Source organism: Rutilus rutilus (assembly GCF_951802725.1).
Source record: "Rutilus rutilus genome assembly, chromosome: 6".
NCBI lineage: Eukaryota > Metazoa > Chordata > Actinopteri > Cypriniformes > Leuciscidae > Rutilus > Rutilus rutilus.
Window position 1 is genome coordinate 20,621,404 of NC_140214.1, and position 280,164 is coordinate 20,901,567.

Consider the following 280,164-nt stretch of genomic DNA (forward strand, 5'->3'; position numbering starts at 1 on the left):
ATCTATCATCACAAGCATCACACATAACAAAAATGTCAATAACCTCGTGTGTATAGGGTATAGGACCTAATAAGTGATCAAAATAAAGCAATTACACTAAAAATACTTTGTTCGCTCTCTAAAAAAAACAGCTGTCCATTAGCCAGCGTTTTACCAATATATGAAATCTTCATATACAGATTAATGTGCAAAGGGACTATTTAATTCAATGAAGTTACCATGGCTGCATCTGTTCCAGGCAAGGTAATGTTCAAGGACTAAACATAGATTTAGCCGACGAGACTGATGGAAGCAACATGGTGAGCTTAATTAAAAGCCATGAAAATAAAAACAAGCCTTCATATATCACTTGCTATTGCCTCTATTCAAGACCGAGCTCTGCTGGCCTGCTCTTGCTGAAAGGCTAACTTCCTGTCTTTTTAGACATTAAAAGAAAATAATAAAAAAATTGCAGACATACTGTATAGACAAAATTTAATAAGAGATATGAGTCAAAGACAAAACAAATCTGAAGAGCTTTTACATGTTCCCTCAATACTGTGATACGTTTTTAAAGGTATACACTTCAGTTCAATTCATTTAATGGTGCTTTATAAATAAATTTAGTTGAATTTAAGTGTAAGGGGTTTTACAGTCAAAGAACCAGAACCAGATATGATGAATGAAGACCCGGAGTCAGAATTATAATAAATTAAATAAAAGATTTACTGAAGATAGTTTGCAGTTTCATCAGCAGAAGTCAGCTTCAAGACTCACACAGGAGTTTGTAGGCCGCCCCGCTTACAGTTACAAAGATCACAGCAATTATACCCTTCAGCAAAGTAACTTCAGGAGAGCTCCGCAGCAATTCAGCACTTAAATCGTGCGATCATACGTGAATTCGCGATGTCGATCTCGTGCAGGGTCCTCGTGACGTCAGCTGTTCCGCAGTTGGTGGAAATCCGGGGTAAGGCTTTAACAAAGAAATGGTCCCTTAACTATTGGCTTCAATGACCCCTAAATGTTTTAAAGCTACACTGTGTAGGATTTTCTCCCATCTAGCGGTGAAATTGTTTATGACTACCAACTGAATATTACTTTCTAGCCCCTCCCATTCCGAGGGTGTTTTAACTCCTACAGTGGCCGTATTAATTCAAATCTGCCGGCAGCCGCGAGTAATCTCCCCCTCGCATTCGTCATGGTGCCACTGAGTGTAAAAACACGAAAGGCAAAGCTTGAATTTCCAGGTATGTCCCTCTTTGGCTAATGTATTTTCAAGATGGAGGCGCAAGATGGAGGCGCAACATGGCTGCGTTAGAGCCCGCCAGAATGGGCATAGCGCTTCAGAGCCCGCCAGAATGGGAATGGCTTATGGCTATATAAGCACTCAGGAACTCAGATTTTATCTCCTTCAGCGAACCCTCCTTCAGGACTCCACTTCGCTGATCTCTGGATAGAAGCCTTCGCCGCCGCCGACAAGCTTTCAGCGGAACAAGCCTTCTGCTTCGCAGTCCTGAGGACGCTGGCTTCCTGGGTTCACCGGACGCCGCCCTCAGGCCGCTGTTCTGCTGTGCCATCCGGCGCGCCATATCCTTTAATGCCAGTGTGCTCGTCGTTGCATCACACTTTTTCTAAGAGAGCAAAATTTCCGAGGCGTTGCTTCAAATGCCTCGCACCACCTGCGCCTCATGCCGAGGCCCTCTCTTCGGCGGGGACCATCACATTCTCTGCGCTTCCTGTCTGGGCCGCAACCATGCGGAAGCTGCACTCACCAAGGGTGGCTGCCCTGAGTGCGACTCAATGGATCTCCCCACCCTGCGGGCTCGACTGGCTGTTTTCTTCGATGACGACCCCGCGCTTCCCGCCTCTCTCCCTTTGCTCGAGCCGTGCATAAAGAAGCACCGTTCACAAAGGATGCCAGAGCGGATGGATGCAAGCTAACACACGCCGGCCCAGTCCACTCGTGCCTCGCTCTCTCCCAGAGAAACTCCCTCGCCGGTCCTTTTTACACAGGCGGACCAGTGCCCCTCTCTGCAAGCGGGGGCATCATCAGTACTCCAGCTTGGACTACTGCACATGCGTCCACTCCAGCGCTGGCTAAAACCCTGAGTACCGGCTCACGCGTGGCAATTTGGCCACTTACAAATCAGAGCAAACCACGGCTGTATCAAAGCCCTGGCTCCCTGGAAAGCAGCCGACTTGTATCAGTCAGGCGTGAGTATGGGTGTGGTTTCAAGGAGAAAAGTAATCTCGACAGACGTCTCCAAACTAGGTTGGGGGGCCCTTTACGAGGGCAGGCCCATCTCTGGCCTATGGTCAAGCCCGGAGAAGCGCCTACATATAAACTGTCTAGAGATGAGAGAGGTTGCTCTATCACTGAAAGCTTTTCTCCCATATCTAAAAGGCCACCACGTCCTGGTCCGGACGGACAACATGGCAGTGGTGTCCTACATAAATTGCCAGGGTGGTCTCAGGTCAAACAACCTGCACGCCATGACCAGAAGTCTCATTCCATGGGCTCAGCACAACCTGTGCTCGCTGAGGGCAGCGCATGTGCTCAGGTTGTGGATATGCTATCCAGAGACAATGTTCCCCCAGGGGAATAGTCTCTTCACCCGCAGATGGTTCAGCTGATATGGAGCATCTTCGGCGAGGCAGAGGTCGACCTCTTCGCCTCAGAAGACAACGCTCGTTGCTGAAAATTTTTCTCAATAAGCAAGGACGTGCTAGCCCACGACTAGCCGAGCCGTCCGCTATATGCATTTCCTCTGGTCACGATGCAACCACAGGTCATCGAACGGATCAGGGAATGCAAGTGTGCAGTGCTACTAATAGCCCCTCTCTAGAAGACCCAGTTATGGTTCTCCGAGTTGGCACAACTGCTGGAAACACCCAGGTTCCCGTTGAGGGGCCATACAGGAAGGGCCCACAAGTCGGGATGGGGATGCTAGATTTTCCCGTTCGCCTGCGTGAGGAGATCTCTCCACAGCGGTATTGGCCACGGGCAATAACTTCTACAAACAGGCCACTAAAAATACCTGAGACCAAAAGCGACCTGAGGACCTTTAGCACTCTCTCCCAGTTGGCTAGTTATATTTTCAGTCAGAGAAACAGAGAAAGCTGCCGAAAAAAAAGTTGCTTTATTTTATGTTAGTCCGGTATAAAGAGTATAGGCTACTGACAGATAAAATAAAAACATGATTGTGACAGGCATTATGATTTGTCTGATTTCTTCAAGCGTTCATATTTAGTGTTTACTATGGTAGCCTAATGTAGCGTGCATAGTCTTTTGCATCGCGTATAAATATTTCTACAGTGACCAGAATCCACATCGGATCACAAACAGAAGGCATTCAAACATGAAAGTGAGTTTTGAGGTAAATTATTTTAAAAGTCTTTAATGCTGACAGAATCAGGTAAACTCCGCCTCTGTTCGTAACCACTCCTCAAGCCCGAGCTATCCCGATTTGGATCAAGGTATTCGACGGGCCAGAAAATCCTGACCGTTGGCCCCGAGGAAGCCCCGGCGGCGGCGAGGCTTGATCAAGCCCCGGAAGTGACAGTGGAAACGCGACTGGCCCTGGCACGCACTAGCACGCTCGCTTTTGACAGGGGAAAGCCGTCAGCTATGACCTCACCACTGATCTATGACATAGATCAGTGGACCACGCCTATTTTTACTAAAGGTAACAGGTAGGCTAGTTGATTTTCAACCCTGGGGTGGAGGCTGGAGCTTTTTTTTACTTTCAACCATTTGGCACAGACTCTCTAGACAGTCAACAACAGTGGATGCCTCAATGAGAAGGTAAACTACATTGACTTATTGTTCATTATTATATTTTACAAACTTAACTTACAATGCCATTCAGTGCTTTCAATTTAATCATATTCTATGAATCTGCAGCATTTTGTCTTAACATATAATCAGTGATTGGTGTTCAAATAAGTGGTTGTTTACTGTGATGTTATCATACCAATTCGGTTTTGATTTTTCATTGAAGTGGTATCATGAAATTTCTGAAGTTTTGTGTGTCAGTGTAGTGACTGCCGTCAAAAAAAAAAAACGACAACTATTAAAAAAAATTATTTGCATTTATTGAAATAAAGCTGAGGTAAAATGTAAGATGAAACCTGACACTTAAAAAAAAAGGAATGTTGTCAGTTTACTGAAATAAAATAAGTTGAATTTGATTACCTGAAGTGACTAAAATTGAAATTACAATAAAATAAAGCTATATAAAATTAGAAATACCAATAATAATATGAAAAATTGACAAAGAACAATATTACTCAAACTTAAACTGAAATATACATCTAAAAACTAATTCAACATGAATAACTAATACAAAATAATAATGTGGGTGTTTGAGATGGTGTGCTGATGTGTGTGCAGGTCTCTAGGAAACATTATGGAGTTCACACAAGCTGATAGACGGCATTTAGACAACAGCAAACAGGATACAGGTTCTTTAGAGAAAGCTGATGACGCCCTGAAATATGATAGTTGGCACGCATCCCATGACTTCAGCTGCATCCACAGCAAAGGTACAGCAAACACTCAGATGAAAGGGTGGTGACATGTCTGAGCTTCCCCTTGCATTACAACAATGGTAGGCTACTAGAAACGATTTTTGAAAAGTAATGCAGCCCAGCATTGTGGGATATTTTGTTCTTTTCAGTTTAATACAAAATGTAAAGAATGTGAACTGAAACGAGTTCAAACTTGTTCAAAGCAGGCGCAGTTTGTTCTGTGTGATTTGACATTCAATTATCTATTCAAATATTGTTCCAATGGAGCAAAATTATATAACGTATAACTTTCACTCTAAGCCCTTTTGGATAAAAGCATTTGCCACATGAAAAAAAAAGTAAATGTAAATATTAATTTAATGTGCTTTCAAAAGATTTGTTTTTAATTCTGCTGCGATTACTTCAACAAAGTAAATATTTTTATCCAGTAGAGTGCATTCAAATTATTTCCAATCAGAGCGCTTTTAAATGTGTTTACATTTTCAAATGTAAAATGCAAATTAAACCACAGAACTGTGTTGCAACTGCTCTGGATACAAGCTTCTGTAGAATGTAAATTGCTGGTAGAATGTAAATTATAACCTCCATATCAGGCCCCCCGTCGGGGGCATTGGGGGGCAGTGGACACTGCTTGCCTGCTACATTGCTAAATTTTTATTGCAGTATGGTATGCATTGCTTTTATTATTGTTGTGTTGTTGGTGGAAACCAGGAGCTTTTGTGACTCATGTTTATGAAGTGTAGAGTCATAAATCAAATTGGTTTTGGTGTAGTTTTAGGTTGGACTTGTATTGATATACGTTACGTTGATTGTGCCTGTTACTCAAGAAAGCCACTAGATGGCACTGTGTTGTGTTGTGTATGTGACGAACAATGCAGATTAACAAAAAATATAGGCTACTAGCTAAATGTGGGTTAAGAGAAAATAAACAGAGACGTTGATATCATACGGTGAAGTATTTTACTTGAATAATTGAATAAAACAAGACTATTGTGGTCTATTTTAGTTATAGCCTAATATGGGTTGTTGTTTTGGTCTGTCTCAGATCATTAAAAAAAGTGAAAATTAAATGCCCCCCCATTTGGTTTGTTCTGGCGACGGCCCTGCTCCATACATTGATTGACCAACCTGTTAATGTTCTGCATCTGTTTTCAACTCCATTGTACCTGAAGCACAAATCATCATAATTTGTGAGAATGACGTGTATTTTGTGTTTGCTCAGATCTGCTCCCTGCTGAAGAGGGAGAGGAAGCAACCAAGCACTTCCTGCAGGAGCTGGTAAACATCTTGCTGGCCTACATCAGTAAATCCCTGAAGCGCAGCTCCAAAGTTGTAGATTTTCACTATCCTCACCAGCTTAAGGAAGGTCTGGAGGGATTCAGCCTGGAGCTCCCTGACCAGCCGGATAACCTGGAGCAGCTATTGGTGGACTGCAGAGACACACTGAAATATGGAGTTAAAACAGGTAAGAACAAGCAAAATAACACAGTTGTGTTTAGTGGAAGCTTTTGTTAATGTTGTTCTTTAATGTTGTTAGGCCATCCGAGATTTTTCAACCAGCTGTCAACCGGACTTGACATTATTGGTCTAGCAGGAGAATGGTTGACGTCCACAGCAAATACAAACATGTGAGACTCATTCATTAAGTTTCATTTCTTGAACATTCATATTTTAATTATGAAAAGAGAAAATAAATGTTGGAACACTTTGAAATTTAGAAATTAGGTATAGGTATGCAATGTTTGTATTTGACATTCATTTACACAGTTTAGAGATACACTACTGTTCAAAAGTTTGGGGTCAGTAAGATTTTTTTGTTTTTTTTTAAAGAATTTAATATTTATTCAGCAAGAACACATTCAATTGATCAAAAGTGACTGTTAAGTGTGATCTTGCAGTATATTGTAAGAAAGGAGTGAGTTTTAAGTGGACTAAATGCTGGCAAATCATGCATTTATGACATTTTGATTTAAAAAAAAAAAACCGTATTTAAAAAGTGAATTTCCATTTCCATGCTGACTTTAAAGCAAAAATGTTACAGTTCCCACTCTCCTCTATTTCTTCTGCAGTTCATCAGGACATGTATGAGTCTGAGTTCTTCTCTGCTTACAGGTTCACTTATGAAATATCCCCAGTTTTTATACTCATGGAGGAGGTAGTTCTGAGAAAAATGCATACAATTATTGGATGGCAAAAGGAAGATGGAGATGGCATCTTTTGTCCTGGTAACTAGCTGAAAGCACAAAAATACATGAAGCATTAATATTGTGTTTTGAAAAATGAAAATTGGAACTATTCAATCATTAGTATTTCATTAAACAGCTAATGGCTTTCTCCGCAGGAGGCACCATGTCCAATCTGTACAGTGTGTTGTTGGCTAGGTTTCATCTCTTTCCGGCAGTGAAGACCCATGGGATGTCTGCGATACCTCGCCTGGCGCTGTTCACCTCCGCGCACGTACATGATCTCATTATTGTTACCTCCACTCTCAGCAGGCGTGCTGTGACAGTTCCACTTACTCAATGAAACACATAGCACAACACATTTCAGCTATTACCTCCTGACCCACTGATTGGGAGGTCAGACGTTACGTGTCACTTCAGTGTTTTAAAAGTCCTGATAGACTGCCGTTAATTCAAATATTTAATGTCTTGTTATGGTAAACCAAAAGGTCAGATCATGTTAGCTGTTTGCCTATGCATGTTTAACATTCGCTTTCCTTATTAGAGTCATTATTCAATCAAGAAGTCTGCAGCAGTTCTCGGCATCGGCTCTGAAAATGTTATAGTCGTCAGATGTGATGAAAGGTAAGATTGGTGGACGGAATCATAAGTTCATAATTTGCAGTGTGTCCTGTTAAACAAGATGAATAAAACGTGCTGGTGTCTCTCTGTGAGGGGGAAGATGATCTCTTCAGAACTGAACTCCAGCATTGATGCAGCAAAGTCTAAGGTTGGTCAAATGAGCTGATATTGAGCTACATATTTAATAATATACAAGTTTGTTTTCGGTCCCCGCCATTTACACGTAACGTATCCATATAACATATAACTGGCCATATTGTCTAAAATGCAGATTACTCAAAATCAAAGTCTTATAGGATGCAATATTTCACAGTCTAGCTGTAGTAGCCTACTAGATATCAGCTTGTGAAATGGTCCATTTTAGAAATGTGAGATGTGGTTATCCCAGTTAAATGATATGTTTGTAGCATGTTAAATTTGCCCAAAATAGGCTAGAATCTAAAATCAAACATTAACATTAAAAAGTTAAGCTTAAACAATTCTGACCTTCTTCTCTGCTAAACTTATAAAATCACTATGTATCATATTTAATAGACTGGCGGTCATAGAGATTTTATTAATATCAAACAATATGAATGTATCTCTCCATGTTGCAACTAGGTTACTATGAGAGAGTTGCATCACCAACAGATTCATTTGAAAATAAATTCCTGTTCTACCACTTTAAAATACAAGCTTTACATGCAAAACAAGAAATCGTGTGAGTTGGTTATAGACAAAATTTAAATAGCTAAATTTAAATTACTGCAGTGCACACATCAACAACAAAAAAGAAAAAAAGATAAAAAAAAAAAAAGATTCAAGGCTATACCCCAATAGCTGTGCATCTGACCTGTGAACTACATGCGAATGTGCTGATATTCAGATGAACAACACATGTACTCGTTTGGCTTCTTATGGATAATATTGAATGATTGTGTATATGTCTTTAAAAATCCTTGTATGCTGTCTGCAGGGTCTGGTCCCATTCTATGTCAATGCAACTGCAGGAACCACAGTCTACGGAGCATTTGACCCTCTGAATGAAATAGCAGACATTTGTGAGCGCCATGGCCTATGGATGCATGTGGATGTAAAATGTTTAATCATTATTATTATTAAGTACATTTTATTAAAAATGATGCAGTGCTTTAATGTTCTCCCTTCATTTAGGCTGCCTGGGGTGGAGGCTTGCTTCTGTCAAACAAACATCGTGTGAAAATGCAAGGAATTGAAAGGTAACCTAAATCAATCATTTTAATTGTATAATGTGTTCCTGTTGCTCAGTGGCACTAGAAACTCCAAGGTCATGGGTTTGATTCACCAGAAAAATTGGTGGCAAAATGTATACCTTGAGTGCAACACAAATTGCTTTTTATTAAAGCCTCTGGTAATGTGCTGAATGTTGATGGATGTAAGGTTCCTGTAGACGCGTTACCTGTTTATCAAGAAGTTGAAATCTCTAGTTGCTTTTAAATCTTATTGGCTAATGCAAGCATGGTCTCCACCATCTACCTTAAATGTCAGCAGTCGATTCTCTGGACACTTCTTCAACATCCCTCTGTTTCATTTTATTTTAACCAACACAAAGTGCTGCCTTCATTGCCATTCCGTTTGGTGCTCTGCAGGGTGATTCAAGTAATTTCTCTCCAATTTTAGCTGCAAAAGGAGTGTGGTGAAAGCACATTGACATTTACTCTGAGACTGTATTAAAGCATATAACCCTGTGTGCTTAAAAACATTTTACTTTCCTTTCTTTTGTACTGATGGTTGGTCAGAACCCGCAATTACAGGATTGCTTCTAGCGTACATCAAACTGATAAAAGTTTCAGTCTAATTGATTCCACCTCCAGTTTCACCTCTGTTTCAAAAATAATTTTATATTTTAAATATGTACTTTAAATTGATGGAATTGTTTTTTTTTTTTACATCTAACATCATCATGCTATTCATATGCTTTCAACCAGAGCCCATTCTGTGACCTGGAACCCACACAAGATGATGGGCGTCCCACTGCAATGCTCAGCCATTCTAGTGAAGAGAAAGGTGAGCTGAGATGGGCAGTTTAATCTATGATGTTAAGCTTAAATAAAAAAATTAAAAAAGGCCTCTAAGATAAAGAGATATTATATTTATTACTGCTCTGAAGAAGCTGCATAACATAAATGTATATAACAGCTAGTGTAAGGTCATTTTCACCAGTGTTGTTTTTGTATCATTGAGATACTATTATAGTTTTTATTAGTATTTTGAATCAGTTTTTATATTTTTTCTGTATTCATTTTAATTTTGTTTTTTTTTTCATTTTCTTTTTTTAAATAGTTTTTTTTAAATGTCTTTATAATTTGTATTAATTCTTTAAATACATTTTAGCTTTAGTCATGTTAGTACATCAAGTTCAACTAAATTATAAAAGTTTTTTATATATATTTTATTTCAGTTAAAGTTTATTTAATTTGAAGTGATGAAAATGTTTTTTTGTTTGTTTTTTTATGGTTCTGTTTCAGTTTTAGGTGACTAAATGTTGACTGACAAGCTTTACACAACATGCACATAGAATTTCCTTAATGTAGCAAGTTGTGGAGGAATTCCAGTGAGGAAAAGAAAGTAATTTCTTTTCTCATAACCAACATAAAACAAACACAACAGTACTATATAAAGGCTTTTCACACGAGTAGGCTATGTTTAAACTAAAGGATTTATACTTTCATTAATTTGATACCCTAGTCCACATATGAAGAACAGACATGCCAATTTACTGACCTGATGCAGACTAATATACACATTGCTGAAGTGGATTTATATTGTCTTGGTCTGTAGCGGGGTTTATGCAAGCTAGCGTGAAAATAAGCATTCTGATATCTGCCGCGCTGCAGTTCCATTTTTCACCGCAGATTTACATAGGGTAAACTGTGAGGCACGGTGGAACTGGGGAGGGCTCTGGCACCCGTTGCCCCGCTTATTATCATTGTATGCCTGCCGAAGCCATACGCTAAATTTTTATATATCCTGCTCACTTTATGACTTAAAATATTCCAGAAAATCTCATAAATATTTGTTGCAGAATGCTGAACACATTTACAATTTATTATTGATTCAGCTTATATAGAGGTCTGTGCTTTGGATGAATATTCTCATACAAACGAGCCGCGGCTGACTGACGTCTTAAAGTTAGGATAACCTCCAAACTGTCTTAAATCCCCTAAGTTTAGATGTTTAATGCATTTATTGGGTTGTTTCAAAGATTAAGCAGTGCTACATAACACAAGCTACATACATATCACGGTAACGCTTTAGAATACTGTTCCTTCATTAATGAATAACTACACAGAAACAAATGAGTAACGCATTATTAACATTCTTGTAAATACTATTAACTAACAAGTTAGTATATTATTAGCTAATCAGTAACTAAAAAATGTTTCATACATCCCAGAGAACTACTATATACAGGTTCATAATTAACATGAATAATGCATAATTTATAATAAAAGGTAACGGTAACCCACTAATAACACAAGTGTTACTACATGATAACTACCTAATATTGACTGAAGTCATTGTAAGCTTTTGAGATTTTTGTCAGATTTTGAATAGTAATTCCTTTTGATGGATTTGGTAACACTTTAGTCATTACTAGTGTTTTCCCATGATCGTCACTTTAGAATACTGATTCAAATAATTAGTAGTTCCTTTAAAAAAGATGTAATAACACTTGAGTTATTACTATCCAACACCTTACAAAAATATCAAAATCTTATGACTAAAGTCAACATCCTTTAGTTATCAAGCTTTTCACTTTAGAATACCGATCCAAATGATTAGTAGTTCCTTTAGAAGGATGTAGTAACACTTGATTAATTACATTATGAATTATTAATATGAATTATGAAACTGTATATAGTAGTTCTTAGTCTTCAGTGAGGTATGATAAATAGTATTTACTGATTAGCTAATAGTGAACTACCATAATCGACTGAGCACTATTACTTACTAATTTGTTAATCAGAGTTTCTTGATAGTTTATAGTAGTAACTAGAATGTTAATAGTGGGTTACTCATTTGTTAATGTGTAGTAATTCATTACTGAAGGAACAGTATTCTAAAGTGTTACCCATAGTACTAGTACAAGGTATGTGGACAAGTGCAAAAAGGCAAGGTGTTTTTCAGTCAGAGAGCCTTCAGCAATACCCGCCTTTCAATCAAATAACATCGAAGCCTGTCATTTTTTAAAGAAAATATTTGAGAAATTCGTAAGACTTTTTCAAGAGTTGCCTTAGGAACATTCTTATGAATTTATATTTTATCTTAAGAATTTTCGTAACTTTTTAGCTTCACTGCTCAGGACAAACCAGGGACTCATCTATTATCACCACAGGCAGCAAACAGTCCTTGATGCTTGGGGAGGTATTGAAAACCAAGGGTATGTAAAGGTCACGTGTTGTTCTCAGGGCCTTCTGCAGGAGTGTAATCAACTCGGTGCTGAGTATCTCTTCCAACCTGACAAGGCCTATGACGTGACCTATGACACCGGGGACAAAAGCATTCAGTGTGGACGGCATGTGGACATCTTTAAACTGTGGCTCATGTGGAAGGCGAAGGTAAAGTTTATGGCAGCTATTATGGCACTATTAAAGACACTGAAAAACTATCACTATCACTATCACTATTAAAGACACTGAACATTTTGGGTCATCCATATTTTTATCTCAGAAATGCAGTGTAAGAGAAAAGAAACATCCACATTTTTACCAGGCTTAAAATGGAAATAAATTTGAGAATTGTTTGTCTAAAAGTGATACTTATGCCTGAGTGATCTTAAGAGCAATCCAAGAGGAAATGTACAAATGCTAAAAAGTAAGAGGCCTAAAATTAAACCCTGGGGGACACTAGTATGAACTGAGCCAATCTCAGACCTGAAATCACACCACTCATAAAAACAAACTGGCGGTCATAGAGATAAGATCTAAACCAGGTTAAAACAGTCTCAGAAAAACTATAGACGTTTGAGTAAAAGGTTGTGATTGACAGTATCAAAAGTGGTACTAAGATCAAGAAGGATAAGGATGGAGAGAGAACCAGACTCTGAAGCTATTGGCAGATTATTGGTGACCTTGACAAAAGCTGTTTCTGTACTAAAGTTTTCGAAAATCAAACTCAAGGGCCTCAAAGAGATTATTAGCAGTGAGATGTTTGTGCAGCTGCAAAGCCGCAAAACGTTCACATTTTTTTGCCAGAAAAGGAAGATTTGATATATTGATAATTGTTTAAACTGTCCACATCAACATTATGCTTTTTTGGAACTGGGGTTACAGCAGCAGTTTTCAGTGCTGCCTGCACAATAACAGTGTGCAAAGAGTCATTTATAATGTTGAGAACAGCCAGGCACAAATAGTTAAAACAAGATTTAAATAAGCTTGCAGGGAGGGGATCAATTGTGCAATTGTTGGTTTTCATACGTGATACCTTCCTACTCAGCAACTCGGAGTCAGTTTGAGGAAAATTAGAGAAAGATGTGCCAGAGTAACTAGGGAAATTAGAGGCAAGAATATTTTTGCAACTGTAAAGTCTTGTCTTCAAGAGGAGCTGACGAAATCTGTCTGATTAATTGATTTCCATTTACGGAAATTAACAATGTGTGAAGATGATGTACTAGGAAGATGCAATTCCACATTAAAAAGTATCGCCAGATGGTCAGAGAGACCAATATCAACAGAGGACAGCTGAGACACAAATGAATCATTTACGATCACAAGGTCTAAAGCAGTGTTCCTTAAATCCTGTCCTGGAGGGCCACTGTCCTGCAGAGTTTAGTTATAACCCTAATCAAACACACCTGAACAAGCTAGTCAAGGTCTTCAGAGTTACTAGAAAATTGCAGGTAGGTGAATTTGATCATGCTTTGAGCTGAACTCTGCTGGACAGTGGTCCTCCAGGGCTGGATTTGAGGAACCCCATGGTCTAAAAAGTATGACCAGAGAATGTCTAAAAAGGCGAGAAGTTTCACTCTCAGTACACTTCCGGCTTCTGAACTGGTTGCAGTTCCACTCTGATTCCATATGAGGGCGCTCACAGGACGAGTGCAGAATGAATGGAGGTTTATGGCGCTATACCAACCAAAATCCACTTTTCTCAGGATATAATTTTTTGTCTAGTAATTTGAATGTTGTATTCGAAAGGAGATGCAAAGAAATTACACATTGCTGGGTGTTAGATTTTTTAGAGTCACTTATTTGCTTAAGAAAATGTTTTAAAGTGTCAATGACGTCATACACATCGTACGACCAGAGATACTGCTTTACGGCAATCCTTCAGTCACTCTGGTGCTTTCGCGCTCTGCACTTTGTTTTCTCTGGAGGCATCGACAACACAGCTGACACAGGTAAATACACGTGCTAGAAGAGTTTTTGTTTTGTTTGTTTCTGGTCCCGCTTCGGATGCCACGATGCCATCAAGCGGTATCTCTGGTCGTAATCAGTCCTTCACTGACCAATCAGCGTTCATTAGCAGAATGCTAGTGTGTTATGGGCAACAACAACTCAACCTGTAAGAAATCGAAAGGACATAAGTACTCGTTCATTCAACTTTCGACCTATAACCCATGTTGAACTTGCAAAACCTACACTCAAATCTGAGATTTCTCAATGGCAATCGGGTGAAAGAGACACATTTAGCCGTCTAGCCCCATAGACTCCCATTCATTTTGCACTCATGGCGATCGCCCCCAGTGGAACTCTGGTGGAACTACAACCAAAATTCGGTACAATAGGACTTAATAGGGAGTGGGCAGGCTCTCCGTAGACGGGCTCTGGTATGACCTTTGTTGTGAGTTGAACCACTAATAAACTGTAAGATTAAAACAATCAAGTAAAAACAAAAGGATTCTCTTGAATTTAAGACACAGCATTGACAGCTGGTTAGCAAACTCAGACATAAAAGCTTAATTTGCCTTTTTGTTGGTCTATGTAGCGATAGTTGCTTAAGGGCAGAAAGACTCAACACAAGGCATGATGTAAATGATGTAATGTGGTACACACGGAGTGCTGAACAATATTTTTAAGAACAATTTAAAAGAAAACTTTAAAACATAAAACAATAAGACACAAACACAAAATTGATGTTTAAATAAAGGCCATTTGAATTATAAGTCTTCTTAGAGAGACAGGTTTTTTATTTTGGTTTAAAAAGTAGGCTGTTCCACAGTTTAGGGCCGGCTATGGCAAAAGCTACAATCTAGGGACCGTTGAGAATGTCTGATTCGATGACCTTAAACATCTAGCTGGAGTGTTTATACTCAAAAGGTCAGAAAGATAAGAGAGTGTCAGGCCATTTAAAACCTTTAAAAAAAGATTAAAAAATGTAACTCCATTCTAAAACAGACTGGCAGCCAATGCAAATAGAGTAAGACAGGGGCGATATGTTTGTATTTACAAGTGTCAGACAGAAGTCTAGCTGCTGCATTTTGGACTGTTTGTAAGCGATTCATATAAGATTGTCTAATACCTATATACATTGAGTTGCAGTAGTCTAGTCAAGATGAGATGAAAGCATGTATAACTCTCTCAAACTCAGCAAACTTGAAAAAAACTCTTAACCTTAGCAAAGAGTCTTAGCTGGAAAAAAAAAAACTTCATTTAACTACTGCATTTAACTGCTTATCAAAAGTCAAAGCAGAATTGAAAAACAACATCCACATTTTTGCTAGGGCACAATTGCCTTAAGACATTTAGGGACATCCAAGCTTTAATATCTGACTGACAAGCTGTTAAAGCACTCAAACTCTGGTCGTGATTTTGCTTAAAAGGCACATAAATTTGAGTGTCGTCAGCATAACGATGAAATTACACTCTGTGTTTATTAAAAATGGACCCCACTGGGAGCATATATAAAGAAAAGAAAATGGGAGCAAGGATAGATCCTTGGGGAACACCACAAGTCACAACTGATTTGGAGGATGAGCACCCATCCACAAAGACTGAGAAAGTTCTATTATTCAAGGATGAAAAATGATTCCCCCAGTGGAGATCAAGTCAGTGGAGATCAAACAGCCTATTAGCCTTCTGGATAAAAAGAAGTCTATCGTTTTGTTTGTGCCGTGTTTTGGTTAAAAACGGTAAGTCCAGTTCTCTATCTGTGATAATATCCGATAAAAGCAAAGCCTTATTGTTTACTGAACATGCATTAAATAACGCAACATATTAACCGGGCTCTGGGACACAGCAGAAGGCAGCTCCGATCAGGCAAGCGAAGATGAAGCACTGAGGTCCGCACCAGTATGAGAGACTCCTTAAGTCTGTCGCAGACTCATAGGGACATAGATGTTAAAAGTAGAAGAAAGGCTGGAACTGTGTCCTAAATTTCAATGAATATACCGCCTTTGTCTCAACTGGCCAGCATTTCGAGTTCATATGTTCATAAAAATAATTGAAAAGTAGAAATTGTACCCCAGTTACAACCAAAAAATATTCAAAACATATTTGTTATTTAGTATTTTATATAATCATATTCTATTATTCTTCTCTGTGATTTAAATATGACAAAATGGCAAAAACAGCTCTAAACCTTGACACACAACAATCCAAACATATTTTTTCTTTTCTTATACAGGGCTCCGAGGGTTTTGAAGCACAGGTCAACCACTGCCTAGAAAATGCAGAGTATCTTTACTACAAGCTGAAGAGAAGGACAGATTTTCAGCTTGTCTTCAAAAGTAAAGTAAGTGCCATGTTTTTGTTTTGTTTTGTTTACTTTGTTTACTTTACTTTTTAAAATTTTAAAGATGGAAATTACTGAGTGATTTCAACAGTAGAATTTCTGCCTAGCCGTTACATACACATTCTCGACGACGGTTTATGATTTTATATTTTCTGTATTTTTATTTCAGCCTGAACACAGTAATGTCTGCTTTTGGTATCTCCCAAAACAAGTGCAAAGCATTCCTCCAGGTCCTGAGCGAGACAGAGAACTTCACTTGGTAGGTCAAAAATTTTATTTATTTTTTTACCAGTAAATTAAGGAAGACACATTAGTCTTCATTTAGTCATCCCATTATCTGCTTTACAAGCTGACATTATGAATTCCCACAGGTGGCTCCAAAAATCAAGACAAAGATGATGGAGGAAGGATTCACAATGATTGGCTATCAACCTCTGGAAGACAAAGTGAATTTCTTCCGTTGTGTTTTCTCCAACCCAGCCACCCAGAGGGAGGATGTGGACTTCCTATTAGACGAAATTGCTCGTCTGGGCTGTGAACTCTAGTTTGCAAAATCACTATTTATAGCCTTCTTTCTTCATACCTCTGATGCCAGTTGTCATTACATACAGTCCCGAGTAGAAGCATTTACAGCTTTCTTTTTTAATTTATCTTTGAACATTATTAGCAATTATTAATAATTTATCCTTTGTCTAGGTGCTATACTTGATCTCTTTTGCCAAATCTTGTAGCTTTTGACTGATGTAGCATCTGAACTAAATTAAAAATGAGATTTGAAAGACATAATAGTGGAGCCACATTGACCAAAGGGAATAGATGATCACTCACTGATTTTCATTAAACCAACATGCCAACAAAAAGCGTCCCTTACACAGTATACCGTGACTAAAATGCACCTGCTCTTAATCAAGTTGTACAAATAGAGTGAATTCTGAAGGGAAATTGGAATGACTTGCTGCTGTCAGATAGCTCAATTGTTTTGCAGTCTACTAGTGCCTCCTGCTGGTGGGATCTTCTAATACAAGACTGTACAAGTGTTACGTATTCATATTCATCATGACATTACTTCAAAATATAATTCTTATATTTAATATACACATTATAAAATATATATTGAAATGAATTTTGGTCTCTGAATTTATTTGCAGCTTGTTGGTTTTTATGCTTTGCTCTGTCCTACACGAAAGGAAATTTATGTGAAAGTGATTTTACACATTATTTATTTGTACACCACCTGCTATTCTTGCTTCATTAGTAATACATTTATGTAACATGCAGGTTCCATCGAATTTAGTTTTATTACTACAGCACAACCTGTTAGCTGGGATTAATTTGTCTTCTAGCCCACAAGTGAAGTTCACAACGTAATTTGGGGAGGAGTGGACCCATCTAATATTTAAATTAACTGCCGTAGCATATCAGCAGCCGCTCACCTTGCTCTGGCATCAGTTGTTTTGGCATCCCTCCACCTCCCCAACTCCACCAATATAATTTAGGCATTTTGCTATACTCATCATCCAAGCATCAGTAGTCCCACTGGGGGGTATATCTAAGCTCAAACTGAAGCTGCTTCCTCGAGCCACTCCACTGCGGACAGCAAGCCAAATACACTTAACCTTATTAGCTTAAAGATTATATGGGCAAAGGAACTCGTGAAATGACACTCAAGACTGGTCAGAACTGATGTGTTTTTTTTTTTTACCCTTTTATCCCAAGCTCTTTGTCCTGACAATATTTGTATCCCTATATTTTCATAATATAAATTTCAAAAGCAGATGACAACATGCTTGTGCAGAGCATAATGGGATTTTTGGGCACGTGTGACTGCCAAAATGGATTGTGTCAGTGTTGTGTGTTAATGGCCTGTTAAAGGCCCCTTTGGATAGGTGATTTACTAAAGTTAGAGGAGAAACCGACATGTGGACAACACCATCAATCATGTACAGTGCAGCCTAGTACTCTTGCATGATTTCAGCAAATGCGTGCAGTTCTGTAGCATGTTGACAGATGCAGGCCAAGGTAAATGAGGTGTGCTCCTTTGGCATTGTTAGGCAGAGCTCTAATTGGCTGCCAAACATATGCCAAAAGTATGTGGAGGCTGCTGGAACACCACCACACCCATATTTTCTTGGTGAACATTTACTTTCAAAGCACTGGGGATTAATAAAGTGTTGTTCCTGATTTTACTGCAATAACACTAACATTTTCCACTCTTCTACATTTACACATTTATTCATTGAGCAGATGCTTATTCAAAACAAAGCCCTTCCACAGGATGTACAGGCAAAGTCTTTGTTAAAGTTATATGTAGCCTTTTCACATTTTTGGGTTTGAAATGTGGAAGTGAACTATAGCAGAAATCTTCTATAGACATACGCTTGAAAGCCCATTTACACGACATTAATAAATCATAATCAGTTTTGAGGGTAACGCATTACAAGTAACTTGAGTTATAATCAAATTACGTTTTTCAAGTAACTAGTAAAGTAACGCATTACTTTTTATATACAACAAAATATCTGAGTTACTTTTTTAATTAACGCTTGTTTTCCATTTATTGACTGACACCTCTCCTGTCCTCATGTTGAGAGAAATCGTGACGCGAGTAAGTGCAGTGGCATTGTGTGCACTGTGAACATAAAAAAAAAAAAAAAAAAAAAAAAAACCCTCCTTCAGTGTTATTCAAAATCATTTTAAAAAAGGCAAATCAGAATATTAGGCAAATCTGCAATAATTAAATATATTACATTACAAAATATACTTCATGTATTTAATTTCACTTTATTAACCAATGTCTTTGCTGCTGACCTTCGATGATCCACTTCAACCGTCCATACTAATAGGCAAAAATGACTATAAATAAACTAGATAAAATAAATACATAAATAAATAAGCTTCTTCATTTCACTTTTAGTGTGAAAGGGCACTTCGCTTTGCTTCGTAGACAGAGTCTGGCATGGCATAATTGAAAAGCGTTTTCTTTCTCACGGGGAGGCGCTTGTCTGAAGTTTAAAATCATTGGTTCCCGTAAGCCAATTACATAACGTTTGGTTATAGCGTGTTATGCGCATGCTCAGCTGCATCTAACTTCCACTGTAAACACATGTAGTATGATGCGAAAACAAAACCATCGCGAAATACCGGAGTGAACATGGCTGTGTGAATGACTTTTGCAGATTATGTGAAGTAAATCTACGCATCCACGGTACAATCAGTGTCTACGTCACGGCTCTCAGCCCGCCCTCTGTTCGTTGATTGGCCGGCTGTTTTCAGGCCGGAGGAAAACGGAAAGCTATTACGCTGTCTCAGACTGAGTACAGAAGCAAAATGAAATTGAGCGGAAGTAAGAAGTCTGACGTAGTCAGGTTAATTTACATCGGCAAAAAATATAACTTTTTATGCTGTTTTTAAAAAACAAAGCAAGCAAGCGCAGCCCAGGGCTAACGCATTACTTTCCATAAAGTTACCTTTTTAGGGAGTAATGAGATATTGTAATGCATTACTTTTAAAACTGGGAGTAATGAGATATTGTAATGCATTACTTTTAAAACTTATCCAGCACTGACCATAATTATGACATAAAAGTAGAAATGATGAGATAAAAAGTCATTGTTATGGCAAAAATACTTTTTGTCATAATTTTGACTTTTTATGTCAGAATTGCGATTTACCAAAGCATTTATTTTTATGTGACAGAAATAGGCTTCCATAGAAATAGGGTTCTATGTATATGTATGTAAGAGATCATAGCAAATTTTTTTGCGCTCTAATTTGCTCCAACAATGATCAAGAAAAATCAACTCCTGCATTTGCATGATTTTCTCAAAGAAAGAAATAAAAAAAAGGAAAGAAAAATATAGAGAAAGAGAAGGCCAGAAGAGAGAAAGATGTCAAATTTACCTTCACTCCCTCAGCTGAATTTGAAGCCCTGTTGTAGCAGGGTCATAACACTCAAAGTACAGTGTTTTGTGTACATAAAAAAAAAAACAAACAAACACAAAATTTACTATTTAAAATTTAAAACAAAACACTTTATTTAACAAACACAAAACAAAGTAACATAAGTTGCCCGACACACAACAAAGATAAACACAAAAGTGTACATAAAATAACAACAAGGCATTGTACTATGAACAAAAAAGTGCTGCAGGACAAGCAGAGAACAAGGAAAAAACAAAAGACAAATAGAACCTCTGGAGGCACTATATCATACCAAAACTCAGAATACCACAAATGAGCATTTATACTGTCCAAATATGGTGTCCAAGTGCGAATAAAAGTATCAGTTGTAGAGTGAATAAAACATGTTAGAAGTTCCAGAGGAATAGTCTCTCTAATGACTGAATGCCATCCCTTTATAGTGGGAGGTTTATCGTTGATCCACGACAATAGTAAATTCTTCCTGGCAGCAAAAGTTAACAGGCTAAAAAGACGTCTTTAATGCTTATTGGAAATAAGCTTACATGGGAAACCCAGGAGAAGAGACAAAGGGTCAGGATCCAGGGCCAAACCCAAGATGTTATTTAATCGAGCTACGATTCTGGACCAGTAGGTCTGGATCACATGACAATCCCATACACAGTGAATATAATCTCCTATGTCAGATTTACATTTGGGGCAGAGTGGTGAGTGAGCTGGATTGTATTTGTGTCTTAGAAGAGGCGTAATATGTATCTGTGGAGGATCCTAAGTTGAATGGCTCTTGCTTTATTGCAAACTGAAAGCCTATTGGCTAGAGACCAAACCATCTCCCATTCATTCTCCGAGATATCCACCCCAAACTCTCTTTCCCAAGTTAATCTGAGGTGCGAGGTATTTACTGTACCATAAGAGCACAGGGCTTTATAGAAGAAGGAGATCAACTTTTGTGAAGGAGGGTTTAAAAGTATCCTCTCAATTACTGAAAATGAATATTTGGAAGTAAGTGTAGTATTTCTGAATATATAATCTCTAATTTGCAAGAATCTAAAAAAATGTTGCCTAGGTTAATTATATTTTGAGGCTATAATATCAAAGGGCAATAGTGATCCCTCCTCAGATATAACCTATCCTACATATACCATTAGCCAGCCAAAGGTTGAAACCAGGGTCCATAGTACTTGGCAAAAACTCTGGATTGTTCAGGATTGGCAAAAGAGGAGAGGTTGTGTCGATCCTATCTTCTAATCTTTGAATTACACGCAATGCCTTGAGAGTATTACGTACTAAAGGATTATCACACATAGCTCTCCTCAGCTAGAATTACAGACAAATAGTACGTTTTGTAAAGGGCATTTGGACTGTGAAGATTCAAGATCAAGCCAAACTGATTTAGGGTCTTCGTTAAGCCACTCAACAATGAATCGAAGCCTGCAAGCCAACTGATACAGTTTAAAATTTGGGAGATCCAAACCGCCCTTTGCACCAGGGAGCTGAAGCTTTGATAATTTCAACCTGGGTTTTCTTTTGCTCCAGATAAATTAACTTAGCCACCCATTCAACTCTTTTATAACCTTATTAGACAGTAAATAGGAATCATCTGCATTGGGTACAGTAAGCGAGGTAGGACATTCATCTTTATCATGGCAACCCGTCCCAGACAGGACAGAGGGAGAGTCATCCACCTGGTCAAATCATCTCGGATTTTTTCTAGCACTGGTGTATAGTTTCCTAAAAGTAGGGGTTATATTAATATCTAAATAAGTAAAACCTTCCTCGGAATATTTAAAAGGAAAGGAGGAAGGTTGATTTATGGACCTCTTATTCCCTATAAATAGGGTGACTGATTCACACAAACAATGTTAATTGCTGTGGAATGCTCATACATAAAATGTTGTTCTATTGTAAATGTTTGTGTAAGGAGATTGCATGGCTATGTGCTTGATTTTATGGACCTGTGAGTAAAGGGTGTAGCTGAATCAGCCAAACCTGTTAATTACAATGTTGAGTACTGACGTATGCTTGTCATTCTTAAGATTTTTGGGATCACTCAAAAGTGCTTATTATTATTATTTATTTATTTATTTCCATATACCATGCCTATTTTTAATCACACTTAAACTATAAGATTACAATTTAAAAGCATTCAAGTGATGGTTTAAAAAGGAATGCAAAATGTATACTATGACCTTGATGAACAACTGATCACTAATAATAATTTGTCTTGTATTATAATCATTTGATTTGTGTGAATTGTCACATAAACTGCAAAGGCATTCATCCACACATTACATCACAATGTGGAATGTTAAAGTGCATGAAACTGAAATGCATGCTATTCCAGGAACAAGAGATGATCTTTCCCCCAAAACAGCAAAGACTATGTCATCAATCAAGTGTGATGGGTAGTTGACAGCTTCTGATGCAAATGGTGAGCCGCACCGGGCCAGAGCTCGTCACACATTTGAATATCACTGTACAAATGTTATATTCAGTAACTGTGTGAGAAAATTAAGAATTTGTTTGACATATATTATACATATTAATTCAAACATTAAATGTTTTGAATTAGCTTTTTAGTGCCTACAGTACAACTTAAATCACTAAAATGTGCAGGAGTTGGTCTACAGCAGTAACATAAACCATTTCTCATGAGAGAAATATAATTTTGATCTAACATCCAACAAGTTGCTGATAATATCATTAATAATATCTGTGATGACATCTCATTAATGGGATAGGTCAGGCTAAAATGAAAATTGTGTCATTATTTGACCCATGTTGTTCCAAATCTCTGCAGAACACAAAAAGGAAGATTTTTAGAAGAATGATGGTTAACCAAACTATTGACTTCTATTAAGACATTTCTCAAAATATATTTTACATTTTCGGAAGAAAAAAAGTCATACAGGTTTGGAACTTCATGAGTACTTGACAGCAGCCCTTACTCCAGTCTTCAGTGTCATATGATCCTTCAGAAGATTTTCAGGATTCTTTGATGTACAGGGGGAAACAAAAAGTTTTTCTGTAACACTGTAAAAGTCTTTACTGTCGATTTTAAATTATATAAAAATAAAAAAAAACCCTACTGACTCCAAACTTGACCATTATTGTATTTGTGCAGCTTTTTAAGCAGCATGTAGTGTCAAATGGTTATCATATTAATAGCTTTTATATGACATAAATAGCACACAAGTCAAGATCTGTTATGATTAATAACCAAATCGATCAGAGACTGATTTTTTCACTTATTTAATCAAAAGCAAATTCAAAACCCGCAAGTAAAAAAAAGTAATACAGTTTGTTACCATTGAAAACACTTGATGTGATATTTTAAAGAAACTGCTTCAAATGAAACTCACCTTAAAACAAGGACTCAATTTGATACATATACAGCAATGCACATTATTTAAAGGCAATGCAGCTACATTATTAACATAGTATGCACGTTATTTCATTTCTACAATTTAGTGTTGCACAACCTCTACAAAATGCACAACCCCTACTGACTGTCAGTAACGCACAACTCTGGTTTAGTATTAGAGACCAAGTTAAATTCCCTCAGTTACATACAAGACATGCAAATACATGGAGTCAACACTGCTAGATTCTTTAATGACATTTCTGCACATTAATTGAACAAATTCCACAAGAATGAATGAATCAGAGCTTTCATAAACATTTGAAATACCATAGATTACATAGACATTGCCCTTGACCATGTACCATATATAGTTACAATCACATAAGAGATTTCAAGCCACATTGGTAGGCCCAATTTAATTCTTCTGCTCCATCCGTCTCATCCACAGGAAATAATAGTGAAGCGTTTGGACACGCAGGACATGTTATGCAACACGATACCCAGCAGAAAAATCAAAATAAACGCCACAAGTAGCACAGCGCAAACCCCAGTCCATGCTGTGGTTTTTACCTCCTCCTCCATCCCCTCCTCACCCATGTCATCTCCCAACATGAGGCTCCGCCCATCAGAGACGCTTACTCCCTCAACGCTTTTAGGGCCAAACCGGCATGCCGGTTGTCCAGGTAGCAGTGCCCCGTCTGCGTCCATAGGGACGGGCAGTAGGTAGCAACCGTTGTTGGGTAAGTGTATAAAGATAGGGCTGTGTCCAGAGGAGTGAGAAAGACTGATAATGGAGAGTACTTCCGGGTCATCGGGAAGATGCGAGACCGAAAGGCCGCTGGGGATGTGTGTCACGCAACGACACCAAGGACAGCGGATCTCCCTTTGGCTGAGCCTCATATGGCTCAGACATACGGAGCAGCAGGTATGTTGGCAGTGCAGGAGTTTGGGAAGGCGCCGTTGGCTGAAGTAGTTGAAACAGATTTGGCACTCAAGCCTGGAGCTCTGGGACAAGGTCTCCATTGACCCTAAAACGTGGATGTTAAACATAAAACAAATCTCCTTGGTTGCTTCAATGACAGTATCCTTGGCGATTTGTAATGCCAGTGCACTTCTCCGTCGACCAATCGGTGTTGATCAGGCCGTCAGCGCTTTAATCCATGTCTGACTCTGCCTGTGGAAGCGAGACAAGGACGTTGCGTCAAAACAGACTGTCAAGAATTTAATCCAAAGGAACACTTTTGGCACATACACAAGCAGGCAGAGGGGTTAATTTATTATGCGCTAGCTGTGAGCTGGATCTAAACTCTTGTCAGGCTTGACTTAGATATAGATGTCCTGGATAAGTAAACAAATCAGCAGGGATTAGGACTGTCAACAGTCACCCTGCGCTTAGACACGAATCGTGACGAATGCTGAGGCTATTGTGTATGTGAACTAAAAACAAAACAACTTAATTGGTTAATATCTGTGATTACTTCTCTGATTATGTGAAATGACTTGATTGCTTCACGGAGTGATTCTTACCATGGGTTTAGTGCAGATCCAACCAGGGATTTAAATCAGTCAATGAGCACAGCTGGAAATGAAGGCAGTCCAAAGGAATATCCTTCCCCATCTAATGATGAAATAACTCTGTAAAATAAAGGAAAATACATGATAATGAAAAACAAAAAGAATAGTTAGTGTTGCAGGGATGACGTATTTTTGTAGGATGACTCGGTTAGCATCAGCCTGGTTCCCTCAACAAATGCTTATGATTCTTAAGAGCATGACTAGTGAGTAGATGAGTTTATCTGTTCGGCTGATGTTTAATGTCCCTGACAACCTCTGTAGTCCCATTTAGCCACTTGTTGTCAACCACCTTTTACAAAACAAGTTAAAACTTTACTACACTCCAGAATCCGACAGACTGTGATTAGCAGTAGGCTGAAACCATAGACTGAATAAAACAGTCTGCATTTCATAATTAGCCTAACATTTACTGACACAGACTATATTAGAAGTATTCGCTTTAATTGTCCTCAAAAATATGTGTAGGTAATGGGCCTGTATAAAACCAGGCACCTCAGCTCCACCCACATCCCGCCTCTTTGCCCATTTCCGGTTATCTGGGAGTGACGCGCTGCCAAAATGGCGGCGACCAGCTCCGCCCACTTTGGCCTTCAAAAATGCTCTTCAGAAACCTACGGGTGACGTCACAGACACTACGTCCATTGTTTTATACAGTCTATGGTTTTGGCCTAAAAAAAAATCCATCATCCTTGTCCTTGCAGCACTCTTTTTAGGGGTCGTACAATTCATCCATTCTTGAAGTAGGGAAAGTGAGGTAATATGTGCCACTTTTGAAGATGTCGTCTAGACCAGGAGAAATTAAGAGGTACATTTTAAATGGGAAGAAAGCATCTATAACATATGACCACAGAATGTCTTCACAACATATATTTGTTTGGTTTTAGTTACTTATGTTTCCTGTTTAGTATTTTTGGCTATACATTTTCCATCTAAATACATTTATATTTAATATTATATATATATATATTTTTTTTTATTGTATTTGAATTTACCATTTTGTAATATATTTTGGCATTGGAAGGTTTAAATTAAATATATTTATTTATAAATTTTACTTTTATTTATTTTACTTTGAAAAATATATTTTCTGTAATATGCACTGTTTACAACATATTTAGTAAATTTATTATTTGAAATACATACTGCCAGAAATGGGTATACTGAATGGATATATTATTGCTGTATGATTTTTTTTATACGTTTGGCATACATTTAATTTTATCTGTCACTTTTCACTTTTCACTTGTCGCATCTCTCAACCACAGGCAGCTGTGTAATATGAGTAATTTCTAAATGCATAATCATGTCACGTACAGTAAGGGGGTTTCAGACCTAGATCTAGTACTCCTCCTCCCTTGACTGCTAATCTGTGTCTTTTGTGTTCTTTTGTTCTGCTTTTGTTTTCTATGCCTTATATCCCTCTTACACTGGTATATTCTTTTATTTAATGTTTTATATTTATGACAATTTCATGGAATTGAAAGTGTCTTTATGTTTGGAAGGACACTGTATAAATAAAATGCAATATTATGTGTTCTGTTATCAATATAACCCTGTAATCAGGGTTGTTTCATTGCAATAAAATGTTGTTCAACCCAATGGGCAGCATAATCCACTTAGAGCAAGTGTTTATGTGCACACATAATGAGAGTACACATTTTCAATGGATGAAAAAATTCCCCTTACAAGCAACAGCAAAATGTGACCTAGTTTTGTTGAGCCCGCAGGCAAAATTTCTGAAACCTGCATGACACATGACTATTAGCATGCATGAAGCTGACCAGTGAATGAGAGTTCAAAACCCCTCCGGCACTCATGCTTCCTTCTGACCTTAACAAATTCAGAGCTTAAAAATGTTTCCTAACCTCATCTAAAATTGATTTGAGGGCATTCGTTTCCTTCAGGTACTGTACAGCTAATATGCATTTTAATTGCTTGGCTCAATGCTTGTCACTAAGGGAGGATTATTCCAGGGAATATTCAAGACTGCAGGTGCTACACATGTCAATCACATGAGAAATGAATGAACACTTATCAAGTGACTAAGTTAAAGTTAAATGAATTGTGTCCATATTCTCAGCATTTCACTCCAGACTTCCTTTTGTTACACTTACAGCAATAACATAATGATGTGACCATGGCATACAAAACAAATCAGTTATCGCAGTGTGCTCTTCACTTTCAAGTTCAAAGGTTTACATCATGCAAGTAATTGCTAATATAAGTATAATTTCACTCCATCCCTTAAGGGGAAAAATAATTAATAATGCAATTAAGCCTGCTATTGTGGTATGAATGGACGGACGCCCCAGAGGGCTTATCCATTATTAGGTGCACATTATCTTGTGATGGGAAATATTTCCTTTCTCTTTGGGATTTCCAGTCAAAACACATTACAGCAATCTCATAGATGGCTTTATGGACTTAAACATAAAATATACTTTTAATTTACTAATAAATAAGGGGCTTAAACCCGTTTAACGTTTGAAGTCATGATTATTTCATGCTCATCAAACTAGTATCATTACAAAATCAGAAAAAAAAAAAATTGCATTACAAACGAAACAAATGTGGACACTACAAATCCATCTTGCTGTGATGGAGAATTCAAGTGATCCATAGTAATTCAGTTCCCATGAAAACAACTCCAGCTCAATTTCACATTGCATAATTTCCTTCAGCAATGCACGCAGGGGAGAAAATGTGCCAATCTATTAAATGGCCTGTGGGCAAAATTTACCAAATCAAATGAAATACTTGTGAGGGTGTAACCTTGAGAACATTTCCTAAGAGTTCTCACTTTTGTACTCGCATTAATCTCTGATTGTATGTCGAGCAAGCTTGCTTTCTCACCTGCCATATTTTCCTACCTAGACTGGAAATATTAGTGGGGTTTTTTTTTTTACTTCTACTTTAAAACAATAGGAGGATCAAGTGCATTACGAAATACAATGGAATTTATACAATAGATGCACCTCAAGTGATATTATCAAATGTGAAACTGCATTTCAGCTTTAAGAAACGTGAACCCCATAGTGGAAGCTTCGCTGAGTGTCTCTCGAAAACTAAGACAATGAAACAAGCAAATAACAAACTGTCAGCTGCACGCTACAGCGAAGCATCAACCTGATGGATGCAGCTGAATCAGGGGATTTGTCAGAAAGGGGACAAAGCAAAAAATGAAAAACGACACTTAAAACTGAGACCGTGTGGCATTCTCAAGGACAATGCGCTGATTTTTTGAGCGGGCAGGGAGGGGAGCCATTCATGCATGCTCTTGGCCTTTACTTTTTGATGCCTTTTATTTTCAGGCAACATAGGACATCTGTGGGATATTGGTGTTAAAACTTTGCACCTCCAACATTAACCTGTGTAAACAATGCAGAAATGTGAAACATCCCAAGGCGATACGTAATTTACGCAGCAAAGTCATACAGATTTTCCTTTGTGTTTATTTTTGTACTGAAACCCACTGGACTTCAACTCATCTGGGTGTGTTTGCGACAAGAATCAGATAAGCATTTAACTTTGCACTGAAATGCTGTCTGAATGGGTGTCAAATTAATAGAACCCTTACAGTGACTTAAGTACAACACCGATCACCTACACAAACACGCGTTAATAAGAAACCAAACGTATAGAGAAAAGGCCATTTGAATACTGAGTGGATCAAGCAGTGTCTGATAGCAATGCACTAAGATGAGATAATGTAAGATAATATCAGTGGAATTTACTAATCCAGACCCAAGGACACAGTAAAGTCAACCAGCATCTGATATCAACATTTCTGTTAAAGTTAAATGACATAAAAACAGATTATATGAGCCAAAGGTTGGGTTTTTATAGGGATAGCCAAAATATTTTAACATGTTCAGGCATTATCAGGGCATGTCTGTTTTCAAAGACAGATATATTTAGACTAGTTGTCATTGGCTGTCTCTCAAAAAGGTGCCTACATAACATTTCTGGGCAGCATATATGTGCTTTTAATGTCCAACGCGCCTATGCTACCCAGAAAGGGTGCCATGGTAGGAAGCTCACTTTGTTTTGACACGCAGCCATTGTTGCGTGCCTCTAAACAATCAAAACAAGACTTAAACCGGAACAGAGACAGAAAGCTGCCCGAGATCATTCTGCTACTATGTAAAAGAGAAAGTAAGTTACCTAACGTAGGCTACTACACTGATGCATAATACTACAAAATACAAATCGTGCACCTTGTACATAGGATGAACTTGCTTTTAACAGACTTACGTGTGCTCTAATGAAGTAGGCTAACCTTGAGCGAAGTTTATAATACCGCAGATAAAAAAAAACGTAATGCAGCAAATATGCATCAATGCAAGTGAACAAAGACTGATCGAACATGTCTTGTAAACTCTGTTTAAGAGTTTAAAAAAAATCTCAGCACTAAATTTGATGCGAATGCACACATCGAAAGCCAAGTCGTTTTATGTCTGTATCTTTGAAAGGAGGGATGAAAAACTCACCTTCTATTTGGAGATCTTCTTTGATCTATTCTATGCAAACGGTGAACATGGCACGCAGAGCAGACCGTCTCATCTGTCATACTTCCCTCTGCCTTCTTCAAAGGCTGTACTGTAAACGCTCACTGCTACTCCCACAACGCAGCCAATAACGAGCGACTTCTGCGAAGAGAACAGCCAATAAGGAAGCCCGCTAATAAGATTGCCAGCGTTTGTCGGGTCTGAACAGGTCTGAGCATTTTAGTCGTTTAAGGCGGATTATATTTGTCATAAGACAAATACGTACTTGCCTTGCACAATAAGTAAAACAAATCTTCTAAATCATATAATCCTCAATTTAAGTAAACATTAAACAGAAATATTAACGACATAAAACAGTTTCCGTGTTTTATGTCTTTATAAAGTGGGATTTATAGCACTGATATAAATCTTTAAAGGACTTATACTGTGAACCAGTGAAGATACTAACACTGCTGTTAGTGAAGTAAAAACTTTGTGCATTCTTTGGTAGGCTTATTGCATGACAAGTTGTTTATCCATTTCTATACCACTCCTCTGGGCAAAATAAGATTAAATTTAGAGGAAGCCATCAAAACAGACTATTCAAATGTCAAAGCTGTCATTCAAAGTGACATAACGTGTCGCTTGCAACACTGAAATAATAAAATCAAATGGAGAATGAGGAGTCTGTGTGACATTGGGTTAATACGGTAGGCCTACTTCTGTTTTTTGTGAATATAATTGCTGATGTCACTTTTGTAAATAGACTTATGGTCAGTTAAATTTAAGACAGCCATCATATAGGCAAACCTTTTTTGGGGGATATGATTTGACTAATTTCATCAGCCTTTTTAAGGTCCACTTTACTAATCCGTGTTCAACAGATATTCTGGATTTCACAAGCCCATGTGTGCAAGCACAGACCAAAAAAAAAAACAAAAAAAAAAACACATATATAGGGGAGAGGCAGACCATGGCTAAAACTAGTACTAGACTAGAGAGTTCTCATGTCAAAGTTCACCTGTAACAGATGCTGGAATCATGACAAGTCCACACTTGATCGGTCCCCCACATAAATTAAAAAACATGGACAACAGCAGCAAACAAATTTAGTGAAGGTTTTTTTATAAGGGGAGAGATAGAGATGAGAACCACTTACGAGACATAGGTCAAGTGCAATGCCAAGACTTTAATGACACAATAACACTGTACAGACAATTGGAGTTTTCTGCATGTCAACATTACACGATGTATAAAAAAAATGCCACAGTAATAAAAACAAAGACACATCTGGACTAAGAGTGGCCAAACTGCCAAATTGTCCACTTTATTTCATCCTTTTTTCCCCCCTTGCTTCACCCCTTAAACCAGCTGCATCTCCAGTGTCAACATTTTTTGAGAAGGTCTCAGTGGGACAGTCCTTGACCATGCAAAAATTCAGAGCCCTTACACACCAGACACGATCTACACCTCCCAGACTGAGGCACATGTGAAAGAGGCCTTGTAGGCATGGGTCAAGGCCTGATCCAGTGAGAGCAGTCTCAACATAATATTAAGATGAATGCATTGCACCCAAAATAGAAAGTTAACTTGAGCAATGGAAATGCAGCAAGGTGTACATCACTGTCATACTTTTTAGTTACATACAGTCAAGAACAGTGTCCATGTGTACATTCATAGTGAAGTGCAGTTTACACAAGTTTAGGGTAATACATTAAGTATTACAGCAGTGCAAAATGGTTTAGTATCGTGTGCCTCTTTTCTTCATAGCACCTGATGGGACAAAGATGTTGCACAAATAAAATAAAGATTCAGAAGCAATTTTTTTTTAACTTGATTAAAACCCTAAACTCACCTCTGCCTCTCTGGCAGTAGGTAAATTCTGTCTCATCATAGTCATCATATTCACTTCTTGGCCTTTGCTGATGGATTGTTTTACAAGTCGGCCTTCTCAATGGAGTTCTCCCTTTAGAAGTCAAAGAGAACAGTTTAAAAGAAAGCATGACACTTGCAGTGAATAACTTCAGAAGACTTTAGACATCTAGGTATGCATTGTCTCAACATTTAAAACATAATATAAAACATCCTACCTTGATCTTGAGGTCCACTAACTTGCCTCCGAGACCTTGGTTTGGCACCACAACTTGCCCAATTCTCTTGGTCAGACACAACACCCTCTCTCCACTGTCGTTCTAAAAATATTTTTTTTGCATGAGTTGACCACCTTGTGATGGCATTAAAAAAAAAAAAAAAAAAAAAAAAAAAAAAAAAAAAAACAACCTTACCAATACAAGGCCTGCACAAGGAACCCTTTTGAATTCTCTTATCAGCTTTAGCCAGAGCCCCATACTCCTCACAGCATTCTCCTTTGGGATGCACCCGAGCCTGCTCAAATAGATCACAGCTCTCTTGGCCTTCGCACAGCAGCTTCCTGTGTCTGGGTTTGGCACTGTGATGTCCACAAGAAGGTAGTGCGTGCCTACTGCAACACTTCCTCTTGGAAACTCTCGGAGACTCGCAGTTACTCCGCACCTCTCCTTCGAGGTCATACTCGCACTCTTGATCAGACACCTCATTCCTCTCAGGATGGCTGTGTTCAGCCATCTTACACATTCCTACCTCATCCTGCAAGCTTGACCCACAGCACGCACAGGTTTTCTGGCAGACCAAGCAAGTTTTTTCCATACTCAAGAGCTCTTTTCGGGAACGAACGGGCACATCACTTTCAGCCAGCCTGCCACCACCCACATACACGTGCCCTGGAACAAGATCCAGATCCTCCACGTCAGTGGAGAACATTTCATCTCTGGAGGAGAGCTCATCTATGGATGGACTCAAGACACTCTGGCGCTCTTGGGTCACCTGAGGGTAGTAGCTGTAGGAATATGCGCTGCCAACTGAGGAGAGATAGTTTTGTGGAGGCAACAGAGCAGATGGAGAATCAAAGTAAACAAGTGGGTCAATCTCTCGTTCAAGACTGAGGCCAGTTGTAGTCTTATTGCAGGGCAGGCGAAGGATTTGATATGGCAGGTCAAAGTCTTCTGAGAACTTTATAAGAGGTTCCATTGCTGCAGCAGCATCAGTTGACAATATATTCTGCAACTGCTCATCACCTGGTTCCTCTAAATCATGGCTTTCTGTTGGATCTGCAGTGCTTTTGACTCCACTACAAAACATATTGCCAGTTGCACTGGTCACAGACTTCCCATTTTGGCAACATTTTTCATCAGCAACACTCTGCTGGTCATCTTCCTCATTGGCATCCTCTTCCTCATGGACAGAGGAACTGTCAAGGGGCAGCACATCTGATAACACACATTCATCCAGTACACCCTGGCTAGACTCTGCATCATACGCAGAGTCGCTGTAGGTTGTGGGCCTTGTGACCTCACTGACCTGCTCTTCCTTGCCTTCCTGAGAGGTAAGCTCTAATTTAGAGTCCTCGTTTAAACAGGCCAGCTTCTCTCCCTGCAATACATCAGGGGTAGAGGAAACTACCGTGTTAAGCCCCTTGTCACCTTGTTCACAGGCCTTAAGACTCTCAATTTTGTCTATCAGTTTGTTGACTGAATCACTAGGATCTGTTTGGACCTCAGAACAGGCAGTCTCCCTATGCATCCCTGCATGTTGAACGTGGTGGCGGACGCGCAAGTCATAGGATGCAACAGAGGGATAATGGGGGTTGACTCTTCTGTAATCGATTGGCTGCATGGGTGCATGTGGAACCACGTACCCAGGATACTGCATAAACTGATAAGGGGCCATGTAGGGACGGCCATAGTGCAAAGCTTGAACAAAAGAGAGCGAGAGAGAAAAAACTAGAGGAAATCTACAACAATAAGTAAAGTCTCAAACAGACTGAAAAAAACAACACCACTAACCTGGCCCTGGAAAGCCATAGTGGCCATATGGATTCATGGGCCATTGATACATGAAATATGGCTGAGATGGTGGCTGAACATAGAAAAAAGGTCTGGTGTGGTTTACTGGATGGTGAGGTTGCCCAACTCCCATGGATTGTGAAGTGTTGTTTATGCCTAAAAAAGAAAGAAAAGAAAAACTATATAGTATATAGATAATTACAGTGTTCCTGTAGCTCATACAGTAGAGAAGAGCATGGGGTTAGCAATGCTCCAAGATTTACTCATGGGTTTGAATTCTAGGAACTGCATGAACCAACTCGACATACAATAATTTTGATAATGTTATCATCTGGTTTAAGGTGGGCTGAGCTCCCATCCTGACCAGCTTAAAAGTACACACAAAAGAAGTCCCCAAAGGGTTTACCAGGACACCACACACACAGCTAAAAAGCAATAAAACAACTTAAAGCTTTTTCATTGGTAAGAGAGAAGTTTGAGAATGTTACCTTCCATTTCTTGTGAGGAGACGAAGAAAGACAGCACAGGATACAAAACACCGCAATACTGTAAAAGACATGCCTGAATCAGAACATTCATTAAACTAACAACATCAGAAAAGGGCACAATTAGGCCTAGCCTATCTTAAAATAGACAGGCATGTAATACTGTTCAAACATAGAATGCTTTATTAAGACAAAAAAAAAAACCCACTAACCTTAGATGTGACTGTGACAAAGTGGACTTAAATGTGTATACAGCGAGAGCAACTAACTCTGTCGTAATAACTTTGCACTTCAGATTTATAGATTTCATGCCTGTTTCCAGAGATCCACATTAACGCAATCAAATGGCAGCCAGCAGGTGTACCCAATTTCTCATATTCAGCAAAGCACTCACGTCAGTTTTCATTATCATAAGCAGATTAAGCTATGCCTCTACATATAACATATAAAGTAGGCCTAACTATCATATTATTATTACAATGTTGCTCAATTTATCACACGTGTCATTTGTTTGGTATTACAATTAAATTTCACACGACTTTGTTTTCTGTTGACACTTCTTTTTACATTTCGGTAACTCTTCCTGTCAGTCATTCATCCCTCTTTTGTTATCTACTCATTTATCCATTTATAAGAATTGGTTTGTTGATGAAATGCAGTTTGTACGTCCTAACCATATAGGTCCTAGTCACAGCGCCTCTATGCGGGTAAAGTTATGTGTGTTATGGTTCAATTTTACAGATGAGTGAATGAGAGCGCTGCTGCTCTGTCAATACGCGGTGAGTATGTTAATATTTATCAACAGTTCATAAAATACTTAAGATAGTTGACTTGACTGCACAGTATTAACAGAGACACATCTAGACGTTTCTCTGTAATGTCGCTGACGAGTTTTTGGCGATATTTCCTAAGCGTTAGCCTGCTAGCTTACGACTATTCAGTGGTAGCAGACGCGTTACACCAAATGTATTTGTTTTATTTGAGTATATAAATAGGTCTGTCATTAAAGGTTATACAAATAACAACTAAGACCGTAAAACATCAGTTTATCTAGAAATTTATATTGGATTTTGAAGAATGGTGTAGCAAACTTGCTTCGGGTGAGTTGTTATGGTTTCACTTTCCATTCACTACACAGCTAACGTTAGCATATTAGCTAACATGAATGAGGTGTAAAAACACCCATACAGGTTATTTGAACGATGTGACAGTCATCCATATCTTTAAATTATTAACATTAACTGTAAATAAACGAGAAAATGACTCCGTATGTTTGACAAGTGAATCGCCAAACGTGTTATTGACTATTGTTTATGCTTCAGACATAATAAATCAGTAAGCCACCTTGTCTAATGCCACTAAACTTGACCTGTAAACCCAACTATAATGTAACGTTAGCCTAATTACTTTGTTTGCTAATGCTTTGGCATGAGAAACGATTGTCACAAGTTATTCAGGCGTTTGTGTGTTTTAAAGCTTTGTTGACTTTCACTTTTAGCTATGGCGTCTCTCAGTGATCAGCTGGAGGAGGTGAGGGTGAATGCGGAAGGCAGCTTATCTTCTCCAGGCTCTGCCCAGGAGATGAGGGCAGGGGTGGCAGCCATGGCCAACATCCCTCTCCCACCCTCCAGCAAATATCGCTACATAGCTGCTGAAAGCATGTTGACGGAGAACAGTAGTGGAAATAACAGGAATGAGGTGAGAACTGGTGTAATGATTCATTTTCCTCTGCAATCCAAATAGTGTATGATTATACAGCAGGAAGCAAACGTTTGACTTTATGAACCGACCTCTTGCATGTAGTGATCATAAACATGGGGGGTGGGGGACTCCGTTTATGCTTCATGTCTTGTCACATTAATTTACATCTTACCTCATACTCTTTCACTGGTAAAGCTGAAGATTTTTTCCCCTTTTTTTTATTGTACATAAACAAAATATGTTTTATAATTACATACGTAAGTGTAAAAATACGAACAAAAAAAACCCAGTAGGCTAACTCAGGGCACACAAATAAATGGTGGGGTGTTTCCATTCATCTTCCTGTAAACCAACTTTTATCATCCCAACAAATTTGCAGGCCTGTTTAATCTCCATAAAATTTAATGATGGAAAATATCCACAAAGAAAATCACTTTTAAATACTTAGGCTACTTAAAAAAAAAAACTTAAAAAAGGTAAGATTTTATCTTCATTATGGATGTGCAAGACTAGTCGATTAAACGATAGCCTTCTGCTGCTAGTCGACTTGAAAATACTATTTTTATTTATACATTTTTTTGCGCATTTAATGTTTTGCTTTATATTTTTTCTAAGGCAGTGTTTAAATTATCGCCATGTTAATGTTACATTTTAAAATTAATATATTATTTTGAAAAGTGTTTATCTGGAGCAGAAAACTAAATTTCATTTTACCTCAGATTTTGCATGCGTTCGTTTTCTCTGTGGCATTCACGGCGTGTTCGGAGAAATGTCCACTCATTAGCCTAGATGAGCAATGTGAGGGAGTTTTTTGACAGCCTATACAAAACTTCTATGTCATGTCAAACTAGTAATAACTATTAAGCTTGCTTTTAGGCTTTTTATACTACCGGTTAGCACGGTATGAAATGTGTTTGACTAGTCGGTTGCAAAATTTTTGTTTAAATGTTAATAAAATTAGTTGTTGCACATGCAACAGGTCATAAGCTTCATACGCTTACATTTAAGGATAAATAATTTACCCAGAATCAACATTACATTAATGAAAAATTCCGCTTTTTTGTCTTCCAACAACATTCTTATAGTTTGTAGAAATAGTAGGCAGTGACTGAACCTTTGTTTTCAACCACTGTTAAAACACAAGTGTCATGTTTTGGTTCTGTGAACAGTGAAGCCTGCCTTCTTTTATTTGATTGGTCATCTCAGTTATTTTGACATTGACGAGCGATGTTAGACTGCTTAGGCATACCTGCCTAAACATAGATCTTTTTTAACTTTTTGTCAGTGCAGCAGAATATATATATTTTTTTTTGTAGGGACAATTTGTCCGTATCTGATTATTGGGGGTAAATGTCTATGGTGGTTACGGCCCTGACCGTATATAGTAGGAATGTTTGGGGCTATTTTGGCAGTGTGAATGACTGACATAAAGCGCATAATAATGCATAGCGCTGGGTAATCTGTCACTGTTTCCTCAGGTGTTTCTAAAGAATTGGTCCTGTTTCCACTCATTTGTATGCACATAACATTTCTTCCTAGTTCATTTTTACCCACTGTTGTTGTTTCTAGGTTGTAATGTATTCTTGTTCATACTTTTCTGTTGTACATTAATATCTCCTGATCCTTTTAGTCCCTCAGCCTCCTGCAGAAACTTTCCACCGCTCTTAACATCTTGGAGAAGTATGGCTCCAATCTTACCAACCCCAACAGGCCAAAGTACTGGCGTACAGTCAAGTACAACAACCCTGTCTTCAGGACGACCGTAGACTCTATTCAGGTGTGTGGTGGATGAGATTATTAGGCTTTTTGTGTGTGAACCATACAAAATATTTGCAGTAACTATTCTTTATCTTCTTCTTTTAGGGTGGCAGAGCAGTACTTAACCTGTACGGCTACACCAATCAGCAGCATGATGGCTTGAGCTTTCCTGATGATGTTGTCCAGCCAGATGTTGAGAAGGTGGCGTCAGTGACTCTTGAGATCATGTGTCTTCGTATGGAACTGGACATGCTAATCAAGGTCTGAGGCTGTGAAGTAAAAGCATATTATGAATTCATCACAAATGAACGTTAAGCTCACATATAGAGTTTGTTCCTTTTCTGTAGGGCACCCATTCTCATCCAGAGTTTTTTGAAAGACTTATTCCCTCGCTCACTGTGCAGGTAAATTTATTTTATTTATTTTTTCTGTAATAAAGGACAATGACAGTAGAGACATTTGTAATGTTACAAAAAATATATATAATTCAAATAAATGTTGTCCTTTTGAACTTTCTATTCATAAAAGAATCGTGAAAAAAAGCATCACTGTATCCACAGAAATATTAAGCAGCACAACTGGTTTAAACATTGATTATAATAATAAGAAATGTTTCTTGAGCACCAAATCAGCATATTAGAATGATTTCTTAAGGATCATGTGACACTGAAGCCTGGAGTAATGATGCTGAAATTCAGTTTTGCCATCGCAGGAATAAATTACATTTTAAAATACATTAAAATAGAAAACAGTTATTTTTATAAACACTTTTTCAATATTAATGTTTTACTGTATTTTTTACAATATTAAAGGGGAATTCCACCCATTTGAACATTGTTTTTTATTTAAAGTGGGTCATATATGTAGTCGAAATGTAAAATTAATTTTGAATTTGGTGCCTTCGTGACCGAGGAAAGACAAAAAATAACTTCAGGGCGCATTTGTATGAAAGACAACAACTCCCACAATGCACCACATTGCACAGCTCCGCAAGCCACTCCCACTAATCCAGAAAGCGCATATCTGCCTATAAGAGAAATCACTCTTCCGTCTACAAGGCTAGCTACCACCAGAGCTTGAAATTCTTTTCACATTCACACAAAATGTCTAGTTAGTTGGCGAACTCATTACTCCTCGTTTGTATTTCTTTCGAAAAGGTGAATTATTGCATGGTACCTGGATGTTCAGTCAGAACATATGCGGTGCGAAACTAGGATAGTTCTCAACACAAACGTCCGTGTCCTCGTCTGATTCAGAGATTTCGTCCAGGAGAAATTGTCATCGTTGAAATTCTTTGCCGCAGACAGACTCTATCTCTGTGTTCGTAGTTGCATCTTACAGTCTATGAGTTGCATAGTGAGATCACCGGCGCCACCAGTCCGCCCTAACTCGAGCCAGTCCGGGCTCCTCGTCCGCGGCAGGCAGGTCTTCTGCCTCGGCTGCTCTTCGCTATAATGCGGCTTGTAAAGGTAGCCACAAACACCTGATTCAAGCATCAGACTTCCGAAATCCTCTTCTTCTATATCATATTGAGCACTCTCCTCCGCTATTGTCATAACTTTACATCTGTCTCCACAGCGCCTGTTAGCTTAGCTTCAAACAAGATGGAGGATATTGCTTTCAGTTTCAGAGAGTAAAGTCCCACCCACTGATCTGTAATAGGTCTGTAGCGTGAGCGGGTCCCGCCCCCTGGGAAAGATGAGGAACTAGTGCTTGTAGTCTCAACAGAAATCCCCCCCTCTTACACTTCCTCCTACAATGACGCAAAATGACGATTTTTGCGTCATTGTAGGAGGAAGTGTAAAAGGTAAATAACGGATTTCTCCCGTCTCAGGGGAAAATGAGAGAGTGTTGCACGACCATTCAATAGTATGACTGGGTTTCTAACAATGCAAAGCTTAATGCAAATGGGTGGAGTGTCCCTTTAATGTTTTACTGTATTTTTATCCGATAAATGCAGCCTTGGTGAGCTTAAGAGACTTCTTTCAAAAACATCTTGCCACACTTTTAGAGAAAAGTGCTTCTTTTAGATTTCTTAGCTTTTTTTGCAGGTCACTTAAATACAGTGTCCATATAATGTCTGTACAGGATGATGATGGAATCAGCACAGATGCAGTTGCAATCTCTCCTAGTGAGAGACCATGGGAAAAACAAACTCCCTCATCTGTGTCTCCTTCTCAGCCCAAATCTCTATTCAGTCCAGCTCTTGCTCTCTCTTCTCTAGTGCCATCTACACAAACAGGTAAAGACATCATGTTTACCAACCCTGGCTTTCCTTTTAATGAATATCTTTTATTGTGAGTGTCCACTTCTATCGTTTCCATTCTATTTAATTTATTTTCAATTGCTTTGCAGAAAACTGCACCATATGTGGCATCTTTCCAGTGTCTGCTCACTGCCCCACCTGCACTCAGCGGCTATGCACAGAATGTGACCGGCTGTATCACTCCCATTCAGGACGGTCCACACACATCAGGATCCCTGTAACTTCCTCAAAAGCCACAAAACGGCACAGGTTAGCACTGAGCATTTTAAGATGTTGAGAGAACATGTTTGTGTAGAGGATTTTGTCAAGCGAATCTGTATGTCTTTATTTCTTTCCTTAGCTCATCACTGTCAACATGGCAGTGTAAATACTGCACTACAGTAAATACGTTGCAGCAGGTTTTGTGTGAAACCTGTGATCGTCCCCGTCTGTCCTCTTCTGCTCCATCTCTACAGGAGGAGCCATCACAGCCTTCTACAATATCTGGTTAGTTTTTTTTTCTGTCACTTTTTCAAATCTAAATGGACCATCAGTCCTGCTTGACCTTTTGAAACATCAAGGTGGTCATTCAAACTAACAAATAAACTCCTAAATTTGAATATCATTGTGTTAATTCTGGTGTTTTGTGTATTACTTTTGTCAATTAGAGTGGCAGTGTAAAAGCTGCACAGTGGTTAATGATGGCAGCAGCATTCTTTGCGAGGTGTGTGATCGCCCCCGTCTGGCCACCCGACCTCCTGTCGCGCCCTCACGTCCGACCCCCTCTGCCACAGGACTAATGGATAGCCAGGTGCCAATATTCAGTACATTCCAAATTCCAAAATTTTCTGGTTTCATTTCGGTACAATAGGGGCTTTCTCGCCTGAGGAACCTTTTCATAGGTCCTAGAACTAATGGCACAAGTACCCACTTTTTGGCGTGTTTGCACCGCACAAACTGGGAACGCTTTCAGTTAGGAATCATGTTGGGGGAACTAAATTAGCTCCTACTTAAAGGAGAACTCCGGTCAATTTTAACATTGAGCTAATTTTTTTGTACATTTGGAGTGCTGTCAGTACAGAGAACAAAGACAAAAATCGGTGTTGCCTACACCGTGTTATCCTCTTTTTAAAATTTGCACCCTGTTGACTTCAATGGGGCAAGTTTTAAACCTGCTTTTAGCCTCTTAACATCCTTGATGTGTCATTACAAGTGCACAGGTCATGTGAGTGATTCCTTCTGAGTGAACGCGGGTTAATCTGACTGCAGTAGATGTGAAAGAAATATATAAAAAATGATGTTTATTCAGCCAGCGCTCATACCTGTGTTTACATCCTGTTTTCGGTCGAAGTCCACAGTAGTCGATTGTCGAGTTCACGCGCGTGATCATAGGTTCTAAACCTATGCGCGTGAACTCGACAATCGACTACTTTGGACTTCGACCGAAAACAGGATGTAAACACAGGTATGAGCGCTGGCTGAATAAACATCATTTTTTATATATTTCTTTCACATCTACTGCAGTCAGATTAACCCGCGTTCACCCCGAAGGAATCACTCACATGAGTGGTGTAGAACTTAAAACACGTCACCTTTAAAGGGCTAGGTCACCCAAAAATGAAAATTTGGTCATCATTTGTTCACCCTCAAGTTGTTCCAAATCTGTTTGAATTTCTTTCTTCTGCTGAACTCAAAAGAAGATGTTTTGAAGAATGTCGGTAACCAAACAGTTGATGGGCCTCATTGACTTCTATAGTATTTTTGTTCCATACTATGCTTCCAACTGTTTGGTTACCCATATTCTTCCCTTTAAAGGGATACTCCACTTTTTTTGGAAATAGGCTCATTTTACAACTTCCCCAGAGTTAAACAGTTGAGTTTTACCGGTTTCGAATCCATTCAGCCGATCTCCGGGTCTGGCGGTACCACTTTTAGCATAGCTTAGCATAGATCATTGAATCGGACAGGGCCATTAGCATCTCTCTCAAAAAAATGACCAAAGAGTTTCGATATTTTTCCTATTTAAAACTTGACTCTTCTGTAGTTACATCGTGTACTAAGACCGACGGAAAATGTAAAGTTGCAATTTTCTAGGCTGATATGGCTAGGAACTATACTCTCATTCCTGCATAATTTGACTATTAGTACACGATGTAACTACAAAAGAGTCAAGTTTTAAATAGGAAAAATATCTAAACTCTTTGGTCATTTTTTTGAGAGAGATGCTAATGGCCCTGTCCGATTCAATGATCTATGCTAAAAGTGGTATCGCCAGACCCGGAGATCGGCTGAATGGATTCGAAAACGGTTAAACTCAACTGTTTAACTCTGGGGGAGTTGTAAAATGAGCCTATTTCCAAAAAAAGTGGAGTATCCCTTTAACCTATGCATATTCTGATTTGTCATTGCTAAAGAAATGAGCATAATGCTGAGTTTTATCCTGAATACAGGTTCCTGTTTTGACTCCTTTTTTTCTATCTCATTTAGTGGATTTGCCAGTTTTGTACGTACGTCAACCACACACCATCAACTGTATGCGAAATGTGTTGCCTTTCAAAATCAGAACCTGCCCTATCACCCTCTAAGCCCCTCCCACTCTCTAAGCCCCTCCCACTCTCACCAGTCAAGGATGTAACACCGCTTTCAGTCGCACCTAAAGTCATGCCCACTGAGGACCCTGATTTGAAAAGGCAAAGACTGATGAAGGAGGAAGGGCTTAAACTTATTCAGCTTATTCGTGTAAGTCTGATATTTTTTTATGTCGTTGTAGCCTGGGCATCATCCTCAGAATCTTACAAGCATTCTTATTGTCTCTGTCTTTTCTCAGGAGGGAGAGAAGAAAGGAGTGAGTCCAGAGGAGGTTTATACCAGCATGTATGTGTCGGGAAACAGTAACGTAATGCCATATGACTGGCTGAAGGCAGAGCTACCGCATGTGCTTGATGAGATCTGTGTGATGGCTGCGTCCTGTCAGCAAGAACCCAATGCACAATCAAACTCTTCAGGGGGGAACGATGGCCAGGATGGAGAAAAGAGCAATGCTGTCCCCTTGTCCAGGGCAGAAGCCAAACGGGCCTGGCTGGCAGCAGGGGGCGATAATGAGAAAGCTGTCAGACAGGCTCTTAGAGACCGCAGAGTTAAAGTGAGTTCTTAACAATCCATCCTTTATATAATAACTTTTATTAACATTTACAACAGTATTAGAATATATAATGCTTAACATTTCATTAGTGAATGTACATTGAAATTGTTAGATTTATATATTTGTACTCAGGGCTTGACATTAACTTTTTTGCTCACTAGCCAATGTGGCTAGTGGTTTTCCAAAGTTACTAGCCACACAGCATTTTTACTAGCCACATTTTTGTTGTTGTGAAATTACCTGATAAAAGTTGACTATGGCGTGCTAAAATTTACTTGAACTAGATTTACAACCCTTTTAAATGTAAAACCACTGTACACACCCAAATCAAGACTCCATAAATATATAACAATACAGGTCATTATCATTAGCTCTGATAAGGTTGTGTGTAAAGCTCCTTTTTTAAAAATAAAACCATGTATTATGTATTATATGTCGCCACATAGCTCCACCGGCATACGATGTAACTCCAGCAGGGCAGCTAGCTGTCTCTTCGTTTCTGTGTTGTCGGTCACTAGCACGCGCAAGGCAACACTGTGTGCATGTAATACTCATTAGGGCTGTCAAAATTGCTTAAAAATGACATTAGAATATTCCCTCAAAAAAACACATAGCCTATATTCGAACTATTCGAACATCTGGTTGCGCATTTTGTCAATACCAGGACAAATTAATACAAAGAGACATAACTACTTGTATAGGTTTATTTAAGTTTAAACATATTTGACAACGTATTACCTACACAAAAACAAGTAAATCACCTAATGGCCAAGACCGCAGACCTCTCTCTCTCTCTCGCCCTCACGCTCATGCTGCGTTCACACCAAACGCGAATAGAGCGTCTGGCGCGAGTGATTGAAATTTTCAATGATTTCTAACTGCGCATAGTTATGCGCATAACGGTTTAAATGAACAACAACAAAGCAAATGTTGAGGGCTGATCAAGAGTTTTGTGCAAGCAATTTAAGGTCGCGACTCTTATATAGCAGGCTTCATTCAGTGATTGAAACAAATATTATTAACATTAATTGAAGGTTTACAGTATATTGAACCGACATTGAACGCTCCGAGCGAGCTGTGCTGTGGTAAACATGGAACTTTTCCTTGACATGAAACGGTAAATAATCAAACCAGTGGAAGCCTGCAGTGCATGAAACTGCTGTATCTAACCTACCTTATTCATGCAATATCTATTCAGTCAGTACAGTAGCCTACACTTTAGTAATGTTTCTGTTTAACGTTAACGCTTCTTCCTGTTAGCTGTCCCTGACCCTTCAGGCAGCGCGCCCACTTGCAAAGCAGACAGCCGCGCCTCTGCTACCGCGGGCGTTTTTCCACATTCGAATATTCATTTTCACCTTCGAAATTCTTTTTTTAAAAACTATTAGAATATATATTCGAATTTAGAATATTCGTTGACAGCCCTAATACTCATGGGAGTTGTAGTATCGTAGTGTCACACTTATTTCAGATGCCTTTTGAAAAGACTAATATTATTCAACCCGCCAAAGTGGCTAGTTGGAGTGACTATGTTACCCGCCATGAGCAAAATCCACCCGCATTTGGCGGGTTGGCGGGTGTTAATGTCAAGCCCTGTTTGTACTTATCTGACTGACATCAGCTACAGGCCTGTTAAGCATTATATATTTAATTATGTGATATATTTATGTATGTGTATGTATGTATGTATATATATGTGTGTGTTTGTGTGTGTGTGTGTGTGTGTATATGTATATATATATATATATATATACATACATACAGTTGTAATCGAAATTATTCAACCCCCATTGCAAATCAGGTTTATTGGCAAAATTGACAGACTTTCAGCTGTTTGCAATGAACAATTCAAACAAAAGTAATCGAAATGGCTCAACACAACAAACGTTTCAAGTGGTTTCCCCAAATTCAACTGAAAATGCAACTTTTAATGACTTCTGCAGTCTCAAAATTATTGAACCCCTTCATGGCAAGCATCTTTACACCCTTTTGCTGTTATGACCTGCTGCAAACAAGCGAGATGTATAACCAGACACCAGCTTCTGGCAGCTTTTCTGAGGAATCTTAGGCCATTCCTCATGAACAATGGCTGGGTTTTGCTGCAACTGCCTTCTTCAAATCCCACCAGAGATTTTCTATGGGATTCAAGTCAGATGACTGTGATGGCCACTGTAGAATCTTCCAGGACTTCTTCTGCAGCCAAGCCTTGATGGAATTTGACGTATGCTTGGGATCATTGTCCTGTTGGAAGGTCCAATGACACCCAAGCTTCAGCTTCATTACTGACGGCATGATGTTTTTTGCCGATTTCCTGATACTTCATTGAATCAATGAATCAGCCTTCTACACGCTGCAGGTTTCCAGTGCCAGAGGATGCAAAGCAACCCCAGAGCATCACTGAACCCCCAACATGCTTAACTGTAGGCAGTGTTCTTTTCAGCGTATGCTTCATTATTCTTCCTCCAGACAAACCCCTGATCCATAGGGCTGAAAATTTCCAGTTTTGTTTAACAGAATCCCAAAACTTCTGTGGCTTATTTATATAATTTTGAGCACTTTTCTTGTGCTTTTTGGTCAGTAGTGGTGTACGTCTTGGAGTTCTGGCATGCGTTTAGTACTCGCCATACAGTGCAAGCTGAAACCTCAGTGCCTGTTGCCACCAGGTCTTGCTGCAGGTCTTTTGCAGTCACTCAAGGGTTTTTCTGAACCTGCCTTATCAGAAAACTGGTTGCAGCCATTGATGGCTTCCTTTTTCTGCCCATCCAGGTAGTGTAACCACTGTTCCTTTAACTTTGAATTTGCATGCTATGCTTCCAACAGTGTCTCTAGGAACATTTACTGCATTCACTAACTTTTTGTATCCTGATCCTTGTTTGTGAAGGGCGACGATATCTTCTCTTAACTTTTTGGACCATTCTTTTGACTTATTTCTAAGTCAAATCTTATTGACTTATTTCTGAGCCATATTTCTAACATGCAGTCAAACGTGACACTCAACAAACCTAGCCAGTTCAGATTTTTCATGTGTTCTAGCTCAAACACACCTGGTGCAACTAATGAAGCCCTTGATTAGTTGCATCAGGTGTGCTTGAGATAACACCTGTTTTGCAGATTTGTGCTGTAGTAAGGGATTCTATTCAGGGTGTTGAATAATTTTAAGACTGCAGAAGTCATTAAAAGTTGCTTTTTTATTTTTTTTATTTGGGGAAACCACTTATACTCACTTGAAGGACATTTTTTTTAAATCACTAATAATTGAATTACACTGTTAGATGTAAATGATCTTTTATTAGATCTCAATTAATATTCATTTTCCATATTGTACATTGTAATGTTGTGATGCCTAGTTTATAGTGTTTTATTTTTTATTTATTAAGACAAAGTAATGTAGAAATTTAATATAATGTAAACTTCCACATAATTAAATTATGTAATTATTTCTGAAATATTTGAATGTTATGGCCAATAACCTGGAAACATTATCAGCTTATCCGTATCACCAGAATCACATAATAGTGTATTTCTAGTAAATATATCTAGTAAAAATGTTGTATGCTAAATATGACATTTTGTCTGTTTTTGTTTGTTAGGTAAAAGAGCTTGGCTCTCTGGGCTTTAATGATGTAACCCGCTGTGAAGAAGCCCTGAGGCAGAGCGGAGGGGATGTGAGGGGGGCTCTCGTCCTGCTGCAGCGCCCTTTACTGGAGCCATTCCATCAGCGCATGTGGAGTGACGAACCAGAGCCCCCCATTGACATCAACCATCCAGATAAACAGGTGACTGGCCTTTTACAATAATGTAAATAATGAATGCTTCATGAGAGACTGCATTGCTTTCTCACCACTAGATGTGCCAAACAGTTTTTGCAGCTTAATCTGCATAATCTTTTGTGTGATAAATAAATAAATATATATTTATCTTTAATTAATTGCATAATGCTGGCTGCCGAATATGTTCAAGGTGGTCATTAGCAAATTGAATGTTATGTTATCAAACATTACTAAAGTTATTTATCCTCTGTCTGTGTAAGCATGTTTGCCGTAGGCTGCTAGCGGTGTTTGAGCTGCCCAGCTGGGGGCGCTGTGAGCTGGTTTTGTCTTTGCTGCGAGACCCTACAGCTACATACACACTGGAGGACGTGGTTCAGGCCGTGCGTGAATCACCTGACCGGGACTTCATTCGCCGCGTGCTGAACAAGGAATGCCCTATCTGCCTGTCGGTTTTTCCCCACAGCAAGGTACTTTGCATCACCTCAGAATCTTGTATTTTTTACACCAGAGTGTCCTTATCTTATATGTACTCATACTTTTAAAGGGACAGTCCACCCAAAAATTTAAATTTTAAGATCATAAAAGAAGATCTTTTTGAAGAATGTTGGTAAATAGTTTTGGTTCCTATTGACTTCCATTGTAATTTTTGTCCATACTACTAAAGTCAGTGGGATCCACAACAGTTTGGTTACCAACATTCTTCAAAATATATTTTATGTTCCACAGAAAAAAGAAAGTCACACAGGTTTGGAACGACATGAGGGTTAGTAAATGATGATAGAATTTTCATTTTTGGGTGGGCTGTTCCTTTAAAGGGATAGATCACCCAGAAAGCATCATCAAGTGATCATTTACTCTCCATTGTGTTTTTCCAAACCTGTATAACTTTTATTTCTTTAGTAGAATGCAAAAGAAAACATTTAGAAAAATGACTACCTTTGGACAGTTTATATTGCATGCAGCCCAGTCTTACTGGGTCCTTTTCATAAATGAGCTCTAAATTGAAATGCTGTTGCATTTTTGGCAAATATATGTATATGAAAGCACCTTACATTGAGTCAGGAGTCTATTTTTTGGTGTATTTTTCAGATGCAGTCGCTGACATCCTGCCAGTGCTCTGTGTGCTGTGGATGTTTCAAGCAGCATTTCACCATAGCGGTAAGGGACAAGCACATCAGAGACATGGTGTGTCCTGTCTGCACAGAGCCTGACATCAATGACCCTGAGCACCTTAACAGCTACTTCTCCACTCTGGACATACAGGTACTGCAAAAAATAAAGATGGTCAGTTCAGTACTGGGACTTGAGTTGGAACACAGCAGCATATAACTGGGCTTCAAGCTACTCACTGTGATATGTGAAATGATCTTGTGTGTGTGTGCGTGACTGCCCAGCTCAGGGATTGCCTTGAACCAGACGTGTACGATCTCTTCCACAAGAAGCTGACTGAGCAGGCTCTCATCAAGGACCCGAAGTTCCTGTGGTGCAGCCATGTGAGTGACACTGCACTTCCTAACTCTCTCTGAGCGAGCACTCTCATACCCAAATAGCTGTAGTCTCATTCAAGAGCATTTACAGTGATCTGAAAAGAGGTGCATGATGTTAGGGGCCTTTATTTGCATCTAGTGCATCTCTTTTACTCTTATCTCGTTCCCACAGTGCTCATATGGCTTCATCTATGATGGCGATCAACTCAAGGTCACCTGTATGCAGTGCAGGAAAAGCTTCTGCGCTCAATGCAAAAAACCGGTAAGTGTTTTCAGAAAGCAAGAAACAGATCTGCAGTGACCTTGCATGCATGAATATAGGAGATGAGCGTCAGTGTTGGGGAGTAATTCAAAGTAGCGACACTATCAACTCAACTATGATTTTCAGCAGCATGACAGTAGTGAGCAGCTTTAAAATAGTGTCACATTTGCAATAACAGATTATATATTCCAGCAAATCTGAAACATTTTCTCTCATATTTGTGTAATGAAAGTAAAAACTGATTCGGTGTTGTAAATCATTTATCCAAAACTAATATTTATATATATATATATATATATACACACACATATACACATATATACATATACACCATATTCATATATACGTGTAATGACGCAAAGTCTGATGCAGTCTAGTGAATCGAGAGAGTTTGTTTCAGATGAATATGAATATGTATGTGTAACAAAAGAAAGTTTCAAAGATTCATTCTGGTGGATTGTTTTGTTGAACAGAATTTTTTTTTATATTTTTTTTGTGGTGGAATATTTAGTGTAATGCTGCTGTTTATTACAGTGTTTTTTAAAAATATACATTAAGGTGTATTTTGTGTCACCTTGATTGATATTACTCATTAATTAAAAATGTTGATGGTAGTGAGTGTCTTATTCTCGATCGCTCTCTGCAGTGGGAGCCGCAGCACGTGGGCCTCTCGTGTGAGCAGTTCCAGCTGTGGAAGCGAGAGAATGACCCTGAGTACCAGAGGCAGGGTTTGGCCGGATACCTGCGTGACAATGGGATCAGTGAGTCACCTTTAGATCTTCTCTAGAAGCCTAATCCACACCTACCCACAGCTAATAATTCTGCCCCACTCTGACTACCAGAATTAACCTTAGAAAACATGTTGTCTGCTCATACAGTCTGTGTTTTGTTGTGTTTGGTCAATTGGTGAAGAGAAACCAAATCAAATTTTAATGTGGAGTATTTCTCACAGACATTTTTATTCACACTTCGTGAGAGAGTTACTGATCGCACAATAGTTGTTTGTAGTGTTGCATCTCACTTAAGACTGTCTTTCTCTGTTCTATTGAATCGATCCATTGGTCTGGTGTTCTTTTTTTTCTGTAAATGTATCATCTCTTGGATATAACAATTTACTGATTAAGTATGATGAAATATAAAAATATAAAGTTCCTATAGGTATAGATTTTCCATCCATCCATCCATATGGGTTTAGAAATAAATAGATTAATATTCACAAATAAATGTAAAGAGATTAATTTAGTTTTTTTATCAAATTCACAAATAAAAAGATTAAGATCCACAAATAAATGTAAAGAGTTTCACCAAAAAATATAAAATTCACAAATAAATCAAATGAGATTTGCAAATAAATTTTTTTTTTTTTTTTTTACAAATGTTTTATTATTTTACAAACACAACTCTGCCTGGCATTTATTTGTGAACCGCTTTCTGTGCATTTGTAAATCGCTGCACACATTTGTGAATAGCTTCTTGGGCATTTGTAAATCCCCTCACGCATCTGTGGGTTTTGAAACGCTTCTAGCGTTGACGTGCAGACAAAAAAATAAATAAAAATAATAATATATATATATACATAAACTGTTTATGATCCCTTGGCTTGGATTTACCTGGATTTCTTATAAATTGTTCATATTTTACAGTAGTCAATTTGATGATAATCACGTCAATAGACAAACATAGACTGCTTGACTATGTAAATTATGTTTTTATCGAATGCAAAATGTAAACATCCACAGTATGGGGTGGAAAAACTGTCACACAGCCCATTCTTTCTTTTATACAATGATTTTATCTATTGTTCTTATGTCTGTCTTGTAGCTTGTCCTAACTGTAGGTTCCAGTATGCTCTGGCCAGGGGCGGCTGTATGCACTTCAGTTGTTCCCAGTGCAGGTATCAGTTCTGCAGTGGATGTAACAACCCTTTCCACACAGTGAGTTCCTGTCTGGTCTTGTTGTCCTAGAATTATTTGTGCCTATTTGTTTCTCTATCTGCATGTTATACGGCGCTGTACGTGACTGATATTCAGTTTGAAGCCAGCTACGGTTGGGCTAAAAGTAGCAGCCTTCTCCGGAGCACGATTTCTTCTCTCCTTTTTATTCATCCTCTTTTTCTCTCACACTCTTGCTCACTCCTTCTCTGGCAGAAGTGTGCAGTGAACCAGTGTACTGTGACAGGTCTGCATGCCCATCACCCCAGAGACTGCCTCTTCTACCTTCGAGACTGGGAGCCTGCCAGGCTTCAGGCCTTACTGCAGGTACACACACACTCGCGCTTTAACACAGGCACACAAATTTCCTCCTACACATCCACACGCACAGCACTTGTGTGCCAGGGTTGGTTGAGAAATATCACTTCACATCTCTATCGTTTTGTTTCGAATACTTGTTTGAACGTCATTTTGTTTCCTCAGAAAAAGGCGGTGAACTACAATACTGAAACTGCAACAGGAGCACAGACTGGTATGTCTTTTAGTATCAATGCTTTTTTTGTTTGGTTTATTCGGACCATGTGGCCATATTTTAGTCTGACTTATCTCCCCTAGTACTTCTGTGATCTGTTTATCTGTGTCTGTGTCTGTCTCTTCATCTTATTTGTCCGTCTCAGTCTTAAAGTCTAGTTTGCTTCCAATTTCACTCTTTATCTCAACTGCCCAGTGGAACAAAATCGCTTTTACCGAAATGAAAGCATAAAAGCTGAACATCCTAAAGCAATGCACTGTTTTCCTACTAAAACAGCCGTCCAATTACCGCTTCTCAGACCAAGGCTATATTTGTACCATGAAATCGTTGTCAAACACACACATACACCTACTCCTTACAGCTTTGTTTCACACTCAGTTCCACTTCTCTTTACTGAAAATATCTCCCTCGAAAACTGCCTTTCTCCCCCAAATGCATCCCTGCTTTTTTTTTCTTTTTTTTTTTTGCGTCAGGTGTGTGTGGAGTGATCGAGCAGAAAGATGAAGGGCCTCGTCCGACTGATTCGCCGTGCGGGGCTCAGACTCAGCCGGGACAGGCAGGACTCTGCGAGTGAGTAACATCGTTGTTACCATGTTGACTGCTCCCTGCACTCTCAAATCTCTCAAACTCATCTCTTTTTCTCTTTTTTTTTTTTTTTTTTTTTTTTTTTATTTATTTTTATTTGTGTTGTAGGGATTGTAGAGATTGGAAAAAGTACCTGAGTACTCAAATTACAGCCCATTGATTTAACTCAACTTGATTGCTTGATTTAACTCTACTCAATTTAATCTATGTATAGATAAAATATAAAATATGTATATATATATCTACACTCACAAAAGGATGTAGATTATTGCAGAAATAATCTCTGTGAGCAATTTTTTTTATGATTTTTACATGTTTTATTCATCAAGACCTTCACAAATAAAAACAACTTTTTGAAACATAAATACAATCGCCAGAAGTAAAAAGCTAAAGGTAGGCTATAAATGAACTGCACTACAGTTTCATGACTATGATGTCACCAACACTAAGCATCTGACAACTCTTTTGATCTTTATTTAATGGGGTTATCGGATGCCCATTTTCCACAAGTTGATATGATTCTTTCGGGTGTTCATGTAAAGTTTGTAATTATTATATATAATAAAATAATGATATATATATATATATATATATATATATATATATATATATAAAAATTATGAGTGGGGTATTGCTGATGTATTTTATATTGTAGAATACAATTTGAAAATGTATTTAGCTTGAAACCTGAAACCTGTTTAAAATACCCATTGTCTTTGTGACAATAGAACCAGAAGGGCAAAAATGCAAACTCATTTCTTGGCTTTGGACTTATTCCTGCAGCACACTTTAAGAAACAAGTACCATCACATTTTTAAATACTTGGAAAGTGCAAATGCAAATATGCAATATAGCAAAGATCAAAAGTACAAAATTAGGAAGATCAAATGTGAGCTGAATTTGTAATCATGTTTGAATTTTGACCACAATATGCTAATATTGGGATTGGTGAGACACGGGGAGAAAAAAAAACAGCAAGATGCGATGCAATGGCCAAAGACATCAAATGCTGTAAATAGAAATAAAAAAAATGGTGAATACAGAAGATGGTGTACTTGACAAGACATTGACACACATGCCTCTCCCTACTTTTTAGGGGTAAATAAAATTGTGTTGTGTTTCAGTAAGCATTATCGAGAGTACCTGGTCAGCCTCATTAATGGCCATTCTATTGACCCCGCCCTCCTTTACGCGCTTGATGAGCTGATCGTGGCCTGCAGGAGATACCATGTGGACGTCACACAGGGGGAAGGAGAAGATGAGAGAGCATACTTTGCCAGACTTAAGGTGGGCTGATGCTGTCCTTTCTTCAGTCTATAAACATGACCTCTTTTTGCTTGTTATCAAACTTTCTTTACCTCACATCTGCAGAAACTCATGGATGACGTGCCTCTGGGTGACAAGGTCCTTCGCAAGAAGTGAAGACGTTTTTACTTTGTTCATTTAACCTGTGCTGACTATTTTACCCACGTGCGCCTGTAGCTCCGCTTTATGATCTGAGCTGAGAGGCTGGCAGAATTTCAAACACAGTGCTTCCCTGTTCTCAATGTGATGTAGTTGCACACATTTGCACAATGCACACACTGTTTTTTTGTTTGTTTTTCTTAAGGTTTTGTGATGGGAAATTCTTCATTTTAATCATCGTTTTATTTTAATCACCCTCTAATAGCGTTATAGCTGTAGCTTGATTAAATTATATATAATTTAAATTGGTTAATAATTATTGGTTAACCAATTAAATTTTATATATATATATATATTATATTGTAGAATACAATTTTAAAATGTATTTAGCTTGAAACCTGAAACCTGTTCAAAATACCCATTGTAATGCACACACTTTTTTTTCTTTTTTTTTTCTTACGGTTTTGTGATGGGAAATTCTTCATTTTAATAATTTTTTTTTATTTTAATCACTCTCTTACAGAGTTATAGCTGTAGCTTGATAATAAAAAAAAAAAAACAGACTAAGAAAAAACACTTTGACAGCTATAGTGAAGCCATTTATTGTTTCTGTGAATGCCTATTAACAGGTTTTATATTTCATTAAGTACATTTTAAAATGAATCAGACAAAAAAATCGTAAAACAACAGCATTTTAAATGATTTTATGAGTGAACTTTCTGTTGATTGTACCTCAGGCTCTTCGTTATCAGTTTATTCAACCAAAAACATAATCTGCACATTGATGGGTGTCAAAAGACGTACAATCATGGGTTTATATGTACATATATATATGATTAAACATAATTTATAAAATGTTGAATCTAGTGAGTCTTTGTGTTTCAAAGAGAGCAAAATGATCATTAATAAGCAAAGCAGTAAAACCACCAGTCATGTTGATGTCACTCGATCAACATCTAAAAGACATGTTCTTCATTCCTATTCCATGCAATTGTGTCACGGTTGTCTCTGAGATCAGAGCCCTTAAAACACATATTTGCTCATCAAGTCTTAAAGCCATTTACAGTGGGGCTGTAGTCAGGGAAACCACTGATCAATTTCTATTTTTATTCTGAGGACATTTGTGCAGCCAGACATTTAATATAATTTTTGATATGCATGATCATGGAAAAGCACTGGCCATTTTAAGCAGAAATTAAAGGCACACACAATGAGAAAGTCTGATATTTTTAAGAGGTCATTATTCTTGGCAATGAGAATTACATGCACTGTAAAGTTTTATGATGCTGATTGGTCACACCTGCAGTGATTGAATTTTCCCCCTAACTTTACAGTATTTGTTGCCTTAAATCTGCCATCACTTTAAAAATCATGTTACATATGTAATATATAATAGTCTGTTTTACTGAGGTTCACCAATGGCAGGTTCTTCACAAGCACACTTAACCTCTCAGCTGTAAAATATTGTATTTCCTATCAGGATATACAATATCCTACCAGCCACTTATCTCGTCCTAATGAGGGTGAATCACAAACCGCTTGCAGTTTGCTGCATGACAAGGTAAGATATAATTGATGGACACTCACCTTTGTCTGACAACTATTCTTTTGAGTGTTTTTCTATAACCAAAATCTTGATAACCATAATCTAAAATGAATCGTAGTCGGTGTGTTTTAGGCTTGTTTTGCCCTATTGCTTTGATTGGCTATGCAGAAAGCATTGACATAGGAAATGCATGATGGGATATGGTGACAGATGAAACCCCATGAAGTGCTGAGGAAAGACTCACACAGACAATTACCTCAAACCATGTGTCAGAGCACAGCAGTGAAAGAGGTGAATATTGATAGCAAAGCTTTTAGTATTATCATTCAGAGACATTTTGGTAACACTTTAGAATAAGTTACATTAGTTCATGTTTTTTAATGCATTTACTATGGTTAGCTCAGGTATTTAAAATATTAAAAGATAAAACATTGTTAGTTCATATTAACCAATGGAACTTTATTTTAAAGTGTTTTTATTTTTTTTGCAACATTTCTCTTGTTTTGATCATTTTAGCTTCGGAATCAGCCAAAGCAAATAAATGCAGTTATTGTGAGTTAAATGCATGTTAAAATGCAAAGATAAATGCAATCGGTTACAATGCATCACCATTACATCACACTGTCTGCAGCTGAGGCCTTTATCCTCCTGAATCAGAACACTCGTAGTGGCTTTTTCCTCCACTATTACGACAGTTGTGGCAAGCTGTGATGTGACGTCTAACTTGTTTTGACAGATGGCCTCTCTGGTGTGGGGACCTGTGTCTCAGGGGCTTCTGGGATAGATGAGGTTCTGGTCTTTAGCAGAGGAGGGAAAAGAAAGAAAGACAGAAATCTACCCCAGCTCAGCATGGGTCTGTAATTTTGCCGAAGTGTTTCCACATCTCTGACACCCAGAGCTGCCACTCCTTTAGTGAAATGGAGCTAGTGTAGTGTGCAGTCACAAGATATCTTTATAATGAGCTCTATTGCTTATTTTCATGTTGCCATTTCATATTCTCATTGATTTGCATATTTCAATATTTACTTCCTTATTGCTTGATTCATTGGTGCGTGTTGTTTCAAATATACTTTTGAGTCTGCTTTTCATGGTCCAGTGGATAAAATCAAGCCCTGCCGGGCCTGCCCTATGCTGAATATCCTGTTTCACTTGGAAATATGTCCAATAATGGAAGTAAACTGGGTTGTGATTGCCTTCATGTTGACTAAGGATTCCTGCAAGCTAGCAGTGTAGCAGTGTAGATACTGTATGTGTACTGTATGCCCTCAGTAGACAGATGGGACCAGGAAAGGGGCCCTAGGAAATGGGTTATATACATCACTAGGATCATTCTGATGTGTCTTAAGGCCGCCTTTCTTTTTTAGTTTTCAAATCTGGATTGAACCATGAAGAGACTTGTACACGATGTACACCAGTGGTGATGTTTTATCATTTGTAAGTCCTCACATTTTTTTATATATATATATATATATATATATATTTTATAGCCTATATATGTGTGTAAATGTATGTACGAAACGTGTACGTACGAAAACACGGACGAGGAAAGATCGTGGAAATTTAGAATTGGATATACTACGAGAGATTCCTCAGGTTCACACGGGGTGTGTGTGTGTGTGTGTGTGTGTGTGTGTGTGTGTGTGTGTGTGTGTGTGTGTGTGTGTGTGTGTGTGTGTGTGTGTGTGTGTGTGTGTGTGTGTGTGTGTGTGTGTGTGTGTGTGTGTGTGTGTGTGTGTGTGTGTGTGTGTGTGTGTGTGTGTGTGTGTGTGTGTGTGTGTGTGTGTGTGTGTGTGTGTGTGTGTGTGTGTGTGTGTGTGTGTGTGTGTGTGTGTGTGTGTGTGTGTGTGTGTGTGTGTGTGTGTGTGTGTGTGTGTGTGTGTGTATATATATCTATCCACCTGGTGAAGCATCATGAAGCAAGGTTATTTCAACTGCGTTGCGAAACGGAGAGCGCGCGCAAACGATAATTGTTGTGTTTGACGTTTTGGACAGATTGTGCATTTTCGCTTGGTTCGGAACTATGTTAGCCTTGCCCTAGGTCACTAAAATAGGCTGCGGTGTTAATCGTAGTGTCTGTGCAGACTTCTGTCAACAAACAGAGTTTGTGAGTGGGGTCAGAACAGCAGGAGCTCTTTAACATGCACCGCACCTCTCACTTGACCTTCATTATCTTGCAAAACCAGATAGCAGCGAAAAGCAAATGTAGTGGTGGAATGCTGATCAACCAACTGTATCAAAATAAATTGGCACCAGCAGTTAAATTAAAATGACAACATTCAATGCTTCAAAAAAACTTAAGCACCATTTAATATGTGAACTACAAACCTTTGTGATGAACAGATACATCCTGACTTGATTACATTTTATTACTTGAAAAAATCCCTTCCATTTCAAGCATATCCTAAAGGGGGGTATAATATATTTTGGCTGAATTCATTATATTGAAATGAGCAACTGGGGCTTCATGCTTGCTGACTTTCTGACTGGCATTATCTATACCGCTTTGACTTTCTAGGCTGCAACTATTATTAAGACACTCACGTCTGTTTTTGAGCTGTGCAGTATTCAAAAGTTGCTGATATCCCACAGGACAATCAAATGCTAGAGAGAGGCAGGGCAAGGAGAGGGAAAGACAAGGGGTGAAAGGATACTGGGCATTTGGAAAGCTTTCTGTGATGGAAAAACACAGCTTCTGGGAACTGTCCCACTCAACTTGATTGTGGAAGCAAATCTATCACTCCCTAAAGTCAACATGAAATACAAATTCTCCCTATCTGTTTTCTAAAAGCACGTTATTGATCCTATTGAACAATTCATCCATGCGTGTTTCAGTTTTAGTTCAGTTCATAATTCTTAATCAAAATGTTAGAACTCGATCTTCTGGTGAAATGACTTCTCTTTAGTGACATATGCTGGATGTCTCAATTTAGTCCACTTAAACCCTGCCTCTTTCTTTCAATGGAATGCAAGCTTGCCCTACATTTTTGTCTTTCTCGATAATCTGTTTCACTCGGATGTATGTCACAATGTTCATCGCAACTTTAAGATCACTTGAAATCAAAGTTTATTCTGTTTTCTTTCTTATGCATATGCCTGGTCTTAATGTGAATGATTAGCTAATTGGTGGATTTAGTCATCATAATCCTTGATCAAAACAACAGTTTACTCGTCTTTTGAAATTGTCTTTTGATATGTACCGATAACCAAGTAGATATTTAAGTAGCTATAATATGAGTTAACGTGCATTTGGTCTAGCTCCATTTTTTTTTTTTTTTTTTTATTCTTTTCACCTTCCAATCAAGCTGTGATGTATAAAATCTAGTCCCACCCTATTTTTTCCACTTTAAATAGGCCTATGCATCCGATAGCAGAAGGAAAATAGGTTGAAAACAGCAATTCCCATCTGAAGTGGATGACAAACACAAGCTCCTAAGCATGTACAGTGGTGCCAAAAAGTATTTGACTACAATTAGTTATTTTTTTATATGTATTTGGATTAAATAACAAAATATCAAAACAAGTGCTATTTATAAGAAATATGGCGCAAGCAGTTTTCAATCAAAATATTTAAAGGTGAACTAAGTAACTTTTTTTACCTTAACTGAACAGCTTCAGAGTCATTGGAATGGTTATATTACTTATTTCGGGTTGAATGGTGGTCGTTTCGCACCCCCCTGGTGCCCCTGAGCGGAAAATGCGCACTTGCAACTTTGAGCCGGCGGGTCGCCGGCCGCCGCGTCAGGAAGTCTCGCGTGATATCAGGTCTCGCGATGTAAACAATTGCTTTACGGCCAAAAGAAATCTGCTAAAATGCTGTCATTATTGCGCTCCCTCACGCTGTTCGAACCTGAATGAAGAAGACGTTTTAAAGAATGTCCCATCTGCTTTGATGTCGTTGATCTACTAGCCTCTGGTGTCTGAGAATAGCCAACGAGTTTTTACAACAGTGTTGTCAAATATCTATTCCGAAGCTGTGGGGGGAGCTCTAGAGAGAAACCTGCGAGCAAAAAGCGAGAATACAGCGAAGAAATCCCGAAGTTACTGAGCCCCGCTTTAAACAAAATGAAGTTTGCTACATTTCAAAATATGAAACAAATATAGACCTATTGCTTAAAATGAAAAAGTCTCGTCACTTTCTGGTTTGCAAACTTTTCTGAAGAATGTTTATTGTTAATACTCATGCTTCTTGATGATTATTCTGCTAGGACTGCTAACTTCACACTCCTATGAAAAATGACACTAATTGGTTAAGACTAATTTAAAAGGTGGCTCAGAAGTTCATTCTGAGAAAAGCTACCATTATTTCTTTGCAGATGCCACTTGGTTTGATATTTTGTACACTACACTATCATCAAAAGTTTGCAGTTAGTGAGATTATTATTTATCATTATTATAAAAAAAATTTTATAAGACTTTTATTCAGTAAGGAATGCATTTATATTTCAAATAAATTGTTCTTTTGAAATTTATATTTATTAAAGAATACTGAAAAAAAAATTATAATGGTTTCCACAAAACTATTAAGCTGCAGAAACTGTTTTCAATACTGGTAATCATAAGAAATGTTTCTTCATCACCAAATCAGCATATTAATGATTTCTGACAGAGCATGTGAAACTGAAGACTGGAGTAATGATGCTAAAAATTCAGAGTTTGCCATCACAGGAGTTTACATTGTAAAACACACACACATATATATATATATGTATGTTATTTTAAATCGTAGCGATAGTTCACAAATAGTCACAATATTACTCTTTTTACTGTATTTTTGTATTAAATAAATGGAGCCTTGGTGAGCATAAGGAAACATCACCATTTGTAATTATTTCAGTGTTATTAATATTTGTATTATTATTTATAATATATAATTATTCTTTAAAAATTGTGATGAAATCACATTCCAGGGGCAGTCAGAGTACCGGCATCATGTGACAAGTGATTAAAATATAGAAGTGCCTGTACTGCGTGCGTACCGGTGTGTACCGGCCCACTTTGAGCACTGAGCGTAGCAGGAGTTGCACCAAGGATATTTGTAAAAGAAACGGTTAAGTTTGAACTGATGCATGATTCTCTCCAGGCTTCCTCCTCCTGTTGCCCCACATGGGGCTCTGACCATCCACGCGTATCTGTCCCTTTCCCTCACTCTCTCTCACTGTCGCTGCAGGGGACCTTGGCACGCAAAGCCATTTCTCCAATATGCATGTGCTCAAACCATTCCATTAATAATTGGAGCTGTGGGTGCCCGTTTTAACAACTGGACGTCTCAGGGTTACCCAGCCTGGTTTCTCTCATGTGAGTGATGCGGGCGCTAGGGCCCTGTAACCTAACAATCTCAGAATCAGAGCGGATGAGCCACTGACTCTATAGGGCGTACTGTGGGGCTTCAGCTCTTCCTGTGCCTTCCCAACACAGATGTGTGGAATATGGACCTGACAATGTGACAATTTCTGTGATTATCTCAGGCGCCTGATGTTATGCAGCATAATGACAAATCATTTTTCATCAAATTAAGCCGCTGAGTTTGAGTCAAATTATCATTCTCATTACGGTGACTGTTCACCCATGACAAGGTTTTAAATATAGTGTCTTAAATGGCCCACTAACAAATGTCATTTGCACACATGCTGTACAAGACAATTCTGTTTCAATCATGTGGCTTCTTCTCCTCGCTTTCTGTATTTAGCTACAGATGACGATGTTTCATTTTGAAATGCCATGGCAATTAAGGCTGAGCTAATGAATTGTGCGGTCCCCTGTGCCCAGTTGTGGCTTGACATATTTCCTCCGGTGCACTGACCATGGGTCGCAGCACCATACATCAGCTTGACAGGCTCTCAACATGCACATGTATTTGTTAATATACAGCGGCCTCACAAAGTATTTGGACACTTTGACAATGAACTCATGCTTACAAATGCATGTAATTGCAATGGAAACAATATATCAGTGGCATCTGCAAGCAAATGATAGTAGACTTTTAATTTATTGGATATTGGATAAGTGGATATCAAATAATTTTCTATCAAGTTCACATTATGTGCCCTAGAAACAATACTGTATTTTTTATTAAATTGTATTTACATTTTAAAATTAAAGTTTTAAAAGAAAATTATATTGTGTATATATATATATATATTATTATTATTATTATATGTAATATAATCTCTTTTTTTTAATGAATTATTTCCTTTTTTTATGTTTTGTAGGCTATATAATGTGAAACTTTATAAAAGCTTTTTTTTGTTTTGAAAATTGATTTTGTGCTTTTTTTTTTAAATAACACTTGGCTTGATATTTTGTTATGCACTACAAATACATTTATTTATATTTTTTGTCTTTCATTTTGGGGCTACTGTACTAATATAAATATCTACATTGAAGATAGATGTTTAATGGCTTTAAACAGTAATATTCAGAAATATTTTTAAGATTTAATATATATATATATATGTATATGTATATGTATATGTAGAGTTCAGATGCAAAAGCCTCTAAGTGCCATCTGAAAATTTCTTCTAGAATGATCATTTGTATAAAGCTTGTATATTTAAATTAATAGGTCATTTGCATTGCCATTTAAGTGAAATGATTGAACTTAAATATACGAGCTTCATAAAAATTATCATTCTAGAAGAAAATTTCAGATGGCACAGAGATGGAACTCTTCATATATATATTTAAATAATGTATTACTGCGATTGCAAAGCTGATTTTCAGCATCATTACTTCAGTGTCACATGATCCACCAGAAATTATTCTAATATGCTGATTTGATGCTTAAATTGTACAAAGTTCAAAAGAACAGCACTTATTTTAAACAGTACATTAAAAATATTGTTATTGTCAATTTTAATGAATTTAATGCATCCTTGCTGAATACAATTAATTTCAGCAAGGACCCCCCCACCACCACCACACACACACACACACACACACACACACACACTTTTGAACGATATTGTGTATATTTCGTTTAGACAGACAAAATGTGACAGATGACAAACAAATGATAATTCAAAAAGTAGCATTTGCATGTGGAAAGCGATCCTTATAGTTCTTTATCGTATTTTTCTTGCTCACATTCTCATTCTTATTTCCATAAATTGTTGTCATATGGATGTACCATATGCTGGCATTACATGCTGAAATATAGCATGATTATTTTTAGGAATGCAAGCGAAAGTGTGATTTACATATTGATGTTTACGTTTACTCTCTCGGCAGATGCCACGTTTCCAAAGACATTTATGTCTTAGTGCTTATATTTATGTGCACTTTTGCTATAATCCTTTGCTATTAACAACAAAGTGTCCCAATACAGTCGCAAACATTACAGTGACAAAGTGGTTGATACAAATCGCATAATGAGGTGAGTTAAATATTTAAGTTGGATCACAAAGTCCCATTAAGAATGGTCACAGGCTATAGGGTTTTATAATGGCTTGTGGACAGTAGATCCAGGGTGTTGGCTGCATTATAAGATGGAAATAGCGTCTCTTGAATTTATTCTGGCTGCTGTGGGAACCCAGTGCAGCGAGCTGAGCAAAGGCATAATGTGCAAGAATATGAATTTGGCAGAAGATGGAGAATGGGGTTAAGATTAAGAAAGTTATTGAATGGAATGTTTGACAATTACAGATGTAGTAATAAAGCTATTTCATCTCTTCAGAATATATTGATATACATAAAGTCATATGAACCACTTTTATGATACTTTGATAGTGCTTTTTTTGTGGTCATTTTGGCCCCAATCCTCATTCACATTCATTTTATGTAGTGGCCAGTATATTCTTCAAAATCGTGGGTGGAAATTAGAAAAGAAGAAAGGTAAATTTACGTCATTATTTTTTACTATATAAATCCTTCCTTTTAGTAATTACCCCATCATTACTGCTCCTTTTTATATCCTAGTCATCTGCTGTCCTGTTCCCTTGCCTTCTACACTAATACCATTTGCACTTACACGCTTTTTTAAAATAATTTATGCTTCTAGTTAAAAATAGCTAACAGCATTTCATTATTTGTATTTGTACTCTGCATAATGATAAAGATTAATCTCATTTAATTTAAAAGGCAAATGTCCAAGGGTCATCTGTGGATTTAGTTTTCCATATTTTCTGTGCTGCATTTAGTTTAGTTAACATTTTGTGGAGGGACTCTCACAGCCATGGGCTGATGTCTGGACAGAGGGATCATGGCAGAGAGCATCAGATATTTTTAGGGGGTGGATGCACACAGTGGTATTGTCTGCAGACATGCAACATAAATGATATTGCCTTGTCGGTGGTTCAAACAATAGATTTATGCATTCAACAGAGAATAATGACAGTATAATCAAAACAGTAGTTCACCTTATTTTTTATAATGTATATACACTACCAAAATGTTCGGGGGAAAAAATAAATGTTTACTTTTATTCAGCAAGGATGCATTAAATTGATTTAAAAAATAAAAAAGTGACAGTAAAAACATTTATAATGTTACTAAAGATTTCTATTTCAGATAAATGCTGTTCTTTTGAAATGTCAATTCATCAAAGAATCCTGAAACAAAATCACGGTTTCCGCACAAAAAAAAAAAGCCGCATTGCTGTTTTTAACATTAATAATTATAAGAAATGTTTCTCGAGTACAAAATCTGCATATTAGAATGATATCTGAAGGAAATGTGACTGAAGGAGTAATGATGCTGAAAATTCAGCTTTACCATGACAGTTTATTGCAATTTTACTGCATTTTTTAAAATCAAAAATATGAGCAGATTTGGTCAGAAATTAGTCAAATGACTTACCAAAAGTCTTACAACCCCACACTTTCAAATAGTGGCGTATATAAATACATATTGGCAGAATATTTAGGTGACCTATCCCTTTAAATCCTTTTAAAATCCTATTATGGGACTCATTAAACGTATGATACTGGCACAGCTCAATAGATTGAATAAGAATAAGAATAAGAACTGATAAGAATGTAAATGTGTACCTTGAAATGCAATGTAAGTCGCTTTGGATAAAAGCATCTGCCAAATGCATAAATAAATGTCAGATTGGCCATGTGATTTGTATTTAGATGTGGTTCTTTTTCTATTGACAGTGGGGCTGTTTAACTCAGTTGTGTAAAGATTCTCATGGCAGGGCATATTTGGTTGGCTGAACAAGCACTAATGTGTCATCCTGTGCTTTACAGTGACTGGGGGGATTTTAACTCGCCTGTCTATGAAGCATGTAGAGGCCAGTGGCCCAGTTTCTGCTTGACAACTCGCTGTATAAGAATTTCTTCCATGGGTCTGTCACAATGGGTTGCTGTCTTACTAGAAGCTCATGCACAAAACCTGAGAAATGATGGTGTGTTGCTGAGCAACTACAGGCTGTCATTCATGTCACAGTTGAAGCGTCTACAGAACGTTGCCATATTTGATTGAAATGCAGCATTTCAGTCTGTGTGAAACGCTAATGTGAATCTATAGACTACCAGCACGAAGGTTGCAGGTTAACCCACAATAGTTACTGAAACCGCAACTGTGCTTTCATGTTTGCCTACAGCAAATTATTCAATGCCTTTAACCCATTTAACCTTTACATTTTTGCTGAACGGTGAATAACAATAAGATCCAAGTGATGTTATTTTCAGAAGAGAATCACATGCTTCAGAGGACTGCATGCAACAGCCTTTTATGTTTCCACACGGCTTGTTGCAATGATCTCTCTTCTTTTTGTTATACATGTCATGACCGGAAAGATCGTGAACCAGAGGTTTATATGTGCTCTGAAGGGGAGAGCGAGTGTGGATGGATGAAGTCTGTCTGATAATGCTGATGTATGGAACCAAGTGCCACAATACATTCATAAGGCTGAGCTTCTCTGGCATGATTTTCTAGTGCTGTGTAATAATGACAGGCTGTGTAAGCATTGCTCAATGTCACAGCTAACTTTCAATATATATATATATATATATAATGCTGATGTCATTAAGATTGAATCTTTAAATGGCTGGTTTGAGTATGAAGGGCTGTGGAGCTTGGTACAGTCTTCTCAAGGAAAAGAGCCTGTTCAGATCAATAAGAGAAGACAGCTGTAATTATATTGAGGTAGCAGGGAGGCCGGTCTCCACTGAGCAGAAAACGCTTCTTAATAGCTAACACAGACAGCCTCTGATATTCAGGACCAGCCTAAGCTTGAACCAGCTCAAACCCACAACTGACAGTGCTGGAGTTAAAATTGTAGTCAGTAATGTAGATTACTCATTTCAGGTAATGTATTCTGATTACTTTTTGATTACTTTTGACCTAACTCTGTAATCACATTGACTTGAATAGGATGATCTTGTACCATATTGATATAAATTTACAAAGAGAAAGAAAATATATTCCATTATTTGTTGATGTGATGTGCATTAAATATTACATTATGTCAGGCTTTCCCAGACTGGGGTTCATGAAGGAACTGCAAGGGTTTGTGAATTTAATGAAAAGCTATTAAGTAGGCTAAGTCATACAAATTTAAAATAACAATCAAAATTATTTACCAATTAATTTTTTTTTTTTTTTATTGTTTAACTGCATGCCATATGACCATTAACCGACATCAGAGAACTGTGAACCATACTATTTATTATTATTATTATTATTTAATTTTATTAATGACCCAACTTGTTAACTTAATATCTCTGGGGTTACTTCAAGTAAATATATTAGAGCTGAGGTTCAGCTGACAAAAATGCATTGCATGTAAATATGAAATGATGTGAATTTGTACATTTTAATGTGTTTAAAAGAAAAAATGTAATACATGGTTAAATGACTAATTGGCCAAATAATAATTCATGTTCATCAGGAGCTGATTAGATAATGTTGAGAAAGCTCTTCTTAAAAGTGAATGATTTTTGTACATCCAGTGATCAAATGCTGTGTGGGTCTCAGTTTTCAGTGGCGGGTCTGTGTGTGCAATTTTACAAACCTGGAAGACCTTCTGAACATATAAGCAGTAGACGTCTTTAGAAAGGAAAATGTTAAATATAGCAAAGAAGTAGAATAAATGAATTGGGAATAATATTGCCATTGTGAGAAGAACATTTAATCATGTAATCAATAGAAAAGTAACTGTCTGATTTAATAGTATTTTAAAATGTAATAATCTAATTACAAGTACTTTATTTTTGGAATTTTACATAATCCAGATTACATCTCAATCATCAGTCAGCACTGACAACAAGTGATGGCAGTCTGTGTGTCAGTGGGGCCTGAAATGGACCTGCTAAAACATTGCCCACACGTCACCACAGGCTGCTAACCCCTGCCTGTCTGAAGATGACAGATGGCATCATTTCTGAAGCTCAGGTAACACACAGGCAGAGTGGCTAGGCCATTGAAGGGCCTGGCTGTATTATGCTGAACTAAAAGCTGGTAAAAATTCGTAATATTCAAATGTATGTTTCCCTCTAACTTTGTTGTTTTCTGTCCTTCTCACTTTGTTTCAAAAGTTTCAGCAGTATTTAAATAATCCAGTAACCACAAAGTTAGCTTGTAAATGCTCTATCTCGCGAAGTTACGTTGGCCTGACGTATAGTCTCTATAAATAATTATATTGTGTATTTAATCTCTGATGCCAGTCTATTATTGAAGTCAATTCACGACAGCCCACTTATGTTGACGGTTTGACGCCATCTGTTCCAGTGCCCAATCCCAAACAGCATGTGAAGTTTAAGACCTGAGGCGTGGTAAAATCGTGACAATCAGTGTTAGAGCTGCTTATTACGTCAGAGCCTCGCTGATTTATCTTTTCTAACGTATTTTTGTGGGCGATGTGCCTCATTAATTCATGTGATCCTTACCTGGCAGCATATGTTGTTGTAATATGCTAATTTTGTCCCCGTTAAACTTGAATCAATACAATATCTTAACACCATTCAGTGAGTGTGTCACTCATAGTGGCTGTTTTTCAAAGCAGCCACTCGCTTTAAGTGTAACCGGCGAGCAGAGGGCGTGTCGACAATACATCGCCGTACTCAAGGGTGCCAATAAATTCAGTAATGACGCCAGTTAGCCCACCCAGCACAATACGCCTGATGGCACTGGAGCGTCCTTAGTGATATATGGAGCTCAGACGCGACTCGTTGTTTATGGCGGACCTTCTACATGGCCCACAATGAGACATAATAATGAACTGAGACTGGGAGCTTTCCGTGGTGCTGAACCTTTATCCATTATATGAGACGAGAACGCGTTTGTAAGATTTTTTACAGGTTTATCCTATGTTCTCTTAGCTGGTGGCAAAATGCTGTTATTGTTATTGTTTAGATTTAAATGTGACAGTACGGCTTATATTTATTTACAAGGTAACGCAACGGATTGAGTCTGTCTACTGTGAACGTCGAAGCTGCATAATAGAACGTTACTAAAACACGGACAAATCAGTTGTAAGCTCGATGACTTCAGCAACTGTTACATGGATGGATAACCGTATCCAACTTTAACGAAATCCATTGCATTTGTATAGAAAATTTAATTATATAATAATAATAATAATAATAATTAATAATATTATGTTAGTAGGCTATTGATACAACTGCATACTATTCTGAAACAAATAGAAACGTACGTCCCCATCTGGGTGTGAAAGGTCAAAAGTAATAAAAAAATTTAACGAATAGAATTCACAGAAATATAGAATATTTGTAACCATTTTCTTTCAGACGGTTTAGGAATAATAAAGTGTCTGCAGTAGAAGTGCAACGCGTGAAAAATAGAAAACCGCCACAACGGACGCTTCCTAGTTTTTATTATAGGAGCTATTTACTTTTTAACGCGCCGCTTGTCTCCGCTCTAGACAGGGTGTTCAATTTTGGGTGGAATTCGAATCGAAACTGCACGTTTACAAATGCCATAGCAACCGAGCGGTCACATCTTTAATGTACCGCTGCCGTAGACATTATTTTTCATGCACGAATGTGGAGTTAGCAAAAGGCTGTGCTGCAATAGCTGGATATTGAACACCATGATGTGCGCCTGAAGAAGAGTTGCAAAGCAATGATGTCATAGTTTTAAGTAGGAGCCATGGGAGAGCATATGGTTCGTACCCGCTACCGAAAGGAAGTGTTGCTTTGTTATGAGCAGGCGGCGCTGTAGCTGGCGGAAGAGGAGGTCGCCCAGCCCAGTGTCTCTTCGCCTGGAATAGAGAAGCCGAGGAGAAGACGCGAAAACGGTGGGAAGACAAAGCTGCTACAATGGCCGCGAAATCTGACGGGGTGCTAAAGATGAAAAAGAGCGATGTAGCATTTACGCCTTTGCAGAATTCGGATCACTCGGGTTCGGTTCAAGGGCTCGCTCCGGGATCGCAGCCGGATTCTGGAACCGGAGAGGCGGACTTCGTTAACGGCGAGTCGCGGTGCTGTGGCTCAAATTCGACATGTCTCCGCCTCAGCAGGGAGCAGCAGAAATACACGGTCTGGGACTGCCTGTGGATCCTCGCCGCATTGACGGTGTATTTCGCGGATGTGGGCACTGATGTTTGGCTTTCTGTCGACTATTACCTCCGCCGCGACTACTGGTGGTTCGGGCTTACGCTGTTTTTTGTGGTGCTCGGCTCGTTCTCAGTGCAGGTCTTCAGTTTCCGATGGTTCGTGCATGATTTCAGCACCGAGGAGAGCTCCGGCGGCGGCGCGGCGAGCTGCTCTCACATGGATGGGAAGCTGCTCAGCTGCTCCGCTTCGCACGGAGACGTTGGAGCCCACCCGTCTACGCCTCAAAGACAGGCGTCCACGGCGAGCAAGAGCAACACCACAAGCAACAGCAGCAACAGTGCTACTGCAGCCCGGAATAGTAAGACACGCACAGCATCCTGTTCCCTCTGTATCTGGCTGTTGCAGTCCGTCATTCACATCTTACAGCTCGGACAAATCTGGAGGTAAGCTATTATTTTCAGTGGCACTTGTGATTTGAAGAGCTGAGGTCGCGTATTTATTGCTTTCCTCTTAAAAATGCATCACGTATTTTGTTTAGAGCAGCGTGGTTGAATGACACACTCCAAGCATGTTCTTGAGTTTGGACTGGTTGACACGTTAAGGCCTACACACACACACACACACACACACACACATTGTGTAGGCTGGAGAGCTAATTTATCATCCTGTTTTCACTGTAAAACTCATGCTCATATTCATGGTGGATCTGGCATAAAATGCTTGGCATCTATCTTGCAACAGAACAAGGAAAGTAAGCACTTGTAGTGTTTTATTTTTAGGTGACCTGACTTACACAATGAAAAAAGATTTCTGGATTGAAACTAGCTCGAATGGCTGAAGAGTTCATGAGAATAGTGTAGACGTTCATTGACTCATTCCTTTCAAATCCATTATTAATGTAATTGAGAATAAACCTCATGGAGAACTAAATGCTATTAGAGGGTGATTGATTGCCTTGTATGAAAAGTAGTTGCAAATATTTCCCTGGTGGCATCTTATGGTGCATGAGGTTATTGGCTCACCCATGAAGTTGCATTCTCTTTGCAGGTCAATACATTAATTTGCCCATAGTTGTACTCAATGCTTACATCAGTGACAGAGCTAATGAACGGGATCACAGAAACCTATTTAGTTTCACAGCGTCAGCCCATCAGGGTCTTCGGAAGGCTGAATGAGTTCTGATCAGCATGTTCAATAGAGTGATATTCCATTTACTCAAGTCTTTGACCCTGAGGGTTGTATGTGGATGCTGTCCAAACAGCAAAGGATGTGGAATTGCTAAATTGGAATGAGGCCATCAAAGCTATGGTCTAATATATAATAGTGATTGCAAAGACGAGGTACGTTGTGATCAGCCTTAAAGACACCATTATGAAATCACACAGCGCTGTCGTTACTTACAGATGAGGTATTTTCAGAGTAGAATGGATACAATCTGCTGTCTTACAGCTGGTTTGGTTTGAGCTCCCATATTTGTGTCCAGTCAGCTCTGAGTTTAAAGAATGTTGTTCGGCGGGAGTTGCTATTTGCTAATTAATTAAAAGCTAGTAGTGGGAAAGCTGAATGGAATGACTTAATAGCCCACTTCACAAAACCAGGCCACAACCACATCAATACAGCCCAAATGTTGTTTGTTTTCCGATTAGGCAGCTGATTTGGCGGGTTATTTTTCTTTTTCTTTTTTGGTGTCATCCTGTTGGTGTCACATTGTTTAGGCTGATGGGAATGTGTTCTCTCAGAGGGGGAGGATTGTTGAGACATGCGCTGCACGTGGCACTGTGCAAAGGTTCACTGGGGACATCTCACAAAGAAAAGCCATTTAAAAAAAAGCTTGCTTCACTAATAAAGTTCTTGATATTCAACAAAGGAAATGTGTCAGGCTAAATTATAGAATTGGAGATTGATTGTGCAAGGTGAAGGTCTAGGCTACATTTAGTTGTCACATATTGATGTATATAATATATAATAATGTATTCCCATAGTAGTGTGCAGGAAAAACCCTGTAGGAATGAGAAACCTCTAAACCTCTAACTGTTGTGTTGCGTAAAAGTAGTTTTTTTTTTACAAGCACTTACATATGACCTTTAATTCAAAGGAATACACATGCATAAAGAGATTTTAGGTTGACATAATAGATTTTTCAACCATTGTTGCTGAATCATGCCGTCCTGTAAATATCTGGGCTGTTTGACACAGTTAGGTTTTTTTTCATTGTGGTGCTGCGAAATTAATATTTGAATGTATTGTGAACATACATTTTTGAGTCTCCACATCACTAAAGCATGGTTATCTGACCGTGCTGAGAAATCTCTACCGATTCACGTTCTTCTCTCTGAGCTCAAAATCATTCAGCACCAATGGTGGAAAAGCACTTATACAAAGTCGGACTATTTATTATGCATAAAGTTAATGCATAATGTTTTTTTTTATGCTGAAAAGTACAAAACTAACGCAAAAAAGTTTTTATTAACAATAGCTTTAATGTCAATTAAAATACTCTACAAGTGAAATATTTTCATTTTTGAACAGAAGTTAGCTATTCTGTTACTTGGCCAGTATTAAAGACTCTGTGTGGTTAATGCACTTTGCTTTGAAAATATTTAAAAAATTTAATCTTGTAATTTGCTTCTTTTTTTCTTTTTTTTTTTACCTAACCTAAAGGTTTTCATACATTCTAGACTCTAGAATTTCTTGTTAAGCTTCTAGACTTGTTTTTCCATGGACTAAAATCATGTCTTGAATCCTTGTCTTACATACAGCACTTAATTAAAGACTAAAATGATCTGAAGGAAGATGCTTAGGCATTTCTGAAGCATGGCAACCTGACACTAACTCTCTCCATTAAAAATCCAGGGAACCAAAACTTAAAAGATCCAAAAAGGTTATAAAGGTGCCGTAAAATTAATCCATATGAATCAAGCGGAATAAATTCTTAGTCTTGTGAAGAGATATGACGCTTAATATGATGAACAGATTTAATTTAGGCTTTTATTCATATATAAACAAGCATCAAAAACAATTCTGTGTGCTGGGCTAAATGCGCTTACGGATTTTGGATTACGGATTACAATTCTGTATGTGCGTACGGATGGTATTTTTATCACCTGAGAACTCGTGAAGAGCTTGAAATGTGTGAAGAAGTCAAAGCAGCACTAGGAATTCCTCTGTTACACACAAACGAAGATCTGTACCGAACTGTGATGGGCAACGTATGTCCTATGACGAGAAAAAACTGGTATGCTTTAGCATTCTGTCCTTTTTAGAGTCATATCTTGTGACATCACATCCTGTTTTTGTTTCGTTTAGATGTCTTTGGTCCGTATTGTGTTCATATTTCAATCGAACTGCACTAGAGTTTGTTTGGACGTAGACCGAGACCCACCTTTTCAGGGCTCTCGCCCCACTTGGTGCGCACCAGGGTTCAGATGGCAGCGTTCACTGCTCCATGGAATACACCACTTCTGGTGTTGTGCCGAATTCTGACCCCTGCCAAATTATTACCTCCCTAGTATTGGTAGGTTTAGGATTAGTTGTGGGGAAGGGGTTGGGGTTGGGGTTGGGGTTAGGGTTAGGGGTGGGGTTAGGATTAGGCAATCAGGTACTGACTTCAACGAGGGGGGTAATAATTTGGCAGGGAATCGAAATTCGGCACAACACCGGTATCGGCACGGGTAAATTGCAATCAAGGATTTTTTTAAATCCAGCACTCGAATATAATCGAGAAATTGTGACAACCCTAGCTTAATATGGATTTGTTTTGTCACCTTTTATAATTTTTTTTGATCTTTTACGTTTTGGTTAGCCTACCTGAACTTTCAACGGAGGGACAGAAACTTCTCAGGTTTCATTAAAGATATCTTAATTTGTGTTTTGAAGATGAACAAAAGTCTTATGAGTTTGGAATGACATGAGGTTGAGTAAATGATGGTAACATTTACATTTTGGGGAGAACTAACCCTTAGGGTGCTTTCACACTTGGTTTGATTGCCTGGTCCGAACCCGAGTTCAATTGCCCCTCCCCCTGCCCCCGCTGGACTGTGTTAACTCATATTATATTATTTGGGTCCAAACCGCGGTGTGTTTGCATCATTAAAGCAGCAGCTATTTACCCCGTTGCTTGGTAACGATAGCGCAGGAGAAGGCAGAAAAATGCGTAGCGTTGCTCACCTCCCTTTTATATTTTTGTTTTTGAACCATTGGTTTTGTTTCCAAAGCTTCAGTACATAACTGCACTTGTGTCTAACTGCTGCGAATGTACTGCAAATGCTCTGAAGAATGCTGAAGGCCGACAGATGCCGACCAGCTGTGTGAATTGGCCTTTAGTAGACAAACTAAAGTCAGGAGATATGAATTCCATCTTAAGACTGCTGCATATTTATGAAATTCATATCCACACATAAACCATTCTCTTATTCCTTTCAAATGTCTTACAAGCTAATTATTTTTAATTGCAGGTAATTAATTAAGCCCCTTATCATTTTGAAAGCCATTCTGTATATGTATTTCTGCATGTGAAGTCTTGCTGATTGTGGTCTACATGATTGCACTGCAAATGAGCATGCACCAAACCACTGTGCGCTTGCCACTTGTTGTTGACTACATGCTGTGTATATGGGTCCGAATAAAGTATGAAGCATTTATAGTCACACAGTAGGAGTCTACTTGGCATTGGGGTTATTATCCACGCCTGTATTTAACGTCCCATGCTTTTCCCCTCCATGATGACCATATACTCGTCTGGTAAAGAACATGGGTGCAGGTCACATAGACACTGCACTTCAGTGCAGTCGCTCAGCTAATATTTTATTGATGGTAGTATTGATGTAATACAGAAAGTAACCAAAGATGGATAATACCCAGCTAACAGGGAACATGCTCAGCTAACATTCTGGCAAGGTTTTCTTAAAGTTGTGAACAAACATTCTTCCAGTAACAATAGAACATTTGTTCAAAGTTTTCTGATCTTTAATAATGTTTTACATTTACATTTTACATTTAGTCATTTAGCAGACGCTTTTGTCCAAAGCGACTTACAATTTAGTACTAAGTTAAGCGAGTCATCGTGAAGAGGTAAAAACAACGCATGAAGTGCGCACAATACAAAGTTCAGGCATTGTTCAGAGTAGCATAAGCCCGATAAGGGAGAATTAAAGGACTCTATTTTTTTTTATGAGGTTAAGTGCTCACGGAAGAGATGAGTTTTCAGTTGTCTTTTGAATGTTGTCAGGGATTCTGCATTCCGGATGAGGGTGGGGAGAGCATTCCACCAGCATGGAACCGTGAATGTGAATGTTCTGGAAAGTGATTGTGTGGCTCTCTGTGATAGAACCACGAGCCGTTGCTCATTGATCGATCGTAGGCTTCTGGTAGGGATGTAGACTCGTAGGAGCGAGTGAAAGTAGGAGGGAGCTGACCCTGTGATAGATCTGTAAGCAAGCGTCAATGCCTTGAACTTGACGCGAGCAGTGAGTGGTAGCCAGTGCAGAGAGATGAACAGAGGAGGCTCGTTGAAGACAAGACAAGCTGCAGCATTTTGAATAATTTGTAGAGGTTTAGTTGCACATGATGGAAGTCCAGCCAGAAGAGCATTGCAGTAATCAAGCCTAGATATGACCAGGGCCTGGACGAGAACAATAATGTTCTCAAAACAATATTTATGGAGGTTTTTTTTTTATTTATTTTTTTATGTTTTAGCTCATCAATGTTCATCTAACATCTTTTTTTAAATGTTACTACTTGTTTCAGAAAGCATTCAGAAGTAACATTCCTATAATGTTTGGAGAATGATAAAACGGAATCAATGTTTCCTTAATGTTCACATAACCAAGAAATAAAACACTTTAAAGCATTTTACAAACTGGGCATTTTAAATGTTTAGAGAACATTTCAGAAATAATGTGTTCATAACATAATGGGAACATTAGCAAAACATTCTTAGTTAGCTGGGTAACTGCTTGTGTTATGAAGCCAAGGTGTAAAATGTAGGGCTGGGTATTGTTCAAAATCTTTCGATCCGGTGCCATTTTCGATACCTCAGTTTCGATACCGGTTCCTAACGATACTTTTTTTCGATACCAATTTTATGAAATCCATTTTAACAAGATTACATAACACATTACCTCAGTTTGACTCATGCTCCTTAGCCAGTGCACAAAGGAACAAAAAAAGCACAAAGGAACAAAAAATGTTTTATAAAGAGCTCATGCTCACCAAAGCTGAATTTACAAGTAAAACTTGTAATATTGTGAAATAGCCTAGTATTACAATTTAAAATCTTATTTGAATATATTTCAAAATGTAATTTATTCCTGTGATGTCAAAGCTGAATTTTCACAATCATTACTTCAGTGTCACATGATCCTTCAGAAATATGAAAACAGTTTGCTGCTTAATATTTTGGAAACTATGATACATTTTTTTCATGATTCTTTGATGAATAAAAATGTCAAAAGAACAGCATTTATTTAAAAACGACTTTATGTGTGTCGTTGTGCATTTCATATGTATTTGAGCACTGACGTTGACGAGTTAACCCCTTAGGTATCGAAATCTGGTACTGAACAACATGTCATTTTTCGATACTCGATAGTATCGAGGCAATTCGATCGGTACCTAAATGTATCGAAACTCAGTACCCAGCCCTAGTAAAATGGGGTCCTTATCTCACCTGTAAAGAGGCTCCTTTCGAAGCATCAGCTCTCCAGTGAAGCCTAATTTTACCATATTAGGTATGCCTAAATTACCATATTAAGTTAAACATGGAGATTTATGCCAATGAGTGTGATTTTATGTAGCAATGCAAACAAATGGTACAGCTGAACCAGGCCATTGCTATTTAGTTCTATCCATGTCACCCATCCTCCCACCCACACTGTCTGCCACATCTCACTGAGAGAAAGTACAGGCAACATGTAGCCTATAATTTAGAAGCAAGGTGGCAGGTATCGGCACGGAGGAACATGCATTAGACCAGTCCAGAATTTACACTTTAGGGTCGAATTAATGAGCCATCACGCTTAAGCATGCAGAACACTGTGCCTAATTTCATAAGTTCTCATTTAATTCTGGTCTTATTTTAAGCCGAGATCCTCTGTGAAGTGCGTTCTCTGAAAGATGTCAACACACCAATTAGGCGAGTATTAATAATCAGATGTTTTTAATCACATTGCACTTGTCATGAATTACACTTAAAGAAACAGTAAATCAAAATGGAGGGGATATAATAGCACTCATGTCAAACTCAAACACTCAAAACAAAATACAACGAACAAAAGCAAACATAAAAAGCACAAAAAACAGTCTAGTTTGTAGTAGTAGGAACCTACAAGGCAAACATATACTTATCTTTATTGATTGAACCAAGCTTGAGGAGATAAAAGCTTATTATCACAAAATAAAAAGAAAATTGCAGTATAAAAGTTAAAGCCTCTTTAAGAACAAAGATTACTCCAGGCTGTCTTGAAGCAGCTCTCACATGAGAGGTAAGTGAGATCAGATCTGTGTATAGGTGCTTACAGCTGGGCTATGAACTTTTTGAGAGAATCTAATTTTTATTGAACTGTAATACACATCTAACAATACAAACATTTTAACAAAGCTCAACTTTGGTGCCATTAACAGGAATTCCACTGAGAAATGGGATAAGAGAGAATGTGAGGGGGTCATTTCATTCCATCAGCATCAGAGACACCAAACAGCTTAGCAGTTGGTGGTCATATTTTAAGGTTTTAGAGGAGTATGTTGAGACATTATCCAGCAGATAGGCTTTTTACACATTAGTTTAAGCACATTAGTATTTTCAGTTATTCCAGTTATTAATATCTTTAGCTGTAGTGTGTCAGTAGGAAATAGTTTACATTCTCAAACATTCCTTTTTCCATTAATTGTAATAATACGGTGATATTTTTGCATGCACTAGGAGTCTGACAACAGTATGATCCACACAGAGATCTGATCTCACCATCATCGAGTCTGTCTGTGATTACATTAAGAAACAGAAAAAACTGAGACAGACTAAATCCAGAAGAACTACAGGAACATCACCAAGATGCTTGACTGACTAAATTAAGAACCGGGAGAATAATGTCTACTATTAAAAAAAACGTTTAAAAAAATATACATTATTACACTATTTAGGGGTCGGTTAAAGTCTCTTACCCTCTGCAAGGCTGCATTTATTTGATCAAAACTAAAGTAAAATTGGGAAATATTACAATTAAAAATAATTCAATATTTTTTAAAATGTAATTTATTGCTGTTATGCTATTACTGCCATTACATACAGTGTCACATAATTCTTCTGAAATGCTGATTTGGTGCTCAAGAATCAATATGAAAACAGCTGTGCTGCCCAATACGAAAACCATGTTTTTTTTTTATATATATATATAATTTTTTGTTGAATAGAAAGTTGAAAAGAACAGCATTTATTTCAAATTTAAAAAAAATCCCTGGTTTGAATTGGCTTGATGCTTCTGTGCAAGCCTGTTGGCTGTTATGTCTCCCCCTGTCACTATTGATAAATATTGATGAAATGCTACAGTTGTTGGTTGAGACATTTTAAAGTACTTTGTAGGCTCCTTTTGATATTTTCTTTCGCCTTTGTAGAGCTGTAAAGAGAGAATCTGTGTCATCTCTCAAGATACATTCTTGCTTTTAATAATGTGAGAAGTGATGAACATTGGAGGGCCCAAATGCTCAGGCTGATGCAAGTAGAGGACAGCATATCTCAGGGTAGAATAAAATAACAGGTTTCTAATTTTTAGATAGTAAATCGTCCAAATGCATCTGCTCGGAGCGCTGGGCGTGACAAGTCCCCCCGGCAGCCATTGTTTTAATGTGTGCTGGTGCTGATGACCTGTTTTCTCTGAGTGTTTAGAGGTGGAGACATCAGGAGGCATCTCACCAGATGCAGCCCTGCAGTTCAACCTCGCCTGGCATGTCCTCTCTCACACCCACACCCCAACCGCACATTTATAATTAATGTTGAAAAATACAATTATAATTGTGAGCATGGTTCATTTAACTAACAAACAAGTTCAAAATGATTCCATCTGTAATGTGTATTTGCAGGACCTGAGTGGAAGCGTTTGTGGACTGATGTTCTCGCTTTCCTCACCTTTCTCTTATCTGAGAAATGGTGACTGGTGGCTGAGGGTGTTAGACTATATGTTAATGATTTGTATTTTTATACATGTCATCCAACTCTATGAATAAGCTCAGACTTAATTGTTTTTTCATCAGGAAGTCAGCTTATTGCCATTTGTATTGTGGTAAGGTTGAGTCATTTGGATATGAAGTCTGATATTGCATATCTATCCCCCTTTTGTTTCCTCTAGGTATGCTGTATGATCCAGATTAGATCGTAATTGGTCCTCATTTTGTGCCTGCAATTTAAACCATCTCTACATGCTTAGGCTTTTATGCCCTCCATTGTGTTTTAATGCTTATTGACTTGTTTAATTTTGTATTGAATACAATGTTCCTCCCTGATTATGTATGTGGGTGGTAAAGAATTATTGCTGATTGCTAGAATTTTTTTATAAGCTGTGAAATTGCTACACATTCAGACAGAAATGGCAGAGAATGGCACTCTTGAACTGTACTTTTATGAAGGATGTACAGTAGATGACCTCTGTTGAACCCTATAATAATGAAAAAAGCTGTTTGGGGCTCAACACCAGGATGTTAACAGCCTTTGCTTCACTCTAAGCTGAAAATAAGTGAGAAGGTGGAAATGGAGCCCTCTTCAGCAGCCAAAGTCAATAAAGAACAGCTCGGTGCCCTATCATATCCAGATCCTTTGGGATTCGACTGCAGGATGGGTTTCTCTGGAAAAATTAGCTTGTGGACGGTGATCAGATGAAGATTAAGATGCTGATAGAAAGTTAAATATTACTCAGTTAACCAATTTGCTTCTTATCGCCTCATTTTTGTCAGGTTACCCGTTGACTCAGCAAAAAGAAGAGAAGGAACAGTAAACAATGTGTGGGGTGCCGTGTTGTGACCAAGACAGCACACCACACACTAAGGTTGCATTTACACTGCAAGTCTTAATGTACAGAATCCGATCTTTTGACCATATCAGATTTTTTGGCCCGCCTGTTTACATTCACTTTAGACAGGCATCCGATATCTGTTAGGCCTACATTAATTCCCGCCCAAAATTATTGTCAGTGATCGCTTTGCAATGCACGCTTTATTCTGACCGAACGGAAATATACAGGAAAATAACGCAAATTTTCTTAGAGAGAGGCCTAATAGTGAAGCTTGTTGGTTTAATTACAGCAAAGTTATCACCTCATTTTGAGAAATATAATGTAGCTTTAAGTAGTGAAGCTGTTTTATTTATAAAACTCATGGGTTATAGGTTAAAAACCAGCTCCTGAATGTTTCTGTGTGCATGCAATTTCTTTCCTTTATAAAGGCCCCATTTACACGATGGGAAAACGCAGATATTTCCCTGCGTTTTGGCCTGTCATTTACACGAAAACGCCGTTTTTATCCCAGAAACCGATTATTTCTAAAAACTCCGGCCAAAGTGGAGATTTCTGAAAACGCCGGTTGTGTTGCCGTGTCAACTGGGAGAAACTGGGTTTTAGGTTCTCAAACGTCACATTATGCGCCAGAAAACGCTTACGTCATGTGAGCGTCCTATATTTAGAGTTTGTTTGGCTACTGTTTGATCATGGATGCTGTTAAGGTGATACTCATTTTTACTTTTGTGCAAACGCTTTTGGCCTGTTTGCATTTGCTTCGCTGTCTGTCCACACAAACGAACCTCGCTCTGTTGTTTTGAAAGGAACAGGAAGTCGCTCGTTCTATTCGTTGTTGTCGATTTTGAGGATTCTGATTGGCTTGCATGGCTCCCTACACTGCCGCCCATAGGTTTGGCATAGTTATGATGTTGCTCGACGGCGTATTTATGCGGGATGATGTAAACGACAACTTTTTTGAAAACGATGTTGTGTGCACGATGTTATTTTTGAAAACGGAGGGGGGGAATATTCGTTTCTCTAAATACCCGGCTATGTATAAATGTGGCCTAAGTTCCCACCTCAATAAAAAAGCTGCAAGCGCATACAGGCACATCTGCTTCATAATACGGCAATAAAAAGCAAACGTGTCGCCCTCACCTTGTGGTGGCTTGAAATTCAATGGGGAATCGTATACGTATTTAGACGTATGTCGGATGTTAAAATATCGGATATGTATCTGATTAAAAAACACATCTGGAAGTGGCTCAGATCGGATGCGGAAAAATCGGATCTCGTACAGATGTTTTTGCTCACGTGTGCAACAAATTCCAATCTGTCTCATCTGACTCCAATCTGTGAGTACAAAATGTTTTGTGCCGGTGTAAACGCAGCCTAACAGATTCCTTTCACAAACAACCAGAGTCCCGACTGTGAACATGGGAAATGGCAAAATCTCTCATGGTCAAGCGTGACTTTAGAGTAAACAAATTTGTTTGGACTGCTTTACAGAAAATTTGCAGGGGAAAAAAGAAGATGGTTTGGATGAAGTCGTGTTATGCTTCCGTCTTCCATCAGCTCGCTTTCTGATTGGGTATTCTTTCATTCCATGTGACAATCTACAGAGTGTTTGCTCGTTTGTCCTCGGGGTTTCCCCCACACAATAGGATTTCTGATCGTAAATATTCAACATGTTGGATATTTACGATTAAAGATCGGTGTGTCGGGACACGTTCCTCCGAGTAGATTTATTCACTCTTAACACACCTCACACCACAGGGAAATCTGATAAGATGATCTATAGAACCATTAAGATAATCGGGACTTTACCTAGGAATGTCGGAAGGGGAGAGCTGGGTCCAAAATCGGCCCAATTATCTTGTAGTGTGGGTGCTTTTAGATGCTCTCTAGGTGCATGTTTGCATTATAATGCTTTGTTTTGTTTGGCTGAGAGCTGGTGACAAGGGAACGATCCTTCTAATGTCACAACTACGAGCAAGGCCCGGCGTGGGTTGCCCACCTTGGATGAATATTTAACATTGCGTGCTGTGAGAGAGCTGACTGCCACCTCTTGCATTATTTACCACATTCCGGCTTGTCAGGCGGTGCGTCTCCCAAACTACCTCACTGCTTAAAGTGACCGAAAAACACTGACAATGAATCCATCTTACTGTTTAACACCATTTCATCGCCAGTATGAGTAGATATCAGAGCAGCAGCTTTGCAAGAATGACCGGAGGTTCACTTGTAGGAAAGGAAATTTATAAATGACCATCTGTGTCTTTAGGTTTTCAGATGTTTCTCCTGAGAAAAGGCCCCATAATCTTGTATGTTTGTTTGTTTATAGACAAATATAGAGACATATGTGGGTTTTCTGTTTAAACTGAAATTTATTTCTGTGATGGCAAAGCCAATATTCCAGTCTGCGATGTCACATGATTCTTCAGAAGTCTTTCTGATATGCTGATTTCTTATCATCAATGTTGAAAACAGTTGTGCTACTTAATATTTTTGTGGAAACCATGATACATTTCCTAGAATTCTTTGATTAATTGAAAGTTCAAAAGAACAACATTTATTTGAAATAGAAATCTAACTTTATAAATGTCTTTACTGTCACTTTTGATCAATTTAATGTGTCCTTGCTGAATAAAAGTATTCATTTATTTAAAAAACAATTTGTTCTGACCCCAAACTTTTGAACAGTAGAATAATCTACCATATTTGTGTATTGGATATATTAGCACAAAATAATATAAAAATTATTAAGAACTCCATTAAATCAAAATGAGTTTTGTGACTTTTAGTCCATGTCTGCTAGATTTGAGGTCATTTTCATGCCATTATATTGATTAAAAAAAAATTAACCTAAATTACACGTTTATTTATATTCATTTAGAAAACCATGCTTGCCAAGCGATTTTAAATGAGCTGCTGACCTCAGGTGTGTCTGTGGAGACAGAAGTGGCAATAGTTTGTGTGATGCAACTGATGATCAGTCCATTGAGCAGCTGCCCAGCTCTCCATGGCCCATCACTCCTCATGTGATCTGTTTCTTGAAATCAAGTGAAAAATATCAGGACACTCACTCCATTAAGCTATCTTCAGAGAGAGAGAAGGACTCTCAACAGCAGGTACAGCTTTTTCACAGGACTGTCACAAGATACAGCAAGGATGCATTAACTTGATCAAAAGTGAAGTGACAGTAGACATTATGTTATAAAAGATTTCTATTTCAAATAAATGTTCTTTTTAACTTTTCTATTCCTCAAAGAATCCAAAAAAAAAAAAAAAAAAAACTATTAACAAGCAACTCTGATGATAATAATCAGAAATGTTTCTTAAGCACAGAATCATCATATTAGAATGATTTCTGATTGATCATGTGACACTGAAGCCTGGAGTTATGATGCTCAAAATTCAGCTTTGCCATCACAGGAGTGAATTAAAATGTATTAAAATAGAAAATGGTCATTTGACTGTGCACCAATAATGTATATTACACAGTGAGCATCAGTGAGTACAGTAAACATCATGACAAAATATGCAAATGCATTAATATGCTACTATATGCATGTGTTTATAAGGCAGGCTTAACATGCATCATTTAATTTTATACCATAAGTAAAAGGATGTCCCTGCCTCATCTCTCTCTCTACCAAGGGATTCTTCGCCTGAAAATAGTTCAATACCCGGGTCGAAAATGCTTTAACATGTTTCAGACTGCAGTACCAGCAAAATGTTTCTCAGAGTATGATAGTATATTTAAGCATCAAAGCACAGTTTGTGTATCACACAACAGATGCAAAGCAGCAGAAAATAAAGAATAAATGAAGGAATAATCTGAAGATGCAGAAAAAGAGACTTGGTGGACCTCAGACAATTACTGTTTCCATGGCAATAGACATTGACTTGATGACATGGCGCTTGTTCTCCATTACCTGCGTTAATCTGTTTTGCCAAAACAGTCTGGCTGTCTTGTTTATTTCTTTTGTCAAGAATATAAGTATGTGTCTGTATAGTGCAGAATCAGTTCTGGGAGACGGTCATCACAGTTCTAGTGATGTCGCAATCGCATACTGACTAGTAGGTACTACATTTGGTTTGAAATTTACTTCTCGACCGTAAAATTAAGTATGTTCTAAATAGTATGAATATGGGTAGGATGAATGAAATTCGGATGTATATCCACCATGTCATCACTGTCATGTGACATACTGCGTCAGTTGCGTTGCTTTACTGTAAGTAGTAGGTCATCCGGGTACTTTTCACCTACTGTTTCCTAAATACTATATGAATTTGGACATACTACTTGGCTCAAATACTGTTTTTCGCCTATGTAGGGAAGCATATTCGGACACAGGGTAGGTCACAGTAAAACAGGATGCAGAAATTTGTAACTTTTCAAATGACTCAATCCAGAAAATAAGGAAAGAAGCAGTTTTGCGTCTCTTAAATCACCCATCCTTTAATGTGCAAGGAGAACATTTCATTTGAGTCTGTTGCTCTGAAATGAAGAGCTCTTAAATATATTTCCCACACCTCTTGAATCTGCTCCACTTAAAGGATGCCTGCTGTTATAGACTAGTTGCTTGCCACATAGTTTGACTGAGCGGAGTTTCTCCCTCAAGCAGTGAAAGCACGCAGGAGTTCATCACAGCACTGATTTAACGGGTCAAAGCTCTGATTATTATGAATCCCAATACACAGAAAATCACTTTGACCCTTCTGCATATCCTTAATTGCTCTCTAGGTTTTGATTATGCTTTTACCGTCTGATATGGGTCATTTGAGATGTTGTGTCATTGGGCTGCAGGATTCAAAGAGAGGCAGAAATGCGAGTTTGCTTGTGAAATGTGATTAATTTGCAGTGTGCAATGCTCTGCGTGGGTGAACTCGAAATGAGTTCAAGAAAGCGCCCAGGCCGCTTTTATTCATCGAGTGTTCTGTCCCTTGCATCTTTTCATATCTACTCACTCATGTCAGGACAGACATTTCATGTAAATATTTGAAAATGTACATTATACAGTGTGATAGGAAATATGTGGAAATAGGAAATTAAACTTTCATGCCGAAATAATGATTCATAAATAACTTGAATAAATAACTCATTTAAAACCAATTGAAAGCCGCAAAATCCCTCCTGGTGGCTGTAAACGTGAAATGTGTTAAACTAAACTGTTTATTATCATCATCATCATTAACAATAATAATAATTCCAATCCAATCCACAGAAAATCCATAATTGTAATTCTAATCTAATAGTAGGATTAGTATTATACACCGAATATCTGTGACCATACTTATTTTATATCAACAGAAATTATACTTGTGTATTAAAACGTGGCTGTCTATTCAGTAGAAACACACAAAAAATGAATTCAGTGATGCATGACTAGACAAAACAGCGAAAAAAGTGCTCTGGCGTTTCTTTTTGCCAAAAACTTCTACACCCATAATGCATTTGATCTTTTGGCATCGCTCCTCTGTTGATCCGCAAAATGCAGAAGTTGGATCTGTAGTTTTAACAAAATCCCTGAAGCTGTCACAAGTTCGCCAGATGACGCAAAATAAAATGACGCGTTACAGTATGTGCACGTACACACTACACACCTGTTACGATTTTGACAGAGAAGCTTTTTTTTTTTCTGTTAAGTGCGCATCTTGCACAAATGATTAGGTGAATGAGACCCAGTATTTGTGTGGTCACAGAGGTGGACTACATGTGAATGCTGCTCTACTTCCTGCAGTGGTTCAGTTATCTGTGAGAATTGTGCTCATGGGTCGAAACTGTCGTCAGTAAACAATGCAAAGCCTCAATCAAGGCTTTTCCCTCACAGCTTTTCAAGGCTTAGAGAGGATGCAGCGTTTATTGGTGGCTGAGAAGGCAGGCCGCTACAAACTTGAGGGAGATGAATGCACACAGAGACGAGGATTAAGAAGTGTCTGGGAGGAATGACAAATCCCAGATTTCTCTTTTAGTGCAGAAAGAAGCCGTTAACGCCACTCTTGATGAAGTGTAAATGCAGAACGTGTTCAGCGGCGCAAATCTAAGCGAGCCAGACCCCATTGTAAGTTTGAGTGGCAACGCAAAGTATCTCGGTATGTATGAGATATTTAGAATTTTCTCATCTCGTATCAGTTATGCAGTGCTTCGCTCTCATTGATGTGCCATATCCACACGTTCTCATACTAACCTGTAAAAATAGGAATTAGGTTGTGTATGTGAATTCTTGCAGAAAATGTTTGGTATGTATGACTGTTGGCATGGAATAGTCTAAGAGAAGGTTTTCACTTTCTGAACATGCTGTATTTAAACCAGCGTTGTGTGTTGGAATTAAAAATGCCTTTAAATTCCAATTGATTTGAAATTCAGTATAAAACAGGATGCAGAATTGCAATTCTGAATTTGAATCTAAGGAAGTAGCCTAAAATTTAAACAAATGTAAGTAATTAATTAATTAAAAAAGCAAAGTTTGTTTTAAATGTTGAATGTTTACTTGAAAGTTTGGTTTGATGGATGAATGCATGGATAATGTTGAGATAAATGGATACTGTGTGTGTAGATAGATAGATAGATAGATAGATAGATAGATAGATAGATAGATAGATAGATAGATAGATAGATAGATAGATAGATAGATAGATAGATAGATATGTTGATGGATAGAATAAGATATAGATATTGATACATAAGGATATACTGTAGATAGATGTGGATAGACATGGATAGATGTAGATAGAGGTGGATGCATATGGATAAATATGGATAGATAGGTGAAATGCCACCTATTGAACTTTGTATTTAGTTTTTATATTCATATTTTTTAGGCCTGTTTGTATATTTATATTCATCATATTTAAACTTTTGTGGACCAGGATGGAAGAACATTTCATTTCCTAGAATACATCACCTGTTGAATTTATTTGAATCACAATTCAATAAATGTGTCTTCCTCTCATTCCAATTCCAATTCCACTTGAACTTGGGATGTGTGCTGCATTGCAGTGCATTCACCTTTGAGAATATGTGTGTGTGTGTGTGTGTGTGCAGTGAGCTAATTACGTCATTCTTGTCCAGCACAAATCACAACCTGGGCTGGTGCACGTGTGCAGCTGGAGTACAGCTGGGAAGTACTGGCAACACATTGTGTGTGTGTGTGTGTGTTTGTTTGTAGAACTGTGAGCGTGCCAAGCAGCCCAGGGCCGCCATCACATGATCACACGCGTTTATGAATGCGCAAGTCAAGGGTGCTAAGTGCTACGCTCTGCAGAATAAATTCACAAAAGTAAAGAAAAGTGTTTTACTGGAAGGTTATGCGCATGAAAAAGATTGCTTCGTCCATCTAAAGGCCATCATGGTGATCTGATGTTGCGATTTAATTTTCAAATACTCCATAGACAATGGAACTTAATTTCATGCCTCATTAGGTTTATTTGTAATGAAAAGGAAAGGGAAGTACTGATGATAACTGGGACGGGAACCTCAAGTGCCCTTTGAAGTGGGATCTCTGAGTCACATTTATTTCTGTGTGGAGACTGACCAGCAGAGAAACCCACCTCACACTAGAACAGCTGTGAAACCACTCCTGTTCTGAGCTACCTCTATTACAATGTACAGTATGCAGGATAGGGCCAGAAATTATTTTAAAAGTGAAATATTTTATTTGTCAGTAAATGGTGAAATGGAAAGTGAAAGAAGCTCCTTTATTGACTATTTCGGGACAAACTAACTCTTACATTTTATTTGAAGTTTAGCATTTTTTTTATCTTTTTATCAGAAATGTCCGAATGCAGTTTGAAACACTTATTTGTGATTAGCCTATTTCTTTTTTGCAAAAAAAAAAAAAAAAGATTTATATAGTATATTAATAATCAAATATTATACATATTGTATTAAAAATATTAAATCAAAATATAAAGTGTTTAAAAAATATTTTGTAAAAAAAATAAATGTTGGATACAGTCAAAAAAGGGTCAGTACCACAAATGTGGGACAAAATATTTTGTAGGGAATTTAATGATCAAAACAACTTTTTATGGAATTTTAATTTGACATAAACACTTCTCACTTCATAAAATCATGAGATTTGTGCTTCTGGTGCTTTAAAGAGTGACAAATTAATAGAAAGTGCAATTTAAAAAAAAAATGTGATGAGATGTCTTTTATTCAGCAAGTGTTGGTTCTCTATAAAGTTATTTATCTTTTTGACTGTTATCTTCTAAATGATTCTGTTTGGACCCATCATCAGATGTGTTGATCTGAGCTGTCAGTCAGTTGGTTGTTGAGTGGATCAGCGGAGCACTGGAAGACTACGGGAGCTCTGGTGGACAGGACAACATCATCATTCCTGATCAATATCCTAGACAGCTCTTGGACAGTGTAGGGGATGGGGTGCTTTGAGTTAAAGTAGAGGAAATTGTTTGTCAGAATTAAAGGGTGTCTGCAGTTTTCAGGGGCAAGGATGGATGTTTGCATATTTATGTTAATAAATATATTTAAAAAGAAATGCTCCTCAACAGGGGGTAGTTTAGATGTAAGGGCAATTTGGAATTCAAAATGAGGGAAGTTTAAACACCATGCTTCTGGTTTCAGATTTTGTTTGTGTATATATAATAAAAAATGTAATACATTTCAAAATAAATTAAATCGTAAACAGTTATTTGAAATTGTAATGCTATTTCAAAATATTTTACTGCATTTTTGATCAAATAAATGCAGCCTGCATGGTTTAGCATAAGAGACTTTTCAAAAACATTATGAAATCTTACCAACCCTAAACGTATGAATGGTAGTACAATATGTATAAAACTGCTCTAGCAATTTTCAGTTAGTGACCAATTGTGCTACTGTTCACAACCTGAAGCGAACTTAAGAATTGCTCTAAGTTGCGTTCAGCGTTCAGCGGTGCGCTAAGAAGGGTTCAGACAGTGGCGTGCACAGCCCTCCTCAGGGGCTGGGGCGGAAGGACCAAAAAAGGCAAAGAGTTGGAAAAATGGAAAAAGAGTTCCATGTTTTTTTTGTGGTTTTTATCCTTTCTTTCCTTGGCATTCTATGAAAAGACGTTGATACAATTAGCAAAACACATCAAACTAAAATAGGGAAATTATGATAATATTACTAAATATGATTTACTTTACCAAACAAAACAGTGAGAATCAAGAAGGTAATTATTAGGAATTCATGTTTAGTTTTGTTGATGTTGTAAATTTTATGCATGTATTATATGCATGAAAGTGTTAGCTATCATGAAATCACCAACACTTTACAATAAGGTTTCATTAGTTCAATTTGTTAACATGAAATAATGAACTGCACTTCTACAGCATTTATTATTCTTAGTTATTTCAGCATTTACTAAAACATTATTAAAATCAAAAGTTGAATTTGTTAACATTAGTTAATGCACTGACTGTGACAACTTGAACAAACAATTAACAGCTGTATTATCATTAACTAAGATTAACAAATACAGTTAACAATTGTAAATGTGATGCTCATGGTTAGTTTATGTCATGAATAATAAACAAATTAATCTTATTGTAAAGTGTTACTATGACATCAAAGATATAAATTCCTTACAATTTAGAGTTGGCCGTAGATGTATTTCCCTAATCTAATAACACTTGCTATGGCCTTGGATAAAAACAAATAACATTGTCAGGACTCAGAATGCGGCTAAAATCGAGTTATTCTTTTATTATAGTTAAGCATAACTCGCATGTTGCCGCAACTTTTACAGTAGCATGGTAGGATAAATGTAACTTTTCCGTATTAGCTTAACGTGCTGCTCGTGTAGTTTGAAGACTCGCGGCGAACTGCTGCCACCAAAAAAAACATTTTTATATAATATTTATTTTGTATTAGCCTATTATTGTTAGTGGCAATGGTGTATAAGTGTATTGTTATTTATTCTAATATTTATAATAATAATTATTATTATTTACAATTATCAGAGAGGGGCACAATACATTTTGAGACAAAATGTAAAATGTCAAATATTGAGGCATATTTGAACCCCTCCCCCACTGGGTTCAAATATGGGTTGATTGATGAACGGCGGTATGAATAAGTATGGAATAAATGAATTCTGATTAGTGTTTTACTGTGACCCTTTTTTTCCGTTCTTTATCAGCAGAAATACAGATATGAGGAATAAATAGAGGCAAAAGGTTGATTTGTTATTCAGAGGCCTTGTTGCTCTGAGACGATCAAAACAGCGTGATTCATTCGTTCTCGTAAGTGGAGTATTCCTGCGAGTCCTCTTTGGTTTACTTAGAAGAACTATTGTACTGCTATTAAATGAAGGTTAATGAATATACATTTCTATTCCATGGCCCATCTTTGCACTTTTATAGAGGGCTGTTACAGAAAATCAGCAAATTCGGCTCAGAACACCGTAGGTCTAACCCAAGTCAAACTGGCTGTGTGACGTCAGTCGGCTTGAAAATATAGAGCAGGTATCATGCTCTACTGCATAATGACACATAAGACAAGGGAAGCACAACACATAATCACATGATGGCAAGGAAAACACATGACAAATGGGAAACATGACTATGAGAATTTCAACATAATAGACATGAAACATGAACAAAACTAAATGTGACAATATTATTACAAATGAAAATAACTGTTTTCTATTTTAATATGTTTATACAATGTAAAAATAAAATGTATTACTGTGCTGGCAAAGCGTAATTTTTAGCATCTATTACTCCAGTCTTTGGTGTCACATGATCCTTCAGAAATGCTGATTTGGTGCTTTTAAGAAACATTTTTGTGGAAACTTTCAATGTCCGTTCCGGTCTCCGTGCCTGTGTCCGTGTCAGTGCCGATGTGCCGGTCTCCGTGCCGATGTGCCGGTCTCCGTTCCGGTGTCCTTGCTGATGTCCGTGTCTGTTCTGGTGTCTGTTGTCTGTTCTGGTGTCCGTGCCGGTGTCCGTGCAGGTGTTCTTGCAGTTGCCCTTTCCGGTGTCCGTGCCGGTGTCCGTTCCGGTCTCCGTGTCCTTGCCAGTGTCAGTGTCCGTGTCGGTCTCCGTGCTGGTGTCCGTTCCGATGTCCTTGCCGATGTCCGTGTCTGTTCTGGTGTCCTTTCCGTTGTCCGTTCTGGTGTCCGTGCCGATGTCCATGTCTGTTCCAGTGTCCTTTCCGGTGTCCGTTCCAGTGTCCGTGCAAGTGTCCGTTCCGGTGTCCGTGTCCGTGTCCGTTCCGGTGTCCTTGTCCATTCCGCTGTCCTTTCCGGTGTCAGTGTCCATGCCGGTGTCCGTGCAAGTGTCCGTTCCGGTGTCTGTACTCGTTCCGGTGTCCGTTCCGGTGTCCTTTCGGACACTGGTACGGACACCGGCACGGAATGGACACCGCGGCACCGACACCGGTACGGAAGTATCCTGTATATTTCAGCTGGCATCGACACATCAATATTAATCATTTTGTTAATCGCCTGCTGTTGTTAAGGGCTGTTGAATTTGTTATTCATGGGGCTGTGGCCCAGTATCCTGCGTTTCCTTTGGGGCTGTTAGCTGAGAGTGTGGTGAAGGTGAATCAGGCAGGATGAGTGAGCTGAGGAGTGCTGTGAGGCCACTGGAACGTGCCTGGATGTTACCACAGGCTGAATGTAATTTTCTAAATCACTCATGTGTACACACACACACACACACACACACACACACACACTCACTCTGTCTTTCCTGCTCTCTCTCTCTCCCTTGTTGCGTTCTCCTAGTGTTTCCCTCACACAGCCATTTCTCTTAATCAGAACGGGGAATAGGCACTGTTTGAGAGAAATCCATGATTGAGTGTGATGATAAAATATTTTAATTACTTAAGAAGGTAACAGCTGACTTGAAGTTGTTCTCTATGCCATGATAGAAAGTCTATCTGTTTACAGTTCTCAAAGACAGCACTGTATTGTTGTGTCTCAAATATGGGCATTATGGGGAAATTAATTCTTAATTAATCAAGTAATTTCTTTATTGACACAGATGGGGAGTGGACTGATTTGATGACATTTCTTTCCATAAAGTAGATAATCAAGTTTTTCAACTCCCATGTCATGGTCACAACTAAATGCAGTGGAGCTTGTAAGCTCCTTCCAAACTTTGCAGTTGGCTGGAATTTATTGATATAGCCAACAGTGATGATGCCATTGTAATATTTGAATAGGATTGGTGGTATCTTTCCTACATATATTTATGTTGTATATATACACACATATGTTATTATGTTGAAAAATGACTGGTCTTGTATTGCAAGCATTAACTATTTATAGCCATTTTTACTGCACAGTGACTATGTGCTGATTTTTATGTGTAGCCGATTGAAGATAAGACACATGGTGAGTGTCATGACATTGTCAAGGCTGCTCTGATGCAGCATTTAAATTACATAGAACTTGGCTAAAAAACCTAAGCTTACCTAAAACATCAACATTATTCTTTTGCTGTCTTCCATTCACTGGTATTTCTTCCAGGAAATGTAAAAGTAGTTTATTGTTTATGGGACTTACAGGACAACATTTGTGTGCATCTATGAGTGAGTTTTATGTACAATCAGAGAGAGAGAGACCTCTATTTTGAAAGTCTAAACATTTGAACATGTTAAGGAAGTCCTTCTTGAGAGTTTGCAATAAACCTGTCCCTCACCAGTTTCTTTGGTTTAACCTGAAGGCACTGGCTTTAATGAGGGCTACATTTGCCAGGGAGGGAGCCTACCCAGCAGCCCATGCACTGGGCTGTGTTTGGTCACCGCGTGCCTGCCTGTCATATTTTTCTCCATTGTTCTTGCTATCTCTCCTTCATTTGAGAACTGTGGTAACAACGCGCTCTCACACTTCTTCTAATGCCACAGGCATGAGCGAATGACATGGTTCTGTGAATCCATGACTTGCTGACTGATCTATTTTAGACCATCTACGTATCAGACAACCAAAAACTCAGTTCACTCAGTTCATTCTCCACCCTCCCAATTAGTTTTTTTGTGAGATTTTAGCTTCTATTACACAGCATGAATAACTGCTATCATTATTAATCTCATAATTAAAGGATATTATACAGTAATTTTTAAATGTGAGCTCTTGAAAACCAAATCGCATTTGATTGAATTATGTCTGGGGTGTGGGTGTGCGAATAAATTCAAAGGAACTGAATGGTTATTATTATGAATCTATTATGAGTTTAATAATTAAATTCCAGAATTACCACACTAGGCCTGTTGTGAATTCAACCGTACAATTGTTGCTGATATATATATATTTTTTTTTGCTGGCCATGTTACTGTCAGTCATGTACATTTTTCCACCACAAATTTTTTTTGCCGCTGTAGTTTCCCCTCACGAGCTTCTAACTTATGTCCCTGCAGTGACTGGTAAATGCAGGAAAGATGGGCCGTGTCAAGAATTTATTACACAGCAATATTCAGCGTCGGTGAGTATTTATGATGCGTCGTGTGCCAGTGACCTTCTTTTCGTCATAATGCAGCAAAAAGCCAGGCGTAATTGTTGAATAACAAGGTTCAATTGATTTGGAATGAGTTGGTCCCTCTTGGCAACTAGATAGCAGACATTTATCATTGGATGAGCTTTGGGCAGCTGTGTAAATATATTGAATTTTGGCCTCCTGTCTGCAACGAGCCTCATGGGCCATGTGGATGTTTAGATTTTCAGTCCAAATTTATATCTGCTGCCATGCTGGAGTTTTACCTATGCCCTGAGACATTCTATTATACCTGTTTGCAGTCAGTGCCAGCCCTACTGAAGAGACCAGAATTAGCTGGTCGACTGGTTGTGTTGGCAATGGCATGTGTATCATGTGTTTTGGATTCTGGTCTCCAGGGTTTATGTTCAAGGTTTGTAAGTTAATCAGGTTCATCAACTAGGCTAGTGAACAACATATTTTTACTGGTCCAACAATAACTAAAGTAGGCTAGGACTAACCACCATAAACTAGCCTTTTAGAATAGTACATTAAATATCATGTATATTTTCATGTAAATATAAAAAATGACAGTAAAAACACATTTATAATGTTAAATATTAAATTTCAAATACATTTTCAACAGTGATAATAATAACAAATGTTTTTGAGCACCAATATAGCCTAATTTCTGAAGGATCATGTGACACTGAAGACTGTGAAACTGATATTTTGCCATCACTGGAATAAATTACATTTTAAAATATATTAAAGTAAGTTCCCCTGTAGTCAATGATTGTATCCCCAAAAACTCTTATTTGATGACCAAAATTACATATTTAAAAGTTGTTTCCTTGGAAAAAAAATCTTCACGCCTTAAAATAGCTTGAATGTAACTCTACACCCTTGCCTCATTTAGTATACATGGTTCTATGAATATGCAAATTAGCCCCGCCTCCACTCATGCCAGCTCAGAGATCCACTCGTTGACGATCACACGTTTATGGAAGGCAAACGGGGCCAATAGTCTTTAAACGAAACGCGTGAAATTTGACCGCGTCAACACGCACTGTTTGCACAGACATGCACATTCTATTTGACGACCAATTTGAACGTGTTTCTCAACGCGCACATTCCGGCCATGTTAGAACTTGTAATATTTTTTTAAAGCAGACTTACCTTTATATTTACCCACATATTACCACATTACTACATAAATCCTTTAGTTTAGTGTGGCCTTGTTTTACTCATATCTTAAGTGCTAGAGTAAATTAATAAATGTTACATTGTAAAGTAAGTAAATGCTATGATCCATATTACATTGGCTATATAACTTAGACAGCATATATTTATAACTGAACACACACACACACACATAACTTTATTCACTTTCACATAGGCTAATAATGTTTATCTAATTTGGTGTTCAACCCAAAACCTTTTATTATCATTTTTTTTTGTCAGAGCTGTTGAGTAAACAAATAAAATAAAGTCAAATTAGACAGCAGGTTAAGCTATGTCCTCAGAACAAGAGTAAAGTGTTTGATATATCGGTAAAAGCCCATAGCCAACTGGATAGAAAAAAACGTCTTAATTCATTTTCACTTTGTGAATCACAAGTGGTGATAATTGTTTTTAAAGTCTAAAAACTGTTTAAACACAAATGGAGACATGAGTTCTGCTATGCCCCTATAGTTTGTTTGTGCTGTTCTGTCTCTGTGTTGTTTACAGTAAACATTGTCTTGGATGCTGCAGGCTGATGAGTGCTATACTGAAATTAGTAGGCCTACATTATATTTAAAATATGTTTTGATATTACAGGCTCGACATTTACGCTTGTTAAATCGCAACAAGTGGATTTTTTGAAGGGGCAAGTGAAAGAGAGTTTTACTTGCCCAACCGTACAAATAGCTTGATTAAAACGTCAATAACAAAAAATAACTATTTTGCATTCATTTATTGTAAGTGGTGACTGATAGTGAATACAATAGCCTAATATAATATATAATGTTGGCTACTGACGATAACAAGGTTGTGCGTGCCTAATTTGGAAACAAATGTTTTTATATTTATAACATATGATATAGTTAAGCAACATCACATGACCAAGAGTGCTGAGTACCATCACGATTGAAAACGTGACACTGATTTCATATTACAGTTCAATATACAAGTAATTAATATTAAGTCACTTGAATTTTAGACACAATATTGGCATTTTTTGTTCTATTTCAGCAGCGAAAATAGTTCATATGAACTATTGAAAAAAGATCATAGAAGAACCACAGCACATCTCAAAGGAAAACTCAACCGTGTTTCATTACCGAATGATTCAGTGTTCTGAACAAATCAGTTGAGTCAACGATTCAATGAATTCCAATTCATTTACAACTGCCTCATTCCTGAATGAATCAGCCATTTGAATGAATCGTTTGAATAAATGACTCAGTAACTCACTCATTAAGACGGTCTCCTGCCGCCTCCTACTGTTGGTTTAGTTTTGTGTTTAAAAGTATCATTCTTTCCTATTTGTATATTGAAAAAATATTTAAAATAATCTCATTACATTATTTAATGCAGTTTAATTTGATTGGTAACAGCCCTTTAGCATCTTATTATTCTATTTTAATTTATTGATCAAATTTAAGAATTTTAAATGAAAGATGAAGCATATATTTAAAACGATTATGGAAAAATGCCCTTTATAAAGGTTAAAATATCATAAATTTGCCGATTTATATATGTCAAAGCTGACTGAACAGTAATGAGAATATTGATTCGGAATAAATTATATTTACAACATACACACACAAAAAGTCTATTTGTTTTTCCTGGACAAACAAATGTTTTTACTCGGACAAGTGAATGACCGACCGATGGACAATCAAATGAAAAGGCTTAATGTTGAGCCCTGGTATATCTTTTTTTTATTATTCATTTATTTACTCATAAACTTGTCTTTAGGAAGCCATAAGTTATAGTGGTAAGAATAACTTTGTGAAACCTTTGTTTCCCAGACAGGGTTTAAATTAAGACAGGAGTATGCCTTAATCTAGTTAATCGTGCATGTCTTTTCTTTTATTCCACAGCTGATTGAGTGCATTTTTTTTATTGCTTGCATTAAAATAATTTTCTCTTGTTTTGTTTTTTAATTGCAGTTTTTTTCTTCTGCCATTCATGATTATCAGCTCCATGCAATTTTAAGCTTTTCTTGGTTCAGCTGCACACAGTCTGAAAAGGTTTTTTGGAAGTTTGCTAAAATAAAAGAGCCATTCTAAGAGCCATGGTTTAAGCTGTTGACTTTTCTACCTTGAGAAAGAACGTTAAACGAACAACTTAAAAGGGCATGACAAATCATGACATAAGACTGACATCACTCACAACGTAACTAATGCATTATCCCTCATAGGGTTGTGTCGATGGACGGTGATGGCTGAACGACATCACGATGGAGAACCACCATCGTGATGCCACGCCCCCCACCCTGTCAGACCAGCCCAGTCTCACGGCAGTTCGTGAAATGGTCACGTAATTTAATCTATTGATTTGTGTACATCAGTGGTTGGGAACCTATGGCTCGCGAGCCACACCTGGCTCTTTGGCAAAATCATGTGGATCGGCTCTCTGCCGAAAAAGCAGCCAATTACAATTACCATGTTGTACAGCCTACCGAAGTTAATGAAAAGTTTATGATTATAATAATATTCAATCAAAAGTACGTGTTCAGTGCTGTTCGCGAGTGTCAGGAGTCACCACAGCAATCAACCACTTACGTGTCTGTGGTAAGTTGTAACCTACAGCTCCTGCACTGGGATTCAAGCAGCTGCAGCTTGTTTAAGGTAATGGCGAAAACCATTTTCAGAACAGCAACGAAAATGTAAAAGTAGGCTATATAAACTTTAATATATCCTTTTATTGAAACGGGTGCTTTGCTGTGCAAAGAGACATTTCGAAACATTTCACCCGCTGGTACTTTCACTTTTGCCGCGGAGACCCTTTATGTCCTATAAATGTGTCGTATTGATAATCCACGCAGATTTCAGTTGACGATTCTGTTTAAAGTTATTAATAACAAAACATGAATGAACAAGAAAGAAAAGAGCAGGATGTGCTTTATATTGAAAAGAAATATTAAAAGCGCGATAAGTCGCGAAAGAGAACTGAATTCTACTGACAGGATGCTGTGCGCGCGCTCCGAGCGCAACACGGACAAGCATAGTAGCCTTTGTCTTTGGTTGCACGCCTAAACGGCTAAATAAACACAGAAATATATCAAAATGCCAGTCAAATACATCAACCCACCCACGATGTTTTACTGTAAACATCGTCAACTGCCAATTTAGGGGACATCGCCCAACCCTAATCCCTCCTGAACAAATATTAATATTAAGTATTGACGTCTGATGTTTGCATACATGCATACCAGTATACCATTACGATATCCTTCGTGAATAAACATGACGTCTGATGTTTGTATACATATACCAACGTACCATCGAGTCACATATGCAAATGTAGTCTCAAATACAACATTGGCTGCTGTGTGTGTTGTCGCGTTAGCGTGGACAAACAGTGCGTGTTGGCGCTGTCAAAATTCACGCATTTCGTTTAAAGATTTTGTCCCCGATCGCCTTCCATACACGTTGTCGTGATTGGTTACAATGTAGTTTGTGACGTCAGAAACACCAGCGACTTCAAACCTTCAACCTTCAAACCAAAGATTCTGACTGTCTTTGGTCCACTGCAGTTTTAAGGAGAAAATACTCAGCAATGGTGATGACTTATGATTTTGCACATGGTTTGTCTTAAAGCATATTAAAAACACCACATAGACATATAAACAACATTAAAAGCTTGATTTTAATTTGTAATAATATTTCAGAATATGACTGTTTTTACTGTATTTTTGATCAAATAAATGCAGTCTTGGTGAGCATGATGGTGTGTTTAAAGAAATAGCCTTTTAACTCTGTAGTATAGCTTGGCTTGGTATGATGAATAAAATAGATTTTCCAATCGGTGTTTTCAACAGGAAGGTTCTGTGAGTGCTGGGATTACTCATCTCGTATTACATGGACAGAAAAGCAGCAAGGTCAAGAGGCTTTATGCTCCAAATAAATAAAAAAATACAACTTTGTTTCGTAGTACAAGACCATTAAAGGTCAGAGTTGCGTTGACTCATGTGACTTTTGAATGAAGCCATGCCGTTTGAGAAGCACACAGTACATCAACCACATGGCCACATGGCCATCCCATTCTGCTGATATGCGACCGTTTCTTATATGCCACCAGAACGTGGCATTAGTCCATCTGCCATTGTGTGACAGCATGCTGCCTACACAGTGATACTGATATTACTTTAGAGTGAGTCGGAGTAGAGCAGGCATCCTTCCATGCATCGCCAGCATATTGCTGTGAGTGTAATCTTTCACTTCTATGAGTGATGATGGCTGTTAAATCTTGGATTTATTTTTATTTTTTTTATTTTTTTTGTTCCAGCAGATTGCTTTTAAAATACTAGTATACAAAATTGCCTGGCAATAAATCAATAAGCTAAGGTGTTTTTTCCCCCTGAAAGTTGCACTTTCTTTCCAGAGTTTTAGTGTGCATAAGTTGTGTGAATTGGGACTGGCACGGTGAAGGCATTCACAGTATTATTTTACATCCTACACTTAGGGGTAAAAAGAAGTTCGAAATACCATTGCAGCGATATACTGTTAGCGAACATCCTGACGCCGCCCACACTGCTTGGAGTGGTTTTTGATGAAAAAGTAAAATGTGCTGAACACTTTCCTCTTGATAACAAAATTAACACAACAAAAATGCTTTATATAAATACAGTATTGGTAAGTCAAAATCCGGTTGACAACTTAAATCAATGTTATATATCATATCGTCCGGCCCTAAAACTTGTATAGTTTTTGTCAGTGTTTATTTAAAAACATCCAATTTTGCTTAATATACTGTACAATGGTAAATATTTAATTGATGAGTTGTCAATACAATATATAACAATACAATATATAGGCTATATATATAGGGTATGATTTTACGCCAAAATTCAGCATATTGACACAAAATGATAACTGCAAATCCACCTTTCGCTGCCTGGAGTCCAGTTGTTTCTATGAATTGCAGCAATCCATTTGCTTATCTTTTCTGTAGCTTTCGGTAGTCTGTTAAAATACCTCCGATTTCTTGTGAAATCTATTTTTACAGTCAATCTCAAAGCTCTTTCCCATTTTAGATGTGTTTTGTGTGTTTTTCGCGGCATTCACTCTGAAAACCAATGCTGCCGCTCAGTCTTTTTGCCACTCCAGCCGACGGTGACGTCACACGCATACCCTCTTGGTGCAGGTATGATGTCACGTTAACATCACACTGGTTCCCTCGACAAAAACCCAAAAGGATGTTGCTGAGATCTCTTCTAAAACGTTAAAGGAGGCTGTTGTAAGTGTTCGAATTTTTTTATTTTTTTTGGTCTCAGGAGACAAGTGTGGGAAGCAGGAGACTCAAGCAAAAGTCTCCATTTGATGTCAATGTACTGTAACCTTATTTATGTCTTTTCTAGTGGAAAATGTGCTGCATATGCAATGCTGGCCATTGAAGATAAATTTAAACTAGTAACCCATAATATTCTGAAATGTATAATAAATGCTAGTTTCCGTATTTACAATATTAGGAATATAAAAAATGTATCATGTTTCTTCTAAAATAAAATTGAAGACATCTGAAGACGAAGCTGATACCTAAATGAGACATATAAGAGAATCACCACTTAGTATCCTGAGCTTAGAGATATCTCTATCAGAGCCATAGCCTTGTGGGCAGTACATCAACATCGAGACACAACTGCACCTCAGACAGCACTAGTTGGAGTCCCAGCTAAATGTACTTTCCTGCTCCTGTTCTGTTCTCGCATTGTTTCCTGTCTCTCCTCCTGCTTTTCTGTCTATTAAATGTGAAAAACCCCAATGTCATAAAAAAGAGCAACCTCTGCAAGACAATAAAGAGATGTTTCTCAGACTTCTTTCTCTCAGAACTTTCTCATGTCTCATGAAAAACGTGAAAATTATTTTGAGCTTGTGTTCACCACAAACCTTTTTTCAGCCATTTAACCAAAAACTCATTCAAAAAACCCATTGACTTCGGAACAAAGTCTAAAGGCTAAAATGCTAACTCTTTTCCGCGGTTTGGCTTACAAAGTGATGTAATACCTGCACCTCTCTGTTACGTAATAGCCTCGGACTAATGGCAGTTCGAAGGTGTTTTTTCAATATCACTTGAAGTATAGGGGTCTTAATCCTCCCTTTGGAGTTGATGGACCCCTGGCGCTCAGCAACGAGATAAAGAGCAGGCTTGTTCCTTCGCATGGCCCAGACTGCAGCTGTCACTCATGCAGTCCTGCTCACCTTCCACTGTAAAAGCAAAGTCCTGTTCCTCACTCACTGCTCCTTCTGTTGCCATTAACAGGGCAAGTTCTTTCAGGCGTGAAAAGTCTGCCTGGAAATGCATGTCACTCAATAACCTCAGCGTATAAACCCAAATCCACTGAAGTTATAGTACGTATAACTTCAATGCATAGAAGAGCATGATTTCATACCATGACGGACCAGTCGGTCCTTTGACGGTCCTTTTACACCTTACAATTTAATATAGACCTTTATAATACAAAATATATGTTTAGAAGATTATCATTACTTAAAAATTTTCTGACTGTTGTGAATGAATGAATTATTATTTTTTTGTGTGTTTTTATATATTTAAATATTCATTACTGATGACGATCTGCCCTTTTAGCATAGATCCCGCCCTTAGTGAGACACACATAGTCCGCCATGTTTATATCCTCTCTTTAGCACCTATTGATATAATGTGTTTGCCACATAAACATTACAAATTTTCTGTTTTTGGATGTACCAATGAACATAAGAGTCTCCATAGACTCCCGGAATCTGAGCCACTGAGGACACAGTAGATGAATATAATTTATGAAGAAATTAGGTGGTTCTATATGTTTGTGCAAATCATTTTATGCCAGACTGCTTCGCAAACGAAGGTCAGTTAAATGCTGGATTTGCACAAAAGTTGATTCTGAAATTGGTTGATACCAACTGTTCGTGCTCAAACTTCTTATCCAGAACAAGTAAGTATCGGACTTCATGTTTTGTGAATGTTTCCAAATAGCGTTTCTGAATGTGCTTGTTAGCATGCTGTTTGGCCAATGTGGCCAAAGATGATTATATAAATAATAACCGTAATTAAACAAAATGATACCTGTCCTATCTCCATGCAGCATATATTATCAGGCTCTGTAGGCATCCTACTACAGTTCCCACATGAGCACCTGTACAACAGTTTATAGATGATCATAACGGAACATGCTAATCAATAAGTTGAATAAAGTTAACTCCACAACTACTACATAAATTCATCAACTAACCATTCAGAAACATCCTGTTGAATTCTAAAAGTTACTTCTTGAGTCTCTCCATCAATGTTCGACTCTGGTTCGAACATATAAGGCTGAACATCGCTACTGACAATTTCTGACATTTTGGCTGCGTGAGATTCTGCAGTTTTCAGAGTATCCGAAACACAAGCTGTAAAGGCTCCGCCCTCTTTTGGAAAGGGGGTGGGGGAGCAGCAGCTCATTTGCATTTAAAGCTACACACATGAAAACGGCTTGTTTTTGCTCACACCCAAATGGGGCAAATTGGACATTCTATAAGAAATTATCTGTGGGGCATTTTGAGCTGAAACTTCACAGACACATTCTGGGGACACCAGGGACTTACATTACATCTTATAAAAAGGGGTCCCCTTTGACCTAACTACTTTTTCTGTGCTTTTAAACCTCTGCACATGGCCATCTTTCACGTGTGATCTGAATGTATGTATGAATCATGATTTCCTGAAGCAATTGTGCTGTTTATGTTACCCGCCCCCACCCCTCTGATTGGCATAGTGCTGAGATGCAGGAATAATCCAATCAAGGCAAGAGAATGCACATCAACATCTGTCTAATCCCATTCTGAATGGGGATTAGATAGATAGCACACTTTGAGCAGCATGCATGCAGTAATATGATGCAGTGGCTGTCCAGACCTCTTGGACCTATGGTTTCAGGTAGACCATCTAAGAATGGGATACATATTGCAGTGATGGAAACAGAGACGATCAGTGGCTTATCTGAAATCCAAACAGCGGCCATATGAGAGGCCTCTCTTAGTTTGGCCTTTAGGGTGAGTGGTGGAAATGCCAGGAGTCTGCGTGTCTGTAAGCGCATGCCTCGTCTGCACACCACTTATCTGATAAAGAAGCTGGACAGGCGCCCACTTTTAAGGTCAGCCGGAAGATCACACTGCGACCCTGCTGCGCTGCACTACTTTTGTCATGGTGGTTTTCCTTTGAATCTATCACTGCTGATATGGTTCCCATGATGACAGAGCCAGACAATATCATCTATAGACTTGATTTGCCATTTTTACTTTATTTATATTTGAATAGTTTCTTTGGGTGAATTGTCTTTTATTTGAGAGCTTCATAAACACTTGTTTATGTTTATAGCTGAACACTGCATGCTCTCTGTTGGGTTGCCTACGCAATGTAAAGGCAAGGCAGTATCAAGAAAAGGGCCACGGTTTTGATACCGTGAACATCCAACATGACAGATCTAGAACAGGGTTTTCTAACTGTCTTATGTAGCCCCACAGCCACATCAGTAAGACACAGTATGCATTCGTTGCAGCCAAACCAGAAATGTGCTCCATACACTGGTTAGTGAATACCATCCTGAATGATCATTAAAGTTATTAAAATGGCCCTTATTACAATAATTCACTAAACACAAATCACTAAAATCAATACTGTGGGTGAATAACATACTTGAGCTTCCTCTCAAATGGAAGCAGTTTGGGAAATAGTGTTGGGAAATGGTATAATTTATTTATTCATTCATTTATTTTCACACTTTTTGTAAATTCTTTAAAAAAATGAAATCTTTTAACGGCCCTAATTTCTTTTTTAAGGCGAGACACTACAGGTGAATAGGGTAACATTTTTAACTAGCAGATATCACCATGAAACTTTCCCAGTTGATTACCTACATTAAGATGAGAAAAAAATGTATTACAAGTTTTCTGTAATTTAATGTTTAAATATGCAAATTAGGCAATATCTAATTAAATATGCACTAATTTGCATATATTTTAAAAAACGAAATCTGAGTATTGGATAAAGCCAGGTTAAAAAAAAATGTTTCATTGTGTTCACATATTAGATGGGGAAAAAATTACAGAGGGATTTATGGATATCTACTTTTGTTATCCTGTAAATCAGAAAATACTGTCAATAGCCTTAAAAAATATATTTTCGCCATGTTTTTTGGAATAAAATGTTATATAAATCAGGCTAGGAATAATATATTTACAAATCCCTCTGTAAATGTCTTCATAATATAACTAGATACAAGACTGGAAAGTTTGGTGTGCTACTGAAGTGGAGATTTCGGACTTGGAATATGAGAGAAAAGTCATTTTGAGAAAACGGGCTTTAAAGATTTATCATCAGCCAATGAGATTGCGTATTCAGCCCTTTTACTTTCACGATTGGTTGCTGATAAAAAGGAAATGACCATATTTGGATCCGACAGGATTGTACAGGGGAGAGAGAGCTTTCCAGCGGTGCATGTGATGACAGGGTGACGGCAGAGATGTTGATTAAGAATGCAAACTTTTTTTGAATTTATGAGAAATCTACAGACGCAAACAGACAAAGTGTATTAAAATAAAGACCTAAATGTGTATTTTGGACTTTTTTTCATCACAAGTCTGAAAGAAGACATGTTATTGAAGACAAATATCCAAAAATCTCAAAATTGACCAGTAAAAAAAAAAACGGTGTTTTTGCCTGCCGTGTCTCGCCTTAAATAAATTTTGTTTTATAGATTTATATCTAGTTCAGTCATGAAACTCTAGAGGGCTGATTGTTCCTTTACATGCAATCTGCAAGCGATCACATCATTGCTGATTGGCCTCTGCTGATCCTGCTACCAGGGAGATTGCTTGCTCGGCATTCAAATAGTCTGATTCAGTGTTTGCTTTAGGCTAGTCCAGCTGCACAATCATATTTCCTCTAAAACCCTCCACCTCCCCTAGCTCCACCTGCCTATATCTGATACGGTATTTATGTATGTATGTCTCTTCACGCAGCAGCAGCATGTCTGTGTATCTATTGGCAGCAGCAGTAGCGGCAATAATCAACCGCAGCAGCTTCGTAGAAGATCTAGTCCACCGTGACCAAATACATTAAATGGGTCATGTGTTCGCTATATGCATGGTTGCTTCCTGGTTTGCGATAAGCTAGCTTGGGCATTTCTGGTGAACTGTCAGCTGTCAAGATGTCAATCGTGGAGCGCAGATAAACTGATCATCTCTTCCTCTTTTCTACTACTGTATAGCAAGAAATAAACATGAATGAACATCAGAAGATACTAGTGCTGTGCCCGTGCAGAATCAGTTTTTGTGTTTTTAGTAATTTGGTTTGGTGTGTTTGAGTGCTCATTGTTACAATTACACATCAAAAGTTCAGTGACATTTTTATTTGTGCATGGTAGAAAGCAAATACTGATACTGATATAATGATATACAATACATGTGGAAAATTTAACTAAATGGTTGCAAAACAATTTATAATGGTGATATTAGGTGACATGTATTTGGGTATCTGTGTACAGGTAGCAGGAGTTTAGATTAGATGAGATTAGATTTACATTAGTTTCAACTTTGTTGTCATTGTGCAGATTACAATTATAGAGACAATGAAAGGCAGTTAGCATCTAACCAGAAGTGCAAAAATGCAGAAAAGTGCAATGTGAACAGTAGCGACAGGTAGTGCAGTATAAGCCATATATGACATATAGTGCAGTGTAGACAGTAGTATACAGTTAATGAAGTGGTATGGTGTAGAGTAAGGATATGGGGATTTGCCGTCACGTTCGGTAAGAGGAGAGTTAACCTTGTTTAAGCCTACATAGCCTACATGAGCTATCCTGTTGAATAGGCAGGGCAACTATTTAACATAGCATATTCAACATCACCAGCGGCTAGAGCGGCAAAAGCCAATGTGTGCTTCTTTTACCGATATGTTTAACGATATCTTTTGCATTTCTAATCCAAACAACGTCAAACTTGGCACTGCACTTACTCGTGCCCGTAGCAAGACACCTGTCAAGTTTGAAATTCATCGGACTAATGGTTCGAGAGATATGCGAATAACAGACACATAGACAGACAGAAAGGACGTTCCTGTAATTTAAAGATAGATATTGAAAGATATAGACCAACTTACTGAAATGTATCATGTCTTGTTATCGCTCAATCATGTTAAAAAGGTTGAAATTTACTTCTGCGTCTGATGTTCATTAAAGCTGTAAGCTGCCTGTCAAGTTGGGCAAAAGAAAGCAATAAAGAAAGAACAGATAGGCAATCACATTTTATAAGTGAACCAACATCAAATAACAATATAGAAGTATGAGTGGAGTATCACAGCTTTTAAACCGAAAGAGCAACATATCTTGTGTAGAAAGGGATTGATCCATTTATTTAAGATCAGTGGGGAAAGTGTTTAAACTGATGGTTCGAATTGAATTTTGCTGAGGAACACTAAGGGACGCAACAGTACAGTTCTCACAATGCTGAAATTTAAACGTTTTACATTTAAACAATGAAATTGATGCTAGGCCTGAATATTTAACTGATCATATTCTGATTATAAACTAATTATTAAACTATTGATACTGTTAAAGCTACATCGGAAAATTGAAGATACCGCCACACCAACAAGTGATTTTTCCCCAGAAGGTTTCCAGTTGGCTTATATTATTGTGGAAGTTCGTAAGGATGTTCCATACATATTACAGATTGAGAAATCAAATCTTCCTTGATTTTTTTTTTTTTTTTTTTTTTTTTACTACATGCAAAAGGTCATTTTACTATTAAAACATCCTGTAAGTTTTAGAACTCAAAACTTATTTGTTAGTCCAAACAAATAAGTCCAATTTCTTAGTCCAAATTTTAAAGCTCGTATTGAAACCAAGCTCCGAAAATGACTACAAAAGTCTGCATCTGCAGAATCAGATTAACGACTACTTCTGCATCATTGCATCTTTGGCCCTGCCCACTGGCGCGTTATTGAGAAGAGTGATCCTGTATCTCTCTCAAAATAGTTGTCATGATTGAAATAAATTTAATTAAAACTTTTTTTTTTTTTTTTTTACAATTGCTATTCATTATAAATTATTGTAATCATTTGACCGCTCTAATATTTTTAAAGTCATACATTATGGTATAGAATTATCAAAGCAAAATCAAAAAACATTCCAAATACCTCCTTGAACCTGTTATGAATTCAGAGTAAGCATGCAGAAATAGACTAGAAGATGTTGATACAGTTCCTTCTACACATTTATATTCAAGCATGTGTTCCACAAACACTAAAAGCTAAAGGCAGTATTGATGTATTATTCTGATACGAGGGAAGTGCTTCACGTTTACCTCAGTGAAATTTTTTTTGTCACTAAGTCAACCTATCCTTTATCTTTTACTTGTAAACTCATTGCCTCTAAATTGATTGAAGTTGGCAAGTAGTGTACTATAAAATTATGCTTTGCATACAAACGATCAAAGTGAAAACTGTAGCAGAGAGAATCTGGCAGACAGAGTGGGTGGACTCTCAAAGAAATCAATGACAAAACATTGCAAACAAGACTATATCCCCATAAGCATTTGTACACATTGTGTTTTGTGTGTGTGTGTGTGTGTGTGTGTGTGTGTGTGTGTGTGTTTGTTTTGTGTGTGAATGTCCTCATATTCAATACAAATTCTGTTGATTGCCAGTGGTTTTGGCGATTTGGGGAAACTCTCTTGGTAAAGAAACAGCCAAGATGATGTAGTGTTCTTAACATCCTGTCAATAAATCTCTGGGGAGAGAATAGGTGTGAGTGAATGGAAGTGTGTGTCTGTTCTTGGCTGGATGCCTATCAGGGTCAGAGGGTAAACTACAAGGTAGGGATTGCTGGAGAAAGTGCAGGGATAGGTCACTTGGCAAAGACGCACCACTGGAAGCAAATGCCTTCAGCACCACACTAACCCACAGGCCACAGTAACTCACCATTCACCAACAATCCATTATTATTAGCAGGTGACAGCGTTTTTAAAAGACCTTTGTGTCGCATGTACTGTTATGAGTGTGTTTGCTTATGACAGACTGTCATGTTAAGGCTTTGCTTTCCCTGGAACTTTCTGGTGATTTGTTGCAAAGAGGCCAGTGTTGCCATAGCAATTCCCACAGATTTTCCACCTTTTTTCTAGCCAGACTTTTTGAAAGTGAATTTGTTTGAGATTATTGTTCAGTTGGTACCATGAAAAATACACTGAACAAAATTATAAACACAACACTTTTGTTTTTGTCCCCATTTTTCATGAGCTGAACTCAAAGATCTAAGACTTTTTCTGTGTACACAAAAGGCTTATTTCTCTCAAATATTGTTCACAAATCTGTCTAAATCTGTGTTAGTGAGCACTTCTCCTTTGCCGAGATAATCCATCCACCTCACAGGTGTGGCATATCAAGATGCTGATTAGACAGTATGATTATTGCACAGGTGTGCCTTAGGCTGGCCACAATAAAAGGCCACTCTAAAATGTGCAGTTTTATCACAGAGCTGCCAGAGCACCAGAGCTGTTGCCCGTGAATTGAATGTTCATTTCTCCACCATAAGCCGTTTCCAAAGGCGTTTCAGAGAATTTGGCAGTACATCCAACCGGCCTCACAACCACAGACCACGTGTAACCACACCAGCCCAGGACCTCCACATCCAGCATCTTCACCTCCAAGATCGTCTGAGACCAGCCACCCGGACAGCTGCTGTTTGCATAACCAAAGAATTTCTGCTCAAACTGTCAGAAACCGTCTCAGGGAAGCTCATCTGCATGCTTGTCGTCCTCATTGGGGTCTCGACCTGACTGCAGTTCGTCGTTGTAACCGACTTGAGTGCTCACATTCAATGGCGTCCAGGGGTGATTCCAGGATTTTATAAATGGGGGGGCACAGGGGGGACCAAGAACCAGTGAGGGTGGGCCCATGGGAAATCAGAAAATTAAACAGGAAATAAATACTTGTTTAGAAAATATTAAGCACGATTTCAAAAATCTTTGCAATGCCTAGTGCCCTAATATAGATGGTATTAAATGTGGCACTGCATTTATTGGACCACACAGTTTTGTTCTAATAAATGAAAAATAAAAAAAGACCTCTTTTGTCCTCTTTTCATTCTCAACTCTCAACCCCCCACGACCATCACCTCATGTTGCAGCATGATAATGCACGGCCCCATGTTGCAAGGATCTGTACACAATTTCTGGAAGCTGAAAACATCCCAGTTCTTGCATGGCCAGCATACTCACCGGACATGTCACCCATTGAGCATGTTTGGGATGCTCTGGATCGGCGTATATGACAGTGTGTTCCAGATCCTGCCAATATCCAGAAACTTCGCACAGCCATTGAAGAGGAGTGGACCAATGTTCCACAGGCCACAATCAACAACCTGTTCAACTCAATGCAAAGGAGATGTGTTGCACTGCGTGAGGCAAATGGTGGTCACACCAGATACTGACTGGTTTTCGTTTTCCTTGCCTTATCGCAAAAGTGCATATTAAAAATTTGAATTTACATTAGCAGGAAGATTAGAAAGATAAATATAGATATGATAATTAATTTGAAATACCTCAGTTTTTGCACAGGAACGTTTTTACTTTAATGCAAGCTAGCAAATGAAGAGCTGCCCTTACAAAAAAGTATACTTCAAATTAATTTGATTAAGTATACTTAAATAAAGTTCAAGTATGTTTTAAGTATACTTTATGAAGTAATATCAATGTACTAGTAGTATACTTGTAAGTGTACTATTTCAATACTACTTGGCCCACTAAATTGGCCCACATTTTAATGTATAAAAGTATACTTTTAAGTAGGTAAGTTTCATTTAAAAAACATTTAAAAATAAAATGGTATTTTTGTCAAAGACTACATCCGGATCAGATTCAGAGCGATGATCTAAACATATGGAGTAGATCACGTCCATAAACACTCCCAAATCTTCACAGTCATTACCTCTTCATGGGTTTGACATTTCATTTGTTTGGCAGTTTTAATATATATGCTGTTTAATGTTTGATGGTCACATTATTTGTACATTTGCGTGAGCAATCTTCTATCACTTGTTTCTGCTTCTTCTAAAAACGTGGATAGCCGGAAAATCGGCACAAAAATTCACATACTCAGAATTAGGAACAAATTAGTTTTTGCCAAATATACTTAGACTTTTCTGTCAGTATAAGTCAAGTATACTTAAGTGTATTTCTGAGTCCATAAAAAGAAGACAAAGTATACTTTCTTATTTTTAGTAAAGAAGTATACACTAATAGCACAAATGAATAAACTTCTTTTTTGGAAGGGTGTGCATGCAAAAAGGTGGCAGTATGGCAGTATTTATCTCTAACAATGACTTAACTTTACAATGAAAGAGTGTTCTATTTTTTGGTTAAATCATAGAGATGTTGTGTTGAGTCATTAGCTTTGACATTAATGTATTTCATCAGCAGTTCAAAATGGGTCCATCCTCTGCATATCTTGTTTACAAAACAAAGCAGGGACCAACATAGCTGGGAACAGTCTGTCTGGTTGTAAGGTCACGGAAAGAAAAGCAGGCAAAACATTGAGATATTCTAGCCGAGTGTCTGCAGCGGAAGCAGATTCTGCTCTCTCATTGAGAGTTCAGTGAGAGTTCAGAGAGAAAGAGAGAGATTTTAAATGGGTTTTCTTTCTCTTTCTTTCTTGCACAGGTACTTCCACGCCATCTACCTGGGCATCAGGAGCAGGCAGAGCGGAGAGAATGACCGTTGGAGGTTTTACTGGAGGATGGTGTACGAGTATGCAGACGTCAGCATGCTCCACCTACTGGCCACGTTCTTGGAGAGCGCCCCTCAGCTAGTGCTCCAGCTCTGTATCATCATACAGACTCACAAGCTCCAGGCTGTGCAAGGTAGCACAACACACACACACACACACACACACTTTTGTTTGTTTTACTATATATTAGTGAGGACTTCTTATAGACTTCCATTGTTTTTCTATCAGACCCGACCCCAACCTCTAAACATAACCCTCACAGAAACCTGAGCAAAACACTAGATTTAAATATAAACATGATTTGACTGATTTATAAACTCATTTAACTAGTGAGTTCCGGCTGTGTGTTCAACAGGTTTCATTAGTGAGGACATTATTGAATAGTGAGGACATTTTGGACTCAAACTTACCGTGCCTTTTAAAACCCCATCCTTTTTGGCTAGGCTGGGAGACCATTTAACCACCTTTACCTGGTTTAAGCTGTCTTTTTCAACAGGGATCCCAGTATATTATTATTTTATTATTCTGATATATGTCTTTGTAAGGATGAGGGTAGGACAGTACTGAGGAGAGAGAACATCAGGTTTTACTGTCATCCTTCACTCTACACATCTCATCCTGTCTGTATAACAGTGATGGATAGGGACAGAGAGTGAGAAAAACTCAACTGCCACTGAACCTTAAAGACTGCTGCAGAGGAGAGAAGTGGAGTGCTTTTTCAAGAGCATTGCCAAAGTGGGTTTTTATTAGGGAGAAAGCAAGCTTTCAAAGCAATGCTTTTTTTGTTGGGCCCCCTTTTTGAGGAAAGCACCATTTTGGGGTATTGTGAAAATGAGTTAACCATGGAATTCTGAGAGAATATGTATAACGTTGTTTAGCATTCAACAAAGCACCTTTTGTTCATTGATGTTATAAATCCTGTAGTGTCAGCCACAGTACATTTACTGACTGTCTGATGCAAGCAGGTCTATAATACCTGGAAAAAGCCATCTATTCAATTTCCCATTCATTTCAATAACAGTTACTCCACTGACATATGACCCTCTGGAAGAATGTGATTTGAAATCTACCATGTTGCTCATGGGCATGTGAGTTCCAGATAGTTTTTTTCCCCATTATCACCAGGGTCTGGTTTCAAAAAATTCCTTAAGGTAAGAAACCTTTTGAATGAAATATCAATAAGTTTTTTTTTAACAACCACTGATCTGCAACTGCCATGTGACTGCACACTCTGGAGACGCAGGAAAGTGCCATCCTGACAAGACTAATTGCTTAAAAATGACCCGGCCAGCTAAAGGCCAATCGCGCTTCAAAATTTTTATCGAAAAGTAATTACTAAAGCGTTGGCTACTCGGCCAACATTTACCCTATATCATTTACCCTGACCAAACCGCATTTATCCCGTATAAGATGTCTTGAAGAGGGAGGGCAGGGAAGCTCTTATTAGTCTGTATGCTGACAGTGTAATATTGTATTGTAAGTTTTGTCCCTGCCGGAGACCTCTGTCCATACGGCAATCTGTTACAATCATTCTTTTTTACTCCTGTGGTCTGATAGAACTTACCACGTCTGGAGGGAGAGGGGTTTAGGTTCCATTCAAAATCTTTATGTTGAGGGGCGGTTTGCATCCTTTAGTCAGTTAAAGGGATAGTTCACCCAAGTCTCCCAAAAAGTTCACCCAAAAATCTGAGTATTGGATAAAGCCAGGTTAAAAAAACATTTTTCACTGTGTTCACATATTAGATGGGGAAAAAATTACAGAGGGATTTCTACTTTTGTTCTCCTGTAAATCAAAATATACTGTCAATAGCCTTAAAAAATATATTTTCGCCATGTTTTTTGGAATAAAATGTTATATAAATCAGGCTAGGAATAATATATTTACAAATCCTTCTGTAAATGTCTTCATAATATAACTAGGTACAAGACTGGAAAGTTTGGTGTATATAGGTGCTACTGAAGTGGAGATTTCGGACTTGGAGTATGAGAGAAAAGTCATTTTGAGAAAACGGGCTTTAAAGATTTATCATCAGCCAATGAGATTGCGCATTCAGCCCTTTTACTTTCACGATTGGTGGCTGATAAAAAGGAAATGACCATATTTGGATCCGACAGCATTGTACAGGAGAGAGAGAGCTTTCCAGCGGTGCATGTGATGACAGGGAGCAGACAGCGATCGCAGAGCAGCGTGTTGATTAAGAACGCCATGTCTTCTGAAAGAAGACATGTCATTGAAGACAAATATCCAAAAATCTCAAAATTGACCAGTAAAATAAACACGATGTTTTTGCCTGCCGTGTTTCCCCTTAAACGTTTTTAAAAGTTCATAAAGAGATCGTAAAACTAAACCATATGAATTTAGTATTTTAGTCCAAATTTTCTGAAAAGACTTGATCGCTTTACCTGATGAACAGATTTAATTTAGGCTTTTATTCACATTTAAACATTGATCCGCGAACATAAACAGAAGCTCAACCGAACTTGCATGACGGTCGAGAACAAACCTCTTTTGTTTGTGCGGAAGCTCAAACATAAGACATGAGAATGAATCTCATTGGTTCTCATTGGCTCTGTTTACCACAACTGATGTGTGAGCTGATGAATGTTTATATGTGAATATATAAAAGCCTATATTAAATCTGTTCATCATATGGTGTCTCTTCAGAAAATGTGGACTAAACCACTCAATTCATATGGATTAGTTTTAAGATCTCTTAATGAACTTGAAGCGTCAAAGTGGTAGTTGCGTAGCTGCAATGGAGAGTACAGAAAGCTCTCAGATTTCATCAAAAGATCTTCATTTGTGTCCTGAAGATTAACGAAAGTCTTACGGGTTTGGAACGACATGAGGGTGAGTAATTAATGGTCGAATTTTCATTTTTGGGTGAACTAACCATTTGATTTTTACACTTTTTACAAATTAGACTTTATGTGAATTCTAAAATTAGAATTTTTAACTTCTCACATCCCGGAGAAGCATGTGTTTTTTGGCATCTTTTTGAATCTTCCTGACTCTAGGCCTCTTATTCCTAAATTTGTTTGTTTGTTTATTTGAAGTCTGCATCGTAGCCCCCTGTGAGATTTAAAGTGGCATGGGAGGAAGACCTGTGAGCTGAGCTCTCTGAAGATATGTAGGACAAGTGCTTGGTCACGATGCAGGCCTGCTCAGTCAACAGCACCTGATCCAATTCAAAGTTGTCAACCGCTTACATTACACTAAAGCCAGATTGCATAACATTTTCCCTCCTCTGTTTCACCAATGTGTGACAGGTGTAAGGTGGTGGAGGATACGGCTTCCCGTGCTTTCTGGTTTTGCCCTTTTACTGTCAGGATTTTGGTTTAGCATATTTGACTGGTATTCCAAGGCTAACAAATTTCCACCGGATGCTGAACTTGCCATCTTTGGCCTTTTGCAGCACACCTCTTGAGTGATTTCTTCAGTGTTTACTGTACAATATTTTACAGGGACTACTGGGGCATTATTTGAATTATTTGTAGGTTTTCATAGCCGTTTATTATTGTGGTATCATTGATTACTTAAATGGCATTTTAAAACAAACAAAATGAGGTTCTTGGATAAGAAAACGTGGTTTTGCAGAGCCTGACTTTTAGAAGTGAAGATGATCTGTTATCATGTTTCTCATTGCTAGATTGACATTCAGATTACTTCAGACTGACATTGTGGTGACCTTTCAGTCAGCCCACAATAACCAACACTCATAAAAATGGTCATGTTACCGGAGTTGTTCGTAAATGGCTATTCTGTTGATTTGTGCTTCTGAGCTTTGTGGATTGCAGAACCCTGCCTAGCAGTTAAATCTCCAGTGGCTTTATGTGCTGTCTTATGTTCTTCATAATCTTCCTTAAACAAAAGTGCCCAGGGACTGCCATCATTTTCCCCCCATCAAGGCTGAAAAAATGATTTATGAAAGCTGAGGTCCTGAGCTCCTAATGCAACAGAGCTGTGAATATCCTTTTGTTTTGAGCGTGAGGATCTGAGCGTCTGCTCCGTGTGACAGTGGGAGCGGGTCTAGAGGCAGTTTTGCTCGTGGTGTTTGGTGGAGCAGAGCGGAGAGCCTTCTGATGCTCTGAACTCTTTCATCTGAGACTTTCCTTTGAGATTTGTCGCTCTTGCGCTTACAAGTCAAAAACAACATTGAACAGTGTAAAAATTTAACCCAACAGAACAGTCATAATTCAAAAGCTCAATGTCTTCTAAATAGACTAAACAGCTTGGCTACCATTTGATGGCAGTCGGCAGAGGCACAGTGGTGAAATGTGGGGCGCATTTGATTTGTGTTTCTCTTACTCAAGCTGTCCCTTGTTCGCTCTACAAATGCATCCTCCCTAACCTTACCAGTATCTGTCGCAGTAAAACACGCTGTCAGTCAGTAAGGCTGTATCTTTTCTCACTATTTTCCTTTACGTAGCTTGTCTTTAAACCCCTGCCAGAAATAAAATCTCTACCTGCTCACATAAATGGGCCACTCAGCCTAACCATTTCCTGCAACAGTTCAGCATAGGAAAAAGTCTTGCTCATAACATTTACCCAGTGGACTGTTTTGCTCAAAGCTACAGGAAGCAACTCTTTCTTTTTAATTATTCTTCATATTCAATTTTTTTTTCTTTTTTTTCTGAATGTCATAAACACAAATGTGTCCCCTGTCACACCATTACATTTATTTTCTGTACTGATTATGCATAGATTTTTTTTTAGTTAGCCTACTTACGTTATCATTGAAGCATCATGAAAATCAACTGTACATTTTAAACAGGCGTTTTCAACAAGCATAATTTTATGTATAATAAAAACATTTATGACATCATTAATGATTATTTGAATGGCACCAAAGTGTACAAATACCAATAAGTATGTAAATACATTGATATGGTTCTGTATGCATGTTATTGTAGACCAGGCTCAAAATGCAAGTTTATACGATATGTAACAACTGCATCACCATCATATTTGTCTGAAAAACTTTAAAGATCCCTGCCGTAGAACAATGATGCGTTGATTAATGTGTAGCTGTCTATAACTGAGTTTTAATTTTTTTATTTAAAGCTTTTTATGTTTATTTATACACATTGCTAATCTCTGTTAATCTCAAAAGTACTCAGGTCTCATATTTAATGATCTTTGCCAGTGATTCTCTTTCTAATAAATGTTTTTCACTGTAGATGAATTCATATTACTGTACCATACAGTTTCCTCTAGTAGGCTATACCATCACAGTTCGGAGCAAAAACACATTTTACAGGCAAGTTGTGGCCAAACCATTTGTTTTGATTATATGTCTATTTTAGGGAAGTCAGGTGCAATTGTAACATTTTTATCAAATCTACCTTCCATATGTTGCTAAAATAACAGAAAGTGTATTATTACTAGATTAGCAATAAGAAAGCCTAAATAATAATATTGAATTTAATGAGTTGGAGTGAAATATACATTTTTGAAGAACCTTCATCTAGCTCTTTTCTATACAAGCACATGCGTTTACGCTCCTAAAAGAGCAAAACACCATAAAAGCAAAAGCTACATTAAATCTTTTTTTAAAGACATCCAATAGCTTTGTGTGAGGAAGATTCCTTTAAAAAAATCTCCTTTTCCTGTGTACACAGATAAAATAACAACATGGAGAGTTTGGAGCGGCATGAGGGTGAGCAAATGTTGAAAAATGTTGACAGAATTTTCAATTTTGTGGTTAAATATTCCTTTAATGTGTATGGATTTGAAGGGCCTGTAGAAGTAGATATAGAAGATACTGCAGTGATGCTGTGGTTTGCATAACCCTGGTGCTACCACGCACCCTACAAACTCACAACACACACTGTCTATGCCCTCCTCCCCTCTCCAAATTACTGCAGCCCTCATGAGCAGGAGCAGCAAGGAGCATTACGTCACCTCTGCCGCTCTCGCAGCCTCGCACGCTGGACCGTGGCAGGTTCCCGTGGCGACCGTCTCCTCAGGATGCGCTGCACGTGCGCAGGATACGAGGGAGGGAGGGAGGGAAGGAAGAAAACATGCGCCCTCGCTGTCGTTAGAGAGCACCGGAGCCAAGCTGCAGGCCAGATAGCCCACGGAATAAGAATTATAGCCTGGCTTCTGTCAGTTAATTACCCCACTTTGCAAAGTAGTCATTACACCCCCTCAGCTCTCTCCAGCTACTAATGGGCCAGATTTAATCTAAGTGGGTTAAACATGTAAATAAGCGATTGAAAAACTCACACAGTATAAACAAACACTAGACGATAGATGTATAAAGAAACAATAGAAGATTTGGGGTCTGTAATTTTTTTTATATTGTTTTTGAAAGAAGTCTCTTATGCTCACCTGCATTTGTTTAATCAAAAATACAGCAAAAACATTACAATTGTGAAATATTAGCTGTTTTCTATTTTAATATATTTTAAAATGTCATTTATTTCTGTGATGGCAAAGCTGAATTTTCAGCATCATTACTCCAGTCTTCAGTGTCACATGATCCTTCAGAAATCATTCTAATATGCTGATTTTGTGCTCAGGAAACTGAGCCAATCTGGATGTTTTACAGCTGAGTTATAGTAAGAAATAAAGAATAGGAAATCTTACCCTGAGATCCAGTAGAATCTTTAGGCCTGTAATCCAAAGAATATTGTAATGTTGATCACTGTAAATGAAATGGTAACTGAATAGTTTATCTTGTCTTGTATGTTCTGTCAGATTCAGCTGTGTAAACACGGCTAATCTGTTCCATTCATAGGAAAAATATAATGATTATAATTATCTTTAATTATGAGAAATTATTCACAATCTGGATGGATCCAAATCTTGGGTCCAGATCTGGACTACAGTCTGCTAATTGGTGACTTGTAAGGCGCTCCGTAGAGGACGTGACCACTACTAGGCACTCGCTCTGGGAGTGTCGACATCACACATTTCTGTGCTTTCATTCGCTGTTTAGATTAGTGAAATAGATGCCCATAAACATTGTCTGTTATGAATGTGCTATCTTATGCTATCAAAAAATAGCTTTACACCAATTCACCATACAAAGTGGATGATCAGTGGTAGAGTGCCCATAATGTACAGCTCATCAGATGGCAGATAAATGCCAACTCTGTCTGTCGCAGTCTTTGACGAACAGTGAACCTGCAGCCTTGGTGAAATGAAAATAATACTCTCCTTTATTTGGACACAAATTAACACATCTTTGCACATTCATCATTTCACATGAGGACTTATTCAATTATTCATGGCCGTGGACCGCAATGGTGTTATCTTAGCAACGTGAGATTCTGCATTTTTACTGATGCCGTTTGAAAGGGACTGATTGGCACTGAAGCTTCCTGTTATCTCAACCTCTCCTCTGCTTGCACTACAACATTATACTGAAGGATGATAAAAAGGACATTATTCTGAAGCCTGTGTCTTGATATGATTTGGGTATGAATATCAACCTGAGAGGTAAAGACAAGAGAATATTTACACTTGGGTTTCATTTAGACTTAATAAGGGAACTAATAAATTCAAAGTCTGTCTTGGTATCTCAGGAACAGTTTAATGCAGTGAGAATGTCAGATTTATTTGTTTGTTTTTCTGACAAGAGAAATAAACGTTTCAGTATTAATATGTGGGAGCCATATGCTGCCGTATGCAACAATATTTTAACGGCTAAACATTTGAATGAATCATAGAGAAACCTTCAACAACAATGATCAACTGCATAAAAGTCTTTTTCTAAATGTATATTTGGTTTCCTTTAAAACACTTTAAATTCTATATTAATATAATTTAAAATGTAAAACTGTTCTGCTGCTTAATAAATTTGTGGAAACGGTGATACATTTTTCCAGGGTTGTTTGGTGAATAGATAGAAATTTCTTTGAAATATAATACATTATAAATGTCTTTACTGTCACCTTTGATCAATTCAGTACATCCTTGCTGATTAAAATGGACCTTTCTTTAAAAAAAAAAAGAAATCTTACTGACCCCAGACTTCTGAACGTTAGTGTATTTATTTTATTTATCATTTTTGATAAATTTTGTTAAGGCAAAGTGCTTTGACCACAAAAAGCATTTGAATATTTAAGCCGTATGGAATATAGATGAATATCTTTGCATTGCCATTTATTAAAATGTATTGTATTTTTCAAGTAAAATATTTCACAAAAACAATAGTCCACTTAAAAATGGCTCCCTCATGACTTACTCTCTCCTGTGGAACAAAAGACACGATTTTGAAAGGCAATAGGGTCCTAAAATGTAATTGTATGGACCGAAAAACTCAAAACATCTTTCGTGTTTAACAGAAGAAAGTCATACACGTTTAGAACGATATGGGGGTGAAGCAAATAATGACAGAACTTTCATTTTGGGTAAACTGTCGCCTTGTGAATTGAGTGACCAAACACACTTTTTGGGGCTGCTGAACTAGTCTAGATAGTGTTTCAATATTAAGCTTTTATGTCAGTATCAATTTTAAACTTGAATGTGACACAATTTACTGTGCAATGATTAATTCAGTGAGGAGAGACTGGACAGTGTGTGTAATCTTTGTATTCTGTCTCACTCACTCATACAAGAAAGTGATCACTCCATCAGCTCAAGTGCGTAATAACTATGGCAGCCGACTCCAGAACAGAGTGTCACAGCGGTAAAGATGGGCATCACGCACCTCTAGTCACTGCTGGCTGCTTTACTGTACTCCATCTGATGCAGATGTCTTGTAAAGCCTCCTCCATTAAGCACGACCGAGTATTTTGGACAACATGATGGATAACATCTCACTCAATGGACCAGTGAGTCATAACTGGAAAAATGCTGTTCAGCAGAATTCCAAAGAGGCTGTTTTCCCTGAAGAGGAAAAAAACACAAGTCTCATCAAAATGAACCATGTCTCTTGAGTCACCGTTTATCAGCTTTGATCAGGGCTGGAGCTTGTAAACGTTGGTGTGGTGGCGATTTGTAATCGCAAACAGATTCATTAGAGGAGGACTGCATGTGACACGCACTGGAGAGCGAGCCATTGACGGACACTTCCATGCGCAAGCTACTCCATTAGCCCACTTCCGACTGTGGATATGTAGTAATGAGATAAATGTATTTGCATGCCTTGGTGAGCACTTCCTATTCTGCGTTTGAAACCAGTGTCCTATTGTATCTGGGTAAGAAGTGCTTCACATGTCAAGATACATTTATAGCTGGTTAACATAAAATACACTGCAGCCCTCAAGGGGATTAATAGCACACTGTAAGGACTGTTTCTTCTGGACACTTTTTTAAAGGGGTGGTTGATTATGATTTCACTTTTTTAACTTTAGTTAGTGTGTAATGTTGCTGTTTGAGCATAAACAACATCTGCAAAGTTACAACGCTCAAAGTTCAAAGCAAAGGGAGATATTTGCTTTTAAAGAAATTGCTTTTTAAGGACTATAACAAACGGCTGCACGACATTCCTCCCGGGCTTGTGACATCACAAACCCTAACATTTACATAAACCCCGCCCCCGGGAATGCGATTTATAGATTATCATGACAGAATATGCTAATGACTAGAAGATAACTACACATAAGCTGCATAAATTCATCAACTAACCATTCAGAAATATCCTGTTGCATTCTACATGTTGTCACTTCTTCTTGAGTCTCTCCATCATTGACTGACTCCGGTTTGAACATAAAAGGCTAAACGTTTTTGAAATTTTCAGTGCATGTCTGTGTGAGGTAAAAGGATATGAGCTCTTGAAGCTCCGCCCCCTTTGCGAGGAGCAGCAGCTCATTTGCATTTAAAGGGACAGGCACAAAAACGGTGCTCACCCTCAAAAAGTGGCAATTTTAACATCTTATATAAAAATATCTGTGGGGTATTTTAAGCTAAAACTTCACATACACACTCTGGGGACGTCAAAGACTTATTTTACATCTTGTGAAAATGGCATTATACCACCCCTTTAAGTAATGACCTCCCAGAAAACACATTCAAATTCACTAGTTTATGTAATTTGTCTACTAACAATATCCAACAGTATGATACATAATAGATGTGAAAGTTTTGTCATTTCTGTCCTCTTTTTATTTACTTAATTTTAAAAGTCATGAACAGTTTACCTTAATTTTCACACCACAGTTTTACAGCTAGCATTTTGTCTCCTAAATGTACACACCTGAATGATATTTTTGTACTTTTTACATAATTTGACAATTACAGATTGATTAGAAATATTCTGCTCTCAAGTGATATTTACAGTTATATTTCTTTGTTTTATTCGCACACCACGTTTCACTTTTCATCTCAAGCTGTTCAGTGTTTCTCTCTCCTTGGTAAACAAGTACACTAACTTTTGATACAACTTTATTTGTGTAAAGTGTGTTGGTTTGGTTGGAAATGACTTATAAACATATATTTTACACAAACATTGAAATGATTACTTCCCTCATTCTTAAGATTTTTATAGTATTTTAAATGTTATATTTCAGAATTTAATAATGGATTTTCATAGTTTAAGACTGAAAATCTGGGCCTGGCACAAGAGTAAAACAATAAAATCTATACCTACAGAAAAATTGAGAAGTGAAAAGACATTATAAGAATGTTTTCTGTTATCTGTTACTTTTAATAAAAATCAACACCTGGCATGTGTCAGTGTAAGAAAACACTGAACGATGTCATATTTACTTTACATACTGCACATACATTCTGTGTAGTTCTATATGTGCTCCTATTTCCTGGGTGGATTGAGATTGTGACGTTCAGCCATAACCAATGCTTCTCTCCTTTGTTTCAGGGATGACAGCGGCTGCTTCTCTGGTGTCACTAGCCTGGGCTCTGGCCTCCTACCAGAAGGCCTTGCGTGATTCCCGAGATGACAAGAAGCCCGTCAGCTACCTTGCCGTCATCATTCAATTCTGCTGGCACTTCTTTACCATTGCCGCTCGCGTGGTGACCTTCGCTCTCTTCGCCTCTGTGTTTCAGCTCTACTTCGGCATCTTCATTGTGCTGCACTGGTGCATCATGACCTTCTGGATCGTACACTGCGAGACCGAATTCTGCATCACCAAGTGGGAGGAGATTGTCTTTGACATGGTGGTGGGCATCATCTACATCTTCAGCTGGTTTAATGTGAAAGAGGGACGCACCCGCTTCCGCCTCTTCATCTACTACTTCATGATCCTGTGTGAGAACACGGCCCTGAGCGCGCTGTGGTACCTGTATCGCTCACCACCCAGCACGGACGCCTTCGCCGTGCCTGCCCTGTGCGTCATCTTCTCCAGCTTCTTCACCGGCATCGTCTTCATGCTCATGTACTACGCTTTCTTTCATCCCAACGGGCCGCGCTTCGGCCGCTCGGCCAGCCTGGTCCAGCTCGAGGACCCCACTGCTACGTTTATGCTGCCCCCCGAGGGTGCCACCAACTCCCTGCGCTCCAACCGCGGAGGCACACTGGCCAGGGACGCTGACCGCGAGGCCAAGTACAGCGAGCGGGACGGCTGCGTGCCTGTCTTTCAGGTGCGGCCCACCGCGCCCTCCACACCTTCCTCCCGAGCCCCGCGCCTTGAGGAGACGGTCATCAAAATAGACTTGTGCAGGAACCGCTATCCTGCCTGGGAGAGGCATGTGCTGGACAGGAGTATACGTAAAGCCATCCTGGCCATCGACTCGTCTCCGACCCCGCCACGCCTCCAGTACAAAGACGACACGTTGGTTCAAGAGCGTCTGGAGTACGAGACCACCTTGTAGCCTGCGCTGTGGAAACACACGAACATGAACACATTACCGTCCACTTGAATAAACAGCAGGACTGTGGCAATAACGTTTCTAGCGTACATAGCATCTAGCCATGATGTTGATTGTCATGGACAAACCAATATAGGCACAACATATTTGTGGACGGATGGAATAATCGATCTTTTTTAAGCCGTTCTCTCGTTGCATTTTATTTTTTATTACTTCTGTCTTGTCAGGGAATATCTGGGTTTCTAAAATTCACATTGCACTGGCTGATAGAGACCACTAACCCCTCGCTCCATTCCAAGAGTTGATCGTCCTAGGGCCAACGTCTATAAACTGCGAGAGGACATCCAGAACACTTCACAGGTTGTCTCTTACTGTAACTGCAAAACAAAGGCCTTTCCCTTTGAAACCAAGCATCCAGTGCAAAGAAACGGCCTCAAAACCGGCCGCACTGAAGAAACAGTGGTCCAAATATCAAATTAATGGTACACGCATAAAAAAAATGCTGATTAGACTCGAGACGTCCTTGTTTAGGGTGCTGTAACCTATAAGTAGTGTTTCATCAGCAGCTCTGTACAGTACCAGTGCCAAACGCTCCGCTCACACTGACTTCACGTTGAACTGTGGCTTGACCACAAACTGTATATATAATAGGGCAGCATTTCAACCATCTACTTGAATCCTATACAAAGAAAAAAGGCTGAGAAAAGAAAGTATGTGACCATCACAAGTCCAAGCCACTTGGGACGACAAAACAGGTAGAACACATGCTCGTTTTCTTCTTTGGGAGACGACAATAGGCCAAGAGAACACTTCCTGGCAGCTCCCTTTGGCGATCTGGCCTCATTCGCCTCACCGCTGTGGGCTGACAAGGATCCGTTCGGTTCACAGCAAAGTGGAGGGCACAGACCACCAAATTCACAGTGTCCGCCAAACTGTATTCGACAGAACCAGGGTGCGCTTCATCTTCTAGGTTAAAGATACAGTGTTCTTCAAGGCTGGGTCAGGTTTTGGTGTGCCTATATTTTGTGTGCTGTATCAATACAGAAAAGCGAGTTAAAGGTGCACGTATACACAATAAACGGGATGAGTTTTCAGTACCTCAATTCATCCGGAAAGTGTATTATTCCAAACTCTGCAAAGCAATCAAGACTTTCTCCATGGGGCTCTTCAATTGCCAACTCACGGTCTACAAATCGAAGTGTCAGGGATAACTAGTCTGTGACAGAGCACAGACTAGCTAATGTGCTCAGAATGACACTCCGGGCCCTACCGTTCAACATCACATCTGCCTAAAAGAGCACTGTATCTTTAAATCTGCCAAAAGCATCCTTTATATATGAAAGTGTTGGAGTTTTAAACTTTCCGTTCAGTTGCAAGTGCTTCTCTGTGTCTTTATGTTGAATATCCAAAGGCATTTATGGAGGCGTGGAGGTGAGGGCAGAAAAAGAAAAAAAGAAAACAAGCACAAAACTTGTCACAGGAAGGAGTCTCAGCACAATGAAGGATTTATTCGGTTGTTGTTACACTTATGATGAGAGACAACTTGAAATTTTACTTCAACAGAAGCTAGATGTGCCTGTTGTGGATAGTTTGAGATTTTGAAAATGTAGGGGGGAAAAACATTTTATATACTCCATTTTCTTTTGGTTTTCTTTTGTTTTTGTTGATGGATTTTAAAGGTGTCTAGCAAATTATTTGATTTTCAAGGTGCACATTATTTTGCTTAATGCCATTTAAGTGTGTGGAGATGACTGATATAGGACAGTTAGATTTGTTTTGCTTCAGTTGGTCAAATCTGAACTGTAATTTGGGTTTTATTGTAGCTTTGAAAAACACTCCTGAAGTGTTGTAACGTCCCACCATCGGTGGCAGATGAACTGAAAGCGTAGTTGTTTTAGCCCGCAGCGATCTGCACACTTGCAGATGAAGATCCTAATTGTGTTGCAAATAAAAAAAGAAAATAGAACAGAAAAAAAATTTAGATGAGATCGTATGAATCTATAACCAGTACCACAGTAAAACGTAGACCTGTATATTTTAGCTATTTTGCAACTTTCCTAACGTCCTTTTTTCTTTCTTTTTAAAAAAACGTGTCTTATACTTTTATTTCTCTGTGTGATGGATGATGATGATGCTTTGTATCTTGGCAAAAATTTTCACAATAGCCCTGTCCCCTGTAGTCAGAGCACAAAAATAACTTGTGTTAGCACACTTATTTAGCAATTTTCACATATAAATTGCTCCACCACCTACACAAGAAGGAAAACGAGTGTTATGTCACACAGGTCTGTGATATTGCGTATCAATGATTTTTCAAAATCATTCCACCTTTTTTAGTTTTCCCATAATACCATGATATTTTTGTTTCAGTGATACCCCATGCTGCACACTGTGTTTTGGTTTATTTGATTAAGAGGAGCCAACTGCAACACTGGCTGTGTTGGTGGGTTTTGGTGACATTCATCTTTATCCAGCCATTTTACAGGTGTGAGGCCTCGATCATTTTTTAATGTTGAAATATTACATGAATTTAAAACACTCAATGCAATGAATCAAGGTCTTTACCCAAAAGACTGTGTGGGACTGATGTTTGGAGATGCTGAATTGACCACACATGCTAGATTATTAGCAATGATAATACTATCAAAGTCCTGATGAAACGGAAGTAGCTGCTGATTTTTCTTCCGTATTGTGATTCGAATGTTACGGATTAGTAAAAAAGAAAAAAATGTAGGACAGGACTTGGTTCTATACATTGGTTGTTGACTGGACATTTTGATTAAAACTTAGTCAAAATAAAAGTAATAAAAAAGAAACATATACATGGATGAATTGTTTACAATAATATCTATAACATGGATTTTGAAAATGTCATGCCTTCTTTAATAATAATCTGGCAGTGAGTGTGAATTTGGCCCAACATCAAGAAGCTATTCACGTAGTTTACATTTTAAAGGGGTTCATACAGTGCATGAAAACATTTAAGCTAATCATAATGTTACAGAAAGGATGTATTTTTTGTTTTGCACTTCCAGCTTTAGGTTTTATATTTGTTTTATCAGTAAACCTGATATCATAGCCCACCATTTCTTCGCTCTGGAAAGACTTTAATTCATACCTGTAACCTACCTCAAAGCGGTATTTTAAACAGACCACTCTCCAGCTCTGGTTGTTGATGTGGCTGATATGAAGGAATTTATTGCAACGGAGTCCCAGTGGATGAGCGGAGGAGTTGAAGGCTGTTCTGTTTATTACCAGTACATCAGTAGAGCTCAGCTCAAATCTACAGGACTTATTTTACAATTATTCACAGCAGGAGAACATTGAATTCATGCAAGCTGATTCAGTTTTATTTGCCTTAACCGACGTTCGCCTTTTTGTGGATTCATTATTCGTGACATTTTCTGTCTGTTACTTTTGGGTTAGTTTTAGTCATGCATATGATGCTCCGGTTACTGTCATGCTAGTATAATGACGTTGCATTATCGATTAGTGTACTTACCGTGCTTATACTGCAAGGAGACACAAAAAGAAAGCAGACTGAGACGAAATAGCATATGCAGACAAACAATCAAAACGTCGACCCAAATTGTCACGGGTCACAGGCCGTACTGTTACACGATTGTGAGCATTTTTAATTGTAATGTCAGTTAGCGAAAACTGAATGACTCGAAGAGCTGAAATGAAGTGGCACTTGCATTTTTTGATTCATCGTAGAAGCTTTCTTTTGTTGAATAACAAATTGATGATCCTCTCTCACCTGTAGACATAGATGCTTAGATAAACTAGAATCCCATAGATGGAGGAAAAAAGACATTTACATTTAGATAAATGATAATCGGTGGTTATTTATAAAGCACGATATTAGTACAAGCACAGTAATTGAATGAACTTGGTGGTGTTCGGTTCAGCGTTCATATATGATGTAAAGACTTTACTGGTATCTCAGTTACAACGGAAGTTCCATAGTGACTTGCAAAAGGCTATTTAACTGTAAATAAATGTATGCAAATGTACATGTGTAAAAGAACATTCCTTTCTGAGTCCTGATCGTGAAGGGTGTCTATTGACTAGAGATCGGCAGTTACATAATACAGATAAAATAGTGTGGTGTATGTGATGTATTAAATGACATAAAAAAAAGAGCAAAAAACAAACAAAAAAACTGCTTATTATTGGTCTCTTAAGTTGTATCATGTGATGAAAGTCTGAAGTGCGTAAAATGCATCGAATCTGTTATCTGATTTTATTGTAAATTGAAGAGTAAAAACAAAAAGAACGTTCAATTTTTTGTACATATTGGATTTTTGTAAATTTTTATTTGATTCTAATGCAACACAAAGTACCAAAATTCATTTAATAAAGTACACTGTGGTCATTTTATTAGACTTCCTTGCAAACTTCTTTCGGATTTGCAGTTAATGTGTGAATAAGGTCCATTTGAATTTCCAGAATGTCAGCGACTATTTCGAGGTTGGAAGAAAAAGCAATGGTGATGAGTAATGCAGCCAGTAATGAGACAGTCTGTCACAACAAATGCTTGGTGATTAGTTTGTCTGAATGTATTCTCACAACTCGTATGATTTAAGGTTTCACTCCTTAATTAGAAGAGACTCTTGGAGAGGCTGAAGGAAAATTAGTAGCATGTACAATGCAATACGAAATCATAAATGATAAGTAAATTATTATTACTTTCCAAGAGGGAGGGGGATTCCATTTTACAATGGAAGCACAAATGATGTAAGTCAATACCAAACCAGTTTTATAAATAGCAATGGGACATTTGCATATCATACACCAAACACCGGATGTGCACAGAGATCATAAGACTGTGTGACGAAGACTGTGCTCATGCTGACATTTGATCTTTGTCACACACACACAATACATTTTCTCCCAGAGGAGCACAAAAGTGCATTAAAACGGTTTTAACACTGTATCCATAGGAATATGCAGTTTTATTGTGAATAATAAAATCTCTTAAGAAATTATACATTTACTACCATTTATTTCCACACTGATCAGATTTTGATCACTGCTTGAAATAGCATTTATTGTATGTCCATAAATTTCAGGAATGTTACAAAAATCTTATTGAATTCTGAAAAAGCCCTGTATGCTGCCTCTATAAAGTCATTAGCAGCTGCACACTTGTTTTTATAATTATAATGTTGTATTAAGCTCTGAGAGCAGGGCAGCCAGTATCAACTGATGCTTAAATAGACAGCAGTTTGCCTCTCACAGTTATATTAGACTAAAACGTGTTAAGTATTCAACATCATACAACATCAAACAAATGTTCAAGCATGTATCAATCATCATTAAGTGTGCTTATAAAATCCCCCCCAAAAAAATCACAGTATCCACAATTTTGAATTAATTCCTTCAGATAGGTGATTCATGAGTTCGCCTGCTCATCCAGTCCTAAATGAATTTGGCTTGCTGTCCTTGAACTCCCTATAACGTTCCTATGTGGGAGAATGAGAGAAATAGAGGAAACGCTCATAATGATTATTGACAGGACTGAATGATCAGGGTCCTCCCGAACCTAAATGTATTTATATTATCGATTTCCAGGACAGAATGCCATTTTATTAAAAGGACATACAAATACTAACCAAAGGCTTTGTGGGCAAAGTTTTTGGCAGAGGTCCTTTGATTAAAACCAAAGTGTGCACATTTAAAATAATAATAATATTATTATTCACAAAAAAAAAAAAAAAAAAAAACTTCAAACCCACTTCAACATGCACAAGACTACATGTAACCAGATATTACAAAGACACACACCATTATTTGATATGCAACATTGATATGCTGATACGTCCACTATATCATCAGTAGTTGCTAATCTCATGGTGTAACAATATAATATAATATCTCCAGTATTCAGTTGAATTATGCTTGAACTTGAAGCATATTTATATGTTCAGTCTGAGAAGGGAAGTGTGCTAATCTTCTTTGCGTTCCCTTTGGAATCGCTCCAAAAGAGCTCGGAGGACGTTTCCAGGTATCTTCTGGTGTTTGTCGATTAATGCTTGAACTGCCTGTTGCACCTGAACAGATGGGTTGGATTGAAGAAAATACACTGAATATGAGATATTTACAAATCAGTAGTTAAAACAAACCCTGACTCAACAGATGCATGAATTGAACATGTGCCATCTTTACTGTGAAACTGAGACGTTATAGGAAAATGATGGATTTAAAAATAAAAACAAAATCTCAGTGTGTCTGAGATTTGCGTGCGTGCGTATCCATTCAAATATTTGGGTATAACGTCAGTACGCTGTTGTTTTTTTTACTTTCCATTCAACAGTTAAAAATGACAGACATTTAAAATGTTACAAAAGGTTTCCATTTCAAATAAACACTGTTCTTTTGAATTGAAGTTATCAAAGAATCCTGATAAAAGTATCACTGTTTCCAGAAAAATATTAAGCAGCAAAACCTGTTTTAACTTTTTTTTTTTTCTTTTTTTTTAGATCAATGTTCTTTGAGCTGCAAAGCAGCATATCATAATTATTTCTGAAGGATCATGAGACACTGAAGACTTTGCTGGTTTCAAACTTTTGAATGGTGGTAAAATAAATAAATAAAACATACATACAATAATAAAAAGTAGGGATGCTCTGAATTTTGCAGTCGATACAGACTACCGATTTCTTTTCATCATGATCGGCGGATACTCATCCTGATCCCGATCATTCAAGCATTGTATAAGTGATGTGTTAGCTCTCCGTTGACTGTTACTGTTAATCCCTTAGACCCTGAATGCATTTTTAAAGATTTCATGTGATTTCAAGTGGTAATGGCTTCCAACTCTACAACACAAAAAACAAGGTATCATCAAGTACATGGTCTCATTTGATAAAAAAGGTTCTTATGTTACAACACTGATGAGAACCAGTTTCCACTGGATGAACTTTCAAATGAAGTTGGAAAACACTGCGTCATGATGGTGACGCACGCGATTGGATCCCGATAGCCAAGTAGCATTTCACGTCACTCCGTGAGGATTTCCTCAAGATCGACGCATCATGTCATGTGTGTGGGCTCGTTTGAATAGAGACAACCTGCTCTAAATGAAGATGTACTATGGTTTACTAATGTTTCGCGAAGTCACAAAGCAGAACGTGGCACAAAAGCCTCATCTGTATACCGTTTACATGAACGTCGGTGGCAAATTCTTCAGGTTTTATGTCGGTTCATGAGATCTAATGACTACCGATCGAGTCCTAGAATGCGGTTATCGGCCGATCGATCGGAGCATCCCTAATAAAAAAGGTATAAAACTTTAAAGCCCTACTTAAACATCTCCTACATCCATTCTGAAAACAAATATTTCATCAAGTTTTAAAGAAGGTTGTTATTACCTGATGGTAGCATGTGATGAAATGAGGGGACAGACACGGCTACTGTTCTTATGAACGAATTTTTCTTAAAAAAAACATCATACACCAAACTTTATTCAATCATAGATACCAGTGAGGTATCCTTTATTATACAAGCATTCTCTCACTTTGCAGACTCTGTACACCTGCAAATGTGATGAATGGTGATCACCACTCAAGGGTGGACGTGCCCTTAGGGGACGGTGTAAACAAATGGCGCTAATGTATGTTGTGTAGTCAACAATAGGTCAGGACTTGTCGGGACAGTCTAGAGGTTAGAACCTCTTGTAGATTTACAAAACACCTGCTCAGCAAATTCAACAGAAAGTCAGATCATTACAGGACTAAAGAGTTACAAAAACAAAACTAGAAGTCTAATGAGTCCTACCTTTTCAGCCAGCTCAGCTGCATTTAGTTTGGGGTCGTATGGAATGGGGTCACCCAAGTAGGTGCGAAATTTGACTGGAAATCCTCCATAGATCGGTGCTATTGGCAGACGAAACCTCTCATACACCCATCGGTAAAATCCTGCAGGAATTTTGAGATGAATTGAAGATTGACCCATTTAACCCTTTCATAATGGTATGTCATCTATTTAGAGAAACATTTACAACTGTGAGGCAAATTCAATATTTTCTGTATGACTCACTTAATGTTCCAAGAGAGCGAAATCCCTCCCTCAAGTTTTGAGTAAACATTGGTATAACTGGCTGTAGGGACAAAACAGACTCTTAGTACAACAAAACTGTATAAAAGGAGAAGAATAAGAGGGACAGTCATTTACCACTTTAGAGTCAATGGCCACTTGTGCAAATCCTTTGCGTTTGCCCCAGATCAGAGGGTACGTCTCGTCGCTGAACAGGGCCTCCCGTACTCCTCCAGGAGAGATGCCCAGGAGGTGGCCGTTCCGCAGGGCCTTCACACACTCCTCCTGCGGTCCGTGGATCACACTAAACACCTCCAAGAGGAGCTTAAACCCTGCCATGGCCATTACACAGATAATAGAAGCACAATTAATTCTAGTAAAATTGAAAATCTCACAAGAGTGTGTGTGACCTTGTTGACCACACTGAAGGTAAAATATAGAAAGGACTGACTAACTTCTGTCAGGGCATTATAGCAATATTTCTTGAAAATATACACATTTATGTTTAGGTTTAAATTAAATTATATGTGTTAAAGGTGCTCTAAGCGATGTCACACGCTTTTTAGGCTGAAACATTTTTTGTCACATACAGCAAACATCCCCTCACTATCCGCTAGCTGCCCGTCCCCTGAACAAACTGTTAAAAAAAAAAAACCGCGGTCTCTGTAGACAGCCCAGCCTCCACAAACGGCAACAAGAACAAACTGGGCCAGCTTGGACCACGAAACATAACAAACAGTGTTCCAGCCAATAACCGACAAGAATGTTTTGGGGGTGGGGGTTGGGGGGTGCACATGAACGGGGGGTGGGGAGTGGAGGAGAGAGAAAAGCATGAAGAGGGAAGTTAGCTAGAGGAGAGATGTCCTATACAACGACAACGACTAACATTAGAATTATATTATCTTGAATTTTGATATGGCCGACAGACGACCAAAGAGAGGGGAGGGGGTGGGATGAGGAGGAGGGAGGGTCGAGCTTAGCCTGGCTCCGCCCTCCTACGTACTTCCGCTCAATTTCATTTTCCTTCAGTAACTCCGTCTGGGATTGTGGTGTATTCTTTGGTTTTCTCCGATCAATTTTTAACCGGTCCAATCAGCGAACACAGGGAGTGGCTGAGAACGATGACGTTGAGATCGTGCGCTAGTTTGAGTTGACATACGTCACGACCAAACGTTAGCAATTGGTTATGGCAGATCCAGAGTGACTCTGGTCAGATCCAATAGTTTTAAACTTCAACAGAGTACCCGCCTACAAGGAAGTTAACGCTTGTCAATGGAAAGAGGCCAGACTCTCTGTACAAATGAAATATACGAGAGTCTGGTAGAACCAGGCTAGGTCGAGCTAGCCTCCGTTTTGTTTGACAATACTTCGAACGTCAACAAGAAGTGACGTCACCCAACATCGCTTAGAGCACCTTTAAAGACAAAGTGAAAATGTTGCTATTTTAAAAAACTAATGGCAGATTAAGTTTCAGGACATGTTTTGTCCCAAAATTCTGTGAATCACAATGAAATTAGGTTCTGAGTAATGACTCTGTCGGGGCAAAATGAGGCTGACTGATCACTTCATTACAGTATGAAAGTTGTTTTTACCTGGGACCTTGAACAGAAAATGATCAGCCACCGAATGACAAGTTCTTCCCTTCTGAATGATAAGACTTGCCAAGAAATAATAGTAGTCTATAGGAATCGCCCCATGATAGTAGACTATGAGAGCAGGTCCTTCATCTGGAATCTTCTCCAAACCATGGATTTCATAACCTGTCACAAAATGTAGACTTAATCAGGGAAAAATGATTCAAATTTTTTTTGTGAAGTACGACACAATGCAACACTTTGATTTCTATTTCAATGATCATGGTTAAGCAACTCAACGGTTTTCAACACTGTTGATAATGGAATAGAAATGTTTCTTGAGCACAAAATCAGCATATTAGAATGATTTCTGAAGGATCATGTGACACTGAAGACTGGAGTAATGATGCTGAAAATTCAGCTTTGCCATCACAGGAATACATTACATTTTCAAATATATTAAAATAAAAGTTATTTTACATTGTAAAACTATTTCAAAAGACTTCATTCAAAACCATTTAAAAAAATTCTAACCAAGCATTTGAACATTTTTGTTTATTTGTAACCTTTAGAAATATCATGCTCTTTGTAAAATGAAACAGAGGAGATTAAGTTAGTGCAATGAATCCGACAAAACCATTATTTAGATGTTCAGCTTGATAAAGACTGAGCGGGTAACACAATTTAAAATTGCAATTTAATGCCAGGAACATCAGACCATCATTAATTGTGCTGTCAAAGGATAAAACTCTTTAAGGCAAAAAAAAAAAAAAAACAGCAATAGCCTGAAAACACACATGTAGAATATATCAGATCTTACATTACGTCTTCAGACATCACTTTTTAATTATGCTTTATCTATTCCCGTCTATCACTCAAAGATCAGCACAGTAGATGCAAAACATGACCACAATGAAAAATCCCAGACCACAGGGATTCATTTAAACAAGATAACAATCCACATCTCAATGAATGCAGATAACAAGCCAAATCCATTACATACCGTGCCAAATAGCTCCATGTCCATCCCATAGGGTCGCCAGAGTTTTCCTCGCACCATCCCACAGGTTATTGGAATAAGCTTCCCTCAGCTGGATCTTGCGTTTGTACACATGGAGGAAGAGTATGGATAGATAGAGGAAGATAACTATAAGAAAAGGCAAGATGAAGACCACTGCTAGAGGCGTGAAAACCCAGACCAAATACTCCAAGAAACTGAGGAAGTCCTCGAGCTTCCCGAGCCCTGCCCACTCCTCCCACACATGAACTAAGCAGGAGAGGAAGTTGATGGATCCATTCTCAAACAGGCAGGACTCATTCCCACTGGACATGCTGCTTCACTGTTAGCCTCTCCCAGTGGCAGATGGGCTGAGCAAGGCAACACTCTGCCAAAGGGCAGACCTGGACATGAAAGACACAAATTGTCTGACATTAAGATGGCATTAAAGCTGAAGTGTACATTTTTATGATATTAAAACACTTTTTTTTTTTTTTTTGAGTTTAATATGCAGCCCCCCTTAAAACGTATAAGATCATAGCAATATTATAACAAAGTGTGTGAATTACAGGGGGTTGGGAGGGGAGGTCTGCCTTGGAACGCGCATCTTTGTATGATGCGTTGGACGTAATTTCCACTGAAACAGGAAGCTAAGGCGGGACATATTGAATGGCTCTTCCCTTTTCAAATAGCCAATAGCGTTTAGTTTACCTCACAGACTGCAAGTATTACCTGACAGCACCATGGAAGCGAATTGGATTTGTAATTGAATATGGATTCAATAGTAGAGGTGTGAAAAAATTCTAGCCATTTCATTCCTAGTCATGTAACGTTACAGTTGGGAATTAAAAACGGAATAAAACTCGAAGCAACAGAACACACATCTCCATCCAGTGGCGTCATTTTGTTTTAAAAAGTGGATGGGACAAATGTGTGGGGTGTGGGGGAAAGGAGGTTGATAGAATGCTAAGATATATGTACAATAAAAAATTTCGGAAAAAATAACATTACGATAAATCAATTTCAATAGTACATTGGGTTTAATTTGCCATTTAATGAAATATACTTATATATGGTTAGTGCCGAGAATTTCCACGTTAATAAATCCAGAGATCCGCAAAATCATCTTGTGTGCTTTCATGGTATAGTGGCAGAACTTTTGCCAGGCGTGTCAGTCAGAGGTTCTGGGTTCTAATCCGCACTCGTATCGTTTTTTTTTTCTCATCAAAACCGAATATGTTTATCAGTTGTAGATCAAGCCGCTTTACATTCTAGAGAGCATTTGATTGGACAGAAGATGTGATGAGAAGCTGAAGTCCGCGGTGACGTCATAAAAATCCATGATCCATTTTAGCAGAAGTGAGAGACTGTAAGATTTGAATGCTTATATTTCCTAAATGCGAATTTTGTCATTGGTTTGGAACAGACCAGCATATTCAAAACCTTAAGCTTAACATATTCATACTAAAAGCTAAAAAACTTAAACTTTGATTTCAGGGGGCCTTTAAGCCTTGTCTGTGAAACCGGGGAAATGCATTTAAAACAGTTCAGTTGAATAATAACATTTGCTCTCTTTAATACTGTTAAACTGGATGTACGAAGCAAACTGTTAGCTGAAAATATCCACAGCTTAACAACACTGAAAGTAGAGTTTATCTGTCAATCGCGCGAGAAAGTTGCACTACAAGTCACGGGACTCGACCAATAGCATGAGTTTGGGGCAGGGTTATTTGTTTGTCCAACAAATGGCAAATGAGTGACTAACAAAAATCATCATCATATTTTCAACGAAGTTTAGTGACAATAGTAGCGTCTAGAATTAACTCATCAGCTTTAACTCCCAAGTCAAATTATAGTCATTTGATAGATTTAAAAAAACACATTTATTGAAAGAAACTATATTTAAAAACAACAACAACTCACGAAGCTTCTCCAGCGGAAATATGTTCCTTGGCCAAACATACCAACCTCACATCGGTGCCCTAAAATGAAATGACATTGATAGCCAAGTTATACCTGCTCATTCACACTCTGTCACAGGTGAGACTGCTGTACAAACGTTAACGTCATTTAAAATGTAAATGAACACTGTCAAATACATGAAAGATAACAAGGAAAGGCGTAATTCTGTTTTACGTTAACAGTTACACTTGAACATTGGATAACGATCATACATACATAAACCTTACAACAACCCCACATTTTACGTTTTTAAAGCTGTCGCCAATAAATGACACTTCTTCTAAATGCCACGAAAAGCGAATGTTTTAGAAAAACCTTTTAAAATAAGGATTTCTCAAATCCATTTACATGATGTTACCTCGATGAAATAGATACTGTTGCCCTCAATAAATGTTTTCCTTCCTTCTCAACTGAACCACCGGCTCTCTTTACATGTGACACAAACAGGAAACACATCTCGTCAACGTCCGTTACTGTCCTTAAAACTTCATAATAAAAGTCTAAGCCCTCATAAAAGCCATTTTAGTATTGTAAATGTATTGAAAGTCTTTTAACTTGACGGGCAATTTCCAAAACACGAGGGGGGAAATTCGCACAGCGAGTCTTAAACGTGTGTATAAACTTAGATCGAGATTGTAGTGCTTTTAAATCTTCCTCGTTTTAATCCATCAGTATATTTATATATAGCTTCTCGCTGTCGTTTTTATTTGTAATGTCTGTGTAAAATAGCGATTTTAAGGTTTGTAACGTTAGCAAAGTCTCGGGTAGATTCTGTTGACAGGTGTCACTCATGGTTCTATCAGTCTATCATGATTAATTACGGCGAGCTGAATGTTGTTCCTCTAGCTGATGTCATCTTCTATCAGGGTGAAGAAAGAGAGATGACAATACATTGCTTGTGCTCCAGAGCTTACGTCAAGTATGTAACGTTATTTGTGTTGAACAAGATTGCGTTGTGATCAACTGATTTAATGTGTATGCAGTTTTTTAAGTGCGTTCAGAAAGTTAGAATTTAATGCACCGATGGTCTTATTAACTTACCTGCTGAAAATTACTTAGTTGGTCTTAACTGGCCTGAGCAGCAGAAAAGTGCCTAAAAATGAGACAACATAACACAGGCTAGACTGGTAGACCAGTTAAAGGAATAGGCTAGTTCACCCAAAAATGAAAATTCTGTCATCATTTACTCACCCTCAAGTTATTTCAAACCTGTATGAATTTCTTTCTTCTGATGAACACAAAAGAAGATATGTTGAAGAGTGTCAGTAACTGGGGTAAATGGAGTTCATCACTGTTTGGTTGAAGAAATTCATACAGGTTTGGAATAACTTGAGGGTGAGTAAATGATGATGGAATTTTCATTTTTGGGTGAACTATCCCTTTAAGACCACATACCATGTCAACCTAATGGTCAATGTGACACAGTGAGGGTTTTCGGTCACTATCTGTCTGTTTTACTTGGAGCAGATCCATTTTTCAGTTGTTGTCCTAATATGCAGTCCTGCTGAAAAACAATCAAGCATAAGATGGTTGCTTGCCTGTTTACTGTTGTCAAAACACATTTTCTCTTATTTTCATCCACAGTGATCGAGAATTGTATCGGTCAGATTTTAAAGCCATTCTGAGTCAGACTGACAATCAAGGTACAGTTTTCCTGTTAATTTCTGATTATGGAGAATTATGACCATTTGCATATCGACTAGCTGACATTAAATGTTGCCAATGGTTCTCTACAAAACTTGAGATGTTTTAAAATGATTTAAAATTAGACAAAACAAGCATTCAAATGAGCTAAAACAATTTAAAGATCAAGATATTTCTTATTTTAATTCACCCCCTCAACAATTGTTCTTCTCTTCTCTGCTGCTTTGGAAAACTGGATTTTTATGAAGTAGTCAAATTTCAAACATGTGAAAAGAGAATCTCACAATCTATCATTCCTATTCTTATACTGAGTCTCATCACCAGGTCGTTACCCTGTATCCTTGATAAATGTTAAATTCAATTTTAACATGCTGCAACCTACATTTTTCTAGCTGAGCTCTAAAATATTTGATCAGGTAGGAATTGTGTGTTAAAAAATATATATTTAAACAAAAATTTATCCTGACCTCAATCCGTATCCATTTAATTACAAGCAACAGGAAAAGTTATGGTGCCTTTGAAAATTGCTTTTTGACAATGGGGGTCCTTGGAGTCAAAAAGGTTGAGAACCTTGATAGTTTTTCATGATTTTCATCTGCAACATGTTATGGTCAGTTTTTACTTAGCTTATAATGCTCAAATAACTACACTTTGGGTTTTTTGTTTTCAGTAGATGTTGAAGCTAATGATGGGGAAGAGCTTTTGGAGAATTCTAATCGTTCTGTGGATGAGGAAGAAGAGGAGGAGGAGGAAGAGGTCATTGTTGATGAAGAGACCATGCTTATGGCCAGTTTGGGGCTTCCTGTGGAGTTTGCCAGCTCATCAGAACCGAGGAGAACTGTATGTCTGTTGGATGCATGATGACCTTGATGTTATTGGGAACTATGGCTGTCCATTTATGTGGGAATATTATTATAATATTCATTTAAAAATGCTTGCCCCAAACCCCCCAGCTCCTGTAGTCCTCCATACATTGGGGTCATGATGGTGCACTGACTGCTGGCTAGTAGAGCTGTCCACACTAGTGTCTGCATTGAGCGTGCCCGTTAGCCACATAGGGGGTGCTCTTGAGCACATTTTTGTACCATGATTGGGACATTCTACTGTCTTGTGGACTTTAGATATTTATACACCACCAGTCAAATGTTCTGAATAATTCAGATTTATCATAACAATAATATAAGTATTTTATGCTCATCAAGACTGCATACAAAATACAGTAAAAAGTAATATTATGGAAAATAACTTATTTGTAATAATATATTTTAAAATGCAATTTATTCATGTGATGGCAAAGCTGAATTTTCAGCATTATTACTCCAGTCTTCAGTGTCACATGATCCTTCAGAAATCATTCTGATATGCTGATTTGGTGCTCAATTATTCTTATTGCTGCTCAATTATAAATAATGGTTCTTATTATTATCAACGTTGATTTTTATTTTATTTTATGCTGCTTAATATTTTTGTGGTCGATTTTTTTTTTTTTTTAGGATTCTTTGATGAATAGAAAGTTCAATGAACAGCATTTATTTGAAATATAAAACTTTTGTAACATTATACAGTATCAGTCAAAAGTTTGGAAACACTACTATTTTTAATGCTTTTGAAAGAAGTCTCTTATGCTCATCAAGCCTGCAGTTAAAAAAAAAAAAAAAAAAAAAAAAACAGTAATATTATGAAATATTATTACAATTTAAAATAATGGTTCTCTTTTTAATATACTTTAAAATGTAATTTATTTTTGTGATGCAAAGCTGAATTTTCATCAGCAAGTACTCCAGTCTTTGGTGTCTTATGATCCTTCAGAAATCATTCTAATATGATGATTTGATTCTCAGTTATTATCAATGATGGAAACAGCTGTGCTGTTTAATATATTTTTTTGGAATACTTTTTTCAGGATTCATTGAGTAAAACGTTAACAGCATTTATTCATAAAAACAGCATTTATTCAAAATAAAAACATTTCTAACAATATAAATCGTTACCATCACCTTTTATCAATTTAACGCATTCTTGTTGAATTAAAGTACTAATTTCTTTAAAAAAAAATAGTTATTGTTCCCAAACTTTTGAACGGTAGTGTATATTGTTACAAAAGATTTCTATTCTAAATAAATACAGTTCTTTTTAACTTTTTATTCATCAAATAATCCTGAAAAAAGTATCTCAGGTTATAAAAAAATATTAAGCAGCACAACTGTTTCCAACATTGATCATAAATCATCATATTAGAATGATTTCTGAAGGATCATAAGACACCAAAGACTGGAGTACTTGCTGATGAAAATTCAGCTTTGCATCACAAAAATAAATTACATTTTAAAGTATATTAAAAAAGAGAACCATTATTTTAAATTGTAATAATATTTCATAATATTACTGTTTTTTTGTTGTTGTTTTTTTTTACTGCAGGCTTGATGAGCATAAGAGACTTCTTTCAAAAACATTAAAAATAGTAGTGTTTCCAAACTTTTGACTGGTACTGTAAATGTCTTTACTGCTACATTTGAATGTCACTGTTACCCCAAACTTTTGAATGGTAGTGTCTAACGGTTTCCACAACAAAAAATAATTATAAGAAATGTTTCTGAAGCATCAAATCAGCATTTAGAATGATTTCTGAAAGATCATGTGACACTGAAGACTGGAGTAATGATGCTGAAAATTCAACTAATTATATTTTATAATGTAACCATTATCTTTGTGAGGGTTTTTCAAATAATGAAAAAAAGCATTAGCATTTACACATTCGTCACACGTAGTTCAGTGGTCTGATCATAATGTGTCTCAAGTTTATTTACACCTGGCTTTTAATATATGCACGTGTAAATGCCCAGATGTGAAGGGGTCCTTTGAGTCTTTGGATTATCCTGTGCAGTGAAGCTTCTCGCTTCTCGCTCTTTTTTTGTAAATTGTCATTAAAGAACGTTAAGGTTTACCCCATTTACTTTAGGAAATGACTTGGCTGTGGCCCAAAACTAATGATTTTGTCTCATCTTTAAGGGCTTAGCGAGACTGAAGAACAAAAGAAGCATCAAGCACTTGGAAACCCCCCCAGATTATGCAGACACAGATGAGGACTCTGAGCAGAAACAGCAGTGTGCTGTGAATGACATCGCTGAGACCCCCGCTGAACAGACGTGTCCCATGTCAGAAGAGGCCTGGCTGAGGTACTGGGAGCAGCACGGGGAGGGTCTGCTGTGGCAGAGCTGGCTGGAAAAACATCCCGAAAATTCCAGCAGTGCAGCGCAGGAATGTTCCCGCTCGGAGGCTGAATGGGACGAGCACTGCCAACAGGCATACCAGTACTACTGGGAACAGTTTCACTACTGGGCCGCCCAAGGCTGGACGATGGACGAGTCCTATAGCACAACCACTGCTTCTGAGGAATATCAGGGCAGCCGAGGAGAAACAGAGGAACTCAAGAATCAGACGGAAGAAAGATCGAGGGCAAACGCAATAAGCGTTACACATCTCATAAGCAGCCTGAGCTTATTGACTGAGGAAGTTGACAGCGATGATGGCGACCAGCAGTCTTTGGTCTGTAACTGTGCTGATGAGCCCTGTGATGGTGGAAACCGCAAAAGGTCATCTTCACGTAGAGGCTGCACTGACACTTCTGGTTGGTGCATGTATATTCAAGACCTCTTTGTTTATTAGCTATGGGGACTGTGGTGTTCCCGCAGTGATGCTAAACCCAAATATGTCAAAGCCTTCCTGCTCCATGACCTACTTACAGCATATTGAATCTAGTGCAGATGTAATATAAGTTAAGATTTATTCTGTCAGTCACAGCATGGGCCCATTGTGTGTGTTCAATTTTCTGCCATTCAGACTGACATAATGACGTATTTTTAAACTCATTAGAAATAAACAACATAGAATAATTGAATGGTTATTAACCACCCCCTAGCAATGACATGCTTAAATTACCATCAAAATATAGGGATAGTCCACCCAAAAATGAAGGTTCTGTCATTTACTAAGCCTCATGACTTTATTTCTTCGGTGAAACAGAGAAGATATTTTGAACAATGTTGGTAAACAAACCGTTTTGGAGACATTTCTCAAAATATCTTCCACAGAAGAAAGTAAGTCATACAGGTTTGGAATTACATGAACATAAACAAAATTACATAATTTAAAAAACCTGAATTGTCCCTTTAAGTAGGGGTGCTCCGATATTTAAAATTTTGCTGATACCGATAACCGATAATTCTTTATATTTGAAAGCCGATAACTGATATATTCACAGACAAATTTCATTTTTTAAAAGCCTGATTTAAAGAACAAAAGTCTCACCATTGAAAGCCATGTCCCAAGCACACAATTATAATGTTCTCATTGTAATTTTATGTAGCCTATATGACAGTATTGCGCTGCACATGGTGCACTTCACTGTATTTTCCTTTTTTTAAGTGATTCCAATTATATGTCAAGCCATCATGGCGAACAGTGCGCATCTCAGCTGAAGGAAATAATCCATTATTTATCTGCTTTAATATATTGGCCAAAATTTCTTATTGGGTCGATAACAATAACATTAAAAATAAACATATATCGGCCGATACCGATATGGTGGCCGTTATATCGTGCATCACTACCTCTGAGTATCTTTGTATCTTATGCATTTATTCACACATTTTTGCATGTTTTAAAGAGCATATTTAGAGTATTGATTGTGTTGATGAGAGGAAGAAATCGCAAACCTGCGTTTTGGTTTCTTGCTGTAATAATAAAATATAAAAATCCAAGTGGAAGAACACTTTTTATCAGAAGTAAGAGGGAAAAAACAGAAAGCATGTATTAGGCAAGTTTAAAAAAAGCAGACAATTTTGGTGTCATGTTGACTTTTTTTGACTTTTTTTGGAGTTGGCCTGCTCAATATGCTCTGATGGAAACACCTGTGATCATGATGTCATCATCACACTGTTGGTATCACCATGATATCAAGCCACAATTCTGTTCGCTCGTTTTCCCCAGAGGTCTTTTTTTGCAGCCTAAGCTTGGCTCTGCCTGAATGTTTAATGCATCACATCAAAAGATGTCAGATGTTGAATGAAAGGAACATGTGACTTTGGCCTATGCATTTTTAATGCCGGTACATGTTAAGAGCGCAGGCTCCCGGGTGCACGAGTTGATCACAATGTACTCGCAATCGCTCTAAAAATGGCTCTTGTCATCCTGATTGGCGGGCCATGACTGATGGCATCTAAACAGCAGCCTTTTTTGTACCGCTGGAACGGCTCTTATGCCGTATACATCAGGCAGTATGAGACTCAGACACGTTATTTTATAATGATAACGTTGCTATTATTAATAGTAAACTGAAAGTGTGTGATTTCAGATGGCAACATGAAACAGACCTCTGCGCCATTAAATAATCAGAGTGGACAACCCGTAAAGAACAGATCTAACGATGAGGATCAGAGCGATGATGATGATGAACCTCCAGGGAACAGACGAGCTAAAGTGAAGAGAGCGTAAGCTGCCGATGTGTTATTCAGTACACTGTATTGTATCAGACATTGCATGCTTAATGTTTATGGTTTCATGGTATAGTTCTGGAGAAAAAAAAACGTATTTTGTCATAATTGTTTCACTGATTTCATTCCAAATCTGTTTGCTGTTATTGTTTTCCATGGAACACAAAATTAAACATTTTAAAATAATAGTTTGTTACACAGCTCTTGCCACACCATGACAGTTCGTAGTGACCAGGGGCTGTCAAACTGCAAACACTTTCCAAAAAACACAAACAAATTATGTAATAGTAGTCCATGCAACCCATTTGCTATGTTCCAGGTCTTTTAAAGTCATTATTTAAAAATACACTACAGCTCAAAAGTTTGGGGGTCAGTAAAAATAAATAAATAAGTGATTTAGCATGGATGCATTACATTATCGTAACTTTAAAGACTTTTGCTGCTCTGTTCACAGTCATGAGCTGGATGCCGAGGAGCTTGCGGAGGTGCCGGTTGAGGAGGCGTGGGATGTTCTCGGCCTGAAACGTAGTGCACAGCCCAAGTAAGAACCCAGACAGAGGCTAGACACGGCTTTACTGCTTTGAAAATAATCAGGGAAATTAATCTGTTAACATCCAAATGCTTTTTTGTCTCGGCAGGTTCGACAGCGTTGTGAAGCTGAAACCAGTCCAGGGTCCATACGCGGGCAGGAGGAGTGAGGAGAACAGAAAGCCCCCTGAGGAGAGAAAAAAAGCAGTCTGCAAGATCAACAAGCACATCTTTTTTACTGATGATGGACCGCAAACCACAAAGCCAAAGATCAGCAAAGCCCTTCAAAAAGTGAGTCAGTTTTTACTGCATGTGCAGTACATTCACGCAAATATTTAGTCAGGAGTTTTGAGGAATGTTCACACTTAGCAAAAGCATATAGGGACCTGGCCAGGACAAATCAAGCTCCAAATATGCCATTTGGTTATTTTGTTTCAGTGTTATCACAAAGTTCAAATATGAAGGTGGAGGTGAAAAATTATATCAGAATTTTCATTTTTGGCTGAACTATTCCAATATGTTTTGTTTAATCATGCTTTTGTTTTGTCTTAATTTGCCCAGACAGTTGCATCAGGTCAGCCAAAGACAACTTTGGATTTTAGGGCTGCAGTGAGTAGATTAGATTTAATAGCTCTTGGGATGCAGTATTCTAATGAACATTTTTTAATTATAAAAGTTGAACAAAATAAATGAAAACAATGGCATTTACCCTTTGTTATTTCTCACTGAAAGAAAGAAATTAAGAGCAATGAATGCAAGGTCTATGCACAGAGCTGATATTAAAATAAAAAAGTTTAAAACAAAAGACAAATTGACTGTTTACATTAATACCTCGCAGAAATGGTATTTTAATTCACATACACAGGCATATTACCTCAAGATACAATACTGTTCAAAAGTTTGGTGTTGTAAAGTTTTTGAAAAGTTTCTTATGTACAACAAGGCTGCATTTATTTAATCAAAAGTAAAGTAAAAACTGTAATATTACATTTTAAAATAACTTTTAATAAATTCTGTCTCAGATGTCACATGATCCTTTAGAAATGGGTCTGCTGAATAATATTTTTGTGGAAACTGTGATCAATTTTTCATGATTATTTGGTAAATAGAAACATCTGAAGAACAGCATTTATTTGAAAATGAAATATTTTCTAACGTTACGAATGTCTTAACAGTCACTTATGATTCATTTAATGCATCCTTGCTAAATAAAAATAAAAATAATATATATATACAGTGGGTACGGAAAGTATTCAGACCCCATTCAATTTTTCACTCTTTGTTATATTGCAGCCATTTGCTAAAATCATTTAAGTTCCTTTTTTTTTCCTCATTATTGTACACACAGCACCCCATATTGACAGAAAAACACAGAATTGTTGACATTTTTGCACATTTATTAAAAAAGAAAAACTGAAATATCACATGGTCCTAAGTATTCAGAGCCTTTGCTCAGTATTTAGTAGAAGCACCCTTTTGATCTAATACAGCCATGAGTCTTTTTGAGAAAGATGCAACAAGTTTTTCACACCTGGATTTGGGTATCCTCTGCCATTCCTCCTTGCAGATCCTCTCCAGTTCTGTCAGGTTGGATGGTAAACGTTGGTGGACAGCCATTTTCAGGTCTCTCCAGAGATGCTCAATTGGGTTTAAGTCAGGGCTCTGGCTGGGCCATTCAGGAACAGTCACGGAGTTGTTGTGAAGCCACTCCTTCGTTATTTTAGCTGTGTGCTTAGGGTCATTGTCTTGTTGGAAGGTGAACCTTCGGCCCAGTCTGAGGTCCAGAGCACTCTGGAGAAGGTTTTCGTCCAGGATATCCCTGTACTTGGCCGCATTCATCTTTCCCTCGATTGCAACCAGTCGTCCTGTCCCTGCAGCTGAAAAACACCCCCACAGCATGATGCTGCCACCACCATGCTTCACTGTTGAGACTGTATTGGACAGGTGATGAGCAGTGCCTGGTTTTCTCCACACATACCGCTTAGAATTAAGGCCAAAAAGTTCTATCTTGGTCTCATCAGACCAGAGAATCTTATTGATCACCATCTTGGAGTCCTCAGGTGTGCTTTCATGTGTCTTGCACTGAGGAGAGGCTTCCGTCGGGCCACTCTGCCATAAAGCCCCGACTGGTGGATGGCTGCAGTGATGGTTGACTTACTACAACTTTCTCCCATCTCCCGACTGCATCTCTGGAGCTCAGCCACAGTGATCTTTGGGTTCTTCTTTACCTCTCTCACCAAGGCTCTTCTCCCCCGATAGCTCAGTTTGGCCGGACGGCCAGCTCTAGGAAGGGTTCTGGTCGTCCCAAACGTCTTCCATTTAAGGATTATGGAGGCCACTGTGCTCTTAGGAGCCTTAAGTGCAGCAGAATGTTTTTTGTAACCTTGGCCAGATCTGTGCCTTTCCACTGTCTCTGAGCTCTTCAGGCAGTTCCTTTGACCTCATGATTCTCATTTGCTCTGACATGCACTGTGAGCTGTAAGGTCTTATATAGACAGGTGTGTGGCTTTCCTAATCAAGTCCAATCAGTATAATCAATACTATATAATAATGGGGTGCTGTGTGTACAATAATGAGGAAAAAAATTAACTTAAATGATTTTAGCAAATGGCTGCAATATAAACAAAGAGTGAAAAATTTAAGGGGGTCTGAATACTTTCCGTACCCACTGTGTATATATATATATTTTTTTATATATATAAAAATTCATTTTTTTTCCTCATTATTGTACACACAGCACCCCACATTGACAGAAAAACACAGAATTGTTGACATTTTTGCACATTTATTAAAAAAGAAAAACTGAAATATCACATGGTCCTAAGTATTCAGACCCTTTGCTGTGACACTCATATATTTAACTCAGGTGCTGTCCATTTCTTCTGATCATCCTTGAGATGGTTCTACACCTTCATTTGAGTCCAGCTGTGTTTGATTATACTGATTGGACTTGATTAGGAAAGCCACACACCTGTCTATATAAGACCTTACAGCTCACAGTGCATGTCAGAGCAAATGAGAATCATGAGGTCAAAGGAACTGCCTTCTATATACATATATATATATATATATATATATATATATATATATATATATATATATATTTTTTTTTTTTACCCCAAACATTAGTGAACACGGTACTACCAATATTACCACAATTTAGATATCTCTGTCAGATATGTTTTTAGAGACCCTTCTGGTGGATAAAGTTTTCACTTTTTTATTATGCAGTTTGTAGTCCTTCATGCTTAAGATCCTCTATACTTCTAGACAACCAGATGTATGGTCTAGATTTGATTGAATTACTTATAAAATAAATAAATATTAAACGAATAAAATAAAAAATAAAATAAATCAGAAATAAAAACCTCACAGATATCACAAGTGTTTATGTAGTCTAGCTAATAAACATACAGCTCAAATAAAATAGGCCTAAATAATACCACAAAAAAAAACAAAAAAAAACATTAAACATACTTAACGAATGAATTAAATAATGAAACACTGGTTTATGAAGAGAATGTTACTGATCAACTGCAGTGAAACTTCATTTATTGACTGTATTTTTTGATCGCCCACTGCCATTTGTAGATTAGGTAAAACCGCCCTCTCCCGCGAGATTTGCGTCGGGTCCCGCGGTATCCCAATCCCAATGTAGTCCTCTAGTATGGTCCTCAACTGCGGTACTTCAACTGAACGATGAAATGCGTGTGTTTGTGTTGTTCCCTGAGGTTTTATTGACACATGGATTTTGTGGGATTACATGTAAGATTTATCATTCTGGTCGCCTTACTATGGATCAGTGAAGCACAGTGTAAATTGTTCAGAGTTGTGTGTGTGTGTGTGTGTGTGTGTGTGTGTGTGTGTGTGTGTGTGTGTGTGTGTGTGTGTGTGTATGAGAATACAATGGGCAACGAGCCAGAAGCGGTGAGGCTGACACTTTATGCACTCTGCACAGAGCTGCTTCATCTACCCTCACCCCATCCCATCACAGCGCTGTCACGCAGCACCTGCTTACTTGCACGCTGTCAGCTCACGTCAGACACACAGACCGCTCTAACCTCCAGTCTCACCCCTGACACTAACACACACGTTTCCAGCTGTCAAACACACACAGAACAGGTTCAAACTTGGTCACTGGCATGTTGAATATTCAAGAAGAAAAGAGATGAATTGTTTTCTTCAACCAAGTGCATCCTGTCATCTTCTAGATGGACTTTTTCAAGGTGGATCCCCTTCACCCCACTGGATTTTAGCCAGTAAAGAGACTAGACCAATTTACTGCAGTGCTCTAGAATTGATTTCTCTGTAGCACAAATTGATCTGGTGGAGGACAAAAACTTTACTGCAATAGACATTATCACCAGTATCTTTGCAGGCTGGATGCCTAAACAAGGCTTTGTTGGGGCTTCTTTTGAGTACATCGAGTCCTGCATTTCTGCTGCCTCATCCCAGACTTTTTCAGTCCAAGGAACCAACAGACTGAGTTATGTAGTTTTTATTGTAGTGAAAGAATCTCTTTTATTTTAAGCTACTTTGCTGAAAAAAGCCTTTGGTGGAGATAAATCAGTAAAATAAATACATTTCAAGGACTTTGTGAGGGACTCTGTTCCTGAAATGTACACTACCATACATTACCAAATGTTTTTTAATACTAATACTTTATTAATGCTTTTATTCAGTAAGAACACATTAAACTAAATCAACATGGATGCATTAAATTGATCAAAAGTGACAGTAAAGACTTTTACATTGTTAACTTTTACATTCTATTTCAAATAAATGTTGTTCTTTGGAACTATTGAATATCAAAGTTTCTAAAAAAAAAAAAAAACACTATCATGGGCCCCAAAAATATTAAGCAGCACAATAGTTTTCAATATTGATAATCAGTGTTGGGGAAAGTTGCTATGAAAAGTAGTGCATTACAATATTGCGTTACTCCCTTAAAAAGTAACTAATAGCATTGCTTAGTTACTTTTTAAGAAAAGTAATACGTAACGTTATGTTGCTTTTGCGTCACTTTTTCTCACCTGGGCTGGGCTTGTTTTGTTTTGTTTTTATTACAAAAAGAAGAAAAGAAATGAACTAATAGGGCTGAAGGAAATGTGAATTCACGAGTGTACAGTAGAGGGCGCTGCTCAAACAAATCTTTCTTGTGTGCTGCCATTCTGATAGCAAAGGAATAGGATGCAGAAGAAAGTTCAGCACTTACTTCACCAATAAAAACAAAAAATGTAAAGTCATTTTTGCTTATGGTTTCACTGAATCATAGAAGGTCAGCAGCAGCAAGTACATTGGTCAATAAAGTGAGATTAAATGCATAAAAATGTTTCTTTTATTTAACGCATTTCATTATTGGAGGTTCGCGTGGTATTCTGATTTTGCATTTCACTGGTTTTATTCATTTTGAGGAATCTTTTTTGTGCAACTGAGATTAGAAAATGCATGCTCACATTTAGTCTAGACCTACAATAACCATCATGTTCACACACAACGCCTCTGTACTTACTCACGATTTTTCTCAACATGGGGACAAGAGAGCTCTCAGTCAATAAATGGGAATTTTTTCATATTTCTTTGGAAAAAGTAACTCGGATATTTTGTTGTAAATTTAAAAGTAATGCATTACTTTGCTAGTTACTTGAAAAAAGTAATCTGATTATGTAACTCGAGTTACTTGTAATGTGTAGGATCATGTGACACTAAAGACTGGAGTAATGATGCTGAAAGTTAAGGTTTGTCATCACAGCTATAAATTACATTTTAAAATATACTATAATAGATAATAGTTTAAATTGTAACAATATTTCACATAATTGTTCTTGATCTGATAAATGCAGCCTTAGTGAGCATAAGAGACTAAAAAATAAATAAAAAAAACTAGTGTATATAAACTACTAAAAACAGTAGTGTATATTTTTCCCAATATTAAAATATAAGATAAACATTTCTGTCTGAATTAGCCCTTTTAATAATAAATATAGTTCAAAAGCCCATTACAGAAAATAGTGGCGTACAACTAGTGATTAGACTGTGGTGTGAAGTATTTGGGTTTGTTCCTTCCTATAAAAGCTGTACGTTCACTCATACCCTCACAGGTCCAGAGTTTCCTGCAGAAGGTTCAGACTGATGCTGTCTCTGAGGAGCTGACCCCGGCCTCCATGCCTGAAGCTCCGATCGGGCCATGTGAGAGAGCGGACGAGGGCAGTTTACCTACTCGAAACGAGGAAGAAGCAAACAATGAGATAGATGAAAAAGAGTGTGAGAAGACTCCTGAACTCAACAGAACATGTGATAAAAGCGAGGAACATCAGCAGAACATTCAGTGTGCCTTCATGCCAGAGCCAGAAGAAAGACAGGATGATGATTCAGATCCCAGAGGAGAGCTGCATCCCTTAGACGTCCCTGACTTCTTGCTCCCAGATGCTCCTGAGCGCACTGAGGGAGGTCAGCATCAATGTGCTCTGATACAAATGAGATAATCACTGGCTGTGCTCCTATAACATACAAGCCAATGATTAACACAGTTAGGCAATTTGATATAATCACACTTTTCCTTTCCCAGCAGAGAATGTGCAGGCCTTTAAAAAGAACAAGAGAAAGAACAGGAAAAGGAGAAAAGATGTGGAGATGCCACCTGAGATTGCAGCAGAACCTGAGCTGGCCAAGTACTGGGCCCAGCGCTACCGTCTGTTTTCCAGGTTCGATGAGGGCATCAAACTTGACCATGGTGAGTCAGCACAAAGCCACCATCTTTACTTTAAGTAAATCATGAATTCATTTCATTTATTTACATTTACTTGTATTCATTTAGCAGACTCTTTTATCCAAAGCGACTTAGTAATCATTGCTTCAGCATCAGGGACATTAAGTTATATGTTGTGAAAACGTGTTTTTTGATGATGTTTTGTAATTATAATATTCAAACAATTTGCCATTGTAGCCAAATAGATTAAAAAAATTTTACAACTGAAATGCAGTTAAAATGGTAACACTTTACAATAAGGTTTAATTTGTTAACATTGATGTATTAACGAACATGAACTAACAGTGATCAATACATTTGTTACAGTGTTTATTAATCTTTGTTCATGTTAATCAATAAAAATAGAGTCGTACATTGTTTCTTCACGTTAGTTCACAGTGCATTAACTAATGTTAACATATACAACTTTAGATTTTTAATAATGTATTAGTAAATGCTGAAATTAACAGTAACTTAAATGCTATAGAAGTATTGTTCATTCTTAGTTCATATTAACTTAAGAAGTTAAATAATGGTAACTAATTAAACCTTGTTAAGTGTCACTGTTAAAATCTACTTGAAAAGTGGTCATGTTTTCTACGAAATAAGCAAAGTGAAGAATATTTACTCATTTTCATTAATATGCACCGATATAATAATGCATACAATTATAGAGCATAGAAATAAATACATAGAATAAACAGCAGTGAGTGCTTATGAGCATATGTTTTTAGCTAAACATATTAATAGATTTTTTTTTAAATGGGATCGTAGAGATTTTGGTGAACATTTCTGAATTATGACTCATTGAAATGGATTGATTCACAGAAAACTTGATGGTCAAATAAAAAGTGCATAAAAATCATTATCACACAGTGTATTGAAATATATTATGAATATTCGATACATGAGCTAGCCATAATTCTTGAGGTCAGCATCAATTTCAAACCATTTCACGCCGAAGATTTGATGTTTAGGAGTGAAACAGGACATAAAAAAAAAGAAAAAAGAATGGAGGGCAAGGATTTTTTTGTCTTGGAATAGCATGTCATGCACCAATGAATCCTTCAAAGTAAGACCTGTGAATTTAAATAACAAATAGAGAGCACGCTGAGAACTGCGGGACGGAGCAGGACGAGATGTATTTGTGAGGTTGTACAGCTGTAGGTGTGGGCTGACTGACTGAGCTGGCTGTGTCTGCAGTGTGTGTGCTGACGCTAGACACGGAGCCCTCATATCTCCTGCGTCAGACTACAGATAAAGAGAGGGTGCAAGTGAGAGCAAGACAGCAGGCAGCTTTTAGAGCGCTCAGGAGAGCACTCTTTTCTTTCCCCATCTTTTCTCAAATAGAGTGCTCAGCCTCAGAGGAGGACAACCTTTAGCTCTGGTGCTTTACCTGTGTTCTCTTCTCTACTGTTAAAGTGGGTCACTCTCTTAATAGATACAGTGTATTAATCTAGGCATAAACCTGCTTGTTAAATGCTTTTCGCTTGTCTGAGTTTGTTTTATATAAGGAATTTATTTGTCGCATGTTCCTTTATACTCGTTAGAACTGCTAAAGAGATCTCGTTTGGTCTTTTTGCCATTTATTATTTGTATAGCTTGAGCATTTAATGTGGCAGGCAACAGAATTGCAGCGCGTGCTTATAATTTGTTATTTTGAGTTGGTTTGGATGCTAATATAGGCTAGTTATTGTTAGTTATGGTTTTTGATGTGAACAGGCCTTAATTCATTACACAGCAAAAAATGATACCTTATATGAAGTTATAAATATTCTTTGACAAAAATCCTTGCATTTATTTACTTGAATTTAGTTGAGAAGCAACACTGCATAAGATATGAAGACTTAATTAATTAATTAATCGTGTATTGTAATTCAAAGATGTATTTTCTTGATGTATTATTTGAAGCTTTAATATCTTTGGCAGGGTTGCTTCTCAGGTAATTACATCTTGTTATAAGGATTTTTTTTATAAAATAATAATTATTAATTTTCTTTTTTGTAGTGTAGCATTTACAATTACATTTTTGTATTAGTTAGCAATGCTTTGGAACCACCTGCATCGTAGGATCACGGCAGTGACTTTTGCTAAAGTACCACTAACATTTTGTCCAGAAAATGTAAAACGTTTTTTCAAGTAAGTCAGTTTCGTTGTTAAATGTAATGGTGCAATGACCATAGTATTGGTGTAGGATTTAGTTTTTAATAGGGCTGATCTTGGGAAAGATGCCTTTTAACATCAGCACCAAAAAGTCAAACGGTTTTCCTTCTGGTACCATAAAAGGTCCCGTTATTTGGGATTAGAAAATCTTAACTTTCCTCACGGATGCCCTTTGAATTCTCCAAAGTACCATGACTAATGTGTTTTTATACGTCTCTCACTTTCGAATCATAACTCTTTCACTAAGCATCTGGAATTCTGTTTGAAAGTGAGATCAGAGCCTCGTATTTATTCACTTATTCATGTCAACAGAGGCAGTAGCCCAAAGACATAATGAGCCTCTTTTCCTTCAGCACTGCCTGATTGGACAGAGGAGAGCGAGAAAGAGAGGTAGATCAAGAGCGTGGGCTGAATTGTGTATCTCCTAAACCTCCAACCAGGCAATGCAGATTCCAAGTCAACATGAACTGGCAAACACAAGCCATTTCACTTCCGCAATGTAAAAAAATGTCCGTATGGAGCTATTCTGTGAGACTTAGGTGATGTCAGGCAAAAAGGAAAGTTGTTTCAGAGATGGAGAAAGGTACTACATTTTAATGAAATACTTTTTTTGTTCTGATGAATTGTGCACAATAGGACCAGGAATGTGTGTTCAATTCTGTTTTAATGTTAGGATTTTAAACATTCTATAATTTCTCAGTTGTACTTTTATCTGTTTAATATTTCGTACTTTTAATTGTCATTTTTTTCCCCCATTCAAATTAATGGCATGTCATTCTGTCACTTAGAAAAAAGTCAAACTGCAGTGTACACACTTGATATGGAATTATTTGTGTATTTTTTTACAACACTTTAAATGTAACTCGTAACTTACAGTATATACTGTGCCATCACAGGAAAAATTAATAATTGCAGTTTTTTTTATTTAAGTCCCTTAAAGCATGACAATATTCAAAGATCAAAGTAATCAAAAATAATAATCAATAAAAAGAATGCATTAACTAACATTAACAATCAGCAATAGCTACATTTGTTACAGAAGTTATTATTCTTTGGTAACATTGGTTAAAAAATATTAATAATCATTATTAGTTCAAGTTAGCTCAGGTTTTGAAACTAACATTAAATAAGATTAATAAATGCATTAGAAGAAGTATTTTTATTGTTAATGTTAACTAATAAATGAATTAATGTTAACTAAAGGAGTCTTATTGTAAAGTGTTGCTGAACAATGATAAAAAAAAAAATCTGAACATTTTCAATCAATGTCTAGGGCATGTTACAGTCCAGATTAAAATGTAAAAATGTTTGAAAATAAACAGCCTGTTAAGTTCAAGTATTTAAGTGTTTAGTGCTGTGATAAGCACCATTGCGAATACAAAAATCTGAATGACTGTTTAAAACATAAATACTGTTCAGAAACAGAAAGTAGCACAGCTGCTTTGTTTACGGGGTTACCGAGGTGTCAGAGAGTGAAAGTGCGTTTTCATTCGAATGGTTCTCCTTCACTCTTTCCGCCATGCGCTTTTCATGCGTGTTAAGCCCAATTTATACGAACTCACGCCTTAGCTACGTCGTAGGATGTGTAGCACGCGTAGCCTATGGCGTGCCCTGACATGCACCGCTCCAAAAATTTAACAATGCGTCAATTCTACGTGAACCGCAAGCTGTGATTGGTCTGCTAGAACCCCTCCCTCGGGTTTCACATGCTCCCTCCACATGTGTAATTGCACGTCAACGACGTAAAAATGCTTAAATGCATTCTGAATAATTTGTAATAGATAATTATTCACAGTATTTTTAAAGTACCCACGATAACAATGCATGTTCATTATCATGATGTACTGTATTACCATATATCGGCACATGTCTAATTGTGACTTTGAATTACAGCATATGTGAAAGAAGATCCAATAATCAGTATTAGCATGGTATGTTTAATGTAGGGTTGATCTTTTTCAGATGTAAATGTCACTGCAATTGTAAAATGACACTAATGAAAGTATTCGTTTTTTTTTTTATTAGTAAAACACAGTGTTGATTTTGTTCCTATTTGTAATCTTGTAATAGAAAATTAAGGTAGCACTTAAAAGTGAGTTCTCTTTACTCAAGGGCACCTGTACAGCCGCCCGCTGTCCAGACCTCACACTGTAAACAGGAAACTCCAAACTAGTGATTGTTACTTTAGCAGGTGCTCTATTCTCAGTGGAGAGAAAAATACGAGAGGCGGAAAAACAGAGATGCATTTGTGGAGGCTAAAAGCAGATGGTGTTGGTCTCTACAGAATCAGAAGGGGACATGCTCCGTTTAACTCCACTCTCTCTGAGCTCTCTGACTGCTTCTGCTTCAGCTCAAATGCAACACCTTAAAATTATGAAAATCCAGAGAACGAGATCCAGGAGTCTGATGCTACGTTTTAAAGTGTCACAGCTCTGGTTTGCAAGCATGATGAGTTGTTTAGAGATACAGCAGGAGTCTTGAACACATTATATGGTTTTGTACTGCTTCTCTTAGAAATATATGGTTTTCTGGCATCATATGATATAGGGGTGATTGCTGATATTTTAAATTTCATAGATATCAGCTAGATCATCCTTTTGTCAACAGAGGCTCCTCCTAAAATGGAATTTTATATTTTCCTATATTTAGAGAGGGAGAGACAGTCTTTGACGTAAGCAGAGCCATGCTTCAGGTCTTCAAATAGAAAATGAAAGCTACAGACTCCCTCTGGTGGTAAACAATTCTACCACATTTGCCATAAAAAGGAGCATTTAGGTGCATTTAATTATAATTTGAATAGTATTCTGTTCATTTTAATACAATGATGCAAAAAAAAGAATGCATGAAATGATAAAAGCCTTTCATTTGAATTATGATGTGCATAACATGTGACTGTGTTCTGTCCACAGAGGGCTGGTTCTCAGTGACTCCTGAGAAGATAGCAGAGCACATTGCTTTGAGGGTGCAGGACAGCTTCAGCGCGGAGCTCATTATCGATGCCTTCTGTGGTGTGGGTGGCAATGCCATTCAGTTTGCCCTCACTGGGAAAAGAGGTACAGTTGCCTTTCATACTGCCACAGAACCATGTCAGCACAATCCTACCATGCTAACACCCATGGTTGGTTTCCATTGTCTTGAGAAACCATATGAAAATCATTTTTGAGATATGAGATTTAATACTGGTTTGACATCTAAAAATGTGTCACACACACACACACACACACACACACACACACATATATATAAATTTTAATTCAGGAAAAAAAAAAACTAATATATATATATATATATATATATATATATATATATTAGTTTTTTTTTTTTCTGAATTAAAATTAATTTAGATAATGTAGGATCTTTTGTAATTCGTAATATTCAATATTTATCAATGTTCACAATATCTTAAAAAACATGCTCACCAACATGGCATTTATTTGATCAAAAATACAATTAAAAACAGTAATGATGTGAAATATTATTATAATTGAAAAATAACTTCTATTTTAATTTATTGTAAAATGTAATTTATTCCTGTGATGACAAAGCTGAATTTCAGCATCATCACTCCAGTCTTCAGTGTCACATGATCCTTCAGAAATCATTCTAATATGCTGGGTTGGTGCTCAAGAAACATTTCTGATTATTTTCAATGTTGAAAACATTTTCTTTTTTTCTTTTTTGATGATTGTATACTTGCATGTATTCAAGGTGTTACTTTGTACTTTATGGTTACGCCACATGACACTTTTAGAGTCATTAAATTTAAACTTCTTGAAAATTGTATACATTCTTTTTCTCTATTGCGGTCACTTGTTTCCTGAGAAATCGGTGCAAAATATCTGTAATAAAAATAAAAGTTGCTGCAATTGAGGAAGCCAATGTGGCTCTTTTTTCCTCCATCCTAAATGACTTGCATCTCTGAGCACGCTGACTAAATGCAATGAACTCAGTCATGTTATCTTGCGTTCGGGTTCCTGTTGTGTGGGAACCAATCGTGTGAGACATTTCTCGCAGGGCATTAAACCAAATCATTCTGACGACAGACTTTGGCTCAGGGATTTCAGAATGATCAAACCAACATTTGAGATGTGTGCAAATCGGTCAGCTGGACTGGTTAGTCTGTTATCCAATCACATCCACTGTTGAGGCAAAGTAACGTGAGGTTTTTTTGTTGTTGTTGCGCATCAAGGAATTGTTTTCGGAAAATGTGTTTCCATCGTAGTTTGTGCATGTCTTCTGACACGTGCATACTATAGTAAAACCAGTAAATTATGCATAATTACAAGTAACTAAAGCTAAACCTAACCATAACTCAATAGTGAGTACATTTATTTAATTAATATTACTCAGTTCTTATTTGAGTAAGTGCAATGTACAGCGGGGGAAATAAGTATTGAACACGTCATCATTTTTCTCAGTAAATATATTTCCAAAGGTGCTATTGACATGAAATGTTCACCAGATGTTGGTAACAACCCAAGTAAGCCATACATACAAAGAAACAAACAAAAATAAGTTCAGAAATTAAGTTATGTGTAATAATGTGAAATGACACAGGGAAAAAGTATTGAACACATGAAGAAAGGAAGGCGCAAAAAGGCATGGAAAGCCAAGACAACTGCTGAAAACTTACAGTAATTAAAAAGCAATCCAGCCCCCTGTCAGTGGAAATTAATAACAGCTGGTTCAGTCCCAAATGATGGCCTACAAAAAGGTCTCATTGCCAAGGTGTCACACAAGACACATCTCATGATGGGTAAAAGCGAAGAGCTGTCTCAAGACCTTCGCAACCTAATTGTTGCAAAACATGATGATGGCATTGGTTATAGGCGCCATTCTAAGCTTCTGAACGTTCCAGTGAGCACTTTTGGGGCCATCATACGGAAGTGGAAAGACAATAATTTCACCATAAATTTGCTTCGACCAGTTCTCCTCGCAAGATTTCTGATAGAGGAGTGAAAAGAATAATCAGAAGAGTTTATTCTTTTTGTGCCTCCCTTTCTTCATGTGTTTAATACTTTTTCCCTGTGTCATTTCACATTATTACACATAACTTAATTTCTGAACTTATTTTTGTTTGTTTCTTTGTATGTATGGCTTACTTGGGTTGTTACCAACATCTGGTGAAAATTTCATGTCAATAGCACCTTTGGAAATATATTTACTGAGAAAAATGATGACGTGTTCAATACTTATTTCCCCCGCTGTAACTTCATCACCTTAAAATAAAGTGTGACCAAAATGTATCTGCCTCAATTGAGCGCATACGTTTTTATGCGATATCCCAAAATGCGCATATAGAATTGGTGGATGGAAACATAGCTACTGACTCTAATACTTTGGCATTTTTGTAAGTGAAATGCTGTTTTTCTCCCTCTGCCATCCAGTGATCGCCATTGACATTGACCCCATACGCCTGGCTCTGGCACAGAACAACGCAGAAGTGTATGGCGTGGCGCACCAGATAGAGTTCCTGCAGGGAGACTTCTTGCAGTTGGCTCCACGCCTGCGAGCAGACGTGGTTTTCCTCAGTCCCCCGTGGGGCGGACCAGAGTACCTCAGTGCTGACGTCTTCAACATCAAGACCATGATGACTCCTGATGGATATCCTTTCAGTCTTCCACTTTTATTCTAGACGGTGCCTCTTTCCTTTCAAATGAGGTTTTCATTCAAGTGGAAAGTTCAAGTTTGTCCTCTTTCACAACACTCTTTGTGAAATTAAGTTTATACTTTCTAACGTATGTGGTCAAGATGCTTCAAACCACCTGTTTCAACTTCCTTAACCAGCTATACATTTGAAATTTTCAGGTTGTCAAAAATGATTTCAGACAATATTGTCTATTTTCTTCCTCGAAATGCGGACATGGAACAGGTAATGGTCATTTATTTACACAAATCAGTTTTAAAATGGTAACCTGAAAACCTCTCTTTCTATATTGATGCTAAAAGTTATTTTGTTCACAGTAGCAAATGGATTAACTTAACTCTAAACATCTTATAATTGTCGTCGCATTGGCCACAATGGTTAACACATTGTTGCTGTTTTGTGGTTGTTCATCAGCATAGCCACATTCTGTGCTCTGTATCTGTTTTTATCTGTTTTGTGCTCCGTTAAACATTTGTGACCAATACTCAGATTTCTTTTGTTGTTTTTTTAGCTTTATTAAACAGAAGTTGCAAGCATGCAACTAAGTAGCACAATACATCAGCCAGCGGTCTTAATTCCTATGTAGTCAAAATCATCTGTGGTTGGTCACTTGGTTCAACCCTTTTAGCATTTTTATTATTAGTACACATGACTGCTGTGCTTATATTTAGTCTTAGACATATTTCTAGTTCCTGTTATCACTTTAGTGTCTCATATGTGTCCAGCAGTACAAAGTCAAAGTGCCAGAGTCCATCAATGACATATTATACTTACATAATCAGAAATGATTTTGAATTATTTTCACAGAATATGTTTGTTGACTGTATACCTGGGTTAGTTAAGTGCATATGATGTCTGTCAATTGCAGCTGTATCATGGTTTTTGACTTCTCTGAAAGGTCTTCTTGTCTGATGCAGTGTGGTTGCACCTTTTGAAACCACACTGCTTTCCGGAGTATTCTGTGTCAGACTATCATATTTCTACACTAATATCTAAAGTAAATATATCATCACCATTTGCCTATCACTGTACTGCTTGTATTGTTAAATACTATGTTTTAGTGTGACTTGTGATTAAATTCAAGAACAAGTTTCCCTAAACCAAGATACTACGATGATAATATACTGATATGTTCATATTAGAAACTAGTGACCATGTTGCCTGTGATGGTAACTCACACCTGCTCTGCCTCATTTCTTCTTCCTCTTTCTCTTCATACCCCTCCCTCTTTCTGTCTTTCACTCTGTATAGATCGCATCTCTCGCTGGCCCAGGTGGGAAAGTGGAAGTGGAGCAGAACTTTCTGAACAACAAACTGAAAACAATTACTGCATACTTTGGCAGCTTAATTAAGTCAAAAACCTAAAACATTTTATTTCCTTTTTCTACTTTTAGTCATTTATGTTATCTGTACTTACTTATTGCACTTGAAATGTACATTATCTGCTGTTAGCTGTTTTGTAAAGCCATTGACGATGAATTTTACAGACTAATGTGTACTCATGATGCTGCTAGTTTAATGTTTATTTTAACAGTTTTGTTTTTCCAGCATTGATATTTACCTATTAAAGTTCATTTGATGGAACCATGCATGGAAGTCATAAAATTGCACAGCCTGAAACATCCCGTGTTTAATTTTCTTTTAGAAAATATCTATCTATCTATCTATCTATCTATCTATCTATCTATCTATCTATCTATCTATCTATCTATCTATCTGTCTGTCTGTCTGTCTGTCTGTCTGTCTGTCAAATCAAATAGAACTTACACAGTGCTGTGAGAGTATTATGAAAATGTGTGCCATATAACAAGAATAATGTATTACCTTTATTGGTCACACTTTATATTAGGTGTCTTTAACTGCAATGTACTTACATAAAAATGTTAGGTACTTATTGTGTTCATGTTGTATTGCAAGACACGTTTTCTGCTATTGAGGTGGGATTTGTGGAAGGTTATGGACAGGTTTGTAGCCTACTTATAGATGCAATTGCATACATTAATTACAGCTCTATAATTACATGTAGGTGTTTTTTTTTAATTTATTTTTGTATTATTTAAGTAGAATGTAAAAACGTATAGCCTACAAGTGCATTGTATCAAATGATTAATAAATATGAGTACGTAGCAGGCCTAGTTAAAGACAATTATTAATCGTTCATACACATGCATTTATGATAATTCAACAGGGTTTAAAAACACGTAAATTCGAAACGTCACTACCAAATAATAGAATGATGTTCCTACCACATTCGCGAGTTTTGTTTCCAATAGCTGCAGAATCAACATTTGGCAAACGTAATGTCACTGCGGTTTTATGCAAACAAATAAAACAGAACTCCGATCAACACGGTGAATACTGTACACCAGGAAGTTGAAAGAGCAGTAAAAACAGCAGGCGTCCAGTCTCGGGTTCCTCATTCTGTGTTTGTGTGTGCGTGTGTCGCTTCAATGAGAGTCAGAGAGCGCGCACTCGACGGGCATTTCTCTCAGAAACTATTCCCAGTTAATGCGAGTTAACCTCTTTTTCGGACATTTGACAGGTAGGTGGACCCTTCTTTCTTATCTTCTCTACTTTTGTAAATACTTTTTTTTAAATCTGTACTGATGTTACAGTGAATGTGTAATTTAACGGTTTAACCCAGCACGTATCGGTGTTTGCCTGTCGTCTTAGTGTAAAATATCAATTTAATCGGTATTTCTTTTTGGTAGGGTTTTTTAATGAGATAATAATTTAGTGATATGTAAATGTGTTTGATGGAAACTAGGCTACAAAAATAGTAAAAAACGTTAGGCTAATAAACTGGCTGTAAAATCTGGATAATTATTAACTCGTGGATTTTAAATGATCACTTTCATCTCTCAGAGAGAGTTTTAGAAATATTATTTGGGCCAGTCATCACGCACATTAGGCTACAAATCACATTTCCCATAGAAAAGAGAAATCACAAATCAATTCAAAGTCGTTCTGAAGTGTCTCATATAAATAAATAAAAACATTACAATCTCACGTTTCCTATAAAATTGGATTTTTTTCATTTGAATCCATTTTTATTTCCCCTAAGGAATGTGAGGGAAAACGTCAGAGGAATGTTGTCAGCATTAAAATGACATTAGTAGCTCAAATATAATTTTATGTCCTCCAAATATTGATTTTATTTAGTTTGTGTCTTGCTTAAAAATAACATGTAAAACATATGAACTTTATGTTAAGGTCGGCGTCCTTCTGATGGCATGCTTCCCATGGTATTTTTAGATAAAGATTGTGAGTTTTTACACCATGACACTTGACCTGAGTTGTCTTTTTTCCTCAGAAATCAGGCCTACTGACTTACTGTCCTTCCCCCAGCCTCTCAAATGTCTGTATCTGCAGGCTACAAAAACTAGAGTTAAATAGCCTGTATTAAGTTGCATCATTCAACAAGTCAATCTCAAGGTGCGTATAGCGTTCAGACAGGCTGTAGACTGAAACTCAGAAGTAGTTGAGAGTTCTTTTGTGTGTCTCTTGTCTTTCCTGTGTTACTGAACGCCCTAGAGAAGCTGGTCAGAGGAGGAAGTGTGCAGCCCCAGTGGCCTGCTTGCTCACGCATTAATCTAGCATTATATCCTTGTTACTAGTTTCCTGCTGACATCTAAAAATACTGCCACATCAGTGGAGTCCAGGACAGGAACATATGCAGTTTCATCCGAGTGTTGTGTAGCCATTTAACCAAGTTTAACAACAAGTTTCACCTTCAGGACAATGGAGGGCACTTTTTCCCCGGTTTCTTCCTTATTACTTCTGGCATCACATCGATTGTAATAACAATATTGCTTTGAGAGATATGTTCTGTTTTGGACTTTGCTTTGCTACATTATAGGTGCTCAGACAGTATTGACTAAGATTTTGTTTTTGGCTACTTTGGGCACTGAATTGGTCAAAAGGAAACAATGTTAAACATTTCCTGAAATACCAAAGGTTGGAAATAATTGCCAAACAATCTTGTCAGAATTTCCCACAGGGAGGGCAATGCTGGGTCAAACTATGGGATCTGATGAAATAAGGTTATTTTTTTAAATTACGCAGCCATTTGCCTCCTTTCCTAAGAGTTCATTGTATATTTTTATTCGTTGTTTGAACTGTAGCCTGGTAAATAGAAAAGGAAATGAAGTTATTCAGCGTTTACTGCTTATTGACCTGAAGTGGATTGCCTAAGAGATTCACGGTAGATGCATTTCCTCCTGATAATCCTGTTGCTTTGGTGAAGCTGACACCCATTGGTTATGACATCCACAACGACACTGATTTTAATAGAGAATGTTTACCTCTCCCTAATATTCTAAGCTGTGAGAACAAGGAAAGGACGTCTATTCTGTGGGAAATACCTTGGTTTCTTCCCTATGAATCTCTAACCTTGAAAAGCTCAGAAGCATCTTGGTTGATGATTTATATTAAACAGGACATTGCTTGGAACCGTAATGTTTGCTATAATGTGTTCACCTGACCTTCTGTTGGGTTTTGCAAGCTGCAAGTGTTCTTTATAACACGTTGAAGAGGGCGTGTTATTATTTGCTGTAGGCTATATGATATCTGGCAGCCTTTTACCGAGTGATTTGATACTGCTCATGACCTACGTGGATGAGCACACATCACTGTTTTAAATCATGGGATACAGCATTTGAAACAAAATTCTGAAGTAAGTTATATCCACGTGTATCTTTAGTGAACACACCTAGCCTAAATAACCATTCATTCTCAAGTAATAAATGTGTATCTTAACAATTAAACAAAGATAAAAACTAAGATGCTGCGGTCATCTGGATTGGAAAAAAACTTTGTGTAAATACAATGCCATAAATTATATAATATTTATAAATGTTCAAATATTCAATCAATATTATGTTTTAATTTAATAGTATAATGATTTCATAAATATATATATTTTTTTTTAAATCGGTTCTACTTATCAATCATCTAATACTAATTAGATAATCTTCTGTATCATATCTGGCATTGAAAAATCAATATCATTGATACCTGTGTTGATGGAAATAATCGTGGTGTGGAATCTCCTCTCCGTCAGCTCTCAGTATGAGGACCTATTCAAAGTCGATTCAAGTTTAATTATCCTTAATTAATGAAACAATGACTATCTATAGTAATACGAGTATTAAACTTGTTGATCTTCCCCCGGTTTCACAGACACGGCTTAAGCCTAGTCTCAGACTAAAATGCATGTTTGAGCTGTTTTAACTGAAAGTAACTTGCACTGAAATATCTTAAAATATGTCAGTGCCGTTGTTTTGTCTCCAGATGCACACTAGTAATGTTTGTTTCTAAGGCACGTTTATAAAAGCTACTTGAATGCCCTGAATGAACTAAGGCCTGTCTGTGAAACCGGGCCGTAATGTAATGCAGTGTTTTGATGTGAACTTGTCATAAAGCGTTTCATGAACTTCGTTTGTTTTGATTTAATTCCGAATTTTGTTCATATTTTATGATATGACAGTGGTTAATCTTTTCCTTGCAGGAAACATGGGTTGTAAAAAATCCAAGTTGGATGGTGACCAAAATGGAGGTGTGATTGAAGGGAACAAACGCCAGCCAGTACGTACTGACCAAACTGTATATGTGAGAGATCCAACCTCCTATAAGCCTCATATAGTAAGTAGTGAGCTAGATGGGGGGAACGCATTCAGTCTTGTCAAGTTAAAATCAACTTTGATGTTTTGACCTTCATAGATTCTGAAGAGAAGGGTTTCTGATACTTTGAAAACATTTCCATGATTATCTCATGAATGAGAAATGTTTTATTTCACAGAATAATCAGACTTCTGGCCTCCTGCCTGGTCAGGTGTTCGAAAAAATGGAAAGTAGGTCTGATGATCTTTGTTCCACATTCTGCGTCCTTCTGTAGCTTTGAACTGTTTTTTTTTTTAAATTGCTTTTATTGAATTTTTTATACAGAAAAGGAAAAACTAGTCATCACTTTGTATCCATATGAAGCCATTCATGATGACGATCTGGGCTTTAAAAAAGGAGAAAAGTTAGAGATCCTTGAAGAGTGGGTGAATGCCATCATCATTCTTTCTCTACTATTATTTTTCTTTGCCTGTTATCATGAAATGTGATTTTTTTTTTTTTCAGGCACGGAGAGTGGTGGAAGGCAAAGTCTTTGACCACGCGAAAGGAAGGATTCATTCCCTCAAACTATGTTGCAGAAGCAGACACAATGGAGACAGAAGAGTGAGTGCTGCTCAATACAATGAATTACAAACAAAACAATGACACATTTTTTCTAACGAACATTTCTTTTGACGCTCAATTTAGATGGTTCTTCAGAGAAATCACAAGGAAGGATGCAGAGAGACAGTTGTTGGCACCCGCTAACAAACCTGGATCTTACCTAATACGGGAGAGTGAAACCTCAAAAGGTGTGCACTGTTTAGTATTTGCTCTGTTTTTTTTTTTTTTCGTTTTTGTGGAAATATAAAATTGTGGTGTAACATATTCGTTGTTGTGAACAGGAAGTTATTCACTGTCAATCAGAGATGTGGATGCTCAAGGACAGGATGTTGTTAAACATTATAAAATCAGATCTCTGGATAATGGCGGCTACTACATATCTCCAAAAATCACATTCAAAGACATCAACAGCATGATAAAACATTACCACAGTAAGTATGCACAGAATCAGTTCAAGGTTTGGGGTCAGTAAGATGTTTATTATTCAAATAAATGCTGTTCTTTTGAACTTTCTACTTTTCAAAGAATCAGAAACATTTTAGTAGCACAACATTAATACGAAAGGTTTCTTGAGCAGCAAATCAGCACATTAGAAAGAATATATATATGTATGTGTATATATATATATTTAATTATGTACACTCCTTATTATTATTTTTGGTTGGGGTTGGTTTGCTGAAATAAGAAGAATGTACCTAATCTTGTCACAGAACAATCAGACGGATTATGTCGAAAACTAGAGAGATCATGTGAGAAGCCCAAAGCACAGAAACCTTGGGACAAAGATGCCTGGGAAATCTCTAAAGAATCCATAAAGATGGTGAAGAAGCTCGGAGCCGGGCAGTTTGGAGAGGTGTGGATGGGTGAGTTAAGGAAAAGAATCCCTCCAGCTTGACAATGCTTTACGAAAATATCTTGAAGTCACAAACATAGATTTAATCATGGAGTGTTGCTCTCTTTATGGTCTTGTTATTCAAATTCTCTCCGTTTCTAAGCTCCCCCAAGTGTGTGATTAAAAAAAAAAAAAAAGAGAGAGTTTAATGTGCTCTTCAGTGGGCTTAGAAGTGACATCCTTCTGTGTTTGTATCGATTAATCAACCTAAAAGATCTTCTTTGAACATGTGTAGGCTTACTGTTATTATCTAATTCTTTGAGGCATAAAAGCTTTGACGACACGCATTCAAATCTCGAGTCTTCCTGCTGTGACTTCTGGCGGGCATGAATGGCTCCCTTATAGCTCAGACTGATAGTACACAGAGACCCGGCACAGACGAGACTCTTATCAGTCAGATCTGAGGAGGAAACTGCTATGCAGTTGACGCAGGATTTGCATTTGGATTTCGTTATTATTCATGTGCCTCTTTCCCATGTAGCCGACATGATGAATTGCAGGAAGCGGTCTTAGCAAATATACAAATGGCTCTCGACTGCCCGTGGCCAAGATGTTTCCTTAGCCGCCCCGTGACCTTGTTGGCACAGCGTTGCCAGACCTTTGACACACTATAAGTCTGTATGATGACAGAAGCACTCAACGGAAAGACTTCCTACTGTTTGGTGTTCCCCTACTTTGTAATGTCTCAGCAAAATTTTAGACAAACTATTGGATTTGAACTGCCCAGATGCACATTTGGGCATTAAATGTCCAGTAGATATTAGTATGCTATGCAAACCACTTAAAAGGTGTGGAAGTTGTCTGTGTTGTTAAACGGGAAATGGCATTTAAGTGGAACAAGAATAACAATACAAGTTCACAGTTGTGCAACATATCTGTTCATAGTCTCTTCACTTCTCTGTGGCCAGTAATCGTCCTTCACTCTGTGGCGCTGTCATCACTTCTGAGAAATGTAGTTTATGGAAAGCTGTGCCTTACATAAGATCCTTGGTGAGAAAATGTGAGGATTTGGAGTCAGTTCCTTTTCAAGACTGACTAACAATTCCTACATCAACACTGATTAATTCTCTGCCGTGTGGTTGCATTTTTCACTAGGTTTCGTGTTAGTCAGACTTTAGTTCGCTGTTTTGTGGTTGGACTGCAACTGTGTGGGGCATTCGAACAGGAAGATCTTCATTAACCACAGAGGAATATCACGCATGTTTATTTATGGTTTCATTTTGTTTGCAGCCTACTACAATAACAGCACAAAAGTGGCGGTGAAAACGCTGAAGCCGGGCACAATGTCAGCGGAGGCCTTCTTAGAGGAGGCCAACCTGATGAAAACGTTACAGCACGACAGACTCGTGCGCCTCTATGCTGTCGTCACCAAAATTGAGCCCATCTACATCATCACTGAGTTCATGGCGAACGGTACTGAAATACATACTCTCCTGATAATTCAAATGAGAGAATATGCCTTGGTATGAGAGTTATAGCAAATGTTTGTTTCCTCTTCTTCAGGAAGTTTATTGGATTTCTTGAAAAGTCAAGCTGGCTGCAAAGTACAGTTACCAAAGCTAATCGATTTTTCTGCTCAGGTAAACGTATTTGTTCAAGATATAAATTAGCCTGCTCTTCTCTTAGCCCTCCATTTCTGTATTTCTGGAGTAACTTTTGTTTTTTTTGCGTCATGGGGCTGATAACGCTTTTTCCATTAGTTGAAAAAAAAGAGGAACTGATTCTCTTGTCTGTCAGTATTTAAAAACAAAGAATACTCATTTTCTCATATATGAAACATCTCATTAGATCCACAAATTCAAGTTTAAGTATACATTTCTATTATTGTGAGGCAACGAGAATAATACTAAGGTAACTTTTATCAATGAATTGGACGAACGAAAAAATATGACAGGTTAAAGCGTCATATAATTCACACAGTATTTAAAGTCATAACTACTGATTCAAAGAATGATCCATGTAATCTAAGAAGAAAATGTGTTTTCAGTATGAGTCTTTAGGACTTCAGGATTAATTTGAGTCTTACTTCTGGTAAAACAGCACCAAGTGGCAAAAGTGAACATCCTGTTTCAGAGAGTGAAAGAGGATGCTGATGGAGAAGTGAGAACATCTTTTTCCCTGTGTTAAAGCAACTATAACTTGGTTAAAATTAACTGCGAAAACTACACCCAATTCTAAAGTGGAAAAACCCAACAACTGCTCATTTACTGTTATACTCTACTAACCTAAATGACGTGCATACACAATTGTTCAAAAGTTTGGGGTTGTAAAATTCTAGATGTTTTTGAAAAAATGTCTCACCAAGCTGCATTTATTCATATCATAACAGTAAAACAGTAATATTGTGAAATATTATTACAATCACAAATAACTGTGCTCTGTATTTTAAAATGTTATTTATTCCTGTGATGGCAAAGCTGAATTTAGTCTTCGGCGTCACGTGATACTTCAGAAATCATTGTAATATGCTGTCACTTTCGATCAAATTAACGCATCCTTGCTGAATAAAAGTATTAATTTTTTTTTTTTAAATCGGACTGACCATAAACTCCGGAAGATAGTATATGTCTGTAGTAATGCGGAGCTTGTGTGTGTCTCTGCAGATAGCTGAAGGTATGGCCTACATTGAGAAGAAGAATTATATCCACCGTGACCTGAGAGCAGCTAATGTTCTGGTTTCAGAAAGCCTTTTGTGCAAAATAGCTGATTTTGGCCTGGCCAGAGTAATTGAGGACGACCAGTACACAGCCAGAGAAGGTGAGTGTGACACCTGTCAGAGGTTTAACAGCATACTGGATGGACAGGTCATTTTCTACAGCATTACTATGTCAGACGCCACTCCAGGCTGTGCTTGTTAAGGCTGTTATGCATACTGATATTGTGATGGTTTTCCTGCGCCAGTGGTGGAATCAGAGGAGCTGACTGATATGTGTGAATTTGAGGATGTGTTCCGTCTCTCTTTAATTCAGGAGCAAAATTTCCTATCAAATGGACGGCACCTGAGGCCATCAACTACGGATCTTTTACCATCAAATCGGATATGTGGTCCTTTGGGGTTCTCCTGTATGAAATTATAACATATGGAAAAATTCCTTATCCAGGTAATTTAATTGTGTTAATGGCACCCTGATTACATTTGAGTGTAATGCCAGCTATCAGCATAACTCCTGCAGTGGAGTAATGGTGACCAAACTAAATCTTTTGTCAGGACTTTGTCGCCATCTACTTGTCATATTGTGTTAGATACGTTTAAGTATTGCAGTTTTGGTCAATTTGATAATCTGAAAGGTGGATTGATTGTTTCTGTGCTGCTAATGTTACCAAATGTAACTGCAAAAATAATGACTGGATTCCTGAACACTCATTGGTTAAACAAACTCACACCATTGGTTGAGCCATGTAGCTATGTTGGACTGGTCACGTATTAAACTTAATATTGTTTCGCTAAATTAAGGCAAGACACTACAGGGAAAACTGTTGTTGTTCATGCACAGGTCAATTTTAAGATTTTGAGTCATTTTGCTTCCATAATGTCCTCCTTCAGACTAGTGGAAATAAAACATCCAAAATACACATTTAAGTGTTTATTTTATTATACTTGATCTATTTGCATCTGTAGACAATACAATACAATTACATATCTTTAAAGGCACTTTTCTGAAAATGAGTGTTTTCTCATGCACTAAGCCAGAAATTTCCCCTTTAGTGTAATTTTGTATTTTCTGAACAAAATAATTTTGAACCAATGCTCAGATTTCTTTTTTGGAAATGTATGCAAATTAGTGAATATTTAATTAGATAATGCATCATTTGCATATTTAAACATAATTCAGAAAACTTTTAATACAAAACAATTGTCTTGTACTGTGATTAATCAACTAGGGAAGTATGGTGATATTTATAAGTTACAATTTTGCCATTTTCACCTGTGGTGTCTTGCCTAAAAGTGTAACTTTGCCGATTTTCAACCCGCGCTTTGTATTGTTACAATGTTGGTATTATATGTAAATGAACAATGTTTACTCGTTCTCCACTCGTTGACTACAAACCGAACGGAACTCACTCCCGCTAAACATTTACCCTTTGAATTCCTGCACCTGGGAATGATACAAATCGACACCACAATGACTAACAGTTCGCTAAGAAGTATGTTCTACTAATAAAGGTGATACTTGACTCTAAGAGTATCTATAACAGACTGGTGGACAGAGTTGCCAGGTCTGCATAACAAAACCCGCCCCAAAAAATCTTGTTCCGGTGTAGTGCCGAATTCTGTGACACTAGTAGGTGCTGTATTGCGCTAATCTGACCTACTCCTTATCCGAATCCTAATCCTAACCCTACTGTCACTACAGGGCCTACTGTCCAGATAGCATACATATCAGGGTGTAATGATTTCACTGTAGGCGACCTTGATAAAACCCAAGTGCAGTATTTGAACGACTAGACTAGACTAGACTAGACTAGACTAGACTAGACTAGAAACTCACCGACAATGGTTACAGGGACAATACTAGACAAAGTAACAAGGCAGACATGAGGGCTTAAAAACACAAGGACTGATGACTAAACAAGACACACCTGTGACCAATCAAGACAGTGAACAACATAAAACATGAGACTTGGGAAGCACATGACATGATTACATGAGGAGAAGGGAATCACATGACAAAGGGGAGCACATGGCAAACCAGGAAACATGAAAACAAAAGGTTGCCAAAGTTTACATGGGCAACATCTGGGTTACACACAGCAAGCCATAACTCATAACACTAAAACCGGCTTGATGTGTGAAGCCCGGATATGCATGCTATTGCCAGTCACACTCAGGTTGCGTCATCGCCGTCATTCCATGCGATATGTGAGCCAGGAGAATGTAGGAGATGTGGGCCACAACTGAGCCAGATGTCATTTGCTATCTGGGTAGGGTCATAGAATTCGGCACAACACCGAACCGGGTCTTAAACCCACAGACTAGAAAAACAACCTGCAGCAACAGTAAAAGTAATCCAGTTCAGTGGGAAAACTGCGGACTTGGCAACACTGCTGGTGGGAGTGGCCTTGGACAGCAACATGATTATGGGTGTTGAAGTTTTCTTACCTATTCGGCAAAAGGGAAGACGACAGCCTTTTTCTCGGTTTTCTCTTGTCAGGTAGCACAGGTTAAAAAAAAAATTATTTAAAAAAATTTATTTCTGAAAAGTAAACACAATAAATGAGACTCTGTTTCAGTTTCTTTCTCTTCCTTCTTTTTTTCTTTGCTTCAGGCATGAGTAACAGTGAAGTCATGAGCTCTGTCCAGAGAGGATACCGGATGCCCCGGCCTGAAAACTGTCCTGCTGAACTTTACGAGATCATGAACTCGTGCTGGAAGAGTAAATCAGATGACCGGCCCACGTTTGACTATATTCAGAGTGTACTAGATGACTTCTACACAGCCACTGAGGGCCAGTACCAACAGCAGCCATGAGGATGCGAAATCATCCATCTTATTTTTGTACTGTTTCAAGATGATCAAAAGATTTGTGATTTATCTATGAATCAATGTACTAATATGTAACTAATAATTGTATCTGCTTACTTATATGTAAGCAAGGTTAAGATTTTCTATCTCTGCTTCAAATTGAAGTTTTATCTGCCTATTTGCAACTTTTGCTCTTCACATTCACATTTCCATGGCTACATTTCAATTTATAAATAATTTTATATTTCGAAGTAACCAATCAAAGTTTTATAGTTATTTTTACACACCACAACATCTCTTCTTTTAAAAACTAGGGGTTTGAAAACTGGAATCTGGGTCACTATGGGTTATTGCAAAACAATTAAGAGAAAATAAAAGATTTTACAAAAAATATAAGACAGTTAGCCGTAAAGCTGCATTGGAAAGATATTTACTGTGAAAGGAGCTATACCAATACATTTTAATTAAAATTCAAGTTACATACACATAACAGTACAGTAATGATATAAATGATCATAAAATGAATGTTGCAAAATGTTTACATCTCATGTGTTTGAAATTGGTATAAATAATTTATACATGAAATTATACAGCTACCTTTATGACTCTATTTTAGTAAGAGGGACCTTTGCAAAGGGAGCATTAATATTTGGAGGTCCTTACAATTATGATCAAATGAAATCCATGCACTGTAAACCACTGTAAATGTGATAATGAGCATGGCATTCTCTCTCTCTCTTTTTTTTTTTTTTTACAGTTTTTAATAACAATGTTGAAAATGTTACAATAATGAACAGTGGTAGAAGGCAATATTTTATCATAAATTTGTAATTAAACCTATACAATGCCCTGCCTTTGATTAGCTAAGAATTAAATGCTTTGTACATTTAAAATATTCTGTACATTATCTAGAAACCTAATAAAGTGAATATTCCGTGATTAGTAATGCAGTTGTAGATTGTAAAGAGTTCTGGGTCATAAAATACAATGCTGCTGAAAACTAAGGATATTACCTTGAAAAGAAGTGTAGGCTACAGTAGGCTTTACTGTTTTAATACTCTGATAGTCATCCTCTTTAAAGGGAAAGTTCACTCAAAAATACAAATTCTATCATGATTTACTCACCCTTATGTTGTCCCAAAGCTGTATACAAATTCTATCATGATTTACTCACCCTTATGTTGTCCCAAAGCTGTATGAGTTTCTTTGTTCTGTTGAACACAAAATAAGATATTTTGAAGATTGTTGGTAACCAAACAGTTGATGGTAGCCATTGACGTCCATATAGGAAAAATAATTATTATGGAAGTCAGTGGCTACTGTCAATTGTGTGGTTACCAACATTCTTCCAAATTTTATTTCAACAGAACAAAGAAACTCATATAGGTTTGGAACCGCATAGGGGTGAGTAAACCATAATTTTTGTGTAAACTATTCCTTTAAGTCACATCCCCTCTTAAGTCCTGCCTACTTATGGTCAGGTGACGATTTCAAGATGGCCGCGCCCTTCAGTTTGGAGGCGTGACGTACCTGGACGTTATTCATTTTGTCACAACACTGTCTAACGTAAAACTTCTTGTCACGCATGCTGAAATTCATTGAAGCTCTTCGTTGAAGCCGGTAATAATGGACAAGGACAGTCTGATTCTGTAAGTTAATGATGAATGAATGCTGATTGGAGTAGTTGGATGATTATATGTATTGTTATAGGACCAGAGCTCACTGACATGATGAAATAACATTTAAGTTAATAATGATTCACATCCGTCCTGTTACAAAACCAGAAGACGTTTTTACAGGGCTTCAAGAAGTAGCTACTGTCAGAGAAGTTGCATGTTAAGCAGTTTCGTTTTGAAAACATATTTTCTTGATATGTGGAAAATTTGTACAGTTCAAAGTGTCAAACATTAAAGTAAAAATAACCAATATTAATGGCACTCCGAAATGTCGTTCTTTAAATCACAATAGAGGAATAATAAAGTGAATAATGCTCAAACAGCATTTTATGACTATTGAATATGCAATAATTAATAGTTATAGAGGGTATTATTATCAAATCATTAATATTTAATGAATTCTTTTGTTCATTCACACTCTACTGTCTTCTTTATGTTATTAGTTTATGAAGTTATTATTATCACACGGTTACTTTCTATTGATCAAAGATACAAAAACATGAAGCAGCAGCTATGTAAAGGTAGGCTATTTAATGTCCCTTTTAACCAATTTAATGTGCCCTTGCTGAATTACATTTTTAACGGTAGTGTATATCTGCAAGACTCTGTAATGTGGATGACAGGGTGTGTTTTGTGCAGCACAAATGCTTATCAATCTGTGAAGAATTAGGAAACCGTTAGGCCCCTGATCTCAGAAGCCCTTATCTACTCTGTTCACTTGCTGCTTAAAACATCTGTGAAACGTGATCATCAGGACCTGAGGGAGGGGACTCAAACGATACATGAATTCAGATTTGAAGATTTGAACAAAAGTAATGTTGTGAATATATTTTGTTTCTGCTGTTTTCCATCCCAGCCCCAAAAGCTTTCCAGAGCTGAAGAATGACACATTCCTAAGAGCTGCGCGAGGAGAGGAGATTGAGCACATTCCAGTGTGGTGTATGAGACAGGCAGGCCGCTATCTGCCAGGTATGTATCAGTCTTAGGTGCTGATGAGCACCTCCAGTGCTACATGCTGTCATTTCTCATGAAGTTATTCTTTTCATCCTTTATTATCTGTTTTACAGAGTTCAGGGAATTAAGGGCAGTGAAAGATTTTTTTGAGACGTGCCGTTCCCCTGAAGATTGCTGTGAGCTTACACTACAGGTTAACACCACTGAGCACCTTCTTACCTGCTTCCTTCTTATATGTGTAGCATATTGAGTTTTAACACTCTCAATTATCTGTTTTCAGCCGCTCCGACGATTCCCATTTGATGCTGCTATCATCTTCTCTGACATCTTGGTGGTCCCTCAGGTCATTGACACATAATTTGACCTCTAACTTACCAACATTGCGTGCATGTCTTTTCATATTTGAAATGTGTATGAGCAGGCCATGGGAATGGAGGTTCAGATGAGTCCAGGTAAAGGCCCCACATTCCCAGAACCACTGAAGGAGCCTGAAGATCTGCAGAGACTTAAGACTAAAGTGGACGTGTCGTCTGACCTCGACTACGTTTTTAAAGCCATTACACTGACGCGACACAAAATAGAGGGAAAAGTTCCTCTCATTGGCTTCACTGGAGCTCCGGTGAGAAAAACAAGCAACGATCCTCACATAACTAGAGATACTGCTTTAAAAAGAGCACAATGGCCTCAATCGTCATCTGTTCTGTCTTTTATGAATGCCAGTGGACTCTAATGTCCTACATGATTGAAGGAGGAGGCTCTGTGACACACTCGAAGGCTAAACGCTGGCTCTACAGGTACCCAGAGGCCAGCCACAAACTACTGAGCCAGCTAACAGATGTCATCGTGGAGTATCTTCTTGGGCAGGTGAAAGCTGGAGCTCAGGTGAGAGAAAGAGTGAGATGATGTGAAGGAGGGGAACCATTTAAAATTCTGTAGCACTATTTTGTTTTTACAGACAGAATGTATTTTAAACAGCTGTCACTAAATGTCTTTCCTTTAGGCTCTGCAGGTTTTCGAGTCTCATGCTGGTTGTTTGGGCCCAGTGGAGTTTAAGGAGTTTTCTCTGCCATATCTGAGAGACATTGCTCGCCGTGTTAAGGACAAGATCAAAGAATCTGGTTTAGACAATGTGCCCATGGTGAGTAGAGTTTATCTTTTGAGCTTGAGTTCTGTATTTAGTTTATACTAAGATTTGTTTTTTTTATTAACTTTTATTAACTTTATTACCGTCTTTCTCCACTCTTGCAAATATTTTAGTAACGCATTATAATAACTTTTAACTAATAAGTAGCTGATGTCTTTCAAAAAAGGAAAACAACAACATCCCAAGAAGTTAGTACCATGAGAAGTGCTGCAATGCCATTTTTTCGAGCGAAATTAATAGTGAAAGAAGAAGGTATTATTATTTAAATTATATTATTATACAATAACAGTGGTTAATGTTCATTTAAATTGTTACCTACCATAACATTTTTGTTTTTGAAAGAAGTTTCTTAGGGTAGGTTCACACAGAATGTGTTTTTCCTATTAAAAACGTGAGACGCAGTTCAGTGGAACAAAAAAGGTCTAGAGATACGTTTTTTTAAAAACTTCTTTTAACTCGAGCCCCGCGTTTTTAGATTGCCTCATTATGCGTGAGATGCTGCAAAAGACGCGAGCGCACGGCAAATATTGAAAAAGAACGTAAATACTTGTGGGTCTCGACTGGACCATAGTAGCACAGTCAAATGTGTTTTTCCATTCCACTGGGCCATTTTCTCATTATTTTTAAATGTAAACAATGCACATGTGCCAGACAGACTGATAAACATGTGCTAGACAGACTTATTTTACCGTTGCACTCGCGTCTTTTGCAGCGTCTCGTGCATGACACTTAAAGGTTGTATCAGCGATTTCAGGCCCAAACATAAATGATCACATTCATCTAATCTTTCCTAACGATCCGCTAACTGCCCGCCCCATAAGCATGCCGTCAAAAAAACGCGTCTCTGTAGGCAGCCTAGGCTCTGAGATCTGCACACAAAGACGGCATGCTTATAGAGCTGGGCTGCGTTCAGCCCCGACAAAACGTTGCACAACGTTTTTTAAACAGAAACAGTGATGCGTTGAACACACTGTTCTGATGACGCAAGAGTTGCAACTATGGCAGCTGAGAAGGCCATTCTTTGTGTTCTTTGTGAAGAATTTTCTGAGCCTGATGAAGTCGGTATAAATATGTATTTGATACTACAAAATATGCCCGATGTTACAGTTACTGCACTTGCCGCCCAGAACAAAAGAGAACATCCCAATCGAGTAAAGGGATTGCTGAAACTGAAATGGAAACAAACATCTTTCCTAATTCAGACTAAAACACATCTATTTAGCCTCACATACTGACTTTATTTGTAGGTCACACTGTTTTAATACCCTGTATTTTCTTTCTCATTTTTAGGAAAAGCACTTAATTACCATTGTTTATTTCTATACCAATACACTTGTAATGAAGCTAAAAATATAAACAACTACATCATTATGTTGATATCCTATATTTTTTACAATAAAACTTTCGACATATATGTCTTCTAATATCCTCAGTTGTTGCGCATACCGAGCTGCATCGAACACATTTGTAAATTACTTTCCTTGAACCCATTGTGCGAGTTCAGTTTAATACCACGTGCTTTATATACATGTTGCTGCTGATTGGACTGCAGTTCTGACACACCCACCAAACAAGAGAAAACGTATCTCAAACCCCGTTGCACACCGGTGCACGCCGTTTCCAGGAAACATGACGTTCAACCCGGAAACCGTAGCAAAACGTTGCGGACCGTTTTGAACTTGAACGTGCCCCTGGTAAGTCCCGCCCCTTCCGTAAAACCCGCTGGACCTCTAGGTTGAAAAATCGTCAATGCAAGTGAATGGGAGAAAATAATTATTTTCTGGTCCCGTTTGAATTGTGCCATGAATGTGAACATATGTTGTCTGTGAATTTTTTATATAATCTTTCATGTTACGAGTTTGACAGTATATGGTATGATTCTTCGGCTAGCAGTTGTGGAGAAGACATAACGAGAAAGACTACATGTCGCCTATGTGACGTCACCCCATAAAGTTGACTTACCCGTGGTTTTCGCCAACCTCAACGATTTTGTCCTCTCCCTGAAAGAAGGCGGTGAAGTGCACCAAAGACACAGTCATGTTTAGCGGGATCCGTGAGCTAGTGTCCGTGTGCGAATGGTGGTGACGTTTCAAACGCGTCGAAAGCAGCGAAGAGTTGTAGTCCACAAAGTGCTCTCACACAAAGTCTAACCGTATCAAACTTCTACCCGCTAAATTGTAGCATTCTTCACACGAAAGATTATATAAAAAATTCACAGACAACATATGTTCACATTCATGGCACAATTCAAACGGGACCAGGAAATAATTATTTTCTCCCATTCACTTGCATTGACGATTTTTCAACCTAGAGGTCCAGCGGGGTTAGCGAAGGGGGCGGGACTTACCAGCTCTATGGGGCGGGCAGCTAGCGGATCGTTAGGAAAGATTAGATGAATGTGATCATTTATGTTTGGGCCTGAAATCGCTGATACAACCTTTAAAGGTGCATTGTGTAACATTTAGGAAGATCTGTTGACAGAAATACAATATCATATACATAACAATGTTTTCAGTAGTGTTTAAAGAATTTACTTAATTAACTGTTATGTTTTTATTACCTAAGGGTACGTTTACACGACAACGATGTGCTTAAACCGAGAAGCTTTTCCTTCGAGTTTTCTACGTACAGATGACACCATTGTCAAAACGATCCCCATTCACACAGATTCGCGAAAACGACTAAAAACCCTGTATTCTGTGGCCAGGCCATTAGATGGCGATGAAACACTAGGCTGAACACGTTATACGCATGTGCATGATGTCATCATCTTCAGAGATTTGCGTTTTTGTTTACACGGAGGCCGGTTTCAAAAACGTGCACTTTGAAACCCGTTTTTAAAAGTTTGCGTTTTCAGGCACCCAAAACCGTGTTGTCATGTAAACGAAACAGCCAAACCGCATAAAAAGTTTTACGTTTTTAGTTGAAAGCGGTGTCATGTAAACAGCCCCTTTCTATCCATTTCTATCTCCATACACCGCGGGTCCCCTTACATTGAAATGCACTGACATGTTTCTACAGTAGCCCTAAACGGACAAATGCGGTACGTCACTATGTTGTTCTTTGTGCAAAGAAGCTAGCTAAAGTCAGTGAATAAAACACTGACACAATGATGAACAAGTAACAATAATATTCGTAATAACATATCGATTTACTGAATAATTAAGTAAACCTAATTTCTTAATTTATCTTTGTAAAGAAACCTCATTGCTTAACTGGCTACTCTCTGCTGTCTCAGACGCAGAGCCGGCCCTCCCTATACGCGAACTAAGCGACTGCTTAGGTCCCCGCTGCCACCACTAGGGGGCCCCCAAACTATGGTCCGACCTTAGACCCTGACCGTGACCTGTAACTCGACGTACATTCACATCACATGTTAACGCAGCAATAGAGTTACTTACGGGACACTGCACTTATTCGCAATCACAAAAGTTTATTATTTGCATTTGCTTTAAAGCCTTGCCGGTTAAACATTTCATCTGTTTTTTTTTTTTTTTTTCTGAGCACACCAAGCGCGCGCACACTAAAAACCTGTCAAAGAGCGCCCGATTACTGGACTTTATCTAAAGTGCGTTTGATTGTGCAAATACTGTCAAATACACACTGGGTTTACATATAGTTGGTTATGTCTAAATTGAAAGTAATCAGTTGCATCTGTCACTTAGTTAGAAGCGGGACAGCAGCCTATAGTATACATGGATAGTTAAAGGGATAGTTCACCCAAAAATGAAAATTCTGTCATTATTTACTCACTCTCCATGTATCAATTTCTTTCTTCTGCTGAACACGAAAGAAGATATTTTGAAGAATGCGGGTAACCAAACAGTTGCTGGTCCCCATTGACTTCCATATAGGAAAAAATATATACTATGGAAATCAATGGGGTCCATCAACTGTTTGGTTACCCGCATTCGTCAAAATATCTTCTTTTGTGTTCAGCAGAAGAAAGAAATTGATACATGGAGAGTGAGTAAATGACAGAATTTTCATAATGTTAATACATTTATTATTGTTATCTTGTTACAAGTCCATATGATACCATATGATCTGTTCATTTTATGTATTATTTTTATTTCATCAAGTATGAAGTATATCAAGTATTTCATTTAATATTGTCCATTTTGTAATTATTATTTGTTTTTATATAAGAAGATACTGTTTATATAAAGTTATTTAGTTAATTGTTCTGCACATTTGCATGTTTTTTCTTTTGTTTTTTTGTTTTTTTTTACCAAAAGCAATTAAAGTGGTTAACTAGTTTACAGTAAATGCATTGTTTGCTGGTTTATTTAGTACACCGCATTGAGTATACCACTACCACCAAATTTAGACCTGGCCACTCTTGTGGGTTTGCTACTGTTACAATTTGAAACCATAGAAGGGTAAAAACATGACAGGCGGATACTGATGTAAGCAACACAGCTACAACTAATACAATTGATTATGTTTTGTAGTCTGTGAATAATCAAGCACAGACAATAGTCAGTCATATTGGTGGCACTATGGGCCCCCAAATAAAATTCTGCTTAGGGCCCCATAAAGGTTTGGGCGACTACATGTTTTCCTGTCGGCCACCGTAACTTCTCTTGGTTGCAATTCGCAACCTCACCACTAGATGCCGCTAAATACACAGTGCACCTTTAAGTAAAAATTGTGAAATATATTTACAATTTAAAATATATAAAATCACATAATGTTTATATATTTTAGAGTATATATTCATGTTTGAATGAATATTAAAATGATGTGTTAAGTGTTATGTAATGTTATTATATAGTGCAAAAAATCTTTTTTCTTTTTTTCAATGCATAGCACACTAATCCACACTTGTAATAACATCATTTGCCACTAGTTGTCAGTATCAGGTCAGGTTTTGTTACAGGTCCCAAAGAGAGTCTTCTTTCATGATCCATTGCGCCCTCTGTAACTTCTGTCTTTTCTGTGTCATTTGCAGATTGTTTTTGCTAAAGATGGTCATTATGGACTTGAGGACCTCTCCGAGTCTGGTTATGAAGTCGTGGGTCTCGACTGGACCATAGATCCGCGTTCAGCACGGTCAGTCACAGAGATGTGATGTTTTCTGATTCAAAAGTGTTCAGACTCTTAAGCAGTTCTCGCTTCAAGATCCTATACTGTAATTTTGTTCCTTGATGGTTTTATTTCAAAGCACTGAAACTCAAGTTTATATGGGTGTGAATGTTTTTTGGGTTTTTTTGGCCTCTTCTCAGACAGATTTGCCTCAGATTGATGGCAGTTTATTTGGTGACAATCTTTTTTTTTTTTTTTTTTAAGTTCTAAAGAACCAAAAGGGAAATGTCTTATAATGGCCCATTATAAGACATTTTTCCTTTTTGTTCTTTAGAACTTTAAAAAAAGATTGTCTTTCCCTATATGTATTCGCACCATCCATTCATTGTTTTTATAAGAATAAATAAGAACAAGACCTCCAGTCTTACAACATGATGCCACTACCACCTTCACAATGGAGCTGTGGGCAGTGTTATTAACATTTCACTTTGAGTTTTGGCTAAAAGCTTTTGGTCTTCATAAAACATCTCGCCATGAAATATTTTTCCACATTGCAAATGAATCTGTAATGGTTTTGGCCAAACTCCCCAAAAGTGCATCCAAACACAAGGATGCTTTTTTTCTTTTGGATAAAGAGCTCTTTACTCTTTAATGTTGAGATTTTCTTGTCTTGTTTTTTATATTAGTTGTTTTATGCTTCATATGAAGAGGTCAGTTGTAAGACAGTTGTGTCCTCATTACATTTGCATGCGTTTTTTTTTTTTTTTATCTGTATAAACTGAAACAGAACGCTTGAGTTTCTACACTTGTATAAATAGAATCACAGCCAACCAGATGTCAGTTTAAGATTTCTGATCTAGTAAAATTAAAAGCTTTGGTAGAGTCTGAATACTTCTGCAAGACAAGCAACTTATTCTCTGTTATTGCTGTTTCAATACATTTTCAAATAATAGTAGAGTCGCCTACAAATGGAAGTATGGGAATTATGTAGATACTATCCTAAAAAAAATCTAAACTGATCAAAGAATTCATTTTCCACAAAAGTATTAAGCAGCACAACTGTTTTCAACTGTTAATAATATGAAATTTTTCTTGAGCACCAAACCAGCATATTAGAATGATTTCTGAAGGATCATGTGACACTGAAGACTGAAGTAATGGCTACTAACAATACATATTTGCCATCATAGTAATGAATTCTTTCAAAACCCCAAAAAGTATTTTCAGCCCCAAACATTTGAATGGTAGTGTTTATAATCTTGTTTGTGTTTCTCAGTGTCAGGACTGGAGGAAAAGTTAGTTTGCAAGGCAACATGGATCCCTGCGCTCTGTATTCCACAAAGGTGAGGACATGAACGGCGCAAAAAACACAAAAGTCTAGGCTATATAGTGTTTTGTGTTTGAAAAGCAATGCTTCAGTTCTGGTTAGAGAGGCCATTTTGTTTTTTCAAATTGAGGCCCTGCTAGAAATATGAGCCTTAAGAACAGCTGTTTTCCACACAGAGCCATCTCTGGCTTTCATTGCTCATTCATTACAAGCATGGCTTTCATAGCATTGTCTTGATGCCTCCCAATTATATAAAAAAAAATTCCCACCATCATTTCAGAAGTTCTAGGGGTGTGACTGCCCAGCCTATTTGAAAAACATTAGCTCAAAGATTTTGACAGAGGATAAATTCTTATGTATGATATCCAACCTAAACACTTCTCTCTATTTGTGACCAGGAGCGCATATCAGAGATCGTGAAGAGGATGTTGGAGGGCTTTGGCACCAAGGGCTACATCGCTAATCTGGGTCATGGCCTGTACCCTGATATGGATCCAGAAAATGTGGGCGCGTTCGTGGAGGCCGTACACACCCACTCTCGCCAGCTCCTCAACCGCAAATAAGACGTTCCTCTCCTGTCAGAACACCTGAAGCCGATGAGAAACAACAACCGTTGGAGTTAAGCGCTCGCTGTAGCATCAGATAACACACTAGGATGAATCTCACAAAACCTGTCAAAAAAATCCATTTGTATTTTACTCTAAAATCAAAAGCGAAAAAGAATACAGCAATACCATAGTGTGGATTTTTTTTTTTTTTATGTATAACTGTATTGCAGTAAAACGAATCTTCAAGACAATGTAAAACTTCAAGCATTACAGTTATGAGAATTTGGGATAAAATATGCCTAGTTGTCATGAAAATAATGTCACAATGCAAAATATCTTAATTTTACTGAAATGTAGGCTTCGTTTTCTTTATGCAAAATCGTAATAATTTTTTTTTTGAATGATTTTGTGGTGAAGTGTGACCCAGATATTTCTTGACAGAGATTCGCATAAAAGGCTGGGCTTGACTCATTTCAATTATTATGTAGGGCGTCTTTCTATTTTACCTACATTTTATAATAGCTCCACACCAATCCATCCAATCTTTAATATAATTTTTTAGCTAGATTAATGTGCTTTCATCAGAGCTGATGGAGAATGTGGAATAAGTGAAGGAGGATGGAATCTGATTATGTCTGAAGTGCTGTATAGGTTTGTTGTTAATGCAGTGCCATAGTAACATCTGGGCTGAGACTGTCTTCACTGGAATAGTGACTGACACTAATGAACCACTAAGAATGTGTGTACATTTCAATGGACGTTTTATTTGAAGCGAAATAAAGAGTAATCCTCCTTTCAAGACAAACATCCCTCAGGGGAATTTCTCTGAGCTGAATGTCACATACCTAAATCATATGATTTTCTATTCCCTTTGTTTTGCAGGAGTGTTTCGGTGAGGGGTTTACCCCCTTGATCTATGATTACTGTCTCTCTTACTGCCTTTCGCATTTAGTAATAGAAATGTTAATCCCAGAGGATGTAATACCAAATGACGAATAAGCACAAATCCTTAAATCCAGTTGTTTTTGTTTTTGGGAAGGTGGGAGTGGGATTCCCCAGCAACACATCACATGACGTGTCGTACGCAAGATGTTTTTGAAGAACCCTGCACTTCAAAACAAGGATTTATTGGAATTAAACATGTTTTCAATCATGTTAGTGCTTTCTGAACCCCATTTGTGTGTATGAAAATGCATCATTTTGATACAGGATTTCAAATCCGTTATCGTTTTCGGTCAAAGTTGTTTACCGTCTGTTTTAAAAGCGACCACAGACTGTAAATTGAAACAACATGATGGCTGTTGTCCCACACTCACTTACGGTCATTTAGTTTGACATGGTGGCAGCTGCACCGCTGGTGTGCGTTGTTGTCAATGCAGGATAAGTCTGGCCTTGATTGTGTGTTAGGTGCTGTAAGCCCTGCTGAAAGAAGAAACGTCCTGTAATCAATTTGCTGATTAGTGTTGTTGGATTTTTAAGCCCCTGCCGGCTCGCCACTGGTGTGTCCATGGAGCACAGCTGTGATTGGGGGGCTGGGCCCGTTTCCTAGTGAGGCACAAGAACATACACACACGTGCACACACTTATTCTGTGATACCTCAAGGGGCTCCTGGCATTATTTTTAATTGCAACAATGAATCTATAAAAAAAAAAAAAAAAAAGCTGAATTCCCCAAGGCCTCCTTTAAGGTGCCACAAGGGGGATGAAAGTGGGGGTTTGGGCTCAATCTCTCAGCAAATCAGCAGGCCTGAAAATCCAATATGTTCCCGAAGACAGCAGGCTGTACATCATTTGTCAGGTCTTTGCTCTATCACTGCTTTATCAGATGGGAGGGTTTTGGGGGGGCTTGGCTCAAGATTGATTTGAAATTTTGGGGAAGAGAGATAGAGGTCTTCAAGTTGGTGTCAGTTCGGTGGAGTCACATCTTGTAAAATCGATTGGTTATTCTCACCATTCAGCGTGTATGCTCATTAATATTTAGTTTTTTCTTTGGGTTAGATTTAGTGTTGCGGTGGAGTTTGGCATTTGGTGGGGTTGGTGGTGGGGGCGGGTTAGGCGATTGTCAGCTGCTGGCCGGGCACTGCTGTCATATTTGACTGTAGAATTAGATATAGAATTTAATACCGCAGATGGAAGTATTAAAGACTTTTGTTTGGACATCTTACCTCCACTCCGGTATTGCAGGATCATACTACTCGTACGCAAGCGTGAGCCCGCCCACACGCTTTTCTGATTGGTTGTGCTTTGTGATTGTTTTGTAGCTAGAACACGTCGTGTCCAGTAAGGACACAGTATCCACAATAAGGTTGGGTTTGTAAACAGTTAATGCAATAGCTGACATAGAATAACAACAAACAATCCTTTGCTTTTATTTATCTTGGTTAATGTTAATGTCTAAATATATAAATGCACGTTCATAAAGAATTTAAGTTAAAGTTAAAGTAAGAAGTAAAAGCACAAACTTATGCACTTCTCTGAGCCATGCATCGTAATGGCGCTTTGTTCCCCCGTGAATCAGTGATTTGAGCAAATCGCTTGAGTGAGTGAATGATTCAATGACTAAAATTATCGTATCGTATCGTAACCTGCAAAATTGTTACTGAAAAATCCCACCACTATCACACAGACTGACAGTCTGTATGTAATGCGCAAACAGAAAGAAGTGGAGTGATACAATCAGAGAAAAGTCGGACTATATATTAGCGTTCAGTTAATCATATTCGAGGAACGCACTATTGCATTTTGATCTTTAATTCTGTTCATCTCAAAATGTTCTTCCATAATCCACTCCAGCTCTCCATTCCCCCTCAACCCACACCACCTCCCACCTCAAAAAAAAAGAAAAAAGTCCCAAGCTGCCCCACCCCTCCTCACCCAGTCTTCCGACACCCCAATTACAGAGGGATTCTGGGAAAATCAGAGCAGCAGAACAAAGCTCTGCAAATCAGCTCCCCGAAGAACACAATATGTGATTACGCTGACAGCAGAACCTGCCATGCAGGGTGCAAAGGACAAAGCTTCCTCTCACTGCACAAACCTGCCCAGAAGCACAACAGTTCTCAGAGTTGCCTGACAGGCTTGTGTGCTCCATGACTGCGTTTAGACGTCCTCTTTCTGACGATGGGTTGGGTTCTAATTAAAGAAAAGCCTCTGTAACATTGTTACTCGTACAAACAATGCTTGTTTTCCCCCACCAATCCCAACACCTACTCCTCGCTCCAAATATGACAGCCTCAGCCTGCGCTGGAAGCTCAGAACAAGGTGGGAAAGCCAATTACTCGTCTCTCTTTTTCCTGGCGTGTCACTTCTGTTAAATCACTGAGCTAAGGAAATGCCTTCTCTTTGCAGCGTGTCTAACAGAGCCAAACCCATCCATATTTCAGCCAGTAGCACAGCCATGCTTGACAAACACTTACTCAGTGGTCCTCACAGGAGCAGAGCGCTGCATCGGGTCCAAGACACAATGAAGAGCAGCAGCTGTGAGGGACCCTGATGGATGGTACAGTTTGTATAAGCAGGCCCAAAGAGCATTGTTCCTGTCGACTGCATCTCTAACACAGTCAATCACTCTGACACAAGGTTTTCCTGCAGTTTATTGTGGTTTTAGTCACAGAGTTTCTAAAGAGAGCTGGAGATATAGTCTGGACATCATGTGTCGAGGCATCAAGAATTTTTTTTTACAACTGCAGTGATTTTTCTGTGCGTTAAAGACCTGCAGACTAACATACACACCTAACCTAAAAAGCTGACAGAATAAACAAAAGCTTTTGTAAGCATTTAGTCTTTCTCTTCTGGATAAAAACATTGTCCCCTTCACATACACTATCACTCAATGGTTTGAGGTCAGTAAGATTAAGAAATTATAAAGTCTCAAGGCTGCATTTAATTGATCAATAAAACTGAAATATTTCTATTTTAATACAATTTAAAATGTAATTTATTCCCGTGATGGCAAAGCTGAATTTTCAGCATCACATGATCCTTCAGAAATCGTTTTAATATGCTGATTTGCTGCTCAAGAAACATTTCTTATTATCAATGTTGAAAACAGCTCTGCTGCGTAATATCCTTTGTGGAAGCTTTCAAAATTCCTTGAAGTTCAAAAGAACAACATTTGAATTTTGTTTTAAATGCCACTTTTACTTTCTTTTCAAACCATCAGTTGAGCACGAATGCAGTGGCTTTGGTCATCTCTAGATAACAAATGGACCCTTTTCACATTTCCGGGTTTCTTAGAAGCGGAAGCTGTCATAATTGGGTAAAATTCTATAGTGATGAACGGGAGACAACAGCAAACATTATTTTTGTATTCCTATTTGCTCCAATATCAAAATTAAAAATCCATTGTACCGGTTCCCGTATGCAGAGTGAAAAAAATAAGAGTGATCTCACACAGATTTCCTGCCAATGTAATAGAACACAAAACATAGCGTTAGAAATGTATATTACATTTTTTTTTTTTTTTTTTATGAAAACATGCAATGATTTGCAATGTTGATAACTGGAAATGCAGTCTATGAAAAAGGTCCATCACAATTTATTTGCAGCCCTGGTATTATTGCAAGAGTTTCATAATAAATTAAGCATCTACACATGACATTGTGGTATTTCTGGACCGTGACAAACTAAAGGCTACTGACTTTTTTTACCCCTCAAAATAAAAATCTCCGATATATCCCAAAAAAATAAATATAAAAATAAAACTTGCACTTCATAAGGAGCCAAAATTACAGTATCTGTATATCATGTTACATTGAAATAGGCAAAGACGTGTTTCACACTTTATTCATAGAAAAGCACTGAAATTCAACACAAATCATATAAAATGGTAGTAGCATTACATAAATAGTAATAAATTTTTGTTTATAGACATTAGCTCAAGAGGTTGCACAAACAAAAAGTGTTGATGAACTATACTTTTGTGGCAACAAATACTGGATACCTTTTTATAATTCAGTAGCACAAAGAGGCGACAAACACTTTCCCTTAAATTAAAACGAAACAAAAATCAAACAGTAGATGAACTAGTGAACAATCTCTACCAGCGATTATTTTTTTCCTTCTAAACTCTAGGGACAGATCAAAACACTGGTACAGTTAACACATACAGGACACTTAAGAGTATGGAAGAGAGAAATCAAAAGCCAGAGGAGGTTATTCTCTTTTTGAGATGCCATTGGACCAACTAGTTAGCTACAGAAAATGCTCGTTTTTTTAACCTTTTTCTTTTCTTTTTTTTTTTTTATATAGTTTTTCTTTTTTTTAATCAAACAGGCAGCACTATCATCATTCTGCAAATGTGTTGAAAAAAAAAAAAAAATTCCTAATCTGTGAGCTTCCTCTCAGGTCCATCCACTGAGCTCCCTGACAGAGCAGGTTGAGGAGCAAAGGCTGCATAATGTGACTAACACCTTGTGGTTTGAGTATGCCACAGCTGAGGCAACTAGTATGAAGTTTTAAACAAACTCTATGAACGAAAATAACCAAAAACTTAAACCAGCAAACTACTTAAATGAAAGTGACCAACCTTAACCAACAACATTTAGAAATCTCCTCAAGATTTAGCCATTAATGGAGCATCTATCAAGGTCTCAATTAGGCAATAGTAAGACAGGCCTTGTTGCCCTCAAAAAGCCCCGGTACAAGATAATCACGACCCTAAAGTACGTTGACCACGTCGAAGCGAAGGAGAATAGAATGCCAGACGCCCTTCTTCCTTGTTTGGGCCAGTTGAAGGTTTAGGTCCATTTTCTCTATGCTGTACTCCACTGACATTAGCAACACAATGTCCTGAAACACGTGCAGTGCTTTCAGAAGACTATAAGGCTTCAAAGTAAAGAGTTGTATGTAGATCAAAGGCAAAATCCATCCAAACTTGAAGCTCGTGCAGATTACTTTACTTACAGATACAAACGGTTGAATTTCGGGAGAGCGCCCCCACCCCCGAGCCAAACAAGGAGAAAAGTCGGAGGAGGATCAGGGGGGGAAGAGGGCAAATCATGAAGTGGTTCTGCATAGTCTGTTCATAAACGTTTGTCCTCTCCTTTCTTCTTATTCTTTACATGCTTCTTCTTGCAAAAAGGTATTACAAAAACAAAATAGGATACAAATAAAACAGTAAATCAGAAATGAACACAGGAGCACCTGAGAAATGTTTCTGAAGTCTTTCCTCTTACGGTCATCACATTCCCAGCCCAACAAATTCAAGTATCCGAAAAGAAAAACATACAGTCATCATAAATAATTATAACTTTACAATTTTTTGAATTGACACTTTCATATTTACAATATCTTAAATGCTTATGCTACTATTTTTTTCTGTTTTGTTTCTTTAAGTGATTCCCTGAGAACGGAGTTGAGCATATCTTTTCTTGTTTCCTCTCTTCTCGTTTTCCTTCAGATGGAAGCCGCAGAGTGCATTCTAAGTGTTCGGATCCACTGGGGCACTTGTGGAGGGCGGAGGTCATGGAATGTGGAAGATATTACAGTTTAAAGCCAGCTAATTTCTTATTCTGCCAATACAACCGTTTTTGTCAAATGCATCTATACAATTCACCTAATTTTTACACAGTAAGTAATTACGTATCCGAATGCGTCGTCGTGTAGGGGATGGAATTTAATGAAGTGCTAGTACATATATATTATTACTGCTACTCAATCTCACACAAGTCTTTTTGTTTCTGCTTCTGTTCTTGTTTTTCCACTGAGGTAACAGAGAAACATATATGGCTGATATTGATGGGTAAATATCTTGGTTTTGTTCAAATTCAGTAAGACCAGGAAACAGCATGGAAGGATTGAGCACACAGGTATTCTTTTAGGTCGTTGTCTTTCCTGCACTGAATTTTCGAACAGAGATTAAGATGAGCCGATAGTAACAAACACAGGAGAGAGGGGAGGGCTCATGTCTTGTGGCTCGCTTGAGTCGTGGTTGGGAGGTTCGACAGAGTTGCAGTTTAAGTTTGAGGTGATGTGATGTGCCTGTCTCACTCTTAAAATCAGGCCTTTTCCAGAGAGAGTTAAAGCTGATCCGTAAAATGCGATCGAGGTATGCTGAGAACACTGTATGCGAGTGTTTCAGGAATGACCGTTTTGATTTAAGTGTTCAAGCCCCTTTCCAAAACCAACCACACGCCTCCCCACGCTCAATTTACCACATAATCATTTGGTTTCTCTTTATGTGCCACTTTTACATTTTTATCACAATATCTTGATTAAACAAAATCAAGAATGTGCCAAAACAAAAACATAAATGGTCATAATTACAGTTGTTCTTCTCCCCTCCACAGGTTCGACCTGGTAGAATAACTTGGTGAACAAGAATTGTTCACAATAAAAAAAAAAACAAGACGAAACAGATCAAAACAAATGGATAAAATTTTAAAATTCACCAAAGATGACCAAAAAAGGAAGAATAAAATAATGCCTTAAATAAATGACGAATGAAAGAAGAAAGAGTTTCCCGCAGTCAGGCGAGGTTCAACCGAAACGTTCCCGTACCAACATCATGAGTTTCTTCTTGCCCTTATAGATTTGTTTGAGGTTGTCTATAAACTGGGCGAACTGAATGTGGCCATCTTGGGCCAATAGGAAGGTCTCGCGTGCCTTACTGAGAAACTCAATGAACTCTCCATAGTGGCGCGGGCTGATGTGCGTGAGGCGGGAGTGGGTGGTGTTGATGTAGGCGCTGATGGTGGCGTCCAGTAGCTGTCTCAAAGGGGCTTTGTCAGTGCTCATAAGCTTGCCCGAGTTACGTCTGCCAGGAATGCCGGCCAGGCCGGGGGCCGTCATGGTGCAGCGCCGCAGAATGTCCGAGAGCACCGTGGCGCAATGAACGCTTTTAACCACCAGGGGTATGATGGCGGCCAGCTCGTTCTTGCCCAGCGAGTGGCTGAGAGCGCAAGCCCACAGCACGTCGTTGATGGCCGGATGCGTGTCTTGGTTGTAGGCCAGGTTCAAGTGGGTCATGGCGAGAGACGCCAGTTTGAAGGCTCGAAGGGGGTAGCCGCGGTGCTCCATGTAGCGGGCGATGGTGAAGAGCTGAGAGTAGGTCATGCCTGTGGAGGCAGCGTCGATGACTATCTGGTAAGCCGTCTCGAAGGCGATGTGGTCCTTCTCGCAAAGGGTGAGGGCGGACAGGGCACAGTTTTGGGGATCCTTCATGGCGCACTGTAGGGCCAGGGTGCGCGCGCAGCTGGCGAGTTCCTCCCGCTGCGGGTAGTCGAGGCTCAGGCGCAGAATGGTGTTGTGGGACATCACTGTGGCTGCCACTATGCTGGTTGCCTCGGTGGGGGTGAAGAGAGTGTACCAGCTTTGCAATATGCTGACCAATGCTCTTAACCCTGCAATGAGACAAAAGAACCAATCAGAACAGAGAAAACGTTTGCCTTGGTTCTACCTGCATTTAGAAACCACATGATAAACACATCATCATTTTCAGTGAAACGATTAGCTGATTTTGCATAGTACTGCAGTTTAAATACATTGCAACAACCTAGGTCTGTTCGTTCGATTTAGCCAAAATGGGACGGATAAGATTTCCGTCAGAATAAAGCATTTACATGACATTTTAAAAAGACAAAACTATTAAAGTGCATGTCAGTGTCTTGAATGAAATCCTTGTTAATTTAAACATCAAAATCAGAGTGTTGCTTGATACAGACCGACTTCAGTAGCACATGTGACTAGCCAGCGAACCATCTCCCTCCGCCTCCAGTTGAGTGTGGAAAGGGTCATCCTCATCACCTGCAGAGAAATATCATATCGCATTAGACACACAAAAGATGCAGAACAGTGTACTGGAACAAAAGTATATTTACATGTACATCAAAACACAACTACCAGAAATAAAACCAGCATATAAAACCAGACTATAAAAGAAAACAGTCTTTACGAAACTGTTCAAAAGCTTGGGGTCAGTACGAATTTTTTTTAAAGAAATTAACACTTCAACAAGGTTAGATTAAATTGATCAAAAGTGACAGTAAAGACATGCATGTTACAAAAGATTTCTATTATTTCATATAAATGCTGTTCTTTTGACCTTTTTAATTTATCAAAGAATACTGAATGTTTTTTTGTTTGTTTTTTTAATTTTCACAAAAATAGCAGCACAGCTGTTTTCAACATTGATAATAATAGGAAATATTTTTTGAGCAGCAAATCATCATATTAGAATGATTTCTGAAGGATCATATAACACTGAAACTTTGCCATGTCAGGAATAAATTACATTTTAAAATATGTAATACCTTTTCACAATATTATTTTTTAAATGCAGCTTTGGTGAGCATAATTACCAACCACCAATTTTTTGAATGACAGTGCACATAATATGCTTCATAATATCTCGTGTAAACATCAGAAAAGGGTCAAAAACGTTTTATGTACAGAGAGAAATTGAAGGTAATGGGGAAAAAAACAACTATGTGGGCTCATTGGGTGTCCAATAAAATAATGTTTTAGGATGACTTTACATGTTGGCATAGTTGGTCTAAGTTTAAGAATGTAATCAGACTCAATAATGAACAAAATCAAACCAGACATCACATAAGGATCCATTTAGATTTACCTGGAGGCCGAGCTCCAGCGCTACATTGAGCAGAGTGATGTCAGGAGGGTTATCTGCCGGAGTGGCAATCTTGAATGCATCCTGAGCCAATTTGAAGATGAGGGAAGAGGAGTGGATGTGCTTCTGAATGGCCTCCAAAACAGTCCGCAATCTCAACATGTCACCTAAGACACAAAACAGACTTCTCTTAGCTAAACATGGGCACAGCACATAAAAGTTTGTTTAAAGTGAACCTCACGTGACTCGTCGTAAGAGATCGTGTGTAGCACTCACCCTTAGCGGCAGTAAGCATGGTGGAGGCTAGTTCACACTGCTGAGACTCCAGATGGCCCAACGTGAACCAGCGTGGGTATCTGCTGGGCACTATGGAGATGCCGTGGTGAGGGTGCCCTACGTCACCTGAGGGAGCCGTGGACTCCAGCACTGGAAGCCTGCAGTAAACATGTTTATACTGGATTATTCACACATATAAGACTCTAGTTATTCACATAGCCTACAACAAGACCAATATATAAGCTCAACAACCTTTTTTCATCAATTTTCTGTTGCGATTCACTGATTTCTACAGCCTTGTACTCTGTATTCTGATAATCATGTCTGAGTAAACCGAGTGCTACTTCCACACATACCAGTACTCATGTTTCTGCTAGCTCTGTCTGAATGCAAGTAATTAGAAATAGCGCTCTATGCTCTGCTACTCCTGTCTGCGTGAACACTACACTAGCTCAGACTCACAGAAGGTGTGCAGAGGGAGCAGTGCTATTGATTGTGTATAAGTGAGGATTGTGATGAGCTAGACTCAGATAATGATGCCTTGGTGCAGATATACAGTAATAAGGTCCCATAAAGACTTTATATGGCTGGAGCTAGAGTGTAAGTCACACAAAATGTGGAGATTCAATCTAATTTAAGGAACTGTGCTCGATAATTAAAGGTGAAAACAATGCACGCATTTAAAATGCACATTAAAAACATGAGAAAAACATTCTTTGGCAAGTTGCAGCATGATTGTGTTGACTACATTTGCTACTTGGAGGAGGGACATTCTCGTCCTAGAACTGGACAAAATGATAGGACAAAAATCTGTGTAATTAAGGATGAGTCGTCAATATTTCTAGTCTGTTCTCCCACAAGAGAAAGACTGTATGGTCGCCTGCAAAAAAGCAGTCACTAAATGTTGACTCAAGAGAAACCCCCCTGATGTAGATCTGTTTTCATGCATTGTCAGTCAAATATTTGGTAATTAAAAATGCCAGGATGTCCTTCGGAAAAAAAGAGTAGGGGTGTAACCCCGGCATCCTGGCCAAATTTGCCCATTGGCCCCTGTCCATCATGGCCTCCTAATTATCCCCATATGTACTGATTGGCTTCATCACTCTGTCTCCACTCCACCAATATGCTGGTGTGTAGTGGGCATTCTGGCGCAATATGGCTGCCGTTGCATCATCCAGGTGGATGCTGCACATTGGTGGTGGTTGAGGAGATCTATGTGAAGCGATTTGAGTACCCAGAAAAGCGCTATATAAATGTAACGAATTATTATTATTATTATTATTATTATTATTATATGCACCATGGAAAAAATGACCCTCTCCCTTCGGTAACAGAAGGACAAAGGGGGAAAGTACTGAAGGAAATGTGATTGTTACATACAAAAAACAAATAATTAGTAGACATTTAGAACTGTAACACAATTTCTACTTATATCACATAGTTGCTGACTCCTTGTAAGACCTCATGTAACAGTTATCGTTAATGTTTCTGGTCTTTTTTCCCTCTTGATGTGTACAAAAAAGGAAAAAACTTTTTTTTTTTTTTTTTAGTGGTGTCTATAGTGTCTTACTATTTGATGTGGATGTGTATTGATGTGAATTCATGTGAATGAATGTGAGACCGTAAACGCTGTGGGATGCGAGACAATTTTTGGAAGAATTTCGACAGTAAAGTGAAAAATTTAATTGAACTGAATTCTCACCTCATTGCACGAAGGCCCAGTTTATACGCCAGGTCGGTGTCATGCGGCAGGAGAGCGGTGAACAGGTACTTGGCAAATGTGTGCATGGGAACGCTCTCCCTGTGGATGACCTCCCCCAGACCACTGAAGGGACCACCTGTACATAGAGAGAGAGAGAGAGAGAGAGAGAGAGAGAGAGAGAGAGAGAGAGAGAGAGAGAGAGAGAGAGAGAGAGAGAGAGAGAGAGAGAGAGAGAGAGAGAGAGAGAGAGAGAGAGAGAGAGAGAGAGAGAGAGAGAGAGAGAGAGAGAGAGAGAGAGAGAGAAAATTAGCTGTCCATCTTATCAGATTGCAGGGTTGAGTCAGGCTTGATGGACAGGAGGCTGGTGAGTCAGTGAGGGCATGCACAGCAAGTGAGAGAGAAATCTGAGTCGAGCGTATCGCTGGGACGGCTGGGGAGGGCGATGAGAAGGCAAACAGGCGGCAAGGCCTCATGGGCTTTGACAGAGTCTGTCCTCCCTAGTAGCAGCGCAGATGTCTGCTCTAAGGTTACACCGCATGTCAGTGGGAGGCTCAGATGCAGGGTGGCCTGTTTTGGGGAAGGGAGTTGGGGACACTGCAGAGGCCAGCCTGCAGATCTTTTTACAGGCACAGCACTTCCTCTCTTTCTCTCTCTCTCTCACACACACACACACACACACACACACACACACACACACACACACATATATATATATATATATATATATAAATACACATACATACATACATACATACATACATATACATACATATATATATATATATATACACACATATACACATATATATATATACAAACTAGAGATGGGGAGGAGAAGTAAACAGAGATCCACATGGGGGAAAAAGGTTGTGGGAAAAGCAAGAGAACAGTGAGGGGGAGGAAACAGCTCCACACAGGGAGGATAGTGCCTATGGGGTGATGACAAGAGAGAAAGGTTGAAAAGTGGATGTAATATTGAGAACAAAGAGAGTTTGTACCTTCTAAAAGGAGGATAGCTTGTTTGCGGAGTGTCTGCACCAATACGTCATCCAGCTCCATCTCCTGCAGCTTGGCCACAATCTGCTCCTCATTTCGGCACACCTTGTCCTGGGCATACAGCCCCTCGGGCATCAGCCGCTGCTGCCCCATACCCATCAGCGCCACCTCTAGCGCCAGCGCCAGGTATGACTCTCCTCCGTCAGGACATCCCCAGACTGGTACATGCTGGTACACTGGAGGCTTGGGCTCACCAGAATCTATTAGGAAACAAAGTAGTGTTTGTTAAATGTTAATTGACAGCTTTTTACAAATGTTCTTTTTGATTGACAAAAAAATTAAAATTCATTGTAAAAAATGTTTTATATAATTGATCCTTTTATGTTTTTTAGCAAATATTGCATTGCATAGCTAAAGGTAAGTATATATACACTACCATACAAAAGTTTGGTGTCAGTAAGACTTTTTAAATGTTTTTGAATGAAGTCTCTGCTCACCAAGGCTGTATTTATTTGATCAATAATAGTGAGAACCATAATATTGTGAAATATTATTACAATGTAATATAAAAGTGTCACTTTTTAATCAATATAATGCATCTTTGCTAAATAAAATAATTTCTTTAAAAAAAAATTCTTACTGACCCCAAACTTATATAAAACACCACAAACTAAGGCATCTATATAAATGTCCAATGATGTTTGCATGAAAGCTGAGAAAAAAAACCACCATCTGTTTGGTAAGAATTTAGACCCTCAACACCAGCTCACTTAAATCCCCCTTGCAATTTATACTGTTGGTCAATCCTGTTTGTACAGTAGGCAGCGGGCAGGGATCAATGGGTTCACCATCATCTGGCTACAATGTAAAACAACATCTCTACTGGCATTTCACAATCATAATAAAACCCATACAAAACAACTTAACCAAGCTATGGTGTCCTATCCTGATTTGGTTTTGGGTTTACAGTAAATTGCCAAAGAAGTAAAGCAGAGAGATTAGAGAGAGCATTGTTTTGGCTTTCCACACTGCTGCGGCCGCCGCTGCAGCTGCTGTTGCTGGTCCTGCTAAGCTAAGATCCTGACCTTCGGACATTCTGATTGGTTAAAAGCGAGAGTCCGCCCCCATCCCAGCACATGCCAGATGTTTCCAACTGTGCAACAGAGTCAAACAAAGAGCTATGCTCTCTAACACATACAAACATACAGTGTAATACACAACAGACACAAACACACCCCAACACAACCGCTACAGTGCAGTGGCCAAAAGGGGAGTGCTACAATGGGACAAGCGCACAGATATGAACAAACTCTCCCAAGTCACAGTACCATTTGCCAGTATTATTCAGGGACACAATGCCTCTCTGTGGGTTCCTCATTACAGGAATACAATGGTCGACACTTTCCATTGGCCTGAGCTGGGAGGGATGTATGGAATGCAAATGCTGATTGATTTTATACGTTTTACACCACTGAGTGGATAGAATGACCTTTCTGATACAATAGCACCCCTTAACACTGCACAGAAAAGGAGGGGAATTGTAAAGAGCGAGGAGATGGGGCTCCAGCAGACTGAATGAAGCTCTCAAAGACACAGGCCAGTTGCTGAGCGAGGAACCGAATAATGCCCAAGGCGTCTCAGAAAGTTGTAAAAGGACAGAAGCCCGATGACAGCATATAATTGTGTACCTCCAGTATCCATGGTATTGTCATCCTCCACTCGACACGTCTCCGTGAGGGTGGCGAAAAGGCAGCCAATAGGGTCAAGGGGGTGGCCCACCCAGCCCTCCAGATTGGTGGTGTTGGTCATTCCTCTCTGCAGCAGTTCTGAGGACAGAACCAGAAATATTTACTTGTATTGGGAACATATGAATATGTCAATGCTTAAATTACTATCAAAACAAGCACTTTTCAATTTTAACGGTGCACATGGCTGTTTCTAAAGTTACCCTGAGCAAAGTTAAAAGAAGTTGCAGAAGTTCTGAAATAAACTACTAGTTTTCTTTTGATGTGTCTACAAATACGTTGAAATGGTTATTCTCGAAAAGATAAGGCTTGTGATTAAGCAGTAATAAATACAAATTTGTGAGCACTTGGACTTAGGCCACACATTATGCAAATGAGAACAATGTGTGTTACCTTTCTTCTGATGCTTGTATATGTCTAATTGCCGTTGCTGTTGGAGCCGGAGGGTGTTGATTATTGCAACAGCCAGTCGCAAGGCTTCTCTGGGGTAACCATGGGAACGCAGAGCATCCACCCTGGCGCAGGCTGTAGGCACGTGATCTGGAACAAGTCACATGACATGGTATGAACATGGTGGGGCTCCACTCAGATGGGGCAGTTTCTCAGATTTCAAGTTACATGTTACAGACCAAATCTTAATGGAAACTGCTTATTTTAGTTCCTGGATCATACAGAAGTGAAATCACAGATAACGACAAAGCAGAAAGGGTCTTACTGAGAGCGAAGTTTCCTCTCAGACTCTCCGTTTCTCACCAAGAACGAGAACTATAACGATGACTATTGGTATCCACACCAATGCATGAAAACTGAATTGAAGTCCGCTGCTTTCAATTCTCAAGCTCGGGTGGATTCTGAACTGCTGTCAATGTTTTTATCATTCATCAGCTGGAAAAGTGATTCCAACGATATCGTTCTTTTGTGTAATTATCGTTATAGCTGTAATTCTAATAGAATTAGAGCAATTATTAAAATTTCATAGTTATTGTCCTTGGTGTGAACAGGCCTTTGTTCAAGTGTCTGATTTAGGAAAAACTCGCCCACTAGAGATCTCCGAACTGACTGGCTTCTCAGTACAGAATCAACACGGTCAAACATAGCTTGAAATGGCTGAGAAGTATGTAAATACGTACCCAACCACAGTGGCAGACCCTGGGGGTTGAAGAGCAGGCTCTCTCCCTCTCTCTGGTAGGCTGGGGACATGTAGAAATCACTACTGATGATTCTCTGCAAGTGACTATCCTGCCAGTGCAGGTCACAGGCCTCCATTGCTCTTGTGAACACCGTTCTTCTAGGCCGGGCCAGTGAGTCTACACAGAGTAAAATACGGTTATGTGAGCAACAGACATCGAGATAAGCGGATAATTTCAGGTTTGGATCAACTGAAACTCTAAGTTGGATCAGTTGGATCAACTCTCCACCTACAGCTGGTGTGTGGTGAGCGCACTGGCGCCGTTGTACTGTGGCTGCCGTCGCATCATCCAAGTGGATGCTGCACACTGGTGATGGTTGAGGAGAGATTCCCTGATTTGATTGTAAATCGCTTTGGGTGTACAGTAGTACATATGAAAGCGCTATATAAAATGCCTAGAGAAAAAGAAAAGAAAAAAACCTGAAGGGAAGCTTACCCTGAGCCAGGTTGCTCTGTGGCAGAGCGTTGGTGATGTTGGGCAGCTCGCTGCCGTAATTGCCATCCTCTAGAGGGCAGATGTCCATGTCTCCCCATTTTTTCAGCTGTCTCAGCCAGCCGTTCTTCTCTTCGCTCTTACAGTGCGGGTTCAGCACGATACACACCCACAGCGCACCTGCAAACCCACAGTGCACAGACATCTTTATAACTGAAGTGTAGCTTATAAAAGAGTGAGAAACTAAAAAGGTAAAATGAGCATAAAAGGATAAAGAGAGAAAAAGAGGAGGTTGTATTGAATTTTAGGTTGCCACTTTTCCCATTTTTATGCACCATTTAAAACCAGTTTAGTCTTATGATTAGTTACTTAATGTGAAATGGAAAATCAGCGCATTTAATGGAAGAGGTTCTAGTGCATCAATGTCAAATACTGGTACTGAGGAGCGTATGAAATTTGGCATGTGTAGGGTTGTCTGGTGCGCTCATGTAACTGGAGGGGTTGTGCGATGCCTTTTTGTATCTAGGTAACAGATGGCTGGTCTGCATCTTTTTCCACTGCTGTCATGTACACACAGCTCTTATTGGCCGAATTGCTGTGCTCCGGCCAATCAACACGGCTGTCAACTGAAGCACAGAACTGTCTTGGTCTTGGACATTAATTAGACGCTCATATTGTGCCTGCTCTTGAAAATCAGAATGCACAGTCATCTCAGCAGGTGCGTCTTGTTTACAGCTACAACCGTTTTGGAGGAAGAGGAAGCCAGAGATGCAGCTCTTAAATGAGCCTCTTCAGGATGTGCTCTCATCAACCTCTTTAAATGGCCCGATCAATAGGAGGCAGCTTTAAAACTCATTGATCCTGGCCCTTTCATGACATCCCGATAGAGGCGGGCGGCCAGTCCTGTGTATGCGCCGCAGACTAAGTCAGTCATGCACTGATCCACTTGCCCTGACTGAACTGCTGCAGGTCAGACGTTGCACATGGACAAATGTGCTTAAGGCTAAGGATATTGAACCAAGGAGAAGAGGAGTAAGTATAATGATTAAGATTAAATTCTGTAGAACTACAGAAGAGGGATGAGGATGTATGTTAATGTTGGCCTTTTGTATACTGTGCTATGCTGCTCAGAAAAACGTGATTTAGCTTAGTAGGATTCCTTCCCGAATACGTTGTTGATAAAGGAACCACATCCTACTAAACGGCAATAAGCTAAACCTTGCAATTAACCCTAGCATTAAACATCCTAAAATCAGTGGTTATTTTGACTGGTTGATAAGAATGTTCCTGGACAAGCAAGGATGATGATCGAGAAATGTGCCCAACGGGTTAAGCAGACAAAACTCACCCAGCTCGTCCCAGAGTTGTCGGCACTTGTCGGTCATTCCTGTGCCCTGTTGTCGCCATAGAGATAGACGCGGGTCAGCCATGAACTGCTCTGTGATGAGCGTGAGCATCCGTGCCCCGTTTGAGTCGCGCATCCTCAGCATTTCCCTCACCTGCACAACACACAAAAATCTTGGTTTAAGTGCCTCATGCATCAAGTATAGGACTAATACACACCTGTGTCTGACACAAATCAGCATCATATTTTGAAGAACAAAGCAAGTAATTTGTACATAAAGCATATTTTATATAAACAGAAAAAATGTTTTAGCTGAAAGGACTATGAGATCAGAACGCTTGTGTTTGAGCACTATATTCAGCATCAATATCAAAAGTTGAAGTGCAGTTCTTCAAATAGCAGACAGGTAAAGCAATGAACTGCACTGGCTATTGAAAATAAGAGGCAGCTTGACATTTAATTAAAATACATTGATTTAAATGGGCCTCCTAGGATTGCATGGGCCCATAATTCACCATAATAGCACCTTTTGCACTGAGCATTTCTCGATCTCTCTCTCTCTCTCTCACGCACACACACACACACACAGAGCGTCTCACCTTGGCAAACATGGAGTTGAGCTGCTTGCCTGAGCCATAGTATCCTCCCTGAGAGAGGAACTGCTTGACCTGTTCCCTCACTTGCTCCTCATCCAGGTGCCAGCAGTTCTCGTCATCAATACTGGCCCCTGCTGTAGGATCTGGGGCCCCTGGGAGAGAAATACATCCAGTAAACTTTGGATATTTTCAGCAATAACATATCTCATTTATTGGTAGATGAGCAGAGTGGAAGCTTGGGTTACAAGCTTATGCAATTCAACAGTAGACAGAAAAATGTTCTTTGTACGCATTAACACATCGAAAAACAGCACTTCCTGAGCCTGTTTACTCTAAACCAAAACTGAAATCGATAATATCACTTGCTTTTGGTGGAATATCCATGTTTCTTTTTTTACCATTACAACATTACAAACTGATAATAACACTGAGTTGAGGTCAAATCATAGCTATCTAGGTTTGATTCTTAAAAGATTGCTTCCCATTGCCACTGTGAAAAAAGAAAAAGAAAAGAAAAATGCATTAGAGGCAATCACTTTATCTGAGGAAGGTCTTACTGTATTTCCAATATGTCGATGCACTTTAGGTTTACGACACACCACACCCACCGTCCATTCCAGAACAAAACATTTCAGCACATTCAGCCCTATCGAATTCCACTTAAAGACACCATGAAGCTGCTTCATATACAGACTGCACAGAGTGTTGATCTGCCTATTGGCCCCCTTGGGATGCCCATGTGGGTATTAAACATATATGTAAATGCTATATATGGAAGTGGAACGGTTGATTCTACATCATTTGCACATTTCCATGTCCTTGGCATGCTTTATATGATAAGAAGATCCATCTTGATTTAGAGATTAGCTCTTAAAAGGCTTGGGTGGACTTAGGGGAGCAATAATAACTTACATACAGTAGATTACCATCAGTGTGTGACATAAGCATTGGTGTTATATACTATGAGCGTATCTAAATGTAGGCTACAGGCTGTACTGTATTGAGCCAGCTGTACTGCATGTAAAGTGCTTTGAAATAAGAGAGCTTGTTTTAATGCTTCAGATTGTGGTAGACTGTAACCATGTTCAGCATAATAGTAAATTATTAGTGTACTTAATGACTTTATAAGGGCTGCAATGGGCTAGTGAGGTGCAAACTGATATAAACAGAAGGTCCTCTGTGTCCTTGTATAAGCAGGACTCCAGCGTAGGTGTCCTTTTGCACTTTTGATCCAACATCTTGGCAGGTTAACACATTCTGCACATTCCGGATTCAACGCGTAGCTGCTGATTAAACATTGATATGGGGCTTCTGCCTGACCCCTTGATTCCTATTCAAAACAAGAGGGCAGGAGGATGGACTTCCTGGTTTCAGAGGTTCCTTGGACAAACGATCACGAAGAGATCATGGCTAAATCAGTTGATCTCGATAATTTTCACGATAAAATGTCAAATCTTTATTTCTTTCCAGTTTAAAGGCAGATTTTTGCTCCCGAGTGAAAGTTGTGGAAACCAGGCAGTTAATTATGGTTTTAAATTACTCTTTATTGTCATAACATGACAAAAACTTGCCAAACAGGTCCAAGTAAAAGTAAAATCTTTTTTCAGTCTCTTTTCCCCTAACAAAAGAAATTTTTATTTCTCTGATTTTCTTCACTTTGATAACTCGTATCTTCGGCACATTTGTTGTGCAGTGCAGGCTGCAATATTAATAATATTGTGCGTTTTTGTCTCTTAGAAATGCACATTTGACAGTAGCAGTAGCTTTCATTTGGGATGTTTGAGTCACATGCATATAGCACCTAGCTACCAAGGCAAAATGTAACTATATGGCTTCTATGGTAGCCTAAACAATTTTTTTTATTATAATTACAAATTATATAGCTTAACAAAAAATACTACAATTATATGCCATCACTCCTCTAATACATGCCTACATTAATAATATAATAAAATGCAATATGAATACACAACATTTCTGACACAATACTGCAGTTTAGGGGCGGTCTGGCCATCTAAAGCACCGTGATGTTTCCCGGTGGGCCGCTGTACAATGTGGGTCGGCCAGTTAGTGTTAATACAGTAAATCCATGGTAAATGATGGTGATTTGTAGATTGAAACGCTTTCAAATTGGATTGTTCATGGCACAATGTTTCTTATATTTGTCAGTGCTGTTGAGAATGTCAGCGTGATTTCATCTGGTTAAAACTAGCTTAAATCACATTCGTGTTCTTTGCTGAATTCAAGTGCTTCCCACTGGATCTCACAGCACTGTTTTGTGGTCACGCGATCAGCAAGTAAACGCCTCTGCTCTAATAAGCTTGCGCTGCTGTTTGAGTCTAGTGGATAAATGGTCCGTGTGGCGCGGTTTAAAAGAGTAGAGCAGTTTCATTCTGATTTTGGCCCATAAACATTTATAGAACCATTTTATAACTGTATCAAGGAAAATTATATCACAACAATTATTGTTATCGTTTTATCGCCCAGCCCTAGGTGTAAGCATGTATTTTTTCTTTAAATTCTACGGAACATTTGGCTGTGGAAAAGGATTTTTGGTCATGTGACCATAAAGATTTGTGCTGCTCACCATGTACTTGGTTGATCTCAGAGTTGGAGGACAGGATTTCATCTGCCAGTTTTTGGGCGGTGGGCAGCACTTCCGTGTGGTGGGCCGTGATAAGGTACTGCACCAGCTTTTGCAGCTGGTCTCTGTTCATCTGGAAGAGTGTCTCTGAGATGGGCAGCCGTAGTTTGACTTGCTCGGGTTTGCGGATGCGGTATAAAGACAGTGCCACCACATGCGCACAATAGAAAATGTCACGGTTGCCACAGCCGCATGTCACCGATGTGATCTTACAGCGGTCGAAGCTGATGGCCACCTTGTGTGTCGTCTCTGGCTCGGATTGCGTGGCTGGCTCTGTGACTGTGCCACTGAGGTGAAAACCTGGATAGAAACAGGCAGAGAGAAAAAAAGTTAACAATGACATTTGAAGCAATTCGAATAGCAGTGACTTTATCTTTCATTAGTTCTAAACAAAATTATCAAGCTAACTGTATGAACGTAAATGGATCTGGAGGCTGTAAGTCAAGATTGGTAACCAGCAATGCCTAAAGGCAAATTAGGCTGCTACCAAATACGCATCTGATTGTTTGACTGTACTAGAAACTAGTTTGGTAACTAGTGGTTACCAAACCACAAGATATGTGAGATGTTTTCCAATTGCGGAGTGCAACCTATCTCCAAATCCGAGAGGATCATGCTACAGTATAACCCTAATAGGAAAATTGCTGCAAAAATGTCTAACATTAAATCCAAAACATTTTACTCAAAATCTTCAGAATACCTGAAGATACTGGTCAGTCGAAAACATGTTTGGAGACATCAGAAGATTAAAGTAAATATCAAACATGGAAAGATGTTGCTTTATTTCCAGTTTATGCAACATCCTAGAGAAACAACCCAACAAAGCTTCACTGAAGACCTAAAACATAAATGTAGAAAGACTGTATGCATGTCTTCGTGGCCAATAGGAGGGCTTGTTCTTCACTTTGACTGCTAAATTATAAATGATGAAAGCCAAGGGAAGGGGGTTGGGGGACTAGAATTACTGTATCACTCTAAACCTTTGCAAGGATCTGTTCATCATAATCCATAGGAACTACATGAATTCACAGAGATCCTTTGAATCTAAAATCATTATATAAGCTTACAAGTGACAGAATCAGGATCCCATGTATCCTTGCAGAGACAACAGCTGAAATGATTCAAGGAACGGGCTGTCGAAAGAAACAGGCAGAGCAAGTCATATTCGTTACCACCCCATATGCCCAGAAATGTGTCCAGCTGACAAATAAAGCCTCCGTGACCAGAACAAACTGTACCAGAGCTAGAAGGTGTCTCTACATGTGCCCACATATACAAACATATACAGTGAGACAGACAAACACACACATCACAATTAATTCTAGGGTTCGGCTGGTGTGACAGGGGTGCCTAATAAGCATGAGCAAAGCCGGCTGTTCCCTTGCCAAATCCCACAAAAGGCTTTTTCAGATGAGTTCTTCTGAGAAGTTGGCCCCCTCCTCAGCCCCGAGATTTTGGAGAAAAGAAATCCGACGTCCAATTTACTGCCAAACCCTTTCAGGCACAGCCAACACAACAGAGCCATCTGATTAAGGGGAGTTTATGGTGATGTCTGTTTTCATTTTGATAAAAGACAGAAAAGGAGAGGGAGTGCCCCTATGTGTTGCAAATTACTTTTGGCACAATGCAAGTTCAAAGTAAATTTGGTTAGAGAAACAATGATCCACTGGAGAGTGTAAGATAGGAGTGCATTTATAGGGTTCATTTTTCTTTTAAGAACTACAGCAAGACTGATCAAACTGTGCGTTTTTGCCATGCAGCAACTGACACTTCTTTATAGTGTGGGCGCAGCACTACGGTATTGACTGTGAGTGTACTATAAGACAGATATTGTTTACAAAACTTAAAGTATGAAGGGGTTTTACATGTTTGTTTGTTTGTTTATTTAAAAAAAAAATAATAATCAAATGTGTTAGGCTCAATACACGTTTGCAAGGCAAACAATGGATCATCTTGCCTACCACAAAGTATGCAAAGACTGAATTGTTTTACATTTAAAAAATTCCCCGGGCAATCAGGGCGCCTTCATGCGAACCTTTGCATTATCAGATCATGCATTATCTTGGACTGCAAAAATCTACAGTTGAGACTAAACAGCTTTAGTCACATGAAGGACATATCCCACCCACTATCAAAAGCAGTGACCCTCCTTACAATGAGGTTTAGGGGTAATGGTGGCTTATTAAGTACATTTCCTAACACACTGCAATGTAAAACTAAAGTTTAGGGGTTTGTTCAACATTAACAATAATAATAATAATAATAATAATAATAATAATAATGAGATAGCCTTTGTAAACCCGACTTTTACAAACTGTGCTCACAGACAGTGTATTTCTGAGCGATGCATGTAAGGATTGGCTGTGACGGGCATCTATGCATAGATCTATCTATGGCACCATCGGTGGGGTTATGGAGGAGCAGATGAGCCTATAGGCTCATGTGACGGGTTGCATTGGAGAGAGCACGCATCTGCTACTGATGGACATGAAGAGCCCTCCTTGTCTTTTTATTCTCGCTCTCATATCACTGGCTCTCCCCCCACCCTCTCCACCAGGCCTTTTGTTGCTCAGCACTGAATGCTGCTCCACCAACCCCTCCACAACTGCTCTTTTCTGGCTAACCTCCATCATGGCGCGAGCATAGATCCCTCTCCCCTACCCCCATCTTTAGAGGCTTTTCGATCATTTGCTACCTGAGAGGATGGGGATAGACAGAGAAAGAAAGATGAACTCTGCTGGGAAATGGAGAGGGTGGATGTCATAAGCAGATGGAGTGTTGGTATCAGTCAAAATGAGCCATGCAACATCATCTAGAAGAAATAATGACACTGCTGAACATTGTTAATATCAGTCATTCAGACCACACAAAGAACCTCGAGTGTGTCTGTTGTGTCCGCACAAGGCACTGCAGATGATTTCATCATTTTTCAGAGGTCTTCTAAACTGTACATAAGGTTTAAGGTCAAGTTACATCAAGAACGATAACTATTAACAATATCTACATTAGCGTCCACACCAACGCACAACGCACTGGTTATTATAAGTGTGTGCAGCAGTTATATCATCTGCTGCTTTAAATGCTCAAACTCTTTAAAGTCGAGTGGATTCTGTTTGGCTGTCAATGTTTTTAGCATTCATCAGCTGGAAAAAGTCATTCTGAAAGTGATTTCAACGTTAATGCTCCGCTGTCGTAAAAGCTGTCGTAAAAGAACTTCACTAATCTGAAAAACCAAATCAAAAACCTTATAGTTACTGTTAATATATTTATTAGGGCTGTATCTAATGATTGTCTTGATAATCAACTAATCGATAACACAACCATAACACAATTGACAACTACACCATAACACAATTGACAATGTGTTATTGAATAAACGAGGCGTGAGCTCATCCATCAGATATTTTAAAATACTTAAAATGCTATATGCTTTGTAACCGAGAGCAGAAAGTACAGTTGAGCTGCACACCTCGCAGCTCTCACCCACTGCAGCTCATGATGCAGTTCACGATATGTGGTCATGATTATACAGTTCAGTGTGGTTCTCACATTATATGACATGGCAGACAACTAGTTGTCCACTGTGGTTCCGTTCATTCAGCGTGGGCTTGTCGAGAATGTGGTTGTGAAGAATGCTTGAGAATGCTTGTAAAAAACAAACGTTGTATGAACAACTATTAAGTGGCGCTGCCATTCTAGCCATTAGCATCTGCTCTAGAGATTTGTTTTGTGTGAAGCATGACAGGGAATTAGGGATGAACAAACTGTGATGTGTCTATGTATTTTCGTAATCGACTACGTCGATGCATCGTTCCAGGCCTATTATTTATCCTTGGGGCCAGATTTACTTAACAGGGCAAATTAGTGCAAGAGCACAATTCTAAAGAGGAAAGTTCTGCGCATGATCTGATGAACACAGATGCAGAACACAGAGGCAGCCAGATCATTTCCATAATGACCAACGCAATCTACCAAGAGCAGCCCAAGTGTCTGGTTTAAGATAACTGCGCAAACACCAATAAATTAACCAATGCAAACCTTAGTAAATCACCTTGCATGATTCATTTAAATACTCTACTCCCAATAATTTTGCATCTGAAAGGGAAATTCCAACAAATTTATATGTAATAAGGTCAGCCACAAAAATAACCCAATCCACGCATTTTCAGGTGTAATTTTTTCACTGCGTGTCTTTAGTAAATTCTGACAGTAGTTTTTTTAATGCAAAAAGAGGGTTTGCTCTGATGCAAGCAGTTAGTAAATCTGACCCTTGGAGTAAAAAGAACTTTAGGCCAGGAAAGATAGAAAATGCATTCAGTCTATGTTTTTAAGCCAGATCAGGACCAAAGGCCCTTTTAAATAGCAAAAACAGAATTGCATAAAACACAGTAAGAAACAATAACCAAACACTTACTAAATACTAATGTGTACTTTAAACTGGCAGCAAAGGAAACCGAGTGACATAAGCACATGCCAAAGTAGAAGAAACTAGAACATCAAACCAAACTCCAACGGCAGCAAAGTGCTAAAAACAGATGTGCTTCCTTTCCTCACACATGAGATGCAAACAAAACTCAACAAAAGTAACTTCAAATGGATGTTACACATTGAGATACTAAAACATGGAGTTTGGGTGAATTACATGAGTATCACATCACAGGGGAAGGAATGTGGGCTTTCGTGTCACCGTCCCAAATGACATGAGACTGTTTCTCTCAGGAAACGTACGCCTCTTGGGCCGACTCTAATCTTGGTGCCAAGCTTCACGCTAACATTGCGACACAACAGAATCATCCGGCCACGTTACGATTCACTGTGTATGTGTAACAGTCATAATTAATCCGCTGCCGATGCCCACTAATGCACGCTCATCCAGCCTGGGCTTTCTGAGTCATTTTAGCCACTGAGCTCTCAGCCACTGGCCATCTGTTGGGGAGGGATGCATATAGGGGGAGCTCACGCCGCTGCGATGGTCACTGATCAGGGAACAGGAGAGGAGTCACCCTCTTTCATTCATTTACTCGCAGCCTCACTCTATCCACGCCATCTGCCACCCCCTCAGACACGCCCACTCGAGAAACCTTTCAGCCAATCGTGACAGCATCCCCACACACTCTTAAACCATTAACCTCTAATCAGCCATGGAGGCCAAACGGGGTCCTCTACGGCAGGCACTGGGCCAACGCCGCATGCACAAGAGCCTCCACCCCTCCTGCCCTTCCCCTCCCCTCCTTTCCATCTTCCATCTGTCCCAGCAGCAATATGGTTAACACCGCATCAGCATCCCAGCTCCCCCACTCATATATCTCGACACAACAGACATGCATATGCACAGGCACACACATTTAGATTGTGCACAGGGGTTCCTATGTGCTCTGATAAAGGCTTGATTGATTCATTTGTGATGTCCCTCAAACAGCAGCCCCCCTGAGTCATTTGTCATGATCACACATAATTGATTTCTGATCCACCGAATTGTGAACCTCAAGAAAGAGCTGCACGGAGCTCAATCAGCATTCCTTTCAGTGGGCTAGCGGCAAGCAGCAGGTTTGACGCCCATGGAAATCGCAGATAAGACGCGGAGAGGAGTATGCGGTCACCATTAGCCTGAGCCTTGCGCATTGTGCGTGAAGTGAAGGGGGAAATTAAAGCCGGGCTAATCATACAGGGCCGGATAGTTCAAAACCAACAATTTAGCATCTGATGCAAACTAACCCTGGCTGAAGAGCCTTTATTCTCAGATAATTCACCCAGTGAAGGCTGAAAACAAGCCGGAGAGGAGGATGAATTTGAAGGCGTACAGGGCGAAAAGGAGGAGATGAATCGCACTTTTGGACAGGCCGTAAGTGCAACCAGATGTCCTGCTTGAGATAAAAGCAGATGCACTTGAAGTGAAACCGTGCGGTGTGGAAATAGAGGCGGGGATATCCTTTCATTGTTATTTCTGTTCAAGGTTTTCTTCTATTGCATCTAAAAAGCTAGCTGAATATGCATATGTTTCCATTCGCCTGCTCAATAGGGAAAGCATGCTTCTCCAAAGCAGTGTGCGGTACACAGTGCGTACTAGATTGTAATTCTTGAGCTGTTCTTGTCTTTGTGCAGATGATAAAGAAACCAAACATGCCTTGTAAACACGTGACACAAAAGAACAAATCTCAAAAACGCGTTCCATTTTCATTTGCTAGAAGGATTGAAAAAAAATTATCAAACAATGCTTGTCTCATGCAAAATAAGCCATATTATTAAACTACAGTCAGTATCAAGCCATCCAGACACTGTGCCTGAATAGAAATCTGAGTTTTGGTATTGTTTTGTGAGCAGTCTGCATGCATAAGACAATCTGACAGCTAGGAAAGGTCACCGGCCTGCACATTCCCTGATCACTGATGGATTGTTTGTGAACAGCCAACCACCATCAGCCCTTGCGCATCAGCATATGCCCTCTAAGATTTTTTTCTGCCACTTTCGCCATTTCCCTATTTCCCTAAATGCGACTTGGTTGTGTTTAATATGCGAACATGTACAAACCATCTGCTGGCCTGCAATTGACAAGCAGCAGTCTGCAGGACACAATGGCTCCTTTGAGCTCTGCTCACACTAGAAGCATAGCCTGCACTGATAGATAATGCTTTAAGAAGCTTATATTTCATGACTCATCCATTCACAAAAAAAAAAAAAATCCCCAATCAATATGAGAAAAGGAAAGAGAACCGATTGACTGCTTTGCGCATAACTCGTGTGGGCCTCACAGCGTCAAGTCTCTTTTCTGTTCTCCCACAGCATTCCAACTTTAACCGTTTCCTATGAGGAGGTATGACTTCAGTTTGCCCTGCAGCTGTAAAACCAGTATCAGATAAAAGATGGAAAAATAAAAAACTTCTGAGGACCAATAAGCTCACATCTGTTGTGTGCTTTGTGTTTTCATCTACAAGGTAAGAAAATGTCAATATGTACTCTGGGCTTGTCCCAGCAGTAATACATCGCCTGCATTTCCTTCCTTCCCTGCTGCCTTCTAAACTAAAATATTCTTCCTTCCCTCCCTCTCTCTCTCTCTAACCAGGGATGCACTGAAATTTCAGAGACAGTGTGACTGAAAAAAAGTGAACAAACTTTTAACATGCAATAACAGGGGGAAAAAGATGAAAAAAAACTCGGTTTAGCGTATTAATAAAGAACGTTTTCTCATCTTGCACAGACACTGTGGGGCCTTGTAGTGCAACATCTCATTCTAATATATGAGATGATTGCCTCTCATTTGAGAAGACTAATACTAAATAACCTGTAAAATTTCCTGAAAAGATTGTGTAGGCCTATTATTAAGAAATACAGTGAGTGTATTAGATAAAAACTAATTGTCTTCTCCCTGAATGAAGAACAAGTGTAATCACTTCAAACTTTCAATATAAAACTAACCTTTTTTTTTTCTTTTTTCTTTTTTGTTAAAGCAAGCATTTATGGTTTCAGTTTTCAGCCCCAACTTTTGGTTTCAGCCGAGAAATTTATTTCAATTCATTGCTAATAAAGATGCCTTAATTGTGCTAAAAAGCTGAACCATATTATGTTTGTGTTTCCCATTAAATAGTGCTAAAACAAAATATCCAATCAACCCCTCCTTACGTTTTCCTGCAGAAAATGCTCATCAAACCAAGCTAAGCATATGGACAAGGACAAAAAAACAAGAGAGGGGGAGTGCAAACACAAAGGAATCGTTCCCAACAAGCCCTTCCAGCTTAGCTATTGCATGCATTACGGTGATGAGACCCTGAAGGTGTGCACAGCTAAGGAATCAGCTGAGGCAGCAATGGCGGCATCTCTAATTACAAAAGCTCCTCCTCCAACTATCACCCCTCCTCAAACTCCCCATTGTCTGCGGCCTCCCTCTCTCCGTCTTTCTCGGGAGTGCCTTTTGAGCTGGCATGCACCCGTTAGGCCTGCGCTGTGTTCCCCTCAGCACTCTTAATCTGGCCCTGACCTGCTTTATTCCCCCTGCACCGGCTGCCCACTGGGCCTCAGATTCACAAGCCCCCTTTGTTGTTGACGGGTCTGTCTAGGCCTCAGGCTGGGGCCTGGCCTGCCATTGTTGCCCACAAAAAGCCAGCAGCGTTTAGCAGGCGTCAGCTTGGAAGCAGGGTCCTGTGCGACCACTGCTGCTAGGAGATCAGTGGCCCAGACGGACAGGAGAGGAGGAGGACAGGAGAGAACAGATAGGAGATAGAGGAATGTAGAGTAGGAACACAAGCACAAACTCAAGCTGCCAGTACAAACTCAAGCACCCAAGAGGCCTGAAGTGCTTGGTCTTCTCTCAAAGCGAGACAATGTCCTATTGTAAGCGTAGAATGGTTGTCCCTCGTGTATTGTGATGATACTTTTCCCAGTTTGGGGACAAATGACCAACATTAGGTAAAAAGAATGAATCTCAGATGAGAAAAAAAGTATTATTATTATTAATAATAATAATATTAATAAACTAAAACAACAACATGATACATTTAAATCTTAATGTTTGATACACATTTAAATAAATTTTCATTAAATTATTGTATTTAATACAGCCCATTGAGCAAGACAGAGCTGCTACTACAGCATTAAGTTCAATATAGTGACTGATCAAATCACATTAAACTGATTTGTTCAGTTCAGGTGCACAATTATACAGAAACATTACAAATAAAAAGACAGCAAGACAAGGACTGCTGATTGGAGCACTGTTTAAATGCCTCCTTAAATCCCTCTTATTTAGGAGAAAATATCAGCTCAAATAAGTAAAACAGCTTATTTCAGACTGGGCTGTTTAAAGGATTTCATTGACATTCACATGTGCTCGCATACAGTATAATAGGAAATGCTCTGTAAACAATACAACACAATGCACTTTAGCTGGGCTCTACGTTCAAATAAAAGGCCTATTGCCAGATACCCATTCATTAAAACAGACCTGAAGCTCTCAAAAGAGCAGCTCACCAATGACACCCTCTCTACAGCAAGCCAGGAGAGGCACAAATGGTCAGAATATGGTTAAATACATGGTATATTATCAATGTAGACAAACAAATATATAGATGGTAAATCTTAAGATCAGTTTTTCTTACAATAAAGCACCTCAATACCTTTGTATTTTCTCTAAAGCTTTAACAATACAAAAAACTGTGCTTCATTCAGGCTTTATGAGACTGGACACTGACACAACTGATTTAAAAAATAGCCTTTGACTACTTTTAGTCAGAACATTTGACTAGCTTTTCGACTGTTAGGACCCATCCTACAATGGCAGCTTGATTACCAAGTATGGCTCCTTTTCTTGAGTGTCAAAAAAGGAAAAGGCCATCTGAAAGGCACTTAAACACAAATTATGTAGATTTAAGCACTGCTTTTAGTAACCAAGGACAGCTGAATGAATATTCATAAATTGCCCTATGTCCCTGTTGAAGAGGGCGACCAAAGGAAGGTCTCTGTGAGAAAGCTGGCAAATAAGGTGCTTGTAGTCTCTTAAGAAGTTTGCTTAACTCTGCAGACGTGCCCTGCTGTTCAAAAACACAGCGGCAAATGTCAGAAAGCATGGTCTGAAAAATTCAAAGCACGTATAGAGACATTCAGCCACGTTGAACAGGAATAAAACTATCATGCTGCAGTATCTACATAGACAGGCAACAATTACAGCTTGCACAATACAGTGTATCTCACCTCGCTCTTTTGCCAAGGTCGTCGCCATCGCATACTGACTCAGACCAGTGACAAAACATTGTGCGACTGGGCCTGAATGCAGAGTGCAGTAAAACAAAGGGCCTTGCTTTTGCCAGCTGGACCCTTCGAAACTTGGCACCACAGAGCTTGGCTTTGCCCCAACAGGCAAGCTGGAAAAACCCACCTTACCAGGTAGAGGCAGAGCCTCTGCAAGCCCTGAACATCCATCAACTCCAGAGTAGAGAAACACAAGTGTGGTTTAAGAGGACCAAAATAACCCTCTACCTCTCATTCAAACTGTGAATGTGAAGGATAAACAGGATAGAGACAACTGGCACCTTTCTCTTGCTTGCTCCAGCAGTACTCTAGTGGAAAGTGAAGGGTGTTTCTTCACCGCCTGAGATTAGAGGACCCAGCAGGGCCTGGCAGGCCTTTAGACGAACTGTGGGCACTCTAGCAACAACAAACAAAACATACACTCCTAAACCAGAGCAATCTGGCCCCTTTCCTTGACCACAATGAGGGAGGATAAAATTCTGTACACCCCACTCAAAATGCCAGTCTTTGGAGTTTCCTGTTACAATGCATCGTACTCCTGCTAGCAGAGAGTTTTGTATGCTTGTGTACGATTTAAAATAGCTTTGTACATTAGTATAGATGTCAGCCCTGAGACGTTCTAGCATTTGTAATGGACACCCAGTTTTGAAAGGCTCTTTTATCCCATGAGGTAAGATGAGGAGATGCTGCCCTACCAGAATATCTGTTCAGACAGGTCTCTGATTGAAAGCTTTAAGAAATGGAAGCCCGGAAGCACATCCCACCGCCAGATTAAATGTCCATCTTTTCTCAGAATAACTGCTTTGCAGATGTATGTGCAAAGAAAAATCAACAATATGAGAACATAAAAGAGAAGCAGAATGAGGAGATGATAGTTTTATCAACCTCTTCAGAGTGGCAAGCTGGAAAGGAAGCAGTCAATCCAGCAATGTGGCTCTTAAAAACAGGGGTCCCGAGTCAGCAGGAGGAATCTGCTAAGGCCCAGTGAATTCAGGCAGGGGGTGAGGGGTGGCAGGACACCCCATCTAGGGCCACGCGCCAAACATAATGCCCACACACACAACTGGCATAGCACTGGGTGGCAACAGGAGGGTTTCAGTGTGCGTGAGGCAGAGGAGGGGTATCCAGTGGAATGTGTAACATGAATTCCACGGGCACGCTGCCTCCTTTGCCGCAGCCACAAAGAGCGGAGTGTGTGGACTTCACAGAGACGAAGGGACAGCGAGAGGGGGGAGGGAGGAAGACATCAATGGAGAAAACTGGGCACAGAGCCAAACTCCAGTATTACAATAGAGGATGGAGTAAAGAAAAGGAAAAAAGAGCGAGAGTAGGGAGCTGAGGGAGGAGATGTAGGAACCAGGCCTGAAGTCTCTTCCAGGGGTGACGGCAATTCTATTATCAGACAGTGGATAGAGGTCCATTGAGACTCTCTAGAGAAAGAGCCACAGTGCCTGGATCAAATAATATCTACAGGAGCCTAAGGAACATTAACGGAAGTAGCGGCAGAAATTTGCTTACACATTGTGATGTACAATGAATTATCAAAACAGAAAATAAATGTAGGGTGGAGACTTGGTTCTAGCCATCGGTTGTTGATTGGATAGCTCTAGGCAGATCTGATTGCAAGCTTGAAGTTGAGGTAAGAAAGGGGCGGGTTTAAGTGAACTAAATATTTGGCATGTCGCTAGAGATTTCATTTCGCCGTAATATTGAGTTATGACATTTTGATTACATAAAAAAAAAAGTAAACATGCATGGATGAATTATGCATAATTTATCAGTTATTGGCCATAAGTTATAAACTGCATTTGGTATCTATAGGTCATCCCTAATACAACCATATAGGCTATAGTTCATCTCTGATAGGAGCATATTTTCTCTGATTAGTCAGTGAAGGAATCCACACACTCTTCACCCACACACCTGGACTTCATATGGAAACATCAGCAGATTTTTTGACTAGGCCTATGTCTGGAAAATTCAAGAAATTCCAGTGTCAACAATCGATATTCCTCAACAAACCAGTACAACAAGCGATGCTACAGCTTTCCCTCTCCCAAGTGCTGATCCAGATGTACAAAAATAAGCCCATCCAAGCACTTCCCATCGTAGCTGCAGAATAAGACAAAAATAGAGTATTACTGATGATCCTGCCAAGCTGGCTGCAGCAGACACTGGTGCAGTCTGTCTCCCAAAACTGGGAGCAGGTGCCGGAGAGCAAGCACAAGGTTCCTCTCGGTCCCCTCTTCATCAGGGTTTAACTGACCTTAGATGTAAGTAGACTGCACGGCCTCACAACCTGATAAAACAAGGCAGCCCTAGATTTTCCCGACTGCCTCAGTCCTGATAGAGACTAGACTGGCGTGCTCAGGAAATCCAGGTGCAAGTGGTCTATAAAATTTGCATAGCTACAGCCTGAAACACTAAAACAATATAAAAAGCAAAAAGCCTTGTATTGATGCAAACAAACTCCGCACTCCACCACAACATGCTCCACTCCATTTTGTTTGACATGTACTAGCAAAGTTCCATCTGTGCTGTAGCTAGGATGTTCAACACAGCTCATTACTCTTGATCTTGCTTGTATTATGTGGACAGCACATGAGTTATGACTATGACACCAGTTGGACTCTGTACCTAAGGGTCACGGGCATGAATCTTCGTTGGTCTGCTTTTTCGTGTCCTTGAGACTAGGCTTCAATGTTTAAAACAGGAAGCCTATAGATTTTTATTGTAAGTGCTTGCTTCAGTTAATCAGCTACATTTACAAATGTAAGCAAGCACAGCTCCTCTTGACTATTCCTTAACTTAAATTCTTTCAGCAATGTTCCTCATAAATTCTGTTAGGGCTAATCCTGTTATTCATGCCCTAACAATAAAGGGAATGCATGACAAGCCGGTTTTGTCCTTTGAAGGAAACTTAAAGTAATAAGGAGACAGTATGGGGCGGGCCTAGCAGGCAATGAAACCATCACTGTAGCATGGTCTGTTGTGGTTTGTATTAGCAGTATGTGTGAGGGTCCTCTTTTGAGCATTTCTTTCTTTAAAGTTGCCCCGGGGAAAGAGGATGGTTTTAATCAGCGCATGAAGGCAGATCCATCAGATATGCTAATCAGAGATCTTACCTGAACAAATACCCTCAAGAGCAGTCTCATCCATCTTAATTGGGGAAGGGCTTGTTAATAATGCAAGGAAGGAGGCTTGGAAAAGAAATATTAATGGAAGGATGAGAGAAAGGGGGGCTTTTCTGTCTAATCAGCACAGACAGTGCAAAATCCAAATAACATTTCACAGCGAAGAGATGAGACAAATATTTTGAGCATCTGAGCAAGGTTTCATGATACTGGTACTGGTACTAACTGTGCTTACACACTGGAACAGCAAGGTATTATGGAGCACTTGATAGATAGGAACATATGAGACAGGATTGCACTAGTGTTACACAATATCAACATTTCAATAGGTACCAGTAAATTTCACAGTTCTCAATACCATTCTCAATACCATTATTTTACCACAAACTATTTGAAAGTAAAAAAAATATATAATAATAAAAAATGGCTATCCATTTTAAGAAAATAAAAAATAAAAATAGAGAGAATGAGCATGCAAAATTAAATACTGACATAAAAGTCCAATATGGTACTAATGTATTGTGCATCCCTAGAATGCAAAATAGCCTATATATTTTGAGGAAATAGAAAGAGCACTGTTAGTTGAAATCAATCGGAAATGCATATTCTCTGATTCAGTGCAACCCTAGAGTGTAGGTGCCCTTGTGCTAAAGATTATAAGACTTGCTTGGAACAGCCTGAGAAGTGCACTTCAGTTCCTGCATTGAAATAAAGCATTCTTTAATACAGTATGACATCTATATGCAGGTGCACACATGGGTCTGCATCACATTCATCTGTACAGCACATTGTAATACATTATTCCATGACTAAAGCAAACTGCACACTTTGAAGTTCAACCAAAAGACAGTATGTTGCACTAAGGGGCTTCTAAGTTTACAACTGGGGGAATTGAGAGGCAGCCGTCCATTGTGGTGATCTATGGACATCAAAGCCAGGGTGTGTTTATGACACATGCACACACTATTCGAATTGGGCTGAACTCTGAGAGACTGTGGTACCCGAGGGAGAGGAGGGAAACCCCTTCAACTCCAGCCATGCTGAAACACGGTGAAATAAAGCAAGAACTACACAAAAGGAATAAGGAATAGAATGAGGGATCACTATTTCGACTCAAGCTGGTTTTGATTTGACAGTTTTCAAGGCCTGCAGCATCCTGGGTAAATGATGTAACCTTAAAGGTATTTTAGTACTTAACAAAGGGGGCTACAAGCTAAGATAAATCACCCTTTTATGTTAGCAATACAAGATCTGCATCGGTGGACTTTTTATTGATTAAAAGTGCCTAGAGGTGGAGGGTGGGATTGAACAATTGAAGGGTCCCGTTGACATGGTCCAATGGCTGTTCACCCTTAGGGAGTTCCCAGCACTGGGCTTTTGTAATCAAGTGTAGCACTAACCTCCTCGGTTTACCAAGGACGGCAGAATTAGCTTTGCCATCTAAAAGGACAATGCAAGCTAGTACCATTGCACCATTTGCAATGACAGGTTAGATTGCAAATGGTGACTACAAACATGCCAGGTGCGAAATGGGGTCTCTATACAGCATTCACAGCGGAACATAATCTTAACCCTTAAACTGGGTACATGGAACAAAAAGAGGCCAGATTGTTTGAAACTATGACACAGGTGAAGATGATGTGGTCTCAAGCCACAAAGATGCCACAAAGGAAATAGTTGTCGGTACATGAACAAGCATTATGAGCTTGACTTCCTGTTGCAGGCAGCATATTGAAACCAGGTTCCTTAATGCAATAGAAGTAAACACCAAACCTTAAAATGCTATGACTCACTGTATTGTCTAGGCTGAAACACAAGGTTTTTGAATCTGATTGTGCCTAAGATTTTCAGGATCTTGGATACTATGACTGAACCAAAACTGTGTAAATAGCCTCTAATAACTGATGCTTTTCATCACAACAAGAGTTCAAGTTTCCAATCGCTGACAAAATAAACAAGTCTGAGGTGTTATAAGTGGACTCAATGTTGTGCACAGCAGAATAGTAATGCTGAACCATGTACTCCAGGCCTCCTGCTCATTTCAGCGCCTGCACTAGGGTATTGTCATCCTCAGAAAGAGATGAGCATGGTGGAGTGGTGACTGAGGGGCGTCTCCTTGTTGAAACTGGAATGGTAATGAGAGACCGAGAGTCCAATCAAACTGAATTATCCCAGACAGGCCTCTTCAATCACTGGTTGATTTACCCCACTAACGTGGGGTACTGCCGTTTTCTCTCTTCCCCCACTTATTTTCCTCCCTTCACCCACCCAAATAAAGATAGCTGTCATGAATATTCCTTTAAAATCCCACTTTAAATGAAACCCCAGCCCCAAGAGGACACCTGTTTTCATCCATGAGCGCAGTGAGTGGTGATGAGACCGAGGCCACAGCCATTGCCTTTCATTAGCTGGTCTTTGTGCTTTCCCGTCACGGCTACAATGATCCACCATTTACTGCTGATGAAAACAAATTGTGCACCGGGTGCTTCAATACAGGCCCAGATTGGCTAGCTCAAAATTCAGCAAGACAAATCCATTACTCTGTAATATCTTTAGAATGGTAATAGTTTTATAAAGAAGGTAATGCTGCACCACCGGTTCAATGTCAATATCTTAAGTCAACACGAGGGAAGGTGAGAGCAAACAAATGATTCGCAAATAAAGAGCCGCTAGTATTAGCGTCATTATATCATTTAGAGTTTATGCTTCAGAATAGTGTTTATAATAAAAGTGTTGCACAATAATACACATTTATTTAAAATCCAGGGTGAATATGAATAGCAATTCTAATAGTAGTTTGGGGTGCAATATATCGTAATGGATCTGTGATCTGTACAGACTAGGCCTCATGGTTCGGAATGCATGTATTTCGCAGATTAATTGTAAGGTTTAACCATTATAGACTGAAAGTTTGCATGTGTTTTTAAGTCCTGTCAATTTAATAATTTAAGCCAGTTTAAACCATTCAAGTGTAGGGCTGCACAATTAATCAAAATTAAACCGAAATCGCGATTTGGCTTAGTGCAATTATGAAATTGCTAAGGCTGCGATTATTTAAATTTTTAATTGAATAAATATATGCACAGCGTGTTCGTGAAGAGCGGCTCAGTGATCACTAGTAAATGCTGCTCCATCTCCGAAAGCACTGCGAGTTTGAGTCACTTATAACGTGCAATCGTGCATTTGAAAAAGACATGCTTCAGAAATCTTCCCAAACTTGTAATGCAAAGCGTATACCTGTTGTCCGACAAAACACATTTAATAACATGTTTTACTCATTTCATATCGTCAGCTGAGTGTTTGAAATTTCCTTTTGTGAGATGATGTGGCTTCTCATAGAATGAGGCAGACAGTATCATTGTAATAAAGGCCATGTCGATTAGCATTGCATTATAAATAGACTATTATGAAAAACCAGAGAAGACTTGAACTCAAATACACCATATATTGAGGCAGTGGTGTGTTTATTGTCTTATTTAATCAGTAAAAGTGTTTCTATCTTTTTATTCAGCTACATTCAGATGTATTAGCTAAATTAGGGATTTACTTGAACATCATTATATTACTTCTCTGAGGCATATTTGGAGTTTCTGTGCGAGGGCGCCCTCTGGCTTTCAGTATGAATGAACAGACGTGCGTTTAGCACTCAGTAATGCTCACTCAATCCTATTTCGAGAAAAAAAAGAAATTTATATGACAATCAATATGTTTTTCTCCAATGTACAGTTTTTTTTCCCCACAGTGGATGCATAAGAGGCTCATATTTCATATTAAAGACATGGACAAAAAATAAATGATTGGTCACAGATTTTTATAATAATAATAATAATAATAATAATAATAATACAATATTTTAAAATAACAGGTAACCCTGCAGTTTTTCGTAAAAATAAGTTTGTATTATGTTTATTCTTAAATACTGTTATTGCAATAGTAATATTTATTATTTTGTTTAATATTGTTATTTAGCAATAATAATCATAATAAGCCCAAGTACAAAAAACCAAGTGTTCACATATATAAAAAGACGATTGTGGAAGATTTTGGTTCCAAAGCGAAATGTTAAAGTGCCTAAATGTTTTACTGTTGTGTTTTTCATTAAAAATAATAATGAGTCCATCATTCAAGTAATTGCCACCCACGAATTGCTGCTAATTCGAAAGTAAAATGCACACGGCCGCACAGACCGATTTAAAAGTGAGGTGGAAAAGAGGCAAAAACTCAAAACTTATTTATTTCTCACTACCTGAACCACTTTTATAAAGCTGTTTATTTCATTCGTATCTTTGTTCTATTATATTTGTGTTTAGGCCTATTTGTTATTTTTACTGACTGTTCACGTGTCTTTTGTTGTGGTATTGTACTCAAAGTGTTCTTTAAATAATAGAAAGCAAATTTATATTTGCCCTGCCCCCCAGCCCCATACACAATTTTTTTTGCTGATCCAAAAAATGATCGGATCTATGACTCAAAAACGTAATATGATCTGAACTGAGAGTTTTGTGATCCATTGCACCCCTAAAAGTAGTCAAATAATCTGCTGACTCTTAGCTGATCCACGTCTAGGACGTCATGTCGACATGTCTTATATACCTATAGGAATACAATTTTCCAACAATATTACAGCACCCCTATAGATTCATTCAGTATTATCAGCAGCATTATACTCGGGAGCCAATTACCCTTAATCCCCAGCTTCTCTCGTACATTTAGGACTTGGCCTTCTGATATTCCTCTTCGAAACAGACACATTTTTCTTGAATCATATTGTACATTAAATCCTTGAACATTAATAATATCTGCAATATATTAATAATATTTATGTTGGTTCTGTTCGGTTTACCCTAAGGGGGGCTATTGCTGCTCTCCCTGCTCTTATCCATGCTAGGCTGCATGGATGGGCAGAGAGTTCTTGCATTGAACAGAACCATCCCGCCAATCCAATCCAAACTATAGTCCTGACAGAACTTTACCACTGACGGGTTAAACACCATCATCTACGGACTGCTTTCGACACTTTGCTAGGCTGCAACTATGAAGTTTCTGTCTGGTTCTATCAGGATTACTTCCCAATTATACTGACGGTTCCGTGTCTTTCAACCAAAGTGGAGGGCGTTCATTATACAGAAAGAAGTAGAAGAAGAAAAAAAAAAAAGTCATTCGAACAGAATCAGATCAGATAGTGTTTAATTGCAGCTTTCATGAGTTGTGCTTTAATGCCATTGTTGCAGGCTGGTTTTATCCAGTAGATAAGGCAGTGCGCTTTCAACGCTGATTTACACTTTCTGACGCCGCCTGCCTTATTCTGCTGCCACAGCACAAAAAGTGCTTAGTGTTCCTTCCTTCTGAAGAGAAATTATACTAGGAAAAAAATGAATTTAAAAATCAAAAGACGGCTGAGAAGTTGCTCTCGAGATGCTTAAGATGACTGTGGTGTACTGACGGACGTGTTTATCTGAAGGGGTATCACGGATGTCCTTGCAAAGTGCATTACTCAAGGATGACAAACATGATAAAAATTAATGTTACAATCAAAATCTTTACTCACTGCTCTTCTCTTAATCTCTGATAAGTTTTATTTGTCTTCCCCAGTGACCTTTGATAATAGCAAGAGAAGTGTCCTCTGCATTTGTCTCTGGTGTAGGGCTCGGAGGACATCACCCCCACAAGACAAGCTCAGCCCGGGTCGGCGGCCCCCGCTGCATTTCTCCTGCAGCATAACAATGGCTGCCCTCTGCGCTCTAGGGTGGAGGGCACGCTGATCCTGTTACACCATGACAAGTACCACAATCCCCCATTGAAGAGCACATATTCTCCCCCCTCTGCCTATACAAGAGCCAAGCCTATTCATCGCATTGTTTTCTTTCCAGCACATGACTTTTGCGTTGGGCCTCGACAAAGTCAGGTGTTCGAATATGACCTGGAAACCGCAGGTTGCCCACACACTATGTGCATTACGGAGCTTGATTCGCTCTGGCATTTACGTTCAATGTGTAAGGAGCCCATCAATTGATTCTTGCACCGGAGTCGCAGCTTACTATTGGGGATTACGAGAGACCAAAACCAATTATCTGAACTGTTATTTCTGCTGAACGGTGCAGAAGTCAAAGTTCTGGGTCCCACAGCACTGGTTGTGGAGGACATGGCGAATTACATTTCCAGAACGCTTCTGTAAGTCTGGCAAGGAACTAGGATGCAGGCATCCCGGGGAGGATGTGGAGGGCTGGAACTCTCAAGAACGTGCGGTGTGGGAAGGAGCGGTCCAGACATAAAGCCCCACGGCTGTTGCGCACATTAATCATGTTTGGAGTACGAGAGGATGGGAGGGGATGGGGTAGCCCCCTCACTGCATGTTTGCATGTCTGCTGCTGCACTGACGTGTTCACTGTCAGTCCCAGAGTCAGGGAGAGCAGGAAGACTAATGAGATGCTTCTTTTCTCTCTCTCTCGCTCTTTCACGTGTCTCTCTTGCCCTCCAGAGGAGGGCGGCTGGGGAGGTGGGGAGCAGGGGATGACAGGTTGGTTATTTACTCTGCCTTTCATATTTGCCTTTTAGTTCTGCCGTTTCCCCCTCTCTCCTCCAACCATTTTCCTGCAGTCATCTGTTCACTCAGCTGCCTGCGAGAAACCGGTGCCTAATGGGCCATATCAGCACAGCCACTGCAGGGAAACAGAGGCCTGTCATTAGGCTATATTGAAAAAGAAGCCAGTAGGCAGGGAGAGGGGGAGAGGGGGAGAAAGCCATTGATATTTATATTGTGCGCACCTACCAGGGCACTAAGATCAGCATGTGATGCCTTCCTCCGAACCCTGCTTTGAAAAAGGAGCTATCAATATTTCATCAAGAATATCTTTTTAATGCTGAAAAAATAGGTGGTCCTGTCTGCAAGATGGGCGTACAAATGTAAGGCTGGCTAATGACTAGTCCTTGTATTATTCAGTAGCCAAATCATTTTTATGCCTCTCATATGTGAGTAATGATTGACAGAGAATGGGGATGGAAATACTTGATGCTAATGAAGCATAATAGAGAGTGCGGCCATCTGCAACTGCACGAACATGCCATTTCTTCCACCCCGATCACATGACGGAGAACATATTGTGCTAAACACCAGCGGTGATCTTGAGGTGGAAGATGATGTTCTTGTGAAACCCTGCACTCTCTCTGATGTGCTTCCTTGCATGTTTTGTTTTCTTTCTCACTGTTAACAAGCTCGTATCAGCCGTGCACTATTCACTTCGGTTACTTGAGGGGGAGGCAGGATGTTTCAGAGGTGATATGCTGGAGAAACGCAAGAACAAGAGTCATGTTTTCCACAAGATAGGCCTATGCAAAGTCATGGTACTTTGTAAGTCAAAGAGAGGTCAAAGCTTTGAGTCATGAAACAACTTTAAAGTCTAGAGAGATTAGGACCAAAGATACAATATCCCAGAGTTAGGGCTGCAAAATTAATCAAAATAAAAGGAAATCGCAATTTGGCTTAGTGCAACTGCAATTATGAAATCGAAAAATCTGTGCTTATTTATTAAATATATGCACAGCGTGTTTCTTGAAGCTCATCACTGTGATCAGAGCGACTCGATCGTTTTGCAGTAAAATGTTGCTCCATCACTGCAAGCGCTCTGTGTTTGGGTCACGTAACATGCATTTGAAAAATGAACACGTGCCAAACTTCTTCTCAAACTTCTAATGAGAAGCGTTTATAAATCTGTTGTCCAACAAAGGGGAATTTCAAATTAAAAAACGTTTAATAAGGTTTTAGTCCAATAACCTTTTGTGATCTGATGGGTTTCCTTGTCATAGATTGAGCAGAAAATATATTTTATAGCATTCAATACTGTGATAAATGCTATGCATTTTAAATATACTTTGTTCTCATAAAAATACTAGAGATGGCTTGAAGAACATATAAACCGGTAACACTTTACTATAAGGTTTCAATAGTTATCATGAACATTTCAACATGTAATACATTATTAATATCAAAAGTAGTAGACTATTTGTTCAAATTAGCTAGTTTATGCACTGTGAAGTAACATGAACTAACAATGAACAGCTGTATCTTTATCAACTAACGTTAATAAAGATACAAACAAATACAGTAACAAATGTATTGCTCATGGTTAGTTCATGTTAGTTATTCATTCTAATGTTTAAAAAAAATGAAACCTAATTGCCATCGGTAAGTATTACCGATAAACCATATATTGTCGCAGTCGTGTGTTTATTGTCTTCATGTTTCATTAGTCAAAACGTTTCTATCTTCTTTTTTTTCAGCTACAGCAATAGCTGGATGCCTTTATCCATGTAAGGGATTTCCAGGAACAACATGCGTAATATTACTTCTGTGAGGGATATTTGGACTTTTTGCAAAAGGACACTCTCCAACTTCCAGTATGAATGAAATATACATTACATGAGCGTTTAGCACTCAACAATGCTGACACCAACCTGTTTTGGGTAAAAATACAAAATAATAATACATTGTAAGATGCTCTCATATTTCATCAATGACATTTTGCATACATCCTGACAAAAAAATAAGAAATTACAGTCACAGATTTTGTATAATAATATTTTATAATAAAAACATAATAATAAGCACAACAAATCCTGGTGTTCTTAATAATTTGTTTGTTTGTTTTAAAATTAAAAATTTTACCCAGAAAAATCGCAATTCGATTTTTTCCCCAAATCATGCAGCCCTACCCAGAGTTTACTTTTGAGTCATGTAGTGACCTTGTAGTGTGGAAATCACAAGAAATCTTCGATATAGTAAGTTATATAAAAGCTCAGAACAAATAGTAAGTTATATAAAAACTCAGAACAAACAAAAAGACTAAGTTAAAGTCTAAACAATGGCAGTTGACTAATATGTATGTGCTTAAATGGTGTACTTTTTAGAGCTATGGCAATCTATCTTGCTAATGTGTATTTAAGCTTCGGAGGCAATTAATGTTTATTCAAGGGAGCCGAGACTGACACCAACAAATTTGCATAACTTGGCTGTTCCACACAATGGAAAAAGTGAAAACTAAGTGCTCATCCTCTTTTGAAAGTACAGGGAGAAGGCAAGAACAAAAGGCACCTCAGTTAGTGGTGTGAAGACTTTTGAAGTAGAGGACTGACATACTTCGGGCTTTACGCTCAAAGACCCATCAGCCCTTCAAAGACCCCTGCCAGACCTTCTAAGGCCCACTTGAGACAAATAATTAAATGCAAAAATAATGGATGCAGGCTGTGCTAAATTGTTGAAATCTGTGCAAAGGCAGATTAAGGTCCACTCACTGCTTCGTTTAAAGAATCTCACTGAGTATGTTATGTTTTTAAGGATCTAAAATAAAAAAAACGGAATTTCTGGTATCAATTAATTTGAACCAGTCAACCCACCACAAAAAAAAAAAAAAAAAACTGGATCCTACTTGCGTACAACTAATTATAAAGGCAGTGAAATGGCAGCAAGTAGGTTGCAATACTTGGGTCAATGACATATAAAAAAATTCACAATAATCGCCTATACAAAAGTTTAAAACATGTTTACTAAGAAATATCTCTATTCATGTTGGTTTCATACGGTTCTGAAAAAAAAAATCAATTAAAAAAAAAATGTGGTAGCATTTTAATAAAGTATTAAAATAATTGTATGTTACTTATAATAACAAATACATTTCACGTAAAAAAAAAATCGAATATGAATTATTCATTTCAGTAAGATATTTTTGGTGAGTCACACCACATGACATTTTACAAGCTGAACTAACTAAAAAAAAAAAAATATATATATATATATATATATATATATATATATATATATATATATATATATATATATTTTTTTTTTTTTTTTTTTTTTTTTTTATTCATATTTTAAAAACACTCCCATCACAGAAGTTGTATTCAATTAATAGTACATACAAATAGCACTGTTATTGTATTCTTTTTTAAACGTAATCGACAGGACAAAAAAAAAAAATGACCCATTGACCCGGTGTTTCCCAACCCTACTCCTGGAGGCACACCAACAGTGCACATTTTGGATGTCTCCCTTATCTGACCCATAAATTTCTGGTCTTGGAGTCTCTACTAACGAGCTGATGGGTTGATTCAGGTGTGATCAATTAGGAAGAGTTGGAAAATGTGTAGTGTTGGTGTGTATCCAGGAACAGGGTTGGGAAACACTGCATTGACCTACTTGAAAATAACTCAAATGTTTATCTGCTGTATTTTCTATACTAGAAAGAGTAAACAAGATTACAAGGAATCAAACACGGCTGAGATTTGGGGAGAAAACAAAAAACAAAAAAAAAGTAAAGGGTGCTGAAACAGACAGGTACAAATCAATAAGCACAAGATGAATTCAATATGCAGAATTAACTAATGAAAAAAAATTGCTTTAGAATCAATACAATCACACAGAGACCACACAGTGCTAATGGTGGGGCCTTCAGCACACCCATGTGATTGGTGGCTGGCAACGAGTCAAGCTAAAAACAGGAATTGCAATGGCTAGAATAAACACACATATGAAGTGATGGCTTTAAAAAGTCCACAGCCTCCAATGTGACATTTGCATAGAAGTTTGCACATTGCTAACTGCCACTGACTGGGGCCTCTTTCTTTCCACCCTCTGGCAGGATATTTGACCTCATCTCCAATACACATTATCCTTCCTCTCTCGTCCAGACTTAGAAAATTAAGTTTCCATGTGAACTGGCCACAAAAACTCCCGCACACAAAATCTCAGCTGGATGAAAGGCCTTCTATGGGGGAGGGTAAATGCCTGAGTGCTGCTTGAGTTTCCTGCACTCCGCGTTTAGTGTTACAGCCCCAGATGTAAGGATTTTCCTCCACGTCTTTACAAATTGAAGGTAGGGGCCGTCCTTTATTTTCTGCCTGCCTAAACATAGCTTGTCATAGAAAATGCTTCCATTTCCTCTACGCAATCTCACCTCCAAACCAATTTTTTCCCCCTTCCTCTGTTCTCGGTTGGTTGACTTGCCTTCTCCTTTCTCTCTTTTTGTTTCCTCTGGAATTCTCTTACATTTGTTAGGCAATTACAGCCAAATGAGGCCCTATTAGGCATGTCTGGAGGCCCCTTCTTTAAAGAGGAGCAACTCTCAGCAGCCTCTATCTCTGACAATGACACCCAAACAGAGCAGCAGGCAGGAGGGAGGAAAAAGAGAGAGAAAAGGGGCATGTCCCTCCCAGCGATAAAGTAAAAAGGGTTACAACACTTCCAAAAGCTTTGAAACATGTGTATCTTGTGTAAATCTGAGCTTTAAAGGCTCACCAGCCATATTCCGCTCCTCCCAGAGCATAAAAGCATAAAAGTTCCATTAAAGCGACTACTTCATGACGAAACATCGACAAAATAATCAGCCGCCTGTGAGCAGAGATCAAAGAGGTAAAGCTATCTTAAGGGACCTTTAACAGCCAGCATTTTTAAACTAGGATTGTGAGGGGCAATAATGTATAATGGGTGAATGCGCGTGTGCATACAACTCACTGAGTTCCAATAAAACGCAAGATAAGCTGCAGCAGGGAGACGAGCTCGCACAAGTGCACGCTGCAAGCCCAGCTGCACATGGGTAGGGTATGGACGGGAACCTTGCCTCTGGCTCAAAATCAGAGCTCCATTTTGCAGGAGCAGAGATACTGAACTAAACCGATTGCTGCAAACACAGCTGTGAAGCAGACAAGGCCTTGTCTGAGGAGTGCATCACTGATAAACTAAAATCAGAGGGGCAAGCTGCAGCAGAATGCAAAGAGGGCAAGGTTGCAATTGATTTTTAGAGCATGGGCGGGTGCCAGATCCACTGAGGTAATAAAAACACTCGTCACACTGTGTGAAAAACACATATAGCATAGGCTTTTCTATGGGCGTGCTTTTAAAAACCTAACCGTATGTGGGACTGCGTCGCTTTTTTATCAAGTCTGAGCTCAGTGTTCGGAAACAAGGACCTGATCAAAGTCTCTGACAGGTCTTTTGTCCTGGAATGCGGCGAGTTGTTTTTCACCTTGCTCCAGTTGCTGCTGATTAGCTGACAAGTCGGCTAACCACCCTCTCCCCTATTTCCAAATTAATTTCCCTCCTTTGATAAAGACAAAGAGGGGGGGGGGGGGTGTTTAATGGCCGTGTCCTTCAAAACTAAGAGTGCTAATAAGTGTGAAAGGGAGATTTGTTTAAGTGATTTTCTTTGAGACTTGCAGGCATGGAATTAATTACCTTGATTAAATATTGTCTGTACGGCTGATGAAAGATAGAGCAGAATTAGCGGTCCCTTGTTGAACTTGTATGGTGCTGAATGAGATGTGTCCCGATTACAAAGACCAAAATGATGGCAACACTCAAAGGAGACAAAGAGCTAAAAACAGGCCTAGTGACATCACAGAGCAGCCACTGGCCTAGCCTAATGCTTAATGGCGGCCATCCTCAAAACTCAAACAAACTGGCTCCCAATTGTCTGCCACAATAACTTTTAAAAAAGTTAGCCCATGACTACAACATTAAGGTTTTGTGTAATAAAACCAAAGGACTGACAAAGACCGATTTCACAAAGTGGATATTGTGTCTAATGGCAAAAGAAGAGTTGTCTCCATCAATCTGAAGACTTCTGAGTCACTTGGCAGAAGAGTAACATAATTCAATGCTTGCCTAGGTTTTACAGAGGCACTAAGAGGGCTAAACAACCTCTCAGTGGCTCTTCCAGCCATAATCCCACCGAACTTTTGCCTCCTAACCACAGAAGAGGGTATTCTAAAGGTTTCACCTCACAGCTTTGTGCTCCATTGCAAAAAGCTATACTCTTAACCACCCTCCCACCCCCCAAACACACACCCCCCTCCCCCTCTGTGAATGGGGGAGTTGTCTACAGCTGGGTAACAAAGCATGACCCAATAATCCTCAAGCCTAACTCAAAGCTAGAACCTCCTCTCCAAGGACTTCATAAGACAGAGGCTGGGGTAGGGTGGTAAATTACACAAACGAGAATTAATTTATTCTTATCAAATCGGTTTCCTGTAGCATGCCGTCCGGCCCTTAATATTTGGGGCAGAAAATTTGACCATTCAGAGGATAACGATGAATTTAACATCCCCCGCATCCCCAGGCTTGAGTGTTTTTTGCGCTATGGCTTCTGGAAAGAGTACAAATTATGTTGTGAACTTTCAGGCAAACTTCAGAGCAAGCCTGGCTTACAGGGAGTAAGCCTTTGAGTATGAATCTTTGCTAACTTCGTTTCAGCTAACATGCTGAATAAACGTTAAAAGTGGTTTATACTTTGTTGCAGTGTCTATGAAAGTTTTAAACAGGTCTAAAAGAAAGTGTAGCAATTGAGGAGTCAAAACAGTTTATTCAAGCATGCACAGGTGGATCTAGTAGTTGTACTGGTGTGAAAAAAACACCCACACAGACAATTTCTAGACTGTTCATGTTTTAGGGCACAATTATCTTGCGTATCAGATGCAAACATGTCCAGTTCATAGTTTCAGTGCCCATCAAAAGCAAAAGAACACAATCTCCACACACAGCAAAACAGATCGCAATTAAACCTGCTTTATCTCAGTTTATCAAGTGAGATATGACATACCCTTACTGTCAGATGCCGTATCTATTCTGCCCATTGTTTATTTTACAATCCAAAAGATTGTGCTTATTCACACTTAAATGGTTAATGTTTAAAAACGTAAGCATTATCCAAGCAGCACTCAGGCAATCCTAGAAATGCAGTGCAGTTTTGGCATCTGCTTATTATCGTCATAATTAAAAATATAAACTAGAACTACTTCACGAAACACTATTAAAATCATGTGTATTGTATAACAAAGGCACAGCGTCTTTAAAAATACTAAATCACAAAAACAACCAAGTCTAGAAACTTTTGAGAATAGTTTTGTATATATGGTAACTTTAAAAAGGCAAAATAACTACAACAAGTTTCGTTGAATGTGAAAAAGGGGCTACACTTACTAATGAAGGGAGCTTTTCAAGGTTGCTAAATAAGTACCCGTGTTATTTCATTACAGCTAGGTTATCACGTTTCCACTAACATCGGCCTTTTAAAGGAACACAGTGGATCTTTGTGAGAATAAATGAATCATGGCTTCTTTATCGAATTAGTTATATGTATACTTTCACTACTCTCATAACACCTACAATTATTGGAGATTTGGGGCTTCCTGTAACTGCTATTTCAAGAAAAGAAAGCTTACATTATAGGAGAAATGTGGCTGGTCCAGTACATGACTGATTTTCTGCTTTTTCCTGTTCATATGTGGTATATAAGCTAAATATTTAATATCGTGAATGGTTTTGTTGATCTTAACTAAGCCTCAAACATTATAAATGCCACATTGGACCTTACAAGTGAAGTGCAATGATACTAACGTTACTTCAAATGAGCACATAATTGGGCATGTTGTGCTTTGGAACCCTACAGAGGCCAGTACGTTTTTATAATAATAATAAAAAAACAACAACAACACTTTAACCTTTCTTTCACGATAGTATTTTGACTGTATGTTTACTGAAGTGAAGCGAGTGGGGGAGGAAAATGTATAGACATTTGGGCAGCCATTGAAACTGCCTTCGTGTTCTAAATACCAAAGCCTTTTCGAGTTGCTTCACAATTTTTCGATTTAGTGCGTTTAAATGAAGCTTGAAATGCTGTGACGGGTTTCTATGGTTTAGAAAAACACCTCTACACACCAAAAAAATTGCTATTCGGCTAATACAGAAGAACTAGCCCGACATGAGGGGGGTTTTGAGCTATTGTGCTGTAGCCTCTACTAGGACAACCCAACGACATATTTAGCCGAATAGTAATTGTTTTACTCATTTTAACGATTATATCAAAAAAGATATTCGAAATAAACCAACAGAGGGTTAGATAAAGTCTAGGCACGTGTTTTATCATTCGTTTAACTACGGCAAATACGCGTCCTTTGTCTTGACCAACCAGCAAATAAACAAAAGATATGGGATTTGGATTCAAGCGGATTACCCTGGACTTAATTATATCAAGAAACCCAACTACCGTCAAGCAACCAAAAATACACGGAGAAAAGCCAATAATTCTCCGAAACCAACTTTAGACGGAAATATTAGCAAAATAGCAGCTCGGTGTGCTACAACAGAGATTCATTGTGACCAGCATGATAGTCTTTTCTTCCTCGCGACCTGGGAAAAAATGTTCCGTTTCGACAGAGCTCGTTGTGATTGTTCAAATATACACTATTTTGTATCTTCTCTGAAACTTATAATGCATATAAGCGTTTTATCAAGTGTTAAATGAACATTACAGCAACCGATTCCAGTGAATTCCACATTAAAAGCCATTGCAACATGCCCAAAGGGAAGCCCTTTAATTTTTAAAACGTGCGCTCCGTTTCTTTCGCAATACGACAGGCATTAAAATGCTCCCTTACTGGAAGTGAGGAATCTAGGAATCTAGAAACGAAGCTGGTACGTTACAGTTTCTAAACGAGGCCACTTCCATTTTTCTCAAGAAACTTCGTTTGCTAGAAAGTGAAACAAATATTTCCGATGTAACTTTCAACGTGCTTTGGACGGTTAAAGCGGTACTTACCGACTTGTAAGACGTTGTCCACACAACCGGTTTCCAAAAGCCGGATTCCCCGGCGGAAAGGCAGTCCATCTCCGGTACCCCCCGTCCCTGTGCTGCCTGTTGTGTTCGTAACCCCTCCGGGGACTGTACCAGATCCAACAGACGTGCTCGAGCCCACTACTGGACCCTCTTCACCCGCCACTCGGCACTGAAACGACGAATACATACATATTTCCCTTTCGTTCCTCGGGAACGACCAATACACGATACGGCGCTGAACCGGTTCGGGAATCCGCTCGAAGCGCTCCTCCACCCTCTCGAAGGCCCATTTCTCCGCTACGGCCTTCGCAGCGCAGTCCAGTAGAGATTCCGGGCAACGGAAACGTGAGTTCGGAAATCCCGGGCCAGGCCCCGGACCCGGTCCTCGAGGAGCGGGACGCAAACACGGACGCTTGCTGGCCGGGGGTAAGGAGAGGTGAAGCGGCGGCTGAGGCAATAGCTCTCCACGTCCCTCCGCCATGACAACCAAATAAACACTGAAGTGAGGACCGTGGCTCTAGAAGCGCACAGACCGAGGCACCGCACAACGGGAGGGTCGTCACTTCACATACGTCACTACCAATAACAAACGCGCTCGAGCCAATCGCGAGGACGGGCTGCACCGAGGCGATGCGCATGTGTGCGCTGAAATGACAGGCACGGTGTTGATCAAACAGACTGTTTGTTACAAATTCCTCTTTATTTACAACTAGTGCACTTAAAACTGTCAATGATCTGCTGCGGTGTGTTTAAACACCTGCCGTTGTTTCAAAGATCAACAGTAGCGCTAAGAACTGAGCATTACCTTTTTGAAAGACCTAATACTATCGCAGCATAACGTTACAATCTACATTCTCTGAATGTACAAGATGTGTGCAGTATATGTTTACCCTTCAAGCGTCGTAAAAAAATGTGGAGAACTCTCCAGCTTTTTTTAGTGTGTTGTAACAAAAGTTTGAAATGTTTCTATGATAATGTAACTTTTTAACAGATGTCTACTGCCCACCCTGGTGGCCAAGTATATAATGTCAGTTGATTGGTCCTGTCAAAGTCCATCCAGTCCTGATTAGAAATCATGTCATAACTCATGCAGATAGATAGCCTATTAGAAACGTGTATGTCTTTAATATTTTCCACCGTGCTGATTTTTTTCACACACACACACACACACACACACACACACACACACACACACACACACACACACACACACACACACACACACACACACATACATATATATATACCGTTCAAAAGTTTGGGTCAGTAGATGTTTAGTTTTGTTTTTTAAGTAATGCATTTATTCAGCAATGATGAATTCAATTAATCAAAAGTGACAGGAAAGACATTTATGTTACAATAGAAAATACATGTTGTTCTTTTGAACATTATACTCGTCAAAGAACCCTAAAATGTAAATAATAATAATATTTTACACAATTCTTTTTAGCAGTAGGCCTACAGCTGTTTTCAACATAAATATTTTTGAAGAACCAAATCAGCATATTGGAATGATTTCTGATGGATATGACTCTAAAGACTGGAGTAATGATGCTGAAAATTCAGCTTTAATTTACATTTTTTTGAATATTAAAATAGAAAACAGATCAACTGTAATAATATTGCACAATGTTACTGTTATTTACTCTATTTCTGATCACATGGTGAACATTAAAAAAAATATTTATTATCAACCCCAAACTTTTGAAACATGAATACCTTGCAAACCACCCAAGAGGAAAAGTCATCTTCAAATGTTGATTTTTTTTTTTACAAAACTTTTCACATATGCTTTGAATATTATAAATATCTACAATTTATTAATTGTAACGTCTCTTGGCAAAAACGTTATATTTTACAATCGTTTCAAAATGTTTTGTGTTTCATAATTGTTTTACTGTTTAGATTTAGCAATGACATGTCCTGACAGTGTGTCAATGAACTGTTCACTGTTTTTCCTGGACATATGCCTATTCAAAAACAGACTGAGAAATATTCACTGGAGTGAAGAGCGTTACAACTAGCCCCACTTTCCATAAAAGTGCACCTCACACACTTCTAGTTTCATTTTGCAAATCTATTTCTCCCCCTATAGTTCCCTCTCTCACACATATCTGTTCTTGTTTGATGAACACACTGAAGAAACTTCACCTCCTGCCCTGTAAAGACAGGGATGTTGTCTGCACCTCTCAAGGACTCCAGGCCGATTCTCTGTTTTATGTGATTTCGCTTCATCGTTTTAAAAAACTTATTTTGTGATCTTTATAGATCCCCCAGATCTGCAAGACAGAGACCATCAGACTGCAGATGATGCTAATGTTGCCCACAACATGGTTGGTGATGTACTTGACTTCATGCACACCATGGCCTGAGGGCCTCTGACAGCTTGCTGATATTTGTATGTTGTCTAACTCTGCTGACATGCACTTTGTAAGGTGTCATGTTATCACTACAACCAAGGAATGAAAGAATTAAGTAAAAGATCATATTTTTTAAACAAATGTACACATTTATCCGTATTTAAACGCATTATTCGTAAGTTCTTCATATTTGTCTCTAAACACTGGGAGTGTTTGTAAGATTGTTTGTTTATATGTTTATTTGTCTGCTGCCTCTTAGGGAACCAGAACAGCAGGTGTGGGGAGAAGTAATGACAAGACTCCATTTTACTGGCTGTCACATCCCAGCATGCTCGCCGCTGTCCAGTCGAGTGCACCGACTGAAAGATGACAAGCTGACAGCTCACCACACAGGATACCAGGCGTCTAATGACATTCTGCGAGTCCTCTGTGTGAGTGTGTAAGTCTCTGTGTGTATGTGTATATGTATATGCATGACAGTCTGGAAGAGGGAGTCTTGTCACTTCTGGTGCTTTTCAAAGTACCCTGGGCTCCAGCCTCCCAGTGAACGGAAATGTCCTTGAGGGCAGAGTCGGTCCTTTTTTTTTTTTTTACACACAGCACCCCACATGCCAACCGCCACAGTTATTATGGAGGCGAATCGAAGACAATATTTTTCTGCTATCGGAAATTTTTATCAGACATTTTCATTCTAAGCCAGCACAGTGTTACAGTACTGATTACATCTGATTCAAGTGCTTCCCAACCTGATCGCGCCATGTTTTTTTTTCAGGATCGTTCATCTGGGGGAATGTTGTCACATCAACCCAAAATCGAACAATGGACTGAAATATAATGGCGCTGGACGCTACCAGTTTCCAAGGCAACAATTGTGACAGATTTGGGGGAGACAAGACAGGTAATTGGAAAAAGATTGATGGGGTACAAGAGAGTGGAAAAAAACCCTATCAAAGGAGGTCTCTCAGGGAATAACAACAATACAATAAAGGTCTTGCATCCTTTCGAGCCATCGGCGGCCTCCTGTCCATCTATTTTTAGGCCCAATTCAACACATCTGTCAGTCTTCCCTCATGTGAGAGTATACAAAAAGATTGTGTATCGCTAAATGAAGCAGCATAAAAAAATGATTCATCCTCAAGTTAAATATTTCCTGTCTGTTTCTGTGCAGAATTCCATGGCTCCCACAAAAACTGTTAATTGGTTATCTGTAAATGATCTAACCATACATGGTAAATGAAAACTGTCAACATGACAATATATGTAGTTTTGCTGTAAAATAATGTCAAATGTATGTTTTTCACAAATTTGAATCACCGTTTAATTTACAGTGAAAAACAGTAAAAGGACATTCCCAAACCACCACACATGATTCTATTTAAAAAAAAAAATGTAGTGTCTTATATTTTTTGTAACAGTGCACCTTTTCATTCATTTCACACCGATGCTTCCTCTAGGCTCTGTTTGGACTTGGCGAACTCAAGAGGGGTGTTGCTCAGCCTGACACAGTGTCTAAGAATGCAAAGAAGCCTCTAGGGGTTAATGGTTGAGACTGCGTCACCGACGGTTCGAGTCAAGTCATTTCCAGCATAACCAAACCAAACAAGCAAAGTTTATGTTTGTATCGGAAGGTTTCCGTACGTGATGATGTCAGCAGGATCGGGGCAGATTAGGGCTCTTTGCCTTGTGGCGGTTGGAGAGGGAAACAATGGTGGTGTTGATAGAGAACCCAGCTCCACCTGTAGGGCCTGCTTTTTATCTCCACTGCAGTACGGCGGTCCCCTCCCCCAGGCCTTTCTTGTCATCACTCTTTGCAGCGTTCATTAAATGGAGTCAGACTTTAGCAGGAGAGAAAAGCCCAAGTCACCCATGTGAGAAAAAAGAGAATTACCTAAGCCTTTTGTCTCACAGAGTGTGGCTCAGCTAATGTCTTGAAGGCATGCTGATCTCTTCACAAAGCGTTGTCCTCACACAATAGAGAAGACAGCATGTAGTTTGGCATGCAAAACATATATAGCCCTGCCTCTTTGTTACCTGTGGTGAGAGGTTTTCAGTCTCATTTGGTCTGTTTGATTGGGCTGATAAGATGTCTGTCAGGGTCAGGTCAGACTGAGCATTTGTTGTGCTGACAGTGTGATGATTGAGACATTGGTGTCAATTAGGTGTTTGCGTATTGGGCCCGGCATAACCGCTATTACTTTAGCATGGCGGCTTCCTCCCACAAGTGTGCCAGCTTCACCTCCTTTATGCCTCTTTGTCTGTGTACTCCCTCACTCGGCCTCACAGGAGCTAAATTTATGACCTATTCTGTCCTCGTCCACTCAACCCCCCGTCACCCGCCGGTTCTTCTGTGTTCACACCAGAAGTGACAGAAGCTCTTAGCCCCTCTTCACACATCCTCACCCTTTTTCCTCCTCTGTGCTGTGCCCTCTCTCTCCCTCATTCACCTTCTTCCTCCCCCAGTCCTTACTCTTTGTTGTGGCCTAAAGCTATTTAAGGGTGCAGGATAGAGCTGGTCTCATGAGAGGGCCCAGGACAAATAGTAGGAGTGTTTACTGTGGAGGCACTGATATGTCCTTTGGGACTGAGCTGAGTTGAGTATGCAGCTGCAGGAAAAAGCAGGGTCGAAGGCCTTTGTGTCGTCCCCATTCACCTGTCCACCGGAATCCTCCAGTCAGGGGTGTGTAAGGCACTTGAGTATACTAACGAAGAACAATCACTCAAGTATTATTTTGGGGAATTTGCACTTAAAGCAGCACTCAGTAGCTTCGGGATTTCTTCGCTGTATTCTCGCTTTTTGCTCGCAGGTTTCTCTCTAGAGCTCCCCCCACAGCTTCGGAATAGATATTTGACAACACTGTTGTAAAAACTCGTTGGCGATTCTCAGACACCAGAGGCTAGTAGATCAACGACATCAAAGGAGATGGGACATTCTTTAAAACGTCTTCTTCATTCAGGTTCGAACAGCGTGAGGGAGCGCAATAATGACAGCATTTTAGCAGATTTCTTTTGGACGTAAAGCAGTTGTTTACATCGCGAGACCTGATATCACGCGATACTTCCTGACGCGGCGGCCGGCGGCCCGCCGCCTCAAAGTTGCAAGTGCGTATTTTCCGCTCACGGGCACCAGGGGGGTGCGAAACGACCATCATTCAACCCGAAATAAGTATTATAACCATTCCAATGACTCCGAAGCTGTTCAGTTAAGGTAAAAAAGTTACTTAGTTCACCTTTAAGGGCTGTTGAACTAAATACTGTCGAAGGAAACAATAGGACTTTTCACACTTGAAATTGTTAACCCTGGGTCATACTAAACCCCGGGTAAATGGAATCCTGGGTTATCTTGATTCACGTTTCACATTGCTCATAATTTACCTGGGTTAACAATTAATCCTGGGAATTCATAAACTGGCGTTTCACACTGTACATTTCTAAACCATGGGTTAACGTTCTTATTTTACATATTTGCGGTGTCTGTGTCACTGATTGAACGGATCACGTTCACACTAGATATGTTTTCAAAAAGGCTCTAGCATAGCGCATCTTCATATATAGCAGATATATTATATATATCAGACTATTAAGGTAAGAATGAAACGGACTCTTCTACACTCCAATTGTCTGGTTTTCTGTCACCATTTGACATTTTTCCCCTCAAACGCTAAACCATATGTTTATGTTTCCATGACTGTCCAAAGCACATGAATATGAGGAATGCAATTGGTTGTTGGTTGCTAAGCATCTAGCCCTAACATTCTAACACAGCATCGGTTCATGCTCATGTTTGGCACCTTAATGCGGGGTTAATTGTGCAAAAGTTAATTGATCTGTTTTCAGAGGTGACTGTGTCTAAGTAATGTATTTCAGAAATGTACATACAAATCACACAGTGAGCTAACATCATGTATTAATTTTAGGCAGAAACAATAGCTCATTGAAGTAATTATTACAAGTTGTGATCATAATGATTACAATATACAGAACATTTTGCATTGGTGCATGTTGATTCAGAGTTTGCATCATCTGAAGTCCTCACATCTGAAGTCACATCTGAAGTCTTCAGAATAGGCTGGATCCAAACTGGAGCTGACGTACTTGCTAGCTATCTCGGAATGGGCATCCTTAGATAAAACAGAAAAGCAAATGGAAAGTAATTAGCATAGCTGCTGGTCATTACATTTCAAGCAAAGATAATCATGTGCATTGTATATGACATAACTACGTTACAAAATTATATTGTGTGAATCGCAGGAATAAATTCTATTGTAAAATATAATATGACAGAAAACGGTTATTTTAAATTGTAATAATATTTCACAATATTACTGCTTTTTACTGTATTCAGATCAAATAAATGCAGCATGTGAGCCTAGAGACTTCTTTCAAAAACAAACGTATGAAAACGTCTCTTTAGTCACCACAACATTGAGTCTCTGACCCAAAGCAATGCATTTTATGTTTGTTATAACCATCGTTGAAGACTCAGACATGTATTGGTTGTAGTTTAACATCTGGTGAGTAAAGCAGAGGGTTATCAAATTTTTGGATTCCAAGGACCCCCAGTTTTGACGATTGGCTTGCATGGGACTTCCTGAAATATAAAGACCGATATGTAATTTAATGTATTATAAAGTCATTAAAAAAAATGTAATTAAGAGATTCTTATTTTATTTTATATTGTTTTCATTTATGCTGTATTATATTGTTTGTTTGATTGTTTTCATTTATGCCAAAAGAAATTATAAAAAATATTATTTGGAAAATATTGCCTGCAAAGCTGTAAAAAGTAACATTTTCAATTCAATTTACATTTCATTAGTATAGTGATTTCCTCAACAAATAATAGCATTTGTTTTTATTTCTTACTAAAGAAACATGGCAATCAACAGAATAAAATTGTCACAGTTATACAAATGAAAGGAAAAATACTAGGAATTATGTTTACTTTTACTGAATAATTTTTCCGGAAACACGTTACAATAAGGTTCATTAGTTAACATTAGTTAACTACCTTAGTTTACATGAACTAAGAATGAACAATACTTCTACAGCATTTATTCATCTTATTTGTATTTGGTAATCCACTGTGAACTAACATTAACAAACATATTTTTATTAGCTAACATTAACAAAGATTAATAAATACTGTATGTGTTGATCATTGTTAGTGAATGTTAGTTAATACATTTACTAATGTTAACTAATGAACCTTATTGTAAAGTGCTACCGCTTTTCCTTTTAATTGAGTAAAATGTTGACACACTTTAATGTAAGTACAATTGATCTTTTTACACTCCAGCTACTTATGAAAATGAGCCCGAATGGTGCCAATTTACTACTATTTTCTCTTTAATCGGTTCTGCTAAATCTTATTTTCTTATAGCAATCCCATTCATGTGAGCTGCACAGTCTCACTCTCTAGTAATCAAGCTTCTTTTGAGACAGGAACCAGTCAATGGAAATGGCCAGTCTCCTAAATGAGCCCCTCCACAAAATAGTCTGAATGGCTTCAAAACGCCACGGACAGAAAGCACTGTTGTCTGTCTCACGCCCATGTAGTGTGATTGCTTGGATGTTTCTAATGGTGTTAGGGGTGATTTTACGCACAGCAGGCCTCTAGGCCTTGCACGCCTCCATGCAGTCCAAGAGGCTTATGTGACTACTGCGATAGGCTATGGGGAGGTGGGTGCTCATCCCGATAACCGTGATGTGTGTGTTTGAGCACAGCAGATGCCCCAGGTCTACATTAAACCTCATTTGCATGTTCAAATAAGTCAAAATCCACAATAGAATAAATACCACCAAAAGGGCAAAGCTTTAGATGAATGACAATGAGATCAGGTTGCTGAAGATTAGATATTACTTTGGAATGTCACCCTGATCCGTGAAACTTGTCTATACAATGCAGATATGAAACCATGAAAGTGAACTTACAACAACAGTGACATGCGCTGGAGACAGGCATGTCTTTATTCTTTTGATTTGTCTGCCTAACTTAATTCTCCAGCTCACATCACCAACACAGATTCCTTGTTCCTGTCTGTGTTCTCAGCTGACTCTCCCCAACATCCCTACATAGGACAAAGTTGGGAAAATAGATAGATGGATAAATAGGGATTGCTTCTGAAGAGCCTCAAAGGGATTCTTAATTTTAAATGGAGTAATTCATTAATTTTTTAATTTAAATTTCATCAAGAGCATCATGTAAAGTTTATTGATATTTTTCTTTATTCATACAGTATATGCACAGCTGTCTGCTGCACTATGAAAAAAAACCATTTTTTTTTTTTTCTGTATCCTTTATTGTGTTCTCATTTAAAGACTTTTTTTTTTTTTTTTTTACATTTTGTCTGTTGAAGTATGTGGTTTAAAATATCCAGCCACTATTTTTACAAGAATATGTTATGGGTCACTGAAAGGATGTGCAAACTCTGAAATGATTCTTTGTACTTGTTTTGCAGCCATTGTTGAACCTTTCTGAGTTAATAACTCCAGCTCTCTGCTGTCTTTTCAGTGAGGCCTCACCCTGCTAAGAGTCTGCTCTTCACCACTGCAGGACTGAAACAGAGTTTGACAGGAGAGAGAGCTGTTGCTGTGCAAACCGTGAGTCTGGCTGTAGTCAGACACATTCTGCTCCTCCTACTGTATATCAGAAACATTTTTAGCAGCTCTATTTTTGGAAAATAAACATTTGTTTTGAAATATATATCTTTTTTAGTTTGTCTGTCAGTGTAAGAGTGTAAATTTGAATAGAATTGGCCACACCCACAGGAAGTTGAATTTCAGTTGGTATGACAGGAAGAGGAATTTACTGGACTGGAATAAAAAGAATTTCAACATAGGTAATTTTGGGAAATTAAAATATTCTTCCACAAAAAAGATAATTGATAAAATATGATGGAATATATAAATTATAAACATTGTTCTGTCTATCAATCCCCCTGCCCGTAAGGCTTATACAACTTTTTTTTTTTTTTTACTTTCAAATAAGACTTTATGAAGCCAAAAATGTTATGAATTTTATGAATTTCAGTTTATTTTCTTCCTTACTTTCAAAATTGAATTGCAATTCTGCATCCTGTTTGTTATACTTTCAATTCAGGAATTCAATTCTGAATGGCACAGTGTTGAAAGGACACACACACACACACACATATACATATATATATATATATATATATATATATATATATATATATATATATATATATATATATATATATATATATATATAAATATTTATTTTTATTTTTATTTTTTTGACAATTATGAGTATTTCGCAACCACTGAGAAAAGGTCCATTCTTTCAGGCAATGAACCGTTTTTTCTTTATGACGGTAAGTCTGTTAAGTGTGATCACGCTCCTTCTGTTTGCAAGTCCTCCATTTGCAATCCTTTACTGGCAAAATTACAAAACCCTCTTCTTCTTTTTTTAAATCCCCTTCAAAAATCACTGCCTGCTTATTGTCACTAAAGAGCCAGTAGGCAACACAACTAGCCTTTCATTCTCTCCAACAGCATGACAAGCTAAAGGTGTTCTTTGTAAACACAATTAAGCTGTGAAATTATGTTTAATTACTTTCCTGCTGTCTCCAGTTCTTTAAGGATTCCCTCTCAAACAACAGTTTTGAATACAGGCACCTGCCGAGCTGCTTATTCCCCCACACCTGGTCCTGCAGAAATGTCAACATAAAAACAGCAGCTCCATCCAGCATTCGTTGTCGCGGTCTGGTATCTCACTATACCTGCAATAGCACCGGCCCACTTAACATCATCATGCACTCTGAAAGTGCAGTAAATTAAAGATCATAAATCATGCACTATTCATAAGAGTCTCCATCCGGCCCTTTCACTGCCTGCTACCCTCCTCCCTCTCTAATGGCATTGAGCGTTTGCAGGCCACTGAAGCACTCCACCCCGTCCTGTCCTTTCGACTGAGCACAGTGTTCTGGACCACTGCATTAAAAGCTGATACCCTGAGCAAAGCCAAATGCTCTCCATCAACCCCCATATCACGAGACCATTGTCTGCTAGAGGAACCACCAGATGGTCTGCACCATATCGGCCAAGGTATCAGTTTTACACCAGGGGAAGCACCAGGGATATGCTCCAAAGCAATTATCATTGGAGTAGAATTGAGAGATACATTATATAGTGGTGTGGTTGTCTTGTTCTGTCTGGGTCTTACGTGTGAGCTTAGTTGGTTCAGGCTATATTAGGCTCAGATATTTGGAGAGCACTGGAAGAGAGAAGCAGCAAGAATGGTGGAAAGGTAATTCACCATCACATAGGTCATGGCCCACATAATCTGGTGCACTCTCACTAATGACAGATAACATGAGGCAGGCAAGGTGTCAGCCCTCATCAGTCTTTCTAATTAGAGATGTGAGCACACATCATTCATAAGCCTTCCCTCCAGAACACCATTAAACATGCACACACATATACACTTACAAATGCGCATTAGTCCTGCTGTTGCGACCTAAAAGGAAGTGCCTTGACTCCGTGTAGCTGGTCCATTTGTCATCTCTTTTCTTCACTGCGGACTTTTGCGAGATGGTTTCCAGAATAACCAATGTCTTCTATCTCAGCATCCTGCCAAGACCGCTCAGCTCTCTTCCAGATACACACTCTCATGGTGGAAGGCTGCAGGGTGGAATATGGACTAATCTCTTTAATTGAGGGAGGAAAGAAAAATAGGTAATTCATTTGTGGAATTTAATTCTCTTCATAAAGCCAGTCCTCATTGGATGCTACGAGGGAGGGATAAAGTGTGGTGCAAGATTTGAATCACTGCAGAGAGAGCATACAAAGAAGGACAGATATGATTGAATTGGTCCAATTAACCCTGTTAGGTAGTTTGTCACTTGTCTGATATAAAATTCAGGTGGCGCTTACCTTTTTTCCTAAATCAGTGAGGAAAATGAGGAAAAATGTCCTGAAATTGTTCATTATATCTTTTAAAATAAGTATTTGAATAAAATTATTATATAATATTATAAAAACATATGTTTTATATAACTTTTTATAGTAAGAATAAAAAAAGAAAAGAAATGTATACTTTTATTCAACATTAAACTGATCAAAAGTGAAAGTAAATACATAATGTTACAAACGTTGTTTTTTTCTTTCTTTTTTTAATAATATTAGAATGTTTCTGAAGGAATATATGACACAGAAAACTTGTGTCACAAGTTATGATGAGTTATGATGGTGAAAATTCAGCTTTGCCATCACAGGAACAAATTACATTTTAAAATTATATTAAAATAGAGAACAGTTATTTTAAAATAATAACTTAATATTTTATGATATTACTGTATTTTTTATCAAATACATACAGCATTGGTGATCATAAGATACTTTTTTCAAAAACATGAACCAACTCTGAATGGTAGTGAATATATATTCATCATTTCTTTGAAATGGAGCATTATTTGCACCATAAGCTACAGGTATAGCTATACACTCTCAGAAAAAAAGGTACAAAAGCTGTCACTGGGACAGTACCCTTCAAAAGGGTTCTAATATGTACCATTTAGGTACTAATATGTACACGATTGGTACCAATATGTACCTTTGAGGGACTTATATGCACTCTTTAGGTACAAAGGCGTACCTTTTGTAAAGGTACCGCCACAGTGACAGCTTTTGTACCTTTTTTTCTGAGAGTGTAGCTATATTAAGTCAAAACCTCCAAAATTCTTCATGGGAGATGCATTATCCACCTTCACATGGACAGTGTCTCTCTGTATATGATCAAGGCTGTATAGCAGACTTTAGACTGATTGTGATACTAGCAAAGGCAAGGCACAGCTGTTTTATCACACACTGTTCATGACCTGTTCTCTGCCTCCCTCCCTCAGGCCTCTTCTAGTGTAAGGGTAAACCAAGTGCCAGACTGACAAATGGAGATCTGCTCCAACAATAAACAGAGGGATGTGTGGACAGAGGAGTCAAGAAGATAGAGAGCACAGGCTCATTTAGAGGAGGTTACCGACGGTGCAGTCATTTCACGCTTTTTAAGAGATTTTAACAGATCTGTTTACAAAGCAGAGGAGAAATGATTGGGCTCACTGCGTTTCCAATCACGGACAATTAAAAAAACCTCTCGGTTAGAAAGTCACAATAAAAGAAATCTAAATACCAGGGTTTGTTTTGTCCCTGCAAATTTCTCTGCGGAATTTAATGCATTTCACAGTTTGTTTATTAGTGCGCCAGCCATGTGGAATGCAGAGTAATGGCACCACTGAGGGAACACATTGCAGGGACCATTAGCTAACTGGAGCAGCTCAGACACTGAGTTTAGAGAGAGCTGTCCAAAGTGTGACACAAAGTTGCACACATACCCATCAAAAATACTTATTTCACCTTTTATACCGTTTTGATGAGTCACACAGGTGTTTATTTGCTAAATTATAGCTGAACATTTGATGTGTCTTTTATTATTAATTATCAACTGTCTGAATTTCAACTTGCAATTTTAAGAAATATGGAAAATACAGCACCCCCTGTCTTACACTAATTAAATAAATAATCATTTGTTAAATAATAAACAACAATAAAAAAAATTATAATAATGTGGTATATCATTGGGGTCTATTGTCTTAAAGATGGCACTAGAAAAATATAGAATTTTAATTTATACAATATTGTACAAATAGTCTACAAAGTCTGATTTTTAGACTGGCAAAATTTTGGCACACCTACTAAAGAACTATAAGTAAAAATGTATGCTTTACCTCATGCTATTTAAAGAAAAGTCACAGTTGTAAGTTGAACATTAAAGGTAGCATTTTAATATCCTGCAGTGAGACATTCTTAGTTGATTCTAACAGTTGTTTCCATTAGTGTTTTGAATTTATGTAGATACATAGGCCAAATATTAATTGTTAGCTTTAAAGCTAAAATGGCTGCTCAATTTAAACCGGTGTGTATTGTCATATGATTAAAATAACCACACTTAGTTTAAACAGCATTTGACAAAGTGTATTGGAATGTTTGTACTTTTCAGAAATGTATTTGTCACACTGTATGAAATAAACTAGTTGATAAACTGCAGTGGTGTAAAGTATTTGAGTAAATGTAAAACAAATGTATTTGTTACTGTACTTAAAGGCCCACTGAAGTGCCTTGAAACATGCAGCATTATTCAGTGTGTTGATGTAATTTCCACTGAAACCAGAAAACAGGGCGGGACATGTCGAACAGCCCCTCCCCTTTTTAAAAATAGCCAATAGCGTTTAGTTTATATCACAGCTCGGCCAGAGCCGTTGAGCTTGTTTAAGGCGCAGTTTCCTCCTAATCTCGAACCGTTTCTCCTCCTAATCTCCCCCATATCGCTTTAAAATATAGCATTCTGTGTAGAATTCAAATGGGTCCGATACGTTTTCTGGTATTTGCTCTGTGCTATCATGTCTCTGGACCGGAGCAGACTGTGTGCACGGTTCGCGTGTAGGGTTGGGTATTGGTTGGGTTTTATCCGGGTATTGGTTGGGTTTTATCCGATACCAGTACCTACTCTGTATTTTTTAAACGGTTCCGGTGCTTAAACGGTTCTTGAACTGGTACACACACTGAAAACAGAACCACACACACTTTATCAAAAAAATTATATCTGTGTGTGTGTGTGTGTGTGTGTGTGTGTGTGTGTGTCCAAACTGGACACAATATTAACTTAAATCTTTAAAGATTTTCTGATTTCTGATTAAATGAAAAATTGCGCCGTTTAATAGGCTACTGATGTAGCCTAAAACACTTAAGTTAAGATCAAAATTTTGTCTTCTCATATTATGACTTTTACTTTAAAACAGAGAAATATCTGACAATGAGCAGAGATATTTTTAACACACACAGTATAGCTGTGTATTGATATACTTCATACTTGATATGCAAGATTTGCAGTTGGCATTAAAATACTAGACTTACCATGTCCACCACGACACTGGCAGCTGAACTTGAACTTTCGTCAAGCGTGTCAGAGGTTTTGGGTTCTAATCCATATTCGTACAGTTTTTTTTTTTCAGTTTTTTTTTTCAAAACCGATTATGCTCATCAGTGGTTGTATATCAAGTAGGGACACGTTTGTGTGCATTATATTTTGTGATTTCACCGGAACGAATAGAGAGTCTCCGCAACGTATTGAAGCGCACGTCCGAGTGAAGACAGTGCGGTGTGCGCGAGCCAAAAAAGAAAACACTGTATCAGCGCCACTGATCGCAGCGGCAACGAGCACTTTGATCACTTGATTTAAAAAACACATTTCAGCGCTAGATCGTCTCTTATTTAACAAACGAACTAAATGAATGCTCTGCTGGTTAACTGGAGATGTTTTATTATTGGAACATTCGTGCTGCAAGATGTTTTATAGGGGGCGGTAAAAAAAGTCAGGCACCGAAAGTTTCGTTCTTATTCGGTCTCGTTACTACCGTTTACGTCGGAACCGGTTCCCTATTGGAACCGGGTTTCGGTACCCAACCCTATTCGCGTGACACTAACGTTAAACCAGACTTCATTTGCCCCATTGGAAAGTTTATTTGCATTGTATGGATCATTCCCTATCCCCTATATAGAGCACTATGTGCCATTCACCGTGTAGAAAATAGTTATTGTCTGAACAAGTGACTAATTTCAGCCACAGCTTCAGTGTATATTTATAGTGTGGGGGCGGGATGCTTCCGATTCTAGAGAGCATTTGATTGCACAGAAAATACGATGATCTGAATCATTGATCCATATTGGCGGAATTGAGAGCCTGTACGTTTTGAATGTTTATATCTTCTAAATGCAAATTGTCATTGTTTTGGAGCACACTAGCTTATAGATAACAGTAAGACTTACATATTCAATCTAAAGTAAAAAAAATTATAAAAAAAACATACATTTTGATTTCATGAGGACTTTAAGTATCTTTTGGCTACTTTGTAGTTTGACTGAGTATCAAGGATATTAGCAACTTTTACTCTCTACTTTGCTTTTTTTTTTTTAAGTACATGTACTCTTTACTCCAATACATTTGTAATGAGTTCTTATGCAATTACACATTACATTTTGTATGGCACCTAACATTTTTTGCAGCAGTTTATTTCTGTTACAAAAGAACAGAATACCAAATATTGCCATCTACAGGGCATTGGATGTAGTATCTTGTGTGTTTTGCCCAATTCACCCAAACTTGTCAACAAAACGTTTTTTTAGGCTTTAATTATAGTTAACATCCATTATATTGAAGAGCCCTTTTTGAAGGATATTGGTTTACTTGTGCCCTTTTAGAGCACTTGAGCCTAAGTGAGACTTGAGTGTCTGTAGACATTAAAGGGCTGTTGTGTCGATTGCAATATTGTTAACCATGATATTTCCTAAAAAAAACGGGGGTGACACATCTTACCCCAGACAGAAGAGAATCACATGGTCAAATGTGAAAATGATGTCACTCAGCTCTTAAAACTTTTCCAAAACAACCCAGAGACCAAAATCAATGCTGCACAGTGGAAAACATCCCAAAAAAGTCATGAAAAGGAGGATAATAATTTCCGTGCCCCTCAATAGAGGGGTAGTCTGGAATAAAGCAACCTCTTTCTTGGCAGTGTAGTGACTCACATCCCAGTTCAAACCCCTGAGAGCAGATGCACATGCACGCACACACACACACACACACACACACACACACACACACACACAGACACACACACATATGTCCTGCTGTCAACTAATGATGATGAGAGGGGATGAGCACTGAATTCAGAATGGGGTCAGATTGATAGCGCTGGATTCCAGAAGAGACTCCCTAGCTTTAGATTTCAAAGCATTTGCTCCTCCACTCAGCCTCACTTCTGACATGAAGATGAAAGCAGTGATGTCACCAATCAGCGGCAACAATAATTTGGTACCGAGCACCGCAACAGGTGCCATGACAACCAGCTGTCACGATGGAGGAAAAGAACCGTTGCCAAACAGACAAGAGCACTATAAATGTACACTGCAGCCAATGACACCAGCCAGCCTTCAAATCAGAGGGTTGGGACTGTGGCGTGCGACAGTGCTCTTTGTTTTTGGAGTATGTTCAAGTACTCCTTTCCAACAAGCATGTCACTTTGGCTTTTCCCCAGCATACTTTATGCCCACCTCCAAACCGCCATGCATAAAGGAAGATGGGCACTTACGTTCTCCAAATGGCTTTAGAAAGGCTCACTTTCCCGTGAAACAAAACGATGGAGAGGCGAAGTGAATTTCATGTCGTTTACTGTGAACAATGCTCAGGGACTGAGAGCTCTGAAGGTTCTCAGGGCTGTTTCGACATGCGTGCACTAAAACAGAAGCATGATTAACATGCACTCTGATAAGAGGCTAGAAAACACAAGGGGAGTTTTGAATTTCAAGTAGTTCCACACTTATTTCTGAAGTGGTAAATAAAAATGAATTAGTGCACATTTAGAAAAGTGAACACTATGTAGATTCAATATGAAATAAAAGACACTGGAAATTGGATGAGAAAGATTATCAGTCAAGTATGAGCTTCTCACCTTGTACGTGCTCTGGATTCTTTCAAGTTCTTCTTTACGTTCCTCTCTGAAAGTCACCCCTCCAAGTGTTCAGTTCTAGAGGCAAAGCCACTGCCACTGCCAAACCTCATGTGCTTACACCTCAGACTAAAGGCATGTCCATGACAGATGTTTTGTCAATTCCCTTTTTCTTCTACAATACGATGACACTGTTAAAGGGAAAGTGCACCCAAAAATGAAAATTCTCACCCTAATGCCGTTCCAAACCTTATGACTCCTTCTGTGCAGCATAAAAGACAATATTCTGAATAATGTTGTTGGACCCAATTGACTTTTATAATAGTTGTATGGACAAAAATAAATAAATAAATAAAATACAATGATCATTTTTTGGGTGAGGGCGAGTGAGTAAATGATAACAGAATTTCCATTTTTTAAAGGGAACTATCCCTTTAAGAGTACACTTACACGACAACAATGTACTACAAACCTTAAAGTATTTCCTTTGGCTTTTTGACAAGTTTCGTGTACAAACAACAACATTGGCAAAATTATCCCTGTTCACATGGATCGCAAAAATGACAAAAAATGCTGTATCATGCATGCCAGGCCAGTAGTTGGCGATGTCACTTTGTAAAGAACCTACTGAACATGTAATATTCATGCGCATAATGTCACCGGTTTCACAAATTTGCATTTTTGTAGTTTACACTGAGACAATAACAGTGTCGTTTTCAAAAACTAGCACTTCGAAAACCGTTTGTACTTTCAGGCCCCCAAAACACCATTGTCGTGTAAATGAACAGCCAAAACGCATAAAAAGTTTTCTGTTTTTAGTTGAAACATTGTCGTGTAAACACCTCTTAAAGGGGTCATATGATGCCATTTTTGTACAAGCTAATATGATTCTTTAGGGTCTAAATTAAAAGTTTGTAATATACTTTAATTAAAAATTCTCATTAGTATTGTAAGAAAACACTAATTTTACCTGGTCAAAAACAGCTCTGTTTTCAGCATGCCGTTTAAGTGCATGTGTCTTTAAATGATAATGAGCTTTGCTCACCCCGCCCCTCTGTTCTGTGCGTACACCGTTTTTAATAATAACACAATAACCATAACACGTTGTTCATTATAAACGTGGGATTATGAATTATATTGAGAACGTCGTACATAGAAAACATGCCGTAATGTACCGAGTGTAAACAGCCGCATTCATCGTGAAGCGTGCAGCAAGCGATTTGCAAAGATTAATATAAATATTAATATAAAGGTTAATAAAACGTTACACTCACTTCTTCTTCCGGAGGTGCAGCAGGAACACGAATAGTTGGTACCGATCCTTTTTTCAGGAGCAGCTTCTTAGCAAAACCAGCTTTATACTGACCTCGTTTGTAAAGCAGTCTGGTGTGTGAAATGATTCGCGCAAACATGAAAGCATTGACGTTGATCTTGGGGAATATTCCCTCCAAAAACAAACTCAGCCACTGCGTCTTCAGCGGTTCGGATTTAGGAATATCAAAATGACTGCTGTGTTCCTTATTGCACCCAAGAACAGAACACCACAATCGCTTAGACGCCATTCTGCTCATAGACACTAGACAGTGCTTAAGCGTATGCGTATCAACAATGACGCGCGGGCTATGATTGACAGCTCGCTCACACGCGAGGGCGGGTCTGTGTTGAAACGCTGCTGTCAATCAACAATCGTGGGAGGGGCGTTGATTTTGTGACGTCACAAAATCGAACGGCTTGATTTGAGAGAGGGGAAACCATATAAGGGAGTTTTTTTTTTTAAAACACTGGATGGATTTTTATCATTTTATGATGGTTGTGTACAGGCACTGCCAACACACATTTCAGTACATCAACTTGTAAAAGTGCATGTACCATTATATGACCCCTTTATGGCTTCAGACAGCAAAGGTGGGGTCATATTAGTGAAATTACCTATAGGTCTATTGTGTACTGTCAATAGTGTAGCAATGTATGATGCACACATCACACAAAAGTGACTTTCAAACCAAGCAGCTTTCTGTTGGTCAAAGCAGCGAACATAGGGAAATCTTCCGCCCTAATGATAAATTTCTGATCGCATGGATTAATATTGAAATGACTGGATTTCATCCACAAAATTCACTGAACAATGGTAAATATGACCGCACCTTAAAGCTGCGTACAAATTCAAATCTACTATATCATGAATAGCATTTGGACATCCTACTCACTTGACACTGATCGCTTTTTACATACTATGTAAGAGAAAAGTGTGTACTGTAAATTGAGATGCAGGGTTCCTCAATGCTGCTGCTCTTTCTCTCTCACAGTTCTTTCACATGTTCTCACTGTCCGTGGCCACCTGGCAACACTTAGTCCTCCCCCCTTTGTTTCCGTACCCTATCTTGTCTCCTCAGTTCCGCACACTCTCCCTTTCTTCCTCTCCTTTTACAGCTCCCCCCTGGAACTGCACTCCTCCGCTGCCTTCGATCCCTCGCTCTGTGCCTATATCCCACACTCTCCTGCTGTTGCTCCAGATATTAAAACAAATCAGCCATGAAATAAGCTCCTTCCTCTGTCCTTAGTGGAGCTGTCGGAGCTCATTCCTGTCTACATCAGACACTTTTACCCATCCACCGTCTCTATGCAAAGCTGACTCCTCCACCCTTAACTTCCCCAACAGACTATCCAACACGGTTGGGGCCTCACCCCTCAGCTTAACCTGATCTCTTCCCCTCCTTCCTTGCATTAGCTTTATGGTGCATGCAACATATTAGCTCTGTTCCAAAACCTAGTGAACGTTTCAAAAAATGCAACGGTTGTTCCAAAAGGTAGGCGACTTCTCATAATGCAATCTTACAGCTGAAAAGATAATTACAATTCATTTGATGGTAAAAAAAGTATCAAGAAATTGCTTTAAAAATAAATCTTTAATTTAGCTGAATTATTACATTTAATTTTATTTGTTTAAATAAACATCTTTATACACACATGCATTTTCACACACATGCATGTTTTGTACTGTATTGTTCTGCTTGTGTTTCTTGTATTGAAATAAACTATAACTTGAGATGGTGTCTATGTTGAGAGCAGCCAAATTAGCCAGTTATGTGGACCATTTCAGTTAGGATGCTTCTTATGCCGTCAGCGAGGTGTCGTGTTTTGTGTATTATTGTATGAGGAGAATTTATATGATAAGCAGCAGCTCAGCGTCAAATTGTTCAGATTGATCATCAATGCCTCAAGCATTTTGATAAACTAGTCAGGGCCTTTGCTTGTACGTTAATGGGCAACACAAAATGGAGGCGAGAGCAGGTGTGCGGACTCACAGGCTGTTTTCCGCAGTGCATGTGTGTGTGTACACTACATCATGGTGTTAATGATTAGTGATGCCAGTGGCGGGTAAAATGTCATATTTCTGCACACGTCCTTGTGATTTGTTACAGCTCAGTGTCCCTCTGGGGGATGTTGCCTACACCAAATTTCCATTAAACAAATCCTCTACTGGGAGCTTGCAGCACAGCCAGCCCTGAAATGTCTGCTCCAATTCTTTTGGATGGAGGTAACAACAGCGGCCTGGGGGCGACACCCCACTCTTCTCTCAGCGAAAAAGAACCAGCCAATCACAGAACGGCAACCAGAGCCCTATCTGGCAGCACAAGCGAGTAAAAAGCCATGTACGTCAAATCTGTGTAGCCACATTACAAAATGCTGTAGTTAGCAGTTATTTAGCTAATCTAAAGCTGATTATAGCTGGTTTCTTTTAAAGTCCGCATGAAATGAAAATTCAACCTATCTATTTTCTGAATGGATGTTATAGATCTCAATGTGAATGATTCATCCATAAAAGTTTCATTTTCTTTTAAATACTTTAATCAAAATGTCATAAATGGATCTTCCAGTCAAAACAACAAACTCTCTGGTGATGTATCCACTATGCAGGACTTCTCCAATCATTTTATTCATTTAAACCACATCTATGTAACCACATCTCAAAATCATAGAGCCAAGTCACGGCTCTCCAACCTACATTGTTCCTTTTTGATAATCCATTTCACTCATAGGTTCGAAAAAGGAGTTTCCACAACAATGGCATTTAAGAGCTTTTGTTGTCCAAGTGTGAACTTTCTCCTGTATCCTTAACTGTGTATAAATTACACAATGAAGCAACTTCATATTTTTGGTATACTATAAATTAATTGATATGTAGGGAACAGAACATTTGCAAATACAACAAACCCATAAGCAGCTATTTCTCCGAGTAACCCATAAATTCATGTGTGATTCTCTGTCATACTCACTAAGCCAAAAGCATTTTATACAATATTTGTTCCTCCTGCTGCCAGGCATATATTAATCCCCACCCAAACATCCATCCAGCACCTTACAGCATCCCACTCTGCTCTCATTGTCTCAGGCTGTTCTTATTTAATTATAGGGATCTCGGAACCGTAGGTTCATTTTGTGTTAAATGGGTGTGCCTGGGGCTGGATTTAGCAGAAGAGAAAAGGCTCCTGTCCCCACTCTATGAACTCTGCCTTGCACATAGGCCTGGCTACATGGGGAATGCAAGGCATGAGAGGGGAACAAAGCCCTCCACTGTCCCCCATAGAGAGGTGGGGCACATACAGGCCCTCAAAACGGCCCCTCTCCTCCACAGAATCCAGAATATTAGCTTTTCTGTGATGGGTGGCAATCACACATGCTGTTTGAGTAGCTCATGACTGTATGCACAGACTGCTGCATGACAAAGGAGGACGACATAGCCCCATGTGCACAGCGTCAGAGCAGGAATGAGCAGTATCTGGGTGATCTCGTTCTCTGCGCTTCTGGTCACCATTCCTCCAACATGGTGCCATTCACTCGGCATTCTCCACGTCTACCTTGCGCTAGCTCACACTGAGCGTTCCCACTCGCTCACATGCCAGGAATTCTCCTTCGCCTGTACAGAGCAAAGAGAATGCTGGCTTGAATGATATCTTTATTAATCACAAGATTCCAGCGCCTCGCTATGTTGCATGATTCAAACCTGTTGTTGTGTGGTTGAGCGAGGACATGCTTTACAGAGGAGTTAGCTTGACAGAATCTCATTGTGGGCTCCAGCACCTGACATCCTTAGAGAAGGAAATCCCATAATGCATTGCAGCGGGTCAGTTATAATCAATCTTGGGTGCATGGCAGAGAAAATAAATGTAGATTATAAATATACTTCTAGATCATACATACAAGTACCAATAAAAATAATGATTAAGAACATACTATTTTACACTAAATTAAGATATATATACTTTGCTGTCAGACAATCCCATAATGTGCTCATACTGTTTTAACGTTTGACCTTGACATTTAACCTCAATTTTATGAAGCAACGCAAGTGTAAACATGATGTAAATTTTACTAAATGTAAGCATGCATTTACTCATCTCACTTGCTTAATTAATAAAAACAGTGAAAGGCAAACTCAGAATATTACACAAACCTGCATAATTAAGTATGTTAAATAATACAAATATACTTTCTATGTATTTCATCTCACTTTATCAACCAATGTCTTTGCTTCTGACCTTCGATTATCCAATTCAACTGATCATTTAGTATGAAAGGGCCTTTACATTTGCCAAACAAGAAATCTCAGCCCACATGAGAAAAAGTAACGCAAAAGTGACAACGTATTACTTTCTATAGATTGTATCTAAGTAACACAATTAGTTACTTCTAATAAGGAGGAACGGAATATTGCAATTCATTACTTTTAAAATGAACTTTCCTCAACACTGCCCCTCACAATTCACAGACGGGGACAGTTGTGAACTTATGAATGGGTCTAATCAACTCAAGTCTCATTGAAACCGCCAAATTTACGAGAAAGTTCAACTCGTGAATACAAAGAAGAACAAATCAAAGAACAGTTTCCCAGCTAGATCTTAAATTGTTTTTAAAGCATTGATTTAAATATATATACACACTTTTACATAGTATACATATTTTTTTACTCACGAGTTAACACCAAATAACAGCATGCTCTGTGGTTAGGGGTTGTCATAGCATTCTGACTGACAATTTAAAAAAGGCAAATGTTTTGAAATTGTGGTTCCAGAAAGAGATTTTAATCAACAGAAAAGAAAACTTTCATTCAAACTGCTTTAAAAGCTAGCACTTGACATCACTGCCCTGGTGCACTTGGTCAAATCTGACTCTTTTTTTTTGTAAGAAGAAAACATTTCACAAGCCTTAAGGCTAATTGCCCTCATTCTGACCGTAAGAAAGGGCCCCTGAGAAACTAAGACTGTCTTCTGTGACAAATTAATGTACACAATGCATACAATTAATGGAGGTTTAACTGTGAGCAAGGACACATTTTTTCGTCCCTTTCTTCCAATCAAATCTCAGAGACGAGAACGTTCTAGCAATTACCTCTCCGTTGCCATGGTTTTTACGAATATTTCCAGGTTTTTTATGCTCAGAGTGCCAGTCACACAGAGGACTCGCCCATTAATTATCTTGAACAGGTTATTTTCACATACTGCAATGTGATTATAATCACAATTCCAAGACTTGCAGATCACAAAAATGGGTTTCTCTCGAGGTGGCCAGCCTCTGCATCATCAAACAGACAGAACCCCAATAGACCTTTCTCTGACAATGTCATCACCACCTTAAAGGGATACTCCACTTTTTTTGGGAAATAGGCTCATTTTACAACTCCCCCAGAGTTAAACAGTTGAGTTTTACCGTTTTTGAATCCATTCAGCCGATCTCCGGTTCTGGCGGTACCACTTTTAGCATAGCTTATCATACATCATTGAAGTGGACAAGACCATTACCATTTCTCTCAAAAAAATGACCAAAGAGTTTCGATACTTTTCCTATTTAAAACTTGAATCTTCTGTAGTTACATCGTGCACTAAGACCGACGGAAAATGTAAAGTTGCGATTTTCTAGGCTGATATGGCTAGGAACTATACTCTCACTCCTGCGTAATGATCAAGAAACTTTACTGCCGTACCATGAGTGCAGCAGGCGTAATGATATGACGCAGCGCCTGAAAATAGTCCCCAGCTCGGTAACTTCTAACGCTCCCTATGCAAGCAGGTTGTCACGTTGGTTATGTTGACGGAAGGTAGCCTATTTTCAGGCGCTGCGTCATATCATTACGCCTGCTGCACTCATGGTACGGCAGTAAAGTTTCTTGATCATTACGCAGGAGTGAGAGTATAGTTCCTAGCCATATCAGCCTAGAAAATCGCAACTTTACATTTTCCGTCGGTCTTAGTGCACGATGTAACTACAGAAGAGTCAAGTTTTAAATAGGAAAAATATCAAAACTCTTTGGTCATTTTTTTTAGAGAAATGCTAATGGTCTTGTCCACTTCAAAGATGTATGCTAAGCTATGCTAAAAGTGGTACCACCAGACCCAGAGATTGGCTGAATGGATTCAAAAACGGTAAAACTCAACTGTTTAACTCTGGGGGAGTTGTAAAATTAGCCTATTTCCAAAAAAAGTGGAGTATCCCTTTAATGCCACGAGAATGGGCCAATGAAAGAGCTGTTTATAATTTCTAACATTCAGCTGCTGCGGAGTGTGGAAGAGTCTGATTAAAAGCATAATCTGGGAGCGACAGATATTTCTTGGCGGTATTTACGAGGTAAGACTGTCAGTTGTATTGCACTTGGTCTGCAACATCTGTTCTCAGAGGAGCATCATTTATTAGACAGCTTCGCCTGGCTGTATGACACCACCTTCAAGATTTTGATGTCAGAGCAGACATAATTGTGATTGTGCTGCCAGAAGAGCCCACCCTCCATTTATTCCATAGCAATCTTCAGCCCTTCCGTTATTTTGTCTTCTGTGAAGCATCTTTGAACAGATTTGAACTTAGTGCAGTGGGAGCTGGCAAATTGATTCTTACGATGTTTACCTTTCCCCCATCTTAATAATTAACCCGTAAATTAGCCATTGTCTGGCTTCCCTCTGAGGTGTTCCAGAAATGAGCTGGTTAATTACTTTATCATACCTCTGGCTATGAGCCACGTATGAAGAAAAGGAAAGCTGTACATCATTTAAAAGCATCTTAATAACATCTCGTTTTTCATGTGAATGTCAGGGAACTGAACAGCAACTCTGTGGGTGATGATGATGATGATGATGATAATTATGGAGGGGAATTTTCTTTTAAAGTGTTATTTTATGGTGTTAAAATACTTTGTGCTTTCCCAGTTTAATAAGCAGAGAAAACCGCTTTTACACCACATGTTGAAAGCAGTTTTTGCTACGTAAAAGAGCAGCACCTCTAGATAGAAAAAGGGGGATTTCTATGTAACGACATGGAGTGTGTAATTTATTAATAAACGTTGAGTATTTTCTTCAATAAAATAATCAAAATAATCCAATTTTATTTACAAAATTTAATAAAAAAAAATTCTCAGAATAAGTTATTAGGAGGTGGCCACTGAGTTGGTTATCAGGAGTTGGACAACTGTTACAAATGTCATGAAATCATATTTACATGCAAATGCTAATGAATTAACAGTATTATATTAGTATTATTTATATTTTCATTCTAATTTTAGTTTAAGTTTGAGTAATTTTGGTGTGTGCTTTTGTCATTTGCATTAGTTTTGTTGTTTATTATTGTTTTTTTGTTTTTGTAATTCTTTTTATTTCCATTATAGGTTTAGTAATTTTAGTACTTTAACTTATTTTAGTAAGGTGCCAACTGCCAAGGTTACCATTTCTACGTTTTTTTTATCTAATATTTATACTCTGTTTACAATATGTATTATTTATTGAGCATTCCGACCAGCCAATCACAGAAACACAGACTCAACCAATGCTGTGAGTTTGAGAGCGGGACTATTTAGCAGACCTGTCATTATTTTTGCACTTGCCAAAATTACAGAAATTCTGCAATTCATCTTTAAGAGGTACACTAGCATACCATTAAATTGGTGTTGGCACTTTGTTAACAAAAAAAAATAGAGATTGGTCTTTGTTGTCAAGGACGGACTGAACATTGAACTTTGTTTATGCTTCAGTTTTCAAAAAGAGCAATTGGCTGCATTTCTCTGATACTCACAATGGAAGTGACAATAGGTAACGTGTTAAGAATCCTTTTGTAAAGACACAAATAGCATCTTTTGTCCTGATTGTTCCATAAATGTCTCATCTGGCTATCAAGGGCCCTTTTCCTCAGCAAAGCAGCCAAACAGCATGACCATTACCAGTTCTCTACACTGCACCTGAAAAACAAAACAAATCAGAGAACATTCAGATGGAGACATACTTGAAAGATGAACCATTGATAGGTGAAGTGTAGTAACGTTTCCTGCAAGAGAGGGATAATCACGGTGCTCTAGATGAAGGTACGCAAAACAATAGTTAGTTCTCAGATTGGAGTTCAGCCTCCAGGGGGAGAAGACAGGCAGCATCCCTCCCCCACCAGTCTCTCCACATGCTTGGAAGTCTCAGAACGGTTGAAGAGTTTCTCTCGACCACGTCTGCATTCTTCACAAGCTTCAGCTCCTGCCCTTCCGCTCCTCAGACATGCGAACATACCAACAAGCAGTTACGTCTTCCCTGCGCCACTGAGACCGTAGACTAAAAAAGGAACCACTGAGTTTGAGCATCACCCCCTGTTTGAGTGAGGAGGGTTATAATTGGCCCTTCTTGCCTGTCGAGGCCTTCAGGTGGGGGATCAGATGTTGAGGAGCCCTAGGCATCTCATACACTGGATGGCTCCAATGGGATGGAAAGGTCAGACGTGCCTTTTTTTGCACCAACAGCATGCTGGTGCTGGACAAGTGCCCGATCTAGAACAGATCTGCATGTTTAAACCGGACCTAAAACCTGTAAAACAAAAGATAGCAAGATAGCAAAGACATTTAATCTGTTAAAATATGTTCTCAAAAGTCTCTATCCAGTTTATTTTTCCCTGTACATCTAAAATAGAATGACATTCTTTACAAATATAAATAAAGAGTTTGGAGTCCTTTTATACTTTTATTCAGCTGTAAATTGTTTAAAAAGTGAAAGTAAAAACTTTTACACAAATAATTGGTGTTCTTTTGAACTTTCTATTCATCAAAGAATTCTGAAAAAAAGTATCACGCTTTCCACAAAAATATTCAGCAGCACAACTATTTTCAAAATTGATAATAAGAAATGTTTCTTGCGCAGCAAAGCAGAATATAAAAATGATTTCTGAAGGATCATGTGACACTGAAGAAGACACTGATGATGCTGAAAATTCAGCTTTGCCATCACAGAAATAAATTACAATTTACATATTAACATAGAAAGCAGTTATTTTAAATTGTAATCATTTTTTGCAATACTACTGGTTTTACTGTATTTATGATCAAATAAATGAAGCCTTCTTTCAAAAACATAGAAAATTCGTACCGACCCTAAACTTTTGAACAATAAGATATTCTCTCAGGACTCCCCTCATGCATTTAAAATAAATGTACATATTGTATTATTACAAACATATACTATGAATTCATGGCTATGAATTATATTTAAAGGGACATTGTGTAGGATGTTCTCCCATCTAGCGGTGAAATTGTATTTTGCATTCAAACGAATAGTGCTCTCCAGCGCCTCGCTTTTTCATCATCATGCATGTTGCATCTACGGTAGCCGTTATGTACCAAAAAGCTATGACAGGATGTCTTATAATAGCACTTCATCGAGTTTTCCTTCCGGTGAACTGGTTTGTTATTTCAAACAAACTGCAACTTGACACAACGAACAAACGAATGTTACAGTTTTGAACAAACAAAACTTACAACCTTGTTTTTAGGGCCTTCTCTACTTTACTCAATAGCTGCTATTCATCAAAGAGCCTGTTTAACTTTTAACTATACATTTTCTACTGTCTATATAATAAAGTACACAACCAAGCAATGAAAAAAAGCTTGTAATTAAGACCGTAACATTGACTTACCTGTCGAGAAGAAAGCAGGCAACTTCAGCGTCTCTTTTGAAAGCTTTCTCCTGCATTAGCTATCCCGACATTAACCCTTGTTTTTTTGTATTCTCCGGTCACGTTTCCTTTTACGGTCTATTTTGGACTTTTTCGACGACGAGGACTCCTTATCCTGTGACTCAGCATTTGTATGGTCCTCCATTATAAATAACCGTGCAGTGCAACGGCAGCCTTTTAAACTTGCCGGGGCAGTGACAAGCGCCTCTCACTGCTCTGCGCCTCCGTTTCTGCTGGCTTCAGTCACGTGACGCTGGCTCTGAACGAAAAGCGTTGTGGAAACGCGTTGGCCTAGTACTTTTTGTCCCTCTCTGCTATTATAGTTTTTCAAGATGGCGGAACTACATGGAAGCCTCCGTGGACCTACCCGTCCCATGTATATAAAGATAATAAATTCTTCGTTTACGAGGATAAGTCAGATCATTGGCATAGGTATTTGTACACCATTGAGGACATATTTATGAATAAAAATATTGATTTTAGATAATAAAATACCTAAAAAACTACACATTGTCTCTTTAATACAGTATATAAAACTTGCATCAAGAGCAACCTGTTCACTGAATGAAATTACTTTGGATGTTAAAATATGTCTGTAAGACTAAAAAACAAAGACTGCGTGTCTAGTTTATCTGTGGAAAGGTTATAGTAACATCATCATTCGGCCAGTTCTGAGGTTCCATACAGGAAGAGAGAGTTAATGTGAGAAGTACTGCTAGATAACATAAAAGGGAATAATGGAGATGTGCGCAAGGTCTTTGAAAACTGCTAAAGGCCTGTGATGAAACGAAGGCACTCTTCCTTGTGATTTGAAATGTTCAGGAAGCAGAATTGAGGGGCGTTCTTCACACATAATGCGCTGCGTGGAATGCAAAACCTGCAGTGATAATCCAAAAGAGATCTGCATCCACAAAAAGACATCATATCACTCAAAAGCGCTGCCCTCATGTTTATACCCCAGCACTTTCATCTCACTCCGCACGCATCATATCAGCATGAGGAGAAAGAGGAGGAGGGCAGAGACTGGGAGCACTGATATGGGCACTACCTCCCCTCACAATCTCTCTCGATCTCTTTTGCAAGTGCATCATAAAAATGGGGGTTTTGCTGGAGTAAATTAACAAGAGCCCTTGATATGCAGATCAGCGCCTATTAATCAAAGAAATGAGATTAGGATTTCAAATGGGGATGAAGAAAGCCTCCATTATCTTGCTGGAGTGTCATGTTTAATAACGTGGAACGGCGCTGTAATTCACAGGCACGGCAGGCCCGGGAGGAGACGCCAACCCTCGGCAGGCCCCTGCTCTGCGTCAGGTGACCCTGGAAGCTGGCGCTGGGGTGAGGGGAAACACTCCACATAGAGAGGGAGTGTGGAGGAGAGGGGTAGAGATAGAAGAGAATCAAAAGAGCATGTTCCTACGGGAAAGTGGAGGCCCTGCTCATTTGGCTTTGATGTTAAAGAGTCTTGCCGTGCTCGCTGGGGCTGGGTCTACGCAGTACATAAATAATGGCTGGCTAAATGTAGAATCTGCTCACTCTTGCAGCTGGCGAACTGAGAGAACGGTCGGCGTGCAGGTTCATACACATATAAAGAAATGTGGACTCACATCTGATTGTTCATACTGTTCAGAAAGGTTTTTTTTTATTAATTTTTTTTTATTAATACTTTTACTAAGCAAGTATGCATTAAATTTATCAAAAGTGACAGTAAAGACAAAAACGTTCTATTTATCAAAGAATCCTGAAAAAAAGTATCACGCTTTCCACAAAAATATTAAGCGGGACAACCGTTTTCAACATTGATATAAGAAGAAATGTTTCTTGAGCACCAAATCAGCATATTACTAAAGTATGATTTCTGAATGATCATGGGACACTAAAAATTCTGCTTTGTCATCACAGGAATAAATTATTCTTTTTTGAATTATATTAAAATAGAAAACTTTTTTATTTTTAAGTAAAAGGAAAAACCAAAGGAAAACTCAAAGTGTGTTACAATTAACTCTTCTCTGGCCTACTGCTAAGCTCTTAAACACTGCTTTAAACACTGAGATATCTCACTGCCCCGCACACAATTGATTTTGACAATCTTTTCGCCATTGGGAAAAACACATAACTCACTGATGACTGCGGGCCTGCACTCCTCAGCTCCTTGGGAACCACAGAAATTATGCTAGCATTAATTTTTAATATTGCCAGGGACTCGGGAGATGCACATGTGTGTAAGGTCCTTTGTCTTTGTGTCAAGCAGAATGTGCTTCGATGCAAGGCAAAAATAATTTTAAATGGAGAGAGAGAGAGAGAGAGAGAGAGAGAGAGAGAGAGAGAGAGCGCGCATCCCCTTGGTCACCTCATGGTGAATAATGCAGAAAGGGGGGAAAAATAACGACTGGGCCGGCACAAACAGGCCTTAGTAAGGCCAGGCCCACTGAGAGCTGACCCACACAATTTCCTTACATCTGCTCAATGTATTGAAAACAACATTTTGCAGTCTTAGAACTGTAATTATTGAGATGTATGTGTGCTTACCACATGTAATCAGATAAATGTGGCTGCTGGTGTTAAAGGGACAGTGCACCAAATAAAGAAGTTACCAATAACAAAATCATTATTTACACACCTAAATATGATTTACTTTCTTCTGTGGATCACAAAAAGAGAATTTTGAACAATCATAACATAGATCTTTAACATCCCAGCTGAAGCATTAAGTGCTATACATAAACATGATTTGATTTGACTGGAATGCTGAATTGCAGAGCTGGTGCAAACATAACCACATCATGATCAGATGCTTTCTTAACTACTGTTTTTTCACCACTGTATTTTTTGTTGAGGCATTTCAAACTTGCCTTTAAAGTACTGTCAAACAGAAAAATTAATGAATGAATAGGTCAAAAAGCACTATAGAAGTACCATAAACATATTACATAAATCTCACATGCCGTTTTCCAGGTCTTGTGGTGTCTTTGTGTGAGGAAAATACCAACATTTAGCCTTCACAACATCTTCGCCTCCTTGTAGCTATATCAAATATTGTCTAATCAATATCACTGCCTTTGGTAATGGGAACCTATGCTTTTGGTTTGATGTTGTAGAGTTTATATATAGGTTTATATATAGGCTATTTTGGACATTAAAGAACATCAAGACTGATCGTCGTAGTAGCTATATTTTAACCAGAATTATGAAAAACAATCATATTATAATCATAATCATGAATGTAGTATTATGCAGGCTGAATTAAATTCGATTAAAGAAAATATAGAGCGTGTAGCCTACCGCATAATAAGGGCAAGAAATTCACTGAGCTGTCCTCAACTTGAGTCCTCGTGTTGTGTTCGACTTGAAGCGGCAATGTGTACGTACGCAGACCGATCGGTGTATGACATCAAAGTATCGCCAGAGCGACGGCTCCGTGTGCTTTCGCATTGCTCTCGCGGTACTTTAATGTCATACAACGATCCGTCTGCGCGGCGCTATGGAGCAGCGTTGCTTCAAGTCGAACAGACCTCATTCCAAAAAAAATGTTTTTTTAAATAAAACCATACTATTCGTTAATCTTATCAGTAGGTCTATTTTTATTACATTACATGTGACCGTGTAGGTAAAGATTTTGTAACAAATAATGTTTAAAACACTCAAAATTGTATGGTCACTTTTTAAAAGAAATTGATACTTTTATTCAGCAACGTCCTACTAAATTGATAAAAAGTGGCAGGAAAGACTATTACAATGTTACAGAAGATTTGTATTTCAAATAAATGCTGTTCTTTTGAACATTATGTTCATAGAATCCTGAAAAAAGTAAAATATTAAGCAGCACATAAATATAATCTGTTTTCAACAATGATAATTACCTATACAAATATTTATTTTTTTGCTGCATCAAATCAACCTATTAAAATGATTTTTAAAGGATCATGTGACACCGAAAAGCTTTGCCATGCAGGAATAAACTAAAATTTTAAATATATTAAAATAGAACACAATTATTTTAAATTGTAATAATATTATATAATAATAGTATGCAGCCTTGGTAAGCATAATATTTATTTTGTTATGACTTTTTGAACCCAAACTTTTGAAAAGTAGTCTATTTATTTATTCTATTTATTAAGTTTTATTTTGACAACATTAGGCACAAAAGTTATTTGTCACATTAATTCTAGAAGCCCATGAACAAAAGATCAATCTGCCTGATGACAATGATGATCTCAAGCCTGAATAAGAGGGAAATAAGTTGCACATGATTTCAGCAGTCTGATAAAGCATGGCATTTGGACAAAATACACTCACCTAAAGGATTATTAAGAACACCTGTTCAATTTCTCATTAATGCAATTATCTAATCAACCAATCACATGGCAGTTGCTTCAATGCATTTAGGGGTGTGGTCCTGGTCAAGACAATCTCCTGAACTCCAAACTGAATGTCAGAATGGGAAAGAAAGGTGATTTAAGCAATTTTGAGCGTGGCATGGTTGGTGGTGCCAGACGGGCCGGTCTGAGTATTTCACAATCTGCTCAGTTACTGGGATTTTCACGCACAACCATTTCTAGGGTTTACAAAGAATGGTGTGAAAAGGGAAAAACATCCAGTATGCGGCAGTCCTGTGGGCGAAAATGCCTTGTTGATGCTAGAGGTCAGAGGAGAATGGGCCGACTGATTCAAGCTGATAGAAGAGCAACTTTGACTGAAATAACCACTCGTTACAACCGAGGTATGCAGCAAAGCATTTGTGAAGCCACAACACGCACAACCTTGAGGCGGATGGGCTACAACAGCAGAAGACCCCACCGGGTACCACTCATCTCCACTACAAATAGGAAAAAGAGGCTACAATTTGCACGAGCTCACCAAAATTGGACAGTTGAAGACTGGAAAAATGTTGCCTGGTCTGATGAGTCTCGATTTCTGTTGAGACATTCAGATGGTAGAGTCAGAATTTGGCGTAAACAGAATGAGAACATGGATCCATCATGCCTTGTTACCACTGTGCAGGCTGGTGGTGGTGATGTAATGGTGTGGGGGATGTTTTCTTGGCACACTTTAGGCCCCTTAGTGCCAACTGGGCATCGTTTAAATGCCACGACCTACCTGAGCATTGTTTCTGACCATGTCCATCCCTTTATGACCACCATGTACCCATCCTCTGATGGCTACTTCCAGCAGGATAATGCACCATGTCACAAAGCTCGAATCATTTCAAATTGGTTTCTTGAACATGACAATGAGTTCACTGTACTAAAATGGCCCCCACAGTCACCAGATCTCAACCCAATAGAGCATCTTTGGGATGTGGTGGAACGGGAGCTTCGTGCCCTGGATGTGCATCCCACAAATCTCCATCAACTGCAAGATGCTATCCTATCAATATGGGCCAACATTTCTAAAGAATGCTTTCAGCACCTTGTTGAATCAATGCCACGTAGAATTAAGGCAGTTCTGAAGGCGAAAGGGGGTCAAACACAGTATCAGTATGGTGTTCCTAATAATCCTTTAGGTGAGTGTATGTGAATTTCTGTGAATCAAAAAACAGTCAAGACAGAGAATCGGTGTCCTTATCAAAAGATCCCGGCATCCACAGGCTATGTAGTATGAACACATGTGCAATACATGCATTTGGAGCTTTTGCACAAACATGTGGCACATACTTCAGTGAGATGATTCATCCACAGACCACCGCTTCCTTTCCAAAATCATGGTCATATTGCATGTTCATTTTATTTTTTATTTTTTTTTATTTTTTTTTAATAATGGTTTTTCTAGTGGTCTAATATGTACCTAATGTATAATGTAATATTATAAATTAATGAATGGAACTAGACACAGATGGTCCTCTTTCTTCACCAAAAAATCAAAGCACCATAAAATAACCTCCCATGTGAGAAATGTGATAAAAGAGCAAATGAAACTTGAGCAGGTGTTCTGACAAACTGATCTGTAATATATACATTGGACACATACTGTATATATCTTATATTCTAAATGAAGAACTGCATAATAGGTCAATTTCAGCATATGCTGTCAAATAGATAAATACAAAAGGGTATTCCCATGGTATTGTAGAGAGGATGAAACACTTTAATCTAATAAAATGTAAAGCAATAATAAACTCTCTTTGCTGCATTGTGTCATGAATATTTTCCATAATTGTCTGTACCATGGTAATATAATGCAATGGACAACTGATTCATGCTTTTATCAGGCCATGTTTAAGAGTTGTATGTATGTGTGTACATTATTTTCTTTTCATAATATTAATAATATTACCATATGTTATATGAATAGTAATAATTTTGTACCATGGTATCTATTATCATAACAGTACTTTTTGTAAGGATCGTCTGTGGTTTTAATTAACATTGAAAATGACAATTATGTCAGTCATTATATTTCCTATAGTCTACATAATTGAACAAAAACAAAATAATTACTGAAATGCTTATGTAAACTCTAAGGTCTGCTGTCTTTAGATAAAGAGCACTTAACCAACAACATTTATCAACAACATCCCATATGTTTGTGTGTCTGCAGGTCAGGATGTTTGCACTTTTTCCATAAAACCCTCACTACTATCCTTAGCAGATCCTTCTGCTGTCCCGAAATGAAACACAATAACATCAGTGTGATGACCTCACATTAGCCCTCAACCTCGCTGACAACCCCGTCCGCCAGACCACTCTGATCATGTAGTGGCTGTGACCGCTGCTGGAGTTTCTCAAGCTGAGTGTGGCAGTGGCTGAGGTTTGCTAACCTTCTTGTTAACCCTCTTTGTGTGAGAAAAGCGTGCCGTACCTAAAGCATCATCATCAGCAGTTCGTTTGCTGGTACTCAGGACATGTGTGATTACCGACCGGCAGCGGTGAGGAGCAGGGCCGTGCAGAGACCTCTGGAGGGGCAGGTGCTCAAAGTATAAAAGGGGGGCACATGGAACAAGGCTTTAAATGGGGCTGTGTTTTTCCTGGCTTAAAACGAGGCGGAGGTGGTAAAATCCTAATAATGTATTTTAATAATGAGATAATAAAATGTGTATTTTTTTGTAGATCATCATATAGCCTAATGTGTTTCCCACATCATTTTTGTGGGTGGAGCTTGGTACCTCTAGGGGGGTCCGGGGGCATGCCCCCCCATAAGAAAATTTTGTACATTTTAAAGATAAATTCATTAATCTGGTGCACTTTGAGTCACCCGAATCTGCCCGAATCCACTGTTAAAAATAAATAATCCACCCGCAAACCGCCCATATTCTTTGATTTAGATATCTGCATCTGATCATCACATTACAATTATTCAAATTCTCAGTGTTAAGCATGATAATATGGACACCTATCACACTGAAGTAGGCTGATTTAAAATGTCTTCTTTTGGCAAAATTACATTTCCTTAATAGCCTAAACAGAGGCTTTTCTCCCTTCAAACTTAAATTGTCAATGTTTCATTACATCACTGTTTGAAATCTCTAATTTTTTGAATCTTTTATAAAGGGCATCTTTCCCCTAATTTTATTAAATGTATGCTCCAACTTTCATTTCAAATTCTTAAATTTGATCAATATATTATAGTTATTATATTATAGTTACCAATCACATTAAATAATTTACATTGAAAAATTATAACTGTATTAAATTAGATTATTTTAAATATTTTTGAATATACAAAAATAAGGAATGTTGAAAAGATGATACTTTATGAAACTAAACCGCCAGTAGGAGGCGGCAGGCGACCGTTTTAATGAGCGAGTCATTGAGTCATTCATTCAAACGATTCGTTCAAACGGCTGATTTATTCAGAATGAGGCAGTTTGTGAATGGGTAATTGAATCTTTGACTCAACCGATTCGTTCAAAATGCTGAATCATTCAGTAATGCAACAAGTGTTGCTGTGAGATGCGCGATAGTTCTGCGGTGATATTTGTTTGGAACTATTTTCGCTGCTGAAACAGAACAAAAACAGTCATTGCGTCTAAAATGTAAGTGACTTAATTTTAACTATTTGTTTATTGACCTGTTATGAAATCAGTCTCGGTTTTCTTGATGGCATTCAGGAAAACAGTTACTTCTACAGCCTACACACTGCAATATAAACAACATCTCTGCATGCTCTCTTCACGTCGTCCTTGTAAAATAATAATAATAAGTAAACAAACATCAAAATCACTTCGCTGAAAATGAAACGCCACTTACCAGCAGCCGCAGATTTTAAGATATCTTCTGGTAGTGCGCGTAGCCGCGCGAAATTAAAGAATGTGCGTGCAGCGTGAGGAATCGTTCCGGATGAGTTCGTCAGGTGAAAGGTCATCATGTGGATCATTTCATTTACGGCTAAATTATTATTTATTAATTTTACTAATAGTTAGGTTGGGCAGGCATCCACAAAAGGGCCTTTAATTACAAAAAAAGGAGAGGAAATTTTGCCTTGACAAAAGGGCACTTTGGGCACCAAGGGGCAAAGGGGCAGGTGCTCGAGCACCCAACGCCCCCCCCTCTGCACGTGCCTGGTGAGGAGGTCTCAGAGTGATTACTAATTACAGTTCGGCTGCTAGTGGAGGAAACTGACCCCAGCCAGAACACGACGCCAGATTAAAAGTTCACTGCAGAGGGAAAACACTGCGGTTTATAATGGAGGGGTTCAGTTTGTAGCCCTAAAACCTTGCTACAATGAATTATATCTAAGAAAACACTGTAGCAGTTAGATTCATCAGTAAAATAAGGTCCTTGGTTAATTTTATTTTATTTTGCTCAACAACATCAATTACACACGAGAACTGTGCAAAACATGAATCGAACTAGCTACATTTTGTTCATGAGTGTGAATCTTAATTGAATTGGAAACACTCCACAGGAAGTTGAATTGGAAGAGGAATTTACTTTAAAGAAATTTAAACACAGGTGATGCATTTTGGGAAATGGAGTGTTCTTCAGTAAATATACTGAATTATATAAACTAAATACAGAAAAAACACACGTGTGACTGCCAAATAAAACAAAAGAACATTTAGGGAGGTGAATAGATTCATCTTCAGGCACTTACATTTCTGTCAGCCTGCAGGAGAGACTTAACAAAGAGAGGCAGAGGAAAGAATGAATGCGGCTTAAAGTGACAGCAACATTAAAGGATGGCCTTCTACTGGCATCTTGCAGGGAAAGTGACATTTAGAGGGGCACCATGAGAACTGTTTACTGCACTGGCCCATGGAATGCATGAAGAGTGGCCATTTTACATCAAATATGGCACTGTGGGGAACTTAAATCTCAACAGGTGAAATGCAACTTGGCCACATTCTGTCAGATGACTGACATGTTGGAGAGAACCTTGTGCTGCTTTTATTTGAATGAGAGACAGGCGAGAGCTTTCGCATATTCATGCGGATGCAGTGAAATCCTCAAACTGCATTAAAGCTGTTCCTGAGGCCCAAACCTTTGCCTGTGAAAATATATTGCTTGCAAGTAAAATTATATTTTTGAGATGCTATCATTAAAACAAATATGAAAACTGTATACTTTTAAGAGCTAATATATAAGAGCACTGCAATTTTATATGTCTATAATATCAACTTTTACTCAGGAGTAGAATGTTCTAGTGCAAAATAGTCTGCAATTCCATGCCATTACCTTCCCCTGCACTGAAAGGACATTTTCACTGTTTTGACACATGCCACTCAGGTGACAGGGTGCTGCCCAGTATTTTTGGAGTAGACTTACACATGCTATTCAGAGCTGGCAGGAACAATTTTTCAGGAGAAATCTTCTCGCTACCATCAATGTTTTCACTGCAATAAGCAAGCTTGTTGCGCCATTCAAAATTCATTTGAGAATGCCCTTTAAATTCCATTTCATTTCACACATTTGAACTGAGATAGCAAATATAATGCATAATTACAATTTGATTTAAATGTAAATATGTAAAAATATAATGGATTGAAATTCAAAGAAATGTAACTTTAAATAGATAGATAGATAGATAGATAGATAGATTCTTAATTTCCCAGAATGCATTCAAAATCCAATTCAACTTCCTGTTTCCAATTCAATTTAAAGTCACACTCATTATCATTATCTTATCAGACAGTAGGAGATTAAGATATATCTTGTATCTTTAGTAATAAATGTAAGTAATGTAAATACATTAAATATTATGTTAAATGTTTCTCAATAGATTTTAAACCATAATAAAATATATTAAGATATATATTGTATCTTATATCTTAATAAAAATATTAATGTTTGTGCCTTTTAGAGGTAAAGGCATAGGCTTAAGACATGGTACTATAGAAGAGGGCAGCAGTAGAGAAGGCATGGTCCTAAATAAGACACTCCCCCCAGCTACACTGTGATTGGTTGATCTGAACCAATGAGTGGTAAAACAAATGAAGTGTCACAGTGGGAGATTAGATAAATAAGTGAGTGAGGAGCAGAAGGTGGACTCGGGTTTATTTCAATTTGGCCAGATCACTAGAGCGTTGCAGGGTCTCAATCCCTAATGACCAGAGGGGGATGGGGGTGTAGAGATTGTATGGACTAGTTTGGAGGAGGGGAGAATACACAAACAAATGGATCTGAGATAAAGGAAGGATTAAACAGTCCTGAAGACAGATACAGTCGCCACATTCAGTCTGAGGGATCAATGGATGATACATTTTTATTCAAACAATCAAAGTATGTTCCATCTCCATGCAATCATATTATCTTTGTCTTCTTGGAAAGGTAGCTCTGATAATAAAAGTTACTGAACAAAGCGATTAGGCTGAGGGCGTAGCCGAACACCACCATATTCATGGAGTCAGGGAAGTCACAATCAGCATAGAGGTTGAACGCAGTGTGAATGGTCACAATAAAGAACTGGAGCTGAGGATAAAGAAAGACAGAGGCACAAAAGTGACTGATCCTTCATATTAAAGGGGTCATATAATGGTACATGCACTTTTACAAGTTGATTGTACTGAAATGTGTGTTGGCAGTGCCTGTACACAACCATCATAAAATGATAAAAATCCATCCAGTGTTTTTTTTTTATCTCCTTATATGTTTTCCCCTCTCTCAAATCCAGCCGTTCTATTTTGTGACGTCACAAAATCGACGCCCCTCCCACGATTGTTGATTGACAGCAGCGTTTCAACACAGACCCGCCCTCGCTCGTGAGCGAGCTGTCTGTCATCATAGTCCGCGCGTCATTGTTGATACGCTGGAGCACTGTCTATGAGCAGAATGGCGTCTAAGCGATTGTGGTGTTCTGTGCTTGGGTGCAATAAGGAACACAGCAGTCATTTTGATGCTCCTAAATCTGAACCGCTGAAGACGCAATGGCTGAGTTTTGTTTTCGAAGGGAATATTCCCCAAGATCAACAGCGATGCTTTCATGTTTGCGCGAATCATTTCACCAGACTGCTTTATAAACGAGAACATTGAAAAAGGTATTAGCTCCTGTCTGAGTATGTGTTGTTTATGTGCCTAATGACTGTCATAGTCTCACAGACTGGTTATTTTTTAAACAGATCAGTCAAATGTTAGTGCTTCAGCCCTGACAGTTGTACCTAACACTGCATAGATAACGTTACGCATCACGGACAAGCCTACATTTACCGAAAAAAAGTTTTTCATGACCATTAGCTGTAACATCAATCTGTCAATGAACTAACGTATACATCAGTAAACACATCAGTTCGTATCTCACTACTAAACCCTGCCAGTACATACAAAGATAGATCAAAGTGACATTATGTTAACCAACCATTCAGAAACGTCCTGTTTTCCAACTCCGGTTCAAATTGATACGGTTGCACAGTGCCCTCAGAGACTCCCGCTGCCATTCTTCAAAATATAACGTTACCCTCAACTGTTGTCAATGCAACACTCCACGTGTGTTGTTGTGGCAAAACGCCCACAGAACAGAGGGGCGGGGTGAGCAAAGCTCATTATCATTTAAAGACACATGCACTTAAACGGCGTGCTGAAAACAGAGCTGTTTTTGACCAGGTAAAATTTGTGTTTTCTTACAATACTAATGAGAATTTTTAATTAAAGTATATTACAAACTTTTAATTTAGACCCTAAAGAATCATATTAGCTTGTACAAAAATGGCATTATATGGCCCTTTTAAAGGAGAACTCCAGTCAATTTTAACATTGAGCTAATTTTTTTGTACATTTGGAGTGCTGTCAGTACAGAGAACAACGACAAAAATCGGTGTTAATAAAAGATATTAATAAAAATGATGTTTATTCAGCCAGCGCACATACCTGTATTTACATCCTGTTTTCGGTCGAAGTCCACAGTAGTCGATTGTCGAGACAATCGACTACTGTGGACTTCGACCGAAAACAGGATGTAAATACAGGTATGTGCGCTGGCTGAATAAACATCATTTTTATTAATATCTTTCACATCTACTGCAGTCAGATTCACCCGCGTTCACTCCGAAGGAATCACTCACATGACCTGTGCACTTGTAATGACACATCAAGGATGTTAAGAGCCTAAAAGCAGGTTTAAAACTTGCCCCATTGAAGTCAACAGGGTGCAAATTTTAAAAAGAGGATAACTCGGTGTAGGCAACACCGATTTTTGTCGTTGTTTTCTGTACTGACAGCACTCCAAATGTACAAAAAAATGAGCTCAATGTTAAAATTGACCGGAGTTCTCCTTTAAGGCATTATTCCTTAAAAAATCATAATGAGAGTCTCACCAGCTGGAGGGAAGTGAGGTAGCGTTTCCACCACAAGTATTTCTGCATCTGGGGGCCCAGTGCTGCCAGGCCATAGTACATATACATCACCACATGCACAAAAGAATTTATGAGGCCAATAAGGAATGCTGAGGAAGAGAGAACATCTTTAGCAAATCATTCTCTGCCTTGTCATCCTGAAGCAATAGCAAACATCCGTAAGATATTTGTCATTTTTTCAGTTGCCTAACATCAAGAAAATACCACACACATTTCAGAATACTTTCATCGTCTATTTCTAGAGCAATATATCACCTAGTGGTGTCAGAGTGACACTGCAACTAAATCAACCCCAATAGATGTCCATTTACAGTTTTTCTCAGTCGCTTTGGTGCATTTCTCAGATCAGAAATGAAATTCTCAAAACTACTTGTTCAACCTCCACATCATCTAGTCACTTGTGCACAACATAAAAGCAGTTTCTCATTCTTTTGAACAAGATGCGATTGCTTTGGTACATTCATGCAATTGATTATGTACAATTGTCTGCGGTTTCCTGCATTATCAGTTGCTAATGCCATGTTGCTCAAAATGTATTAAATAGTTATCTGTGCAATAGTCTTTCCCCTCAAAACATCTAGTCATTAGTTTATCGTATAAGTCATTAAATGCAAAATGGTTGATCTAGTTGTCATAAACGGTCAAGCATATTTTCTACACATTTCTATTAGACTTTTTGTAAATGTGCCATGAATTGGTGAATCTTGACTTTCACTAATGAAGAGAATGTAGATCAACCAATGAGAAAACAGTTCTCTGAAATAGCTCAAAGTTGCATCTCAAGAACCTTCAATTGGCAAGCATATATACAGTCAGTGCTGCATGCAAAAGCAAAGGTCTGCCTAAGGGGTCTTTCCTGTGTTTGCTTTTTCTTTTCTATTCTTTTCTTTTCTGTGGGGTTTTTTTTTTTTTTCAGACCACTAGTAAAAGTGTAACTGTGAATCCTATCCAGTCTCTTTCAATCAATAACTCACGTGCAGTAGTGTGTAAATTTGTACTTTTGAAATGGATATACGGCATAAAGAAGAAGTGCAGCTTTGTACATTTGAATATGTAACTGTCATCCAAACTGTTGCCATAGTTTACAGCAGGTAATACTAACAGAGTGCAGTGTTTTATTGACAACATGACTTAGCATTTTGACTATCTTGTTTGTGAACAATGACACAAGGACTTTTCATTCTGATGGCACTGATATGTTCATTGACATAAATACTTACTTTTGAGAGATGAACTAAAAATTTTGAGTAAGTTTTTGATTACATTAATACAGTGATGTCCAAAAGCAGATCACTAGTAAAAATGCTTCTAATATTTTTATTACAAATTATAGTGTAATCATAACATAATTGTGAGTGAAAATTAACATGAATTTCAGAATTTGCTTCAATGAACTCCAAAACAACAAGATCATGTTCTCCAGCATGATTTGAGATTATCCAATCAGCATCTTAGGCGTCAATAGAAGCTTCTGTACAAGTTTATTTCAAGGTTTCAAATTATATTTTAAATGTTGTCTCAGACTTTTGGAGCTATACATTAATGCAATCTAATAGTTAGTTTTACAATCTGATTAAAGAGTCAAGTTCACCTAAACACAACCTGTATACACAACGTGTATATTGTCTTGTTTGAGAGCATGACATTGTTGCATTGTGCTAAGTGGACTGCTGTATGTAAACACAATAATCTGTTTTACTCCAAGGTAAGAACACTTACACTGCCCTCCCGCAACATACTTGACCCCGGCCCACCAGTTGAAAATCATGGTGCCGTGATGATACACATGCAGAAAGGTCAGTTGATTGTTCTTCTTCCTCAGAATGAAGAACATCTGAGGATAATGACATTTACTTCTTAATGTAATAAAACATCATCATAAGACATTCATTAACAATGTGATCTGATATCAAAGGACTAGATAATTTACTTACAGTATCAGTAAGTTCGATGACTTTTGAGAAGTAAAACCACCAGCACACTCTGGCCATCTGCATGGCATCAAAATTGCACAGCATTAAGGAAGGCAATAACTATAATAATGGTAATTCTTATTCTACAATTGCAGATGTGTGGAAAAATGCGAATTATTTGTATAAAAATAATTTGCTTACCCGCATTGCAAGGGGGTTTTCAGAGTAGTCCACAGGCTGACACAGCAAGCTGTAATTTGCCAACCAAGATGATGCTGTGAACTAAACGCAAAACAAGCATACATACATAGGCTATACACACATACATACATATGAATGTATTTATACAATGAATGAATGAATGAGATTTCATAAATGAATAGGAAATAGGCCTGTTAGTTCCATAGACTGTGTTTAGTTCACTAGCGCATACCTCATAAAACATGTAAGCGGAAAGGCACACCATGGAAAAATTGTAAATAATAAGAATCGCCTTGATGTCGACTGGTTCTCTGTAAGTCATCAGTTTGGGGCCAAGCCGGATGATGACAAGGTAACAGAGGAAGATGCCACAGACAGGCAGGGGAGAATAAACCAATAGCCATCCATCTGTCCTCTTGTCTGTGGGAAAGAACGAATTGCATAATTACCTCGTTAAACTTACTCATAGTTAGTTTAGAAAAGTTTTTTTTTTTAAATACTGGTTTCGTCAGGACCAATTAGTCAAATGTAGGCTGGCCCACCGGTGTCGGTGTAACCGTGTAAAACATAACTGTTGTAGCCTACGACTTGTGTGTTATAGGCTACACTGCTCATTTTGTGTTGTATGTAAAATAACAAAGAGCATATTTAAAGTAAAAGAATGGACATGCAATTCCTTGAAAAAATACCTCCGTTTTCTAGGACCCATTGGTAAAGTATCTGGAGCCTTTGCCATGTCGACGGTGATACGGACACCTGAGCAATTAATAATGGAGATGAGACGTGTCTGTTAATGTATCATATTGTAAAAATGAAATAAAAAACAAACAAACGAAACCAAACTAAAATTAATTTTAGCCACTCTACCAATAATAGGCCTATCCGAGAAATGGTAGGCTATATTAATGAATTAAGCGTAAACGGCTTACCATTGCGCTTGATGTTCATTCAGTAATGCCTAAACATCGCCATCTATCGGTTGCCTTTAGGAACAGCGCGAGGGTTCGTTGTTGGGAGTAACTTCAGGAGAACTGCCTTAAATGTCAGTTATGATCGCTATTTAAGTTACACGAGATGTTGTCAACGACACAGGGCTCTCGTTCAGCAGAAATCAAAGGCTCAGGGATAAGTTAAGGAGTTTAACCATGGCATCCTCCCCAAGACGGATTACCAAAATCCCCTGGATAACTTTATTCTTAACAGAGATAGCCTACCATCGGCTATTTTGAGCAGCGTGCCGTAGCCATTTCACCATTTTGTGTTTAGACACTATAAATTAAGCGTAATTAATACGCGACTAATATTGTTTTTTAATTAGTTTTATAAAGTGGCAACCTGCAAATTACTTTTTAAGTTGGCTATAGGCCTAAATAATTTAACTAAATAGGGTGAATACGTATACGTATTACGGTATTGGCTACCAGTCAATTTTAAGGTGCTATTTTTTCCTATAACTTGTAAAAACAGAAAGGAGAATAATGTTGGGAAAAGATGTTTAGAAATTTTTTCGTTTTGTAGGCTGTATACTAGTGCCTTAAGCGTTTAATGTAGGCCTAAATTAGGGTTTTCAGGACGAGGAAACTTCCACCTGAACCAAACATGCACAAATGTTTGTACTAAGATTCTCAACTATGATATGAAAGATATTAGAGAATGATTTGATATTCTATTTTACTTTACACAGTATGTAGACATTGCCAAAAAATGGTGTTTCCTATAGTGTATCTATTAATTATCTCTAATTTGCATATTCTTTGGGCAATATAATGAAAAAAGAGGTAGCTATAACAAGAGTAATAACTTGGCAACATTTTCATAATATTTCATAGTGATATATAATTTCTTCCCTTTACTTCTCTTTCTTCCCTTTACTCTTCTCCCTAAAATGCCTGATAAGCACACTCTTAAAAAAAAGGGTTCCTCGAGGTTCTATATAGAACCCTGGGGTTCAGTACTTGGCCAATAGAACCTTTTACCAAAAAAATGGTTCTATGTAGAACCCTTGCATAGCAAAGAACCTTTTTTTATTAAATGGTTCTATAATTCATGTTTTATGACTGAAGTGTAAACTAAAGATTACACAACACATTCACAAAGCTTTTTGAGTCAAGACCCGTGAGAATGACTGCTGTAGTCAAAAACAAGAGTAAACAAATATTAATATGAGCTGTACATTAGCATGAAACTTATATTTCCTAATATATTATAGTTTAACTTTTTGACAAATCATTTTGTGAAGAAAAAAATAAACTAACCAGGAGTTTTCTTTATTTTGTATACCATATTGTGATGGTTTTAATCTATCGAAGGAAACATTAAAAACAAATAATCGTAAAAATGCTCCCTGGTGGCGTACATGCGTTGCGTTCTGGATTGTTTATATTTTCTTATTTAATAATTACTCGTTTAATAATAAAGAACCCTTAAATGGTTCTATTTAGAACCATCTAACTTGGATTCAAAGAACCATTTGGGGTTCTTTTTATGGAACCCTTTTAAATGGTTCTATATAGAACCATTTTGGAGTTCCATATATGAAGCGGGTGATAGAACCATTTCTGGTTCTAAATAGAACCATTTCTTTTAAGAGTGCATGCTTTAAGTCCTGGTGTCCTCTACAGTGGTCTTCATGTATGAAACTGATGCATGTCTCATAATAGAAAGTCATATTCTGATTTGAAACCCCACTAATTTACAACAAACAATGTGAAAATTAGTCAGATTTGAATGATAATTACAAAATATTATCATATTCCCATAAGAGGGTTGAATTTAGTCATTCAGTCGGTGTCAGTCATTGACCAAAGAGAGGGAGGTCATGGTTAACCTACCTCCAAACATTTGATATCTCTGAAAAGCCCAGACCGTGCTCTTTACAGAACATTCAGACTTAAAACTGTGTCTTATATGGTCTCAAAGAAACCTCTACAGAGGAAAAAACTCCATTGCTGGGTCTCAGGAGGATATGCTGATGCAAACACATTTTATACAGCTTTTATTCTTACACCACTCAAACACATTCCCATTACTTATTGTATAGCTAATATATTAACAAATACAAAGCAGTTAACATAATAAGCAAAGAAAACTCTTTAGTTAAGCATATCAGATATTACTTAAAAGGAAGGAGGAAAACAGATATGGTGTTAATGACTCCTTTGCTCAACATCTGTATGCAGACCCCCGACTCAGGTTTAAAGTGCACACTTCATTAAGAACAACAAGATTCAACTGAAATCCCCCTTTAAGGTCAATGATATAAAGGTCTGACACAAGAGCAGCTCTGTATATTTACAAACAATAAACAAACAACATTTTTTATAACTTCAAAAATCAAAATTCAACAATTAGGCTATTGAAAAAAATATATATATATTTATACATTTTAATGACTATGACTATGTTCATGATGAGAATGCTGGGTTGGCTCTTTTGGTACGCTGGTTACATCTGAATAACCTGTTCTATTTCTGTTATTTGAATGATGATGGTGATGATGATGTTCATGTTGATGATGATGTTCATGTTGATGATGATGCTCATGTTGATGATGATGATGATGATGATGATGATGATGCTCAACAGTTACAGGTTCTGTATTGTTAGCCTGCTGTTTGTTCTCTCCTGTGGACTCATCTGCATTGGTTTTGGGGTTGTCAGTGCCTTCTGATATGGAGAAGTTGGCATTTAGCTGAAAGAGAGTTTGCAAACATTTCATAAATATGGCACTGTCTGAAGCTGTATATTGTCGAATATTGTCACTCACTGAGCAGTTGCAAATATTTTTGTGGTATGTAGCCCTGATGGCCGCTTCTATGTAAGGGTAGTGAAGATAGCTGAAGGGCAGGACAATGTGGAAGGTGAGATATCCACATCTGTGCAGAAAAGAAATACAGAAGAATGAATATAAACAATATTTGAGAAAAATATCTCAGATGTTCATTCTTCTGGGGAACTGGCATATGAATACTAAAAGAGCCATGTGACCCTAAAGGGAAACTAGGCAAACTGGTCATAATAGTGTGTACTGGATTCAGAAGTGTTTTGTTCATACCTGTCATACACTAAGAAATCATCCTTGTCTCCCTCCAAGAGCTCCCAGACGTTGTTTTGCAGTGGGCTCTGCTGGTACACAGGGATGCCCTGTGCCGTCTTCCTCTTCAGCTCCCAGTACATGGCTCTGGACTGCGAATCCTGCTCATTGACGACCAGGAATGATATGTTAGTCAGCTTGCCATGGACCAGCTTGTCACGCAGGTTTCCCAACCTTCCCAACCAAAAGGAGGAGAACACAAGCAAGGATTCAGTTGACCAAGATGTTGTTTAAAAAACTGTCCCTTTAAATGAGGAAGGTCAGTCAACAAAACGGCTGCCAGTTGTACCCCTTATATACATTTGCGTGAAACATAAGTTTTAATAATTTTTAAATTGATACAAATTCCAAAGTATATAAAAGTTGATATATATATATATGTATATTATATTAATATATTCCATAGATTCATTAAAAAAGATAAAGATAAAACTGCTTAATTATATAACTGTAATAATTGCATAATCATCCTTTTTCAGAATGGAGCATTAAAAGTCACCCATTTTATTACTGTATCTTATGTTTCTGTATCTTAAAATGTTAAATTTGTTACATTTAAATTAAAAAGTGTCTGAATATCATCATTGGGTCTTTTTCTAGCACCTTGTTTGTTTAAAATTTGGCCAAAAAATCCTTTACAAATCAACATCTCTAACTGAAAGACACCGCTTTATAGAATGAGAAAATGACACAGCACAAGAACTCTCACTTGGCAGCCTGCGTGAGACAGAAGTGTCAGCTCGCTTTAAGAAGAGCCACCACGACTACATTTCCCAGAAGGTCTTTCATCGGAGCCTTGCCATCGATCTCCCACTGTGGGGCAGGCTTACAGATTCTGGAGCCAGTGCTTTCTTTCTCCACAAACAGTGGTGAAGCTCCCAGAAGAGCTGGGAAAGCAGACAACCACAGAGCCCAGAGAGCCTGCATCACGCCTGCTGAACTTCACCCGCTGCAACAGCTACCAACAAACACAATAATCAATAACCTAAAATAGCATACTATTTTGATGTGTCATTAGTTCCACATCTTTATTTTATCCTATACACCATATAGTATGCAAAAAAGCTAAACGGGCAGGAGGACATAGAGTTGCACAAACCTGAAGCTCTGTCCCTTGGCGTCTTCGAGTCAAAAAATACAGAGATGAGGAAAAGTTGACCGTCCACACTTTTAAAGTTCTCTTCTGGACAAACCCTCCCCCTCAACAAACAGAACAAACCAGTAAAAGAGGGGTTTGGGGACTGGTGTACTTCAAAGTTTTCATTCATGTGTGTGGGTGATCTAAGACAAATACACACTCGCTGATAACAAACTAAACATTTTTGTGACATCTTCAGTGTATTTATATAGAACAAATGTTGTGTCATATATTGCCATGGGTGAATAATATATAACATCAATTGATAAAAGATTACAGCTTTCTGTATGCTTTTGCAAAACACGATTAAAGAAAGTTGGGAAATCATGCCATATATTCTTGGATAAGTCATGTGTTGAATCTATACATCTAAAGTGTCCAAAAGCCATTTTAACACTGATGCAATACTTTGACTGATCGCTTGGATAATTTAGTTGACATGAGGAAAGATTTAAATTGAAATGCAAATACTGGAGTGTCTTAAAATCTTGCTTAAACCTCTAAGACAAGTTAGACATCTTTTTTTTTCTTTAAGACTAGCTTTTTAAAATCAGTTACATAAAAAACATAGACGAGTCTAAGTTGACAGGAAAGACTGACTGCCCCTGACTACTGCTAGTGGGTCACAAGACACTGTCTTAACATAATGACTATGTTTATGCAACCGGCCCCAGTTCACGAGTGTTGTATTTGAGACTCTGCCACTTTGTGCCACTGTTTGCTTGAGCTAAACATTCAGTGATCACATCATGTGAAAAACATGATGTCTGTAAATTTACTGTCCTGTTCAAATGATGCAAGTGATCCTTCAGTCACCAATTATATAGCTTTGTTGAAAAGTAATTTAGCAAGAATATTATTCAAATCTATGAGAATATACTTGTCTGCTCATACCTTTCCCTTTAAAATCATGGGAACGTTCACAGGGATGTCAGCCACACACTAAATAAAGGAGAAAATAAATGAGAGGCATTTTTTAATGTCTGGCCTCGCTGTATGTACACAAAAGTAAACAATCTGAAATTGACACCCTAGAAAACATTCTTGAAAGATCTTACACCATCTCATAGACAGAGGAATTGATTTTAGTTTGGCAAACAGCAGTGTTTCACCCTTGAAATGATTGGGACAAAGTACACGCTTTAACCCATGGAGCAACAACCTTCAGTACACGTTTAAAATATTTGAACAGAAATGAGCACAAACAAAAAACAACAACTGTTATAACACCTAGTACTAAATATCAAAAAAAAAAATTATCACTGTTGTATTATTTAAAGTGCTTTAAACCCTACATGTTCCTCAAATATCCCTAAGAATGTGCTCTCTGAATTTCTCAGTAAGACACTTTCTTAAAGGGATAGTCCACCGAAAAAATATGGAACACAAAATGAGAAATGTGATAAAACGGATGTCAATGGCAACCAAAACTGTTTGGTTACCCACATTCTTTAACATTTCTTCTTTTGCGTTCAGCAGAAGAAAGTCCACACAGGTTTGAAAAAACATGAGGGTGAGCAAATACAAAAATATAGATTTGTGGGTGAACTATCCCTTTAAGACAGTGGTTCTCAACTCCAGTCCTCGGGACCCACTGCTCTGCACATTTTGTATGTCTCCCTTATTTAACACACCTGAATCAGATCATCAGCTCATTAGGAGAGACTCCATGAACTGAACTGAGTGTGTCAGATAAGAGAGACATACAAAATGTGCAGAGCAGCGGGTCCTGAGGACTGGAGTTGAGAACCACTGCTTTAAGACACACAGTTGATCTATTGTCAGGACAAGTGACCCATCACAAAGCTGTTTCTGACTAAATGAATATGATAAAACCAGAAACTCTGGTTTGCAGACAGAAGTTTATTATTCAGAACAGTACTTTCAGTTTGGCAGCTGCATGATTTGTGCGGTGGGTCTATAAACATGTGCAATCTTTTTAGCGGCTAAACTCCTTCACTACACATCGTATACCAGATTTACACATAGCACCGCTACCAATATACCAATTTAAAGTAGATATTTTGACAGTCGTATCGTCAATTTTGACATTTCCCCAGATCTTCTCCAATATCTTTGTCTCAGCAGCAAAAATCAAGTTCAGAGTGATAACATTTGGATTTCAGGGCACATTTCATGTTTCTGTAAACAGCTGAAATTATTCCACCAACAATTTACACGGATTTTCTCAATATGCATAAAAGGTGCAAAATTTGCGTCAAGGGAGTGCAACTACACAGACAGATGCAGCAAGACCGAAATATTTCTTTCTTAGAGAAAAGAACACGTGTAATATTGAATCAGCTCCAGACTGTTGTGGTATTTATGCAAATGGTTTGAAAATGCAACAACAACCACCACAACCCAAAATAACCAGTAAACAAACATCATCTGTGAGTCCTGCCGTTGCTTCGCCTTTGGCTGGTTTAACAGTCAAGCATTAGTGCCGTTTCAGGTCATGACACCAATCAGTCCTTCATCGCTCGTGACGTTGCCCTCTGGACTGTCACACGCTGTTATGATGCCCAGGCCGAGCTCTGCCAGTTCGTCCTGCATACTTGTGGTCACCATCATTTTGGGCTCCAGGCGATTGCACAGCGTCCTGTAAGAAGGCAGGGGGTAGCCCAGTTCCCTGAGGTACTCGTATCCTTTAACCCCCACTGCACAGCGGATTTTTCGGGCTGTCAGTAAAGTGTCATGGGACCACACTGCCCTCCGAGAACGCTTGGCTAATGTTAGGGCGCGAATCTGATCCTCAAACAGGAACACCTGCAGCCCCTTTTCTATTTTACTCAGTTTGTAAAGACGTTTCTTCATCTCCTCTGCCTGTGTAAAAAATAGAAATGACAAAACGTTACCAGTGTTTTCAATCGATTATGATCCGGTCTTATGATTCATAAGAATAAATGTTACCTCTCTCTGTAGTCTGACTGTGTGCTGCTGTTGCTGCTCTAGCTTGCTTTTATAATGCTGGCAGAGAGAACAGGGTCGCTCTTCCTCTGCCCCCTGAACTCCATCCTCCTCTGAATCCACAGGGGGCTGTCGGCGGGCATAACCGTGATCCCCCACGTTCAAGTCCTTTTCCACTACAGTGACAACATAATACATTCATTTACACAAAGGCACCTAAAAGTTTTTTTTTTTGAAAAATGTATCACTATTGTGCTGTATAAAGTTTTACAGATACCAAAAAATGACAAAATTATTTTTAATTTACTTACAGATGCGTTCACACCGAAGGTTTCCAAATACATACATTTGTAGTGCTTTTAACTTTTTTTTTTTCTTTTTTTTTAAATAAAAATTTCAGGGAAATGGCTCAAATATAAATGTATATATTTCAATGGTTTCAAAAAACGTTTGCGTTCCCCGAGAAATTTTGCGTTCATTTTTAACTTTTTTGTAATGGAAATAATATGAAGTGGGAGGACCAACTATTTGAATGCAGATTAGCAGATCAACGCAACGGTTTTCTGGGAACGCAATACTTTTGCGAGAGAAAACAAAGATTTTATGAGCAAATGCAAAGTTTCTCGGGGAAAAGTAATACATTTGCTAGAGAACGCAAATGTTTTGTGAACAAAAGCCAAGTTTCTCAGGGAAATTTAATACTTTGCAAAACTTGATAGAGAACGCAAAAGTTTTGCGAACAAAAGCCACGTTTCTCAGGGAAACGTAATAGGCTACTTTGCTAGAAATCGCAAAAGTTTTGCGTTCTCTAGCAAAGTATATCAGAGGAAACGCAATACTTTTGCTAAAGAATGCAGAAGTTTTGTGAGTGAATGCCAATTTTCTTTGGGGAAATGCAATAGGCTACTATTGTAGAAAACGTAAAAGTTTTCCGAGTTATATGCAAAGTATCTCGGGGGAACGCGAATTAACTCGAGCGAAGGAATGCAAAAGTTTTGTGTCAGACTGCAACGTTTTTTGGGGAAACAATACTTTTGCGAGAGAACACATGTTTCATGAACGAATGCAAAGTTTCTCGGGCTCTAGCGATATAATCATATACATATACAATACGAAAAAGTTTTGCAAACAAAAGGCAAGTTTCTCAGGCAAATGTAATACTTTGCTAGCGAACACAAAAGTTTCACAAGCAAATGCAAAGTATCTTGTGGTAACGCAATACTTTTGCAAGAGAATGTTTTGTGGGCAACTGCAACATTTCTAGGGAAATGCAATACTTTGCAAAAAAAAAAAAGTTTCTCAGGGAAATGTAATACTTATATTATACTAATAATACTACTAATAATATACTATACTATATAATAATAATACTAATAATGCAAAAGAACGCAAAAGTTTTGCGAGCGATACTTTTACAAAAAAAAAAAGCAAATGTTTTGTGATCAAAAGTTTCTCAGGGAAATGCAAGACTTTTGCTAGAGAACACAAACGTTTTGTGGGCGAATGCAAAGTTTCTCTGGGAAACGCAATACAAGTGGCATAGCATAGCATTGAAACATAATTTTTCCTCCCATCTAATAGCTATTTTTTTCCATCACATTGTGCCTTCAGGGACTCCATACAAAAAAAAAACTTTACCTGGCTCATTTTTAACAGGTAACGCTACTTGAGGGGTGACAGGAGAGGGAGGGTCGGGTACATTGAACAGTGTGGGGATTGCGTTTGGTTTGAGTTTCCTTCCCCCTGCTGGTGATCTGGCGATCTCCTCAAACTGGCTTTCCTCAAAGTGGTCCTGTCACGGAAATAAAACTTTATGGCAAGAATATAGATATATAGTTATACCAAGAGGATGCCAGAAGAATGACTTCATTGTTTTCTTCTGCAGAATTGAATGCTCGCATGCTTTTCACTTGCCTGGCACAGTCTGGAGCAGGGAGTTGGTACAAAATCACGCCGACAGTTTACAAGCCACTTTCTCATGCGCACGGGGTCTTTCGGAAAGCGAAAGAGCTGCTTTCCAATAGTTGTAGAGTTCGAGCAGTTTGGAGCGGAGCATCCACCCATTTTTATTTATGTTCGCCAAATGTTTTAACTTACCATCTGGCCAAAACAACAATGACACGTAGCGGTTTGCTAGCAGAGGACTTAGCAGGTGTATTATTAAATATACGTTAGACGTCAGAAAAAGAGATAGCAGTTCTTTTAGCAGACGTAAGCAATGACTTTACGGGCGGTCTCTTTAATGCATTGAGTAGAAAATACGATTGCTTAAAACGAAAATATTATACTAGTAAGTGAAATGCAGAGTTTGTTTGAGCCAAAATGGCGCCGGTAGGCGACATGATGACGTATGATGTGAGAGTTGACTTTAGTTTTGCCTGTATGAAATTCGTGCACATTTAGAAAATGCACATAATGCAAATAGTTTTTATGCATGATTTAACAGTTCAGAGAATGCAATTCAACGAACAAAAAGAAAACAAAAAAGATAACATGTGAGCTGTTACATAAATTTAAAAAGCTTTAAACATTTTTTAATTGTTTTCATAAGTTTATTTTATGTTCACGTGTTTGAAAGGTACTAATGTTTTAAAGTATTAGGGTTACAGAAGGTAATGTTATGACTTTTGCGTTATGTTTTTTTTTAAATGGCAGTTAACAATTACAAAAAGGCAATACAAAACCATAAGGTTCCTA

General features: G+C 38.4%; 13 protein-coding genes across 25 annotated transcripts; 6 read left to right on the forward strand and 7 right to left on the reverse strand.

Annotated features, from left to right (window-relative positions):
- Nucleotides 1-3,702: 3,702 nt before the first annotated feature.
- Nucleotides 3,703-16,621, forward strand: gad3 (glutamate decarboxylase 3). 2 transcript variants are annotated; one of them, XM_084411131.1, is made up of 15 exons: nt 3,703-3,784; nt 4,373-4,524; nt 5,732-5,974; nt 6,047-6,137; nt 6,622-6,734; nt 6,851-6,966; nt 7,237-7,316; nt 7,407-7,461; nt 8,269-8,385; nt 8,466-8,530; nt 9,260-9,338; nt 11,744-11,893; nt 15,900-16,007; nt 16,177-16,266; nt 16,379-16,621. In XM_084411131.1, the coding sequence occupies exons 1-15, from the start codon at nt 3,777-3,779 to the stop codon at nt 16,550-16,552; spliced, it is 1,641 nt and encodes a 546-aa protein (XP_084267257.1). In that variant the 5' UTR covers nt 3,703-3,776; the 3' UTR covers nt 16,553-16,621. The 2 variants fall into 2 exon arrangements, with proteins under 2 accessions (XP_084267257.1, XP_084267258.1); XM_084411132.1 differs by having other exon boundaries at nt 6,854-6,966.
- Nucleotides 16,622-23,521: 6,900 nt separating this feature from the next.
- rnf152 (ring finger protein 152) lies at nt 23,522-29,487 on the reverse strand. Its single transcript, XM_084411156.1, has 3 exons — nt 29,355-29,487; nt 24,817-24,924; nt 23,522-24,463 (listed from the first exon to the last, which is right to left on the reverse strand). The coding sequence occupies exon 3, from the start codon at nt 24,337-24,339 to the stop codon at nt 23,728-23,730; it is 612 nt and encodes a 203-aa protein (XP_084267282.1). The 5' UTR covers nt 24,340-24,463; nt 24,817-24,924; nt 29,355-29,487; the 3' UTR covers nt 23,522-23,727.
- A 1,033-nt stretch (nt 29,488-30,520) lies between these two features.
- On the reverse strand, nt 30,521-34,485 carry buc (bucky ball). 2 transcript variants are annotated; one of them, XM_084411126.1, is made up of 7 exons: nt 33,930-34,485; nt 33,721-33,778; nt 33,233-33,388; nt 31,637-33,139; nt 31,442-31,543; nt 31,207-31,317; nt 30,521-31,124 (listed from the first exon to the last, which is right to left on the reverse strand). In XM_084411126.1, the coding sequence occupies exons 2-7, from the start codon at nt 33,725-33,727 to the stop codon at nt 31,093-31,095; spliced, it is 1,911 nt and encodes a 636-aa protein (XP_084267252.1). In that variant the 5' UTR covers nt 33,728-33,778; nt 33,930-34,485; the 3' UTR covers nt 30,521-31,092. The 2 variants fall into 2 exon arrangements, with proteins under 2 accessions (XP_084267252.1, XP_084267253.1); XM_084411127.1 differs by having other exon boundaries at nt 33,721-33,793; nt 33,930-33,984.
- On the forward strand, nt 34,402-53,396 carry rnf31 (ring finger protein 31). The gene is made up of 23 exons (XM_084411111.1): nt 34,402-34,496; nt 35,216-35,415; nt 37,049-37,195; nt 37,282-37,437; nt 37,524-37,580; nt 39,265-39,418; nt 39,532-39,691; nt 39,783-39,928; nt 40,090-40,232; nt 41,909-42,160; nt 42,249-42,563; nt 46,154-46,339; nt 46,594-46,800; nt 47,423-47,596; nt 47,728-47,826; nt 47,993-48,082; nt 48,729-48,843; nt 49,904-50,016; nt 50,230-50,340; nt 50,497-50,545; nt 51,019-51,115; nt 52,255-52,417; nt 52,502-53,396. The coding sequence occupies exons 2-23, from the start codon at nt 35,218-35,220 to the stop codon at nt 52,550-52,552; spliced, it is 3,183 nt and encodes a 1,060-aa protein (XP_084267237.1). The 5' UTR covers nt 34,402-34,496; nt 35,216-35,217; the 3' UTR covers nt 52,553-53,396.
- Nucleotides 53,397-67,017: 13,621 nt separating this feature from the next.
- xkr4 (XK related 4) lies at nt 67,018-122,334 on the forward strand. Its single transcript, XM_084411128.1, has 3 exons — nt 67,018-67,983; nt 107,835-108,034; nt 118,671-122,334. The coding sequence occupies exons 1-3, from the start codon at nt 67,304-67,306 to the stop codon at nt 119,621-119,623; spliced, it is 1,833 nt and encodes a 610-aa protein (XP_084267254.1). The 5' UTR covers nt 67,018-67,303; the 3' UTR covers nt 119,624-122,334.
- Nucleotides 122,335-123,912: 1,578 nt separating this feature from the next.
- Nucleotides 123,913-132,654, reverse strand: tmem68 (transmembrane protein 68). Of its 4 annotated transcripts, none has more exons than XM_084411141.1 (9): nt 132,542-132,654; nt 132,155-132,213; nt 130,238-130,635; nt 129,253-129,420; nt 127,799-127,992; nt 127,664-127,724; nt 127,403-127,542; nt 126,997-127,060; nt 124,619-125,676 (listed from the first exon to the last, which is right to left on the reverse strand). In XM_084411141.1, exons 3-9 carry the CDS (start codon nt 130,563-130,565, stop codon nt 125,519-125,521), a joined length of 1,113 nt encoding a protein of 370 aa, XP_084267267.1. In that variant the 5' UTR covers nt 130,566-130,635; nt 132,155-132,213; nt 132,542-132,654; the 3' UTR covers nt 124,619-125,518. The 4 variants fall into 4 exon arrangements, with proteins under 4 accessions (XP_084267269.1, XP_084267270.1, XP_084267267.1 ...); XM_084411142.1 differs by having other exon boundaries at nt 125,383-125,676; nt 132,552-132,629; XM_084411143.1 differs by lacking the exon at nt 126,997-127,060 and having other exon boundaries at nt 123,913-125,676.
- A 77-nt stretch (nt 132,655-132,731) lies between these two features.
- Nucleotides 132,732-156,032, forward strand: tgs1 (trimethylguanosine synthase 1). 4 transcript variants are annotated; one of them, XM_084411113.1, is made up of 13 exons: nt 132,732-133,112; nt 133,778-133,836; nt 134,511-134,677; nt 136,847-137,465; nt 139,191-139,326; nt 139,784-139,870; nt 139,968-140,148; nt 145,959-146,307; nt 146,426-146,590; nt 151,678-151,821; nt 154,156-154,372; nt 154,562-154,640; nt 155,667-156,032. In XM_084411113.1, exons 1-13 carry the CDS (start codon nt 133,003-133,005, stop codon nt 155,778-155,780), a joined length of 2,427 nt encoding a protein of 808 aa, XP_084267239.1. In that variant the 5' UTR covers nt 132,732-133,002; the 3' UTR covers nt 155,781-156,032. The 4 variants fall into 4 exon arrangements, with proteins under 4 accessions (XP_084267239.1, XP_084267238.1, XP_084267240.1 ...); XM_084411112.1 differs by having other exon boundaries at nt 132,733-133,112; nt 134,508-134,677; XM_084411114.1 differs by having other exon boundaries at nt 132,733-133,112; nt 134,508-134,677; nt 146,429-146,590.
- Nucleotides 156,033-156,801: 769 nt separating this feature from the next.
- lyn (LYN proto-oncogene, Src family tyrosine kinase) lies at nt 156,802-167,942 on the forward strand. 4 transcript variants are annotated; one of them, XM_084411134.1, is made up of 14 exons: nt 156,822-156,957; nt 157,729-157,850; nt 159,925-160,058; nt 160,216-160,267; nt 160,362-160,458; nt 160,542-160,640; nt 160,725-160,828; nt 160,922-161,071; nt 161,351-161,503; nt 162,763-162,945; nt 163,036-163,112; nt 164,136-164,289; nt 164,502-164,633; nt 166,800-167,942. In XM_084411134.1, the coding sequence occupies exons 3-14, from the start codon at nt 159,930-159,932 to the stop codon at nt 167,000-167,002; spliced, it is 1,533 nt and encodes a 510-aa protein (XP_084267260.1). In that variant the 5' UTR covers nt 156,822-156,957; nt 157,729-157,850; nt 159,925-159,929; the 3' UTR covers nt 167,003-167,942. The 4 variants fall into 4 exon arrangements, with proteins under 4 accessions (XP_084267261.1, XP_084267259.1, XP_084267260.1 ...); XM_084411136.1 differs by having other exon boundaries at nt 159,925-160,001; XM_084411135.1 differs by lacking the exon at nt 157,729-157,850 and having other exon boundaries at nt 156,802-156,957; nt 159,925-160,001.
- Nucleotides 167,943-168,475: 533 nt separating this feature from the next.
- Nucleotides 168,476-178,828, forward strand: urod (uroporphyrinogen decarboxylase). The gene is made up of 10 exons (XM_084411145.1): nt 168,476-168,645; nt 169,529-169,641; nt 169,740-169,819; nt 169,907-169,969; nt 170,048-170,245; nt 170,347-170,508; nt 170,627-170,764; nt 175,725-175,825; nt 177,075-177,141; nt 177,524-178,828. Exons 1-10 carry the CDS (start codon nt 168,623-168,625, stop codon nt 177,686-177,688), a joined length of 1,110 nt encoding a protein of 369 aa, XP_084267271.1. The 5' UTR covers nt 168,476-168,622; the 3' UTR covers nt 177,689-178,828.
- Nucleotides 178,829-182,442: 3,614 nt separating this feature from the next.
- On the reverse strand, nt 182,443-227,254 carry zswim5 (zinc finger, SWIM-type containing 5). The gene is made up of 14 exons (XM_084411110.1): nt 226,627-227,254; nt 198,111-198,467; nt 195,527-195,675; nt 194,931-195,081; nt 193,586-193,762; nt 193,091-193,267; nt 192,354-192,500; nt 191,904-192,041; nt 190,218-190,475; nt 189,220-189,355; nt 187,518-187,675; nt 187,245-187,408; nt 186,337-186,418; nt 182,443-186,015 (listed from the first exon to the last, which is right to left on the reverse strand). Exons 1-14 carry the CDS (start codon nt 227,123-227,125, stop codon nt 185,153-185,155), a joined length of 3,456 nt encoding a protein of 1,151 aa, XP_084267236.1. The 5' UTR covers nt 227,126-227,254; the 3' UTR covers nt 182,443-185,152.
- Nucleotides 227,255-264,904: 37,650 nt separating this feature from the next.
- On the reverse strand, nt 264,905-270,453 carry elovl8a (ELOVL fatty acid elongase 8a). 2 transcript variants are annotated; one of them, XM_084411149.1, is made up of 8 exons: nt 270,256-270,453; nt 270,016-270,082; nt 269,559-269,746; nt 269,327-269,407; nt 269,147-269,203; nt 268,932-269,046; nt 267,174-267,301; nt 264,905-265,335 (listed from the first exon to the last, which is right to left on the reverse strand). In XM_084411149.1, the coding sequence occupies exons 1-8, from the start codon at nt 270,256-270,258 to the stop codon at nt 265,168-265,170; spliced, it is 807 nt and encodes a 268-aa protein (XP_084267275.1). In that variant the 5' UTR covers nt 270,259-270,453; the 3' UTR covers nt 264,905-265,167. The 2 variants fall into 2 exon arrangements, with proteins under 2 accessions (XP_084267275.1, XP_084267276.1); XM_084411150.1 differs by having other exon boundaries at nt 267,174-267,235; nt 270,256-270,439.
- Nucleotides 270,454-272,306: 1,853 nt separating this feature from the next.
- On the reverse strand, nt 272,307-274,625 carry selenop2 (selenoprotein P2). Its single transcript, XM_084411148.1, has 5 exons — nt 274,519-274,625; nt 274,129-274,377; nt 273,381-273,593; nt 273,093-273,201; nt 272,307-273,017 (listed from the first exon to the last, which is right to left on the reverse strand). Exons 2-5 carry the CDS (start codon nt 274,344-274,346, stop codon nt 272,712-272,714), a joined length of 846 nt encoding a protein of 281 aa, XP_084267274.1. The 5' UTR covers nt 274,347-274,377; nt 274,519-274,625; the 3' UTR covers nt 272,307-272,711.
- A 1,715-nt stretch (nt 274,626-276,340) lies between these two features.
- LOC311291841 (uncharacterized protein) lies at nt 276,341-279,826 on the reverse strand. The gene is made up of 4 exons (XM_084411147.1): nt 279,382-279,826; nt 279,106-279,259; nt 277,471-277,643; nt 276,341-277,383 (listed from the first exon to the last, which is right to left on the reverse strand). The coding sequence occupies exons 1-4, from the start codon at nt 279,529-279,531 to the stop codon at nt 277,009-277,011; spliced, it is 852 nt and encodes a 283-aa protein (XP_084267273.1). The 5' UTR covers nt 279,532-279,826; the 3' UTR covers nt 276,341-277,008.
- Between the last annotated feature and the right edge of the window lie 338 nt (nt 279,827-280,164).

What these genes read in the sequence shown, in the direction of transcription:
- gad3 (XM_084411131.1), top strand. An exon ending in CGCTGTTCACCTCCGCGCAC is followed by an intron (nt 6,967 to 7,236) that starts GTACATGATCTC and finishes TTTCCTTATTAG; the next exon opens with AGTCATTATTCAATCAAGAA. An exon ending in GCCTATGGATGCATGTGGAT is followed by an intron (nt 8,386 to 8,465) that starts GTAAAATGTTTA and finishes CCCTTCATTTAG; the next exon opens with GCTGCCTGGGGTGGAGGCTT.
- rnf152 (XM_084411156.1), bottom strand. Translation starts at nt 24,339, where the DNA reads ATGTTTAACATCCACGTTTTAGGGTCAATGGAGACCTTGTCCCAGAGC.
- buc (XM_084411126.1), bottom strand. An exon ending in CTATGGCTTTCCAGGGCCAG is followed by an intron (nt 33,140 to 33,232) that starts GTTAGTGGTGTT and finishes CTTTTGTTCAAG; the next exon opens with CTTTGCACTATGGCCGTCCC. An exon ending in CTACTGCCAGAGAGGCAGAG is followed by an intron (nt 31,125 to 31,206) that starts GTGAGTTTAGGG and finishes TTGTCCCATCAG; the next exon opens with GTGCTATGAAGAAAAGAGGC.
- rnf31 (XM_084411111.1), top strand. Translation starts at nt 35,218, where the DNA reads ATGGCGTCTCTCAGTGATCAGCTGGAGGAGGTGAGGGTGAATGCGGAA. An exon ending in TCTCCACTCTGGACATACAG is followed by an intron (nt 47,597 to 47,727) that starts GTACTGCAAAAA and finishes GTGACTGCCCAG; the next exon opens with CTCAGGGATTGCCTTGAACC. An exon ending in GTAACAACCCTTTCCACACA is followed by an intron (nt 50,017 to 50,229) that starts GTGAGTTCCTGT and finishes CTTCTCTGGCAG; the next exon opens with AAGTGTGCAGTGAACCAGTG.
- xkr4 (XM_084411128.1), top strand. Translation starts at nt 67,304, where the DNA reads ATGGCCGCGAAATCTGACGGGGTGCTAAAGATGAAAAAGAGCGATGTA. An exon ending in CAGCTCGGACAAATCTGGAG is followed by an intron (nt 67,984 to 107,834) that starts GTAAGCTATTAT and finishes TTTCTTGCACAG; the next exon opens with GTACTTCCACGCCATCTACC. An exon ending in CAAGCTCCAGGCTGTGCAAG is followed by an intron (nt 108,035 to 118,670) that starts GTAGCACAACAC and finishes CCTTTGTTTCAG; the next exon opens with GGATGACAGCGGCTGCTTCT.
- tmem68 (XM_084411141.1), bottom strand. Translation starts at nt 130,565, where the DNA reads ATGTCCAGTGGGAATGAGTCCTGCCTGTTTGAGAATGGATCCATCAAC. An exon ending in TCGCTCTCTTGGAACATTAA is followed by an intron (nt 127,543 to 127,663) that starts GTGAGTCATACA and finishes AAATTCCTGCAG; the next exon opens with GATTTTACCGATGGGTGTAT. An exon ending in TCATCACATGCTACCATCAG is followed by an intron (nt 125,677 to 126,996) that starts GTAATAACAACC and finishes CCATCTGTTCAG; the next exon opens with GTGCAACAGGCAGTTCAAGC.
- tgs1 (XM_084411112.1), top strand. Translation starts at nt 133,003, where the DNA reads ATGATTAATTACGGCGAGCTGAATGTTGTTCCTCTAGCTGATGTCATC. An exon ending in CGAGCTAAAGTGAAGAGAGC is followed by an intron (nt 139,327 to 139,783) that starts GTAAGCTGCCGA and finishes CTCTGTTCACAG; the next exon opens with TCATGAGCTGGATGCCGAGG. An exon ending in TCCTGAGCGCACTGAGGGAG is followed by an intron (nt 146,308 to 146,425) that starts GTCAGCATCAAT and finishes TTCCTTTCCCAG; the next exon opens with CAGAGAATGTGCAGGCCTTT.
- lyn (XM_084411133.1), top strand. Translation starts at nt 156,924, where the DNA reads ATGCGAGTTAACCTCTTTTTCGGACATTTGACAG. An exon ending in GGTGTTCGAAAAAATGGAAA is followed by an intron (nt 160,268 to 160,361) that starts GTAGGTCTGATG and finishes TTTTTTATACAG; the next exon opens with AAAAGGAAAAACTAGTCATC. An exon ending in TAATCGATTTTTCTGCTCAG is followed by an intron (nt 163,113 to 164,135) that starts GTAAACGTATTT and finishes GTGTCTCTGCAG; the next exon opens with ATAGCTGAAGGTATGGCCTA.
- urod (XM_084411145.1), top strand. Translation starts at nt 168,623, where the DNA reads ATGGACAAGGACAGTCTGATTCT. An exon ending in GGCAGGCCGCTATCTGCCAG is followed by an intron (nt 169,642 to 169,739) that starts GTATGTATCAGT and finishes TCTGTTTTACAG; the next exon opens with AGTTCAGGGAATTAAGGGCA. An exon ending in ACATCTTGGTGGTCCCTCAG is followed by an intron (nt 169,970 to 170,047) that starts GTCATTGACACA and finishes GTGTATGAGCAG; the next exon opens with GCCATGGGAATGGAGGTTCA.
- zswim5 (XM_084411110.1), bottom strand. Translation starts at nt 227,125, where the DNA reads ATGGCGGAGGGACGTGGAGAGCTATTGCCTCAGCCGCCGCTTCACCTC. An exon ending in CAATACCATGGATACTGGAG is followed by an intron (nt 190,476 to 191,903) that starts GTACACAATTAT and finishes GTTTCCTAATAG; the next exon opens with ATTCTGGTGAGCCCAAGCCT. An exon ending in CTGGGCCTTCGTGCAATGAG is followed by an intron (nt 187,676 to 189,219) that starts GTGAGAATTCAG and finishes TGTTTACTGCAG; the next exon opens with GCTTCCAGTGCTGGAGTCCA.
- elovl8a (XM_084411149.1), bottom strand. An exon ending in AAAACCCCCTTGCAATGCGG is followed by an intron (nt 269,204 to 269,326) that starts GTAAGCAAATTA and finishes GATGCCATGCAG; the next exon opens with ATGGCCAGAGTGTGCTGGTG. An exon ending in TCATCGAACTTACTGATACT is followed by an intron (nt 269,047 to 269,146) that starts GTAAGTAAATTA and finishes CATTATCCTCAG; the next exon opens with ATGTTCTTCATTCTGAGGAA.
- LOC311291841 (XM_084411147.1), bottom strand. Translation starts at nt 279,531, where the DNA reads ATGGGTGGATGCTCCGCTCCAAACTGCTCGAACTCTACAACTATTGGA. An exon ending in CCTGCTCCAGACTGTGCCAG is followed by an intron (nt 279,260 to 279,381) that starts GCAAGTGAAAAG and finishes TTTCCGTGACAG; the next exon opens with GACCACTTTGAGGAAAGCCA. An exon ending in CAGTCAGACTACAGAGAGAG is followed by an intron (nt 277,384 to 277,470) that starts GTAACATTTATT and finishes TTTTTTACACAG; the next exon opens with GCAGAGGAGATGAAGAAACG.